Source organism: Melanotaenia boesemani, chromosome 1, assembly GCF_017639745.1.
Source record: "Melanotaenia boesemani isolate fMelBoe1 chromosome 1, fMelBoe1.pri, whole genome shotgun sequence".
NCBI lineage: Eukaryota > Metazoa > Chordata > Actinopteri > Atheriniformes > Melanotaeniidae > Melanotaenia > Melanotaenia boesemani.
The window spans coordinates 28,526,359-28,814,716 of NC_055682.1; the positions used below are offsets into that span (position 1 = coordinate 28,526,359).

General features: G+C 39.2%; 11 protein-coding genes and 1 long non-coding RNA gene across 28 annotated transcripts; 5 read left to right on the forward strand and 7 right to left on the reverse strand.

Annotated features, from left to right (window-relative positions):
- Positions 1–526: 526 nt before the first annotated feature.
- On the forward strand, positions 527–28,450 carry LOC121644128 (RNA polymerase II elongation factor ELL2-like). Its single transcript, XM_041991857.1, has 12 exons — positions 527–665; positions 1,247–1,294; positions 17,861–17,988; positions 19,002–19,165; positions 22,741–22,985; positions 24,424–24,548; positions 25,094–25,196; positions 25,465–25,945; positions 26,486–26,537; positions 26,935–27,106; positions 27,208–27,252; positions 27,628–28,450. Exons 1-12 carry the CDS (start codon positions 528–530, stop codon positions 27,736–27,738), a joined length of 1,812 nt encoding a protein of 603 aa, XP_041847791.1. The 5' UTR covers position 527; the 3' UTR covers positions 27,739–28,450.
- A 4,067-nt stretch (positions 28,451–32,517) lies between these two features.
- wdr93 (WD repeat domain 93) lies at positions 32,518–40,659 on the forward strand. Of its 6 annotated transcripts, none has more exons than XM_041993555.1 (16): positions 32,524–32,600; positions 32,713–32,798; positions 33,673–33,752; positions 33,901–34,102; positions 34,390–34,454; positions 34,562–34,640; positions 34,717–34,802; positions 35,102–35,186; positions 35,419–35,575; positions 35,800–35,870; positions 36,123–36,512; positions 37,640–37,847; positions 39,552–39,612; positions 39,710–39,866; positions 40,017–40,197; positions 40,363–40,659. In XM_041993555.1, exons 2-16 carry the CDS (start codon positions 32,729–32,731, stop codon positions 40,481–40,483), a joined length of 2,013 nt encoding a protein of 670 aa, XP_041849489.1. In that variant the 5' UTR covers positions 32,524–32,600; positions 32,713–32,728; the 3' UTR covers positions 40,484–40,659. The 6 variants fall into 6 exon arrangements, with proteins under 6 accessions (XP_041849503.1, XP_041849489.1, XP_041849518.1 ...); XM_041993584.1 differs by lacking the exon at positions 32,524–32,600 and having other exon boundaries at positions 32,611–32,798; positions 36,123–36,212; positions 36,381–36,512; XM_041993569.1 differs by lacking the exon at positions 32,713–32,798 and having other exon boundaries at positions 32,518–32,600.
- Positions 40,660–42,144: 1,485 nt separating this feature from the next.
- LOC121646034 (putative gonadotropin-releasing hormone II receptor) lies at positions 42,145–49,980 on the reverse strand. Of its 3 annotated transcripts, none has more exons than XM_041994904.1 (4): positions 49,860–49,980; positions 46,295–46,895; positions 44,789–44,993; positions 42,145–42,941 (listed from the first exon to the last, which is right to left on the reverse strand). In XM_041994904.1, exons 2-4 carry the CDS (start codon positions 46,841–46,843, stop codon positions 42,418–42,420), a joined length of 1,278 nt encoding a protein of 425 aa, XP_041850838.1. In that variant the 5' UTR covers positions 46,844–46,895; positions 49,860–49,980; the 3' UTR covers positions 42,145–42,417. The 3 variants fall into 3 exon arrangements, with proteins under 3 accessions (XP_041850838.1, XP_041850830.1, XP_041850847.1); XM_041994896.1 differs by lacking the exon at positions 49,860–49,980 and adding an exon at positions 47,547–47,682; XM_041994913.1 differs by lacking the exon at positions 49,860–49,980 and having other exon boundaries at positions 46,295–46,913.
- Positions 49,981–66,629: 16,649 nt separating this feature from the next.
- LOC121640443 (signal peptide peptidase-like 2A) lies at positions 66,630–80,955 on the forward strand. Of its 3 annotated transcripts, XM_041986202.1 has the most exons (17): positions 66,631–66,836; positions 68,063–68,173; positions 68,414–68,596; positions 68,996–69,085; positions 71,187–71,320; positions 71,619–71,773; positions 71,865–71,961; positions 72,271–72,372; positions 72,776–72,857; positions 74,534–74,608; positions 74,885–74,941; positions 76,222–76,275; positions 76,974–77,073; positions 77,454–77,534; positions 77,948–78,108; positions 79,791–79,824; positions 80,465–80,955. In XM_041986202.1, the coding sequence occupies exons 1-17, from the start codon at positions 66,783–66,785 to the stop codon at positions 80,503–80,505; spliced, it is 1,611 nt and encodes a 536-aa protein (XP_041842136.1). In that variant the 5' UTR covers positions 66,631–66,782; the 3' UTR covers positions 80,506–80,955. The 3 variants fall into 3 exon arrangements, with proteins under 3 accessions (XP_041842155.1, XP_041842136.1, XP_041842146.1); XM_041986221.1 differs by lacking the exon at positions 76,222–76,275 and having other exon boundaries at positions 66,630–66,836; XM_041986212.1 differs by lacking the exon at positions 79,791–79,824.
- A 2,555-nt stretch (positions 80,956–83,510) lies between these two features.
- On the forward strand, positions 83,511–121,144 carry trpm7 (transient receptor potential cation channel, subfamily M, member 7). Of its 3 annotated transcripts, none has more exons than XM_041981101.1 (40): positions 83,516–83,692; positions 91,179–91,258; positions 92,171–92,209; positions 92,840–93,047; positions 93,344–93,557; positions 94,432–94,556; positions 94,658–94,829; positions 95,570–95,744; positions 99,841–99,964; positions 100,700–100,772; positions 101,970–102,070; positions 102,497–102,631; positions 102,721–102,774; positions 102,866–103,006; positions 103,238–103,372; positions 103,509–103,786; positions 103,876–104,104; positions 104,865–105,020; positions 105,118–105,261; positions 107,053–107,181; positions 107,386–107,637; positions 108,903–109,077; positions 110,426–110,558; positions 110,748–110,926; positions 111,020–111,152; positions 111,256–112,034; positions 112,923–113,011; positions 113,672–113,768; positions 113,893–113,969; positions 114,107–114,144; positions 114,282–114,310; positions 114,587–114,634; positions 115,002–115,046; positions 115,196–115,261; positions 117,369–117,652; positions 117,840–117,922; positions 118,684–118,889; positions 119,083–119,134; positions 119,237–119,343; positions 120,656–121,144. In XM_041981101.1, exons 1-40 carry the CDS (start codon positions 83,690–83,692, stop codon positions 120,769–120,771), a joined length of 5,703 nt encoding a protein of 1,900 aa, XP_041837035.1. In that variant the 5' UTR covers positions 83,516–83,689; the 3' UTR covers positions 120,772–121,144. The 3 variants fall into 3 exon arrangements, with proteins under 3 accessions (XP_041837052.1, XP_041837035.1, XP_041837044.1); XM_041981110.1 differs by having other exon boundaries at positions 114,285–114,310; XM_041981118.1 differs by lacking the exons at positions 105,118–105,261; positions 107,053–107,181; positions 107,386–107,637; ... (17 more) ...; positions 119,237–119,343; positions 120,656–121,144 and having other exon boundaries at positions 83,511–83,692; positions 103,876–104,097; positions 104,865–104,996.
- A 2,253-nt stretch (positions 121,145–123,397) lies between these two features.
- Positions 123,398–124,649, forward strand: LOC121647639. The gene is made up of 4 exons (XR_006011871.1): positions 123,398–123,619; positions 123,745–123,839; positions 124,033–124,109; positions 124,363–124,649. It is a non-coding gene; the product is annotated as an uncharacterized LOC121647639 (long non-coding RNA).
- A 5,634-nt stretch (positions 124,650–130,283) lies between these two features.
- Positions 130,284–133,769, reverse strand: bcl2l10 (BCL2 like 10). 2 transcript variants are annotated; one of them, XM_041993007.1, is made up of 3 exons: positions 133,695–133,769; positions 132,200–132,667; positions 130,284–131,180 (listed from the first exon to the last, which is right to left on the reverse strand). In XM_041993007.1, the coding sequence occupies exons 2-3, from the start codon at positions 132,662–132,664 to the stop codon at positions 131,058–131,060; spliced, it is 588 nt and encodes a 195-aa protein (XP_041848941.1). In that variant the 5' UTR covers positions 132,665–132,667; positions 133,695–133,769; the 3' UTR covers positions 130,284–131,057. The 2 variants fall into 2 exon arrangements, with proteins under 2 accessions (XP_041848941.1, XP_041848948.1); XM_041993014.1 differs by having other exon boundaries at positions 133,678–133,747.
- An 861-nt stretch (positions 133,770–134,630) lies between these two features.
- On the reverse strand, positions 134,631–147,928 carry gnb5b (guanine nucleotide binding protein (G protein), beta 5b). The gene is made up of 13 exons (XM_041985371.1): positions 147,881–147,928; positions 146,896–147,045; positions 145,498–145,609; positions 144,874–145,010; positions 144,721–144,762; positions 143,894–143,970; positions 142,410–142,542; positions 138,917–139,060; positions 138,639–138,730; positions 136,925–136,973; positions 136,682–136,778; positions 136,190–136,356; positions 134,631–135,961 (listed from the first exon to the last, which is right to left on the reverse strand). Exons 2-13 carry the CDS (start codon positions 147,019–147,021, stop codon positions 135,950–135,952), a joined length of 1,188 nt encoding a protein of 395 aa, XP_041841305.1. The 5' UTR covers positions 147,022–147,045; positions 147,881–147,928; the 3' UTR covers positions 134,631–135,949.
- Positions 147,929–149,864: 1,936 nt separating this feature from the next.
- Positions 149,865–200,835, reverse strand: myo5aa (myosin VAa). Of its 4 annotated transcripts, XM_041985349.1 has the most exons (42): positions 200,616–200,835; positions 186,111–186,221; positions 184,987–185,158; positions 184,295–184,439; positions 182,589–182,745; positions 179,670–179,813; positions 177,935–178,016; positions 176,424–176,531; positions 176,135–176,241; positions 175,685–175,950; positions 174,060–174,141; positions 173,798–173,938; positions 171,809–171,934; positions 171,081–171,164; positions 168,131–168,286; positions 167,759–167,856; positions 167,467–167,553; positions 167,123–167,231; positions 166,779–166,990; positions 166,486–166,642; positions 166,104–166,343; positions 165,760–166,008; positions 164,980–165,073; positions 164,702–164,850; positions 164,508–164,621; positions 164,235–164,369; positions 163,592–163,648; positions 163,263–163,490; positions 162,764–162,772; positions 160,946–161,046; positions 158,735–158,815; positions 157,421–157,619; positions 156,564–156,623; positions 155,955–156,048; positions 155,713–155,862; positions 155,378–155,532; positions 155,194–155,283; positions 154,718–154,868; positions 154,292–154,574; positions 154,038–154,212; positions 153,810–153,890; positions 149,865–153,180 (listed from the first exon to the last, which is right to left on the reverse strand). In XM_041985349.1, exons 1-42 carry the CDS (start codon positions 200,640–200,642, stop codon positions 153,028–153,030), a joined length of 5,619 nt encoding a protein of 1,872 aa, XP_041841283.1. In that variant the 5' UTR covers positions 200,643–200,835; the 3' UTR covers positions 149,865–153,027. The 4 variants fall into 4 exon arrangements, with proteins under 4 accessions (XP_041841283.1, XP_041841264.1, XP_041841273.1 ...); XM_041985330.1 differs by lacking the exon at positions 158,735–158,815; XM_041985339.1 differs by lacking the exons at positions 158,735–158,815; positions 162,764–162,772 and adding an exon at positions 169,266–169,268.
- A 6,148-nt stretch (positions 200,836–206,983) lies between these two features.
- On the reverse strand, positions 206,984–211,547 carry LOC121643862 (cAMP-regulated phosphoprotein 19-like). Its single transcript, XM_041991447.1, has 3 exons — positions 211,358–211,547; positions 209,434–209,556; positions 206,984–208,451 (listed from the first exon to the last, which is right to left on the reverse strand). The coding sequence occupies exons 1-3, from the start codon at positions 211,412–211,414 to the stop codon at positions 208,281–208,283; spliced, it is 351 nt and encodes a 116-aa protein (XP_041847381.1). The 5' UTR covers positions 211,415–211,547; the 3' UTR covers positions 206,984–208,280.
- A 1,957-nt stretch (positions 211,548–213,504) lies between these two features.
- On the reverse strand, positions 213,505–246,717 carry fam214a (family with sequence similarity 214 member A). The gene is made up of 12 exons (XM_041985822.1): positions 245,443–246,717; positions 225,369–225,553; positions 224,785–224,981; positions 222,965–223,090; positions 220,848–222,720; positions 220,378–220,503; positions 219,510–219,598; positions 215,859–215,955; positions 215,558–215,716; positions 215,367–215,435; positions 214,848–215,047; positions 213,505–214,768 (listed from the first exon to the last, which is right to left on the reverse strand). The coding sequence occupies exons 1-12, from the start codon at positions 245,471–245,473 to the stop codon at positions 214,615–214,617; spliced, it is 3,306 nt and encodes a 1,101-aa protein (XP_041841756.1). The 5' UTR covers positions 245,474–246,717; the 3' UTR covers positions 213,505–214,614.
- Positions 246,718–250,855: 4,138 nt separating this feature from the next.
- onecut1 (one cut homeobox 1) lies at positions 250,856–260,213 on the reverse strand. Of its 2 annotated transcripts, none has more exons than XM_041990440.1 (2): positions 258,758–260,213; positions 250,856–254,797 (listed from the first exon to the last, which is right to left on the reverse strand). In XM_041990440.1, the coding sequence occupies exons 1-2, from the start codon at positions 259,812–259,814 to the stop codon at positions 254,508–254,510; spliced, it is 1,347 nt and encodes a 448-aa protein (XP_041846374.1). In that variant the 5' UTR covers positions 259,815–260,213; the 3' UTR covers positions 250,856–254,507. The 2 variants fall into 2 exon arrangements, with proteins under 2 accessions (XP_041846374.1, XP_041846366.1); XM_041990432.1 differs by having other exon boundaries at positions 258,743–260,213.
- Between the last annotated feature and the right edge of the window lie 28,145 nt (positions 260,214–288,358).

The following is a 288,358-nucleotide window of genomic DNA, read 5'->3' on the forward strand; positions in this document are numbered from 1 at the left end:
CAAGATGGTAAGGTAAAATATCTCATAAATAAAACCCCAAGCTGGAAAATGTCAGTTCTAGAACAAGTTAATGGTTTCATTGTGGCTATGTTTTTTATTATTTATGTGAAGATAGCTGCAATGAAGAAGAAGTGCAAAATTTGGCAAGGGTTTGACTTGTTTTGGTGTTACGCCCCTCTGCACCCCTTGGCCTTGGAGTGGCGGCGTCACAGTCCTCAAATGGTGCGTGGGGTGGGCTGTGATCATCAGCTGCACCTGTGAAATATAAAGATTAAAAAAGAATGGAAAAAATCATATGTACACAAAGGATCCTACCTAGACCTAGAAACAAATACGTAAATACTGCTGGCACAATTACTAAAGAATGCTCTGGATAAGAGGGTATATCTAGTACGTAGTCGTAGAGCGCTGGGAGTCTTCAGTCCACGGTGCTTCCTAAGCCCCGCCCATATCGTGACGTCGCAGTGAGCGTGCTGAGCTGAGAGAGGAAAGCTTCTTCAATCATAGGACAGCGAGAAGAGCCAGCGATGGCTTCACTCAGGCAGGAGCACCACTATGGGCTCTCCTGTGGAAAAAATAACAAAAGCAGCCCCAACACAACGCTGTACCATGTCAAGCTCACGGACACGGCTCTCAGAGCGCTGGAAGCTTACCAGAATCTCAAGGTACTTTTTTTTATTATTATTATTCTTTCTCTCATGGCGTTTAACTGTTTGGGGAAGACTTCATACCTCTCAAAGTTTGTGCTTGAGTTTATCTTCTTATTTAAAACCGTTGCACTTGGTTAAACTACCGTCCTGTTATTTTTGTAGGTTCTTCTAACAGTGTGTGGTTTATTCAGACTGACATGTTCGTTTTTACCAGCATACAGCTGGCTCAATCTCTGGTTATTTACTCCTGAATCATTTGGACTGTTGCTACGGAGCAGAGTAGGACAGAGCAGCTCCTCGTCTGTAGCTCTTAAAACCCCTTCCTGCTCCATCGTGTAGCTGAAATATACTTAGCTAAGTAGTCTGCAGTTACAGTAGCATATGCATATTAACTGACTAGTAGCCTACACTAGTTTGTCTCACAACTATCTCCAGTGGAGACCATTGAGAGAAAACAGGCATTATTGATTGTGTAACTTCAGATGACGTTTAAATAGATAAGTGATTAATTGTGTTTACTGAGTTAATTTGGGTCATACAACTGCCTTTACTACAGTACTACAAATAATGCCTTTTTCTTTCTCCTCTCAACCTAGGGGGCTTTACAAAGTAAACCATCAATCTGTTTTAAAGGAAACCAAGGGGTAAGTTTACTATTATTATTATTATTTAACAAGTCCATCTTAATGTTGCATATTGATGTCATTAAAAACAACCCAGCTGAAGTTGTTGATTGATCACCTTTTTGAAACAATTTGGCCACGTTATACAGTTGGTTATAGTCACCTGCATACCTCACAGCTTTAGCTCATTTGCTTAAATGGATGAAACTGTATTATGGGATGAGTGGTTGTGTTAAGCAGGCAGTTCTGTCATTGTGATATTTCTTTAAAACAAAAGCAAATCATTCCTTCCTTCTCCAAGTATTCATAATGGTTTGTTGTTGACTGGTATGCCCCACGGTGCTGCTACCTTCCTCGGAGCGCTGGGATAGGAGCTTATGGCCAGTCCTCTCCGGCAGATAGAAGGCGTGCAGGTTACTGGGTCAGGCTGGTGACTGTGCAGAGGCTTTGTTGGGTCAGCAAGCGACGCTGGGAAAAGGATGAAGAAGGGAGGAGGGGGAGAGGGATGAAGACGTGCAAGGAGACATGATCAGAGTCAACCTGAAGATAAGACTAATCATGAGTCACACAATTACAACTTAGCTTTGTGGATGTTCTCATTTTAGAAAATACAACTCATTACGTTTTGTATATGTGTGCGCATGTATAATAAATTAAGACAGCAGCTTCCTTTGGTTCTAGGAGTGTTGGGCCATGATTTGCTGTAAGCAGCCTGAACTATGTGTGTTTTGACTTCAGTCAGGAGCAGCTGTGTCCTTGGGGAATACTTAACTTTTCAGTCAATGCTAATTGCACAGGCTGGTTGGAGAGAGTTGCAACCCCCTTCCTGTCACGACAAGACAAGCTGAGTGATGGTGAGTTTTGAAAGGGGGCTTGTGTGGTTAACCGACTGGATTAAACCTGTATGGGGACCCATGGTGGTGAAGTGGGTGTGTTGCTTTTACTGTTGTCTGAATTTGAAGGCTTAGTTTTGCCTCAAGAGGGGCAGTGTTTGCTTTTACTTCCTGACCTTTAGACTCATTAGTACATTGAGCTGCAATGGACATTTCTGAACTGTCATTGCTCAAAGTGTCATGCAGGATTTATTGCCAGGGTGATAGTTCTGTGGACAGGGGTCAGGTGTTGAAGGTGAAGGGGCAGTCAGTCAGTCAGCTGTTTTGTTTTCCTTTGTTTTGGCCCCGTAGTTTACAATTGCAACTTCCAGTGCACTGAGCTTTGACAGTGATACACGTGGCATTTGGATTTTGAGTCCTGCAAACCCAAAGCTGTGGGACAGATATGTGCTAATAAGGACTAGTAGTTAACCGTAAAGTGAAACTCAATTATTTAATTCAGGTGTATTTTAAAAGAGAAAGTGATTTCCTTGTAAACTTAAAGTGGTGCTAATGGATGTTCCTGTTCAGCATAATTTTACTGGCTTTGTCTTGTGCTGCATGCAGAAGCAGCAGGTATTTCTCAATAAGGGTTCAAACTTGGGAAATTTAAACATTGAGACTGCTGTGCTTATTTATCAGTACACATATTTCTCAACATTCGAATGTGCTCTCGATGGCTGAGGAATTGCAGGAAATTTTTACACCCATCCCAATATACGGCACTGAGCGCTAAAGTTATTAGCCAAATGAATGTTTAGACATAATTACAGGAGCTGTAATGCTCTTGATTACAGAGTAAGGCATCATGACTTCAGTTTGCAATAGCTTTCGCTGTCTGCTGGACTCAGACATCCATAACACTGCATGTGTGTGTGTGTGTGTTTGTGGCACAGTTTTGCTGCAGTAATAGCCCGATGACAATAACTCTGGCCTGCTAATTTTTCTGTCCCAAGCCCAGGTTGTTGTCCCACATTGTGTGTGTGATATTGTAAAGAGTGAAGCACCTTGGTTGTTGACATGGTGGAATGACGCGCTGCCTGCTCATCTTTTCTTGTTGCTTGTCACATTTTTTTGTTTGCATGATCTGGGCGTGGATGGTTGTTGTTTTGTGTTTGTTTGTGTTTTGTCCTGTGTGGTCCAAAGGCATGATTTATTCATGTCCCACCTCCTTTTCCTGTTGTGCCCCCATGGGTCCATTGTGCTGCAGTCTTCTGTCCCCTGCCTCAGGACCCTCTGTAAGTTTTGTTTGCCTGCATGATTAAAAGTAGGGGATTTTCAACACTTGGTTTACTATTAGTAGCTGTGTGTTTTGAATGTGTTTTTTCTCTCTCCCTGGCCTGTGTGTGCGTTTAAGGCTGGCTATGCTTAGATCCCGGGAGTCCCTGCTGATTGTGTGCTGTCTCCTCTGATTTGAATAACAATGAGCAGGGGAATGCAGACTATGTGTTGTCACCCTGCCTGGATCACCCAAAATGAATCAAGTTTTTCAGCCCAGTGCACTGCCGTCAGCCCAGATGTGTTGTGGTCTGCCCTTAGGGTTTGTTTGTGCCTGGCATGATAGAGGCATCCCTGCTGTGGATAATGAAGTGGAAACTAAAAGTGACAACACTGCAAATATATTTTCATTGAAGTTTTTTTTATATAAGTATATATTTGTGTATTTTTAACCAAGTCAGAATTGAAACTGGCATCTTTTATTTAACCAGGAAGATTTAATCATTGAGATTAAACATCTCTTTTTTACAAGAGTTTCCTGGCCAAACAGCAGCAGCACAGAAGACATTACAACCATTCACAGCATACTAAAAAGATACACATATTATTGTAAGCAAAACACAAACATGGAATAAAACTATTAAGGCTAAAAAGTACCAAGCGATCTAAACTATGTTAAACAATGCGTCTACACGCTGATTTATTATTTAGGCAGCAGGAGTAGCATATTAAAGCCTCTTCCCTGCTCTGTTCTGACTTTAGGAACAGCTAATAGTAAGAGGGCTTGTGAGATATATTATATATATATTAGGGATGCACCGATATGAAAATTTTGGCCGATACCGATATCCGATATTAATATTGTTGTTATGGCCGATAACCGATATTTACCGATGTCGATATATATATTTTGTTATAAAAGGTTTCAGATTATCAAATTCTGTACAAAGTGAAAATAAGGCAAACATTAGGGGTGTTAGCTTCCCACCATTGTTTGTGAAGTTCTGGATGGCAGTTTTTCAGATGACATATCAAATTTGTGGTGCTGAAGGAGTTCACACGGCATCCTCCTCGCATTACTTCGACTTTGCAGATATTGCATACTGATTTTCGAGTACCTTCTTTCTACACTGTAAAAATTACCACACAGCTGAAATTGCTTCTTGCTTTAGTTACATCCCACAATGTAGTGCTGCATCGCTGTCACATGTCAAAACATGGCTGCATGACCAAACCTTCCGACACACGTACACAATCAGCAATTATACGAAAATAAATATCGGCTGTTAATATCGGCCCAGTTTTGCTTATCGGACCGATACCGATATGTTAAAAAATGACTAACATCGGCCGATACCGATATTAATGCCGATGTATCGTGCATCCCTAATATATATAATACCTGGTTGGGTTATTCCATGACAGGTATATTTGAAGATATAAAAAAAGAAAATGAGAGACTCAAGAGACACTTGTTAACAAGCCAATGCTTCTTGTTTTTTGTTTTTGTGTGTGTGTGTGTGTGTGTGTGTGCGCACGTGTGTGTGTGTAAAAACTGTCACTTCAGTTCAAGTAGATGCTTCATTAGAGGGCATTAAAAAAATCACAATCTATTTATTTGCATATATATATGTATCGCAAAAATAACTCACTTTTTGTAAATTCTCCTCAAAGCTGAATTTAAAAGTATTTATTGATACATAGAAACTCATTTCATTTTGGAAAAGTAAGCACTTGTGGATATTATTTTCATGTTGCAAAGAAAGTTTTTCTGCCTCGCAGTAATCGCTTCAGTTTGCTCTAAGTGCTCTGTATGTCACTTGTTGTCAGCTCTCCTTTCTCCCTGGTCACATTAATCATGTTGACCCACAAAGGGGAAATTGTTTTGGGATTATGATTTAAACAACATGGATTGTTGTCACTACTTCTAAAAGCCACAAATGAAAATCTTGTGCACCGACCAGATTACTTGTTCTGTTAGCGATAGTGTGAGTGCAGGCCGAAGACAAACATCCCTCTGAGATCCAGCAGCAGTCCTGGAAAAGTGGCTTCTCTGTCTGACTAAGCGGAGATATGAAGCGCATCTTGACTTGCTGAGGAACGAGTCCCATCTAATTGCCTCATGTGAAAACTCAGACCATAAGTTAATGAGGCATAAAAGGGTGTTTGTTCCCACCCCCCTCCCCCTAACACGTGTGTGCCATACATAGTATGGCTTCACATGTCTGGAAATGTAGCGTTCCACGGAGTAGAAGTAGGGGCTTTTGTCGGACACTGTGACCCACAATTTGTTAAAGTGGACAGTTTGGCCCTTGGGCACCTGCTAGAGACGTATCGTTCTTGGCAGTCAAGGGGGTTTATCTGAGGGGTTGCTTGTGGCACTGTACCCTTGCCCTTTTCTCCCCCACTGCTGGAGCTTGCAGCTCTGGCAGCAGCTTTGCCCCTCTGTGAAATTGCAAATTTAAGGGAATAGAAGGTGATTACAGGCTGGGGCTTGATTACATGCACTGTCTCCCACTCAAGGCAGCCACATTAATCACCCAGTGTCGGTATGTGGAACTCAGCAAGGGAGACGACTCTGCATCTCTCAGTCTTGGCTGATTGACTGTGGGATCATAAACACAGGGCTGCATAAAAACACACAAAAATGCTAGTTTCAGTCTTTCCCCTCCACTTCTGCTGCCCTTGTCTTTCTCTCTATTCCATGCAACCAGACACAGACACATTGTGTTTTTGTATCTTTTCTTTGTCCTCCATTGAGGAGGGGGGGACTTGTCTTTAGTGGCATGTGTCAACTTGTGGTCCTGGGAACAATTCGCCTCTTTTGTTTGCGATGAGATGATGAGAAGTAGTGTTTACTGAAGTGTGGTGAGGATGAGGGCAGTGGGTGGCTGCTTTGTGAACTTCTGTGTGTCTCAGGGTGTGTTTTCTAAGCCACTGGCAGAGATGTTTGGCTGATCACTCCACTTTGGCCTTACTCTTTCCTCACTCTTATGAGTGGCAGTAATGCTGATTACACCCTGGTGAGAGAAACTGGAGCTGAGCCTCTCTTTGCTCATGCTGAATTAACACATACTCGTACTCAAAGTTTGCCTTAGCTGCCGGCCCAGAGTAACTTGCCTCCTGCTGATAACAGTCAGCGGTGGTGGCGACAGGTTTGGCTCCCTCCTCCTCCTTCTGCTCCCGCACGTCCTCCCTCTCTTCCCATCTACCAGAAAGGGGAAGCAGTGCCATGGTATCCCACTCCGGAGCCGAGGAGGCCAGGACAAAAGACAGCCTGTTTTCAGAAGGCCATTACTCAGGCTGCAGAGGATGTGGAAACAATAGCCTGCATGAGATCTACACCCAGACCCCACATTCAACCAAAAGCTCGCAGGAAACATAAGCCTGGTGCACCGACAGCAGTCTCTCACAGTTTTTGTTCAATCAACTTTATAGCCAAGTTTGATAAGCCGGGAAAATGAGCCTTTCCCCTTCTACGCCTTCGGCATGTGGAGACATTTATGACAGTTGTGAGTGAACTGCGGCTCATTAAGATAATGTTGCCACACAGGCTAAACAGTCATGACTTTTATTGTTTTTAAACTTTAGCAGCTCATTTTTTTCTGTTGCAGAATATTTTCATCAAAAGTCATCTAAGCTTTTTGTGAAATCATAGATTATCTCAGAAAAAGTCTTCTTATAACAGTAATGATAATACTCCAGACTAATGAAATAAAAAGGATGATAAGATATTTAAGCATTTTTTAAATGCTGCAGAAATAATTTTTTCTTGCTGATAAGTTGAATGAATATCCCCAACATCTCCTAGTACCAAATCCATAAAATCCCAACTCAGTGATATTCTGGCTTTTTTATGCAGGTTTCAAGTACTGTTGTAGAGAGAAAAAGTACATTCCTTTGTGTTTTGTGGTCATGTCCCATGTTTATCACCCCCTGAAAATGTTCAGATAAAAATACATTTGGAATTTCAGCCTGTGAAATGGATTAATCATAAAACTCATTCCATTGTTTTGTCAACACACAGAGGTATTAATATCACAGAAATCTAAACGAATAAGTAACGAATAGCTAACTAAACTGATGCATGGTTGTTTTAGTTAAGATGGGAATATTACAGTTTTTTATTCCCCTTGTGTGGAACCCTACCAAGTTGGTATAAATAAACATAAAAGAAGCAATGTGGCTGAGAATTATTTGACTGTACATACTAGTATCTCTGATTTTCAGATGTTTAAGTAAGAGTCCAGAAAAGTGTGTAAGGACTTGCAGTACTTTAAACTGTGGCTGCAGTGGTTCCCACACAAGTTTAAATGAAACACTAAGGTTTCACATAAATTTGCCCTCTTTTTCAACATGATGAAAATGCTAAAACTGTTGGAGCTTTGCAATACTGGATGTGAGATGGAGGAAGAGACCTCTTCGCTTTGGTTCAGTTTGTGCTTTTCAGTCATTTTACATTAGGAATGTGATGCGTGTGCATCTCATATTAAGCTAAAAAATGTATTAAATCTTTGCCTTTAGGAGTTTTCTGCTTTATACTTGCAATTTTAATGCATTTAGAGAGGTGAATCTCATTCATTAGACAGATTGAGCCTCTTTTTAGGCTTCTTTGTTTGACCTAACAGTCAAGGTAAAATGACATTGGCATCATTACATTTTGTCTAATGCATGAAAAATAATCCTTCTGATCATTTCCTTATACTTCAGCAGCTTGTCTACAAAAAATATAAAAAGAGTCTGTGAGTCTGACAGAAACAAGAAAGCTAATAAAACCCAAAAGAATGAAGAAAACAGATGGAGAGACAGGCTTAAGCCAAGAATAATGCCTTCACGAAAGATTGATGGAGGCAGATTAACAGATGGACGTTGCCCTCTTGACAAGAATTGGGGAAAGTGTTTAACAGAGGAGGAGTTTGTGAAAAGGTATAGCAACAAGAAAGACAGATTAGAAGTTTGGTTTAAGTTTAAAAGTTAAAATATGTTCAAACTTTTGTCAATTCAGACTCTTCTTGCGTTGCTTCTTTGTTTTTTGGCCCCTGGGGGTCACTAAGCATTACTGGGGTCATAAGTCACTTTCTAAGCAATTTTTCTTACATCTGTGTTTTAAGAAAAGACCCTTGTCACAACTTGTTTTTACATTTTTATGTCTTGGTAACTCGTAGCTCATTCCAGTTTTCATTTTTACTTCATTCGGAAACAAAAGGATTAGAAGCAACCCGCAGATTCTCTGAATATTTTACTTGAAAGGAAGTCAATAAATATTTAATTATTCACGGTCAGTTGAATTCTTAAAGTTCCAAATCCTTTTGTAAGAGCTCTTTTCTGAGTTTGATTTGCAGTCTGTTCTTCTCGGGGGAGAGTGCTTGGCTTTGGTCTTGGCCCCAGAGGCTGGGAACATGAAGCGCTTGTTGTAGTTCTCACAGCAGGAGTGAGGAAATTTGCCAGTGGAGGTCATATGAGCAGTCGTCAAACAATGTCAATGAGTCCTCCTTCCTCTGCATGGCAGTACATCTGAAACAGCTGGAGTCTTGTGGCGGCACAAAACATAATCTTGTGCTGAATTATTAATTACTGCTGTGGAGGAAGTTTGGAAAAAGTGTTCTCTGATGACTTCCTCATTAACGAAGCAGCAGCTTTGTACTAGAAATGGGTGTTGTGTAAAAAGGGTAACGCATGAGTTGAAACACCTAATCTAGCATAAAAAGTAAGGAAATTTTGTGTTTGGTGGATTATTTCTTTGTTGTAGCAATGCTTCTTGGCAATGGAATCTAAAACTGCTGGAAAGCATGTTTATTTCCCCTTTTAAATGGTGCCACACTTGTAATGAAAATGCATTTGTGGGATGAGGAGCAAAGATAAGCATGTAGATTGTGCCCATTAAAAACTTGCTGAATCATCTCTGCCAATGCCAAAGAACTTATTCTGCTATTTATTCTTGTTTTGAGTTTAGTGGTGCCTGATTAGCAGCACCTGTGAGCATGGACCCTGCTACTGCGGTAAGTTGGTGTTTGACTAATCTGGATAGGGCCTGTGTGAGGCCAACTTCAAGTTGATGTTCAGCATGTGCGGCATTATTTGGAGTCAGCCCAAAGTCCATATAACAGGAGATGTCAGAGACAGGCCGTGAAATAGACGTCCCAAGAAGATGATGCACAAGGCACAAACACAAGACACAAACACATTGACTGACTTGTGACAAATGCCGTTTGAAGCCATCTTACAGTGTGTGCAGAATTATTAGGCAAATGAGTATTTTGATCACATCATCCTCTTTATGCATGTTGTTCTACTCCAACCGGTACAGGCTTGAAAGCCTACTACCAATTAAGCATATCAGGTGATTACCAGATACACCAGACATTTGCTGCCCATCATCTCAGACGTGGTGTATAACACATAATTGAATATCTGGAGCATAATTATAAAGCAGACTATTAAAAGCTGGTCTAATGAAGCTGAAGATGCTCTGAGAGAGGGCTTTGAGGCCGCAGACTGGAATGTCCTCTGTGAACCACATGGAGATGACATCAATGTCATTTGTGACAGATTATATCAACTTCTGTGTGGAGACCATCGTCCCAAAAAGAACGGTGAGGAGCTTCTCCAATAAAAAGCTCTGGATCACTAATGACCAATGAATGAAAAAGCTGCTAAACATATCAAAGAAAGCCTTCTTGGAGGGAGACAGGGAGATATTGAAAACAACACAAAACAGCTTTTAACAAAGATTACGAAGTGCAAGGAAAAAAAGTTAAAAAAGGAGAAAAAGTTAGAAAGTCAGCTCCAGCAGAACAATGTGAGGGAATTGTGGCCAGGAATGAAAACGATCATTGGCTTCAAGTTAAAGGAGGGTCAGACTAATGGACATCTGGCCATAGCTATCAAGCCAAATGTTCTTCAACAGGTTCAGATCAGAAAAAAGTTCAGCATCACCATCCCCTGCCTCCAGTCCAACTGACCACACACCCTCCATGAGCACACATCTTTCCTGGCACACCTCCACTTTCACCCTGCAGCTCAGTTATGAACTTTAACACAGCCTCATCTCCCTCCACTTCAGAGCATACTGAGGCCTCCTCTGCCTCCACCTCTAGCCTGTCTGTGTCCTGCAGTCAGATGAAGATACAACTGGAGAAACTGAACTGGAACAAGGCTGCAGGTCCAGATGGTGTCAACTCCAGGGTTCTGAAAACCTGCTCAGAACAACTACAGTGTGTGCAGAATTATTAGGCAAATGAGTATTTTGATCACATCATCCTCTTTATGCATGTTGTTCTATTCCAACCTTTACAGGCTTGAAAGCCTACTACCAATTAAGCATATCAGGTGATGTGCATCTCTGTAATGAGAAGGGGTGTGGTCTAATGACATCAACACCCTATATCAGGTGTGCATAATTATTAGGCAACTTCCATTCCTTTGGCAAAATGGGTCAGAAGAGAGGTTTGATGGACTCTGAAAAGTCAAAAATAGTGAGATGTCTTGCAGAGGGATGCAGCACTCGTAAAATAGCCAAGCTTTTGAGGCGTGATCATCGAACAATCAAGCGTTTCATTAAAAATAGTCAACAGGGTCGCAAGAAGCGTGTTGAAAAAACAAGGCGCAAAATAACTGCCCATGAACTGAGGAAAATCAAGCGTGAAGCTGCCAAGATGCCATTGGCCACCAGTTTTGCCATATTTCAGAGCTGCAACATCACTGGAGTGCCAAGAAGCACAAGGTGTGCAATACTCAGGGACATGGCCATGGTAAGGAAGGCTGAAAAACGACCACCACCGAACAAGACACACAAGATAAAACGTCAAGACTGGGCCAAGAAGTATCATAAGACTGATTTTTCTAAGGTTTTATGGACTGATGAAATGAGAGTGAGTCTTGATGGGCCAGATGGATGGGCCCATGGCTGGATCAGTACAAGGCAGAGAGCTCCACTCCAACTCAGACGCCAGCAAGGTGGAGGTGGGATACTGGTATGGGCTGGGATCATCAAAGATGAGCTTGTGGGACCTTTTCGGGTTGAGGATGGAGTCAAGCTCAACTCCCAGTCCTACTGCCAGTTTCTGGAAGACACCTTCTTCAAGCAGTGGTACAGGAAGAAGTCAGCATCGTTCAAGAAAAACAGGATTTTCATGAAGGGACAATGCTCCATCACACGCATCCAAGTACTCCACTGCGTGGCTGGCCAGAAAAGGTCTAAAGAAGAAAAAATAATGACATGGCCTCCTTGTTCACCTGATCTTAACCCCATAGAGAACCTGTGGTCCCTCATCAAATGTGAGATCTACAGGGAGGGAAAACAGTACACCTCTCTGAACAGTGTCTGGGAGGCTGTGGTTGCTGCTGCATGCAATGTTGATCGTGAACAGATCAAGACACTGACAGAATCTATGGATGGCAGGCTTTTGAGTGTCCTCGCAAAGAAAGGTGGTTATATTGGTCACTGATTTGTTTTTGTTTTGTTTTTGAATGCCAGAAATGTATATTTGTAAATTTTGAGTTGTTATATTGGTTTCCCTGGTGAAAATAAATAAGTGAAATGGGTATATATTTGAGTTTTGTTAAGTTGCCTAATAATTATGCACAGTATTAGTCACCTGCACACACAGATATCCTCTTAAGATACTAAAACTAAAAAAAGCCCCACTCCAACTCCCAAAAATATTCAGCTTTGATATTTGAGTTTTTTGTGTTCATTGCGAACATAGTTGTTGTTCTATAATAAAATTAATCCTCAAAAATACAACTTGCCTAATAATTCTGCACACCCTGTATACTAGTGTGTGACCAAACTGGTGACCAGCATAAGAAGGAGGTGCCAAGCTGTTATTGCTGTGTATGGTTCTTCCACATGCTACTGAGGCCTGTGGTTGTTACATAAAAAAAAGAAATTTAAGTTAAATATGTCGATATGTTGATTTTAATTATCCAATTTAACAAAAAAAAAAAAAGAAAAAAAAAGCCAAACACGAGTCCATAGCAGAATAAGCTGGTTGACATTGGCAGAGAAGATTTGGCAAATAAAATTTTCATTGTTGTAACTCACATACTAGTTCTGCTGCTCATCCCACAAATGGATTTTCCTTACAAATATGGCTCCATTTTAAAAGGTAAATAAACACACCTTCCAACAGTGTAAGATTTATTGATTTTAATTATTCTGTTTTGATTCTACACAGAACTAATGTAGTTACCTGTTTAAGTGCCACTTCAACAGCATCACACACCTGTTTTTCTGTTGTCCTTGTAACTGACTGAGTAATGAGTGTTGCCTCTCTCTGCCTCACTCAAAAACACTATTGTTTATTGTTGAAAAATATTGTTTTAACTATTCAAAAGATTTTCAAAAGATAAAGATTTTCTTGATTAAGAGGATGGTGCAGCACTGGCTTATGTGCCGGGGCTCAGCCCAGGACAGCCCTGGCCCAGTTTAACCCCTTTTTGACATAATATTTTTGCACATGCATTAAAAGGGAAAATGGCAACCTAATGACAAGAAGAAAAGATCCTGTTCTTGTTGCACGAAAGTCTTCAAAGAAAGCTCGCACTGCAACCAAAACTGCACGATGTCATTTGAGACACTTCCAAGAAACTACATTAAAATAGCTTATATATATATATATATATATATATATATATATAGACCATTTGTCAGCCTGCAGTTTGCAACTGAAACATGAACTCTTGTTTAGAGCAGGTGTTTCTGTGGTTTAAAAGCTAATTGTTTTAGCCATCTGCAGGAGGTTGTTTTTGGGGGAAAAAACATTTGTAGGTGTAAGATGTGTACGAGTTAGTGAAGCAGGGACATTTGTTTGCATCACCATTTCATTTGAATCACTTCAATTGTTGTTTTAAATAGACTGTAGACATTATTGCTGTTTAGTTTATGAGCATGACTAAGTGCTGGTGAAAAAGACATAAAACACATTCCATTACAAAATGTTAACAATACTGTCTCATAGTGTGTGATAATCCTTATGGTCATCTCTCTGATATGATCAACATACTTTTTTAATATTTCTGCCTCTCTCGAACACTGAAACTCTAGTGTTAGCTTTAAGTTGAGGCTACTCACAAGCAAACATTGCACAATCCAGCACAAGACACATTAATACAAATATATACCTGATCAGCTGCATACAAGCTGCTCTGCACTGTCAGAGTTCAGCTGTATATAGTTTGTATAGATTCCTGCAGCAAAAGATTGCTTGAAAAGACATGTGCAGCAGCCTGATAAGAAAATATGAACCAACGTCTGTGTTGCTTTGTTGCACACACTTGCCAAAATGCTTGAGGTGTTTTTTCATAGACAGCAACACAGAAATAAAGACCTCCTCTGCTGTATGCAAGCTAAGCATCACTCATAATAATATCAGTTCAGGTCAACTTCGAAACCTATTTAACTTTTAGTGGTCTTCAGTGAGTATATTGAATTTGTAAAAAGGCTCAGCTTAAAATCCTTCTGCAAGATGATAAGTCAAACACTGAGTGAATGCAGTTCGGATCATACAGTGAAACTGTCACCAGGGATATACACAGATGACACATGAGCACACATGAGTAGTTGTTAAAATGCATTTCTCATAATGGCTTGCCATTGTGATTTCCGTCAGCCAGCAACAATGGCATCATAAAAGCTTATGCTTAGCATTAAGAGATATTAGAATTTGCATTGTGGGAAACTGAGTAGAAACAGACAGACCTGCTGCATTACCACTGAGGCACGTCCAAAGAAATGTATGCATAGTTTAGCTTTAATACTCATGCACCGAGTGCATGCTGAGAAATAATTTATTTAAAGGATGATTTAACATTAAAGTCTCAGTAAAGCAGAGTTAAATCTATGTTCTGAGTCTGCCACTTACAATGTTAGTAAACATCAAATAAGTGGTTAAAAGAATAAAGAAAAGTACATAAAATCAAGTCTTGACCTTACTGGTAAATAAATGGTGCTTTCTGCTGCGAGACACTGGGGGCATGACTGTAGATCACCCTGACTGACAAGTCTCTCTGTGACTGCATTCCTCCACAAAATGAATCCACAGAGCATCCACCTACTGGAGTTACTCCTGAAGCTTCAGTTCTCTCAGTAGCTGTGCCACCTTCAAACCCGTGATGTGCTGCTTGCTCTGGTGTGTTGACAGGTCTGCAGTTGTCTCGTTTTAGCTGTAGCCTTCACAAAATAATCCAGTTTTTCTTGTCATTGTTCCAATGTTCTTCCAAGCCAAAGTTCTGTAAACATTGGGATCTGTTTCTATGCAGCTAATGCCACATAGTGGACCTATTTATGTGTCGCTTTATTTTTAGACCAGGCCCCAAAACACCTGAGCAAAAACACAAAACTTTGGCCTTTGATGTAACTCTCTAAGGCCAGGAATATTCTTGGTTTTTTACACACTGGCATAGGCAGCCGACTCCATCATGAGCGTAATTGTTCACATTATTGTTTGTGTGCTCAGACTGCATAAAGTTACCAGATTTGTAGGGAGTAAACCAAAAGATAAACATGGCAACAACAGAGGAGGTTAGCATTTTGGTTCATTTTGAGATCATGGTAGAAAAAAATGGCAGCTGGGATGTGTAAACCCAACATGTTGTTTCTTTATTTATTTGATTTTATTTTATTTTATTTCTTCATTTTTACTGCTTTTGACCATGTGACCTTAAAGCTAGTCAGATTTGTCCCTACGCTGACCTCGCTGGTTACTCAGATATTGGAGCTTACGAACGCTTGGTGTTTATTTTTGAGGGTGTGCGCAAACAACACTTCAAAGACAAAAGCCATGATAGACACTCTCATTATATTAAAAGCAAGTATATTGTGGCTGATCAGAAAAAAACTCTGGTCTGTTTGTAGAAATGAGTCACACTTAAAACACAATAATTTAATCTGTAACCAGGAACTTTTTAAAACCTTAATGATCAGTAATGACTGTGCAACATAAATAAATAAAATGAAAAATACTATATTTTAACATATAGTACATGAATTAACATTAACATATTAACATACAATACCAGTCAAAAGTTTAGACACTTTTCCGTTAAATCTAATGGGGAAAGTGTGTCCAAATGTATGTTTGGTAGTGGAAAATGGAACAATAGACGAGAGAGAACATCCCCCATATAAACTGTGCATCAGGATGCCTCCAACCTCAAAATGACAGGACAGCTTATCCATAGCATGAAGAATGAAATGAAAAAAAAAAACGCTTATCCCTCAGCTCTTTTTGGCGGATACTGGAGAATACGTGTGATGGCACAGTGGCTCTCTTCTGCTTATGAGTCTTCGTTTTGAGACTTAACTAACTCTGTTTATTGTGGCTCATAAGCAGCTTGTGAGTGAGTTGGTGATTACTCATTTATGTGTCCCCTTGACCTCCTGTAATGTTTCTGTGATGCAGTGCTGTAATTTTCCCATGTAGCTGGATGTGCCAGTGAATATTTCAGAATTCTGCTCTTACAGACCTGTAATTACATCTTATTCACTGGTCAAAGCAGCACAGATCCTAACCTTTTCTCTCATGCTGTTATTATGTGCATGCGTGTGTCTCTATGTGCATTGGTTTGCCCTGGAGGTTGCAGCCTTGGCTCTGCTGCGCTCCACTGAGTCTGCCAAGAGATCTCAAGGACGCCTCAGTGGGGCAAACTCTTAAAAACACTGCTTACCCAAGGAGATTTATTTAGTTACAGAGCGTTACCAAATCTGAGTCTAAATCCTCTGTGTGTGCGTGTGTGTGCGTTATGCACTGTATCTATACACAAAATGTTAAATGAAGATACTATGAAATAAAAAAACGGAGCAAATGGTGGGTAAGGTGAAGCTTTTTATGAAATTCGAAGGTGTGATTTAGGGATTTATCCTTTTCCTGTCTGTGCTTTTTTTATTCCACCATGCTTACAGCTAAACTGAAGCATGCACATCTTGTAAGGAATAATAGCCATTTATTGATGTTAATAATGGGAAATAAATAGAAATGATGTCTTATTTATTTTTCAGGCTTTGGTCACAAAAAGAATATTTTTGAATTTCTTCCTTTTACTCTGATTAAAGGTTTATATAATCATAAAAGGCTGATATTAAACAATCTTTGTAAAATAGTTTGTGTGGATGTAAAAATAAATACATGGAAGAAGAACTGGTTGTATAAGTCTGGAAGCAGTTAAAAAGATGTTTTGATTTTATTGAGCCAGAATTGTGTGAAATACGTCAGGGTAGTCTGTGTCTTAACTGCAGAAGAAAGCAGCTGGAAAGCAGTTTAGAGATTCAGAACCGGACAAGCAAGATGAAGCTAAAAGCTTCTCAGAACGTATGAGGGGAAAATCTGCCATTTTAATATATGTCAACCTCAAATTTCACAGCAGTGTTTTGTGAAAATTTTGCACTGTGCCACTTCTGTATCAGAAAGGTGTTTATTCTTCTTCATCTTCCGAATCTCGATGTAGCAACACTGTCTGCCGTCTGTCCCAAAATGGCCCCGGTTGCATCACTCTGTTGCAGCATGGACCCTGTTACATGAAACCATTATGTGTGTATCATGTATAACATTATTATTAGTAGCAGTAGTAGTATTTTTAGTATTATTGTTATTATTATTATTGTTATTATAGCAGCTGACTGATGTCTGCATGTAACAAAAACATGTTGGAATCTGCTGGTCCAATTAGCGTTATATTTACAAACCACATTCCTGTTATCCAAGTGATGGATTCCCTTTATTTTTATTCTTTTTTTTTTTTTATTTTGGGTTTTTCTCATCACAAATTTACCTTCATCACTGAAGATTTCTTGTAATATGCTTTGATATTTTATATTATGTTAAGACATGGTATTTAAATGGCTCTGTGACACTTTCTTTTTCCTTCCTTTTTTAAAAAGTTTTATGAATATTGTTAACTCAGAAAAGGAATGCATGCCCTGTTTGCTTTAGTCCTTTAACACATACCTGTTGTTGGGTGTAATGTTGCTTCAATGAGATAGTGATGAACAATGTTTAGAGGAACTATATATATATTTGATTAAAATTTTAAAGGCTGCTGTTTGCTGTAGGCTGCCTGGTTGTGAAACTAAATACTGATTCATGCTGATTGCAAAAACCTTGACTTGAACAGCCTTGCGTTTCTTGGCTACAATACATTTGGCAGCTGAAATTTTGCTGAATAGATAATTGCTGTTCCCAGCAATAAACTGACAGTTGGAGAGATAATAGCGATGAATTCTTAGGTGAAAGTAGATAAGTTATAGTAATTGCCGGATGCTAAGCCAGAAAAAGATGTCTTTTTATTTTAATAATGTAGTAAAAATACACAATTCTTTATGTAACCTGCTTAAGAAAGATTCATAAAATATGCATTGAAACAAAGAGTATGAGTTGCATATTTATGTATTTGTTTGCTTTTGTATGCTTATACAACTTTGCTTGTCATTTGGCTTTGTGTTTGTTGGTTTGTACATGTTTTTAATCAAATCCCTTGTTTTCTGCTGTTGTCTTCATAGTACATTAAGATCCCAGCTCCCACCTCAGAGTCGGCTTCTGCTCTTCGTGTTTTCTCCTTCTACCTATCCAGTGACAGCAAAGACCAACCACAAGCCAGTTTTGACTGTATCCATCAGTATGTTGCAAGGTAAGAAGTTAATCAGTTAAAAACTTTTTATTTTTACAAAACAAAGACAAAGTCAAGTGTTGCTGCTGTTATTTTGCCCTAAAACATCAGCTTTTCTTCCTTTTCTACCTGCTTTCTCTTTTTTGCAACACTTTTCCAATGTTTAAATTGGCTCAAACTTTTTGGGATTTTCAGGGATCTTATGATTGTGGCACATGTGATCCAAGACAGAAACTTTAATTTATATTTTTGAAAAACTGGTTCCTTCTCTCTCTCTATTCTAATGTACCAGGAGACGCAGCAGCATGGAGCAGTTGTAATTTCCTTCATATTTCTGGGCCGAGCCTCTTATTACAGAGATCTGTGATGCTTTATTTATGGAGGAGATATGCTTGAAAAATAAAATTTCTGCTCAGTTTTTTCCTCTGTATACCAGACAGAGCTAATTGTGGACAAAATTTACCAATTTCAGTTCTAGTCTTTGCTGCAGCCAAGAAAAATAGAGCAACAGCAACGAGGGCGAGATCCTGCTGTCTGTGCCCCTGCATGTATTTTCATATTTAGAGGATAAAAAGCAGAGATGGTCAGTGATCACGGATATAATTGTGTTCTGAAAATTTAACATTGGATGAGGATGAAAGTTTTTGTAATATGGCAGGAAAAATTAATTTGGTAGCACAGTAAATCTCCTTTACAGGACTCATGCACTCCAGGTTTAGGTATCAAACTATTTACTTTTGTTGAAGATGATCCTTGTTTTGCAAGCATGCCGACAGGAGCCAGCGTAATCCGGGAGGTTTTCCACAAGCTCTGTCCTGCTTTGAACCAAGCTACAAAGCTATATCGAGCCTGTGACATAAGATACAGTAACCATAGAGCTGTCTTAGCCAGCTTTTACCACAAAGCCATGTTAGGCTGCATTGACACTATACTGCTCTAGGGCAATATACAGTACTATGTCTTTACAGAATGAACCATAGAGCTAGCTGTAATCGCCTCAAAACTTCAGCCACTGCATGTCTTTTGTTTCACAGTGACGGCTGTGAGCAGCTTGAAGGTCAAGGCAACATCCAGGACAAGATCACTGTGTGCGCCACTGACGACTCCTACCAAATGACCCGCGAGAGGATGTCTCAGGTGGAGAAGGATAGCTGGAGCCGCTCCGCCATTGAGATCAAACCTGGAGACACACATCCAAGTAAGATCGGCGTTCAGGCCCTATGGTGGAAAAGCATTTAGCATCAGTGGATGATGTATCTACAAATTATTTTTTTTGTGGGAGGGCCAAGTGGTTTTTATACTTTAAAGTGGGGGAAAAGCAAATTGAATGTGGATACAATGTCGTATAAAACAAAAATAGAAATGTAATGGCACCAATAAAAGTAACAGGAATAGTTGGCTTACTTTAAAAATATTGCTCAATTTCATTGCTCAAAGTTGAAAAGCAGATATTTTCCTGTTGTGATAAGTAATAAAACCAGATGTGCAGGCTGTGCTTTTGGTTATACAAGTGAGTCTAAAATAAGTTCAGTATGCTTATTTATTTATTTATTTATTTATTTATTTATTTGTTTGTTTTTTATTTATTTATTGGAGATGAAGCTTTTGATTTTTCTCTCTTATTCTCAAAAATGGCCTTGAAGGTTTGGTCAAATTATGTTTGGTGTTGTTCAAAGTCACCAACTATGTTTTAAAGCACAGTAGCACAGTATAAGAATTAAAGCCAGACTCAGTATAAAACTGGAAGACAGTTCTAATGAAAACATAATGTTTATAATGCTATTTTGGCTTTTTAGTTATTGTAAACAATACAATAACTTGTATGGTTGTTAAAATGCTGCAGTGTGTTGCTACATGCTTGTCTGGAAATGACTTACTTGTGTCACAAACCTTTGATCCTCAGAAAAATAACTGATAAATAAATTGAAAAAAGAAAAGAAGTGGGCTGTTGCCATGCAACTGAAAAACAGAGGCTAACAGATTACATATTTGTGTCTCTGTCAATTTTAAGCTCAGATGCTTAAAGTACATTAATCATAATCCATTATGACCCGGAAAGCCATCCCCCCTCCTTCCTGCCAACCTTTTTCATGGAAATGCAACATTTTTATTTTTTGTCTGCTCAGATTTAGACCCCCAGTGTCAAGGCTGGAGCTCCAAGAAAGCCGGACTTCTGGGTAATCTGGACCAAATTTACACTGAGTAGATTACATCAGGCCTTATATCAGATCATTATGTTTGGATGGCATCGTAACATATAGTGCCTAAGTGAAACATCTAATAACTCCCACTTTCACTCTCAGGATGTAACTCAAAGTGAAATAATTAAGCTTTGAAAAACTGTTGCTGAGAGGAAAGAAATTGTTCTGTTTTCTTTTAGGTTGCTGGTCCACAATGACTAAAACTTGTATAAAACCACTGTAAACCAAGCTGTAAATAAGGTATTATATATCTGAATTGCTTCTTTGTTCTGCGACTGACTGCAGTCTCACTATTTAAACACCACCTCTCACTCCTCTCTGGCTGACTTGTCAAGGAGGAACTAAGTTATAAAAGCAGTGCTTGCAAACAGTACAAAAAAATAGTAACGTAGTCGGCTTTATATGTTGAGATTGTGAGGCTTTGCAATGCATAAATATTCAAAGACGGACCTGTTGTTAAGCACAGATATAACACTACTTTTTACATAAAATAAGTTATATAAGAAGCACATTAGCAGCCTGACAGGTTAAAAATATGCCAGTGCAACTAACTGCAATATTGGCAGGAAACTTAAGAAAGGAGGGATCTTAAGCTGTAATCTGAATTTATAATTACTTGGATATCAGGATTGGTTGTGTACAGTGGAGATCCTTCATTGGTTTCACCAAACAGCTTACTAGTGGGTGCTAACTGATCATTAACAACAGCAACATAGATGTCTTTATGTTCTAGTATTAAACATTCATCCTACGTTACATCAAGGTAAATTGAGACTAGTTATTAAATAAATTCACTGCCTTTCATGTTGTTTCTGTGTTGGAATTAATTTGGAATTTAAAAATAAATTCATCTCTCATATTACAGAGGTGCAGAGAGATGTTTAAAAAGAGTCATCGCCTTCCCTGCCTGTTATTTGAACATGCCAGTGTGTTATAAGATGATGATAATTAAAAAAGTCAGGAAGATTCTTCTCAGACCTGACCATTTATATAATGTATAATTTCACCTGTTTCAGTGGGTATGTATAAATTTGATGGATATCTCTATTCATTTGAGCAGGCAGGTATATACAGATGAGCTTGGAGGGAGATTAGCAACAAGCAGCAAATACAATTACCTCCTTTCTGTCTGCACAAGTCCTCTGCTTTTGCAACAGCATTTTTTGGTGTCAGATTTCTTTTCCTCTTTAACTACCAGTAGTCGCCTTAGGAAAGCTGTTGCACAACTTACCAGTCTCCTAAAGGTAAAAAGTTCAAGCAACCTATAATGAACCTCTATTTGGTTCTTAGAAAGTTTTTGCTTTGTATATGAAGTTATTCAAGCTTCTAGGTTGAATAACAACCTCTTCCAGGGTAACTCCCTCTGCTCTCACTTGCATTTCCTGTACCAACTCATCTTCCAACAGTTTCAGTACAGCAGTGTTTCTCAATCCTGGTCCTCAGGGGCCACTGCCCTGTATGTTTTAGTTCTTTCATACCCCAGTACACCTGATTCAGATTAATTGAACTCCTTGTCAAGTTCTTTGCAAGCCTGCTAACGAGCCATTCATTTGAGTCAGGTGTGTTAAAGCTGGACACCTCTAAAACATGCAGGGCAGTGGTCCCTGAGGACCAGGATTGAGAAACACTGCAGTACAGCACTTTTCCTGCAACAAGATTCCAGTAGAGATCAGTCTCAGCCTGCTAAAAGTAACAGTTTCACTTCTCTGGACATGATTGCTTCCTGTTATTAGACTGTAGGGGCATTTAGTGAATGCCAGTCATGACTTTTTCTCTCATCATGATTTCTATGACAGTATATTTGTATTTGCCTGTTAGTAATAGTTTATTCTGCATACACAGAAAAATTAACATCTTTCCAAATGTGTATCCCATATAAGTATGAAATATTTAAGTGTATTTTCATCCTAACTGATGACTGTCAAGAGACCAGTGACGATGCATGTTATATCTTAGTTGAACAGTTTAGAGGTTGAATAGAAAGCTCTTTTTTTCTGTACCTCTCCCCCGTGCTGACCTTCAAAGCACAGATTAACCTGTAATGGGATTAGCGCAGAGAGAGAGATGGCTTTCACTGCTCCATAATGCCCCTTCTGTTTGCAGTAGGAATGTAAGCAATAATCGATCATGTTTACATCTGAGGACAAATAGCTGCAGGCTTTAAAGCACATGTGATGTATTGATAGTAGTTTGGAGATATTTGGATTTAAAAGAACGAATGTTCACATTAGTCATCCAGCTGTAAAGATGTTGCAGATTTTACAAGTGTGTCCTTAAGCTGACCAGGTAGTTTGAACGGTTTGGAGTTGTGAAATCAGTCTTTTCTCCTTCACATCTTGTTGCCTGTGTTTGTTTGACCTCCTACATAAATATGTATAAATATGAAGTGATTCCCGTCCGGACATTACATGTTTGCAAATGTAAGTGGCCTGACTACTGAAATGTCTGTGGGAGAGTGATGTGTTGTGGAATGTAAATATTTACATCATTCATACTTCCACATAGACCTCCTTTCTGACCTGATACAACCTGGTGTTTTTGATAACATTGAGCTTCTCTCTCTGTGTTTTAGGCAAATGCATTAAGTACCAGAAGAGACCAGCTCCTTTGCCTGTCCCAGACACCAGCTTATACAAGCAATCCTCGAGCAACTGGAGGAACGGCAGTATGCCCACCATAACCCAGAAGCCCCTGAAGGACCGTGTCATTCACCTGCTGGCCCTTAAACCATACAAAAAACCAGAGCTGCTGCTGTGGCTGGAACGAGAAAGAGTTGGACCAAAGGAGAAGGCCGAGCTGGGTGCCATACTTGAAGAGGTACTTAAAACACATCCTTAATATACACACATACACTCAACATGTTTTTTGATTTGATTTGAAAACCAATAGAAGCCAATATTTGGTCTAGTGAACATTAAATGTGTGGTGAAAGAAATGAGGACCGGCTGTGCTTTAACTGAAGCTGTTATTTAATTCCGAGTTTACTCTCTGGGACTTTCCTGTATACATTTTTGAGTAATTCCTAAATGATGTATGTGTGTTTCTGCTTGCAGCATCAGTGTTTGTGTCTTTTCCAGACCCTCTGCATGTTGACGTGTGTGCATGCATGTGGTTTTTGTGTCAGTGCGTGTGAGTAATTAGGTTGTGGCTGTAATTGTCTCTTCAGAGATTGTGTTTGCTGCTGGGCGGGCCTCTCTGTCAGGAGGCACCAGAAAGATAGATGTCCTCAGAGAAGGGCAATCAGACGGTAGACTAATACGCTGTGAGAAAGAGAGCCTGAGACTTGGTTGGCACCAGAAGCAGGAGAGAGTTTTGCTTTTTAGGAATGCTGAGTGCCACGCTTAAATTCCAGTTAGTGAGAAGCTTTATTTCTTTTACCCACAGACACAACTAGAAATGACAAAATATTGTAATTGCATAATTTATCCATCATGATAACACATGGATTCAAATGACCAAACAGAATAAAACCTGGAATATAACACACACAGGTTTAGGATTAACAGGAAAACTAAACCTAGATGTGGAGAAATGTAATAGTGATCTTTTTATCTTTAAGTGCAACCAAAATAAATCTAAATGCCCAAGTCCTCATCTGTTTACATTGTACATGAGAGTTTGTCAGTTAATAATTATTGATCTTAAAAGATCAACTATATATATGCTAAATATTTAGATCCTAAGTTGTTCATTTTTGATTTGATTAAATTTCAATTCACACCTGTCTGTTTCATTCAGTATGCATTCACTTTGGGATGTTTCCATTACAATCCCATACGTGGTTGGATATTAAAGAGTAAATACAGATTCATGTTGCCTTGCAAACTGGATGGAAATGAATATTCATATATGCACAGGAAAATACTAAAGAATGGTCAAAATACTGATTTTATTAACTGTGAACATTTTCATTTATCCAGTGACATTGTTGTAAAAGGACCTTCCTGCTGTCAGGTTCAAATCGATTATTTTGGCTCAGTTTCACCTATTGTAAACCACAGCAGGTAGCTGCTCTCAGAGGAACCTGTGCCCTTGTTTGTCCACTCAGCAGGACTGATTAACAACAAGCTGAACATGGTAGAGCCTCTAGTGGCTGAGGAACCAATTGTTTTTCTGAGGAACTACACACATCACAGTAAACTTCAACCATGTGTGCGCATCTTGGGGTGGGACTTCATTTGGTTGTAGTCTTTGCCACTAAATGTGAAAATATCCTACTTGTTTATTTAAAAGGATGTGTTTTCTGATGTTTAAGGTGGCCAGACTGAATCCCAAAGACAGCAGCTACTTGCTGAGGGATGATTTCTTTAAGCATGTGCAGAGAGACTGGCCATGCTACAGCGAGGAGGAAAAGCAGCTGGCCAGCAGGCTGCTAGCCAGGTAGGTTAGAGGAGAGGTGCTCTTAACAACAAACTACACTTACTGCTCTTTAAACAGCTGGTCTCCCTGTGACTTTTTTTTTTTATTGTTTTTTTTTTTTTTTTTTTTCTTCAAACAACATTTTAAAGACAAAAAAATCTCCCTCGGGGTGGGAAGAAGTATGCACTTTCTTTTTACTTGGGGTGCAGTTTATTGTGCTTTTCTTTTGTTGGTGGTTGACCATTGGCCACACAGACTGTCAGGTACTTGAATGACACATTTTCTATTAGGCTCAGACACTTTCTTTTTCCCTTTATTCTTTTCTTTTAGCTGTAGATTGGAACAAGCCCTGTTAGTAGCATTCTTGCTTTCATCCACGTCATCATTGTTTGGCCTCACATATCTCTGTAAAAATGCTAATCAACACTTATGAGCAGTGCTTGTCTCTACTTGCATGTCAAAGAATCTGTGTTCCACTTTATGCTAAGCTTTAGAAGGTCTCTTGTAAATCTGCATGCCACCTGTTTAGATTTATATGGTATCTATTCTTTCTCTGTCTTGAACAGAAAATTGCAACCACCTATCAGCAACCAATCAAGAAATCTTCAAGCAAACTTACTGATACAGAAGACCTCAGAGGATCACAGCATAGCAAAAAATCCAGCTGTGGTAAAATGGCTTTTTTTATTTTGTGATTAATCTTTTAGTTTAAGAAGAAGTCACTAATCCTAGATGTAGGCCGCTGCTTTATTACAACAATATTTTCAGCACATGTAAATTAGAGGGCTTAGTTTTACCACCTGTCTTGGGTAAAGTCAGTTAAGTTGGGTTGTGTTTAACATGAAGCTAGGTTGACGTTGATTGTATGATTTGTATGAAAAGTGAGCAAAAGTATTTTTAAGATAAATTTGTGTTATTTTAATGCTTTAATTTCTAGAAACGCCCCATGCCTTCTGACTCACAAGAAAGTCTGGCAGTTAAGAGACAAAAACCCACAGATCAGAGGTTACAACAGCAATCTTCTGTAAATGGACTCTTCATCAACAAAGAAGCACACGATAATGCAACTCTGACCCTTAACCCCAGTTTTCACTCAAAGACTGAGTCTCAAAGGACAAGTAGTCATACTGAAAACCAAAACGGCCTACACGGAGGCCACCACAGCTTCTCTCTGATGCACAAACTGTACAGCCACCTTGAGGGACCTGTTTCAGAGACCAGGGAGCGAGAACCCAAAATAACTGGCCTCCAGCCACCCCAGCACGACTCCCCTCAGCAGCAGCTCACCAACAGCCAGCACAGAAAGAAGAAGTCTAAAAAGCACAAAGACAAAGATCGGGAGAGGTTAAAAGATGACAAGGGCGCTGAGTGGTTAAAGTTTAGCCCTGATCTCAAGCAGAATCCAGACAAACTTGACAGTAAGCCCCCTTATTTTACTTTTCTCGTTTTTACTGATATATTCCTTCTTTGGATCTTTGGTTTTCCGTGTGGCAGTCTTTATTTTTATTTTGTCTGATCACTACATGTCAAATTTCACATTCACACCCCTATGTCATCTGTCCAAACTGTTGTTTCTCCCCTGAAGCGGCTTGTAACCACTCATATTAGATGACAAGCAAGTGTGTGAAGTAACTGACTGTTTACCTGACATATCACTGCTGGCTGTGTTTGCTCTCTTAAGCTCACCCCCTTGAGTCCTCTCTGTCTTATATGGCTGAGTGGCTCAACAACAGCTTGTGCGATGCTCTGGGTCTCTAAACTGAGAATTCCCATGACGCCCTCAAACCTTTGGCCAGTCAGCACAGAGGCAGGCAGGAACACACACTGTGTGGATTTTAAACAAACAAAACACTTTACTAAACAGTCAGACAATGGCAGAGGGTCATGTCAGTAACTATATTAAGTCAAACTAATGCAATTTTATCTATTTTTTTCTTCTTTCTTTCTTTTTGCTTCAGATCCTGACATCACAAATGCTGTGGTCTCTGAGGAGAAGCCAGATTATGTGCTGTGAGTGTAAACAGGATTAATAGTGATTGATCCATGTGGTGTTGCTTTTAGCATTTATTGTTGATTTTCTTATTACTTAATTTAAATAAGAAAAGAAATTACAATATCCTCCAGTTGTCTTACTCATGGTTGTATGGCCTTGTGCTGCCATCTTGTGTCCAACACTGGTACTACAGAAAAAAAGAAAAGAATTGGAGACCAAACTAATAATCTTACTTAAAAATCTTAGTATTAAAAAAGATGTTTGCTACCTGAGCTCTCAGTAGGGCAAAATTCAGACAAGGTTATTCTCATGCCAATATCTGTGACATCTGATTATTTATATAGTATATAAGGCCCTGTAACATCACAGCTGCATCATCCTTGATTGTGTGTTTTGGTATATGTCGTCTTGCAGTACATACAGTCCCGTAATGAGCTTGGAGCAATGTCAGAGGTACCAAGAGGATTTCTGTGCAGAGTATGATGAGTATAAAGACCTCCACTCTCGGATCGCTACCATAACTCACATGTTTGTTCAACTCGGCTCTAAGATCAAGAGCCTGTCTCCTGGCACACAAGAATATAAGGTAAACATCCAGAGCTGATCTGATGTAGTGCTGAGCTAAGATTTTTTTTTCTTTAACTAAATTGACACCAACAGTTTGATTTGTGTTTTGTTCCCTTTTAGATAATGGAAGACCAAATACTAGAAAAGTACAACAAGTATCGAAAGGTAATGGCATAGAAAAAAAAAACTGAAGGGTCCATTAGTGCCACAAAGTAGATGAATTACAATATGAAATTTGGTGAACGAGAAATTAACAGAAGTGTGAGATGATGTTAGAGGCCATGGCTTCAGTTGATAAAGTTTCATGTAGCAAAGGATAAACAATAAGCTTTAACTGTCAAAATATATTTAAGAAAATTGCAAATTTACCAATACTTTAAGTGATCAGTTGTCTTTAATTTATTTTGTTTTTTTACATGTTACATGTACCCTACATGTTACTCAGCTGGATGTCCATGCTTTTTGTATACCTGTATGTAACTAGATCCATAATAATTGAGGACACTCATTTCATTGTCGTGCTGTCTCCTCTACCTACAGAAGTTTCCAGGCTACAGGGAAGAGAAGAAACGCTGCGAGTATCTTCATGAGAAACTGTCCTACATCAAACAGCTCATCATAGACTATGATCTCTCTAAAGCTTCCTCATAGCGTTGTCAGGCCACAGATGATGCTGTGATCTTTAATGATATGAGACAAAAAGTAAAAAAGTTGGAGGAAACCATTTTTAAGAAAATTTGTCAAAAGTGGCAATGACTTTAATTTATTCTCTTTGTTTTTGACACTTTTTAAAAATCCAAAATTCCCTCAGGCTCTTCCTCATTTTCTACTTTTTATGAATTCAATAAGAAGTGTAAAAGTGTTTTATATGAAAGTAGAATCCTTTCTAACAAATTATTTAACCTCTACCCTCTGCAAAAAACTAAAATACTCTTAGTGACCTATCTTATTATGCCAAGAGAGTGAGATAAATCCATTAAAGTGTGCAGTGTCCTTTTTTTTTTTATATGAAAATGGACTCTTTTTATTCACCTGGTTTTATGTTGTTAGTTTGCTACATAAGCAGAGCACAGTATCCTTGCATATCACACTAATTTCAGAACCATTTTAATAGCAGTGTAATTTAATGAGAAAAGTTGGAAATTAATTGGATAATGATGTTAAGAGCTGCATGTTCACATAGAACCTGCTGAAATTAGTTGACATATATGCCACCTCCCAAATGCACTTCCGTTGTTAGAATAGATAATAAGTATTTATTAACCACGCTCCTTGGCTTTTGAACAGCTGGCAATAAACCAAAACAATTAGACATTATCGCTGACATGCCTGATTTTGAAGTATTTTAACCCAGTGGGATATATATATATATATATATATATATATATATATATATATATATATATATATATATATATATGTTTTTTTCTCTTAGAACTACTGATGTATTTATTTTTAAGCCTTTAACTTTTTTTTTGCCCTATGACATTGTTCTCTTTAGCTTATGGCATCTGATCTTGTGGAATTAAGTGTTTCCAGGCAGCTGTGGAAGCGATGTGGGGGGTGGTTGTGACTAGACGGAAGGTATCATGTTATGTGTTTTGTCTCTGTCTTGTGAGCTTGAGTGAAAGTTGCCTCTACAGGCCACTCTGTTTATGAATGAATTAATATTGCAGCAAAAGGGTTGAAGTGGAGATTTGCTGCCACTGTACCCAAAACTTCAGCTAAGTTTGAAAAAGTTTCTCTTAAAGAGGTATGAAAACAGTATAAAACACAACTCTAGTATTTGTAAGGGAAAACGCATGGTGATACTGCATTTGTTCATGTTGTACTGCATGTTGGATTTACTTTAATCCTCATTTGATAGTTGGGGAGGTAGCACTTAACTGAGGACTTTATCGTGTACAGTAAATAATCTCAGAATCAGCCCTATTAGCTGATTTATAGCCTTCACTGTCATAATAATATTCAGTGCCCATTCCAGTTATAACTGTTCATTGTGCTTGCATTTTTTTTTTATGTCATCACGCAGTCACAAAATATAAGCCTTAAGATTACACATTTTATAGGTTATGGTCTTAAACTGACAATATCAAAAAGGGTCATTATCCACATTTATCTGTTATCTGCCTTATCTTACTGGTTTTTTTCAAAACTCTTTCATTTATTGCCACCAGTGGCTTTCTGTGTTTATAATGTACTTAAAAAATGTTTAGTGCACAGTTCATTGGCCATGATGAGGTGACCTCATCTTCAGTTGCATTTGTAACCCCTCTGGTACTATTCAAACATCATAAAAGTAAACGTTCAGGTGTCTTTTATTAGGAATACCACTGAACTCTATGCTGATGTTGATGCATCCATTAATGTTCAATTTGACTCTGAGAACATGGATTAGTTTGTGTCTTAGTCTAACACAAAGTCAAATTTTAAAACACTTTCTGGTTTTTAGTGGAAATTGTTAAAGGGTTTCATAAAAAGTTTTGGGAAGTGGTTGATTTGGGAATTATCAGTGGATTATTGAACTTTATGGAAACCAAAGTTATATTCTATGGCGGTATCTTTGGTCATGAAGATAAAATATTTCTTGCAAAATTGTTGAATGGGTTTATCTGATCAAGTCTTAATTAAATGCCCCTAAAACTTTTTTTTGTTTGTTTGTTTTTGTGTGTGTGTGTCTTTCAAAGCATTTATAAGGCACCAGTTTGTACTGCAATTCTGATGAAAGGAAGCGAGAGTATGGATTATCAACAGCAATTTTCAAAACTGTACTTACTCTTGTTGTGCAAGGTTCGAAATAAAGAAATTTAAATGATCTCTGCTCAGAGGTTCCTTAATTTATTCATATAATTTATTTTACTTGCAGGTAATGTGCATTTCTGTTTCTGCATGACCTTTACTGCATAACTGAATACGTAAATTTGTGACAATAGTTTCTTTGTGTCTCCTTGTTTTTCTCATTTTATTCAGCATACATGGTTTACCAGATTGTCCATACAAGGTGTTACCAAATTTAGCAGGCAGCTTTCTTGGAAACCACTGTGTCTGGACACATTTGCCAACATTTATCATTAAATGTTAAGGACCAGGAACATTATGATTTTATAGCATTTATGTGCACATTTTGTATTTTGAATTTAAACCAAAACTTGTAACAGATGGGTTTGTAATGAGACAGTATGACTGAATAACCATTGCCATAATTTATTTATTTTTTTTCTGTTTGAAATAAAGACATGAGGGTTGGTATAGGATTTATGTAAAGGGAAAAAAGTTTATTTTGTGGATGCTGTAAAAATATTTTAAGTTGAACCAACTTGTTAAAAATGTCCTGAAATTTCATCTGAGATGTCATGACAAATACCTTTCCAGTCTTTATTTTTACTGAACCTCGTTAACAATCAATGGGTGCAAGCAATAGACATACAGAAAATTCGAATATGAAATTGTACAACAGTTTTAAGCGGTACAAGCCAGAGGACGTCAGTTTCTAAACATGCTGATGGTCCCCCCGTTTTTAATTTGTCTTTCAGACTTAAATGAAGTGCAGTTCTTTTAAAACATTTTGTTGCTTTTTGTTCATATTTTCGAATGAGATGCTATTAAAAAAAAAGAAAAAAAACATGAAAATTACCTTTATACGCAGACCATTTAGATTTTTTTTACGTGAAACTGGCCAAAATTATTAAAAAATTCACCAGTTAATGTAAGATGGCTTATTTGATAATCCAGTGAGTACAAGATATAACATCAGACGGAGTTCCGAACAAGTAAAGCTTTCTGTCTGACCAGAATTGTTTGTGCACACAATGAAAAAACAAATGGGACGTTGTTAGATTGGAAAAATAAATTAAAGCCGCAAGCGGCATCCGTTGAGTCCGAGCCTCGGGGCCCCCGCCACCCGTCTCATACAACTTTTGCTAGCATTTTAGCTTTCGTGGTAACATGCTATGTAACATGGCAAAATGTCTAGCCGAGTATCTCAAATGTTGATATACCTAGTTAGCGTTTTGGCTAGCATGTTAGCTAACATGCTATGTTGCCATGGCAACAGGTGTTGTAATGCGTTAAGGACACAACAAGTATGAATACTGTCAACTTTTGTGCAAATCCCATGTTTTTCTATGGAGATATGAGCAAACCGTGTTACATGGCGACATGGTCATTTTACATCGGTTGCCACGGTTACACGCTTTCTCCTATTAGAAAGATTTGAGGAGCGTTTGGTCCCCAACTTGTCAGGAAGCTTCCCACCAAGTTTGGAGTCAGTCGCACGAATCCCCTCAGACTAGTTCGTTCAAATGGCAATGAAATCCAAGATGGCGGGCACCCTGTTGCCATGGCAACAGGTGTTCGATTGACTTCTTTGCTGGACTTGGGGTGTCACAGGTATGAATCCTGTCAACTTTGGTGCAGATCCCATGTATTCCTATGGAGATATGAGCAAACCGTGTTTCTTGGCGAGGTCATTTTCCGTCGGTTGCCACGGTAACACGCTTTCTGCTATTAGAAAGATTTGAATAGCGTTTGGACCCCAACTTGTCAGGAAGCTTCCCACCAAGTTTGGAGTCAGTCGCATGAATCCCCTCAGACTAGTTCGTTCAAATGTCAATGAAATCCAAGATGGCGGGCACCCCGTTGCCATGGCAACAGGTGTTCGAACGACTTCTTTGCTGGACTTGGGGTGTTACACGTATGAATACTGTGAACTTTGGTGCAGATCCCATGTATTTCTATGGAGATATGAGCAAACCGTGTTTCATGGCGAGAAGGCGTTTTTCCGTCGGTTGCTACGGTAACACGCTTTCTGCTATTAGAAAGATTTGAGGAGCGTTTGGTCCCCAACTTGTCAGGAAGCTTCCCACCAAGTTTGGAGTCAATCGCACGAATCCCCTCGGACTAGTTCGTTCAAATACGATGTGTGTAAAGTGCAAAAAATGGGGTAAAAAATGGCCGAAAACGCCAAGATGGCGGGCACCCTGTTGCCATGGCGACAGGTGTTCAGTTGACTTTTTTGCTCAGCTTGGGGTGTTACACGTGTGTGCCGAGTTTCGTCTTCCTACGTCGAAGTAGAGTTTTGGGACCCCATTCATTTGGGGAATTTTGGCGTGTCTAGGTGGCGCTGTTGAGCCAATTTTGCATTGAAGTGTATGCGGACCTTATAATATCCGAGTTACGCGGGACTTGACGTGTGTGCCAAGTTTCACAACTTTTCATGGGTGTTTAGGGGGTCAAATTTGGGGTCGAAGCGCTTAGAAGGAGGAGGACACTAAACATTTGGAAAACAATAGGGTCCTTCCATACATCGTATGGCTCGGACCCTAATAAAAACATTTCAACAACAATAGGGTCCTTCCATACTTCGTATGGCTCGGACCCTAATCAAACGCATGCGCATTCGCCACTTGATCGCGTGCGGTGCAGTGTATCGAGAAAGGAAGCGTCGACCCGCTGTTGTCATGACGACCGTGAAATTGGCAGCGGAGCCCGCAGTGAATTTAAGACAAAATAAGGTATGATCGTTTTGAAAGCGCTGCCTCAAACTGAGAGTTTTTATTTATGTACTCTGCCAAGATCTGACCCAAAGAGCGTCTCAATGAGTCTAACTTGTGTAGTTAACTGTAGATATACTGCGGCTTAGATGGAAGAAGCCTTCCTTTTCAGAGCTAGCTTATTGCGATGTTTATCAAAGGTATGCTGTCGAGCCTTCGGTGAGTGAACTGCTCTTTCCTCAGCTTAACTTTATGACCGCTTTATTAATTTTTAAAATAGTGTGTAGGAAACTGTTTTCATGTCCAACTAAACGCGTCAAATAGCAGCGTCAATTCTTTATTCTTGAGTCATTACTGTTTGGGCATATTCTTCTTTCCAGGTCTCATCATGAAATATCAATATACACAGCAGAGAAAGTGATGAAATATGATCCAAGCTTTTAAAGCTGTTAAATGAAAAACTCACTGCAGATTATCTTCCAAACCTTAATGAGAAAAATGTGCTAAATGATGGTTGAGAGTAAAATTAATTAGACGCTTTGACTAAAATGAATTACTTATGGTGGGTTACAGATCAGCCTTAACCAAATTTCCTAATTTCTCATTTGGCATTTTTAACTTTACAGTTCCTCCTTCTCAGAAGCCCTGATATAATTTTTCCTTCCATTACTCTCTCCTACTGATTTACACCACCGCTCAGCTTAGCCCAAGTAAGTACCAGAGCCTTAGCTTTCCAACATATCTCTTCTCAAATGGCTTTTTGTTTAGTTTTGTTTCTGAACCCATCCTTACTCTCCATCCAAAACTCCCAGGTTTCCTTCTTTACATTTCTTTTTCTTCTCTACTCCAACTGCTCATATGTCCACAATTAGGTTAACAGCCTTTATCCATAAAACCCTCTTGCCTCTGGAACTCTCTTCCATCTCTTCTATACATCTGTGACATCCAAGTCTTTTCATACTTTTAAATAATCCTCTTAAAATTAGTCTCTTTAGACTTGCCTTTGTCATTAATGTTTCATCAAATTCAAACTATTGTTTAAAGTTAACATTTTTTTGTTTTCTTTTGTTTTTTCCAAAATGCACCACAAAAGGTAAACCAGAAATGCAAACAGCTTACAAAGTAGTGAAATCCAGCATAACACCTACTTTGGAACTAGCTGGTGGAACACAGGTGCTGTACAGACTTTATGACAGTAATTCCAACGCGATCAACTACCTTGTTAAAGCTGCTCTTTACCGACTAGTATATTTTAAACCAGATTATTTCAAGATTTCTTTCTGGATTTGTCTTCACAACTAATTTAGTGTCTTTTGGTCAGCTTCCAGAAAACACCAACTGCCTGGCATGTTCAGAGGACGGCAGGTACCTTGGTTTGGGTCACTCCAAGGGCTTGTCTGTGTGGTGTGCTTCTACTTTCATCTGTGTTGCAGAGTGGCTGCAAAACAACTTGGAGATTACTTTGATTCGGATGACCAGAATGGCTGAAATTACATATCTACTTGGCACTATTGATGATATGGGTGGGTGATATGTCTCATAATTAGTTACTAAACTAATTACTAGTTACTAAACTAGTTTTCAATTCCTCCTTCTTATCAAACTTGTGTTAACAATAAGATTTTTATCATTCAGTATACACAGATTGACATTTATTTGTAAATTTTAAATACACAGGGTCCTGAAGTCATTAAATATTACAACACTGAGACAATATAATAATACCTGAAAATCCAAGTAATGAAAAGTTGAGTATTAGTTAAAATGTAGTGTAAATGTAGTGTCATACTTCTCTGATCTCACTCCACAGGTGTTGCCAGAGTATTTGCGCATCACTCTGATCGCATTCATCTTCTCAGTGTTATCAACATCATGGTGTGTTTAGTCACATTTTGTTCTCAGAATATAATTTTTTCTGAATGTGTATGTTTTCCTGTTTATGAACAGAACCAAAGCAAAATAACAAATAATTTCACTTGCAGGATGATATCAACAAAAGAAGCATTTGTTTGACCTTTGATTTACATGAAGGGGGTCATTTTGGAGCTGCATCAATCAGCTGTAAGTAAGGACTTTTTGTTCTGTGAATTAAACTCTGACTTCAAGGCTGAATTACTTGAATCTCATGTTCTGTTAGGTAGTGGAGATGTTTGCCTTGACGTCTATCAGTTTCCTTTAGCAGAATGGCTGAAAGAGTTGGAAATATTGACATCACAAAAGCAGGTAATGAACTGTAATGACCTTGGTTGTGCATTATGTCTCTTGTTGCCAGAGGAAGTGCACTAATGATGACTTAATTTGCAATCCAGTGTAGTATGGTTTTTTTGTTATCTTCAGGCTGTTAAGCACTCATTCTGTGCTTATATGTAGCGTGTACATTTTCCCAGCAATTCCACTTTCTTTCGCTGCTTTCTTATGGAACTATTGCCTATTGCTCTCATTTCTAACTGTATTACATGTTCAGAAAGCTATTTCAAGAAAAAACTTTTAAGCATCTTCCTTTTCTTATTTTTTATCCTCAGGACTCAAACTTAACTGGAGATCTGGGTGTGCAGTGGTCTCCAGTTACAGTGATGATTAAAATCACACCACCCAAAATCCCTGCAGGTATTAGAAATGTGTTACAGCTGATCTTTCTAAACTAAACGAATACACTGTATGTTTGTGAGTGGATGTAATGGCATGGCAGAGGTGTGCACGTGGGTGTGTGAAATCGTGTATTATAATATAAAGTAATCTCTTGTATCAATGGATTATTATCTCTGTCTTTGTATTAATGAATTAGGATTGAAAATTATTAAGAATACAGTCAAGTGTTGAATGTTTCTGCTGTTTTCAGGCAAAGCTCTGGATGGTCCACTTGGGGTCTTGCAGACAAGAGACTTTTTGACACACTGGTTGGCTTTGGATGCATTTCGAAGCAGGATTCATCAGAGGGAGAAATCCTCTTTCTGTACAAATCCAGGAAATACACTTCAGGCACTTGAAACTCTAAGGTCTGATAAGGTTTAAGGAAATACTATTTGTTTATGAAAGCTAGGCTGCTTTTGGATCTCTTCTTGATTAGTTTGGATCTCTTGTTGATTCAATGCATGTAAGTTAAATTGTGTCACATTATGTTGAAGGCTTTTATTTTATTTTAACAGAGTCTTGGACGGTAGTCCTTAACTGTGAATGGCTCATATTCTCCTGCTTCTTAGTTAAATGAAATCTCTTCCAGACGTTGCACGCATCACTTTCTTCTGCCCTGTGGTCAGCTTCCTGATGAGAGTAAAGCAAATTTTCAGCCAGGTTTGTAATAGATAGATGTCCTTCTGGATTCTCCAGTTCCTGAAAATTGTGTGTTATACATGTGAACTTACTCAGATAAAGTGTACTAGTGTCAGGGGGAAAATCCACATTTATCTCCAGTAAAAGCTTAGCTATTGTCCATACACTGATACACACTGACAGCTGACTGACATTTACAGTGGTGTTGTTCTGCAAACTCTTTTAGAAGCGTCTGTGCTCCTATCAATGTAATATTTAAAGATTTTTTCTCAGCAGGAATGCCTGTTGCAATCACTGTGTGGTGGGCTGGCAGCCAGAATCTCCTTCAGTATTTTCTGCAAAATGCTCCAAAGAACAAACAAGGGAGGACACACATTTCTTCATTTTTAAATGATCTGCATCACCATAACTGTGCCCTTAAAATTTGTTGTCTTTTTCTGTTCCATGACACTGTACCCCTTCATTATATGAGGAAAGTGCAATACAGCAATATTTCCATTGAGTTTTTTACTTTTCTTTTTTTTGAAGCAGATGTGGTACCTATGCCAGATGTGGTGTTGCCAAATGCAAAGGAAATCGTCTGCTCAGCTGTTAGTAGATGCACCCGTTACATAGCTCTTGGGCTTGATGATGCACTGGTGTGTGTCTGGGACAGACGGTCTGGTGAGAATATCTCATGAGTATCTCTGTGATTTTATGTTTAGACATAGTATGTGTAGTAAGTATTAAAAATGTTTTTTTGCATAGTTCTCAATATGGCTAAAACACACTGAAAAGAAAATTGTTTAAATGTTCTTATGAGCTGCATCTTACCTACAAAAAGCTAAACGGCAAAAAACAAAATGCTTAAAAGCAAACCAAAGGAAAAAAATCATGCAATATATGTTGTGTGTTATAGTGTGTTATATAGTCTGTGTTGTCTCAAAAGTCTGTGCATGTGAACTACAGTACATAGAAGCATATTGCAGACAACATCTGTAGGCAGGGTAGACCCTAGACAGGTCACCAGTCCATCACAGTAACACAGAGACAAACAAGACAAGTGCCATGTATGTTCATGCTCATCCCTCTTGCAGCAGCCGCTACCGTAAGGGCAGTTTTCCATCATTTTGTTGGTGATATGTACATCTGCCTGTTAACAGATTTACTAAAAATTTATTTATTGTGTCACATAAGGTCTACATAAAGGTTAATTTGAAGAGAGGTGTGATTTGTCTCAAAAGTACAGAGCACTCTTGCACTAATGTAATGATTACTACCAAGTATTTATTGACTGAAACATCATCATGCTCACAGGGGTGCATGGTGGCAACTATGCTGAAAAAATAGAAATGAGTGGGTATGTGTCTAAAATTTTGACTGTTACTGTACTGTGTGGATGGCAGAGTTGAGTCAAAATATACAGAGTTACTTGTTTTATTGTGTGTATTTGTGGACCTACTTTATTAGATTGTGGAATCTGAAAGCTGGGACCCAACTGTACCTATGGGGTCTAATCGTTTTGTGGGAACCAAAATGCCATAGCCCAGTTTTGGCTTTTTTATATTAAAAGCTTAGTTTTAATAGCATAATAAACAAGTATAACTTTTACAATAAATTTTGATTGTGACACAGCACCAAACAGTTATTTTCTATATAAATATGTAGCATTATTCAATAATAATACTTCTAACACACAGCTGTGTGTGTTGGAACTGTAACTTCTCTGTTATGTGTTGTAGCAGTCGGTCCAGCTGTGAGTATGTGTTAAAGCGTTAGAATCACTGCTGTTTTTATTTGTATTCCCTCAGAGTCTCCACTGTCTGTTACCCTAATGCCAGCAGAAAACAGCCCCCTTTTCAGGATGCAGTTTGTGGATTACTGGCCTTTGCCTGCTGCTGATTCTCAGATTCTCACAACAGAAATGGTCTATCTATTCGTGCTTTGTAAAAGTGGAGCAAGTTATACAGTCACCACAGGACATGGGACACTGCCCTGCGTCATGCAGGTCATTGAAAGGTTACCTGTTTGACACCTTTTTTATATTTAATTAATGTTATTGAAATGTTCATTCATAAATAGAATTGTGTTGTCGATCTATTATATTGTATTTAGCTTAATTCAAAAAGAAAGGCATACATCCATCGTCGATCCATTTCCTGCTAGTAATCTGGGGTTAGGATTGCAGGGGCAGCTGCCTAAGCAGGAAAATCCAGACTTTACTCTCCCTCACCACTTTTTCCAGCTCATCCAGGGGATCCTGAGGTGTTCCCAGACCAACCAGGAGACACAGTTCCACCAGTGTGTCCTGGATCTTCCACGGAGCCTCCTCACAGTTGGACTTGTCTGGAACACCTCACCAGGGTGGCGTCTAAGGGGCATCCTGACCAGTTGCCTGAGCAACCTCATCTGTCCTCTCTCGTTGTGAAGCAGCAGTGGCTCTACTTTGAGCCCCTTACAGATCACCAAGCTTCTCACCCTATCTCTAAGGAAGAGCCCAGCCACCCGGCAGCACCCGGCAGAGGAAATTCATGTTGGCCGCTTGTATTCACAATCTCATTCTTTCAGTGACTACCCACAGCTCGTGACCATAGGTGAGGGTAGGAACGTAGATCGACCAGTAAATCCTTTTTCACTGCAACAGACTGATTCAGAGTCCGCATCACTGCACACGCATCACCGATTAGGCTGTCAATCTCCCACTGCATTCTTCCCCCACTCATGAACAAGACCCTGTGAATTTGAACTCCACTTGGGGCAGGATCTTACTCCCAACCCAGAGAGTACACTCCACCTTTTTCTGGATGGGGACCATGGTCTCAGATTCAGAGGCGCATCCCAAGTGTGCACTGTCCCCAATGTCCACGCAGTGTTGCAGAGGCGTGACATCCACAACATCCAGAGCCTTGAGTAACTGCGGGCAGATCGCATCCACCCCCAGGACCCTGCCACTGAGGAGCTTTTTAACTACCTTGGCAACCTTTGCCCCAGAGACAGGAGTCCACCCCTGGGTTCCCAGACTGCTTCCTTATCAGAAGATGTGTTGGTGGAAGTGAGGAGGTCTTTGAAGTATTTCCTCTATAGCACCACATCCCCACTGATGGTGCACTGCTTCACCCTCCTGAGCCACCGGACGGTGGGCTAGAATCTCCTCAAAGCCATCTGGGAGTTATTTTCCATGGCCTCAACAAATCCTCCCATGCCTGCATTTTGCCTCACCTGAAGCCACACTCTGCTTTTCTGCCTATACCCATCAGCTGCTTCCAGAGTCCCACAGGACAAAAGGCCCAATGGGATTCCTTTTGCAGGTGGCAGCATCCCTCTCTGCTGGTGTCCAACAACGGGTTCAAGTGTTGCCACCCCAACAGGCACCGACCACTTCATGGCCAAAGCTCCATTTGGCCGCCTCAACAATGGAGGTGTGGAACACAGCCCATTCAGACGCAATATCCTCTGCCTCACCTGAGACATGGTTGAAGCTTTGCCAGAGGTGGGAGTTGAAGCTCTTTGTGACAACCAACGCCAGACGTTTCTAGTAGACCTTCACTATATTTGGGCCTGCCAGTCCTGACCAGTTTACTCCCCCACCTCCTGAGCCAAGTCAGAAGGTGGGGGAGGATGCAAGTCCGATGACTTTACTACGAAGAAGATAATCGAATTGTGACCTAGAGTGTCCTGTTGCCAGGCGACAAATTTACACATTATTTTCCTATGTCTTCATAGGCCAAAAGACCACAGAGATCTCCCAGCTTTCACTATTTCTGTGCCGTTCCTGCAGGGTATGGTAAGAGCATTTAATCTTTGTTTTTAAAAATATATACATATTTATTAGGAATGTTACACTTGGTTTCCTACTGTGTTATTGTTCTTGTCTAAGCCAGTCACTTGTGGTGCAAACAAATGGAAAAATGTTCCTACAAGATATCATCAACAAAGTCACCGTGTGCTTTTTGACTCCTCCCACATCCCATCAAATCACCTCTCCCTACAATCCAGTTTATGTGATGAACACCAAACAGCAAGTCCTGTTTATACGAGGTAGGGCCAAACACCACTGCATTGTTTTTTTCCAGCTTGAAGAGCAAAAATTGATACCAGGGGCATTCATTGTGGGGTTGAAAGGGATGTTGTTCAGTAAATGTAAAAGTTCTATCGTAAAGGAACTAACAGTTTTCACCTTTTACCCAGGTGACCAGGAACCCAGCAGCAATGCTTTCTCTAAAGAAAGCAGTCAGCTTTTTGTCTTCCCTTTCAGGCACTCTGACATTCTTAAGCAGTATGTTGTTTCACATCCAGACCTTCCACAACAACAAAAAAACCAGGGCAACATTAACTTGGACGAAACCTTTAACTTCTACTTTCAGCAAAGGTTTGAATGATTTGAATTCTGTAGTCTAAATATGTAGTCTAAGTATTTTACTCCCAAGATGAGACAGATGATATGACATTATGTTTGTCTATAAGGATACAAAGCAAAGTGTCCATATTTGAATGTTGAAGTACCATTGTATGTTTTGTGTGTCTTCCTGTGAAGAGTGCTGTCTGTAAAAGAAAGAGAAAAAAGCATGGCACAGTCGTGGGAGAAGCTACAGGAAATTGCAACGGTGGTAAAACAAAGACAGCAGGTTCGCAGCCAGGAGAGATGCACCAAATGAGTCTTGTCACAGAAGTTTGAAGAAATGGACTGTTTTTGTCTTTCTCAGACCAGTTTTACTATGGTGTTCTCCATACAACACGTTGATTTACTCTCAGATGTCATGCATGTTATGTGACAATATTGCAGTCAGTGAAGTATTATAAAGAATATTTGTTAAAAAATAAATGTTTTTAAAATAAAGATGAACATTGTAATTATTGTTTTCCTGTAGTGACGTGTGTAAAATTTAATTCATGGGAAGATATCTTTGTAAAGTTCACAGAAAATAGCTGTCAAACTTGTGTTGAAATCAGTTCAATATATGTTTTCTTTATCAAATTAATATTTACCTTGCAACTATAGATTTTTATTTATTTATTTTAAGTAGATTTAGATAGTAGGGAAACAAATTCTTAACTTCATAAGAAACTGTCTTAATTTTTTGGTTTGTTTTTTGCTCTTTCTCTCTCTCTGTACAATTTATAAATATATATACAAATATATATATAAATTGCAGATAATCTGGTACTTTATCAACAACAACATACAACATATGACTTGCAGACAGGAAGTGACATCAGGATTATATGATCTTATGTCAAAAACCTATTCAGATAAACTGATAAATGTTTTAATAATAGACGAGGGGCATATGGATCACAGCACACTGGGCAGCTTTGACATGCAAATAATATTGTGGATTCAAATGTATCCAATTGTTATTTAGTTTAAATTTAATAAAATTTCGGAAACCGATTCCAACTAAAAGAAATGTCTGAGTTGGCACGGTACTAGAGGGGTGGCCAGGGTGGTACTGGTCAACTCTGAAATCTGATTGGACACCCCAGGTGCCACTTCAGGTGATCACTGGAGGAAGTGGATGACAGAAATTTCTTTCCAGACATATCACCAGTGTTACTTCTCCAGCTTGAAGTAAATTTTAAAGTAATTACTAATTAGTCATCCTGTAAAAATACTGACATGGCAGTAAGTTTCTAAATGAGCCCCCCTCCCTCCCAGTGCTAGTAGAACTACTAGTGTTATGTAAGATACCTCTGTATCTAAGTCACTTTGCACTGACTAAACTAGAGCTATATGATCCAGTTTAAAACAGGAGGCTAGCAAGACTGCAAGATTTTATATTTCTCATGTCTCTGTATTGTGAGGAGTTATCACAGCAGTGTATGCATTAAAGAAAGGAACACAATTATTTCCTTTCTTTATGGCCCCCCTGATAGTCTCGGCCTCCACATGAATAAAAGTCAAGCTTTGCTACTGCTGTGTTCATGCTGAATGGCAACAGCGATATGAGCATATATATACATCTAAATATAGAAATAGAAACTTGTTCATGTTTTATTTAGCCTATTACAGCTTTGATGTTGGCTTCTAAAATTGCACCTGTAAACATCTGCTTTTGATGTTCTCTCAAATTATTTGCTTGTATCTTCATTCTTCATGCCTCATTTTTCTTTGCACTGAACAAAGGGTCTTCTTCATGAAGCGCTGTAAATCAGTCTTTTGCTTATATGATGTCAAAACAACTTTTCCATTTGGACACCAGGATGCATCAGTGATTATGCGGAGCAATCTCCCTTTGACGTCTTACTGCAACATTTTTTTCTCTTTATTTTTAACCTTTTTACAAGTAAAAGATAAACCAATCTTTAAGGTACAGTTAATACATTTAATTCAAGATGGCCACAAAACAACTTTACAGAACACATCTGACACCTGTCCAACATGATCGCTCTATTGAGTTTATGACATTTCTTCTCTTCTAGAAAATGCAAAGTCCAATTTTATCAGGTTATATTTGGTTTGCCAAAAGGACATATTGCACTCAGTTAAATCCAACACTTCACACAGACATTGATTAGATAACAGATTTATACAATAATAGTTAAAACCTGTTAGGGGGCTCTTTCCCTTTATCCTTCTCCTTCATCCTTCTTATAAGATGCTCTCAGGGCTGAACATGTTTGGTCTATCTGCGCCATCGTCAGCTATCAGAAAGCTCCTGCTTGGAGATGATGGCTCTGCCTTGCTGTGGTTGTCACTGCACAGCATAAGCCTCTCCTGGCTGGAACATCTCAACTCTCTTTTCAGTGACAAAGAATTGGCAGCACAAATAAAAGATCCAGTTATCACTGTGTTATTATCCAAGTCCGTTGCTGTGGTAGCATTGCCGTAATACCTCCGGAGCCCTTTTCGGAAGTGAATGGTGAATAAGCCATAGATTACCGGGTCCAGGCAGGCGTTGACAAGTCCAAAGATGAACAGGATGTGGGTCAGGGACTGGGACACCTTTACCTCAAGGTCATCAGGAAAGAACCAGTACCACAGGCCCAGCAGATAGTATGGCGTCCAGCAGATAATGAAAGACAAGACAATCACAATACTCATTTTTAGAGTTCTCATCCGGGCTTTGGGGATGTTATTCTTGGAGCACCGCAAATGCACTTCACTGGAGGGTGCTAAGAACAGATCACAGAAATACAATAGAGTGGATGTTAAAAGACTTTTTTCAAAGCAATTCAAAGCAAAATATAAGTAAAAAAAAGAAAAATTACAAGTGATCATATTTCAGGCTTAAGAAAAAGATTCACCTTTGAGTCTTATAATTCTGATATTTTTGGAAAATACATATAAACAATAGTTACATTTGATGATTGACAACCATTCACATCTGCACAGTAAATGTAAAGCAGTTAGCTTAAAAACTATTAGGAGTAAAATAATAATAATAATAATAATAATAATAATAACATATACTGCCCTCACAGAACACAGGATTCACATGTGTTTCAGGCTTCAGCTGTGTTATTCTCATTCACTTTGAATGGCCAGAAATTGTGTGTTGCCCTTGCTTTGTTTTCTACTTTTGCTTGTGTAAGATTGATTGCTTAAATACAATTTATATAACACATGCAGTGGTCTATCACAGATTATTTCTTTTGAGACATTTAAAAAGCTTTTTCAACAGGTTCTGTCTCTGAACCTCTGAGCAAAATATTTCTGCATATTACACAGAAAGAGATCTATTTTGACTGACGTCCTTGACAAAATGTCCAAATTGAACCCTTTACTTATTGGCTTAGTAAACATAAATTAAATTCATGGCTTTAATCAAGAGAGATAAAACTTAGCGTTAACGCTCATAGGTCATCCCCTGCTAACAAGGTGTTTAAATGCTAGCAATAACTAGAAGTCAACAATTAGCAGACTGTTTACAGCATTACTTAAACTGTCATTGAGAATCACTGTTTCAGAGCAGGAAGGATTCACTGATTGCTTTATTTCTCCCCATTTTCTAACACATTCTTGATCTTTGCTGTGGTATAACTATTATTCAGTACCTTTCCCTGAACAAAACTGCTAATGCTCAAGAAAACTCCTGCCAAAGAAAGAAAATCACCAAATAATATATTAGCTTATCAAGTAAAACAGCTAACATTTTAAAGATATACATTAAAAAAGTGTTGGATTTATCAATATTCATATTTGATGAAGGCTTAAATGGGAATTAGGCTGCAAAACAAAAGGGCACATTCAAATTGATCTGGATTATCTTGTTCATTTTAGATTTCCAAGGGACTTTATTAGCAGAGTCAGACTAAAATGCCACAAGATGCAAGTAAATAGACCAACAACCAATAAGGTGCCCCTGTTTAAAGGCCAGACTGAAAACCTATTTTTCCCGATCAGCTTTTGACACATGATATTGGTGTCACTTGAAAAACATGTAATATTTATCATTTATGTGTACTATGTTTATTTTTGTTTTTATCTCTGTCTAGCACTTTGATCAACCAGGGTTGTTGTAAAGGGCTTTATAAATAAAATCTGATTGATTGATCTGAAGGTCACAACACGTGATTTAGCACTGAGAGATGATCTTCAATGAAATCCAGGTTTTAGACTAGAATCAAACCAATAGCTTTTTTTTTACACAAATATTGTGATTCATCCATCCTTTGCAAGAGAAGATAAAACAAAAAAATCATTCTGTCTAAGTAAGTTAAACATAAGCTCTCAAATCAATCAGGTTGCTATTGCTGTGACATTTGTATCAGATGTTATGCCTAGTCATTCAACAGTTGTTTAAAAAGTGAAAAAGTGAAGTGGATAGAAGCTCTGTTGCACTTAAAAATCTACAGGATTTAAGGTACATGGTTTACAGACTGTCTCCTACAGCACATTTATTTACATTAAAGTCGTGAAGTGGACTGGGAACATGTGTATATTATATATTTAAAAGCTAAATTTAGTTTGTAATTGCTAGCTTTCTGTTGGCACCACAATACCAACTGGACAAACTTACAGTTGTCTTTTTTCAGTCGTTTGGAGATCTCACAGTAGATCCTTGTGTAACAGGTGATCATGATGACCAGCGGCAGCAAAAACAAACAAGAAAAAGTGAACATGTTGTAAGCCGTTTCGTGCCAGTGAGTGACGAAACTTCCGCGTGTTGTGCACTGAGTGAAGTCCTTGGGATAGATGATGGTCACATTGTGAAAAAGGAAAATCTGAGGAGGAAAAGAAACAATAGTTAAATAAATAAATAAGGAACCCCAAAACTTCGTTATTCATTGGTGTCTTTACAGGCTCTGGTCGACCAACCATGAAGACGGGCAGCTTAAAGTGTCACATTACCTAATAGGTACCAAAATCAGATTATCTTACTTCTTTTTGTTTTTAATGATGTGGATAGTCTTTTTTTCTCATTTTTTAAAGTGGAAAATCATTCCATTAACTAAAAAATTACAAACATGAATTTTCTTAGATGATTTGTCTATCTTATTTATGTTTTCATGTAGAATTATCCCCTTTTAACTTGTTTCACACATGACCAGCAGGTCTTTCTTAACTTTGTGTAGCTCATGACCCACACAGACATATCTCTCTTCTCACATGGGTGTACATGGGGAAAGTTGTTGGGGATTAGATTACCGGTCAGTGGTTTCAACCTTTCACTGGCTGAGCAAATTTGCGTGGGAAAAGTGAAAAGGCAGTGATTGTTTCCCCTTCAATGCACTGCTGAGGAGCAACAAGTGGATGTGGTTGCTCTGGGCAGCTTTTAAGTGGGAAAGTAACTAAAATGTGCAGATGAGCAGGCCTGTTTGTGGAAAAGATGTAAATACTTGTCTTTCATAGGAAGAAAAAAAACTAGATTAACGAAAGGTGAAACTATGAAGAATTTAATAAACCACAGATGTTTTTATTTGATTTGTTTTGCATGCTGTCTTAGGATGGTGAGCCCCCTTAAACCCTCACTTTTGGTGATCCCAAATTTAAAATTACAAGCAGCTTTTGTCTCAGGTCAAAGTTAAAGTAAACCAATGGCGGTATACGCCTGCTCTCTTGTTTTATTAAGTGCTTTCTTTATAATGTGGCTGCTGTCCTTATGCTGACCCTCAACTTTTTTTGTTGTTGTTGTTACACCTGTGGAAACTTTCTGTGACCTCAATGAAAAAAGTAAATAAATGGACTTATTGGAAAAAATATATATTAATAAAAAATATTTTCAGTCTGTAAAACCACAGCTTTCTTTCACAAACTTCAATACAATACAAATTACCAAAAGAAAACATAAAAAACAGACTGTTATCATAGACAATTAGTGGTCACTTTGATCTGTACCTGAATATGTTCTCTCCCATGATGAATAAAGTTTGGTGTTGTACATGAGTATCAAAATGATGGAGAGAAAAACTGACACATTTTTTGTCTATTATTGTTTTTAAATAACTGCAGTTTGAAAGTTTAATGCCTTTATGATGAGTCCTGACCCTTTGGCCATGGTGTCAGCAGGGATGACTGTACTTACCTGAGGGACTGAGAGTACAATGCTCGTACCCCAAGCTGCAGTGAGCATGACTCTGTTCCTTATTCTGGCTTTATTGATAGCCAGAGGGTTGAGGATGGCGGACTGCCTGTCCAGACTGATCACCACAGTGACAAAGGCGCAGGAGTACATCGCCTGCAGCTTGAGAAACATCAGCAGTCTGCAGGCAAAGTCTCCAGCAAGCCACTGGACTGTTATGTTCCACACAGCATCGACAGGCATCACGATGAAGGTTACCAGCAGATCTGCCGCCGTCAGGTTGATAATTAGCACCTTAACATGGGATTTTCGTTTCCCATCACTGTGTGCTGCCCACAGCACAGCCAGGTTGCAAAAGGCTGAGATGCCACAGAGAATGAAGGTGATGATCACTCTAACTTTGGCTGCTGTGGTGAACGTGGGCAGCTGCAGGGCATCACCCCCAGTCGTCCAATTGGAAGCCAACGAGGAGAAGTTACAGCTGGAATTTGTTTGGTGGTCTAGCACCAGGTGATACATACTCACTGCAGAGTCACACAAAGAGGTGTTCATTTTCTGAAGCTGTGAGGGGGAGCATTCTGCTCATCCACTGCAAATATCAGCACTGGGGGGGACAAGAGAAGAGTAGACATGGACAAGTTAAGAGCCATGAGGTAAGTGCACATTGCCTGCTCACAGCTGTGTTAATAAATATATACAAACAATCCATAAATAAATAACAAGAGTAGCACATCAAGGGGAATAATATGTATGCAGAGGGCATCCATTTGCAATGGTCTGGAAAAATGAAACTATCACACTGTGAAGAACATCAGAGGCCATTTCGCTAATATTAGAAACACTTAGTGTAAAGTTCATAAAAGCATGTTTCTGTTTATTTATATTTGTTTTAGAGTCTATGGAAGGATAGCATTGTTTAACAAAACTACAAACTTTTCATTGCAGCCTTATAATGGAAAAGATCAAAATAATATGTAACCAAAACATAAAGACTAGATTGTATGATTTTGATGTAATAAGTTACTGTAAATGTAACCGAATATTTACAATGACATATCTAACTCAATAGATAATATAGTTATAAATAATAATAATAGTTGAACTATTTACAAGTAGTTTTTCTTGTCATAAAATTGAAAAGATTTTTGGGATTTTATCCCCTTTTGTCATAGAAGCACCATGCCAAATGCAGGCATATGAGGTAGGAGGCAGACCGGTGCAGTTAAAGGATTTTAATAAACAAAACTAAATTTACAAAAAACAAAAGACTATGGTGGTAAAAACATTGGGGTGATGGCATGGAAAAAATAGACTGACAGCACTAACAGAAAGCAGAAGACAAACAATGAACTGGCAAGGAAGGAACTGAAACCAGGGACTTAAATACTGAGGAACTAACGAGACCCAGGTGAGGTGAATGAACTAATCAGACCCAGTGAACTAATGAGCTGAAACCAAAAAACACAGAACATGAGCCTAAATACAAGAAACCAAGATCATACCAAACACATGACAAAAACACAAGAAGCCAGAAAAGAAACCAAGAATCATGACACCCACAGACACTGAAGAAAGATTCAGAGAATCTGGTGAAATCTCTGCACTCCAAAGCTAAAGCAGGCAGTGATCTTTAGGAGATCAGACAGCACAGCATAAAAAACAGACACAGGTTTCTACTGGAAATCATTGCAGGTGAGGACTGTTTGTGAATCATTTGTCACTACATCAATGCATTTCAAAGAAAAAAAAACTACTGTTTTATTCATGGGACACATTATAACATGCCTATTATTTATTTAACCAAAATAGAACATATAATGACTCAGTAGTTTGCAAGAACACGTTTGGCAGCAGTAACTTGAAGCAAGAGATTTCTGTTTGACATTATCATGCTTTTTTTTGTTTTTTTGCAATGCTGGTTCAATGACTTTACATTTGTTGGCAGCATTTTAATAAGGTTTAGCTCTGAACATGGACCTTGGTTCTTTGCTTTTTGGGGGCATGTTGCAGATTTACTGCTGTGATTTGTAATTTTTTCCAGTTACATGATCCAATAACTTTCAAACTGTAGTTGGTAGATACAGTCTCACATTTGGCTCTAGAATTTTTGGTATACAGAGGAGTTTGGTGCCAAATTCAAGGGTGTGGCTGTAAAATAATTAGAAATTATCACCCCTCCACCACCATGCCTGGCAGTTGGTTTTATGTGTTTGTGCTGATATGCTGTGTTTGGTTCACAACAAAAATAGATCTGTTATGATTCAACATCTCCACTTTATTCTTGATTGTCCATTGCTCCAGAAGGTTTTTATCTGCCAAGCCTTCTAAATAAGCCACTCTAGTTTGATTTTTTTTTCCTCTCTGATTTTACGGTCATGAACTTTAACACATTAAATGTGGCTCGTAGAATCTGAGATGTATCTCTGCAGGGGGTTTTTTCTGCTTCTCCAAACATTGCAGGATGGCTGAAGTGTGAACTTGCTGACATCTCCACTCCTGTGAAGATTGAAAACTGTCTGAAATGTTCTCCATTTCATTTGAATAAACCTTTTCACTGCAGAATCATGGACTCATACATGTTTGTAAAATGTTTTATATCCCTTCCCAGATTGGCATATTGCAACAGTTGCTTCTTTAAGAAAATTGCTGATGTCTTTCCTGTTTGGCATTGTGTTAAAACACACCTAAACGCTTCAAACCACCAAACTGACTAAACTTTTATAGAGGTGATTAGTCAGTTAAATGTATTTGATTATCATGGTCGCACAGTGTACTGAGAGTGCACCTGCTTTCTTTCTTTTACAAACCTATGCATAATTGTACATATGTAATGCGTTTTTCATTTGAAATTATATATACATATTTTATGGATACACAAAACCAAATAATATTATATAAGCATGCAAAAAAAAAGACCATTTTAGAAAAAGAAAGCATGATGGTGAATTAAGTAATGGCTATTCAAGTCCAAGCAGGAATAATTTAGAGTAACTGTCTTATTTCTCCATAAATCAAAGACCAAAACCACTGCAGTGATTTTTTTTTTCCACCAGCATCACGTTCGACTTGAAGGTTTACAGCAATATGATCAATAAATCTGTCTCTCTCTATATATTTTTCTCTCTTTCTGTTTCTCTCTATATCTCACGCACACACACACTCGTTGTCAAATTAATTCTTTGTTTTCTGGTATCTAGTTGTCACTTCTGCTGTCGGTAAAAAAAACAAAAATAAACACTGCAGCCAGACGCTCATTAAATTGTGTGTGTGTGTGTTACAAAATATGTACATTTGTATGTCTCGCAAAGATGTGCTTATTCTATTCTCAAATTTTTAAGCTATTCCACAAAAGGCACATTAGGTTACCGCTCATTCAGCAAGAAAAGTAGAAGCTCAATAGATGCCATCTTAATAAACAATCATTTAACCTAGATATGAGCATTTTAACTTTTTCTTCTACCCAAACGAACAGTAACCTACCATAAAGTTTCGGACATTTTGCACAGTTTTTCATTTATTCCCAAATGACAAACAGCCATGCTTAAATTGGAAAGAAAGAAAAACTTACATTCACATGGCGGGGACGAAGGCTGTGGAGTCATAAACACTCAGAAGTCACTGCAGGACAGATTACTGGGCGTCTTCTCACCTTGGACGCAGCAGGTTGCTGCCCGCTCCTTCGCCTTCAGCCGCTCTTTATTCGCGCATCCTTAAAGCTGCGTTATACGGACCTCCGGGGTGTGGTCTGATGAAGACAGGACAGACCTTCATGGGGGAGGAGGGGGCATTGTGTTTTATCTGAAATTATATTCTTAAAGAGAGGGGGAAAAAAATGTTCAAACGTAAAAATACGTTTTCACTTTTGTTTAAACTCTTTCTTTTTCATCCCAGCAGCATTTCTGACATTAACCTGACTGGAAACCGGTTCATGTCCGGATCAGTTGCAAGTGGTACCACTAACAAGTATTTCTCCTTTAGATTTTCGGTTTTGTATTTAGCTTTCCATTTAAAAAAAAAGGTTGGTTGGCTGATTTTGGAATACTTTCACAACTTAATTCTGTTGTTATTTATTAAACTCTTTTAACTATTTTATGCTCACCAAAAAATGCATGTTTAGATTTCCCCTAAAATAATCATTTAATTTCTAAAATGGCTTAGATGTTACAGTCTTCCACTTTCCTCCTTTTGCATGTACATATCTATAAATTTAACTTGCTAATTTCACTTGAATGCAGCTCCTTTCCCCTTTTTTTCCCCATATTCCCAGTGCTTTTAGCCAGGATGAACTGACATCACCTCCACAGGTTACCCCTTAAGTTTTATTTTTCAAAATGCAGACTTAATTGAATGACTTGAATAAAAGTCTTTAAATAGTCATCATTACTTGTCAGAATAAGTTTGAAAGATTTGTCCAGCTCTTTGGCACAACTCAACACTGAAAAAGCTGCGTGCACTTACGCCCAAGATGATATTGTGGGATGAAATCGTGATCTCGTAATTAACACAACTCAGGGAAGGATGGGTGGGAATGCACTGCCTCTAGCACTACAAAACAGCACCTGTGTCTATTTGGACTCACAACAGTCTAACAACTTAATTATAATGTCCCCTCCTGTTTGATTTCTTGCTTGTGTTATTCCTACTCTCAGATGTAAGTTGCTTTAAAGAAAAGCTTCTGCTAAATGACTGTACAGAATAGAATAAATCTCTGAAAAGCTCATTACTATGGTAACCCAGAAAATGGAGGAGCTTGTTACAAAAGCATTGTTGAACTGTTGATAATGTCAAATAAATCTTTTTCACTTGAAATCATCGTTTATTTTCCAACAATTAAACTTTAAAGATAGATGATTACAGTGTAAAATGTAGGTGTAAATGCATTTCATACCAGTTCTTAAAATCAAACATGTTGCTTTTCAACCTCCCAACATAGATTTTCCTTCAGTTCTAAACAACCTTTAAGATGCAATCATCCTTTAGGACCAAAAACATGCCAATACATGGGTCTCCTGTATTTTAAAATGCAGCTTCCTGATTCCTGAACCAGCAACATTTTCTGACCAAGCATTTAAAATATGTTTACTCGTTGCTGCTGATTCAGCTCAAACACCCAAGACACATCAGCTTTACGAGGTTGTTAATGTTAGATAAATCTTGTAAGCCTACAAGATGGGAGGAGGTGTTCTTTAGATTGTTGTTGGTACACTGTGAGAAAAAATGCTAAACTATGGAATTACTCATCATTGAGCTCTTCCATCCTCTTGCAGACAAACTAAAAGCAAGAACACCGCATGGATATGTTTATAAGATCAAGAATCTTAATTTCCTTGGGAGATTGTCGAATAATTCCCCTTCAAACTGTCAATTTTTATGTAAAACCCTTTCTCCATTACACTTAGTCTTCAAACTCTTGCATCAGACCAGCCAAAAACAGTTGCAAGAAAACAAAAACAAGCTAATTAAAAAAATAATCAAGTTAAAACATAAAATGATAGACGTGTTATGTTATCCAGTGGTTGGAGGGAAAATAAGATGTTACAATGTAAATGTGGGAAACACAAGATGCTTTACTGTTGCTAATCTTCACACTTGGTTGGTACTACAGTATAGTTGCAGAAGTCAGTCAGAACTGACAGTAAACACTAAAGTAACCAGATGTAAATAGCTGCATTTGAATTTTTTTTAAACGATCACCTGATGTTTTAAACTGACATAACAGTATTTTAAGTGCATTTATTTTCCTCTCCCTCACAACTTTCACTTGAACATGTATTTTCAAATCTTTACCTCAGAACCAGATTGTAACATACATATTTGGACTGATAATCTAACTGAGACAGTTTTGTACTGATTTAAGCTGCAGAAGTACACCTAAAGTCAATCAGCTCATCTTTTCTCTCAGAAAAAGATTTGTTGTGAAATATTTTAAAAAGTAGTTTAATATTCAGCTGGTTTCTTGCTTTAGATTAAGATAAAAGCCCATTCCATCAGGCCAGCGATAGGGTACATCCTGGACTGGTTCCAAGTACCTCACATCACAGAGCCATCATGGATAAACAACCATTTACTTTAACTCCAAGGGAGAATTTAGAAACACCATTTAACCTGATCATGCATGTTTTTGGACTGTGGGGGGAAGCTGGAGTACCCAGAGAGAACCCACACATGGATGGAGAGATCATGCAAACTCCTCACAAAAAGGCTCCAGCTGAGGTTTAAACCAAGAACCATGTTGCTATGAGGCAATGGTGCTAACCAGCACCCCACCAAACATATCTGCCAGTATGTAACTGTAGAATATATTTCTTACATGTCTTACTTAAGTGTAGTTGTGACTTGTTGTAGGTGGTGATGCTGATGAATAAAACCATTTACAGAATCAGGAGTCACAATGACGACCAAGTTTTAATACAACTTTAGATAAATAATTGCAGGTTTCTGTTCAGACCACTTAGACTGGGAATAGAAACAGCAATTGTGTTGATAAAACTGTCTATCTGTCTATCTGTCTATCTATCTAGCTATCTAGCTGCTCTGTTTCAATGGCAATGTCTTATCTAGGGCAGGAAGAAGAAGTGATGGATGTTATGTAAAGTTGTCTTTTATTATAACCCATTCGCTCTTTTTATGCACCCCTGTCCTAGAATTACAAAAGGACATTGATGACCTGATCAAAACGACCATCTCATCACAGATGTGTCCTCAAAATTAGTGGCCAATGATAAGTGGAAGGTTTTTAGGTAAAATCCATCAATTCATGTGAACAAAATCACAAAATAAGTTTTAATGGGTGCTGTGGAACATTTAGAAGCAGTGCATTTTTTGTATCTTATCAGGAACATATTATCTTTATTTTTCTTTACTGATATGTTGATTACTTTAAGAAATTTGTGTTTGGGAAATTTACATTCTTCTAATGGATAATAATAATAATGGATTAGATTTATATAGCGCTTTTCAAGGCACCCAAAGCGCTTTACATTGTGTGAATCCATTATTCATCCACTCCTCACTCATACCTGGTGATGGTAAGCTACGTGCGTTGCCACAGCTGCCCTGGGGCAAGCTGACGGAAACGTGGCTGCCAGTCTGCGCCTACGGCCTCTCCGACCATCACCGAACATTCATCCACACATTCATACACCAGCGATGCCAACACTGGAGGCAAGGAGGGTTAAGTGTCTTGCCCAAGGACACAACGACAGATGACTGCGGGAGCGGGAATCGAACCGCCGACCTTCCGATCATTGGATGACCTGCTCTACCGCCTGAGCCACTGCCACCCCAGGATAACCCTGAGGACCTGGATATTTAGCCACACACGAGCAAATGTTTAAACAGAAGTTGGTTTGTTGTGAGGAATGAGAGAAGATTGTGGTTGATAAAATAATTCTGGGAAGACCATTTGGTCAAGTGGGGCAGAAGCGCGTTCAAAGACAGCTTGGTTCTGGGATCTGAAAACACTCCCAACAGTTAGCGCATAAGCCCAATATCCAGATGTTTGGTCAAGAGAACAGGCAATGGTCATACATGGAGAAGCAGAAGTCAAGATAATTATCTATGGGGGTAGGCAAGAATCAGTGGTCATAGATCAGAACAAGGATCAGTATCCAAATAATCGCAAGGTTGGGAAGACCCGTTGTGAGCCATGAGTAGAATAAAAACACTCTTGGAGGAAGAATGAATTGTAAACAACTTCTGCAGACTTTTGTACTGTTAAACTTAAGTAAAATAAATTACATAAAAGACAACTGGAGTTTTATGGGTTTATTTCTCAGAAATGTTTTAATGAGGAATTTGCACAAATTTGTATTGGATCATTTTGTCTATGCAAAGTTTATTCTGCCAAAGTCAAAGTTGAGCAAACATTTCTCTATCCAGCAAGTCCATTATTCTTTTTTAATTCATCAAATAAATTGATTAGTTGATTAGATATCATTAGTCTTTATGACAATGCACAGACAACCACTGCTCACGGATGTGAAATATTCTTCCAGCTAGAATCAGATTGAATTTTTATTTTTCCTGACATTTAGACTGTTGATAAAAAAAAGAGAAAAATATTCAAGTGGTTGATAACCACAGAAAAATGTATAATCTTCATAGTATTTCACTAATCTGTTGCAAGTACAGGGAAAGCTGTGTACGATCTCATTCCTTTTGCATGTCCTTGTAGGTAGGATCAGTTGTAATGCGCTGAGATGGATTAATTTTGATTAAGTGTCAGTCAACTCACAGCCAGGACGGAAGGGATGAGAACAAACTGACCCAAACACAATGTTATTTTGTCATCCTATTTTTCCGGATTTATTCATTGAAAGTCCTTGAGGGAAACTTAATACTCAATTTCACTCATGTTTGTGATCTTTAAAACTGTTTGCTCATCATTCTTAGATTCTTAGTGAGTTTTTTAAGTTTAATCATTCTCATTAATAAATAAATACTAAAATTATTTTCATGGTGAAATACAGTGGTTCCCAACCTGGGGTCCGGGACCCCCCCAAGCACGTCCCCGGAGAGAACAGGAAGTCCCCAAGACTTTGAACATTAGAGCCATTATGATTAACGTCCACAAATTTTCCCTATTTTAAGGGGAAAAAAAAGTACGGCTATGTGTTGTTCATTTAACTTTGGCTTTATCAAAGGCCAGGACACAACCAGAATACATTATTTATGGTGAGAATCTCACTTTTAAAAGCCTAAAACCAAGGATGGTTTCAGCACAGGGTGGGGCAAGGGATCCATGGCATTTTAGTATACGCAGGAATGGGGTCCTCAAGGACAATCGACACTCACTGCCAAACAACTAGTAGCTCAACATTCCAACATCCACAGACGGCAACTGCTATCACAGCTTGAGATTGACACAAATGCTACGTCGGGGGGAGTTAACAACAACTCCCCATCCAGAGATTGGGTACGAAGCCCCAATAAGCACAATCATGCTGAGTGAGGCAGCGACTGACCTAAGAGATAAGATCATGGCAAAAATGAACAGCAGGCAACCCCGACACCAATTACAGAGGCTGAGTGGAGCACCATCAGAAAGTCTCCTGGAAGATGTGAACGCAACCTTGAGAACGATTCCTACAATGACCATCACTGAAACTAATGAGCTGATCTACACCTCAGCAGCAGTGATCCTTGAGGTGCTTGGCTATCAACCAAAGAGCAACCATAAAGATACATGTCCACCATGGAAGAGGAGGTTGGAGGCTAAAATCAAGGCAGTTCAGAGAGAAGTGAGCCAACTATCAGAGCTCCAGAAAGGTGCAATGAAAAAAAAGGTACCCAGGAGGTACAGCCAGATGCCCATACCTGAAGCACTAGAAACTGCCAAACAACGACTCCAAGCCTTGGCCACCCGCCTAAAGAGGTACACGAGAGAAATTGAAGCAAGGCGAATAAACCGGCTGTTCTCAACTCAACCAGCTAAAGTGTACTTTCAGTGGCAGGGTAATAACAACAGGGCGGACCCGCCAAGGCTGGAGACTGAACAATACTGGAAAAACATATGGGAGAAGGAGGAATCGCACAACATCAGTGCACAGTGGCTGATGGATCTAAGAGCAGACCACAGCAACCTCCCTGAACAAGAACCAGTAACCATCACAGTGGCAGACATCCAACAAAGAGTCTCAGGTATGAAAAACTGGACAGCACCAGGGCCTGACATGGTTCACACCTACTGGCTGAAGAAGCTAACTGCACTCCATGAGCGCCTGGCAGCACAAATGACCCAGCTGCTAAAGGATGGGACCCACCCTGAATGGCTAACTGAAGGCCGGACAATCCTGATCCAGAAGGATCCCCTTAAGGAAACAGTTTCATCCAACTATCGGCCAATAACCTGTCTTCCCACCACATGGAAGCTCATGTCAGGCATCATAGCTGCTAAGATAAGTGGGCACATTGATCAATTGATCAGTGTTGGCATCGCTGGTGTATGAATGTGTGGATGAATGTTCGGTGATGGTCGGAGAGGCCGTAGGCGCAGACTGGCAGCCACGTTTCCGTCAGCTTGCCCCAGGGCAGCTGTGGCTACACACGTAGCTTACCATCACCAGGTATGAGTGAGGCGTGGATGAATAATGGATTCACACAATGTAAAGCGCTTTGGGTGCCTTGAAAAGCGCTATATAAATCTAATCCATTATTATTATATTATTATAATACATGAGCACAGCACAGAAGGGCATTGGTAAAAATACCAGAGGAGCTAAACACCAGCTGCTGGTAGATAGAACAGTCGCTCGGGACTGCAGAACCAGGAATGCCAATCTGTCCACTGCTTGGATTGATTACAAGGCATATGACTCAATGCCACACACATGGATCATGGAATGCTTGGAGATGTATAACATCAACAGGACTCTAAGAGCCTTCATTGCAAACTCAATGCAGCAGTGGAAGACCACCCTTCAGGCCAACTGCAAGCCAATTGCACAAGTGTCCATCAAATGTGGCATATACCAAGGAGATGCCCTGTCTCCTGTGCTGTTCTGCATAGGTCTGAACCCACTCAGCCAAATAATCACCAAGACTGGCTATGGATACCGACTCAGGAATGGGTCCACCATCAGTCACCTCCTCTACATGGATGACATCAAGCTGTACGCCAAGAGTGAGCGAGACATTGACTCACTGAGTCCCTGAGAAGTGTGGGCGGATGGTGACAAAGAGAGGGAAAGCAGTCCATACAGAAGGGGTCTCACTCCCAGACAGCAGAATAACAGACATTGAGGACAGCTACAAGTACCTTAGAATCCCACAAGCAAATGGCAACCTCGAACAGGCCACAAGAAAAGCAGCCACAGCCAAGTACCTCAAACAAGTAAGGCAAGTCCTAAGGAGTTAGCTCAATGGCAAGAGCAAGGTCCGGGCAATTAACAGCTATGCCCTGCTGGTCATCAGATACCCTGCAGGAATAATAAGCTGGCCAAAGGAAGAGATTCAGACCACAGATGTGAAAACACGAAAGCTCCTGGCCATGCACACAGGGTTCCACCCCAAATCCAGCACCCTGAGAATGTACACTAAGCGCAAGGAAAGAGGCAGAGGACTAGTGAGTGTCAGAACCACTATCCAGGATGAAACATCCAACATCCTTGAATACATCAGGAAAATGGCCTCAACGGAATGTCTCAGGCAGTGCAAAACAGATCAAATGGTGATGGAGGAACCATCATGGGAGGAAAAGCCCCTCCATGGGATGTACCACCGACAGATAACTGAAGTGGCTGATATCGAGAAATCCTACCAATGGCTAGAAAGGGCTGGACTGAAAGACAGCACAGAGGCACTGATCATAGCTGCACAGGAGCAGGCCTTGAACACCAGAGCAATAGAGGCCCAGATCTACCATACAAGACAAGATCCAGGGTGCAGACTGTGCAAAGAGGCCCCTGAGGCAATCCAGCACACAACTGCAGGGTGTAAGATGCTGGCAGGGAAATCTTACAAGGAGTGTCATAACCAAGTGGCTGGTACAGGAACATCTGTGCGGAGTACAGACTGGAAGCCCCGAGGTCAAGGTGGGAAACACCTACGAAGGTGGTGGAGAATAACCGAGCTGAGATCCTGTGGGACTTCCAGATCCGGACTGACAAAATGGTAATGGCAAACCAGCCGGACATTGTGGTGATGGACAAACAGCAGAGGAAAGCCGTTGTGGTTGACATCGCAATACCAAGCAATTGTAACATCAGGAAAAAGGAACATGAGAAACTGGAGAAATACCAAGGCCTGAAAGAAGAACTTGAGAAGGCCTGGAAAGTGAAAGCAACAGTGGTGTCCGTGGTCATCGGAGCACTCAGGGCAGTAACCCCAAACTGGAAGAGTGGCTACAGCAGATCCCAGGACAAACCTCAGACATCTCGGTCCAGAAGAGTGCAGTCCTATGAACAGCAAAGATACTGCGCAGAACCCTCAAGCTCCCAGGCCTCTAGTAGAGGACCCGAGCTTGGATGAATGAGAGACTGCCCACGGAGGGTGAGGGGACAATTTTTTTTTAAATATAACCAAGGAGTAATTAGCAGACTTGACATCAAGAGCTGCATAAGTCTGAATCTGACTCAAGCATGTTGTCGCAGAGAAACTTCGAAAACCTGCAGGACCTCAGTCCTCAAGGACCTGGATTGAGGATTCCTGCTCTAAAGTTGTGGGTGGCCAAGATAAAGTTGTTGTCGCTTGGGAAATCCTCAAATACCCCACCCTCAAGACAGAATCAAACCTGGCAGAAAATCTGTTGAGAGATTTGGATTTAATTTGCCTGTAAGGCAGCACTTACAAAACCTCTTCTTAAAATACAAATTTCTCAGAAATTTTTTTTGTTTGTTTTATGGCCTTCAAGAATCAACTGCATCACTTCAGCCAACTCTGTTTAAACAGAACAGAGACAACAGTACAAAAGCCTCACCACCAACCTTGGGACACTATTAACATGAGTGGTAGGGCTGCACGAAATAATCGTTAAAAAATCTCCATCTCGATCCACACATACACGTGATCTCATTTCTAACAACGACGATTCTGAAGCATTTTTAATCACTGCTGCGTCACAAATAAACGTTTCGATTTTTTCCCCGAATTTTTTAAAGCGCCCTCAAACGCAGCACTACCGCTGCCTCCCCACCCCTAACCAATGGTAAAGCGTTATTACTTCAGTGGAGCAAGCCCACCTGCAGTTAGCTGGTTTTTCAAAAAAGCGAGCGAGACGAGAGTAAAGCAAAGCGGAGTTCAGTCTGCAGCTGGGGGTTGAATGGATGACGAAGAGATACCAGGAGGTAGCGGCGACATTCACCCGCCCGCCCGAACCGAGCTAGTACCCAGAAAAGGCTCGCATTCGGCTGTGTGGAAATATTTTGGTTTCAAACCAGGTGACGACAAACAGCGCCAGTTACTTTGTAAAGTGTGCCTTGCCCAGGTTGCACACATCGATAGTGAAGATGACCCTTTGACGTGGTGGAGCAAAATAAGAGTCAATATCCACGGCTGTCTGTGCTAGCAAGGAAATACCTGTGTATTCCTGCTACAAGCTCACCTTCTGAACGGCTGTTCAGTACAGGGGGAAACATTGTGACATGTCACCGCTCATCACTGAAGCCCCAACATGTTGACAGACTTGTATTTTTGGCCAAGAATCTTTAAGCCAATTCTGAAGTTATATTTTCATGGCCATGCATACGCTTTACGTTCTTAGAAATCTAACTGTTTAATTTATATATGATAAGGGGAATATGTTATCAGCCTCTCTCTTTTTTTTTTACCTTTTGTGGAAATAGTCTTTCTTCCAAATGATAGAACTACAACTATGCATCTGCCAAAGAAATGCTCCAACAAAGCTGTCATGCAAACACAAGCTTTTTTTGAACATTTTTTTCAATAGATTGTTTTGTTTAAGTTTATTTGTGCAATAAATATTATGTGGATAAAAAAATCGTGACAGAATCGTGATCTCAATTTTAAGCAAAAAAATCGTGATTCACATTTTTCCCAGAATCGTGCAGCCCTAATGAGTGGTCATAATAATCTATAAGTTCATAATGTGGAAATAAAGTTTAGAAACGGTGGTAACAGCTTACATTTTTTAAAGCCTGAGTTTCAAAACTTAGTTGGAAGCAGTAAGTCAACAAGACCATGCATGTTCTGTTTCCAAATGCTGTTTATGCTAATATCATTTAGGAGAGACAACCCTTTCATCATTTGTTCAACATTACAACTCAGTGTTGCTTAGCAGCCAGATCTTGGAAGCTGCTATGCTTTTTCTTGATGTGTTATGACACAATGTTTTCTGACAGGTCCGCAGAGTATTCTCCTGGCATCAAGTCCTGGTTTTAACTCTGACATAAATCAACTGTGAGAAGGAATATACAGAGACGAAGAGCTTCAGGATTATATTCAGGGGCAGTTCAGATAGCTGAACTGTAGATCGATTAGACAATAAATAAAGAAAACTTGAATGGATTTATAACTGTTCTGTCAGCAATAAAGCAGATAGAAGAAGCCCTTTCTTGTGCATCCAATGAGATTGTTTGAAATATTTTACAGTTAGTAAAGAAAAATCAGGAGAGTGTATAAAAATGCAGCAGGAATGATGAAAACTCTGTCCTGCACCTTTCTCTATAACAGAGACTGGTTCAACCATTTTGCCAAAGGGCCATTTATTTCATTTTCTCACAGCAGAAAGTTTAAGGCCTTGGCAGTCATTGTTCAAGGCCAGCAGGAGTGCATTGTTCCCACATGTGTTTTTAAAAAGAAAAACCCAGGGACTTCATCACTCAACAGCCTGTGTGCATATATTTTCCATACAGCATACTTTTTTTTTATCTGTTACTGCAAGCTGCCCCTCTCTGCAGCAAACAATAGAAAAGCAAATGTTTGCAAAGACAATACAGTTTATTACTTTATTTTACCTGATAAAATATTTCAAAATCATTTCTCATTTGCAAACTGGCCGAGAAGCCCCAGGAAAGAGGGGGAAAAAAAACAAAACAAAATAACTTCAAGTTTATGGTAATTTTTGTGAATATTTTATCTTAAAGACAACCTCCAGATTCTAAGTTTCTTGCTATTTTAGATGTACTTAGACTTACCAAGAGGGAATTAGTATAAACCAGTTCAGTATATATGTTTCTGAGTCAGGAGCTACACAGTTACATCATACAGACTAGTGGTTGTAGTGCTGATGGCAGAGTTTGCAGTAAATCCACAATAAATCAGTGCAATTCAATATCATTTCTTGTTATGTTTTGGAATCAAAGTTTTTGTGAATGTTTGCACATTTGTGGGCAGATGGCGATGCATGAATCTGTGATTCAGTGGCTGTGAACCTGGTTTGGACTTGTTATCCTTAAAGTAAATCTATTTATCTTTTGAAAATTGGCTATGTAATTTATGGAGCATACATTTACATTAATAAATAGACAACATAAATGCATGGCAGTTTATGGAATAGATTCTTATTAAATATCCCAGCATCCATCAATATTCACTTGATGATTACACCAGTCTTAAGTGGAACACTCTGGATCGGCTGTAGTGGTGCAGTCGACACGTTCTTTAGTGAAGGACCAGATTTACAAATTACACATCTTACGTTACAGCTGCAAGCTTTTCAGGTCAGGGTCAGATGGAGGGGGACAGCTGCTGTGTTTATCATGAGTTTTGATGCTGTGGAAATGGGCCAGGAAATCTCAGTTTCATCATAACCATATGGTTAGTTTTAACTACCTCATTTTTTTTCTCTATGCTGTGATGGGTAAAAACATCACACAAATGCCTTAGATGATGTGTTCTTTGCTCATTTACATTAAGATACATATAATGTTTAAAGCAATCTCCATATTTAAGAGGAAATGTCAACAATGTCAGAAATCAGCATCAATTATGTCTCATTTTACACAATACATTCATTTTTTTTCCTAAATTTTGTTAATATTACAGCATACTCTGTATATCTAGACCCAAGTGATTTCACAAAAACTCACAGCACTGTTTATAGTTGTCTAAATACTTTGATCACAGTTTTTATTTTATTTATTTATTTTTTGTTTTGTTTTGTTTTGTTTTGTTTTGTTTTGTTTTGTTTTGTTTTTTGTTTTTTGTTCTTTAGTAAAAAATAAAACCCAATTCTGTTTTTATTTCCTGTTCTCTTATGATAAGGGATGGATCTGATGCATCAGATTCAACAATACTTTGATGGCATCTTAGACAAGTGAGCTGGGTTCGTGTGAGTTAAATGATGCAGAGAAGTATACTGAAGTGATTTGTGATTGTCCTAAAATAACTAAAGTACTTCAGTATTAAAGTAAAAGGTTATCAGGAAGAAGTCTGAAATTATGACAGAAAACTAGGTAAAAAAAATGCTGACAGTGCAGATACACAGAGTCATATACTTCACCACAGAACAAATCTTAGAAAGTAGACCTGTTTTTATTGCATTAAATACCGGTGAAAGATTAAAGAAAGATTATATTACATAATGGGATTTTCCACAAACAAAACAACTAGTGATATAGATGCCGTAAACTGTTGTGGTCTACTAAGTTTTCTATTTTTACTTGTTGCTTGCTTTGTAGTTTCTTTGTGTATGGTTGGTTTTTACCCTTAATTCCTGTTTTAATTCCTGATTGTTTTAATTTGTGCTTACTGAGCTTGATTCAGACCAGGTTTACAGATTACCGTACACCTGCCTTTTGCTGATTATTACTGTTTACTGTATAGATACTACATCTGTGTCCCTGATTGTTCCCTGTGGAGTGGACTGCATGGGGCATTCAGTGATGTTAAAATTACAAACTGCAGGAAGAAAGTGTTTCTGCTCCATGTAGGGAAAAATCCACAAACTGTAAATGAGAAAAAACTGAATAATGGCTTAACTCTTCACAGTAGATTGGATGCAATATTACCTTTCAGTTGTTGTTGTGGAGAAATAAGCTAATGCTAATATTAACATTTGTCTTTTAGCAAACTAAACTAATATTTGTTCAGTGTTGTTGCTAAATGACTACAGACTGATCACTAGAGCAATGTATGGAGGAAGTGAGGAAGTGCTGTTTATGTTGGTGACATAAACAGAGCTATCAGAGCTGGGAATATTGTTTTTTACAAGGCTGCACTCTGGCATTGAATGCAGCAAGTCATCCATTTCACCACACTTCACCAATTTCTTCCTGCTCTGTTCTGTTTCTGTGTCTTTTAGATTGTTACTCCAATGCAGTTTATTTTTTTTGTTGTACCTGCCCTGCAGCACTTTAAGTTCATTAAAGTTTCTCTTCATGTTCCTGCATTTAGGTAATCTTCTCCAACCACCTCCTTTCGCAGATGTTAACTGTTCATTGGCACTTCTGTGTGTTTGTGTCTCCTTAAAACATAAATAAACATAAATACACTGTGATGCATTTTTATCAGCTTGTATTGCAACTGCAACTGAATCATCTGAAGTGAAACATCAGTCCCATATTTTAATGTTTCAACTGCAGAGAAAAATATAATACAGCAAAGTCTTCAATACAAAACATACACATATTTCCACATTCTTGATTCTGCTTTTCTGAGATGTATTTCTTTTGTTTAGTTGTTTTGAAAACTTTCTTTTCTCTTTGCATTAGACAACCAAGGACAACAATCCCACTGTCAGGAAGTCTTACATAGATGATGCTTAGATGCTGTGTGTCCTAAAGTAAATGCTTTAGCTATAATTAAATCTAGTTGATAAATCAAAAGAAGTGAGACATTACCATGATGGGAATAACAGTGTGCCATCCATACCAGGTTTCTGTTAGGGCTGACGTTCGGTTGTATTTTCATCCATTCTAAAATGTCAGAAAGACCCAAATTGATGCCACTATGTTGATGTCTATTGTCAGATGGGGCTGGTAAACTAAATAAATAAATAAATAAAAAGTAAAATAAAATCTTAATCTTACTCTTATAGTTAAAGAGGAAGACTGAAGATGTGTTGAGGTGTGAAACAACCACAGAGTATTTCTAGTGTTTTCTTTCTAAAGCAATGTGCTGCGACCGGAGGTGCTCAGGCAGCTGAGGTGAATGGATATAAATATTTTATTCTGTTTGAATATTAAATCATCCAAGGCTGTAAAAGTAAAACGACTGCAAAGCTCAACATTTAAATTGTGTCAATAAAGAGAACTGGACATGAACTATTCTGTAAATTAATATATATCTGAACTTAATCCCAGTGTGTTTGAAAGATACTGCAGGCCAAAACATAAGATGAACGTAAGAGTAACAGAGAGGTTAATTATGTGTCTCAGCACATCATATTAACTTGGACAATTGATCAAAATATTTTAACCAAGAATCCGAATTCACTCTATTGCATTAGTTCCCAATTGATCCCCCAAAAGGGGTCCCCAAAGAGCACAGGTTGTCCGCAAAGATTTGACTGAGTAGAGCCTGAGTAATTGTTCAAATTTAGGTCATACTCACACAGAGATGAGTCAAAGTGTATTCACTTATGTTTTTTTTTTTTTTAAACATTTGGACATTATGTTTACATGGAACCAACATTTTGAGAGCCTGAAGACAGTTTTTGTTTAAAAAAAAAAAAAAAAGATCTCAAAGTGAATAAATGGTGGTCATCAAAATCTGCTATAACAATACCACTGCTATATTGGCTTGAGATCTGCTGACTCTGGAAGTCATTGGAGTTTAGTGAACTCATTGTCATGTTCCAGAAAACAGCTTGAGATGATCTGAGCTTTGTGATCTGGTGTTGAACGTAGCCATTAGAAGATGAGTATACTATAGTCATGAAGGGATGGAAATGGTCAGCAACAATAATCAGGTAGATTGTGGCATTTATACAATTCTCACTTGGTAATAAGTGACCCAGAGCGTTGGCAAGAAAATATCCCCCACACCATTACACCACCAGCAGCCTGAACTGTTGCAAAGACAAGACAGATCCGTGTTTTTTATGTTGTTTACGCTAAATTTTGACACTACCACTTGAATGTTGAAGTTGACATCGAGACTCGTCGGACCAGGCAGCATTTTTTTCCAACCTTCTGTTGTCCAGTTTTGGTGTGAACTGTAGCCTCAGTTTCCCATTCTAAGCCGACAGGAGTGGCACCTGGTGTGGTCCGTTACTGCTGTAGCCCATCTGCTTTAAGCTTGGACGTGTTGTGCATTCAGAGATGACATGCATACCTTGGTGGAAACCAGTGGCCGTTTGATTACTGTTGCACATCACATAACATTTTGTCCAGACAACTGACACTCACTGAAATTTTTCTCTAATTCGGACCATTCTCTGTACACCCTAGAGATGGTTCTGTGTGAAAATCCCAGTATCAGCAGTTTTTGAAATACTAGGACCAACTTATCTGGTACCAACAACCATGCCATGTTCAAAGTCCCTTAAATCCCCATCCCTACCCATTCTGATGCTTAGTTTGAACTTCAGCAAGTCCTCTTAACCATATCTACATGTCTACATGTGTTGAGTTGTTTCCATGTGGTTGATTAGCTATTTGTGCTAACAACAGTTGTACCTAATAAATTGGCTGGTCAGTTTATATCATAACACAGAAATCTACTGCTAATAAATGTTACCATATTTGGGGAAGTAACAAATTCATCACACTCCAGAAGCCCAATCAGAAGACAAATACTGACCTCCCTGCAAACTTCATGCATCTACAAAAATCTCATTCCCAGAGTGATTCAGAGTACAGGTGTATAGGTCAGGACTGTGGCTTTCAGTGGTCCCGGAGGTACAGCAAGTTAGCATGTTATGTGGCGCATAATAAAAGGAGAGGGAGAGCAGTATAGTTTCATACAGTGTCCTTGCAACTTCAGTAAACTGCATGCCCCTCATGGTGCATTGCTTGTTATGCTCTAATGCTCGCATTTGAAGCTCTTCATGAGGAACATTCTCTTGAGGTCTTACATGGTCATGTAGTCAGTTTAGAATTTCAAAAGATTTTATAACTAATTAAACTGGGCAAACTAAAGGTCAGATCTTGCAGCTTTAAAGTCAGAGAGCTTACAGCTCTGTCATTTTTTTACCCAACCAAAAGTAAAAGACTAAAGGTCACTGTACAACCTGTTCAAAACTTCAGACTTTGAATGTATTATCATTTGAAACAGCTATTTTCAGTAATTAGACATAAAAATAACAATTTAAAAGGCTGGGAACCTGATATTTAATGTGCACAGAAATACACTTTAAGTAAACTGGATAAAACATGTCTGATTACAACTATGTGATGTATAAATAAAATGTTTCTAATTTTATACAGTCACAATAATCAGATTAATAAGTTTTCTGGGTTTTTTTTGCATAAAATTGGGAACGACAAGAAGTGGAGTCATTATTAATGTTATCATTAAGTCATTCCATCTCAATGACTTCATTAAAATCTGGTGATTTTAACATATCTCTCATCCTTTTCCAAGCAAAATGGGAAACTTTCAGGAAGTCAAAGCTATTTTAAATGAAGCAATAAAATCGCTTCCTCGTTTGTTTAAAAACAAACAAACAAAAAAAAATCTCTCCAGTCTTAATTTGTATATCTAAAATAATCCTATAGAAAAAAAAACTCAAAGAAAGAAACAAATTAGACTGAATTTAAAATCAATCGTATTTCACTTAACAATTAATTTAAAATTCTACGGAAAACTTGCGCCCATTGTGAAATAATATGCTTGTTTGTTATTTACACGTATTTGTGCTTAAATAAATGAGAAGAAGAAGAAAAAGGTGTTCTTGAGTAACTTTTAAACTACGCAGTTTTGGGAAACGTCTGGCTGACTGTGTTCAGAGCTGGAGACGTCGAGAGGAGGAACAGAAACCGGTGGGTCAGCAAGTCACATGTCACAAACAAATACAGGAAGTAACTGGCAGCTGCTAGCAAGCTAAACAACAGCCATGACGATATATGAAAGCTAGCGAGTAAAAGGAATGTCTCCGTCAACTATTTTTTAATCTCCAAAACCGTGCGGAAAATCGAGTTTTATCAAAATGGAAGAAGTAGTCAGAGTTGTTCTTTTGTTGGCCATTTTCTCAACATCGCAGGTAAGTTGATGGGTTAGCAACTTGCGGGCCTTAGCGTGAAAAACACGGTCAGTCTGCTGTGAACCGTTTATACGGTTAATATTGTTAAATTGTATATTAGAAAAAACGTGTTGTCTATGAGGTTACTGGATGTTGTAAAGACACCAGAAATGCTACTTAATGCATTTTAGCCGTTTGTCTCCTTGAAGTTCAGTACTGATAAATTTCTTTGCTCATTCACTTGCATAGGTAAAACGAAATGAGGGATAAACCTTGTTTTAAAGTTCCCAAAACTGATAATATATCCCCTCTACTTACAAATTCTTCACTACTTTAGCAAGATTGGAGTTAACTTGAGGAATGGTAGGTGATTTCCACTATGACGTCACCAGCCAGGGGTAACAGCTTAATGACAGAGCAGTGGTGTATTTATTACTGCTTTAAGGTTTATTTACACAAGCTGTCTCTTCAAGAAGCTTAATCTTCTTAAAGTACTGACTGCTTTGTGGCCATTTGTATTGAAAAATGGTTAATTTTTCAGTATCGCCCTCTGCAGATTAGCTTTAAGTTTTGAGAAAGGTATGCTTTTGTGCATTTTATTTTAGTCAAATAATCGTGTTTTTAATGCCATACCAAAGTCAGGAAGTTTGGCAAAATGGAGTCTGTTATGAACCTGTCTCAGGGGAACACAGCTGCCTGACAAAGGCTTCCACTTTCATTATCTAGATAGTTTCATTTAAGCTCTGTTGTGTTTATGAGTCGATAAGAGCTCAACAGGGGAGTTCGCTCTTCTCACATTTGCTTAAGTAGTGCAGTTGTGTCTGAGTATCCATAGCAACAGTGGAGGTGTGAGATGACCATGACAGGTTCTCCATGAAACTGACTGTTGGGAACCTCAAACTGTGTACCAGCTCCACCTTAGATCTACTAATGAAGTCAAGGGTGTGCATTTTCGCTTCTTTTATGTTGTTGACCAGGAAGTTGTTCCACATTGGACGATAGTTGATTTCCTCTTTACGTGGACAGTTCAGGGTTTGTTTTCAGACACATGATGGTAATGTCATCTATAAACTTACAAAAAGCACTTGCTATACCAGAGGACATCGTGCAGTGAACAAAAGGAGGGGGAGCACGGCACCTTACAGATTTCTTAGTTTTATTAATCAGTTTTATCGAAAAAACTGGGATTGGGTTGAAATATTCACCTCTATGTGGAGCACCAAAGAATGATGTTTTTGTCTCTACAGGTAAATTGCCAAGAAGCTATCTTGCGCATCTCAAAAGGAAGTGAATATAAGGAGTTCTGTATTGTTCACAATCACTCCTGGACTCCTCTTTCTCCTACACTTGATGCTGCAGTAAGTTTTGACCCAAGGCATTTCTTTTCAGACTGAACACTGCTTTTATTGTCTTCTTAAACAAGTTTTTAAAAAGATATATTAAGATACTTTGTGTGCCACAAGATTGTGCCAGACCTTCAAACTTGAAATTAAACTCCTGAACTGTAACATCTGTAATCATGTGACATGTGTAATCTTTCTGAAGTTTCCAGGAAATATCCTCATATCCAAATGATTTATTCTATGTCATCCTTCTAGGTACAGTACCCATTGGTGAATTTGACGTCATCTTTGCTGTGCAACGCCTCAGGGGTCAGTCCAGATGTAGTTAAGGGCAAGGCGGTGGTGGTGATGAGGGGGGACTGCACTTTCAGCGAGAAAGCTCTTGTTGCCCAGAACCTTGGAGCTACAACTTTGCTCATTGCCAGCAACAAATCACTGGTACGACATTTACATTGATCTGTGTTTCTGGTAAATGGATTGGTAGCAGAAGAACATTTTCCTTTACTGTTTTTTGTGTTAAGTGGTTAGTTGTAATTTCCTCTTTATTAACTGTAACGGGACTAAGTTAGGTAACAGGGCCGCATGGGAAGATGGACTAACAGATGTGATTTAGAAATAAGGAAATGACACATGGTTGGTTGTGGGAGTTTGCATTTAATACACACAGTTAAATGGAATTCCTTCTTTTTATTGTCACTGTAATAACTTCTGTTTGTCCATTTTTTTTCTAATATATCTTTAATTTCACCAAAGAACAGTTATTTTTCTGTCTAACCAGGTTTATTTGTAAAAATCTCCTTTGTTGTTTTTGTTTTTTGTTTGTTCGCTCTTCTTCAGATCACACCTTCAGCCAATGACTCAGAGTATCCGAAGGTCCAAATTCCTCTGGCTCTCATGAGGTATAGAGACTTTGTGGAGGCACAGCAGGTCAGAAAGTTTTACTTTTGTTTTTCTTCTAATATAATTTAATGTCTGCACACCTTTTGATGAAGTAATATTGTATACCAGGGTGTGTATAGACTGGGTGTGTATGCAGTGAACAACACGTCACTGTCAGCCGAAGGCAAGTCATAAATATAGCTGCGAAATGCAAAAGTTACAATTCTACTGGTAAATTTATTAAACTGTTACTCTCTAAGAGCAGTAGTGTTTGTGTAAACAACATCAAGTCAAACATGGTTTCTCTGTTCTCTAATGGAAAAACAGATAGTTGCTTGTATAATTGTTCATTGTTTTGTTTTATCATAGATATTTGCATACTTCAGTTTAAATTCAGTCTCCACATCTCAGCTGGTAACACTGATGGATCTGTACAGCAGGAATTTTTCACAAACTTTGGTCATTGGTTCCTTTTATAGTGAGGTTGGGCAATAAAACAATTTCATTGATTTGTTTTAATGAAAATCTGGATTTTTTTCTCCTTCCCAAATCCTGCAGGAACACAAAACACACAAAATAAAACAAAACACCTGGCAAGGATGAGTTCATTTACTAAAAGTGAGCATTTATCTGAAACTGAATCAGCTTTGCTAACTCAGACACTGAACAAGTAACAATACGTTGTTAAATGAGTTTAAAGACTGTTTCTACCAAAAGTGGCAATACACAGGATTTACTTCCAACACCTCAAACTGAGGGAGGCCACTAAGTGGGAGAAATGCTGCTCTTTATGAAATTCAGGAGACAAACTCTCGATAAGAGACGGCCACATCAAGGGAGTTGTTTTCCCAGTCTGGCCTGTGTGGTGAGAAAGCTGCCTGGTGGAAAGTGATCATGGATGCGGTCATGTTACATAACGCTGAAGATGCTGTGCTTATTTAAACAGTAGAAAAGCCTGACTTTGTTTACATTATTCACAAGTTTCAGTTTTTGACAAGATTGACATTTACATTAATATATATATATTTTTTTAAAGAATAGTTAAACTTTTGATTGCATTATACCAATTCCACTGGTGAAAGTTATTTTTGTAATGGCCTGCAGTTAAAGTTATTTAAGGTTTAGGGTTAGAAAGGCACTTTTGATCATTTATGTTTTTTAAGTTAATTTGTAATTACACAGTGTGAACTGATGCTTCTTGTAAAACAGCCTTTCACAAACTGGGGTCCCGGCCCTCACTGGTGGCCCAAGAAAATTTGGAAGATCATTGTTTTAAAAAAAAAAAAAAACGCCAATATTTTTTAAATGAATTTGGGATTTTTTTTAAGGGCTGTCAAAATGAACACATGAATGTAAAGTGATTCATCTGTAAAATGAGTACATTCATTTATTAACGGATAAATGCATAAAGAAAGTTATTATTAATGCCATATGAAAAATCTGAATTTGGCATGATCTCGGTGGGAGAAGCTGGTTTTGCGCATTTCGGTGCTTTGTTACAGTGGTGTACCGAATCTACCAGAAACCACTTTAACCTCCTTTCATTTAGAATTTTGGTCATTTGTTGTCCATAAAAAAAAAAGTTATAACAGATGCTGTTTTAAATATCTGAATTTGGCCCTTTCTCGACAAGACAAGATTTCAACATGTTGGTGCTTTGTCCTCCTTATTTATGAAGATTCTTGACCGTTTTCAAGCATTGCATTTCGAGGATGGCAGCAGGATGACCCTTTTGATAAATCACACAATTAAACACTCAGTTGTTGCGAACAGCTGCGTATGTTATCTAGGGGTTCGTAGCAGAAAAAGTTTGGGAAATACTGTTCTAAGCTGTATTCTCAATACTGAGAAATGAACTCCCTGCTAGTTGGGACATGTTTCTAGCTGGTGTTTATACACATTCTGTGCCCAATTTATACTGGTGTTGTTTACAATAACAGGACCTGGAATCTTTTTTACAAGCACATATAAAAGCTTGTGTTTATTTTCACTTTAAATTTAGGTAAATTCCCAGAAGTGATATCACGCTGTCCTGCTTTACAGATATATGCCCATTTGAAATGCCTGCAAGGTATCAAAACACACAAGCTGTTCAGTCCTAAAATTTAAAATATGTCACATTAACTTGTTATCTCTTGATTCTCTTCAGGTGTTTGGTGAAGGGATGCAAGTGAAGCTGTATGCGCCGCCTTATGCAAAGATTGATCCAAGCATTGCAGTCATCCTACTGATTTCTGTTTTAACAGTCAGCTTAGGGGGCTTCTGGAGTGGTGCAAGTGAGAGGTGAGATTTTGCAGCTGCACAGGTAGAGCTGTTAGAATAAACTATATTTTTCATATGCACTGACTGTGCCATTATATGAGCAGGTTGCATCAATGTAAAAACATTATCGATAAGCTTAATATAGATGGCATTAATGTTAATGTCTTTATTTAATTTGGCTCTGTCCACAATGTATGTCAGTAATGTGGGTTATGCCCTGTGGTGGTGTTTATTAACCATCCTTGTTTTTTTTGTTTTTTTTAAGCAGCAGGCATGAAATTCACACACACAGTTTAAAATATTTTTCTCTTTATGGCAGGGACCGGTTGAATAGTGTTGCATTAGGGGGAGGAGGGGGTGACAACAAAGGAGATAGTGGAGAGCTTTCCCTGTACTCCCCTCTCAAAGTGGTCATCTTTGTTGCCATGATGTGTGGGATGCTGGTCCTAATGTACTTCTTCTACAACATTCTTGGTGAGTGGATTAAAAGAGAGGGTTCCTTCTGATTTACTGGAATGATGTCACCTGATTTGTTGATGTGATTTGTTTTTGTTTTTTTTTCCAGTTTACATCATTATTGCCATATTCTGCTTTGCATCCGCCTCTGCGCTGTTCAGCTGTATAGATGCAGTGATGGAAAAATGTGGTTGCAGCACTTTAAGGTATGAGCATCACACTTTCAAATATGATTGCACACACAACAACAAAAATAGGAAGATATAATCCAACACTGTTGTCAGTGGCAGCATTAGGTAGTGTTATTTTACTTTGAATCTGAACAGGTTGGCACCAAATGATGAATAACTAAGAGTAAGTAAATGTGCATAAATGCTTTACTTATTTTCTGGTTTGTTTACTTATGTAGTAACCCAACTATTTAACCAAATAAGTGAGTGTCTCAATCAGATTTAAGCAGACAAACCTAATCTGTTTTATAGCTTGTGTTTGTTAAAGTTTGTGCCTTTTTATAGTGTCTCTGTCCAAGGTAAGAACGTCTCAGTGAGGTCTCTTCTGCTGGCTGCTGTGTGCATTAGCATCGCCGTGGTCTGGGGAGTGTACAGAAATGAAGATAGGTAAAGCGCACTCACTGTTCGCTCCATTTGTTTAAGCCTCATATTCAGATATGGCTGTGCCACTTCTGCAGGGACCCGACTTGTTGGTGGAGCAGAAAGTGCTTTTGGGTTGAATGGGCATTGTTTTAGTAATGGTACTGATATTGCAACACGATTTCTGTATTAATCACTGTCAAATGTAACTGAATAAACACGATTGGTGTGTGAATAAAGGTAGTAATGAAAAAATTCTATTCTTTTTCATCTTCTAACATAACATTTATGATGCTGCATATAGTACATACATGGGTGCTATGTGAGATGTAAAAAAATTAAATAAAAATAATGCATTCTTAGGCTATATTGATGTTTATTATTGAGCTTAGATAAAACACTAGGTCTAACAGCTGTTGTATTGTTGTAGATGGATCTGGATCTTACAGGACCTGCTCGGCATTGCTTTCTGCCTGAACTTCATGAAGACCATTTCACTGTCCAATTTCAAGGTATGGCTAAGTCCCCTCTGAGAGTCAGACTCCTTGAAATGCACTATGTACTTACACTGTATAACTTCAATGCCAACAAGACTTGTAAATAATTGTTGCTAGTTCTGTCACTTTGTGCCAGAGAAGAACTGAATGTTTAGCCACTGACTAGAGTCAAGTGCTTTTTGTCTTAACTGATTGTGACCTGTGACCAGCCAAACTGTTTCACAAGCTCATTTCAGGAGTGGGAAATGTATCATCAATGACTCCAACCCTTGAAGTATCATGACATATTTTTTCTTAATTACGTTAGCAGTCAAAGTGGGAGAAGAGAAGCTGCAGCGTTGGAACAAACACATTAAAACATCGTTTTAATATATTGTGGGATTCCTTTAAAAATTGACCAAATTCCAAATTAATGCTAATGCACGTCCATCCATTGATGCAGTTCAGACTTTTGCCTTGTTTAAAGTGAGACCAAAGTGTTTCACCTTGTCATTATAAACTACCTGCTCATGTGATTTTTATTTATGTTCACTTTATGCATTTATGTTTGTGAATGTGAGTTTCTTATGAGCAACGTTTTAGGTTTTCCCCACTAAACAGTCCATTTTGTTAAAAAGACTCCCACAAAGAGAGAGATATAACCAGACCGACTAAGGCTGGGCTTACACCAGAAGACTTTTAAAAGATTTGCACAAGACTCTGAAAGACTACCAGCACACATCTAAAGACCAATATTTAGAGTCTTAAGTCTCAGCCTATCTCAGACTGAGATTTGACAAAGACTGTGAATCTATAGGGTCACAAATTACAAGACTGCAACTAGATTCTTTTAGCATTTTTTGTGACATGTTGGACAGTTGATATGGAACAGGGCTGATCTGCCCACAGTAAAGCAAGCAAGGGGAGAGTTTCCCTCCAGGATGGAATTACACATCATCATTAATAAGTGTGGCTTTACATCTCCACCAGGTGTTACACCGACTCATCAGAATCTGGAGGGATGAATGAGTTTTTATTCTCTTATTTGTTAGATCATTATACTGTAACACATAAATGATCCACAGCAGACATTTACTTCTAATAACCACCTCTTTCTGGACGGTCCACCGACGACGTTTCATCACCGCTTCTTGTTCATCTTTTTTTTTTTTTCTTCCCCCCCCCCCCCATCCTATTTTGCCTGTGGTCTGAATGTCGGGATTCCTGTTTCTGCCTTCGTCAGAGCTCATCTATTGGTTGTTGATCGTGTGTCATCACTGCGACTTGCGATAATATCTAACATGTTAGAAATTGTCGCAGATCCAAGACTGGAGAAAGATTGACGTTAAACAGCGCAGATTACCAGCTCACACCTAACGACCGAGATGACGGGAGCGCGCTGTGACTCCAGCAAAACTCCTAAGATTTCCTAAAGACTTCCGTTTTCAGTCTGCGACCGTAAAAATAATTTGGTGTGAGCCCAGCATAACAAACTAGCTAAAGGGATTTTTCATTTTGGTTTATTTTCTGCTGTTGTTGTGTGTGGTTTTTATAAGGTCACATATTTGACCTTTAAAGTTCAAAAATCATAATTGCTCACAAAATGTACATCATTTAACCTCTAATTAATGCTAATCAAACAGTTCAAATGTTTTTTCTGCAGTAAACTTAAATTGTAGATGAATGTTATTTTTATCTTTTTGTTGTCACAGATCTGTGTGATTCTGCTGAGCCTCCTGCTCCTCTACGATGTCTTTTTTGTTTTCATCACTCCTTTCTTCACCAAGGTTTGTATACATCTGTTTTTGTTATTGTTAAGAATAGAGATTTTTAACAGTCTTTTTCCACATACTCAACTCATACTGTTTTTTTTGTTTTCTTAAGTGTTTTGACAATGAGTAAACAAATATTTAGACCCTTTTTTGTGAGAATTTGATTATTTAAGACTGTTTATAAAACAAGCTGTTCTTGAATATTAGATTTTTTGCAGCTTTGCTGTTGCTGTTTGATGTACTGTCATTTTAAAAGCAGTAAATAATATAATTACTATTTATTTTTAACAGAATGGAGTTAGCATTATGGTGCAGGTGGCCCTCGGCCCAGATGCATCCGGAGAAAAGGTAAACTATCTGCATTGTTTTCCACTGAACCTTTAGGGGGAACTTCACCCTGATTTTGGGGTTCTTACCTAATCATTGTAGAAATTATTGAATTTTTTTATTCTGTCCGTCTTCTGCCCATAACCGAGGCAGAAAACTGACAAAACTGTCCGTCCATCTTTGTATCCGTCTTCAGCATTGAGCATGAATGTACTTTTAAATGGTGATTTCTACTGAGGCTTGGGAAAACACTAGTGGATGGGAGAAGTTTTCCTTTAGGACCTTTTGCAGGAAATCTTTCTGGCACATAGATGTTCTTTTAGTACTTAAATCTAACTAAACTCTGCCTTAAAACTGGAATGAAAACATTATGAGATAATAGTTTAATAAATTTATGTTGCAACACTCACTTTGGGGCTTTGGATGGCAGTCTCTTAAAAGAAAGTCCAGTGAAAAATTTCTCCCCCTTGACCTGCTCCCTGTGTGGATTTTGTCGCTCCTGATATTATTTTACCATCCTTTCTGGAAAAAAATCCTTAAGGGAAACTTCTCTAGCTCACAAAATGCATTGGTAGATGACTGGTGCTGCTGCAGAGGAGGGCTATCACTGGCTGCAGACTGACTGGTTTTCTTCCAAGTTTAAACTGCACTCTTATAAGCTCAGAGAATGAGGATGCAAGGCTCCTGTCAAACATGTTGCCAGTATGTAAACTTTTTTTTTTCTTGTTGTGAGTCACTTTGGATGCACAGAATAACCAGCAACAGATGGATCCATTGAATATTGTCACTCATAAGAATGAAAAATGTTACACTCAGTCTTCACAACATAATAGTGCAAGAACTGATTCAAAATGGGAAGCCATGTGTCAAAACCTGGGATAACAGCTATGCTAACCAAGCACAAAAAAGAGATTCAGATAACTGTAATATATTCAGTTATTAAGCACAGACTTTGTGAGTATTGCTGATGTTTGTATAACACACTGACACCATCAGTCTGTGCAGTATGTAGCAACAGATGCCAGTTTATCAATCCTTACGTGTAACAGTCTGCTTAAACAGACATGCTGCTCCTGCTGCAAATAAAGGAAAACATAAAAAACAAATGAATAAAAACAATGTGAAGATGTTTTTCAGCTTGGGAGTGCAGTGGTTTTATTACCTATAATAATCTAAAAGCCAAGCTTGGTGGAGTTCCCAGTCAAGTTTGTACCAGCTTTATTAACATCCAGGCTGTTTTTGAAGGGAATGATAGACTGATGGACTAACTGTGCGTTGGGGTTGGGTGGGCTCTGTCGTAGACACAAGGTAACATGGTGGAGATCCCAGCTGAACCCCAGGCTCCCTCAGAGAAAGTAAGACTTGTTACCCATCCACTACTTTTGTCTTTTTCCTATTTCTTTTTATGTTGCATCCCACTTGTAGTGGGAAGAGATGGGTTTGTCATATACTTTTTTTTCTGACAAAGAACAAGATTTCATGCTTCAATGCATATTTGGTTTTATATAATATGTCATAAAGGCTGACATGAACCTTTTAGAATATAATTATTTTTATTAACTGGACACTAAAAGTAATAAGAATTTCTAATAATAATGTGATTAGGGCAGCTTATGGGAAGAGCAGTTTTTTGTTTCAGATGTCACTCAAGTGAAATTATAGTTCAGCTTTAATTTCAACACGTTTTACAAAGAACGGACACCTCGTGCTAAGACACAAAAATCTGAAATGCAATTAGTAGACATTTTCAAGTCTTATTTACAGACACTGACGCTGAGATGTATAGCTTCCCTTCAGTTGGATTCGTGCTTTGATTGTCCTTATAATTCTCACGGTTCACACAGATACGGTCATAATAGGAAAGTCAGGATGCAGCTAAGTAGGCAGGTACCATTCAGACAGTACTGAAGCATCCTACAGTAATTTACGTCTTTGTGTTTCCTACAGTTTAGAGTGATGTGTAGGAAGTCAAGGGTTTGTAACACTGATCAGAGCCACTGTACTTGGCAACATTTAGCATACCCTGCCATTAAAGGATGTTTATTTTTCTCAGCTGCCAGTGGTGATGCGTGTTCCTCGGTTCTCAGCTTGGGCTCAGAATCTCTGTGGGATGCAGTTCTCCATTCTGGGCTATGGGGATATCATTGTTCCAGGTAAGATTGAAGTGTCACATTTGAGTGGTTTCAACATAGATAATTTTTGCCAGACACTGTGAACTGCAGAAAATCAAGACATGAAACCTCTCTGGTGGCTGTACCTACAGTCTTATTGATTCCTTTTGGAAGTGCTGGATACTAACACATCTACATCACTGTAAAGTTAAACAGTTATTATCAAATACATTGTTTTTCTTCCATAAAGAGAAGAATTAAGGCTGGTTGTTTTAAAGTTGGAAATATTGTTTGCTACTTTCTCTTAACTTTTAAAGCCCCCAAACAAAGAAAAAAGAAAGGAAAATCCAGAAATAAATCAGGCAGTCCAAATGATGCCTTAAGGTGATGTATGCTTTATAATCTGCACTCTGCACCAACAGGTCTCCTGGTGGCCTACTGCAGCAGGTTTGACGTTTGGATCAACAGCAGTAAGAAGATCTACTTTGTCAGCTGCTGCATAGGTAATCCACCATGATCAGACTATATATTTTCCTCTTGTAGATGTAAAAAGGAAATCTGAAAGGTTAAACATTCGACATTAGGATAAGTTGGATAACAATCCCCATAGACAAAAGTTAGAGGGCAGCACTGGCAATAATTTAGGTAAATGTTGTTTGCAGTGCCATTGTTTTTTCCATAAATTAGAGTGCTGCTGATCTCGTACATGTGAGCTCATTTTATTGACACAGCTGCTATTTGCTTCAGCTCCAGGCTTTTGACTCTGTCTGCATTTATAGAATAACATCTTTTCTTAGTAACATGCTGCCATTCTTTATCATTACCAGTAGATGTCTCTGTTCACTGGATTGGATCTATTTAAGTTGCATTCTTAAAGTTTTCTCTCCATTTCTCGTTCTCTGTAATTCGCAAATAGCCTACCTGCTGGGAATGATACTGACATTTGCTGTCATGCTGCTGTCGGGGATGGGCCAACCAGCTCTCCTCTACTTGGTGCCTTTTACCCTGATAACCTCTGCCGTGGTGGCAGGGTGCAGGGGGGAGATGAAGCAGTTCTGGGCAGGAACCACCTACGAGGTGAGAAGAGAAGTACCTCTGTATGGATTGTGTTTTCAAATGTATTTCCCTGTATTTTGTTCCACTTGGATATTTTAATGTCAAAAGCAATTCCTGAAATCATGAAACAGCAGTTTAAAACATTTTGTTTTTAAAACCAAATGACAGCAAGAGTTACTCCCAAGACTAACAACTAATAAAAAAGGATGAAGTGCTTTAATTGCAAGCTGCTTGTGCATAACAATATAAGATAACCATCTTACCATGTCCCGTTCAGCCCTGCTTTACTATTTGTGTATGCATATGTTTTGTAGTCCTTGAGAACATGCCTTACTTTTCCACTTGAAAAGAGCATTTTTTTAACTTGTAATTGTTTTAGACAAACAAAGACGTCCAATCCCTCAGTCGGAGCGACATAGATATTAGTAGTTTTTAAAAAAAAAAAAAAAAGTATTTTCTTCATTAAATGTGAGCTGCACAAGATGATATTCCTGATAGTTTTCCCTGCTCCAGTCCCTCCTAAACTCCACAACTGCTGACATATTAACTGATGCTAATAATGAGTAAATGCTACAGAAGAAAAACAGCAGTGTGCAGCAGTCATGTGATCTCTGTGCTTTGTTTAACATTCAACTTTTGTGGCATTGTGTGTCACATACAGTACATGTTAGACTATTGGTATTTGTGAAATAAGTACAAAAGAAGGCTCTTTGTTCTCTCTACTGTATGAACTATTTTTGTACATGAGGTCATGTCATATTTTGGGACATGCCAACATTAAGTTAAATTTACAGTAGTTTTTTTGTAATATTTATTTTTCCAGATGCTCTTGCATTGTCATAAAGTTGATGATGTACAATAAAAACCAAGCAGGGATTAATAATTTCAAACCACAGGGAAAAGGAGCATATAAGCATAAATATATGCAAAGCACAGAGTCAAACATGGAATGAAACACAACCCCAAAGATAATGCCAATTTTTAAATGCATGAAAAAAATAAATATGAGTCTGTTTTTTATGCATGTGTACTAAAACTAGTCAGGGCCATAAATTCACCTAATTAGTTTATTTTTGCTGCACGGTGGCTCACATCAAGAAGGTCGCTGGTTTGAGCCTTGGCTGGGGGAGGTTCAAACAGTGGCCTTTCTGCATAGTGTTTGCATGTTCTCCCTATGTATATACATGAGTTCTCTCTGGGTACTCCAGCTTCCTGCCTCCATCCAAAGACATGCATGTTAGATTAATTAGTCACTCTAAATTTTGGCAGTAATGAAATACAGTAGTAAAGTTAAGGATCACAGCAGCTATTATGTTTAAGCTTGATAACTAAAGACTTATTACCTTGCCAAACCCATTCTTCAGTTTTTAGAATGCTTTATTCTGCCCAAGTCATTATAGATGAAAGTTATTGCTTGTATTGTGTGAAAATGAACTTTGTATGAAATTTCCTTCTCGGATGAGTTTCAGGATAAACCCAGTTGCCATGGACTGACTAAAGAATCATTTTGGAAAGCAGTTTATATAAAAACCCATGCAAATATTTCCCTGTGTTCCCAAAATTCCTCATGCTGGGGTTCCAAATAACTCAAAACATTTAAGTCATTAGACTTTTTTAAACATGTCTGCATGCATTTAAACGGAGTGAGGGTGAGAGGGACAGAAAGACCTGGGAAGAGACTGACTTTGCTTAATTTTCACCAGGTTTTGGATTCAACCAGGGAACCTTTGCTGTCAGGTGTGCTTCCCTTCGACCCAGACCTCTCCTTTGCATATTTCCTGTCATTGGTGTTGCTTACTGCAGTGCCTTTTTGTCTCTTACCAGCTTCTTTTATCCCTTTGCCTTTTTATGTTTTGACTCATTTCCAGGGTCAGTGTGATATTTAAAGACAACATAATTTCATTTTAAAATATTTTGGGACTGTAGTGTTTTTCATTTATTGACCACTAGATGTCTCTAGTCAATTGAAAATAATCTTCCAATGTGTATGAACAGCTTTACAGCCACAGTCTTCAGCTTGTCTTATACCCGTGCCTCTGGAATACTGTCAGCTTCGTCTCTCAGTTTACTTTTTCGTATTCTTTCTTTTTTGTGTTAATATTTCTGCTCCCATCAGTCATTTCTAATTTACAGGAATTAAAACTCAACATGTTCATGTTGTCCTCTGCATGATGCTGCTTGCATTTAACATGGGATAGCTGTGGCATGGATTTTAGATGCATTTTCTCTGTTTAATATTTCCAAAACGCTGCACGCACTGTGCAGTGGTGAATTAAAATCCCATCTAAGTGACTTGACTTTGTTTTTCTTCATCTCTTTGGTTTCAGAGAACCAAAATTTTAGTTAAATTATTAACTTATTCTTTTTCTTTCTATAGAAGGAAGAACTGGCCGCTCCGTAGAAGCTGAACGTTGCTGACTTACAGCTGAACATGGAGCCCACTGTTGGATGCTTTTTAAAAAAAGAAAAAAAGAAAAAAAAGCATTTTAATTTTACATTTGCAAAGCAAGGGAACACATATAACTGGTCAATACACTCTGACAATGTGGAAATCGCTTAAACTGACATGAATGAGGAATTAGAAAGTGCTGTGTAAGTAAAATAAAACAAATATAGTGCCTGAAGGGTCTGTACGTCTGTACTTTACAAAAACTGTAAGAGCTTTGCCTTGGTGAAGATTGTGGACAACTAAATGACAACGCACTTTATAATATTTAGCTTGAGACTTATTTCATTGTGGGCAAGATGGGGGCTGGGGTTAAATTCTTTATTGATACATTATGACACATTTTGATAACTGGGATTTCTGTGTAACCTGTTTGTAAGTTGTGACTTCTTTCATTGCCTTATATTAAACAAAGAACTTCATGTTCAGTGTGTGGATTTTGTTCCATTTAAATGTTGTCTTAGTGTCTTAGTTATCTAACATCTTTCTGTACAGTACTGGTAGATAGCAACCTGCTCTGGAAAATAAAATCACAAAAGTATTTAAGTGCTGATCTCTCTGAAAGAGAAGCTTTTGAAGGGGCTTCTTTTGTTGTTTATTGTGCCAGGCATCAATAGGTAAGTTCCTTAAATGAACACTGCTATAAAGAACATGCTAGCACACAGAGAATTAGAACAAAGCTGACACATTTCTATCCCTGAAAGCTGCCTATTTGAGTCAGATCCCTTAAAACCTGTGTTTATTGAGGTGCATAAAGTGAATGAATATAGCATATGTTTTCCAGTTTAGGTTTCAATTACATAGTGGAATGTGAAGTCATGGTACATTTTATGTCATTTTTACTATGATTTGTTTGTATTTTATAGTAGAATAAGTATACAAAAAGGGCAAAATGACTGAGTATCCCTGGCTACATTCTGATTAATTACCAATTAAGTTTACATTATTCCTGTATAAAGGTAGCAATAGTTACTAGAGACTTCGTGAAAAATCTTGGTAAACCATTGGTTGAGTATTGCTGATTAAAGAATATATTCACCGTACATGAACATTAACAGAAAGCAGCCTCAACCATGGACGGATCTCTTCTTAAATTATATATACAGTTAAACATTTACAAACTGTTGTAAAAACCCAATTGTGTTATTTTATTGAGATTCCACCATATCTTTGTGTTCTGTCAGCCAGTTAAACAGTATATAAAGGTGAAATTGGTCGAAAAAACACATCTTTGTACTGGCTGCTTCTATTTACGAAGAACTAAAACAAAGCGCACATGTGGCAGGTGTGATGCCGAGAATGTATGCCCAGAATTGCATACCCATCGCGTGAACGCGCATGGCCAAGCCAGCGGGATCCACTCGTGTCATTGCAATAATTTCTGAGGCAAATCACATCTAGAACCGATGTACCTTTTTCATTTTATTATTATTATTTTATTTATTTTCCGTGATCTGTACTTTAGGAGTATTAATAGCTACTCCACAGAGTAAAAAGTTCTGTATTCTCTTCATTAGCTCTAAGAAGTGTAGCTAACATTTTTCTGTCCAAGCGTTTTTTGTTTTTTTTGGTGGGGGGGTCAGCCACTATGTAAAATTGGCCTGTGACAGGTTTGAAAATGTGATGTAACTTCACCCCTTAGTCTAGTCAAATTATGTAGTAATGATTTTTTCCATTATAATATGTTTTAGGTGGTCAAATATGACTTGAAAATGAAAATGGTAGTGCTGATTTTAAGGTTGACGAGATTTGCATCCCCATTTTTTAATGGCTATGATTAATTGATTGAAAAAAGTTTATTTGAACATAATGACAAAAGTATAAAAAAATAGAAATGAAAAGAAAATCAAAAAAGCAAACACAAACATTCAAAAGGAGTGGGTGGAAGCATACGCTTATCTAATCCCACCCCGGTAACTTACAACAATTTTTAGTCATTTTACCATAACCAATTAATATATAATCATATCAACATATATACAAGTTGCATGTACAAAACTCACCTAAGAGTCAAAATAGACTTATTATAATGTAGGAAACATCATTTCAACCCCACCTGTTAGTATGTAAGAACATGGAGGGGTATGTACTGTTGGTGCAGATTTTGGGCTTGCTAAGATTTGCATCCCCTGATTTATTTTGCCAGTAAGTTACATGTATGGAACTGCATTGATGAGCCAAAATACACATAATGTAGGACACACCATTTCAAATGGTGTTTCCTAAATCATGAGTCTATTTTGACTAATCAGTTTGAGTTTCTACATGAAACGTATACATTTCAGCAAAACAGGAGGATGCAAATATCGTCAACCTTATTATAAGGAATTATTTTCTTTTAAGTAATATTTGACCACCCAAAACATGTGATAATAACAAAATAATGTCTACATCCTTTGACTGGCAGACTTGGCAATGATATTAGAGGGCAGGCTCAGCTAGCCACGGGGGCGGGTCAATGACATTATCCACTACCGGGGCAATGGTTATTTCCCTTTGTGAGGTCACAAGGGAAAGATCTCAGACTCATCTGTTTGAGCACACATTCACTAAAAAGTGGAGCAAGCAAGTGAGAAAGGTGACAGAATTTTCTCTTTTTTGGGCCTCATACACAGGCTATGAGGACACGTATGACTGCTAGAAAACACTTAGAAAGTGTATTTGCATAATATGGGACCTTTAAGTACGTGACTGAAACGCTGCTTAAAAATAAATAAATAAATAAATAAATAAATCACACTCAGTGGAATAGCTCTAAATATTCCTAAAGTATAGATCTCAAATTATGTATTACCATAAAAAAAAAAAATAATAAAAAAAATAAAAGTTGATACGTGACACGAGAACATTCCGCTTGCTTAGCTATGCGCGTTCACACGATGGGCATGCAACTCTCGGAAGACATGCTGTTCTCGGCATCACACCTGTGGCTCCGCCCCAGCCACGTGACAGAGAGCTGGCTGAGTCAGCCGGCTGGTTGCGCAGCGTCAGTCTGGAGTCGCACAATTATGAAAAAGCAACCTTCCGTTGGAGCTGCAGCCGAAGCGGATCTCTCCAACATCCAACGGGCTTTCCTTCCAAGGCTAATCGGGAGCACCGCCGATAGATGGATAAAAGCCACGACAAAGCTCTTCCTGAATCTCAACGGTGAAGAGAATGGTACGTCAGCCTTACTGGGTATCCAACTTTCCTCTAGGTTTAATAGTCTTGTTAAATAGGCGCGGAAGATCGTCGTGACTGATCGGGGGCTTTGAGTGGCAGATCCCCCCCTCCTCCCATGCACGCTGCCTTCTGTCTGTCAGGTAGCCAGCCCGGAGATCTCAGTGCTGTTTGTCGTCTTTACCGAGGGTCTGGTTGTTGTGAACAAACACTGCTAGGTCAACATTCCTAATAAATGGTACACGGTGACACAGTGTCTAGCAAGAAAACCCCCAAATCGCACACGGGCGTAATGTTAGCAGGCTAAATAGCTAGCCTGCTAGCGCCGAAGCTAGGTACTTAACCTAAGCTAACTAGCCACAACTGCCTAGGTAGCTGTGTGACGTTAGCAGTACTTTCTTAAACCATTAGACAACAGAAATTGCTTTCATTACCCAAATAATAAGGCAGACACTAAACGGATAAAACAGTGCAGTTCAGAGCAGCTGGCACTAGTTAAAGACACTTTTCTTCCAGCTGTCTCCGATGTCAGACAAGACACGCTATCATTGCCAGTAAAAAAAAAAGTCAATGCCAGCTTGAGTGGCTGCCAGAGTGCTTTTTATTCAGGCGACGTGGGGAAAAGTTAATTGGTGTTTTAATTGTTTTAATTAAACCAGTAATGTCACGTTATGTGGTGAAGGTTAAATGGTGAAGGGGCCTGCAGCAGACCTGTGACGGACATGTGTGTTACTCAGTGTAGTCTTTGAACATGTGTACAGCAGAAACCTGCTGAAAACGAGTTTTAGCTGAGTCAGACCCGATTGCTTTAAATCCTTTCCTGTATAAAATAAATAAATAAACTTGAAATTCTGAGTCTTTCGTAACATACACGGCCTCATCTCACCAAGAATTTCCTGTCGAGCCCTTTCGCTTCCCACAGAATGTGGAGCTTGGCGATAATGGAAAGAGAAGATGTCGTGTATCCTCAGCTGTGAGTCCAGTTTGAGCGGACAGATGTTGGTACACAGCTGGTTTATACTGACCACATCAGATGTTATTTTTGATGTGATTTGATTAATATGGTCATGGTGTATAGCAGCAACATTTGTTGAATACTTAAAGCAGCCTATTAGAATTAACACCTCATACTAAGCACAGTGGTGGAGGGGTAATGAATTGGGCGTGTTTGCAGCCACAGGACCTGGGTGCTTTGCAGTGTTTGTATCATTCACAAACCTTCCTGTACCCTAAAGCCTTTTTGAGTAAAAACGTTGACATATGGGTGACAGGTAAAGCTTGCCCAAAATTTAGTCATGCAACAGCACAATGATCCCCGCAGTTCAGCCTTCAACCTGATTAAAATGCTGTGGTGAAACCTTATGAGAGCTGTCAATCTATGAATGTCTGCAAATCAGAAAAAAGTTAAATTATATTGCAAGAAAGAGGCCAAATACCTAATTTTAAGCACATGTAAGGACCAGATGATTTTGTCATACCCTGATATGCAAAACCTTAGACAAACACCAACCCCCACCCTCTTCTGTTCCTATTAAATACTATAATATTGAGATATTTAATGAAATTTACAGCACCACTGTCTTTCGATTTTTATTTTCCACAGTGCTGCCCTGAGCAGGTCACATGCTCCAGCTTACCTCCGAATGAGGGGCACTCCTGTGTTGCTGCTCTGAGCAGTCTGACAGTAACTCTGATTAAAGTTGTTGCTGGGTCATCGGAATAGTCATCATGATTTGTATCCATCACCATCTTTGTGTTCAAGTTAATCTGAAATAATAATGGGTGATTTTTAAGTTGTCATCAGCTGGGGCTTTAGCACCATGTGAAATAGGTCTGTCAAAACTGGACTCTTGCAAAACTTTGTCATGCTCAAAAATAGACTAGCAATGCTTATGTGTGTTTGTGTTTGCACGCCCGAGCCTGCAGAGTTACAGTGGCATGCATTTCCGAGCTCTTTTATCTCACGACCCAGTCCATTTACACCAAACATCAGAGCCCATTTGAAGGAGGCTTTTTTTTTTATTTTGTAGTGGCCCTGGATTGGGGTTTAAAAAAGGTTCACAGTGACAACTTAATGACTTTAAGATGTCACGAAGTTCATGAAGATGTCGCTGTGACATCTTCAGGATTTTTAGATGTCATTATGTGATATCTTAATGCTTTTATTCCTCGTTATCATTTGGCTGCTTTCCCTTTGTTGTAACTCCTGCTCAGGCACATAGCTGACTTTCCTGAGCTCTAGACAACCTAACGACCTTCTTAGGGAATGCACACAATACTCACATATTTATAAAATGTTTAAATTAACATTTGCAGCCTGTGCTTCATCCTGAGCTTTAAATAGTTTCACGTGAACACGAGTACAAGATGTGTCTAGAAAAGCTGTCACATGCTCTGCAACATTAAGTTATACAGGTGCTCGGAAGTAGACCTCAGGGCAGTATCTTTGGCTCATGTTGTGCTTTGTTTCAGAGCTTTGCCCAGGGGGCATGAGTGTGAGAGTTGGAGAGCTGTCACACTTTGGTCTCATGACTGTATGGAGTTGTGTGTGCAGCCTTCCTGGAATCTTATCTGAAAGCTGAAATGAACTCGTCACCCCTATTTAACATTCTTTTATATGGCAAGATCTTGGGAAACTTAGGAGGTGGTAAAGATTGCAAATTGATAAGAGCTGCATTAGTTAAAATGTCATTTAACATGTGATATATTTTATTCACAGTTGCACCTATTTTAAAAAAGGTAGCAACACTTTAACATGGCGTTTTGGGTTAAATATTAAACAGAGACTTTTCATGAGGTCGACTTTCCAGAGCTGGAAAGCTTAGACTTGGTTATGAGAGACATTTCATCAATGTCAGATCAACACCCGACTCACCGGAGCGTTTGCCACAAAGAACCATCTAGGAAGTTGTTGCTGGGAAAAGTGAGGAGAGGTAACATGTAAGTGATTGAGTGAACCATTAGTCTGTCTCTAATGAAATGTAACCGTTTGTGATTAACTCTTAATAATATAATTGCAGTTATTGGAGATAATGATCAATATGTCTGGATGATCCACATAAATCATCCTCACTCGCATGTGTGAAAGCAGTCTGGAGAAACCAGCAGAAATGTAATATTTGCTGCGTCTTCTGCTGTCAACATGGCAAATCTGCTATAAATCAGATTAATCTTGTACTTGTGATTTATTTAAGATGGTCACGGTATCATGAATAATCCTCACTATTTACCTGTTTGTAAAAAGCTGCATGAAACTGAAGTATTACCACATTGTTGTTCAACATCTAATTGAGTTGACTTGGTTTTTATTGCACCCCTGTCCTTCGCTGTGGACTTGTCAGTGTTTATTGTAAAAGACTAAAAGGGAAAGTGGAAATATTTAGATTTATTTTTATTTTTAAATGTGTGGTTTTGTATATTTCTGATGCCAGGTGCTCATTATAAAGATTTTTGAAGTTACTTATTGATTTTTACTATACCGGTAGCATTAATATCATCAAAAGATTATTAAATTGTTAGTCACAGTTAACTGTATGATGATTAATCATTTATTATGGCAGCAGCCCTACCAGTCAAATCAGGGAAGCACTGCTGCTGGAGCAGACTCTTTTTGAAGCCAGTCAGGAAAAAAATAAATGCATTAATCATTAACCAGTGAAGTGTCTTTACAGTCATTGTCATTTAGAAAAATGCTGTCCAGATATCCAGTAACAATTCCTGTAATGATATCTACTCCCCTTCTGAGCTGCTGTTGATGTTCGTATATAAAATCTTCCCTTTGCCGTCAGTCCAGGATGCTCTTTGGTCTGAACAGCTGTGCCTTGGCGTTGTGCTTAAACCCTGAAAAGATGGATTGTTTTGTGATGATCTTGCAGATCATCCTTTTGTGCTGCCTCACAAAGGAATGTAAATTTGTTTTTACCTCAGTATTTGTGACTTAAGTATCAGGTATGCAGGTATCCTTAAAATTTAATCAATGTTCATCAGCATTAAACTTGATAGGATGTGTCCTCAGCCAACAGCTGAAGGGAAACTGCTGCCTGAATGTGAATTCGTGGTAACAGTATTGCTGTTTGCTTCTATGAACTTGATGTGAGACCTGCTGTCAGATTTTTGTGAAGCGATGTGCTTCACTTTTAAAGTGAACTGCAGCAATGACAATGTTATAGCATGAGAAGAACTGATGGCAAAAGCTTCAGCTCACTGTGCCGTGGAGGATGCCCCACTTCTGAGTCCATGCTCCTGGCCATGCACAACGTTGCGGTGGTAATTCTTGGTGTAAAGTATACTGTTTTGTAATTTAAATGTCTAAAATGTGAGGTCTCATTTATCCAGTCCAGAATCTTATTTCAGTTTTTCCTCACAAAGAGTCAGGAAATGCTTCAAGGCATAAAACAGTCACTGCACTTTGATAGTTTTCTTTGAGTAAATAAGGATTAAAAAAAATGTCAGATTAATTTTATTTGTCTCTTTTAGTTCTCTGGGAACCCGTCTTTGATTGGCTACTACTCAAACAAAAGTGCTGACCCCAGTGCTTGGTCTTTCTTGTGGCTAATAGAATTGTGAGGCCAGATGTTATCTTCCCCTGTATTACGTCAGGAAGGGCTGCAGGAACGACGGGTTGACCAGCCAGCCTTGTTACATGGTGGGAAATGGAGGAAGGGGGTTAAAGGGGCTTGGTTGCTGATCTTTCTGACTTTGGAGAGTGTGTTTTTGTGAGTTGCCAGGGAATGACAGTTTGAAGACGAAGAGTCAGGTCTTGATCAAATTTCTGCCTCTCAGTGTAAACACACTTCATTCCCAGAGTTTTACATGGTTGCTAATAAACAAAACTGACAGGATCCTACACTGACAGGGACAGAAATGTGCCGGGTTATACTTCACTACACCAACCAAGTAATCAGAAAACAGGGAGTCCAGAGAGAGAAGCCAGAGAGGAAGAGGGAGGGAAGTGGGGAAGTGAGGGTGTTGTGTTTTTTTGGCAGAGTCTCTAAAGCTCAAGTCTTTTCTTGCCTGACATTCTCAGGTACCATAGTTACAGGTTAGCAGAGCACAGTCCTGTTTTCTTAACACTTTGTTAGATCTTACTGGATCAAAAAAGGGAGGGGTTGTTTTTGTTGAAAGTATTCTTCCACAGCATAACCAAGAACCTTATCTGTGATCATGAGAGGCTCCTCATATCTGCATATATTCTGATCTACTTCAAGCTTTGCAGATTTATACTGTCGGCACAAAAACAAAAAAAAAAAAACATGCATTGCTATGTGTGGCAGGTTTGCTGTTATGCTCTCGTAGCTAGTTGTTGTTTCGGGAACATGTTTTAGCGGACTTGCCCCACCTTAGCTCTCAGACTTGCTTAATCAGTATTCTCCCTCACGGTCTCTGAGGTCAGCTGATCAGCGGCTTTTGGTTGTTCCAGAGACGAGATTGAAGCTCGGTTTACCTCTACATGTTAGGCAGGCTTCATCGCTGTCTTCTTTTAAATCTTGTTTAAAGACCAATCTTTTCTCCTTGGCCTTATGCGTATGCGTATTTTATGTCTGTCTTTTATTCCTCTTGTATGGCAACTTGGTCAAGCATTGTTGACCAAACATGCTTTATAAATAAATTTGGACTTGGATTTAGAACATCGGGTATATGCGAATACGCCTTCCCCCTGTCACTGGTAACATTGCAGTGAAATAAGGGCACATTAATGAATGGCCACAAGGTGCTACTGCAGGTGCAGGGGGGGAAGGGATCTACTGTGTTTTCATCTCTTATTCCCTTTTTTTTTTTTTTTAATTTATAACTATTTTGGTCATCCCTTCACACCTGTGTCTATATCATTTTTGGGATTGTTGTCAGTCATTCAGCTGCACTCACTTTTTATTTCACTCCTAAATATGTGGCTCTGGTAATTGGTGGTTTATCTGCACTGTATTGTTAACTCTGCGTTAATGGCAAGGTTGAACCAAAACATATCCAAATAGAAACCGGTGAAATAATAACGTAGACCAAGACAAAACTTTGCGGTTGGGTTGCATACCCCTTGAGTGGAAATCATTCATATTAAACAAGTTTTTATCAATGACTAATTTTTCACACGGTCATATTCTTACACACTAACAGTGTATGAATGTAAAACTGTAACAGAGCGTGTTAATCCATGTTGTCGGCTCCATATGCTGTGCTTTGGCTAGTTGATTGAAAACATCTGGAGTGTTTTATTTTTATTCTTTATGGCCTTTTTCTGTTTGAGTTAAAGAGGGTTTGAGTTGTTGGTAGAGGCAGCGTGAATCACAGTTGGTGGTGTATCATCAGTAGACAACTAGGTATATATCATTGAGGCCTCTGCCCATCCACTAATCCTCTCCCACACCCCCCTCCTCCCTCAACTCTTTCTCCCCAGCCTTTGTATAATATCTAGTTTGTCTCAGACACATTTATCTTCCCCCTGAGTGGTTTCTTACAGATTAACAGTGGATGGAGTTTAGAGGCAGCAACCTCTCACTGATCACTCAGCTTTTAACTCTGGCCGGATCTGTATGGTAACTGTAGCCCTGTAGACTTTGAAACCTAAATGGAAATTTCGAGACCTTCTAAAACCAAGAGCAGAGTTGGGTGTTGCTGAGGATCCAGTGCTTGGGGGGGGGGGGGGGAGGCTGTGGTGACAGTGGTTTGTCCAGGAGATGCATGAAGGATCCTTGGTATGTTCCTGTACAAAGCCCTTAAACACAGAGATGAAGAGGAGGACATCCAGGTACTCACTCAGTGGCTCGTGTCATTGGTCAAACATCGGGATGACCTGTTCATTCAGTCAAACCGTTGTTTGTATTAAATAGAAGACAGGGGTAGGGTGTCTTTAATTATTGGACTTTGCTAATTTGCTTTTTTTTTCTGTATTTTTTTATATTATTAAGGCAAGGGGACACTTGTTAACGGCAACAGAAAACACAACTGTGATGTTGTTATAGTTTCAGGAATTGTTGAAGTGCTTTGGTGTAAAGCAGCTGATGGTGTTTGCAAACTTACCCTCTTTGTGCTGGGATGGATTAATGGGGCTGATCACCCCTGGGTTTCTCTGAGCTCTACTGGAGCTCGAAGCATTAATTGAAAAATTCCTTTCGCTTCAAACCTCATGAGAAAGCGGTATTACAGAATAGCAGTGTTACTGCAGCTTATAGTAATAATATATGGAGATATTTTAACTAGAGTTATTCATTTTAATTTTCATGTATTTTTTATGTATTAATCCTTTTTATCGTTTTTAATTTCACAGTCTTAAATCCTCGATTAAGGTTGTACAAACAACCTTATGTTTCTTTGAAACTACATTTAATAAATGTCAGTGATTGTTCAAACACTAAAACAGAGCATTCTTTCAAAGACCCTTTGGAGACATTTTACTTGAATTGCTTGTTGAATGCCAATATTGAGGCCAATAATGAAAAGCAGAGACACATTTACTTCTGTGGTGCTCATAACTGTTTCTCTTTGTTCTCAGTCCCAGAAACCCTGGATAGAAAGCACTTTCACCAAGAGGGAATGTGTGTACATACTTCCAGTGTCAAAGGACCCCCACAGGTATGTGCCCCGGCATGCTCTGGTGTGTCCTCTCTCCATAGCCATGGAAACGGTGTAATTGCATGGTGTGAGTCAAAGTCTGCTCAAACCCTAACCACTGCTCTCCAGAGGGTGAATGAGTCTATTTTAATGTTTATGTCTGTCACTGTAATTAAATCTTAGAGAGGGAAGGCCAGTTATGAACCTGTGTCATATTCATATTCTCTTCTCCCCCACATTTTTTTAAAATCTATTTTAAAATATATTTTCTGTGTGTTTCTTTGGAGCTCATTGATGTTTTTTTTCTCCAGCGTATCAGGATTTTTCAGCAAACATCCTGGAATTTTACAAAGCTGTGTCAGAATTGTACGTAGGCCTCAACTTGCTACGAAGAGAACTCCACTGTATGAGGAACATTTAGGAAAAAAGACCTATTAAAGGCACTTCAGCTGGTTGCAGAGAACTGTACCAGGAAAATGAGTCACATTTGCATAATTTGGTAATTTAATAAATTAAGTTTCCCTCAACTACCTATATTTACTGTTTAACAGCTTCCTTTGACCGTAAGCCGTGTCTGTCACTTTTCCAAGAAGTTAAATGCTTTCCTTCTTCTTAACACACAATCATGCTTTGTTTTCTTTCACATCAATTATTTCCTACAGGCTTTCTCCCAATAAACTGCTGTATGTGCTGCTCTTTGGTCTTTTGGAGACGTTGGTGAACATAAGCTTGTATGACATTAGGTCGGAGAACTGCAGATGTTAGAATTACTATAGCAGGTTTTTTAAAGTCTTGACTGAAGGCCGATCTGACAAGATAGCTCATTGCAACGTGCTCAAGCAGGCTTGTTTACCCTGAATGTATTTTTATTCATGTTCTACTTATTTCTTATAGTCAGATTCTTTATTAGTGATATTGTGGAATTTCTTTCAGATGCCTTCCAGGATGCCAGATTTGCCAACAGCTAGTGCGGTAAGTATTTGATACTCCTTTCACTAGTTCTTTTACCCGACAGGATTAGCCTGCAGGCTAGCTTTAAAAAGGATGCATGCTAACCAGTTTGTTCACACCAGAATAAGTCTGTCTTTCCACTATAATTCCAAAGAGCACTAAACCTCCTCAGGAAACAATTAACTTCCTGTTTTCGTGCGTCATCGCACACATTTTTCCCTAAAGCAACTGAAATAAGCAAAACAAAAACGCTTTGTCATTATTGGAGGTTATATTATCGAATGCTACATTTTATAAAACGGCATGTCTCCATTGCTTTTTGTTGGCTTGGTATTATTAATTGTAAATTACTGTGTTTGACACATTTAGTTTTATTTGCTGTTTTATAGAATTACACATACACTCATGTAAATAAACACAATGCATTACACTTTCTCTTTTTATTCTGTTATATAAAATATTAATTTAAATAATAACACACCAATATCAGGCTTCAAATAATTGTGAAAGTCAGTATTTTAAGTTATTGATCATCCTTATTGGTTTACTTTTTAAAGGCCCCAAGTGTTCAGTTTTTATTGAACTGCAGAGTTGTGCTTACTAAAGGATGGTAGATGCTAATAATCAGAATGATTCTGTTATAACCTGAAGGTGCTGCTGTGGGCGTCTGGTGCGGCAGCATGCTGGCTTCACGGCCAGCTTGGCCACAAAGTATTCAGACGTGAAGTTGGGTGAAAATCCCAACGTGCCCATGCCCGAGCTGGAGGAGTGGTCAGTGGAAAAACACACAGAGGCGAGCCCCACTGATGCCTATGGTGTCATCAACTTCCAGGGAGGGTCTCACTCATACAGAGCCAAGGTGAGGAGAGCGTTTTGTTATATAAAAAAGATTGTGCCTCACTCTGTAAGACAGGTAGTTTTGTTTATTGCATATTTGCTTGGTCTTTCTTTCTCTGTCACATATAGACAGTTACTTGGAGCAGGATAAAAAAATAAATACATTTTTACTTATTATTAATAGAAGATATAGAAATATAGTTAACTCATGAAAGTAACTGATGAATCAGTACTTTTTGTTGGCTTCATTTTGAGCAGCCTGAAGTTTGTGTATTCATACATGTTTTTCTTTTCTTTTCTTGTTCCAACTGCTGACAGTATGTGCGTTTATCCCATGACACTCAGCCAGAGTGCATCCTGCGGCTGATGCTAAAGGAGTGGCACATGGAGCTTCCCAAGATCCTCATCTCTGTCCACGGAGGAGTTCAGAACTTTGAGCTTCACTCCCGCATCAAGCAGGTGGTGGGCAAGGGCCTCATCAAAGCTGCAGTCACCACCGGGGCCTGGATTTTCACTGGAGGGGTCAACACAGGCATGTAGTCTGAAAAGGAGAATATTATTTTACACACCCTGCTGAAAGGGCAGTTTCCCTACTGAATTATGCTGTTTCTACATGACTTTGAAAACAGAGTTGGTTTAGATAAGGAAAGTCTTGGAATATGTTCAGATTTTATTGGTTTTTTTTTTATTTGTCTTTTCTTTTAAAGAAGTCTACCAATGATTTAGTGTTTGTGGGTATACTGACGTTGGTAGTGTCGTTTCCTGTAGGTGGCACAGATTGTTTAATTAATTCAAATATAACTGAACTGAATGATGACTGCCCTGTTAGAAATACTAGTGTATGTACACCGTGTAAGATGCTCACAGTAACATTGTTGTTTACACACTTCCACAAACACAGCCGCTGTGGAAGTGCTGATGTAGCAGAAGTTGTAATACGGGCCTTTAAGCATGTCATTTGGCTGTGAGTTGTGGCTGAGGTGTGTCTGCAGCCACAGTACGGCGTTAAGATGCTGTGGGCTGATCGTAGTGTTTAAGTCATTACTCAGAGGGTCAATTACTCAGAGCAATGATTACTTTTAATTCCTCATTGGTACTCTGGCCAGCTGGGATGGTCTCTTGGCTCACAGATTACTGCTGAATCCATGAAATCCATTAGCTGAAGACTGTGGTTCATAAACAAGTCGGGGAGCCACTGCTTGTCTCAGGCTTGCCTCATTACAGGGATTTTGGTCATAAATGTTCTGTGTTCTGGTAGCCACAGTTTGCAGAAGAAATATTTAAGTTCAGGGTACTTTTCCTTTATTTCACTTGTGACTTATCTCATCATTTTTTGATAAGAATGACAAATAAATCAGTTCAGTGATGAATGAAAGCTTGTTTTGTTTAATGCCTCCAACCAAAAGGTGTGGCCAAGCATGTGGGGGACGCTCTGAAAGAACACTGTTCAAGATCGTCAAAGAAAATTTGCACTGTCGGGATCGCACCATGGGGAGTCATTGAAAACAGAAACGATCTTATTGGGAAAGATGTAAGACAAAACTCATAAGATCTTTCATCTCTCATTAATCGTGCACGACTGTCTCTTTCTATCTTTGACCGTTTTAATGCATCTTCATTTCCTCTATGCAGATTATTGCTCCGTACCAGACATTGCTGAATCCTCTGAGCAAACTAAATGTTCTCAACAATCTGCACTCCCATTTTCTGCTGGTGGACGATGGAACGATGGGAAAGTACGGAGCTGAAGTGAAACTGCGGCGCGACCTGGAGAAGCACATCAACCTACAGAAAATACATGCCAGTAAGGAAAACAAGCAGGACCTGGGTGTTTTTAGCTGAAGAAGTCTCTCTCATAAAGATCTTTTCATTGCTTTTAAGTACAACAGCACACCATACAAACCAGTGAAACTACTGAAATAATCTTAATAAATCTGGTAACCCTTTCCTACATTGTTATTTATGCTCATTTTTGTCTTAAGCAATATTATTTAACCAGTTAAACAAGCTGGACACCAGCTATGTTAGAGCTTTGTGAACATGATTTAGATTTTGTCCCGGTATCTCTGTTACTCTGCAGCAGTTGTAGGACCAGTACTTTACCAGTTGTGCCTGCAGTACTCCCAAACTGTCCTCATCTGACATGGGGAAAAATAAAAAGTTGTGTTTTTTTGTTCTCCTTATTTTACCTTCTGATGTGTATTAAATGACCTTTTAAAACATCACTTTTAGTTTAGATGTCAATGATTGACAATTACCTGTGAACATGAAGGTTGTATCACCTGCAAGGACAATTAATTATCATTAGTTTTACTGGCAGTTAATAGTTTGTGATAACTGTAAGATGGAAAATATCACCTCAGCCTCACACACTTTCACTAACATGCAGGTGTTTTATTAGTATGAGATTGTAGCTAAAGGGGATTGTGTCACAGAAACTTACATTTAAAGCAGGATCAGAATATGTGAATGTGCTCTGTGTGGTCATCAGACTTAAAGAAATCCGTTTTATAAATGTATTCCAGTTAACATTTCCTCTTCTAGGAATTGGTCAGGGTGTTCCTGTTGTGGCGCTGATCTTTGAAGGTGGTCCCAATGTGATCCTGACTGTTCTGGAGTACCTTCAGGAGAGTCCTCCTGTCCCAGTGGTGGTGTGTGAAGGGACTGGCCGTGCTGCTGACATACTGGCCTACGTCCACAAGCAGACAGAGGAGGGGGGGTAGGTTCAGTACGTTCAGGTTGAAGGGTTTATAAGCAATGATTGTTAATGTTTTCTTTCTTTTTCAGTTCCTTGTTGACAGTGTTGTTGCTGACTGTGTTTTTTCCGACTCTGAGAGATTTCTAACAGCAGCACAGTTAAAATTGAGCAAATATAAAGTCACCTGCTGTCAGTGACATTTTCATTGTTTTTTTTATTTTTTTTATTTTATTTTATATTGCCTTTGAGTGTGTTCACAGAAAAACTTGGATTAGATCAGATTAATTTTCACTGAATCCGTTGAGGCCAAATGCTGGGGAAAATATTTAAACAATATTTTTTAAAATCAGAATCCTGACTGGAGAAATTTCGTTGTAGTTACTTTTAGCTCTCTATCAGCAGCTCTGATCTATTTGGTTGTAAGGATGTCCGATAACATTTTTTTTTTTCTGTCCAATTCACATACCTGGGGTTTAGGTATCTACCGATCCGATACCTGTGTTAGTTTAATAAGGTCTATTAAATTTATAATTTAAATAAATTATATTTCTTATAGACTTTAATGTATGATATTGTTGCTGTCATTCACTGCCTAGCATAAGTTAAACTATTAAACATGAAATGTTTATATCAGATTAATCATAGCCTACAAATGAATCATGATTAATCACCATACACGACGATCCCTGAAATATGCCTGTTTTTACTGTTTTGTATCAGCAGAAAGAGCCAAATGTTTACAGGTATTAAATGTTAACAGTGTTGGGAGTAACGCATTACTTTGTAAAAGTAACAATATTACTTTTTTGGGTAAAGAAGTAAAGTTGTGCGTTACACTTAAAACATTTGTAATGAAATTACTGGACTACAGTAACGCGTTTTTTTGTGTTACTCGAGCCGTGTTTGCCTATGTGTAAAGTTCTGATCTGTTTTAAGTAGTACACGCATGCTGCTGCTGTGTGTGTGCTTGCCACAGAGATCGATTTTGCGTGACGTAGCTGATTGTGCGCCAACTTAAGAGGAAGAAAAAATGAAGCCGGAGAGACGGAGATACGGGCTTTTCAAATGCAGTAACAAGTAAAGTAATTACCATTTACAGAAGTAATAAGTAACTAGTAACTAATTACTTTTTTTGAGTAACTACCCCAACACTGAATGTTAAATAACCTTTACTTGGGTTTTCTTAACTTTTCTACGTTAGATGATCACTTTAGTTGTAATAAGTTCAATATTATATCAAGACCTTAAAAAAAGGTCTAATTTGTGCCCCCCTTTTCCTGGTCAGTGCCCCTGCCTGGCCCCCCTCTCCCATCAAAACTGTATAGCTGAAATATAAATCCGTTCTACCACCAGTCAGCTACTTTGTTAGAGAAGCTTCCTGCTCTGGTTTATGTCTCAGAAACTGTTCATAATGTCTCTCATCACATTCATGGCCCTTAAATGATCCAACCTGCATCTCCAACATCCGTACAGCAACAATGATTTAGAGAAGACGTCTCTTTGCCTTTTGCTGTTTCACTCTTGCTAGATATCTGAACCTGGTCTATCTTCATAGATGTGTGCATGGCTGTCTGATGACTAGCAGATTTCACAGGTGTGTCACTAGCAAACCTCATTAATACTTAAATGTAATATGAAACAAAGGAAAACACTAATTGAAATACGCTGTTTTCATCAACATATTTCTTTCTTCAGCTTCACGTGATAGCGATATGGATCTAATTGACATGAGACTGATCAATTTTTGCTATTGCCAATGCGTCCAATAACATTACTTTGGGGTAAATATGAGAAGAAACTACGGACTGCTAGTTTCCTCCTTCTCAGATGAACAATTAACAAGAGCGACATTACTAGCGACAAAAAAAGCTGATCACCAACAGCCATCATGATTCACAACAGGAGAGGGAGGAGGAGGAGGAGGAGGAGGAGGAAGAGGCATATTAGTACCGAGCTGTGGGAAAGTTTTTTTTTTTTCCTTTAATGCAGGGGTGTGTGTTGAACCCTCTCACTGGGAAAAGTGTGGGGGATGAGAGAGCGTTAGTCCCGTTAAAAAGTTTAATGCAGTTAATTACATAAATTAGTTACCATCGTTAACATGTTGTTTTACATATTAATATTAATATTTGTGTTTAATATTTATATAATTCATGTTAACACATGAAAACCATGATTGCCACAGAACTTTTAATTATTACGTTAAGAAACTCGAATCAGAGAATTTATAAAAAATATTTTGAAATTGGACTTACAGTGAATGTTTTCCACAAAGGACAGGAGCGGCTAATCCAACAAATTCTAAAACGTTGCGATGGCTTCTGGCTTTCTTCTGCGAATTCCTCACAAGCATTTTCCAGCGTTTGTTATTGCAACGTTTCATTGTGCTTTTCCTTTAAAGTGTTTCACAAAAATCTGTGACTTTACTGTACCTGCGCTATAATGAACTCAGACTAAAATACAAGTTATTTTCCAGGACTTCGCTCGTCTTCTAAGAGGCACATGCAGAGAAATGTACACTGTCGTCCCTGTGGTCACAGATTCTGATGGGTCACACACTTTGGTGTAACAAATGCAGCACACTTCTCCTGCTCTTTCGCGTGATGACAACCCAAATGCTTTATAAAGTCGCTGGTGTTAAATTTGGCAACATTCGTGCCTCCTTTTGAAACTTCAGCCCTGCATGTGAGGCATGTCGTTATTTTTGTTAGTGGGATTTTCTGATGAGTAATAACGCCAAATTGCTAACACACCGCTAATGCTAAATGTTAGCACAACAGTGACTCACATGCAGCTGCGTCTCCACCTACCAACTCAAAACAACGGTCACCCACTGCGTAGCTTTCTGTGTGTGGTTGTGTTGGGCAGGAAACAAAGAATTATGATTCCATTTTCGTGGTATCAGATGGTTTTTAGACAAATACTCACCAAAACCGATCCCCTTACTTTTGGCAGGATCAGTGTGTTTTTCCGATGCTGGAATCGGTATCAGCCCAACTCTAATTGGTTGGTTACTACGAAAAGTCTGAAGTTTACTCCAGTTATGCCAAGTACATTATAAGCTGCTGTTGTGAACCTGTAACATGAGATCCAAGGATCTCTCGGTGGGATACCTGAACTGCAAAAACAAAACAAGTCCATCAGAGAAGTGCCTGAAAGGTCAGGAGTAGGGGGAAAAGAAAACAGCTAAGGGTGATGGAATCAATTCTTCAGTGTGTGTATTCAGATTTACTCAAAAGCAGCAAAGTGACCTGGACAGTACAGGAGAAAAACACTTGAAAACCAGTACAGGACTTTTATTTTAGGGGTCAAGTGAGTCACCTGATTGAGCTGCATTTTTTTTTCTTGCTGAAGTCAAATCCTAAAGCTGAAAGATCCAGAAAAAAAGAAAAGAAATGAATAAGACATCAGTAAAGGTCTGGAAAAGCACCATGAAGGATGAAGCCCCTTCTTTAGGGATGTCCACATGTTTCTATTGTCAATTGGTATATATTTAAAATTAGATTTTTTTCACTCAAGTTTACTTTAATTTTATTTATTTTGTTTGAACCCCAGAAATGAGATGCCCGTTGAGTGATTACAGAATAACTGCAGATCTTGAGCATTCATATATATATTTTGCTTTTGTAAAACTCCTTGAGTTGAAGCTCTGAACAAGTTTGCTCTTCTGAGTTGGTAAATTTCAGATCTGTGGGGTTTCACAAAGCCAGTTAAGAAATATTAAAGTTTAAAAGTTTTCAGAACATTGTTGGTAAACATATTGCCCCAGACCTGTGGGGGAGATTTACTTAGACATGAATGTTTAAATAAACTGAAAAATAAAGTATAAACCTGCATTTAGTCTTGAGTGCTATTTGTTCATTTTAATATCTTTAAAAAAATAAATAAATAAATAAAGATTTTTTTCTGACTCAGATCAGTAGGCTGTTTTTTTGGCGATTGAAAAATAGAAAAACATAGAATTGAGTTAACTGGCTAACTAGACTTTTCATATACATACAAAGTCAAAAAGTAGTAACGGAGTAAGTAAGGAGGACAAAACTGCAAAACAAACCAAAGACTGATGAAATATTTTACTGCAGCCCAATGTGACTCTAACCACGCTGTTCTGTCATTCTAGTGGTCTTCCTGATGGAGTAGAAACGGACATCATTGCAACCATCAAGAAAACTTTCAACTTCAACCAGAATGATGCCATCCATCTCTTTCAGACTCTGATGGAGTGCATGAAGAGCAAAGAACTGGTGAAGATTTGTGCTTTATTCATCAGATTAAAGTTACTTACATTCTCATATTTGCTAATTTCCCTTCACAGTTTCAGGGAGAACAGCAGTGAAATCAAATATAAAGGTTATGTAATTCTGTGGATGTAAATCATCCACAGAACTGAGTGAAATTGGTGCAGGGTTCAAACTCTGAAGCAGTGTTGGCAGCCGTACCCACAGGGGGGCTTTCGGGGATGTAAACAAAGTTTAATGTTGCCACAGAGTCTGTTTTTTGGTGTGTTTCTTTGAAGTTTGGCAAATTTGCCTCCTAGAAACTTGGCTGAATGTTCGATTTTAAAGTTTTGAACATGTTGCATGATTAACAATTGCAATATTATTATTTTTCATTTATTTTCCATTCCATTTTTTATATATACTAAAGCAAACCTAAAAACACCATGAATCGGAACCAAGACCAACAAAATGTATCTTGTATACATTCAAAGTAAAAAATCCTGATAAAGATGCATTTCTTCCTCCTCTCTCTTCTTGAACTGTCACGCTTCCATCACAGCTTAAAAAACCTTTGAATGAGATAATTAAATTTACCCTCTACCATAGAGATAACTAAATAACACAATTTTCTAATCAGATTGCTGAATTATTGCACCACTCACAAAGCGTAAACTGGTACCATATTAAAACAACTTTAAACATCTGGATAATGTCTGTGGGAACCTGATAATCGCTACTATCTTCTTTCTTGGAAAACAGATCACCGTGTTTGACATCAGCTCAGAGGAACACCAGGATATTGATGTAGCCATTCTGAGGGCCTTACTCCAAGGTTAGTAAATGACTACGTTTTAAAACTTTGTCCTCAGACCTCTTTATTGAAGGAACTTGGTGAAAGTCACGTAATTTTGATTAAGTCTATTCATATACTGCAGTTAAGAGGTTAAGATTTCAAGTCTTTGTAATGTTTTCTTTCTGATATAGATATGCTTTGAGAGCACAGTTCCCCCCTGTTTGCCCTTTTCTTTCTGCTCCTGAGATCATGTTACTCACATTCACATGGCTTTTTATTCCAACACTGTCAGTCACTGAGCCTCCTCCTTTCTGCACTGTTAAAATGTGTTCAGATCAGTCCTCCATTAGGCTTTAATGGCTGTCATTTTTATCATTTAATAAATTAAGTTTAAAATGAAAGGGGAAAAACACACCCTCATTCCTCGGCACAACAAGCCTCCTTTAGGCTTGTTGTGCTGAATGTAGGTAGGTGCAGCACATTTTTTTTTCTTGCTTATTCAACCTTCATTCCAGTTCATTTAGACAAAGTCAGGTAGCTGAGAGTGATTGATAGTTCGGGGAAACAAGTTCAGAAACTCTAAAGGCAACCCCCCAGGCCTATTCTGAAAGTGCACAATGAGGCATGTATCTTGTCAGCCTAAGGTGCAGTCATCTTGGTGCAACAGAACATTTAGCCAAAATGTTGTACAGAAGCTCTCAAGCCCTATAAAGGTAATAAATGTTGCTCAGAGGACTTTTCCAATTTCCATTGAAATTATTTATCAGACAGCACAGTGAATGGGGCATCATCTCTGGGTACTGTAACACCATTTGACTAGGGGGGTGTATCTCGCTGCAAATAAAATTAACATGATCATCTTGGGGGGTGGGGCTTGCTGTTGGGGTCATGAGGCGCCCCCTAATATAAAGGGAAGGGAAACAGTACTTTTTTAATGTCCAGGCAATGAATTCTGTTTACAGTGATTATGATTATTTGAACAGATTGCGCCCATATGACAACCAAGCTGATTACAGTGGAAGAGCCCAGTAGACTGAACTGAGATTTACTTTCTAGTCTGATCTGCTCAGTTGTTGTATTAGTGTGTAATTGAGTGTACTGTTACTCTGTGCTACTGCCCCCCCTAATCCTTCTAGCTGGATAAAGGGAATGCACAGTTAATATAACGTACCTGCGTGTGAAATAATATACATTTATGTGAGTGTGTGTTTACACATGGCTACCCGTGTATTTCAGGCACAAATGCGTCTGCCTTCGATCAGCTGGTCCTGACTTTGGCCTGGGACCGTGTAGACATTGCCAAGAACCATGTGTTTGTGTATGGACAGCAGCTACTGGTATGTTCATGTATTTGTTTGTGTGTGTGTGAGTGAAATGATGTTTGCTTAGCTTAGCCGCAGCTAAAAATCTTTGGACTTATTCAGATTGACCCCAAAGTCTCTGTTGGCTACGGTTTGTGCTCTGAAGAGCCAGGGGACTGGGCTCGGGCAGGCTGCCATGAACCGCTTTTCTTGATTGTAACATGAACCCTATTACAGTTGTCTTCATAAACAGCCCTTTGTGCTGATGTTTATTTTAGGACTGAAGGACTCTTGGCTCTTCCATGACTGATAGGATGGATGTGTATTTGTACGCTGTGTATGTTTGTTGTTTAACTTGGTTATATTTTTGGTCTTCTCCCTCTTTGTGTTTGTTTGATAAATAATGATTTGCTGCAAAAATATGCTTCATTGCTGCATTTTTAATTTTGTTTATGTGTTTAGGTGAGTTATTTGGAGCAAGCAATGCTGGATGCACTTGTGATGGACAGGGTGGACTTTGTCAAACTACTCATAGAAAATGGCGTCAGCATGCACCGTTTTCTGACAATCAATCGACTGGAGGAGCTGTACAACACGGTACCACCATGCCGCACAATAACCACTGCATGAAGGAGTTGGTTGAAGAAGTGTTTTTATTTACTTATTTGTATTTTCTTTCGTTCCAGAAACAGCCTCCTAACAACCCAACTCTCCTTCACCTGGTCAGAGATGTTAAACAGGTAGTCGAGCTAATTCATGTCAGGTTAAAAGATGATTTTGGCTGATGAGGAGTAGAATCTTTTTAATCTCTGGGTTTTGTTTTATTTACAGAGTAATCTGCCTCCAAACTATAAAATCACTTTGATTGATGTAGGTCTGGTTATTGAGTATCTGATGGGCGGGACTTACAGGTGCAACTACACCAGGAAACGCTTTAGAACCATTTACAACAATCTTCATGGCAACAGCAGGGTGAGTGGGGGAAAAAATGTCCATTTATTTGATGGTTTTAATGTTTTTCCCACATTGTGATTTCCTTGATGTCCAATTTGAATGATGTGTTGAATTAAGATTGTTAAGTATTGTTTATTTGTTAGAGAAAGTAGTAATGACTCTTTTTTTTCTGTTAAAGCTTTTGTAATTCGTTTTTAAAGTTACTGGAAATCAAGCCAACTAAACTAAATGTTTTCATGGTCTGCACAGAGGTCTGGGCGCCACACAGTAGGACCTGGTTCTCAGTTAAGAAAAAGTCATGAGACTTTTAGCATGCAGGCTGATAAGAAGGAGAAGACAAGACACAACCATTTCATCAAGACTGCACAGCCGTACAAACCCAAGGTAAATTTCAGCTGATGAGTAGAAAGAATAAAGTTTCTTGCATACTCATGCCTAACAGTGAACCCTGTTGAGATTTAGAGTATTTTCTCTACATCTAAGAACTTCCTTCTCTCACCGTTATTCCTTCTCGTCTCAGTTGGAGTCAACTGCTGAGCAGAACAAGAAGAGAAGCAGAGAGGAAATAGTGGACATAGATGACCCAGAGACGAGGCGGTTTCCCTACCCTTTCAATGAACTCTTGGTGTGGGCAGTGCTGATGAAGAGGCAAAAAATGTCTCTCTTCTTCTGGCAGCATGGAGAGGAAAACATGGCAAAGGCGCTGGTGGCATGCAAACTTTGCCGCTCTATGGGCTATGAGGCCAAGAAAAGCGACGTGGTGGATGACACCTCAGAGGAGCTCAAGGACTACTCAAAGTAAGATTTTCTATGCAAGTGTCAGTTCTGAAATTGTATTTGGTTTTAATAAAAGTAAGGCTTGAACTAACATTGGTGATATGTATTAGTGAGTTTGGAACACTGGCAGTGGACCTGCTGGAGCAGTCGTTCAGGCAAGATGAGACCATGGCCATGAAGCTTCTGACCTATGAGCTAAAGAACTGGAGCAACTCCACTTGTTTGAAGTTGGCTGTCTCCTCCCACCTGCGGCCCTTTGTTGCTCATACCTGCACCCAGATGCTGCTATCAGACATGTGGATGGGACGGCTGAACATGCGCAAGAACTCCTGGTACAAGGTTCATAATCCATCTAGATTTTATTTTTGGTTGTGAATTGAATGCTGGGATCATTTCAATGCTGGAATCAACACTTTCCTTCCAAGTTTTAGATGCAAAATGTTAGTTGTTAGAAATAAAAAAAAATATTTATGAAGTTCTCTTTGATACCCAAGTGTGCAGTGAGCCACTGAGAGAAACCAAGACATTCTTTCTTCATCAGTTTATATATTTATATGTATTATTCTTCAGCCTCGTAGTATAATGTTTTACATCTAATCACAGTAAAATCAAAAGCAGTTTCTTCAGCCAGAATTTAACCAGCTCTTACCATGACAGGCACCTGGATATTTCTGGGACATTTAACTCGCTTAGGAACCTTTTGTAAGCCAAGAAAAACACAGCCCAAATTTTCTGGAGTCCTACGTTGTACACGTACTTTATAAAATGCTACTTAAGTTCCCGGTTTATTCTGTGTTATTACAGAAATGACAGACTGTCTTGTCTTTAATTGTCTGTCATTCAGATTTTTATGACCACTTTGCAGCTGACTCGACATGAGTTCCAACATGATCATTGCTGGCTGTACCAAATCAGAAAATATCATCCAATTTGCTGAAAAAATTCTAAATCTTTACAGAGCATCATGTCAGTGCTGCAACCATGGCATAGGTTTCTGGTTGGATTTGGATTTGGGGAGCAAAGCACATTTGTTAAGGCCGTCTTAAGGAATATAACAGCAGCCACCCACATGAGTGTACATGTCTGTGTATGCCAATAGGTGATTCTGAGCATCTTGGTTCCTCCTGCCATCCTGCTTTTGGAGTACAAATCTAAGGCTGAGATGGCTCACATCCCTCAGAGTCAAGACGACCATCAGATGACCATGGAGGACAGCGAGCACAACTTCCAGAACGTAGCTGAAGACATCCAGATGGTAAGATTTACTTCATCTCTGTGCTGTTTTTTTTTCCTCACATTTTCTTTTCTCTCATTGCTCCTTCAATTTGGGCCTCATTAAAACCTCTGTGCAGGATGTTTTTAAGGAGGCCCGATCCCAAGACCACGTGGAGGCGAAAAATGACATGGAGACACAAGTTCGCTCTCGAAAACTGCCCTTAACCAGGAAAATCTATGCTTTCTACCATGCTCCCATTGTCAAGTTCTGGTCTAATACGGTATGTAGATGCAGCTGAAAGCCCACAAAGACACCATCCAACAGACTATTTTCTTTTTTTGGTGGTTTATCCAAGTAGGAGTCTGAGAAAATGCACCTGCAATGAGAAGATGTTTGCACTCAGAAGAATTAGCTCAACATTATCGAAGAAAATGAAAAGCAGATACTGGAAAGTTTCCACTAATGATGAGCCAGAAACTGTATTGTTCACTCAGCAGAAACCTCTCAAGGCACCTAAAAATTTTCATGCATATTTCCTTCAAACGTTTTTAACATGTTCATTAATCTTGTCTTTTCTCAACTCTGAGTCTTCTTTACATGTACAAGCCTGATAGCCTGAGGCTGGTTCCCAGGAGCCTTAGAGTCATCAGTTTTGGTTTTATTTGCAGAGATAGGGATGTTTTCCTGGTTGTTTAAGACTGAGACGTGCTGATAACATCACTAAACTAGCTAGGCTACATAATATAACCTCTCCCCCATGCTTATCTACATCTGCTGTACCTGATTCCACAACACATCAATGCAACCCTGCACCATCGGCTCATGCGTCACCCATGGAAAAATGGAAGGTTTTTTTCCCATCAGTTCACAGCTCACATGTCAAAGTTCAGCTTCTGTGAAAACTGCATACCTGTTCAAGGTTGCACCGTGAGACTGGGAGTGTTTCTATACATCTCTAGATATTTTTCCCACAGTTTGCTTTGATTCATTTTCTTTTTTTTTTTTTTTTTTAAATAGGCTCTATTCCAATTTTAATAAACCACCAGTAAAGCAGTAGTTTAATATTTATTTGCAGGACAAATATCTACAGCAAACATACTGATATTAAGCAGGTAAAATGATCATCATCTTACCTCATTACATTGATAGAGAAAAAGTCAGAGGCTCACCAAATTCTCAAAGAACTTTGAAATCATGAAATGTTTCCACTGAGTAGATACTGATATATACTGTCAGAAGAAAATTGACCTAATAGTTGCAGTTCTGTTATCTGTAGGAACTTGGAGCATGGTCAGAACAACCAATCACAGGACAAAGCAGAAAACCATAAGCTAAAAAAAAAAGGTAGCATGTTGTGTCCTAGTTCAAGTAAAGTTTAAAAAAAGAGACTATTTCTATTTCTCAGCTCAGAGATTTTAGTAGAAGACAGATTTTACAACAAGTGTACTTTAAACCTGAACAAGAAAAAATGGCCAAAAGGAGTAACCAGTGTCATCATAAAGAAAAACTTTTTTTTTTCTTTAGAAATAAAATGTGGATTAATCTACGTTTTGAATCCCATAGTTATTTTAGTACCCTTGCCTCCATTTGTAATATCATAATCTGAGGTTCTCCTTCTCTCTGTGAGCCGGTTTTGTTAAGAACTGTCAATTTCCTCTGAGAGACCCAAGAAGATAAAATTTTTCTTACACTCACCACCTTATCAGGACGGCCACCACTGGCTGAGCTCTGTAGCCAGAGGTTTCAGTTAGAATGGCCGTTAGAAGTGCTGTGTTGAGGCTCAACACATTTATTCCAGCTCAACTCGCTGCATTAAGTTTAGAAAAATAATGCAATTTATAACAGGAAGCCTCTTTCTGAAACTGTCTAAAATTAGGTCCAGCTTAGGTCTGTTATTTCTACACTGTAAATGCATAATTTTGCTAGATACACATAGTTGTCAGAACTACAGAATCCTTAATCACGTGAGAACTTATCCTTTTTAATATCATTTGTGTTTTGTTTTTTTGTTTTTTTCCCCCATAGATTTTTGATGAGTTTTTCCACGATTTCCTCTGTTTTCTGTGTTTAGCTTTTCTACCTGGGCTACTTGATGTTATACTCGTACGTGGTGCTGGTGAAAATGCCAGACTGGCCTTCCCCTCAAGAGTGGGTAGTCATCCTTTACATCTTCACCTCTGCCGTAGAGAAAATCCGAGAGGTATGTAAAACAACAAATAGCTCTTTAGAGAGGCTCCACGGGTAAAATTAATTGTTGTAAAGCATTCGTGTCTCAGCAAAACAGTTTTAAGAAGCTTGTTTTTGCTTAGTGCTCTGGTCCATTAAATTAACAACCCCAAACTAGTGTTGGCTTTTCTCTTCTTCATTTCAAGTTCTCTCCACTGTTTCTCTTCCTTTTCTCCAGATGTTTATGTCTGAAGCAGGCAAAATAGGCCAAAAAATAAAAGTGTGGTTCAGCGACTTTTTAAACGTGTCCGACTTTTTGGCCATTGTGACCTTTTTCATCGGCTTTGGATTGAGGCTTGGTGGAGGCGATACCTTCATCCCAGGAAGAATAGTTTACTGTCTCAACATCATCTTTTGGTATGTGCGGCTCCTGGATATCCTGGCTGTTAACCAGCAAGCGGGGCCATATGTCATGATGATTTCTAAAATGGTGAGTCCTTTGATACTGTAGTAATAATTAGAATTAAAATTGCTTACTGATTGTGGAATTACTGACACTAAATTACACGTTCGTGATTTTCTGTATATAAACATGACTATTTCATCAAGTAATGCAGAAAGTTGTGATTTATGCATTCTGTCTAAAACCACTTTACTAGCAACAACGATCGTTTTAAGAAAGTGTAAAAGAGCTTTTGATGTGTGGCTTGATTTGTTTAGCTTTCTCTACTATTTTCAGTATTTATAAAGGTTTTACATCAATGTTCATGTTTTCACTGTGAACATTCACATTTAAACAGCATTAATCATCACCATGCTGTTAACAGGTATCGTACCACACTATATTATCCTGAAAAGCCCCATCAGTTTCACCGTCTACTGTGCTGTGCGCTTTTTACTACTTGTATAATATCACAAGTGATAGAACACATTTTAACAGAATATTGATTTAAAAACTGTTCCTTCTTTTTCTCCCTCACATTTCATTTGACATTTTGTGAAAGAATACTTGTTGGTTTTCTTGCCGAGATTCACACCAAATGTTAGCGGGTAACTAGCTTAGTTACCTAAACTAGCTAACACTATTTTGATTAAAGGTTTCTATCCTATGGTATTTCTAAATTTGAAACATACCTTATTAAAATAAAATTTTGTATTATTAAAACATATTTAGTTTAATTCACTAGAACATAAAAGTGCTGACATGTATAGTTTCCCGTTTTTCAGTCTCTGCTAAGCTAAGTGTGGGCTAGCTACAGCTCTGAATTAGCATACACGCTGTTCTAAATACACACAAATATAAAAATACTGTGTAACTGAAATTGCAGTGAAATTAATCTCTACAAGAAAACAAACATTTCCCAACTTACCAAACTTCCCATTTCAGTGAAACTAGATTTAATTCAAATGTAGTCAACATGATGCTCCATTGTGTGTACATCGATGGTTTTCATCATCAGCATTACCCTTTTTGCCCTGAGGATTTCAATTTAGGCTTTATAGAGATTTGTACCCATTTGTTGTTTAGGAATAAACACCAGGGGAATAAAACAAACATCAGCTTAATTCTGTTTTGTTTTTGTTTTGTTTTTTCTCCTCTCCATTTCTTAACAAAAAAGTGAAGGGATTCTACACAAAAAAGTTTTGCTGATTTGGGATCCTCAGAGTTTCTACATTTACACTAAAAACTCGTATGTTTATTGCTGCAGGTAGAAATGTCATATGTAATGTTTACTTTTGTGACATCTCTTTCAGGTGGCAAACATGTTTTACATTGTGGTCATAATGTCTGTTGTCCTGCTGAGCTTTGGTGTACCAAGAAAAGCCATCCTGTACCCAGATGAGGAGCCCAGCTGGACACTAGCCAGAGATGTGGTCTTTCAGCCATATTGGATGATGTACGGAGAAGTGTATGCCTATGAAATTGATGGTAAGGATGATTAGGAAGGGAGGGGAAAATACGAGGGAATGCCCAGTTATTGCCTAAGCCTCTTACCACAGTAGAGCCTCACTTAAATGAACACTGAAAATTAAACTTAGCCGCCAGATCATCTCTCCCACTCTGTTTTTTTTTTCTTCCCCCCCTTTCTTCTTCTTTTTATGCAACATGATTCTCAAACTTCCAGTGCAGGTCTCTCTGGGGAAGGCAGGGCTTAACTCTGCTATAAATGGTTTGGATGCATGGTTTAAAGACAGCAATTAAGTGGACATCATATAAGTCAAGTATGTTTGAAATAAAGGTGGAGAAAAACACTTTACTGTGCTACATAACCCTCAGCGTCGGCATCCTTTTTTTTTTTTTTTTTTTATTTTATGTTTTTTTGTATATGTAGTTGATTACTGTTACTTTGACATTGTTATAGTGTGTATATCAATACATGCACATGGACAATACTACCAAAAGCTGCAGCCAACAGTATACAAGTTCATACATCGTAGTAAATAAATACAATTTAGATCATATATAAGCTGTCATGTTCTTTGTAGAGAGAAAAGGCTGCTGACCCTTCCACACAACCAATACTTTTCAAAAAGTCCCTTTCTAGCTCTTCTGTCACAAACCGGAATATTTAATGTGCCACCTGAAGTGTTTGAGGAATACCGTGTCTCTTAGGTTTTTTGGAGTTTCTCCCAGCTTTGCACAGTCTGACCTTGGGCTGAACTTGCTGCGATGTCCACTTCTGGGGAAGTTGGCAGCTATGCTGAATGTTTTCCGCTTAAAAACGACTTTTCCACCTGTAGGCTGATGGGCTCCCAATTGTTTGCAAATGGCCTTTATAACCCCTCCTAAATCCATGGGCAGCAACAGTTGCTGTTGCCTTTCCTTGTGTTATTCTGTTAACACACACCTGAATACCCAGATTTCTGCTTTTATATAGGTGCTCACACTTGCTGATGATCAGTTAATCGAGTGCACTTGATTGGCACCACCTGACTGCTGCCTACTCTCTCATTTCCTAGATTTTACTCAGTTTTTCACACGCTGCTTCTGAATTTTGGCTTGTGAAATCAAGTATGCTGTTAAAGTCAGATTGAATATATCTAATTTCAGCAACCACCAAGGAGCAGATTATTATTTACAATTTTATACCAATGCCTTTGACAAAACATTAGAAATGAATGTAGTGTCTTTTCCTTGCAACCGTTGAAAAGATGGCTGTAACACAAGCTACAAGTGATTGTGTCAAGATTGTGAAATGGTCATATTTATAGATGACTGGTGGACAAGCCCATTGTTTCACTGTGTGTTCATCCTAACAGGTTTCTTTCCTCCACAGTGTGTGCCAATAACAGTGAAGAGGCAGCAAAAGCCCTGTGTGGGCCAGGAGTATGGCTGACTCCTTTCCTGCAAGCAGTCTACCTCTTTGTACAGTACATACTGATGGTTAACCTTCTAATAGCCTTCTTCAAGTAAGTGCACAATGTTTCAGTCTTAAGTAACCCAGATAGAAGTAATTTATACCAATTTAAGACCTTGTTTCACTGAATTTACCTCTTTGGTTTTTTTTTGTGTTTATTCTTGAGAACAACGCCAGTCTTGACTCGTTAACTATAGAAGGTATTCTTCTTAAAGTCATGGTCTGATGGTCTGTTTTCTAGCAATGTGTACATACAAGTGAAATCCATTTCTAATCTGGTGTGGAAGTACCAGCGCTACCACTTCATTATGGCCTACCATGAGAAGCCTGTCCTCCCACCTCCCTTCATCCTTCTGTGCCATATATACTCCCTCTTCTGTATGTGTAGAAAGAGAAAGAAGGAGAGTACCTACGGACCAAGTAATTACCCTCTGCTGTTTACCATTTAATAAAAAATGACAGTTTTAAGTATCAGCTATTTAAGTGTTGCTGCTGCTTTGTTTTTCTTTTCAGAGCTGTTTCTAACCGAGGAAGACCAAAAAAAGCTTCATGATTTTGAGGAGCAATGTGTGGAGACGTACTTCCATGAAAAAGATGATCAATTTCACTCTGGGAGTGAGGAGCGCATACGTCTTACCTCAGAAAGGTGTGATAGTTCTTAGCCCTCACAAAGGCTTTTGTAAAGATCATTGAAACATCCAGTAACACAAAACGGCTTGATAGTAACTGGACGTCTTGTCTGTTTCCAGGGTTGAGACGATGTGTTTGCAGCTGAGGGAAGTTGGCAACAAGGTTAACTTTATAAAGCGTTCCTTGCATACGTTGGACTCTCAGATTGGACATCTGCAGGACCTCTCAGCTCTCACTGTGGACACTCTGAAGACACTGACCGCTCAGAGGGCATCTGAGGCCAGCAAGGTCCACACTCAGATCACCCGGGAGCTTAGTTTGTCTAAGAATGTGGTCCCAAGCATTGCCCCTGTGCCAGCTGACTCTAAATCATCCATGATATGCAAGCGCAGCGTTGGGGCCTACTTTGGGTCCTCTTTTCCCCAGGCAGGAGCCAACATAGCAGACTCTCTTTTTGGGGCTGGCGCAGAAGGAGGGGCTGGGATGGAAAGTCGCCGGAGATTTGGGCCCAGCCCTGGGACAGAAATGGGGCTGGACCCCAGCATGAACCTATCGTTGAGTCCCGAGAGGAGGGCCTTTTTAGGGCTTGGACACCTTGCTGCAGAGGCTGGCTCCTCAGGCAGTGCCGGATCCAGTGCCTTTGTCCAAAGTGCTATGGCCATTTCCCCTCCAGAGCCACGCCTCCGAGGCCACTCCCTCACCCGGAGTAAGCTGACCCGTCCACAAGAGCTGCAGCTTTCGGACTCGCCATCCAGCCTGCCCAGTGTGCCCTCCGCTGGTGCTCATTTCCACATCAGCAGCACCCCCTCCCAGCCCAGTGGCTCCAGCCACCTTGAACTTATTGGGCTTAACCAGCAGCCCCAGGACAGCATCTCTGTAGAGTTTGGGGCGTTTGTTGGTAAGTATGAGAATGAGGCAAAGTTTAATGCTGAAGGGATAAAAGAGGAGGAAGAGAAGTGTATCTATCCTACTGTTATTGTTGTGTCTAAGAATTCAAGCTCTGTTCAGCCTGCATGCTTGCCTGCTTGTGCTGTTAAGCCTAAAACTACAGAGGGGCTAAGAAGAGGGGAGGGAAAGAGGGATATCAGTTGGGGGTACGTGAACGAGGCTTTTAGCGATGAGGAGGGCCAATCTAGCTCTCTGAGTAGAAAGACTACACACATGCAAGTCCCACCAGCTCCAGAAGCAGCATCACCAGTGGAACACAGCAGCAGAAATGGTTGCCCACCAGGATGCACTTCAGCCCCTGCTGTGATATCCAAAAGTCCTCACAGACGAAGGAGAAAGGAGCGGGCTATGACAGGATCAACAGCCTCCCACTGTGAGGGTCAAACTGGGTCAGAGGACCAGTGTGTCAAGAGGAACGTGGCAAGAAAACCAAACATGAGAGGTTTGAGTTCCAGCCTGAGCTTAAGTTGTGGGCTGCATCTGCCGGGTGATGGGGCCTGTCCATCTGCCGATCAGGATTCCTATAGATGTTTATCTGGTGCCTTCTTCTATCCTTTCTCTGCTCTGACTAACTTTATTATTCTCTTTTCCTGTGCGTTTTACATCAGTCTGACCAAAGCATGAATTATTGGTTGTTTTGTTGAAGTTCTCAGCTGGTTGATTAAGATATTTGTGTCATTTTGTGGGTTCAGGTAAAAAGGGGGGGGGGTTAGGGGGTGTATTTATTTTACCATTATGGTGTTGGTATTTTAAACTGTACTGTTTATTTTAATCTGAATGCTGCAAGGTAATTGCCTTGAATTTTTCTGTGTAAATATAAGCCTATATTTTGTCTCAGGACATAAAGATAATTTGGACCTTCAGGACCCCATGCCCAGAGAGACCCCCAGCAGACGGCAAAGCCCAACCACACAGACCAGATCACAGGTGAGGGTTTGTATAAAATGCCTGAGGTCAATCATACTGATGTCCTAGTTCCTTTAAGATAAAAATCACATTTCTTCATTATGAGGATACTAAAGATGAGTTTGCATGTTCCATGGATGCATTTACTTTCATCTTGCAGTGATGAAACTGCTTTCACTTTTTCTATGTATAAAATAAAGTGGACAGTAATTTTACATGTTTCAGAAGAGTATTGACATCTCCACTAACAAGAACTGCTGTAAACATTTTTTTGTTAGTTTTGTTAGCTAAATTGTCAACAAAACAAAGTATTTTCTCAGTTGCAGCCGTCATAATTTATTCTGATTTTGACTGATAAGTTATTTCTACAAATGTAGATTAAGACTCTTAAAACAGCTCAGCTCTCCTTCCATTTTTATTCCAAGCAATATTAAAACTCTTTAGATTGAACTGTAGGTTAATGTAGACAAATGTGTTATAAGGATCTCTACTTGCATCTCTTGTTTCCAGCGTCTCCCCGTCGACTCTGCTCAGACTTAATCTACAGTGTTATCAAACAGCTAATGGTGTGCTAATGTTACACAAGTTGTCTTCAGTCATCAGGTGTGAGAAGTCCCACCCTGCAGGTTGACTTAATTATTCTTTTGTGTGTCTTTGTTTCCATCTGTGTTTGTGGTCCAGGCTCAGCTTGAAGTTCATGGTCATATCAGAGCAGTGAACTCGTACGCTGGCTTCACCGAGTTTGACAGAACTCCAGCTTTTCTTCATCCTGAGTCAAGTAAGCTCACAAAAGACAGCTGATTTTAATGATTAAATGTCTTCAAATATCACATCTGAACACAATTAAAAACATTTATCTGCTGAAATCCAATGTTTGCTGACTGCTTTCAATGTTTCTGTAGCTCTAACAAAGAAAGACAGGAGCAGAGTTTCTGCTGAAGACATCCACATCCATGAAGACCCCAGAGCTGCAGTACTTGTAAGTAATCTGTGTATATGTGTGTGAGAGGTGATACTACTATATACTTTTGTGAGTAGAAAGAGAAAGCTCTTGTTGGTTTACTTATTTATTTGTATTAGTCTCCGTTGCTGTAACATCATCTTTTTTTGTCACAGGAACGAGTTCAGGTGAAATCAGCCCAAGCCACCAGCCTGTAAGTGTTGCTCCACTGTTCCACATGTCCACACATATATCAATGCAAATTCTATACAAAGCAAGTGTTTTATTTATAGCAGGTTAACACTGGGTTCTGGTGTCTCTCTCCACTAATTTGCCTTTTCTTTTTGTCAGAAGAACCTCTGGCGAAGAAACACTAAATGGTAAGACATTTTCTACCTGAATGGTTTGGTTTGTTCAGACTTCTGTGGATCAGCCAGTTCAGCATCATAGTATGAATGATGACCTTTGATTTTTCTACCTTTCTTTATGTGAATGAATCCAAACTGCAGCGGGCTTCTCCAGAAAAACACTTTTTTTTTTATCATGAATGCCTGAACAGATTTTCCAACAGGAGGAAAACAAAATCTGAATTATATTTTTTAGTGTTTGTATCTGGTTTAAAGCTTTACTGTGCTAATCTTGTTCTGTGGTTACAGCTTCCCTTTACATGCCACCTCACACCCACCTCGGAGCCAGAAAGGACTGTGAGTCTCACTAACAAACTGCACCGCACAATCTTTCATGATCGTCTGCACGCACCCAAAGAAAGCTGAGAGGGCTTGAAATACAATAGGGGAAAGAAATAATGTATTAAATGCAGCTGTTCTGGCATCTTTTAGCATTTGTTCCATTCCTTTTAAACTTGCAGTAGAGGGCGCTACAGTGTGCTGCAGCAAGGTTGGGTTGTTTCTGCACTTGCATTTAAAGAAGCACAGGGCCCTCTACTGGCAGATGCTGGAACAGCATCCTTGTCCAAGTAGCAGATTATTGTCCCAATTTCATGCTGATTTCAGGACACAAGTCAACTTAAATTTCTTGTGAAAGATTGACAGTCACTTTTGGTTTCTGCAGCTATCGGTTCCCCATTCAAACCCATGGAAAGCTATCAATACTCAGGTAAGACGGTCATTCCAGAGCAGATTATGAGCATAATTTCACACTTTTCAGCCCACATTTATTTCTACTGTTAAGTGGTTGAGTTAATATAGTTACTGTTGTGGTTGTCATGTGTATATTTTTGTTCATATTCTCTTTTTGTCTTGTAGCTGTGGAGCGTAACAACTTGATGAGGCTGTCTCAGAGTATCCCCTTCACTCCTGTGCCCCCCAGAGGTAAATGTGCTTATCTTGCAATGTCAGGTTAGGCAGGAACACTGCAGGCTGGGCTGAAAAATGACTGAGGGCAGTTGGAGAATGAGGAAGTATCTGACTTCTGTATTTCTTTCTCTCCCCCCCCTCATACACCTGCTGCTGTTTGTTCAACATTCAAGCAACCGGAGCACCAAGTAGAAATGTTGCTTTTTCCAGGTTTGCATTGTGTATTTGTTTAAGATCATTTTGGTTTCACAGCTGAAATGTTTCTCTTGTTATTTGTTGGAAAAAAACTCACATTTTATTGATCAGGGTGTTCTAGTTTAGAGCTTTGTAGGTGGTTTGTTTTCTGCTGATCAGTCTTCTGTGCTGCTTAACAAAAGCAGAAACTAAGGCCCTATTTACACATACACTGCTGTTACATTCATGTGATTGCAACAGAATGGTTTCATGTGTGTGAATTACAACCCTGGTGCTTCCGTGCAACATTTTGTAATCAGAATCTGATATAAATGTGGCTTATGTGTGAATTGCTGCAGTCACACTAACAGGCGGGAGCGCTAAGTAGCAGTAGACTGATGTGGCTTCTCATCAGCAGTGCATGATCTGATCATGTGTTTAAAAGCAGGGTGCAAAGTCTTTAAAAATAAATTATCAAAGTTTTAATCAACTAAAAACTGTTTGCACAAACTTGTCTGTATACAACCAGAAGATCTACATTTAATCAGAACAGAAATGACTTGCTACTGAAAAGCTAATAAAATATATAGATGTGAGGAATTTCCATAAGACAAGAACAATAAATGACTAATCCAGTGAGCTGATTCATTTTGTTCAACATTAAATACTTTCCGCAATCTTAAAGCTGCAGGTTCAGCTATTATAAGAATCTTTATGGTTCCAGTTGTCCAGATGAAGGAGGCTCTGAACTGAAATCTCTCATCAAACAAGGAGAAAGTTTGTTTTCAAAACTGGAATAATTGGTCCCTTTAGTTCCCAAACATTGTGTATTAAAAGAAGAGGTGGTAAACACATGAAATCTGTTGTAGGTGTTGAAATGAGCTGAGATTTTTTGGTGGAAAGGTTCTTGGCTTCAGTATTAGTTTTATCAAAATGAGAATTTGGAAACGGCTGCACATCATTTGGTTTTATCTCTAAATACAGTTTGTGTTCTTTATAATTAAGATTTAATATGAAATGTTGGAACATCAGATTAGGTTTCCTGTCTCAACAGAAATTAAACTTGTTTGGCCAGAATTCCCATCAAGAAGTCTTTTCCAACTGAAGCGCTGTAATTTGTTTTGTTTTTTTTTACAGTTTCTGCTAGTTTTATTTAGTCAATTTTAATCATCTGTATCTCGTGTCAGTTTGAATTATTAAAGGCATGGACTTAATAATGAAAAACAATATTCTTCATCAGTGAGATTCCAACTTTCTCACATACGGATCAGTTCTGCAGCGTTGAGCCTGATGATGGGAATTTCTTTTTTCCATCATGGAAGTTTAGACTCTTGATGATATTGCAGAAGGGAAGTTTAAATGCTCTTTACTTCATGTCAATATGCATTAACATCCTGAAAAATCCCTCCGGCCTTACCAAACTTCCTTTTGATTAAAGAAATGAGAAAGTGTCACTTTCTGGGAAGAAATGTGAAACCCTTTCCATGGTTTCTGCTGTCGTGTTGGGGCCATGTTTCCTGCTTGTTAAGGCCTCCAACTGCTCTCTTAACTGCAGAGTAACCTGATTGTTTAGACTTGTGCAGGTTTCTAATGAGAATTTCTCGTTCTTATTGTGGAGTGATTCCCTGTTGCTTTTTATCTATTTTGGGGGGGGGGGGGGGGGGGAACCAGAATATAATTTCTGAATGAATAATTCTTTTGTTTTTGCCAGGGTTTGTTCAACAGTGAAACGAATGATCTGATGCTTTTGCTGTTGAGCGCAGAGACAGTTTTCCTGTGAATCACTGAAAATTGACGGAAAGCCTTAGGAGTACTGCACTGATGTCATTTGAAGTCCAGCTTAAATGCTTTACATTTTTTTACTTTGTAAAAATATATTTAGTAGAAAAGCGACTAAAACAAGTCAAATACAGACTAGAAACTCTCTTGCTGCTTTGTGTCCGTACAGGCGAGCCAGTGACAGTGTACCGTCTGGAGGAGAGCTCCCCCAGCACCATCAACAACAGCATGTCCTCCTGGACTCAGCGGGGCCTCTCTGCTAAAATAGAGTTTCTCAGCAAGGAAGAGATGGGTGGAGGACTCAGGCGCGCCCTCAAGGTGCTCTGTACTTGGTCAGAGTATGGCATCCTAAAAGAAGGACACCTGTACATCGTCAAGTCCTTCCTTCCTGAGGTGGTCCAAACATGGCAGAGCATCTACAAGGAGGACACTGTGCTGCACCTTTGTCTCAGGGTTAGAAGCGTATTTATATTTTTTTTCTTTCACTGCTGCAGCAGACTTAACACATAAAAATAGCTGATCACACAAAAATGTCAAATCAATATTTTGTATTATTATTTCAATATTCAGTGTGTTTCCTGCTCCACTGCATGCAATATTACAATATCAAAGTTGGTATTTGGCTTTTTTTCCACACCAGGAAATTCAGCAACAGAGAGCTGCTCAGAAGCTGACATTTGCCTTCAACCAAATCAGGCCGAAGACAATCCCCTATTCACCGAGGTGAGCAGGCACTGAAACAGAAATTCCATTGTCAGGTGGATAAAACATCCCATACTTTAGCGATCCATTAGAATAATTCAGTTGTGCTGATGTGCATTTTAATATCTGGGTTCAGGTTGTGCTCTGGATATGGTGTTAAGATGGAACATAAGAAAACAGGTTGTTTGTATCCCGGTATCAGTGTAGTACCCAATTTTACTAAACATGTCTATTGGGTATAATTTACTCATCAACAAAGAATTTGACCAGAAAAGGCTGTCCAGAAACCTGCATAATGCACTGACAAGTTTATTAAAACCAGGTATTTGACTTTGGGATAAGATTTTTATGAATGCAGCAAAGAAACGGGACAAGCCAGAAAGCATGTTGGTCACCTTCAAAGTTCATCCTGTGAGTTGGTTGAAGCGGCAGCATGAATTTTCTTCTGTAGCAGAGTGTAATTACTGCATCGAGTCAACATGAGCCCAGTATTGTAACCTGTTTGCACGTAGCAGCTTTAAATAGGATTTATTAGGCAAATGTAATATTTGTTTAGTATTGAACAAAATCTGTTCCACAGAATTAATCATCCTCTCTGCAATTATACTCTCTGTGGGATTAGAGCACTTGTTGTTTTGCAGCTCTTGTAAAGTTTCTTTCTTTATCTGAAATTTATTTAGTTTTTAAGTACTTTATTCGTTTTCTTGGCAGGGAGTCTGGTTCGATATCCGGACAGCCCCGCATCACACTCCTCTATAATTAATCTGTAATTGTGTGTCCAGGTTTCTGGAGGTGTTTCTGCTGTACTGTCACTCTGCTGGACAGTGGTTTGCCATAGAGGAGTGCATCACTGGCGAGTTCAGGAAGTTCAACAACAACAATGGAGAAGAGATCGTCCCCACCAACCTCCTGGAGGAGACCATGCTGGCCTTCAGCCACTGGACCTACGAGTTCACCCGCGGGGAACTGCTGGTACTCGACCTGCAGGGTAAAAACTCTCATCTCTACTCAAACGGCTGTCAAGTTCAGTGTGTTCAGTATATGAACAAGGCACATCAAGCAAAGAGCTGGACAGGGGTTAACTGTTTAAAGATGTGTTGTTTCTGTGTGACAGTTACACAGCTGCAGTGATGTTTTCTCTTTATAAAGTCTTTGATAATGAAGCTTGTTTGCGTCTGTAGGTGTCGGGGAGATTCTGACAGACCCGTCAGTTATAAAGAGCGGGGAGAAGGGGTGGGTGCTCTCAGTCTCTCATACAAATCAGTGTTATGATTCCATATTGAGCACAAATTTGACTTGACCATTTTTTTAATGACATCTCTGCGACTCCTGCAGATCGTGCGATATGATATTTGGACCTGCCAACCTGGGGGACGACGCTATCAGGAACTTTCGTGCAAAACACCACTGTAACTCCTGTTGTCGGAAACTCAAACTTCCCGGTAAGAAAGATGATGTTGTTGTTTTTGTTTTGGGAAAGGTAAAAAAAAAATTCTCAACAATTGAAGAGATCATCTCCCCAGTGATGCGTTGAATAGTTTTCCCATAAAAAAAATTAATTTGTGTGTGTGGTATTTTGTTGACAGATCGTTTTGTAATCTTTTGTTAGAAAGTATTTCTTCCAGCTTTCATAAGCTCTTTTAAAGCTGGTCTTTGTCCACTGACTACTTTTTCTCTCATTTTCAGTCTAGTCCTCGTACCTGACAGATAGGGCCGGGTGATAAATGGAGTATAACTAATATTGCAATATGTTTCTTGGCTTTATCTCAATACACAATTTATATCCTGATGTTTTGAAATCTATAAAACACTGTAAGTGTTGAATTAAAAAATCCATAAGTAATTTAATGTCATATTCCCTCATAACATGTTTATATTTTTTCCTTTTCTTGTAAAAACTAAACAGACTGATGTTATTTTGAATGAATGAATATTTATTATGAGCATATTAGCATATTGCATAAAATTGTACAAATCTAAATTAAATTATACAAAATTAGAATTACGAGAAAAACAAAAAAAATAAAATAGGCTTTGCTTACCAACACATTTGAAAAGGTGTAGGAAGAATGATCTTATTTTATTCTGTTTTGCAGCTAAATTATTTACTATTATATCTGGTCACTTCCTGTTTATTTTATTTATCCAATGACATCATTGCGTTGCATCATGTCTCTACAAGCCATGCCACGCACACACAGGTGAGTAACACTGAAACCAGCGGATCAGAAATGATGTGGCATCAACCACCTGAAAAACAAAAATACCTGCATTTTTAAAGCTAGTGTTAGGACAGGCGGAGTTTTCCTGCTCCTGTGTACCAAGTAACGCATGTCCAGCACAGCTGAACAATCAGATTCTCCTCGTCATTGCCGTCATGTCTGAGTAGTATTACAGCTTAAAACGACCGTCTCACATTGAACTTCCATCTCGTTTGCTATAGTGCTCTGTACTCCATTTTTACACACTTCTATCCTGTCAGAGTGCCCAAGAAAACCACTGAAACACAAAGCTACAAACATAAATATGTGCCAACGCTGTGGTTTAAATTTTAACCCTTTGACTGGCCCACAGCTGCAGGGAGCCTGCAATTACCTGTGTTCAGCTAACCTACCATTTCTCTCAAACAGTGTTCATGAACAGCGTGTGAAAGCTGACATGTTCCTGTACGTGATTTTCAGATCACAACCCAACACGAACCACACGGTGCAAGTACAAGGCTGAACCTCATGCTGTTTTATCTTCTGGTTTCAGATCTGAAGAGGAACGACTACACACCAGATAAGGTCACGTTTCCACAAGAAGACCCTCCCAACCCGGGAGGTGGAGGCAGAGAGTCACGCCAATCAAATGAGACTGTGATGCTGTGATCAGAGATACAGTGTATGTGTGAGTGTGTGCGCATGTCTGTGTGTGAAGGTGACAGGGTTCTGATCAATTTAAGTCGAAGCCAAGGAGCAGGAACGTGCGCCTAAACAACTGGAAGAATCACCTTCATGTTTCTATGGAAACCTGAGCATGTAAACTTTTTTTTCTTCTTTTTTTTTTTGGCCCTCCTGCCAAAATGCTGTCAAACAACCTGTTTTTACTACATATATGGGGGGAGGTTTTAAATTTTTTTTATATACATTTATGAATTAGTCTATAAATATATGAAAATAAAGTGATATATCAGCAGGTTCAGTGTCAGTGCAGAGGGTTTATTTTAAAGTTTTAAAGGTTGCCTTGTTTAACAACAAAGAACAAAACTAAGTGCATTGTACATCTTTTACAGCAGCTTCAGAGAAAAACCTGCTGAGACTGAGTCACTGCAGCGCTGTAGATTGCCACCACATTTTTATAAATGTACAGACTTTTTGTCTCTTAGCTAATAAAAAGATATACATGAATTTGAGAATCTTGTAAAATATGGGCAGATTGCAATGCAACTTTTACAGAAAAAAATGTATGTAATTTTATTGTATTGAACATGTGTCCTCCAGATTATTGCTGACAGTTTTTATTGTTACAAAGGTACTATTGCTTTATCTTTGTCATCGGCTATTGTATGACCAAACTACAATCTAGTGTATCTTATAGATACAGTTATGTGGCATGAGATGATAAGAGTTGAAATATTTTATTCAGGGGAACTGAAAACAAAAGGGTATTACTGCATACATTTTTTACTGGATATCATTTTAAACAAATAAAATGTAAATAAAAATACTTCAGCAGTGTGGCTTGAGTCTAAAAGAATGGCTGGTAAAAACATTTTTACTGTAAAAAATGTGGTAAAAGAGAAGCATTTGGCCAGTGTATATTATATTGTTATCAGTTATCAGAGATGTGTACATTTTGTCAGATTAAAGAATATTACCTAGAAACTACCCAAGCTAAAAGCCATTGGGTCTCATTCACCATTGACTACTTAAGAATCTAAACTTTTTTTCTTAAGTTGTACTTTGAGTTTTTCTTTCTTTCTTTATTTATTTTCTTTTTTGCGATAACCTCCGTCAAATTCATGAACATGTTCGTGGAGCGTAGACGTTGTTCGTATTTTTCCTCTTGGATTGGTATTCACCAGTCTCTCCTAAGTTGATAGGACGGTCCAGTTCCCAAAGAATGTCATGACTTGGAGGCAGTGCGCAGACAAGAGAAACCGATGAGGAAAAAGTAAACAATGACCGAATGAAAACAAGCAAAAAAAACAAGGATGTGCAATGAAGCCTGTACGGATTTTCCTCATTTTTGAAGTGTTTACTTGATCATAAATAATATGGCGAGTTTCAAATAATATAAAAATGGTAGATCGTTAAATACTCCTGAACGTGAGCGCGTCAACATGCACATCCTCGCCGTGACGTGGCTGAAGGGGAAAGTGGTAGAATAAAATGTCATTACATAGCTAATGCACCTTCTACGATTATTAATAAAAGCAGTTATTGTAATATAACGATGCGGTTGTAATAATTAAAGACCACATTCAGCAGGTGGACATTTATGGACTGATATTCTTGTGGTTGAGGGAATCTGGCGCGTGCGCAGTCTTTGGTTTTCGATCCGTCATGACTGCAACTTGTTCTTGAATTTTCCCTGTAACGGTTGAATCTGCATATTGGTATTACTGCTTTGTACTTCAAAAGTTATTTAAAAATCTGACCAAAACATTACTGTGGTTTTATTATTGTATTTTAACACAAATGCTGATTTTGTTCGTTTCAGGTGTGTGAGAGAAGCTACTCCTGAGTTCGTAGGATACGAAGACACGAAGATTTTGGTGAATGCCACAATTTTCGTAAAAATGCTCGTAAATAGGATTTAAGAACACATTTGTTTGTAAGGACGGTGGGTGAAGGAGGCCCCTTGTCACTATTGTAACCCTTCCAACACATAAAACTTGGTGAGTCCACAGTGAGGTCCGTTTTCAAGGGTGTTTCATACCATTTCAAATCAAATACATTTTTAATGCATACGAAAATAAAGCAAACCTTCACACAACAAAGTACATAAAACACTTTTAAAAATGTCTCCTTTTTTCCACACAACTCAAGTACACCCGCCCTCCCCAATTTTCCCCCATTTCTCATTCCCTCCCCCAAACAAAATTTATAACCCCCATTTTCTGTCTTTTAGCTGAATGTAGGCATAAAAATACTAATGAAAATAAACATAAACATCTTTTACAAATTAACTTTAAATCTTGCCAAAATATGTCAGTCATGAGCAACATCCTGCAGATGAAAGGTTAAAAAAATTCTTTGAATATCAGCCTGCAAGAGGAGACTGGAGCGTCTGTGTTCAGCAGCGTCACATCTCAGCGATAACCTGCTGGTATTTGAATACACTAAAACTTTTGTTCAAGTAACACAACGACACCTGTGTGATAGTGTGCTGCTGAAAGGAATGGATGCCACAGGTGCCTCCAGGTAAGCTCAGCAGCAGAAGGGTGGTGCAAGATTTGCATCTGGACAGTCAATGGATATTTTTTCACCAGAGAGCCACAGAAAATTTCATTATCTCCCCAAATACACTGCAAAAGCATTGTTGAGGGGGTTTGTGAGAAATGTGTGAACTCTACATCAGTTTTCCCAGCCTCCTGGGCGTGGCCTACTGTGAGTTGAGCGAACCTTTGACTGAGCATCAGTTTCACTCTTGGTTTGGAGCTGAGTTTACACCCACCCTGCTGGCTCATAAGACAACTGAAAACACCATGGCCACAGTCACAGTTGAATACTGGTAGGTTTTTAATTTCTTCCTCTGCTAACATGCACACATCCTCTTCAAGATTTAACAATACAGTGTTAAGATAGAGAGCAAAGGTCAAAAAGTCTTAAAATATGGATTTTTTTTTTTTTTTTTAGCAAAGGATGAAGTTATGCATATCGCTACCAGGAACTAGCCGGCGTCCTCAGGCAGGTTCCTGGTGTGAAAGTGAATGGAGTTACAGGAAGGCCAGGTGAGGAATTTTCTGCATGTACCCGGCATCAGATAAGTCATCTTCTGTAGCCACAGATTAATATCTGTTTTTATCTGAAGCAATGCAGTTTTCTGAAAAGTATGTGTTGGGCTTTGGTGCAGGAAAACCATGAATCATTCTATGAATCTGTTTGACTTGAACGTATTTTCATTTTAAAGTTTTGCTCCCACAGACAGCTTTGAGGTGATGCTAAATGACCAGCTGCTCCATTCAAAGCTGGACAAGGGGGAGTTTCCTGATGCTGAACAGGTTTGTGTTTGAGTTTTTTGAAAATTAATTGATTGTAAAACGTTTTTCCAATTAATCATCTAAATCATTTCAGGTTCTGGGTCCACAATCACAGACTCACAGTCTGAATATGTAGTTTGCTTTGTTACCGCATCTGTTGCATGAGAAAGGTGATTTTTCATTGAGGCAGATGCAGACTTGTGAAGTCAAAACACACATTTGCAACAAACATAAACAACACAACAGCAGATGTCTTTGTGTTTTTTGTGATCAGATGGCAGAGAAGGTGAGGGAGATGGTTCCTGAAGGAAAGAGGAAGAAAAATTCAAAGTCGCACATAAAGAGTTGCTGTCTCCAGTAGAAGATGGAGAATCAAACAACTTCTGTGTCCTCTCTGGCAGAAGTTGTTTGCTTAGTTTTTTCATTTCCTGTTAAAGATTATTACCTCTAAAAAAAATTGATTACTGGCTACAAATGATAAATCCACCTGTGTGATATAGTATGATGTCTGTTGGTGAAAGCAGTTTCTAGGAACCAGGCACTGATCAGTATTTCTGTTTATGAATGTGCACACCTAAAAGTTCGTGTGGTGTGTGCATGATGCCAGTATAGAAACTTTTCAGCTGACTGGGGCCTGAGGATCTGCTGGCCCATCTGACTCTTGAAATGTCCTAGTTATAGAAAAGCAGAAGTTCTTCATTAACCTCTGTTTATATTTTGAGTTCTTCCTGTTTATATAACTATGAACTGAAACTGTCTATGAAACGTATGAATGTTCCCAGGGTCGTATGTTCCTCAACTCAATAATGTATTTCACTTTACAAGCTATAAAACATGAGCTTAAAAAAAGCAGCTGTTATGACTTTATTTGGCTCAGGGTCAAGGTGCAGCTTTAAACCTCTTTATCTGTTTGTGTTCCCATCGTATCCAAAGCAACAGAGACTGAGTTCTAGACCATGTTTCTATAATTATTTTTCATGAGCAGGGGGATATGGAGGCCTGGGAATGCACACTCTGAGAATGCCCATTGAAGTTGTACCATTTATTCTTATTATGGTCTTTCATTGTAAACACTGTGGAGGGTGTTGCCATGGCAGCATGGTAAATTTGATGTAAATGGTCTGTATTTATGTAGCGCTTTTACCCAAAGCGCTTTACATCATACATCACATTCACACACTGATGGCGGAAACTACCATGCAAGGCGCTCAACCACATCCCATCAGGATTTGGGGTTCGGTGTCTTGGTCAGGGACAGCTCGACAGGCCGAGGATCAAACCGACAACCCTTGGGCTACAACACGACCACTCTACCCACCGAGCCACGCCGCCCCATCATTACCCCCCCATGATATCACATCATAACACTGTAACTTGTCTACATATGGTATCTATTGCTGTCAATCTTACACTGCTTAACATCACATATATGACTCTGCAGCATAGTGAATAAAACCAGTTCCCCAAATGAAAAAGCTTTTAGTTTGTATTTTTAAGGGGAAAAAAAATAATACCTTAAAACTTTTACTTAAACACGTAACATTTTTTAATATACATTTTTAAATGGCTTGTTATTGTGTTAAATGTTTGTGTTGTTTTAATGGCTTCTACATTTAAAATGTCAAATACTTTTCTTTTGTTTTATGGTTTTTAACAATTTTGTAACCAATTTTTTGAAGTTAAGTTAGACATAAAGCTGTCTAGGAAATGACAAAGGCAGGTCAAATGTGTTTCTGTCAATTGATCTGCAGAACGAGTATCATCTATCTGAACTAGATTCATACCAAAAACTATTCTTTTGTTTCTTTGTCTTCTGGTCCCACCGGATAGCATCCCACCAAAAATACAGATGACAGGATGGAAATGTAGAAACTAATACATATTTATCAGCTGTGTTTGAGCCGATTTCATCACAGTTTGTGAAACTAATTTGTAATGAAAACAATTTGTTTACTCCTTTGATCACGTTTTCATTTTGGATTTAGTTTGTTTTAGGCAAAAATGTTCAACATTTTAAGGTGCAACAATAGGATTGTTTTAGCTAAGTTGTAGCAGGGCGGTCCACTTGTGCTCTTGTTGCTGTGCGGACTGGGTAAAGCCACAGGAAGTGTACAGGCGTGAGTGTGAGCACATCTTGTCTAGATCAATTGCCTTAAAGTTAAATAAATTGTACCACCCTGTTGGGTAGGAACAAGTCATTCTGTGAGCGTGTGAGAAAGACAGGGAGGCCAGAAGGGGACTGAAATTAGTCAACAACTCAAATCATCGGAAGGCTCAGATCAGATGCTTTGAAAGTCTCGCTGGACAAATACACATTTCATTTTAACTTCCATGACTATAATCATTTTTCTTTGTGATGACTCCATGATTTAGCTTTAGACTGGCTTTTGTATAAAGTTATCAAGTACTTGAAAGTACCAACAAGTAAAGTATAAATCATTCTTAAGACTCAGTACCTGTAACTGTCAATACAGTTAAATGTAAAGTGCCATTTTAAATCCTAAATGTAAGCATTCTCGTATAATTTCTCCTACTCTTTACAGCTTAAAAATAGGATATTATATTTACTGTATAATTTTATTGTTTCAATCCATTTTTCCTAATACCTTCCACCCCCTCATTAGGACTAATTGTTGATGAGCATCAGCTGACTGCTCACAGGTCACTGTTTCATTATAAAACAAAGCATATGAATATGTCTGTCTGACTCCATATTTTCTATTTTCACCAAGTCAGTTGGTAACTTAAATATTTCATAGTAATTTTATTTTCTTTTTTATTAAATACTGTTTGCAAGCTCGTCCATTTATCAGTAGAAGGTAAAGAAAATAAATAGATTCAAAAGGATAAACATTAATCAGCTTACACTAAGAAAAGCAGATGCATCCCGTCTCTTGACTTCAAGCCTTTTGAAATGCTGTCATGTAGGCTGCTGTCAGTGTCACCTCTCAACCATAAAATCCATCAAACAAACACATGATGGTAAAAACAAGATATTTGTCAGCTGTTCGCAGTGTTCTGCTGGGGATTCACTGGCAGACTGAAACACTTTCAACAGGAAACAGAAACCACATCAGAAGCAGCGAAAGTTCTCCGTTTTACTAACGAGACTCCACTGCGTGTCATTGATGTAATGGAAAAATATGTAGGGCTGTGTGGTGGGCGTAATGGCTGAAAGTAGCTAGTGCAAGGAAATGATCTGTTTCAGTGCTCCAAATCGTCACACAGCACTACGATGGTCTCATAACACAAACGCACCCATCTCGCTTAGAACACATGGTTAAACTCCTGACTGTTTCTCTGCTTTTATTTAATAAGTTACACCTTGTTAAACACAAGAATAAAATACTCCCAATCAATTCCAGATTAAAAAGAAAACTAGATTTAATGAATTGTATGAAGCTCATCTGCTGTTTATCAGATGTTAAAATGAAATTAATTCAATGTTGGGTGAACGACACATGACGCTTTGCGCTGTTTATATGAACATAAGTCAAGCTAAAAAGCAGCAGCAGTGTGAAAACTAAGCACCGCTTGTAATAGCTTGAAATAATTTTATCAATCATTTAAATCCTCTCATGATGACACGGTGTTCATACCGAAGTTGACACATGAAATGATGTTCCCTGAGACATTCAAAGGAAAAAATGAAAAAAATTTTTTAATCACATTAAGGAAATTACATTAAATCAAAATTAAGATGCAGTGTGGTTAGCAGCATAATCATGAATCCAAAATGTGCTGTTTTAAATATGATAAATCTGGCTAAGGGTGAGTGTGAGGTATGAAGTGCAACACTGGTGTGTGCAAAAGCAATTACTCCAGTTACATGATGTTTTTAAGGATCCCAATGTCTTGTAGGAGGAAGCTGTTTATCAGTTGACCTTTTCCCTGTACTTTTAATCGTCCTTACCCTGGATGAGACCCACCATTTGATCAGGTTCTCCTTGTTGTTGGGTGAACAGCAGTGGACTGAGTGCACACCCTTGAGGCGGACCTTACCCTGTGCTCAGTGTGACAGTGTTGGAGATGTTCTTCCTGATGTGGACTGACTGTAATCTCTTTCTGTACGAGGGCTTTACAACATTGTTTTACAAGCTTTTTGTGCACAGCTCTCTTAAGGTCCTGCTACAACATTTTAATCAGATGTCAGGACTTTGGGTCACTGCAACACCTTTATTTTCATGTCAGAATATATGTTGTAGATTTGGCCTCACATTTGGCTGTCTCACCGTTGACTTGAAATTGTTGGTAGAGTTCTGAGAATAGAGTTGAATAAAATAGAAAGAGTTGAGAGACTGAAATGATTTATTAAAGCTTTGTGATAGCTAAACAAGCCCAAATCGTCATCCATCTACCACTGTGCCACACCTGTTGGTATGAGCAACACGGTGTTGTGTGTTGTGGCCAAACATTATGTTTTAGTGAGATTACCTGTATAAAAAAGGGTTAAATAAAAATAGAATAAAATAAAACCTAGTTTTATCTGTTCAAAAGACACTGCTCCAGATGCCTTCTTGTTTGTTTGGATGTAACGCTGCAAGGCCAAGCTGGGAACAAAAGTCTTAAATCCGGAGTTGAACAGTGGTGTATTCAGTGAAGAGTTTGATCCCTGGAAAATATTGATTTTAAAATATTGTGTCAGTTGGAATAAGCAGATACAGACAAGGACGGCACAGGTTGCATCAACTCCACAAGTTCATATAAACCTTGGAAATCCAGGTCGCAAAGCCATGTCATACCATCAGTCTCACTTTGTCCCAGTGAGACTCTTGCCAGGAATGCAGCTGTTCATAGTGGTTTAATCAGTAGTTTTCCATCATCCAATAAGAAATGCCCACAAGAGCTTTGAATAATTCCCCCTGATAAGCGGTTGTGTCTACTGTACCAATATCTCCAACAGTATGCTTGTTGATTAAAGTCATGTGATCTCCTTTAAATGATCAAGCTTTGTGATATAGCTGATTTGCTGTCTCTCAGCTTGATGAAATCTTCTGATAAGGTCCTGACTATGCTTCAGATACAACCACTCTAATTTTCATTATCATGTTAGAAGGCTCCTCTGTTTATCTCAAGCTCAGGTCCTCTACCAGAGTCCTGGGAGCTTGAGGGCCACTTCTCCACTGTCCACTGGTATTACTGTTGCCTTCACTTTCCAGGTTGTCTCCAGCTCTTTCTTGAGTCCTTGGTATTTCTCCAGCTTCTGGTGTTCCTTTGTCCTGATATTTCCATCGTTGGGGATGGCTACATTGATCACCACGGCTTTCCTTTGCTGCTTATCTATGATCACAATGTCCAGTTGGTTGGCTACCACCATTTTGTCAGTCTTTATCTGGAAGTCCCACAGGATCTTAGCCCTCTCATTCTCCACTACCTTGGGAAGTGTTTCCCATTGTGACCTAGGGGTTTCCAGTCTATGTTCTGCACAGATGTTTCTGTACACAATATCATAAATTGTTTTTGTTGTGATTATCTCCATACTGTTTAAGGTTGTTGTCATTTTATCCACAATCTTACATTTTAACATTGCATTTATATACAAAACAACTCCTCTCTTTTTAATTTTCCTATAGTACATCTCATATCCTCAATCTGTACATCATCAAGTAACCAAATCACCCAGCACCCATTGCTGATGGCAACCCAAATCCTCTTTTACAGATATCCCTCTGTAAATATCCATCAGTCACAGCAACGCCTGAAGATTTAATTAATTCTACTTCTAAATTCAACATATACTGATAGCTAGAAAATAGTAATTTAAAAAGTCATTGGGTGGGATATGTTTTGTTTTTAAACATTTTAAGGAAAACTCAAGACATCAGCTAGTGATTAGAACTGACTTAACCCATTAAAATAATCAGACACGTAAAACTTCATCTGTGGGAGTGACTTCTATATCATCTATTACTCCCTTCAGACTACCGACATTAAAATGCTCTGTGAATAACAAAAAAATTAAAAAAGGGTTGCTCAGCCAGTTTAGAGCTACCTCATCTAGATGTTTTGTGAAAACACCTCCTTTATTGTAATTGGAGCAGCATGATGGCTGAAGAGCATGAGAGACGGCAGAACATATCTTATTCATGACAATGTGTCTGCACGTGAAAGGAGGGAAAATTGTTTACTATTTGTTTGACACGCCAGACATTTTGGGAAAAAACAATAATAAAAAGGACAAGAGCACAAGATTCCAGCGGTATCTTTTATTACAAAAACATTAACAAATAAATTAAACTAAATGTAAAAATATATTTTTTTAGGGGAAAAAAAGAACAATAGTAAAAACAATTGGTAATAATCCTATGTTTTAGATTGGTCCCTGGTTTGATAAGTTGATGAAACATTTAGAATATTTTATAGCACCATTGTGGGGTCATCATCTGTCCAGTTCTGCTGACATTGTACAAGTTACAAAAATCTAAATTAAAACAATCAGATCAGTTAGAAAAAGGGCAACTTAAAAGGTGCCATTTTATATAAATATTATATATTACTTTATACATTGTACACTAAATGTATTCATCACATACAACTCAGATAAACACAGAAAAAAAAACAGAAAATTGTCAATTTTAAAAACTAAACCCATCTGTGGGGAAAACTTAAATGCTGCCTTGTACCTGCACAGCTGAAAAAATTACCTTGTAATGTGAATAAATAATAACCGAATATGATGCTTCAGTCATTCAGATCAAAAAGATATGAAAACCAAAGTCAAGTCACTTCAAAAATTCAAGGCATTCAAATTGATTTTACAATCTTAAGGAGCACGTGACTCAGTGGTCAGTATCTACGTCTGTGGGGGGTCTAAAGTATGTGCAAACATTTAGCTGACATTAGACTACAACCATTAATTCACCACAGATTGTGCTCATTTGTTGCAGCACTGATGATAGAATTAAATTATTTACTTAATTCTGCTTAATAGAGAACTTGATTGAGACTATTAGGGATGTAGAAAGCTAGCTAGCGCACCAGGAGGAAGGTGAGTCCAGCAATGCCAACGCCAGCAGCAGCAAACAGCGCGGTCTTCATGGACGAATCCTGACTCACATCTCTGGCACTGCGGGAGAACTTACAGAACCCTTCCTGCAGGAAACAATAGAAATAAGTAAAAATTATTTACAGGCAAGCAGAAAACTGTTTTTAAATAAAAATATAAACATTAAATGTCAAGAACTGACAGTGGGTGTCAATTATAGAATATATTTTGGAAATGTGCCACATTCACCTACAGCTGCATGTTGCTCTACAGAGAAATGGGAAGATTTTTGTATTCAGAGGTTGCTGCTGACATCTGACTTAAAATATCTTGACAGCCGAGCAGCTCCTCAGAGTTAAAAAGCATAGTCTCAACCTGGACCTGCAGGGGCGGGGTTGTAATAAAAGAAGCATTATGTTGATTATAAACTCATTCAGTGTCTTTTGCTCTGTGAGCCAGGCTATTAAAAACAAGGCAAGTCCGAGGCTGTTCCAACACTCCTACAGCTGCGTTTCTCTGACCTTTTTCAAACTGAAACTCTTTTTTTGCATTGTGTGCACCTGCTCTTAGCTCCAGGTGTTTGCACTGTTTTACAGCTGCCTGTTTGTCTGGTCATACAACACTAACCTTCAATGTGGATAATGCCAAATTCAATACAGCTTTGACTATTACTACAAAAATTCCCCATCTGTTGAAACCAGCTGCCGGCTGAAGAAAGGAGGTCTCTGCATCTGTGTTTACGTGGGTGTTAGGAGAACCCATTCATGAAAGGAGACGTTTTTTTGTTTCCTTTTTTCTAAAGCAGCACAAGATTGTCTTTGTTCAATTCCAGTAGACAATCCTATACTTAAATAATTTCAACATGGATATTAATTTAAATAACAATCAATTCTCAGAATTGATTATTTAAATTAATATCCATCCTTGTTTGCCCATGACATGAATAATCAACAATTAAAAATAAATGGCCACCTCCACGCTTCAATCATAAACCCCAACATGAACCTCAGCAGGAAATGTGCGCAACTGAGACAAACTAGGTGATTTCCAGTGGCAGCAGCTTAAAAAGACTACTTTCCTTTTTAGATTTTTTTTTTTTTTTGAGTAGACATGTCTTACAACATACCCATCCATCATTCTCCAACATCCAGTCCTTCTTGTGCTCGCCCAGGTAATCAGCTATGGTTTCAGCCATTGCATGGCTATTTACGGGCCCGTGTCCCAGTTCCTGCTGCTGCTGCCCAGGGTCCAGCCCCGGCTTCATGCCCTTCTGCTCCTGCAGCTGTCTGGCCAAAACACCGGTGAAGGCAAAAATCGAAACAACCCTTCCCCAGTTCAAATGTCCATCTCCCACCATCTCCTCCATCACCATCCTGAGGCTGGAGCAGAGGTCTGGCCCACATTTGTTCAGAAAGCTTTGAGCAAGGGAGTGGAAACGAGGCTGATGCTGCGTCTCCATTTCCTGGGCCATAATCCTCATGGCAGCAGCTGACTCACTGGGAGGCGGAAGGGCTGGAAGTGGGCTTGTGCAGCACAGGAACAGGTAATCCTCTGCTACAACCAGGGTTTCTTTCCATAGCCCACAGGACATTTTCTAAAAGAAAAATATATATATATTATTTATTATTATTATTAATACAATGTTATTAGTAATTTAACTGCAAATCAGAACAACAGATATGGTATGGTGAGGCGACAATGAGACAAAAACCTCAAAATTCTGTCATTGCCAAAGATGGCTTCCTAAAATTGTGTGTCAAGTCAACAGCTTTAAATAGGTGTTAAAAAATAATAAAATCAGTCACATGTTTGCCTTTCAATGGTCCATCATATGCTCCCTGCGAACAAACAAAGCAATAACCTTTCAGGCTTTGGATCAAAAGCGAAAGAAGAAATTAAGATTTTCCACAAAAATTATATAACTCATCTTACATTTTCCCATTTCTGCCACTTGTTCATGATTGGGACACAAAGTCATATTTGGACTTTTTTAAATTGTTTTCCAAACATTTGGACACACAACTTTGTCTGAACAGCTCTCTTTGTTTCTTTTAATGACATCTATACGCCACTGCACACCATCCCATAATAACGAGATACAATATAAATTCGTTTACTACTCTCCCATTTTCCAAGCTTTAGAAACTCTATGAGACGAAAATTTAACGTACGTCAGTTTAGCGACGTGTCGTTATGGTCACGCACCAGCAGCAACGTAGCAATGGCTTCGTAAAGGCAAAGGGCTAATATTAGCTTTCAGTTAACAAAAGCCGGTTGGTATTGTGGAGTCACACAGCTTCACAGAGTTACATTACAAGTAACTACATATAGCACGGTCTTTTCAGGGAGCTAATAAAGGTTTGTTCGAGGTTTATACCAGTGGACTTTAAATACTTCGCTTGCTTTTTTCCCCCTTCCTCTTACTGTCACCAGAGCAATGGAGGACACAAAGGACCGTTCAAATGGACTATAAGGATCTAACTCAACCACAGGCGCCACGTCTTCGCAGTAAACCACCACCGCACAAACATTTACGTGTACATAGGCTCTCTATTTAAAAAAAACATGCGTATACAAATAAGTAAAAGACATTTTTGTGCGTACATGAAACAAAAGCTTACCCTCCCAGCGATATCAGTCTGCTCTCTGCACACCCAGACGGCGGAAGGAGAACCTTGTTACGTTCACTGCACTCCTTCAACAGTTTATCACGTGATGCTCAGGCTCCTCCCTCCGATGGAAGATTTCTACGACGTCATCAGAAAAACTAAAAAAAATTGCGAGAAACAGAAGCCTAATGGAAATACCATTTGTCATTAAAAAACAAAAGTCCCAATGATTCCCACTACAGAAGGAAACATAAAAGTTAATAGGCAAAAAAGCTCATGCAATTATAAATCCACAATCTCTACAATAGAAAACATAAGCGTTAATTCTAATAATAGAATAGAACTTCATTGTCATTGCAACAAGTGCAACGAAATTACAATTAATAATAATAATAATAATAATAATAATAATAATAATAAGCAAAAAGAAGTGAAACAAAGAGTAAACAAATCTGGTAATATTTCTGAATACTTTCACTACATACATGATAAATCCCCCCCCCTGTAAAATCATCCTTTCCTTCCTTATTTTTATTTCTCTCTTGGTTTACCTTGGCATTTCCCCCGTGGGTGTTTCTGGTTCTGAATTTTAGATTAGACAGCTGTTAAACAGTAAATGAAAAACAGAAGCTCAGCCATGCAGGTGTATTTGAAATAGAAAATGTCTGTTTCAGGTATTCTATGTATCTCAAAATGATGATTTGTAGCTACTGTTACCACAATTGAAGAAACATGTGCGCGGCATTTCTAAGAGCAGATATACATTACCAACTACACAACAATGACAAGTGAAAAGTGTAGTCAATGCAATAAGCTGTGGATTGCCTCATGGGAAGATGTGTGATATATTAAGTGATGATGTGGAGAAAGACATCTAACCTTTGGATGCTTAAAACATGTCCTTCTGATCAATAACACTTTGAAAACACAAAAACAACAGATAGTGAGAAAACTGTTTATTCTTTAGGGAAACAAATTGTGGCTAGACATCCGTTACATCACAAGTTGGTGAAACTGGTGGTTTCTCTGAAGTATTTTCAGTTCTATGTTTTTGGGTAAAACCTACAGGACCTCAGTGATTTAGCTCATTGATCACAAACTATAGACATGTTGACATGTCTACAATATTAGATTCTTTAAACTTGCTAAATTCAACTAATAATTCTCTAAAAAAACAACATTCAGCTTTGCTTTTTTACATGGTGAAGTGTGCAGTGATACTGCCTTACTGATAGCAACACAAGAAAGAAACAGATCAATAGTGTTTGTTCAGAGGGTCTGTTAAATGATTTTCAGATCAACCACAATGAATACAAAGTCCTGGGATTTTTGGGCACAGGGGAATCCAGATATATACAATCAGGGATGCAGTACTTTAAATGTGGAGAATTCAAACAGCAATATCCACAAAGTGATATTAAATATGTATTAGTTTAATCTCTAATAAAGGGCAGAAATCTGCTCTTCTTTCAGGCATTTTCTACTGATACAGGCCAGTGGTCCCTGACTGGGTGATGTACGACTCCCTTGTGACAGTGTCACCACAGATGAGTCATTCTGTGCTGGTGGCATCTATTGGGAGTAAATTTAGGTCTTTCTCAGTGCTGGCAGGCTGAAATTAAAGTAGACTGTGAGGCACAAGTAGTTAAAATTAAAAAGATTTGCAAGTACTCCAGACATTTTATTGGATTGTGTTTTGTTCCACCTCTCCCTGTACATGAGTGATCATACATAAAAAAGTCTTTATTTCTCCTCACACAATACTGACCCAGACCGTTCAAGTGTATGTATTTTAAAAATAGAAAGAGAAACCTAAACAAAACAGCAGTTATATTTAAAGGTGTCTTTCTTTGTTATATAAACTATAATAGAGTAGCATCAAGAAAGTTCAACTGATGTACATAATTTACATGATAGTCAGTGTTATTGTCTGTAAGCCTACATGGCAGTTTAACAATAATTTTGATTTCTACAGGTTACTTTGGCCTTTATGTAAATAATAATTTCCCCACTACACAAGTAATAACACGATTACATAATATGAACCATGAAGCCAACAATGAAGTATGAGAATCCAAACTTCTTAGGCTTACTGTTAAAATAAATATCCATTAAATATTCTCATTCAGAGATGTTATAGAGGTCTGTCAAACTGAAGGTCTGTATCAACACTTTCTAGAAGTAGTGTTGATCTCATGCAAAGACTTGAGGTGATGATCATCTTTTAATGCTGTGGTCCTAACTGGAACAAATCCACAAGAACAACTCTAGGCCCAAATCTGCAAGAGAAGCAGCACAGAGTGTAAAATCATTTTACACTAGTAAGTAAGAACAAAAGATATGCATTAATATCTTATGTTATGTTAGAAATTTCACAAAGACAACATATCTAAGATTTTCAGTCAGATTGAGGTCTGGCCTTTGATTAGGCTACATCAAAACATTTAAATGTTTCCCCTTTTAAACAACTAACAAAGCTCATTGGGAAGTACCGTGAAGAAACTCACCCGTAAGGTGTTATCCCAGGAGGATGAGCACAGTGCAGTGCCATCAGGTGACACTCTGACTCTGCTGACACGGTTCTCATGGCCAAACAAAACAGACACACGATTTCCCTTCAAAACGTCCCACACATTTATGGTGTAGTCATTATAACCAGCGAAAAGCAGGCGACCTGGTGGGGAGGCAGGGAGAGGCGTGGGTGAAGATGGAAATAGAAGAGGAAGTAGGGAAATTTGAAATAAAGGAAGTGAAGGTAGAGAGGGGATTAGACTTAACTGTGAGTGAGTAATCAATTTAGTATTGGACCTAATATTTCTTTTATTTAAATTAAAAAATGTTATTTTAAGTAGTTCACAGTCATAACTTTTGAGTTTATATTTGGCAGTACAGCTCTCAGAGCTGCAGTGCATTTAAGAAGAAATGTCCTTTTCCAAATCATGTTAGAGTCAATACAAAAATGAGGAGATTATAATAGTAGTTCTCTACAATCTCCTCACCACTCAGAGAGAAGTCCACACTGGAGGCACCGAATATAATGCTGTCCTTCTGATAGACAGCAACCTCACGGTCAGCTCGTAAATCATAGAAACGGCACTGAGAGGCACAAACAAAGAAATACATACAACAAAATATCAAATTAGCAATAGTAACTGTGAATGTACAGTTCTTACAACTACAGTACACGCTGCATACAGATACATGATAACATGAAGATAAGAAAAAGGTCAGATGTGACTCACAGTGGCGTCATCTGAAGCAGATGCAAATGCATCTCCGCTGGGGTAGTACCTGGATACATGAGGTCAAGGGCAGCATTAGATATGCTAATATGTACTAATATGCTTTTTATATAAAATAAATCTGAGTGATTCATTTTTAATTATAGGTAAGTGAGTAGGTTTGTGATTTGCAAGTCTTGTAAACCAATGTTTTATTTGCATTAGAGCTAAGAAAATGTATCAAATGCAGAAAGTGAGACATTTTAGTGTTTAATGAAAATCTTTATCTCATCTTCAGTTTGATGGGTTACACATTTACAAACTGAATACTGTACCCTTGTTTTAACAAGTCCATAAACATCTGAGCACAGCAGGCACCAGTTGTTGGACCTTCGGGAGACGAATGTTGTCCTGTTGTAGAAAAGTCTAAAGCTTGTATATTTAGCACTGATGTTGCCTCTTCAGATTAAGCATTAATGTACACCCGTACCATCAGTAATGCAGGCTTTTAAAGTGACTTCCAGCAGTGGTTCTCTTCTTTAAATTTGAGGCTGTGGCAAAAATCTGATTCAAATGATAATTCTTGGGATCACAGAACAGTTTTCCACATTGCTTCGCTTAATTGTAAAAGAACTTTGGGCCAGAGAAGATGCTGTCGTGTCTGGATCATGTTCACATGTGGCTTCATTGCATGGCAATGCATGATTTAACCTGGAAACTTTAAACCTTTCTAGAAAAATGCCTGTTTAATGAATTTCTTCCTGAAGGCCAGAAAGCGTCCAATCTTGATTTTTGGCCATGTTCTTTGTGCACACAGATATGTTCAGATTCTAAATCTTTTGATGCTTTTATATACTTTTATGTACTGTAGATGATTAAATATTCAGAGTCTTTGCCATTTAAAATCAATGAACATCATTTGCTCCTCAATTTATAGAACCTTTTTTGCAGTCTGCTGAACGTCTGTTGATCTTTACTTCTGAGAGACTCTGCCTCTCTACAGTGCTCTTTTTATACCCTGTCATGTCCCTGACCTGTTTTCGGTGAACTGTATTAGTTGCAGCATGTTCTGCCTGCTGTTTCTTGCAGTACCATTTACTTTCCCAGCCTTTTGTTTCCCCCTTCACAAATCTTTTGACACGTTTCTGCCATCACGTTAAAAATTAGTTCAAATTTTTCACTAAATGTTAAAATGTCTCACTTTTGATATGTTTTCTATGGTCTAATGTGAATAAAATATTAGTTTATGAGATTTGCCTATCATTGTTTTTTTTATTTTTATTTAATTTTACACGAGTCACAACTTTTTTGCAATTTTAGTTGTTTGGATATTTGAGATTTTGAACAGTCACCACTTAAAACGCAAATTCACCAAAGCTGAAAAAATTGATTACTTCTCAACAATCTGATGAGAAATAAAGAACAATAATTTTCTGACGGATGATGTATTACCTTATTTATTTATTTGCAGGGGTGCATGTATGTATGTGTGTGTGTGTGTGTGTGTGTAAATAAATGTAGATATGTATATAAACATGTATATTTTTGTGTATGGGTGTATGTGTATATTATGGAAAGAAACACAATAAAGAGGAGGTTAAAAATAAATAAATAAACAAACAATACATAGGACACCGGGTATTTAATGCCTCTTTTGGGTCCGTTTGTAATGTTTCAAGGAAATTATCTCATTTTTACCCCTCTATTTTTACATTTACTAAAGAACTGGACTCACTTTACACAGTTGATGTCAGATTCGTGGCTCTCAAAAGACTGGATGTTCTGTCCAGAGCGCATGTCCCACACATTGGCCTTCATATCGCAGCCCTGATAGCACACATGCAAGCACACACAGGCACATGCACATTAGAAAAAGAAAACACTATTAATGTCCTTTAAAAATGCAAGTTGTCTAATATATCTGTTTCATTTTAAATAAATCCAAAGGGGAGCTAGGATTGTTAAGTTTCTCCATGACCACATGCACTTCATTTGCAGGCCAGTCTTTCTTACCCCAGAGACAAAAGTGTTTCCGGTCTCAGATGGGGCAAGGTCCAGGGACAAGACATCCGCTGTGTGACCATGGAAACTCTGCAGCAGCTGCCCGCTCTCCACATCCCACAGGGCACATGAACCATCACCACTGGACGTCAAGAGCTGTTAGGCATAGTGCACACACCGTCAAATGTACACTCACACATGCATGTAAGAGCAACAGCACACCTCACATGTTCAGTGCAAAAATACAAAATAAACAGGCAAGCAAAAGCTTATTTTATTATGAGTAGTCTGAAGGGAGGGCTTGAGTTTTAGCATTTTAATCATCAAAATGAGCTACATTTTACCAATAAACATGTTTTATATATAAATAATAAAGTTCAATATTGAGAGATGTATGTATACCAACCCACAGCTTTTAATTATGTGAAGTAGTCATCTAAAAGTCAAGCACAATGTCTGAATTAGAAAATAGGAAGTCTATGAAATCCCCCAGAGATTCGTCGTTAAACGGCTGTTTAATGTCGCTGACTCAAAACAGCATTCTTGGGAAACAAATGTGAAAATAGCTGACAGTTAAAACTGGTCTAAAATGATATTTAATAGAAAGATTATTTGTTCTGCCTTTCAGAGAGAGGGTGAGGAGCTCAGTTAATCAGGATGGGCTCAAAGTAAAGCTGCTGCTCCTCTCCTCCCCAAGAGAAGCTCACTGATGTGATACAGGCATCTATCACAGGTCCCTTCCTAGCACCACCCAAAAACTTATATATGCACATAAAAGAAGGCCTTTAACTGTCTACTGTAGTTTCCTGAAAGGGCAGAAGAAATTAAGGATTTTTAGCCACAAACACTGCAAAAGGTTCTTTGTTATTTCTGGAGTTATGTGCTCCCTTTTCTTACATATGGCTCTAATCAATGTTTTTTCCCTGCCATTCTCAAATTCACAGCAAAACTCCAAAAAGAGAAATGAAATGTCCAAAAATAAACTAGACATATACCAAGTTTCAAATTAGTAAATGTAAATAAGTAAACCAGCCTTTAGTTTATAATTTCTCAGTGCTTATGTTCATCTTTTTCTTTATCTTGCCTTTTCAAGCCGCTTTCAATTGTCCATCGTGTAAGAAAGGGGAATTAAGAGGTTTTTCCACGTGATGAAGCAGTTTTATGTAATGATTCCTTCAGAATGAAGAATAACCATTCTGAAGATGAGCTAGAATAGGGAAGTGAAACAGTAGACGTACAAATGTGAACACACACACATTCAATGCATACATCAGATCAGTGCCTCCTCATCAACACAGAAACAGACTCACTGAGCTTCACTTAACTATATACAAACAAGCACACAAAATGCTCAAATGTCAGCAAATCCTCAGATGTAAACAGATCATGGGTACTCATAGAGGCATGTCGATATCAGAGATCCCTGGCGGCTGGTTGATTAGAGAGTTCCTGCTGGTTGACCTCAGGAACAAAACACACCATATCCTGCCTGAGCTGAGAGCTAGCTCCACTTTCATGACAGCAATTATGAGTAAACAATTACCGACACACACACACACAAACAGTCGGATGTTTCTGCCTGCATGTTACTACATAGAAAATTCCTCCACAAGGTTGATGGGATTTACATGCATAAACTCATAATCACTGAAGCAACAAGTCAGCTAAAATATGTAATTTTTGCTCTTAGATGGACAGATACTAAGTATGCTATTCAAAAATGAAGGAAGTCCAGTCACAGAATGGTGATGTGTATTATTATCTGTGTTCTTTCCTTTGACTAGTGACATAAAGACATGTGTGCATGATGGTTTGGCCATGAATCTTTGTGTGTGACATGGAAAAAAAGGGGGGGGATATATGAGAGACAGAAAAAAAGCAGTGTGTATTTGTGTGTTAAATGTTCTGCCCCCGAGGTCAGTGTGCTCCACTCTCTTCAGATAAAAGCCACTCAGTGTCTATTAATACTCTCGGGACAGAAGCTCATACTTCTACTTGTCTCTTCTCTATCCTCTCCTCAACCCTTCCATCCATCTTTTCTCTCATCTTCTCTTCTCCTACCTCCTACTCCTCTCCTATGTCGAGGGCCAGAGGGGAGTAAATTATTATAAGGAAATATCTCAGGCCGTTTCCTCCATGTTTGCCTTTCGTTCTGTCCCATTACCTTTCATTCCAGCTGGGTCGTGTAAGGCGACAGACTCAAGAAAATTACAACCCTGATATACAAAATTTCATGTTAAATCATGTCTTTAGCAGCTGAAGCCCATTATACTGTACTCTGTGTCAGCAGAGCTCTTTATAATGTAAAGAGCTTGACTGAGAAACATGGCAAAAATGTGAATATTAGATAGACTTAAAATACTTTGCCAGAAACAAACAGTCCATGGAAACGTTTACTTAAGAATGCAAGAATGAAGGTTGTATAAAATCAAATTTTGGAGAATAGTAAATACAACTATTGTGATTTTACTTAGGAGTGTGATGTCTGACTTGAGAAAAAACACTGAATGTCTCACTAGAGCAACAAACTCAAACTCTGAAATCATAAATTTTAGTACAAGCTGATTTGCAAGGTTGTGACACCATTGCTGTGGCAGATCAATGGTAAACCCTGAGTACTACACTCAGACCAGGTAAGACGAGCAAGCCCAGTTAAATTAACAAAGATGTCGAACTTCAGTGCTGAGGTCCACTGTCCTGCAGGTTTTAGATGTTTCATTACATCTGATCCAAATTAAATGGATCCAACAGCTTGTTGTCAAGTCCGGCACAATGACCCATTAGTTTGAATTTGGTGTGTTGAAGCAGGTTAACATGTAAAACCTGCAAGACAGTGGCACTCAAGGACCAGAGTTTGACATCCCTGCTCTATTGTCCCTGCTATTACAAGGCAGGAGTTACTGCCAATGTCCCTAATACATTATATTACTGAATGGATGCCATGGTTGATTCAGCAAAGAAAAGGAAGAGGATATTATTTGAGGAAGCAAGGAAAAGAAAGAGAGAATGTGGTAGAGCAAGAGATAAGACAAGAGCCAAAATTGGACTGACTTTTACTGGCTGGAGAGCTCAGAGAAGGACGCAAGTCGGATGTTTAGCTGCCATTAAAGGGCACCATAGTGTACAAATGTTCAGTAGTTGTGCTTTAACTCAGAAAATTGTGTGAAATGTTAAAAAACAACAACAAAAAAAATCAAGTGGAGCAGCTAGAAGTTGCCATACATGGTCAACTGCAGCAACCACAGATACAGAAATATTCATATTATGCTGAGCAGTTTCACTGTGTATGGAGCACATGATTCAGCAAATATAGCAAATCAGAATCTGCAAAGGGAGTTGTAGTGGGGCTTAACTTGTATATAATACATGTGAGCGCTTCTCACAATAAACCATAAAACACATCCAAACATAACCTGATTTTAACATTTACATTAACTGGAGAGTCCAAGTCTCTCATGTAAACAAAAAAAGTAACACCCACCTGGAGTCAGTAATCTCTGCTCACCTGCATGTCGGAGTTAGTGAAGGTGCATCCTGATACGTAGTTGGTGTGCATGGCAACTAACTTCTTTTTTGCAGACAAATTCTCATTTTTGTCGAGTGACAGCGGGATCACAGAGCACTTGTTATCCAAGCCGCTACAGGAGGAAATTAACATTTTTGAGTCAAATAAGCTCACCTTTACCTCTGGTGCTAGTATTCCTCACTAACTACTGATAATTAAGCTGTAGGTAAATGTTATGTATCTCTCCATGAAGAATCAGACTAATTTTTATCAAAATTCCTGGTAAAAGTTGTCAAAACAAAAACATAAAAATTTGTATCTAATTAAGATACTGATTTCCAACATACTAACATAACTCATCATCTGACATTTAACTTTACACACCACTGAAGACAGCTCCTCCTCTTACTAGCAGCTGGACACATGTCCATGTCGCAACACAGAGCTGCTACTTCTGTCAGCATAAAAACTGACTCAACATTGATTTAGTTGCAGAAAGAGCTCCAGCTACTGCATTTTTTCCAAAAGAAAGAGATTAAAACCTTTAACACAACAGTCTAGAATTAATGATAAGAATATGATGTGGAATCGGCAGGCACAAATCTCGTCCTCTAGACATAAAATGGTCACAGTTTAAAAGGCAAAGAAGACAATGCTGAGTATTTTGTGCACTACTATCACTGTGACCCAAAAGGGGATGAATTTGATTGCTGAGTCCGACACAACTTCTACACAACACACTGGCCACGATGCATAAACAATGCAGAAACAGTTTCACAGAACTGCCATTCACTACATCTATAAATCACATCTAAATGTTTTAAGAAGAAAACTGCTTAAGTGAATCTGACTCATAAATACAGTGTATGCTCCTTTTTGACAGTATAACTAATTCTTGTTTCAGTAATGAGCAGACAGAGAAATACACAGTTATATGTTTGCTTTAAAGGAAGGGATTCAAACGAAAAGATTTGTTTATTCACCTGTGTTTAGATAAAGAAGTTTAATTTAATGATTTTATTGCTCATAAATTCTTTTCTATGTGCCATTTTACCTTTTAAATAAAACAAAACTTATATAATTTCCAAGAATTGTTTATGACCAGAAAGAATAATTGTGGAGCTGTTTATTAATAACATTTTATAATTCTAAATTTCTAATTTTTACCTCTGTAATATCAAAAAGAGTATTTTTCCTAAGCATGTTTCCTAGAAGCATCTCATCTAATGCAGACAGACTAGTCAATTTACAGGTAAGTGAAGCAGTCACCAGTCACATTACTCTAAATGTGTTTTATTATTAGAATTTTTTAAATAGCTTATATAGAAAGAGCCATTAGAGACATTTGAATAATTTATTCTGAGAAAAAATTTATAGGAAATACTAGAGAAACATCTCTGGTATGATTTCACTTCCATAATGAGTGGATGAAATACAAACAAAGTAAATATATGTAATAAAAATAAGCAAATCTTTTTACTCACCCACATGCAACAGCACAACCTGAGGGAGCATATGCACACGCCAAAACCCATGTACACGGCAGGGTCATCCCATGCTCCTGTAGGACATAGATATCATATGAATAAATATGTAAATTACTGCCCAAGAAGGAAAAAAGTGATTCTAGCTTAGTAAGAAAACACATTCTGCTTAATAAGATTTCACAGACATATACACAGCAGCTCTAAGCATGGATGTAGCGTGTGTGACTTACTGTATGTGTGCTCCATTAAGAGCATCATGCCTCTTGGTGAGTCATTTACCATTAAACCAGGCCAAACCCTGGCTATCATTAAAACGCACTCAGACAGATGCATACTTACAAACACATACATATAAAGTCGTTAAAGAGGACAGATGGATAGATAATCTTTAAACCCATATTTCTGTCTCATCGTGCCACTTCCTCTCTTAGAGGAGCAGGGGCCCACCTGCTCAGCTGTAGCTTCAGATGTGGAGACAAATCGAGCATCTGAGCATTCAAAGGAAAGAAAAACTTTGGCCTAAAGTAACAGCACCGACGTGGTTAAGGTTTTCCTTGGGAATTGTGCCTCTGGATACAAGAAAACGGTCTTTCCAAAGACCGCTTTATCTCCACATGGTTGAACATTGAATTCGATCCTATTACTGAAGTTTAAAGCAAAGATACCTGAGAGCAAAGTTGAGCAAATTTGCAGCAATAAACGTTTTGTTGTGCACACTGGAAAACTTGTGGTAAATTTAATTATACAGTACTTATTTAATTAATAACAATAGATGGGTTAAATTATGTCAATTAACTGGTTCCCACACAAGTATCAAAACTCACCTTATTAAGAGTGAAAGCATCCCAGACAATAATTTTTCCATCCTAAATTAGAGAAACAAACTGGTATTATTGGGTTAGGAGGGATCAAACAAAGCACACACTCAGCACAAAATTTCTTCTGATTTATTTGTTTGCACGCATGCACATGCATACCTGTGAGGAGCTGACCATACGACGTTTGTCTTTGCACCAGTCCAGGCAGAGCACCTTGTTCCCATGACCTTTCAGCACACGGCGGGTCTTTATGGAGAGAGCACTCACCACTTCCACCTTCTCAGCCACCTGGTGCACTGAGTTAGCACACACATATCCAGTTTAGTAAGGTTCATGGTATAGAGTATACACATTGTGATAAAAATGCTAAATGAACCAGTCTTAAGATATCATTCGATGTTTATTTATGGGCATGTGGGAGTTTGGCATCATTATATTTTAAATGTTCATAAAGTTTCTATGTAAAATATTAATTTATATAAAATAAGCTACATTTCTGGTGGCAGTGGAGTAGACAAAAACTACAAACAGGCTGATGAAGGAAATATTAAGTGTAACAGATGAATAATAAAAGTAGGTACAGACCTAAAGAGGGACAGTCTGTGTATCTGACATGATTATCATCACTAAAACGGACTAAAAACACCACCTGACACTAGTGAACCAGCTGCCACCTGCTTGTTTAAAGTAAACAACGCTGTGTGCAAGTACAACGACAGAAAGACACGGTGGGTGGGTGTTTCTTAACGGTTGTTTTTCTTTCTTTCTTTTTGTGTCACTTACGCTCCACGTCGTTCAGCTTGCCTCGCTCCTCCTCCAGCTTCTTCTTCAGACTTTCGCTTTCCTTCTTCAGAGATGCCAGGCTTTCCCCTTTCTGGAGCCCCTGGCAGGCCATCTTCGAGAGGCAAACAACAACAAAACAGAGTAAAAACAGAGAGGAGGGAAATATGCGGGAAACAGGGGAAATTTCTGGGGAAAACCCGAGGCGGCAGGTTGGCAGTTAGAGCTTTGTCAGTGATGCTGCCGCGCGTGCCACAAACTCTGCTCCCGTTCTCCGCTCCTCCTCTTCTCCTCTTCTCCTCTTCTCCCTCTATTCAGACACTGTGGGCTTTTAAACACGCCAGTGGATAGGAACAGTTATTCCTTCAGCCCAGTTATTGTAGAGGATTCCCCTTCTGTCCATACATGTACTTTTTTTTTTTTAATTACAACTACCAATCCTTTCCAGTTTTTTAATTCATTAATTTCGCACTAGAAATAAATAATATGAAAAAAAAAATTATATTGAATGGGTGGGTGTGAATAAATTATATATGTTGTATATGTTTTTCCATTCTGATGGAGGGAACAGAGTAATTTATGAGGTGAGAGGTCACATATAATGGGTTGTTCTTTTTTTGTTGTTTTTTTTTAACTGCACCATTATAAAAATCACATCATTATATTTTTAAACCATTGCACAAATTAGTAAAGCATACTATTTTTATACCAGATAAAATGAGTTAATTTTTTAGCTCAGTAATGTAATGTTGTCCTTTCATGATAAGTTTTAAAGTGTAATTAATTATTCTATGTCATTAAAACTAATAACACTTAAAAATTTATTTTGGTCCCAGGGTTCCTATTAAGTGATACCTAAGCTTTTTGATCTTATTACTTAATAGTACAGAAATGAGACTGTTCTGATAAAGGGATCCCAGCACACACTGATGTCAAGTGAGCTGACAAATCAGGAGGCGGCTCAGTGGTCCTCATCACTATCTTTCTCTCTCTGAGCACGTGTTTGATATTTTGGTAGACATGAGTCACAGGGTGCTGCTAAGTGGTGGGTCCTTAATTCAACAGATGGTGTATACAGTGTGTGAAAAGTGTGTGATCTCCATAAATTAAAAGATAAGTCATCAACCTGGGTTGCAATTGGGTTTAAAGGGTCTTCACAAATGCAATATTACATTACAAAATAAAAGGTAATTGATTGTTCTACCAACAGGGTAATGGATAAATGATTAATTATGAACCAATTTCTCATTTGGTTAATCTCAATGGAGATTAAATGAGCAGTTTAATTAATCTTGCAGTATTTGGAGCTGTGCTACTTAAATGAATTTACACAAAAAGCTCCCGGATGCTGCAAACTCTGCCATTCTTTCTGCAGTGGTGAGAACTGAAGAAGAACATTACCATTTCCACGCAGAAGGAGCAGTAGTTGGTGGCCTCGTTCTTAATGTAGATGTTCATCAGAGGACTTGCTTTGCTGCAGCTGTCACATGGGCCGAAAGTGGCCGCCATGAACGTCTGGTCACACATGGCTGCAGAGGATCACCAACACACCTGTAGAAAGCCAACACATAAATATAAAGAAATAATTATCATCCAGCCCCTTTAATCAAGGCTTTTTATTTTTGTGATGACAGTGTGGTTGTGTGTATTTGTGTTGAGGTTAGTGAGGGCTGTACAGGAGATAAGTAGTTGGTAATCTACTCCAGTCTGATCCTTCTCAGAGTGAGGAGAGCGCTATTCTGGGAAACGCACACATTCTGCACACATTCACAGGGACATAGTCTAAACACATTGTAACTTTATTTGAAACTCAAACTTGCTTTCTGATTTTAAACTTTCAAAAAATAATTATATTAATACATTTCTATGGTACATTAAGACACAACAAAATAAATAAAAGTCATTTTATTGTTAAATGTGAGCTAAATTGCACATATCAATCAGAAATTAAGAAAGTGAGGCCCATTTTCATGTTTTCTTTTTTCCATCCTGTATTTGATGGCATGGAAAATTCTCATTATCTGGAATTATTATTATGTTATCTCAAACTACAGTTCACCGAGCTGCTGCTTCATATGCATTCAGAGGATATTTCAATAGTTTTATCTTCAATTTTCTTTCTTTTTTTTGGAAAGACTACATGTATTTTCTCTTTTTGTTTAGGCAGTTATTGCTAAAATGTTTAGTTTTGTACAAGGAGCGTTAGCAACAATGAAAAAGATTTAGCACAATAACACACTTTGTCCATTTTGGAGGTTTTAAATAAAGGATAATACTATCACAGCAGGATTTATGAAAATAAACTTACTGTACAGAACATTAGCTAGCAAATAAGTTTTTCCACAAACAGATGTTTTATTCAAAATATTACAGTAAGAAATCTTACCTCACGAGAAAATGTTTCTCTGCACTGCAGGTAGCTGCTCCTGTAGATGTAAGTGGACTTGTTCCAGCGAGGAGGATTGTCGGCAAAGGGCAGAGAGGGTTCAGTAAGCTTCTTAGCAAAGTTTTTAAGCTGTTTGCTTTTACCTTAATGCTTCATACCTTCCTGCAGCATTACCTGCAAGACATAGGGTCACTTTTACTGTGTGGCCAAATGGTTTAAATATGAATGAAACCGTGTGTATTACTTTCAGCTGCATAATTATTTAACATTACATGAGTTTATGTCATAACTGAATCTTGATAATCCCATCCCACAATCCAATAAACGTACCTGTAGTGTAGTTTTAGCTGTTGAGGTGTTGCTTAAAATTGAATTAATAAAAACACCTGAAAACACCTACAACCCAAATTCCAATGATTCCAATGATCCAAGAATGTTATGATTTCTAATTATTTGCAGTTCTTAAAAACCAGAACTTTATTAACAGAAAATGTATTAAGTTTTAAAAATGAGACACTTAAGTAATTCATGAAAAAATGAGCTCTTCTTGAATTTGATGGCAGAAACAACTAAAATAAATAAATAAATAAAAAAACTAACGGGACAACAAAATGCTGCCAAAGTAAGTGGTAGAAAAAATAAACAGCTGGAGAAACAGGCTGGAACTAATGAGGTTAATTGGCAGTCGATCAGTGGCGTGATGTGTGGAAGAAAAAGGCGGAACAACCAGCAGGGATGACAGCAGCCTGGAGAGGATCATCAGGAAAAAATGTGGGCGAGCTTCACAAAGAGTGGACTGAGGCTGGAGTTAGAGCTTCGAGATCCGCCACACACAGACGGATCCTGGACATGGACTTCAAATGTTTTATTCCTCTTGTCAAGCTGCTACTGAACAAAGGTCTTATCTGGGCTGTTGAGCAGTGGTCCAAAGTTCTCTTTTCTGATGAACAAATTTAGCATCTTATGTGGAAATCAAGGTCTCAGAGTCTGGAGGAAGGATGGAGAGACAACAATCCAGGACACTTCAAGTGCAGCGTGACGTTTCCACAGCGTGTTGATGTGGGGAGCCATGTCATCTGGTGTTGATCCACTGTGCTTTATTAAGTCTAGAGTCAACACAGCATCTACCAGGAGAGTTTAGTGCACTTCATGCTTCCTTCAGCAGAAAAACTTTTTGGAGATGCTGACTTTATTTTCCAGCAGGACATGGCACCTGCCCACACTGCCATAAGAACCAAAACCTGGTTCAATGACCAAGGATTACTGTGCTTGATTGGCCAGCAAACTCTCCTGACCTGAACTTCGTAGAAAATCTATGGGGCATTGCCAAGAAAAAGATGAGACACATAAGACCGAGCAATGCAGAAGAGCTGAAAGCCGCTATTGAAGCATCCTGGTCCTCCATTTCACCCCAGCAAAGCCACAGCCTGGTAACATCCATGCCACACCGCACTGATTAAGTATTCATATGCATGACTATACTCTTCAGATGGTCACCATTTCTGTATTCACCCCCCCCCAAAAATAGATTTAATGTAATATTCTAACTTTCTGAGCTATAAGCTCTAAGCAATATTCATCAAAATTAAAATGAATAAATGCATGAAATATCCCACTTTGCATATAATGAGTCTATATATTAGTTTCCCTTTTTAAGTTGTATGAGTGAAATTAAGTTTTGAGTGAAATTCCTGTGTTTTGAGTTTCATCTGTACGAGACCGAGACCTGCGGAGAAGATAGAATCACATATCAGACAACAAGGGAAAACATTCCCATCTCAAAGATCCAGCAGCTGGTCTCCTCAGCTCCCAGATGTTTGCGAAGAGGGGATGCTATGAGATATTGAATTAAATTAAAACTAAATAGTAAAATGTGTTTAATTACATTTTCCAAGTATCCCGACCTTTTTGTAACCGGGATTGTAATGCAACATATAAACATTAAATACTGTAAAATGAACAAAAACTCCCACTGACAATTTGACAGTGCTGAATTCTTTAATTAACTTTTACAGGTTTGACAATTTATTCCAAGGTTCTTAATGGTGAACACATTCACGAAGCACAGCTACCAGAAACTACAAACAGTCCAGTTTGTCAAATGTACACGAGTTTAGAAGAAACATTTGATACTGGCTTCAGCATGTTCACACCAGTACCACAACAGCTGGGGTGATGACATATCTTCTGTTTTTAACTATTTTTTTAAAGACACATTTAATTCTAGGGTTGAGAAGAACAATGGTCATTTATAATGTCTATGTCATATCATACAACCGACACTCCTCAATGTGAAACATGGAGAATGACGCAATGGCATTTTCTCCTGTTTGAGTGCCCACAAGAAGCCCGGGGAACAAACCACCACAGCAGCTCTGCTCAACAACATAAGGATGAATATGTTTTATTTTTTATTTCTTCTTCTCTAAAACGAGGCCTTCCTTCCTACTGTCACCTGTCGACCCGGTCTGAACGCCATCTGTAACTTTAATTCATGTTAAGAGCTATTGTGCAAGAGGGCTATGGGCAAATGTTGCCTAAAAATATAAAAAAAAAAAATCAGAGAAAAGAAAAAAATTTCAGGTGAAAAGTTTTTCTTTTTAGAGTCCATACCCATCTGTTATTTATCAGCCTTCCTCTGCAGCATAAAAAAAAGTGCATTCTGGCTAAGGAATAAACAGCATAACCCATCTGTGACACCAGCTGTAGGACAGGAGGAGGCGTTATCAATACAAAATGATCTAATTTAAACAAATTATATCCATTTAAAGTGGGAAAATACTGCACTGACAACACAACATACCACAATGCTGATGATGTAAGTCATTCAGATAGCAAAAAAAAAAAAAAAAATTAGATAAGGCTTTGTCTACAGTGTGCAGCTAAAATCTTGAAACGCTTAAACATTCATGTGGTTGATTAACTCCTACAGTGATCATCCTTCTTGTTACAGCTTGCAGATATGTTCGCTTTACACAAGCCATACGTTACACTACATACAAATACAATAATTCAACAAAAGGCTGTTAAAATGTGGTCCCAGTGAGAGCAGATGGATGTCAAGGTGCCACAAATAATTTAAACAAATCCACTTGAACTCTGAGTGACATTTAACAAGAAACTTCATTGATAAATTTTCTTTCATATGTAGCTGCGTGCTCTCAGTAATTGATATTTTTATGGCTCGTGTTTTTTTCTGCAGTCATCCAGACTGATCGCAAAAATAAAGTCCAGTTCTGTTCACACAGAAAACACTCCTTCAAATTGAAATACAAAAAGGTACCTGGGGAATTATTAAGTTTACATGAAAAACCTCTTTAATACAAAGGGTACAACAGGAAGTAAAGAAAAAAGTGCTAAACAGGAGATGGTGTTATGGAGACAGAGGCGTCTTTGTGACAACATGGGCAGATTACCAGTAACTTGTCAAACTACTTCACTCAACTGAGGCTTTGTCTTTCTTTTAAAATGGCGACATGCAGGCTGATGTCTTTGGCTGGTGATGCTCGATAAGCCAGGTCCATGCAGGTTAAGTAAGTGCAGCAGCAGCAGCAATGCATGCTCTAAGGTTTAAACAACGCTGTAACTGCACCGGCTGAGCTGAAAGCAAGCACCAAATATTTTCTAGATATCCAAAAAAACAAAAGAGAAAAAAAAAACCTCAGTCATTAACAGGTAACAACTGGATTAATCATAACTTGTTGGTTTTTGATAATAAAGCCCACATTGAGCCACAAGACAGGAAGGCATGGGGTGGAGGAGATGTGTAAAACATCATCCCACAGAGCTGTGCTAGTGTTGCTGCAGGAAAAACAGCAGGCAAAATCTAAAGCCGAATAAATGTCAGGCAATCTCTTAAGTTTAGAAATATCTTTGCCATCCATTCTGCTCAAGAACACATCTTTACAATAAACATTACCTTAAAAAAAACAAAACAAAAAAAAGACAATACTGAAATAAATAAAGACACAATGATAATGGTGAAACATTTTTCTAGGCTCTGACCAGAAGCAAAGCAGAGAGAGAAATAAGCAGAGTGTTAAGTTGTGCATCCAGATTTGTGACTGCACTGTGATGTTCATGGATGAGTAAAGATCTCTGTGTTTCCTCTCGGCTCTGGTCACAGCTGTAAACGGTAAAGATTGTAGCAGGTTAACCCCCCCTCGGTGGCAGAGTTTCAACCTCGTATCTTCAAAACCTCTCCTCTCCTAAACCTGCGCTACACTTCATCTGCCAGGAATGCATGATAGAGCGATGTCTCTAAGACTTTGCCAATAATTATCTCTGCTGAAACTTGTTAAACTACACGATATAATTTACCTAATATTGACATAAATAGCCATACAGTGCAACTAAAGCTTTACAACATTGTTCATCTTGGGAAGTGTGTGGTCCCATCCTTCAATCTGCAATAAAACTCACTAATCTTAAAAAGGGAGGGCGGGAACTTAACTAAGTGCAATAAATAAAATACAGGATATATATTATTCATATTTGTATAGATTTATTTATATATAAATAATATATTACAGATGATGAGTTTTGTCTTGACTGTGCTCAGAGCTTAACAATAACATACAGGATGAAGTCTGGTCTGTTTACTTTATGTTGGGTGGGCAGAAAGCCAACATACGCTCGTTTTCACTCCGCTTTCTTTGCAGCATGACTCATCCAACACAAGACTACAGCCTGTCAAATTACTGCTCGCTGTGAGGTCTCAATGCCTCTTTAAGGCATCTTCTATCAATGCATTTTCATTGGAGGACCAGACGACAACAACAGCTACCTTAAACTTTACTGAGAACACAGAGGAAGGATCAGAGGTGACCAAGGTTGCGAGCGCTAGGACAGAGCCAGGTGCTGACAAAACACAAGCGCTGGTGGCGTTGATCTGATCCTGTGGCTTCTCTAAGGGGCAGGCGTTTGTACAAGCAGTAGATGGTGGCTGGTGTCTTAAATATAAATTTCAAGCAGCGTCAGCAGCTGTGTGTCTTTGAGAGAAAGTGCACAATTTTATTTATTTTATTTAAATTGTTCAAACTGATTTATTGTACATCTATTTTTTTGTATTTATTTCTATTTTGTGTAGTGGAAGTCATGTGGCTCGTAGTTTCAGCTGTGGCTGTTGTGGGGCTCAGAGTGGACTTTTACACGCGGGTCAGGAAGGCCAGGTTAAGGGAGCTGGGGAGCTGGATGGTTTCCAGGGCGAGGGAGGAGGGATTAAATGGGAAGGTAACTGGATAGATCATCTTTGTGTCCATCAGCAACTGGGGACTCTCACAACGGTCACGCAAGCGAGTCTGAAAGAAGACAAATTCAAATTTATATTAATATACAGAAAAAAAGGAGGCAGTTTAAATTATGGAGACAAGTTAAAGCTGTGGCAGTTTTACATTGAACTTAGATTTTCCTTCAGCCATTAACAGCTTTTAATTAGTGTCCGTGGGTGGGATCTGTGGGATATCGAGAGTTTTTTTTTTTTTTTTATCTAAAATGCCCTTAATACCAAAGCCAAACTGTGTTGGTAAAATATACTAACTGCAATAATTTGAAGGAATATAAAAAAGACATTTGTTCCAGTCAACATTCATTATATCCATGGTTTTTTTATTATTGCATGATGCAGCTGCAGTGACCTGCTGAAACATGCAGTACTGTAATTTAGCAAAATGTTGCAGCTTCTGATGGTAGAAAAGTACACTAAGAACCATAAATAAAACAAAATGGTCTTTTTTATATAAATGATGGGCAATTAAGATCCAGCAATTCTATGGTTGTAATATGAAAGCATTTGTGTATACTGAAAAGTCCCTGGTAAAACACAGGTAGCTGAAATTTCTTCTACAATTTGAGAAACATTTGTCTTTCAATTCATCATGCAGGTATAAATCATGTCAGTGTGTTGCATAGAAACGTGTGGATGAATTACCTGTATGGTTCGTATGAAAGCAACCGATACTCTCTCCTCAAACTCATTGACTGGAGTGTAAAGATTTAAAACCTTTACAATCTAAAAGAGACAGAAAACAAACAAGACAAAAGATCTTAAACCTGCAGTGGCTATTTGTCTAGCTTCTAGACAGACTGAGGCTGACAATAAATAATTTAAATAGTGCTTTTTCTGTAATTTGGCATAGTGAATGTCAGGAGAGTTTACCTGAGCTGTGGTGAGGGCCAGGCACATGGAGCAGATGGCTTCTGCATCCTCATCAGTTTTTTTCTTCACCTGCAGCAGCTGAGCGGCCTGAATCAGAGGCTCCAGTGTCTCTTTGGCTCCACAGGACATCAGGCCTTTGTCTCTGAGCCACTCCTCCAGCTGGCTCACATTGTACCTGAAGACAAACATCGTTAGTTATATAATTACAGCACAAAAAAGAAATTCATCCACATTATGAAGGCAACATCTCCTACCTGATCTGCATGCCTTTGCTCCAGGAGCACATGTCCTTGCGTAGCAGCAGGTTGTTGAGGGTGACGGCTCCGATGATGTAAAACTGCTGCTTCACCACCTGCTTGATGAGCTCGGGGTCGGTGCCGTGCTGGCACATGGTGGAGTGGAAGGCGCTGAGCTGTCGCAGGATGGAGTCCAGGGTGTAAGTGCCCTCATCAGCAATGCTGGACGTGCGCTTACGGAGACCCGTGGGCTTCACTCCGGACACGCCCTGGATGGTTTCATGCTCCAACATGCCAGATACTGCGGGGGAACACACACACACACATTTAGCAACTGGGTACACATAAAACAAAGCGTATTGCTTATCATAAACACTAGCAGTAATGCTATTGTAGCATCAACTCAAAAGGGTAACATGAACTCAGATGTGAGCATGTACACACCTATCATGGGCTGGAGGATGTTCTCCATGCATTTGATCAGCTGCTGGTAGATCTGGATGGCCAAGTCACTGATGACTTGTCTGTATTCTGTGAGGTCGAAGTTATTCAGACAGTGTTCATTCTGCCTCGATGTGTTGTGCCTCATAAAGGCCTGAAACACACACAAAGATCTGTTTTAAAACTACATGTCCAAGAATTTATAATGAACACCAACATATAACGTCACTGTCCACCCCAAAAAGTCAACTTAAGACAAATCAACATTTAATTACATGTTACACAATTGGGAATCTAAATCAAAACTATATTTAATAGTATTATATAAAACCCTAAAGCATTAAGGCGGTTTAAATTTTAGGTTGTTATGCATCAATAACAACAAAAAGTAAAAACTAATACTTATTACACTCACTAGGAAAATGAACCACATTCATAGATGTGTGTGTATGTTTTGTGTGCTGGTGTGTGGATGTCACCTCGTCTCCGCTGTATTGTTTCAAACAGTGCAAGAAGCGGCAGGTGTTGGACAGCCAGAAAGAGACGGTCTCAAAGTCGTCTCCTCGTTTCTAAAGGAGGATTCAAACCAAATGACTCAATCTGCTGATTCTTGACGTACACTTTTGTTCTTCTATGACTTCTTCCAATTCAACAGAGACATACCTTCAGGATCTTCTTAATGCTGTTGATGGTTGACGTGAGTAGAGTGCGGACCTTCTGGTCATCATTGACATAGTCTGCATGTCTCAGACACATGAACAGGATGTAGGCGGGCAGACCTGGGATCAGATTCACGGCAACACCACGAGGCTTCAGGTCTGGAAAAACAGGACAAGTAATGGGCTTATTTTTCAGATGTTCATTAACTTTCAGCCCTTCATTTTGAACTTGGCTTCATATTATAAGTTGTGTTCATTTTATATCCAATTCTTTTTATGGACATCTTCATCAAACAGGTCCTTAAAAGCCTCCTCTTGCTGTGATTTGCCACTTCTTACCTAAGATGAGATTCTTAACCAGTTTGATTTCATCCTCCTTCTTGTACTCCAGCATCCCCTGGAAGTCCTTCTCCCTGCGGGGGATGTTGACAGGGTGGATGGGTTCGTCCACCATCTGTCCTGGAGATGTTTGACCCTCAGTTTGACCCGCTGAGAAACACATAACAGTCAGCTAATATAGAGCACAAAAATGGATATCGTCAATTCGTCAAAACTCCTGAGCTACATCCAGTTGTATTCACCTCCCATCTCTCCAATCCTTTTGGAATAAACTTTCAGCTGCTTCTTGAGTTTGCGGATTGTTCTGTCCTGCTTCTCCAGCTGCTCCATTAGATCCTAAAAGCAGACAGTAGGATAGAGTAATGGTGAGGAACAGGAGGACAGAGAATAGTGAGGTTTGTTCTGACTCTAGTTGTGTTACTCGGTCGCCCTCTAGTGTTAAAAACAAGTCATTTAAACTGTTGCAGCTCAACATCTCAGATACAGGAGGGCAAGAAGATAAAGAACCTGAATATTTAGGAGAAATACAATGCTCTTATTAAAATATTACATACAGGAAAAGCTTCTGAAGAAGAGGCTGAAAAATATCCTACATTCTTTAAGCCATGTCTTTGAAAGTTAAACACAGAAAGAGGGGGCGATTTGAAACCAGCATCAGTGCTGACTGAGGAAGAAAGACTGCAGGACTCACTGGCTGTTAAGAGAAAACAGTGCAGCATTGCTTTGCTGTGTGTTAGTGCTGGTGTGGAGAGTTAAAGCAACACTCAGCGATAATTCAATCAGAACACACAAACCTCAGTTAGTTCTCACACACATGCGAGCACACGCGCAAACACGCAATCTCTACATACAACCATCCGTCGTAAAATGGTGACTCGGGCCTCTCTGGATGCTGTGGGGTCGTCAAGATCCTGTTAGGCGACACATCCACACATAGTGAGCTTTTGTGTTTATCTATGTGCAGCCAACTTGAGAATGAAACTACAGATCCAAACAGATCGAATGCCAAAACCCAGACTTTACTAGTGTACATCTAGGATGAGGGTGTCAGAGCATGTAATAATTCATTTTTATTTTACATATTTACTGTTAGTACACTGCATTTATGATTTCTAACGAAGTGTGACAGCTTACATTGAAGCTTATTACTTGAAAAAGCATTAAAGTGTGTGTGTTAATGAAGTAGAGTTAAGGTTTTAGAGATGTTTATTCCTTTTTTCTGTATTTCCTTGTATATACAATTAGAAAAAGAAGGGACAAAGGATATGAGCTCCTCTTTCATGCTCTAGATTATTTTCTTTTTTCTAGTCTATTTTGGGCCTATCATTGTGCAGACCTTGTTTCTCTGAAGTACGACAATAATCACTAAATTTGTCAAATCTGAATTTGCTCTTGATGTTTAATATTTAAACATTAATAGATGGATGTAACTGCAGGCAAGTAGCAAATGTGATTAGAGGGTGTTATGACTGAGGCTAAAATAAAAAGGCCTCAGCAGTCGAGTGCTGGCGTTTGATTCTCGGCTGACCGAACATTTGCTTCACACTCATGACCAAACTCTTTTCCCCATGTTTTCTGAATATTCACTGGAACATCTAATGTCTAAATTTCCCAAAAAACTGAAAAGAAAACTAAACAACCTGAAGATAAAGTTCCTTTCTTTTCTCAGCCTGCGTGTATCCGTGTGAATGTGTGCAATACGGCGTACCAGGTTCTCGTTGGTGAGCCGGGTGATCTCGTGCTGCAGACTGGCTTCGATGCGAGCCTCTGGAGGCAGCTGGAGGTTTTGAGCCAGGAGCTGCTGCTGCCGGTTGTTCTCCTCTTTGACATTTTGCAGTTCGCCACGCAATGACTCCACCTCACTGTCATAAGTTCTCCGCTGACTCTGCAGCTGGTGCTCCAGTAACCTGAGGCGAAGAGGGGGAAGAGAAAGGAGAGAAAATTAGCATCAGAATATGAGAGATACAGGGAGATAGTGTGGAGAGACTAGGAGAGGTTGTGCTTTCCACCAGAGCGTGGCAATGCAGGACAGCAGAAACATGCTCTGCTAAAACTACCAGTCCAGCCTCTCTGAATAAATAAAGCCGTTCTGCAGAGTCATTAACTCCACATCTGCCTGATTTTTCTTATTGAACAGGAAAAACAAGCCAAATCAGCCATCAGGTCAGACTGAGACAGAGCACGTAGATGTTCACTTCCATTCAGTAAAACATGCAGCATTCAGTCATTTTTCTAATAACTACAGCATTAGAAAGTACACTATATATCCATTAAGTAGGAGCTATTTTTGCCCAAAAAATAATTTTAAAATAAACTGTATATCCCTCTCGTTCCCTTTCCCATTAATATCTATACACTAACATGTCAAAAATAGTTAAAAACTATTTCCACTCATTGTCTTTCCAGCATTACACCTTTCTACAATTGCAAAGACCTGCATGCACAAGACACACTAAATAGCAGCCCTTTCCTAGAAAGAAAGCTCCATGATGCTGACAGAAGTCTCAAACTCCACAGGGAACCAACAATTGCTCATTTGAATTATTTTCAAGTAATTTGAAAAAGAAAAAAAAAAGGTTAAGAAAATGTTAAAAGCCAAAGCACCAAATGCAACAGATTTGAGTCTTTGATTGTCTTTGCCATTAATATCAGAAGTACAGCGTATACTAGTCGCAGCTGTATACTGCTACAAAGCCTGCAGCATTAAACAGGATTCCTTTAAACAAAGTAGTAAAAGAATGAAGACCCAATCTGCTAAATAAAAAACGCCTCAATTAAAAGACTAGATATAAAACTGGAGCTTTTTTTTATGGTTTACAACCCTATAGAGTACAGTGTGAGTGTATGGCAAAAACAAGATTTAAAATATACTCAATGTATCAAACCAAACAAACATTATTGAGAGAGAAAACTTTTAAGAGTTAGAAAAGTGAGGAAAGAAAAGCAGCAAACATCTCTCCCCCTGTGAAGAGCCAAACACATCATGCTCTAAAACCACCATGTGTTTGAAACTCAGTTACACCTGAGGGTCTCCTTTAAGCCCTGATTAACCAGCCACAGCTCCCCGTCCTCATTCAGCTTATGGAAGTCTGGAGCAACGGTTCTGACCGACAAACAACACAAAGGGACATGAACAACATGATGAAGGAAAAATGTGAGATGGATGGATGAGTGGGTGGCAGAGATGTGTGCAGGATGACACGAACAACTTTGTCTTTTCTCCACCTGAGGTGTGCAATTAATTCTTCACGACTGACTCAACATCTCCATTAATGCCGATACCAGCTGATTAAGGATTCATTTGGCTAATCCATGTGGCAGTGGTATAACAGTCTTCTGTATGTGTATCTGGCAGTACTGCACTTTATTATTATTTAATGCAATTAGTGTGGCAACAAAGAAGATGACAAGCCACATAAGAAGCAGCTTTAGAGAAACAGAGGGATTAGCAAAGTGATGCATGTAGGACTTTTAGGGAAGCTTTGCCGTTTTACTTCTCGAAATTTTAGCATGTAGTGTTTTTCCCCCCATTATCTAAAGTATAGCCTTTCTGCATCAGCCACAACATTACAACCACTTACAGGTGAATAACAATGATCCTATTATAACAATTTGGCTAACATTAATAAGGATATTTCTTACCATGCCTAACACCGGTGCACACTCTGCCGCAAAGTCTGAAGAGGTTTATTTCAAAACAAAACGCTATCTTTCTCTAAACTTGACCAAAAATTTAAAGCAGCACTTCTGAATGAAGGCATAACAAAGGCAAATTTGGCATCTGTCTTGCATCCTGTCTCGTCTGAGCTCTCTTGAAGGAGTAAAAGCCAATCTGATGTTAACTTCTCTCTTATGTCTTGCCCTGTCACCTTCTCTCCTTTTTCTTGCTTCCTCTGATAATGTCCTCCTGGGTTTCTTTGCTAAATCAGCCATATTGTGTATTAATAATGGCTAATGTGTTAATATCCAGTTCCTGGCATGTGACACTGTGAACTAAAGCAAAATGCAGCCATCACATGATGCTCTGGGCTGGAAAAAAAAAAAAGTTGTCATCTCAGCCTTGGGATGCTGTGGAACAATGACGGCTCCAAGAATGTGCATAGTGAATGCCAGTGTGTCATCAAAATGAGCCAGAAGTACAGAGTTTAAAGGTCAGAATCTTAAGCAGTGTTGCTTTAATGTTGTGGCTGTTCATGTGTTGTTGGGCACCTCACTAGTGTAAATATGCATTACACTGAGAGCCAGTGAGATGGCTGAAACATGGGGTAAATTTGATGAGAACCTTTTTCTTTTAAATGTGTATCATCATAGTCTTCCTTAAAAGTGTGCAGTGCATCTCTGCTTTAACATAAACATAATTAAAACCAGAGCGGACAATTTCATGCAGTGTTAATGCCAAAGTCATTCCATGAAGCTGAGATGGGAGATCTTTCACAACCACTCCTAAACTACAGTCAGCATGAGTCAAAACTTAGTTTGGATTCCCTGTAGCAAACATTTCCATGCTCATATACCAACAAAAAAGCTGTTCTAACTACTGGGCTGAAAATACAGAGATTATGGCCATCTCAAGTCCAGAGCTGTTGAATCCAATGAAAACATTCATTAACTTTTTTCAGAGGCAAAAGAGAAACTCTACAGTCGCCTTCAATCTGAGGCAATCTGCTTATTCTTTCCAAATAATGTAACCCAGGCAAATTGTACAAATATTTTAACGTCTCTCAAAAGCCATATAAAAATTTTTGATGTCACTGAATACTGTTAAACATACAGTCCATCCTTGCCGATTAGAACTAAACTTAAGCAAGAGCTGTTATGCTATTTGTCATGCGGTAGGGGCAAAACATGTCACCCAGCATGGCTCGGGCTTTACCCAGATCAACAGTGTGAAAACCGCTGTTTTAGCCTCAGTGTCATCGGTCACTGACAACTTTTTCACCCCTGCTCAGCGACAGCGTGGCCATGCATGCTCTGCTCCATGATGCATGGGCCACGTCTCATTGTTACCTCAGCTGACTCAGGAGATCACTGACGTCCAGCTGCTGACGCATGAACCTGGGAGATCTGACAGGACACACAGGTGTACATACAATGCTCACACATACATTGTATTTACTATGGAACTTGAGCTTAATAACATTAAAGGACATGAGCAAGCGTTAATGAGACATGGTGTGAAGGATCGTCACTGAAGACCCAGAGAAAAGAAGAAAAAATGGCTGTAAGAGTGTACCTGTTGGTGTCTTTGAGGCCAACATAGGCTTGCTTTATTTCATCAGTGTCTTTCAGTTTGTTCACATCATCAGCAAACACCGAAGGCTCTGTCATGGTCTCCTGAAAATGAGACACAGAAGAGAAGACAATGCCAGAAATTAAGACAAAGAAAGGATTAAAAACTCACATGATTAAGCTGGAACCAAACTTCTAAAACTGCATGTGCAGATGCATCATGCACCATTGTGCACCTTACAGTAACACATTTAGTAACACGACTGAATTCTATTAATATGATCACTCATGCTTTAATACAAATCTATATTGTCCACAAGCTGCAGTGTCAACTTTGTGAGTACTTTAGTTAGTGGTAAATCCATCACTGGGGTCTGAAAATGATCATGGGGTCAGAAGAAGAGAGGCTGCTGTAAGCTGACCACAGAGCAGAAGCTCCATGAAGTGAAACAAAGAGCTCACACAGCCACACAAAGGATGACACAGATGAAAAAGTAAATCTAAATCCTACTAAGAACTGAATGTAAGGCTTCTTTAAGTGTTTCCTGTTAAAGCTCTGTTTACATGTTTTAGAAATATTTTTTGTTGGGGTCCAGCACTTGATCTGTGCCTGACACTTGATGTAAGTTCAGAGGGAAGGTTCCCCCAATAAATGATTCTACGCTCTCCTTTAAAAACACTAATTTCATTGCCTTCTTTCCCTCCAACTGATTTCTTCACTTAAACTGAATTAGCAGCCTCCCTCATTTCCCAGAAAACAAAAGTTAACTTGTTTCAGCAAGTGGAGCAGGTAATGGAAAATTAGTGGTTACAGAGGAGCTGAACCACATTTTTTTCCATTAAAAGAAAAACATGAGGCCTCTTAACACCTTTTTAATGGACTCGCAGAACCAAACACCTTCTACTTTTAGTAACACGGGGAGTTAGTGTCAGTACTACAGGTAAAGCTGTTGTGGAGTTTTAATTATTTTAGAGCTATACAGTTAAATAAATAAATAGTGAAACTAAGTACCGCACCAACCTACTAAATAAATCAATGACAAATCATCAGTATGCTTTCATTCAGAGCTAACCCAGGCTAGAGGTTAAAGCTCAACTGGGCCATTTAATTAGAGTTTAGCTTGTCTGTGTGTGCTAGCAGGGGATGAATTCATTTATTGATTAAAGCATGTCAGACTCAGCTCTGACAGGCTGTGATGTGCCCCCTTTCAGCTTGTTAATAATTATTTTGTTGAGCGATTAAACAATGGACCAAAAAAAGAAAACAACTTGCTAGTAACAACTTTTTTCAATATCAAACAGTAAGATGAAAATCTTTACAGTTTTGTACATGTCATGTACATGCTGCATGCTTTATAATAATAATAATAATAATAATAATTTCTTCTTATTATTATTAATACCACCTTTTTTAACAACTGAAAAGGCCTGAAAATAACTTTTGTGGTTATTCTCTGTTGATACCAGCTTTTTATTTTATGTACTGGCTTTTCTGTTATTTCCAGGTTAAAAGTCATGATGGGGACTGTGGAGCATGTGCAGGGTTGCAACATTTCAGCTCCCATCAGCATTGTTAGTTTGATTTTAACTAATTTGATTTCAGTGGGTTTAACATGTTTACATGCATTTTAAAAGTCCTGTTTAGTCAGTTTAAGGATAAAATAATTTATCCTTTCTTCCATTATGTGAATGTACACGTATCAAAAGTTTTTTCCTGGTTTAGATGTCTTGCTTAAGGACATGTTACACACAGAACAGAGCAGGATGTAAAAAAAAACAAAAAAAACAACAACTCATGGATGAGGCAATTTTTCAACTGTACCTTCTCATCCTGTGGGAACGCATGAATGGAGGAGGGAAGGTGGAGACAGGATAGTTAGACACACTGCTGGGACAGTGAAATCATTGGCAGCAGATAGTGACAATGATCTACTGCATGATTTTAGTTCAAGTCTCAGTAAAATTATCTTTGGTCTATCCTTTGTCTTTTAATAAATGCATGGAAGTAATCAATGAGTACTATTACCCATGAAAACTTAACCATAACTGAATAAACCAGAATTTCTTGCTAAACAGAAAAAAAACTCTCAGGGATGGAAAGATTTCTGCATTTTTGGGATTGCTTGCTAAAAACCACAACATGATGCAAGTCAAACAACATACAAATGTAAGAAGGTGGAAGAAAGCAAGCGCTGCACCATCCTTCAACCTGCAGCTTTCAAGTTATGAGTCCCTTGCAAACAAGTACATGCAAACAAATAGACCACTTCCTGGATTTCTCCATTTAGAGACATAAGACAAAGGAGATGAAATGTCTCTACCTTGTGATGCATAGCCTCCTTCTGGCTGACCAGCTGGGAGCGCAGGATCAGCACCTCCTCTTTGCGTACTTCCAGTTCTTCACAGGAAGCATTGAGCTGGTCCAGAAGCACCTTGTAAGCTGGCGAGCCAGGTGCCCCGGCACCTGTAGCTGCATTTCCCAGCAGGCTTTGCCTCATTTCTGCCAGGTCATGTCTCAGCTTCTTGTTCTCTGACTCTAGCTCTTGACGCTGAGAGGTGAAAGAATTCAGTGTCAGATGGTATCAACCATAAACATCTAATGTATGGAGGATAGATTTTCATATGAGTTCCCTCTTGTTTGACTCTTTACCTTCAAAGACTCGTATTCCAGCTCTGCTCCACGAGCCTTTCTAAACTCTGCATTATCCTGAAACATGAAGGAAAACAGCATGATACATGAAGGGATGAGTTGGACTGAGATAAAGCCTAAGATACACAAAGCAGCACTGACAGGGATGGTCTCACCAGGGCAGCACAACTTTTCTATTTTCTATTATGTTTTATCTGAAATGTTCCTTTGAGGTGCTGATCATGTGTAACTGTATGCTTGCAAACCTGTTCCTGGGTGTGTGTGTGTATATATACACACACACACACACACACACACACACACACACACACACATATATATATATATATATATATATATATATATACATATACATATATACACACAGAGATATACAGAGTAGAGAATGCCAAGAGTGTGCAAAGCAGTAATCAAAGCAAAAGGTGGCTACTTTGAAGAACCTAGAATATGACATATTTTCAGTTGTTTCACACTTTTTGGTTATGTACTATACTTCCACATGTGTTAATTCATAGTTTGGATGCCTTCAATGTGAATCTACAATGTTCATAGTCATGAAAATAAAGAAAACTCTTTGAATGAGAAGGTGTGTCCAAACTTTTGGTCTGTACTGTATATATATATATAGACAACATGACCGTACCCTGGCTCTAGCCCGCTGGAACTGGTCTTCTTTGTTTTCCAGCTCGTTGCGCAGCGACTGCTTTTCTTGCTCCAGTTCTGTTACACGTTTCTGCAGCTTGAGAGTCAGTGAGGTGTCCATTCCTCGTGTGACATCCTGTGTGATGAAGAGATATTAGGACACACCCTACATACTTTGTAAAATTTTAATCAAAGACATAGTTCCCATGATAAGAATACAGTTAATAGATTTTTTTGTTAATGAATATGACTTTTCTTAAAGACAATTCCTTACTTCTCCGGCACGGGAACCGTCCTCCAATTCGGCGTACTCTGAGTTGTAGGTGTACTCTGATTCGTTGCTGCTGTGGGTGGAGTCTGTTCTCCTGTGGCCAGGCTTGGAGACGTTCTGCAAACACAAGAACATTGAGAAACAACACACTCATGTTGTCTTTCGGACTTAAAGTGCAGGTTGCGTGTGCTTCTCACCGAGGAAAGAGCCATCTCCTCCTTTAGGTCGTCGTATTTCTCTTCCAGGCGAAGATGCTCTGTCAACAGATTCTGATAGCGAGAGCGCTCCTCGTTCAGATCCGTCTCCAGCTGCTGAGTCTCCGCAGCGATCGCACGAGCCATTTTCTCTGCCAGGAGAACATAAAAGGACACGTTAATACCGCAAGTATTGTTTAGTTATTTTGCTTCATTCAGCATGTCTGGATCAAAGTAATGACGCTGCAGGATGTAATTTAGACGTGTGCAGAAACACATACCTGTCATCTGCTGACTCTGTTCCTGAATCAACCTGTTCAAATCTTCCTTCTCCGTCTTCAGTAAGCCATTCTGATCCTTCAGCTCGGACACCATCTAGACACACATATCTTCTGTAAAGCTGCTGACAGTAACGATCTTGAATAAAACTGAATAAAAAAGATTACACTTGTCTTGCATAACTAAATGTGTGTAACATTTGCTTTATACAGCTAAGGTTTCTAACATGTTACTAAAGTCTCTTTAATTACAGGGCAACTGAAAACACTCGAGAACTTCATCTATTTATAAAGTCACTTCACTCATCTCCAGACGATAATCGAAAGGGAGACATCAAAGGGGAAGAAACTAGAGTTAATCACACAGCTCTAGCACATCATCTACCTCACTAACAAAACTACTCTCCTGTCCTCACCTGCCCTGGGGCAACAATGCCCTCTGAACCCATCAAAAGCTCTTTTGCCTCTGGTTCGCTTTGGCTCCTAAATCAGGGAGAAGCTGTTTTTCTCAAATGCCAAAATAAAGACTCAATACATATGGAGGAACTGTGGAAGATTCTATGAGGTATTTATCTTTGCTTTATATCTATGGGATTATTTATAGATAGTTTGGTAAAACTGAGATGGAAAAATGTTTCTGGAAAGCCAAAACACAAATAATTTACAGAGAAATATGTCTAATAAACAGTCTGAGATGTATAATATGTATAAATGTGTCCCCTGTTCACAGGTAGATGGAGGATCAGGGAAACAGATTAATGCCTTTACTAGATCCTTACTTACTTTCTCCATTTCGTCCCTGTAGGTTTGTGCCCAGTCCTCGATGGTCTTCTTCTCCTGCTGTGTGGTGCTCAGTTCTTTCTTCAGTCTCTCCAGCTCCTCCAGCAGGGACGACACCTGGCTCGCTTTTTTCTTGGCTTCTTCCTCTGCCCCACGCAGCCGGCTCAGCTCCATTCGCATCTTCTCGCTCTCTGTTGCATATGAACTCTCCAGGCCAACGAGCTTATCGCTGACTGTACGATTTTCTTTGTGCTACAAGTATAAAAGGAACCAAAAACAAACTTTAAGAATTGACCAAGAAAAACAACACGTTATAAAAGATAGGGGCAACAGCTTTGGTAAATCACCTGCTCATCGATCTTTCTTTGTAGCTGCATGATCTTGTTCTCCATGCCTTTGTTTAGCTTCTTGAAGTGCTCGACAGAGCGAGCCTCGATCTTCAGCTTCTTCAGTTCTCGCTTGGCTCTCATCCTGCGGATGCAGCACTGCAGGTAGACGATGGCCTCGAGGCAGCGCTTGTACCAGCACCTGGCCAACCATCCACGAATGTGCTTTTGAATTATTACTGCCTTATGCTCCCGCAGTAGCTGAAGACACACAGATGGTTAGAAGTCAGAGGAATAATTAGAAATAAAAAGTGGATTTTAGAGAAAATCTAATTCAAAGCCAAAAAGGAAAACATGCAAACACAAAATAAGTGTTTTTGTGCAACAGCTTTTCATGTCTTACCGCCTGGTACTTCTGGCGGGCCATGTAGGCTCTGAGGATAGTCTGCATGGCCAGAGCAGCAGCCTGCTTCTGCCTGTAGCGTTTCCTCCCCACGTACATCCTCTGGTACTTCTGGATAATGGTGGCTGCCTGAGTACGCCGCATAAACTTAGCCAAGCTGTAGAGAAAGAAAAGTTTGTTTAAGCAAAACTTTTCCTGCAAAATCTTTCAAATGCAGCAACTGAGGCAAATGACATTAAACAATTAACATGTTGCTTGACTGTACAGGTTGAACATCATGAGAGGCCACTTACCAGCGAGCCTGGTATCCCCTGGTGAACCTCTGGATGGTGATGGCAGCGCTGCGCTTGCGCAGGTACTTCTTTCGTGCCAGCCAGCAGCGGATGGTTTTCTGGATGCGGATGCATGCAGCACGCAGCTTGTCTGCCCTCAGTTTCTCCAGGTAAGCCACCTGGCCGGCCCGAAAGAAGATTTTAGTCTTACCAAACTGATATTTGTCCTGGTCCTGGAGGGGCAAAACAGAGACCAAAAATGGGTCAGTAAAATCAGAAATCTTTGACTTCTTTTAGGATTTATTTCCATGCGTCAAATGTAGATTTTTTTTTCTTAAAAAGAGAAAAAAAAAATGTTCTCCGACCTGAACTAATTTCTCCAGAACGTTCCTGCAGGTAAGCTTCTTGTCAGCGAGCACGTCTTTCTGCTTCATCAGCACTCTGTAGCGGCTGAAGAACTCCTGGTATGTCCACCTGACATGCACAAGTGTATAAAAAAAAAATGAAAGCTTTTTATTGACTTTCCCACTTTTTCTTCAGGTAATAAGAAGAGGCAAACACCTAGATTTACTGTTTTTCTGTCTGAATTAAATATGACACAGTCGCGTGATGCATGCTGTTGTTGAGAAGTCGTTAAATCCACTCTAAAACATTCCAGGGAGAAACGAGATGATGAACGTTTGACACAGCTGCTGGGATTCATCAGTACCTGGACGGGAAGCCGGCAGCAGAGATGCGGATGGTTTCTAGGACACCACAGGCTCTAAGCTGCTGAACTGCACGTTTGGGATCAAACCTGCAATCAACACATTGCTACAGTCAATATGGCTGCCGTGAATCGCACTTGAACAATGGTGACTAAGGTCCAGCACACTCCATTACACATCAAGGACAATATCTTAAACATGACTTAAAAATTTATTTATTACAGATTCTAATGTAATGTCCAAAATCTATAATCACGAATAACTGGAGAAAAATGGAGAAAAATAGAGACTCACGAAAAGGCCAGTTTGAAGTCATTGGGTTTGATGCAGCGGACGTAGTGAGGAGTGGTTGCATTCAAAGTCTCCATCAGCATTTGTAGAGAGTTACGAAACTATAAAATATCATCATCATTATTATTATAATTTTATCATACATTTAAAATGGAGCATAAGAACTGGTTTTCCATAGTTAACCTTACTGTCATAATTTTGTTCACTATATTTTAACCAGAATTAATATTATTTAGCTGAGATGCTAATCGTTATAGTTGATCGCTATTTAAACTGCAGGCTTGTCTTCATGTGATATTTGGTCTTTAATACAAGGCCTAGATGTCCAGACGTGTGACTGTATAAGGACACCCTCACTCAGGGTGACATTTCTACCTGACACCCCACGGTCTTTTTGTGTTCCTTGCTGCTTGTATCCCGGCCCTTGTCGGGTTTGATGCTGAGGCGAGTTCGGCCTCCGGTGCCAGGGGCCTGACCAGAGGGGCTAGTCGCCTTCTCCTCATCCTGGAACAGCTCCACCAGAAGGTCAAACTGGGAATAGCAGCCCACTTACAGTCAAACAGAAAATCTGATGACATGAAAGTTTTTTTTCTTTTAAATTACTGAGAGAAAAGTTAATCATTTTCACCACCGTGTTGAAATAAGCCTTTGTGAAGCTACCTTATACCATACTCGACTGAAAATCTACTTTTTCTAACAGTCTCATCTTTTTAGCCATGCTTTATGATTTCTTGGGAATGGTGCATACAGGCTTAGAAAGCAAGCAGATATATAATTGTCACTTTGAACACTATATTTATGACCTACTTAAAATAATATTCAACAAACTAGTGTAATACTCTTGAATTAAAAACACAGCCAGAGTTAATCTCAACGTTTCCACGCAAACAGCTAAAAAGCTGCTTTAATGGGTGAGTAAATGTCACTTGATTTGTTGATTAGTTTTAAAAATTCACTCAGTTGTTACAATGAGAAACAAACATAATGAAAAGGTTATTGTTTTGTCATATATGAGAAGATAAAGAGGTCATATATGACAGTAATGGCAACATGTTGCCATGGTGTTATGACAAAAATAGTACCATGAACAATACACACATTCATGTTCCATATAACGCTGAGGTTATATGAGGAGGATGCTGGGTTATATCTGCAGCTTCAGGTCCTCCTGCTGTGCTTAGAGCGATGCCATGCTGCTTCTCTAACCAGCATCATGAAGCAGGACGGCCACAGAGGCTTTACATGCGGCCTGCTCTCAGCCTCACTCTAATAGATAAAAATACTCTCATTCCTTCATCTCTTATTGTCCCTTCTTCTCCCACAATGCCTTTGGTGCTCCCCATGCAGCAAACAAAGGCGCACGCACGCACGCACACACACACACTCAACTTCATACCCCTCAGTGCTGTTAAGAGTGTAATAACTCAGAGCCACACATAGAGAGAGAGACGAATAAGGAGGAAAGAAAAGAGCTAAATGAAAAGCTACAGGCAACCCAGCTTCTGTTTACCTTCTGCAGGCGGGGAAGGTTGTCATGATGAGGACACAACCAAACATACATGGACAACATATGGAGACACAGTGACAAAGAAATACAATGGCATTAAAAGGAAACCCAAATGTCAAAACCCCAAAAGTTCAAAATCATGATCATCTCCATCCAAAACTATAAAACTCATCTCAGGAAAAAAGAAAACCAGGAAAACTAAAGAAGCCGAATGGATGAAAGAAAACATGATTCACCCCCCAAAAAAACATTTAAGATGGATTTCCACTGACTTCCAAACATGCATATTTGTGGTAGGAAGATGCCCACATGGTGGAATTTATGTTGTTACTGATTAAATTCCTGTATCACAGGCATCATGGGAAATCATCAAGCAAACATCAGCATGAATGCAAACTCCTGCATGTCCTGCAGGTCCAAATGCAGACACAAGGAGAGGAATAAAATGTTCTTCCAGTGTTGAATTCATTGTAAAACTGAAATATTAATAGTATTACATCTAACTTCAACAGGAGAGTAAGATCTTATTAAAACAGGCAGAAATCATAACACTATATTGGATGATACCATACGTTGAGAGCAGCAGCTCCAAAAGATGCTGAGATGGTGCTGAATGATGCTATACAGTGTGTCAAGGTTTAGGAGAAGGGACCCACAACCCTGAGATCCCCATCTTTTTTATTTTTAACATCTTCGATCAGTTCGCAGTTAAATGTTCATAAAATGCTTTTATAGAAATTCTCTGACATTGAAGGCTGGTTTAAGACGTGGTCATCTGGTGATAAATAAAGACAGACCCAAATATGTTTAAAAGAAATTCCTAATCTAATCCCTATGTGACTAAATGTGCTTGTCAAAGTGCAGTAAAGTACAAAACATCCGCTCTGTAAAAACCAAACAGGGACTGACACAATGGGATAAGCTTGAAAGGGAACTACAAAGAAACTTAATTAGACTAAATCTCATTAAGAATTGATTATCCCTTAATACCAATTGTTTAAGAGCCATGAGTGTGTGTTTGTGTACATTTAGAAAGTCTTGTTAGAGGTTCAAGCAGCCGGTGTCTAAATTTTAACTCTTACCCAACTGTGTTCTTGCTTGGTGCTATAAAAGAACAGCCAAAGGTTACTGTGAGTACTGAAGACAAACACACTTTGTCATCATCTGTGTGTATCTGTGTGTGTGTGGAGCCAAAATAGCAATGAGATTTCAAAGGCTTGTGTTTGTTATGACACAGGAGCACCACATAGTGATCCTGAACAAAGACCAGAACACACAATCACACACATGTGATGCCAATTCAGATATGATCAAACTAAATTAGACTTAAAAGACATGTGTGTTTATAGCAAGGCTGGATCTCAGACCAGTTTCTCATTAAGCCAGCGAGTTTGAGTTGGGTCACACATACACTGATACATATACATTATAAGAACTGATAGCAAATATTACAGTATTTTTACAGCTAACTGAAGTCCTTTTTAAAAAAGTTAAAGCTTTTTAATAAACTTAAGATAAAAATAAAATCCACACATCTGTGAAAAAGCAGACTGAGCCTCTCTCATCACTGCTTACGTCACCATCCTCGCATGGCCAGTGGAGGGAGCCGCTTCCCTGAGCCTTCAGGTTTATGTGTGGCTGCACAGTTTATTTTTCAGCAGAGTGCTGGTGTTTTTACTTTGCGGGAACTATGAGTTTTCTTTCTTTTTCTTTAATCTTGATTAATTTGCTTATAATCTGATGTTTTCAAAAGGCTTAAAAGAAACGTCTTTATGATCTGCCTTTGGCTGCATAAATGGCAGTAAAGTTGTGTCTCACCTTGCTGGCCTTCAGCACATTGATCTGTTCTTCATTTACCGTGTCCTTGTTTTTCTCCAGGAAACCATCACACTGGTACTCTACCTGCTCAAGACGAGACAGAACGGCTTGTGTTACAACCGAGAAGATTATTTTTTTCCCTCAGCTGTACCCAGATGAACCATGCCCATAAATCTAAACAGAATAATATTTTTATCTTGTGTTTAAGTCCAAATAAAGTCCACAGACAAAGCGAGGTCTGCAGTACGGCAAGTCCACAACACAAAATCTTAATGAGTATTTCTAAAAATACAGCTAGATCAATGATTGCAAATGCCTGATCATATATGTTTCCAAGGTAACCATCTACAACATCAGAGGACTTCTTGGGGAGGATGTGATTTAGTCCTTGACCTGTTTATCTGTAACCTTAAACTGTGGTTCTAAAACAGATGAGAAAAAAAGATGACTGCATCAAATAGTGCCTCAGTGGAAGACCCTAAACTCTGAAGTCAATTACATGGCACGAACACACACTTTATTGCAAAAAATAACTATGAAAGACCAAAAACAAACAGAAAAACACATCCTGTCTTTAACTATCTCCAAAATATGTCACACAGACACTTCAGCCTTAAGTCAGTATATAGTATGTATCACATAACTTGAATTTTAAAGACATCACTAGTAAGAATTTAATGAAGTTTACTCAGAAGAAAAAAAAAAACAACTACTTTTGACAGGCCCACCTTGTCTGCAAAATGCTGAATGATGAAGGCGCGATTGGACATACGGGGCTTCTCAAACAGAGAACAAGTCTTCAGGTGGGTGTTGTACAGTTTCTGAGCCCATGAGTCATCTGAGCCTCTAGGCATCTGAAAGGAACAGAGGAAACAATCATAAAACATGCTGAATAAAACCCATCTCCTTGTAAATAGATCTATCGTGCTTGCTCCACATTTAACAGATTGAACTGTTTCTATCATTGTTGTCACAAAGTGTAAAAATATGAGCAAGTTTTCCTAGAACAGTATCAGCACTTGGGCCTACCTCAAATGTCAACAGTGTAAAAATGACCTTGACAAAGAGAGATAAGCTGGGATTGTTAGACCTGGCTCAGCTTTAAAAGTATGTACATTGTGCAGATTAATACTGTTTGCTCTTTACACCTGAAGTGACAGCAGTATTAACCAAAACTACTCCCAATATCATAATTTAGAATATCACCTCCACTGTAAATTATCATTTTATAAAGTTATTTAAAATATTAGTCAAAGACAACACAAGTAAACACAAACACAGTTTTTAAATTAAGGTTTTAATTATTAAGGGAGAAAAAATAAATACAAACCTACATAGACCTTGTGTGAAGTGATTGTCCCCCTGTTGAAATTGTTTATCACACCTGAGTTCAGTTTCTCTAGCCATACCTGATTACCAGCCTGATTACTCCCACATCTGTTCTCAATCCAGAAACCACCTAAATAGGACCTGCCTGACGAAGTGAAATTAATAGAAAGACTCTCAAAAGCTGGACATCATGTCGAGATCCAAAGAAATTCAAATGAGAAAGAAAGTAATTGAGATCTATCAGTCAGGAAATTTCTAAATTTTTGGGACTGCAGGAAACCACAGAGCGAGCCATTATCCACAAATGGTAAAATAAACATGGAACAGTGGCGAACCTTCCCAGGAGTGGCCGGCCGACCAAAATTACCCCAAGAGCGCAGAAACGACTAATCCAAGAGGTCACAAAAGACACAACAACATCCAAAGAACCGCAGGCCTCACTTGCCTCAGTTAAGGTCAGAGTTCATGACTCCACATAAGACAGAGACCGGGCAAAAATGGCCTGCATGGCAGAGTTCCAAGATGAAAACCACTGCTGAGCAGGAAGAACAATAAGACTCGTCTCAATTTTGCCAGAAAACATCTTGATGATCCCAAAGACTTTTGGAAAAATACTCTGTGGACTGACAAGACAAAAGTTTAACTTTTACACCTGGCAAGAAGTAACACTGCATTTCAGAAAAGAAATCATCATACAAAGTAAAATATGGTGGTGGCAGTGTGATGTTCTGGGGCCGTTTTGCTGTGATAAATAGAACCATGAATTCTGTCTACTACAAAATCCTAAAGTATAATGTCCGGTCGTCTGTTCTTGACCTCAAGCTGAAACTAATTTGGTTCTGCAGCAGGACAATGATCCAAAACCCACCAGCAAGTCCACCTCTGCATGGCGGTTCATGCTCAAACCCTCCAATGTGACTGAAATACAACAATTCTGCAAAGATGAGGGGGCCAAAATTCCTCCACAATGCTGTAAAAGACTCATTACATGTTATCGCAAACGTTTGAAAACAGTTGTTAGGTGGGCAACCAGTAATAATAATTAAAAACCTTCATTTAAAAAATGCATTTTGTGTTTATTGTGCTATCTTTGACTAATATTTAAATGTGTTTGACTCTAAACATTTAAGTTTGACAAACACGCAAAGAGCTCAGGAAGGGGTTAAACACTTTCAGCTGTATCTTGCAGTTTGCAGCTGATGCTACGATGCAGTCTTGTAGAAGGGCAGGTACATTTCATTCTGGGTTTTTTCTGCCAAATGTTTCTTAGGAATATATTTGGAAAAATTGTTCTTGGGAGTAAGTTATAAAAAGTGTGAATGCAAACTTATGATACTGCTTTCTGCATTGATTTTATTATGTTAGATCCCTTTGATGATTATGCTCACCTTGCACTCCTCATCCAGCAGGTCCAGGATGCCCATCTTGGCTTCTATAAGGTTGATGCAGGGCTGATTGTCATAGAAGTCAATCAGAGTCCAGGGGATCTGCTCCTTCATGTACTCTTCCTGCTCTAGCTTGAACACATGCTGTGCACACAAACACACAGATTGGGGAACTTAGTTTTGAACTTGCAGCAACAACAAAATATATTCTCTCATGTAGTTCTGTGTAACGGGCAGTTAAGCAGGTGAAACACAGGCTGCTCACCATGTTGAATTGTTGTTGGAGCTTCTCGTTAGCATAGTTGATACAGAACTGCTCAAAGCTGTTGATTTCAAATGTCTCAAACCTTTTGAGAGAGAATGAAGTAAACCAGGTGAACATCTTTTCATTGACTAATGAACATTAACATTCATGGACTCACCAACTTTAATGCATTTGAACTGTCTCTTATTAAATCACCAAGTGAGTGAGGACTCCAGCAGACTGAGACAGCATTTCTCTCTTCATAAATAATAATATAATAAAGGGAGTGACCCACATTTTTTATACTTAGGACTGTGGTTACCACAAGAAAGGCAAAAAAAACAGAAAATAACCCTAATGCAACATTACAAGACTAGTTTAGACCCAAGTATGAACATGGAAGCCACTGGTGAACCACTGACAAAGTATGGAATATGTTTGGGATAAGTCAGCTAGTGCAGTCACATCTCTGAGCCAGTCAGGTCAGGTTTGGGACTAGTCCCTTAGTAAGAGTTCAAACTCTGTGTTTATGAAGGTTCCTAAATGAGTAAAAATGACCCTTAAAGCTATGAAAAGAGCTGTCTGAACCCTATAAATCCTACAAAAAAAAAAAAAAAAAAAAGCATCAGAGTTTTATGTACTCTGTTTTCTGGATGATGTATTTCACCAGAAGACCCAAATCATTGACAACTGCTCATACAGTAAAATCTAAGTAAAATTCTCTTTCCACTGTGTTTTGATTCTCCTTCACGAGTGGCACGTCATGTCTGTATAACAGCTTCACCTGTGAATGCTTAACACCTTGCTGACACAATGTCAGATGCTTTTCTTTTTTTTTAATTGTTTAAAAAGTGTTGAAGTTTGTTTCTGGGGGGAACATGGTTTTGCACAGGGGAATATTCATTTGTTTGACACTGATCAGTTTGAGGGAGAAAGCAAATATTCCCATTTAGAGGAATTTCACATCCTTGAGGCTAGAAATGTAGAGCTGCTCCAGATATGATTCCTTTAACAAGTGTGTGTCTAAATTAGTAAAACAAGAAAAGCGAGATCATATGTGTCTGTAAATGGGTCTTTGCTATGCATGATGTTCCACTTCCAGGTCTCATTGTAAAATGTAAATGAGTCAACTGAAAATGCAGCGGTCAGCTGTTAGTACAGAATTTTTTATATACTCTTTCAAGAAATATTTTACTGAATGCAATTCCATAAAACAGACATCTGGTGTATCTCTGTGTTGAATCTGTGTTTGCTGCACTTACAGTATGTCTAATAATACATTAAATGTTTATTTTGCCAAACTAAAGTAAATAAAATCCAGAGGTTGCACACATCAGGCTCAGGTAAGGCAAGCAGCATCACTTGGATCTTAGACAAGAGCCTCATTAGCTGCGCCTCATTGTGATCAAGCTTTTTACATTTAATTTACCACTAACTCCTGCATCTCCATCCTCATCCACCGTTAAATTACCTTTATAATATTTTAACCAACAACCTCTTTAGAGCCTTTTTGTTTCACTCCTTTAAAAGCATCCCACAACACAATTGTAAATGACTTTACTGAGAGAATGACATTAAAAAGTTCAGATTAATTAGTTGCTCTCTGAAACCGATCCCACTACACACAAACTGCCACGCAGACGTACCCGTAGATGTCGAGGACCCCAATGAAGGAGTGCTGTTTAATGTTGGTGACCAGAGCCTTGTTGACATGCTCTACAATCCAGTTGAAGAGTTTGGCATAGATATGTTTAGAGAGGGCATCGCGAGCGTTGGTGGCCTGGAGGCGAGGGAGGGGCTTGATATAAGTTTCTGTGGCCGTCTTCAGCTTCCTGTGGCACAGCCACTGGGACATATCCTGGTAGGTCACGCCCACGAGTTCACAGAACGCAGTCAGATGTGAATTATTGGGCTAAAAGAGATAAAAGTAAACCTCAATCATCTCAAATCCGTTAAAACCCCCAATATAAAAAAAAGGATTTGAACAACTAAGCTGCAGAATTCCCTCCAAATAATCTAGAAAACAAAAATAAAAAATGTGTAATTCTTTGTGTTACATGCACCCAACCCCCTCGAAGCAAAAACTGTATCCTCACTGCAATAAGGCTGCTGTCTGAATCTCTGTCCTTTATCTCAACGTTTCCTAGATGAAGAATAGCAGCCAAAACCTGGAACAAGCCCATCTGATAGGACTCATTAATACCTGAATGAACAGAGACACACACGAACACACACACACACACACACACACACACACACACACACACTGCATTATATGTGCTGCCTTGTGAAACCTAGCAAATACAAAGTGCCATTTCATAAATGTAGAATATTTATCATCCTCAGTTTCAGTTTCAGAGTCTTATTTTAGAGTGCACATCTTACCCAGGAGTGTGAAAGCATGGCGAGTAGTGCAAAGCTCCTTTGTGTCATCCACACCATCGATAACAGGACTGCGACCCTGCCTGGTGTACAGGAATTCATTGGCTTTACCTGAGAGGAGAAAGACAGCATCAAGTTTTGCACTTTATAAGCCAAGTTTTAGAACACGCGGTGTGGTAAAACACAGCATAAAGGCTGGACTGTTCTCAATCAACACACTCTGTAACCTTGCGAGGAGCCATGACTAAAATCCTGATTAGATAAGCCAAGACTTTCAAATAAATCAAGGACATGCACCAGTTTTTAAAAGAAGCTCAAAGTTAGATGTCAGATTTTTTTAAGTGGTGCTTAATGAAAGGGAATACTGCCAAGGTTTTCTAGTAAATATTTCACACTCTACTTTCTTATTATGGTAGTCTGATCATTCGCCATCCTTTGCTTATATTTAAACAGTAATGTTCTATTATGTAAAAAATAATTCCCAGACACTGAATGATTTTAAGTGATGTTATTCACCCACAGATCAGAGACCGCGTGAGAGTCTGAGGTTTTTAGAAATTAATTAAATGAAAAGCACTTTTGTTTAAAAGTGGTGTTAACCAAACGTTTTCCACACTCGATGTCTTTAGAGACATTTAACACTGAATTAGGGTATGGCCAGTTGCCTGGCAACAAGAGGCACTGACAAGACTGTGACAACCACTTTATTAACGAAGCCAGGAAGTCAGCAGGAGAGGAAAAGACAGCAGCTGTGAGTGTGTGTGTGTGTGTGTGTGCAAGAGAAGAAGAGAGCCAACAGAGTGGCTGTAAGTGACTGTGCCAGCATTGTATATGTGTGTGTTCATGACCAGGGTGAGCAGGTGCAGGTCCGCAGTGGGAGCTCTCTATATGGGAGCCTGTTGAACCACAGAGTCAATGAGTCAGTGCTGGGTTTCTACAACAGGAACATGGTCTGATACATCTGAACTGATATAAAAACATTATGCATAGCTGCTCAGAGGGGTGTGTGTGTGTGTATATGTGTGTGTGCATATGTGTGAAGTTCAGCATCATTTCCAGTTTCTAATGTAGCTTCAAGTCTTGAACACAGCGGTGGGGGCACATGTGTTAAAAGATGAAGCAATTAAACATCTCTTATCCCCTTTAGTGAATCAGTGGCTCTGATATGACGGATTTTCATCATTCTGCCACTTTTCCTGCTAGGGAGAGCAGCTGCAGACAAAACACAGTGGGTAAGAACTTCATGAATGGCTTTGATAGAATAAAGTTTTATTTATTCTGCATATTTGTGAAAAATCTGGTCAGACAATTCACTTAAAAATGCTGTTGGTGGGTAGGGTGACGACAGACACATCAGTCCAGATGTGTCTGGGTGCTGGTTTGTCACCTCTAAAAAACACTGAAACGTTACTCCTTAGTACATTAAAATGAAGATTTTGTGTTTTAGCCAGTTTTTTTTTTCTTCTGGTGTCAATGCACAGTAACACACGGTGCAGCTGTGTGTTGTCACTTACTCAGCCTTAGATTCTTGAACTCTGGCAGATGAGCTGAGGCGCAAAGTTGATAGAAGATATGATAATTCCTCTCCTCGTCCGCCTGGAACAATGTTGGGAGACCATGTGTAAGGAGGCAGATAACAACACATAAGCTACCCGCAAAATAGCATGCACCTGTAACATACTCATGTGATGAAATCAGACCATATATAGAAAATATCAAATTTCCCTTATAGATTAGATCCTGCTTTACAATCTCCCTGTTTAATAACTTAAATAACTAATCTGCAGCTAGCATTATGACCCTCCCATGTTCCCCCATGACAGGTTTTCTGACTCATCATAGCATAAAAGAGTAAAACCAAACATGTAAAACTGCCTTGTAATTACTAGTGACAACAGAACAGATATAAGCTATGTGCTGTTGCTGTGCTGGTTACAAAATGAAGCCTGTCACCTGTGTCCCATATTAGAAAGACAACACCCAAGCATAGAATGTAAACACACACTCACACACTTATAAAGAGGGATACTGAAACCAGCCATGGGAGAAATGCAAGACAGAGAGTGATTGCTTTTCTCTGACAACATCCTCATTCCTCAACAGTCAACTGTCTATGACAGCAAAGTGAGTGTGCATGTGCATGAATGAATCTGAAGATACACAGACATAAATTATCCTTATTTTCCATCTACACCCAGTCTTTACCAGTAAGCACTGGTGAGCATATATACACAAGTATGAGAGGAAGTTACAGAAAAGCAAAAGGAACAAAATTTTAATCAGCAAATTACTTTTAAAGACAGAAGTTGGAAAATGAACAATTAAAGGGACAAAATATAAATGGGAGTGATGAGCATGACATTTAAGGCAAAGAGACTAATGTTTTACAAAAGTGCAAGAATTTGAGCAAGCACATGTAAAAGATTAGAGGTGGAGGAAGAAGAAGTATTAAAGAATTAAAAAGATGGGCTTTTTGTTTTTCCTACTAATTGTTGTAAAAGAGGAAATTACTGCCACATACATCCTACGTCACCAAAGGAAACCAGCTCAAGTCTGCCAGCTATGGTGTGCTGCTTTAAGATTTTATGAGTTCTTCTGACAGCATTGGCAAACAAAAAGCTTTTGTTTGTGTTTTTGGGTTTACGGTTACTGGTGCTTCTTCCAACATGAAGATGTTTTGGCCACAATCAGTGTGATTCTAGAGATCAAATCCCAACATGTGCTTCATTAAATCTTAATTACATTAACAGTGAAAGATCCCGAGGACTCATATAGCAAAAACACCTCTGTTATCATCAGAACAAGCTAAAGTAGGTGGGATCACAAATGCATTTTCAAGACCATTAAGAAAAAATTATTCTCTGCATGGCGCCCTGCATCAGTCCAATGTGTGTGTGTGCGTGTGTGTGTGTGTGTGTGTGTGTGTGTGTGTGTGTGTGTGTGTGTGTGTGGGTATTCATGAAGATGTTCAGGTTGGGATGCTATAGCAGATAATTTTACTATCATGGATACAAGAAGCATGAATTAAAAAATGCTACATCAGGTTATTTTAAAAGAAAAGTCAAAAACTCCACAACCTTTAAACCAGTCACTTCATGATAAAACTGAGTGCAGGGGTAGGCGGCAATCACGAGTTCTTCCTTAAGCTCAGAATGAAAACATTACAGAGGTTAACTTTGTCCAACAGACTAACCAAAAACTAGGTGTATGAGCATTCATGCAAAGGTGATGGTGCATTTGTTCGCTCACCTGAAACACCACTCGTGATTTCTCCAGCAGATAAGTTCTCATGTTGGCACCAATAATACGGAAGCGGGTGTCAAAGCCGATTTCAATGTATTTTCCAAAACGGCTGCTGTTGTCATTTCGGGTAGTTTTTGCGTTCCCGATGGCCTAAAGAACAAAAGGAGCAAGTCACACATCTTAAAAAATCACATATTATTGTGATGATGATTCAGGAAGAGATATTTTCTTAAAACCTGGCTTCAAATTGACACACAGTTCCAGTTGTCCTAAGATACCACGGTAGCATGAGCACTGCCGTTTGTTCATTTGGTCCAAGATAACTCAAAATCTAGTGAGGTGAATTTAACAAAACTCGGTGAGGTAGTGTTGATGGGGGCACTTTAACTAAAACTACAAGATACAGTATTAAACTATGTGGGGGAGGATGAGGTCTGTTTTTTTAAAACTGCTGCATCAATTCACGAAACATACTTAGTGTCTTTCTTTAAAAGAGAGAGATGGGATAGCTGATACCACTCAACTCAGCATTTTAACAGTTGCTAAAGTTTGAGAGTATATTCATCACATATTTGCATTTTGCCTTGTGTCAGTCAGCATCAGTCCTTTATATCCACTTGCTTCTCTTAAAACTCTCCATGATCACACATACTGCTGAATCCTGTAACAAAAAAGCCACTTTCATTAACAAACCACATATATCTTCTATATTATACTTTTCCTCTTGATAGGCAGCAGATTTATAAAACGGAAACCAAAACTTGACTCATTAAGCTCACACGTTAACCCACAATTACTCTGAATCCATTTTAAAGCTGCTGCTCAAATCCTGACATAAATGCTGACAAAATAATCATAGACCAGAGTCACATAAAACAGCTGTGCAGTAGTTTTTTTATTGACTATATTTACATTTAAAATAATCTCACATAAAGAAATGCCCAACCATCCAAAAGATGTTAGCTCATGTGTTGTTCATGCAATTCTGTCAGCTGCCTTTCAGTCAGTGAATGTGCTGCTTTTCTATTACGCTTCCAACAGAGCAGAGAAAGAAGTGTGCTTGTACAGTAAATAAAGATTTTCTGCAAGAAAAAAAAATTCTTAGAAGGATCTAAAAAGTTGGAGAAAGAGGAGCAACTTCATGCAGACTTGTTGTTACAAGCAAGATGCAGCTTACAACCAATAAATATGAGCAGATTTTCGTTTTTAAACTACAATATCTTGATTAGTAAGTTCCAGAGTAGCTGTACGGGAGGTTTTACGTTATGGTAGAGGAAGAATATTCAGTTTCTCTTTATCCATTATTTAACCTGAGCTAATTGCCTCAAAGTTTTATATTTTCAGTGTGTAAGTGTCATAGTTTTTAAATCCAAATGGAAAAAGAAAGTAAATTCACTAGGCTCATTTCTCAGAAGTTGTCAAAAAGTCTATAAATAAAAACAAAACCAAACACCAAAGTAGCATACCGACTACCGTACTGCATCTCATTATAATATGAATGTATCTATAATAAGGATATCTGTCCCTCCACACGTTTATTGGTGCACCACTTCCTTCTAAACTAAACATACAGGCAAGTAAATCAACTGCAGTCAGCAGCTAAACTTCAATACTCTAAGCTGCATTGATCAATGAACCCTCTAGATATTGTCAGCAGATGGGTGGGGCTGCATAAAAACACACACATATACACGCACACACATCAAAGCTGCACAGCCAGCCAGGCTGAACAGAATTAGATTATGTGTGCGAGCACAGAGGGTTCTTGCTGAGTTAAGGCCAAACACACAGTCTTTTACTGCAGACAAGGAGGCATTTAGCAGGGCAGGTATTCCAATCTCTGCCTGCATCAGCCAAACATGTACAAACCATGAAAAAACACACACTCTCCCTGTCACACGCGCATTCACACAGACAGGTTTTGTAAAATTGAAAAAGGCTGATGCAACCAGCTACTCTGCATCCAGGTTTAGTGGATGAAGTGACATCACTGCAATGCAGAAAGAAAGCTCTCTATTCATTCTGTCAGCCCGTCTCTGATTGGCTGAGGGGAAAAAGTGGTGGCTAGGAAAAAGACTGTGATGCTCGCAGAGTGGTTGGAAAGGCCTGACATGGTGGGGGATGGCATGACGTGGGCGAAGTGGCATATGGACACAAGAGAAAGCTCTCCAACCCCTCACAATAAATACACCAAACACACACACACACACACACACACACAAGGATAAGATTTGTGCTATGACACTGGAGAGTAGCCTCAAGCCAGAGAGACACACAGTGTGGTAAAGACACAGATGGGAGGAGCCAGTAAATGCCACAGTTGAAAAGAGGAGATGTGAGCATGTTATTAAGCTTATATTAATCACAAATAATCCAAGATGGTGAATATTAATCAACAGTGCCAAGGAAGTAAGCATCCATGAATAAACTGCCAGGATAAGTGATACAAGAGCTATTTACAGCATGATGCTGGAGAGCAAGGTGTGATTTAGATGTGGAATTTTAAATATTCAGTTTGCTTTAATTCACATGAGGTAATTACACAAGTTTAGTCAGTGGGAAAATAAATCAATTTGAACAGTAATTTTCCTGTAAACTGAAAAAAATTGGGTCATAACATCTTCCGTTTCTGCAGAAGCAAACTTCTTCCCCATTTATTCCCTTGAACTTATCTCTGCATTTTTCATGCTACCCCATAGTATAGAGCATCTGTTTCCTTTGGGGAAGGAGTAGTAGTGCTCGTCCAACCATCAAAATGGCCTCTTCGAAGAGCTAGATAATCTCTAACCTTTAATCCCCAAAGCAAAAAAGACACTCCACCTATGCAGCAGAGCACAAAACACAAAGGTGGGAAAAAGGAGGAATTCTAAATGGGCCCTTAAACATCAGAAGGGACTGGGCCAAAGATTAAACTGGTGGCCTTACCTCCATGATGGGGTTGGAAGCCAAGACTTTCTCTTCTACATTGGCCTCGCTGGCAGAGCCACTGACTGTAGCAAAGTATCTCATAGCATATTTAGCTGATACAGTCTTCCCTGCTCCGGATTCCCCGCTCACAATAATCGACTGGTTCCTCTCATCCCTGCAAGGTTAGACAACATTAACGTTACGGCTATGTCATGGATAACTGCAGTCCATAAAAGGCACATTTGACCTGATGTTTGTTTTAGGTTAGAGCTGATTAAAGGAAACTAATAACAGCAACAACTACTAATTTAATAAAATTCAATAATTACAGGTAGACAAAAGATGTCACAAGCAATCATCATCATTTCACTGCCTGCAGGCAGAAGAGGTGGTAACACACCCAACCCCCTCAATCCACTGCACTCTTTACTCTCTCTGCATCCCGTCATGTTTCCTTTCAACTCTTAGTGTCTGAAAACCCTGTTGTGGTCTTTAACATGAGGTCATGGGAATACATTTAGATGACATGTGACATAATATTTAGCCGATATAATTTATGTGGATTTTGAGGTTCTGTAAACACATGTTCAATTAGAGATGTTGTCTTAGAAGATGATGGTTTCACTGATAGCGCTGAAATCAGAGACAAGTAAACTAACTTATAACAAACACACTGAGATGTCATTTAAAGGGTTCTGGTATTAAAATGCATGTCAACAGCACTGACTGGATCTTTTCAGGCAGTAGGAGTCATTTGTCAATTTACTTATAATACAGAAAAAAAACAAAAACCCATAAAAATTTACGTAAATATTTAGACCCGTCATTTAGTTCGTGATTAAAGCCCATTTGCTCTCGGCAGCTTCAAGTCTTTGTGGGAATGATCCTAAAACCTGGCAAGCTCAACTGGGCTGGATGGAGATCATCAGTGTTCAGTAATGTCATGTCTCTGGAGTTTTCTAAAGCCACTTGTGTTTCGTAGCTGGTAAGTTTTTGTATTAACAAAGCGATGGTTAGTGCACACACACCTGCAGTCTGTTAGTTTGAAACCTCTTCCTTTGTAAATCTATAGAAGCTAAAGTCTTTGAGCACTTTAAATGCTGCAGTAATGTTCTTATATTGTTCTCCAGATCTTTAGATGTGCCTATATATATATATTCTTGTTTTACAAGTAATCTGGATAATTTCCTAAACCTTACATTTGTTTTTACGCTCTGACAAAAACCAGCTGAAAGACCTTGTTTGGACAGGTGTGTGTCTTTCCTCATTGTGTGTAATAAATTCAATTAGGCTCTGGTTAGGCATTTCACTCAAGCTGTCAGAGCAACTTAATGAACGCTTCTTCACTGTGAAGTTTTGCTTGTAGGCTGATGAAAAACATTTATGTATTATAACATGAATGGGACAGAAAAGTGTGGAGAACTTAAGGGGGTCTGAAAACTCTCTGATGGTGGTTTATCATGCAGAAAGCTGCTTGCCAATCTGCCCTCTCTCGTTGCCCTGCAGTGGAGGTTGACAAGATGTACTGGTTGGCTAGTGTCTCTGTCTTTGTGTGGGTGAGTTGAAAGAAAAAAAAAACAAGAAGAGAGAAACAGAGACAGTGAGACCACCATGAGGCTATTTCTGGCTCATCTTTGACCTACAAACCCTGAAGAGAGAGGGGAGGGCTGAGCAACAGGGAGACTTGAACCAAGGCTGCTCAGGTAATACACACACACACAAACCTGGCCATCTGTTTATAAGCTTCCTCTGCCACAGCAAAGATATGTGGGTCCATGTCTCCCATGTTCTGCCCGCTGTAGGCATTGATTATGTCTGTCCCGTAGATGGGCAGTGTCTCATACGGGTTGATGGCTACGAGAACAATTCCTAAGAGACAGAAAAAAATGGAAAAAATTAACTCCCAATCTGAAGCTATACACAGCACAAACTTCCTATTGGTTATGATATTGTTTTAAACTACATCAAAGACAACTACAGCCGGGTGAAGACATGAGTTCACGACTAAAACGTGACACATTTCTATCAGTGAAAGAAAACTCAGCTGATAAGCATAACATACTGTATTTAATATTATGAACCGAAACAATAAACAAGCAACAGAGCTTGATTTGTAGCATAAATATAACTAAGACTATGGAAGGTCACACACCCTAGATTGTGTTTAACTAATAAAGTATGAAATTACCCATTTTCCAACATCATACAGTTGTTAAACATTGATGAATGGGGTTTCTATTCTATTCTACTGTTTAAGCTATAGATATAATGGAAGCTAACAACAACTCCTGCTTATTCATCAATGCTTTGCAAGATCTTCACAGTCTCCCTTTCATCAGCCATAGCAGGTGATGATTCAAAGGGACTTTGATAAAATAAAGTCAGGCATTATTAGAAAGTCAAAGATCCCTCCTACCACAGTAAGTGTAGATTAATTTTGAGTCGATGAAGCGGACTTTGAGGTTGTGCAGCACGGCTGGCTCGTGGAGGTAGCTGAGCGCTGTGAGGTCGTTTTCACCCACCAGGATGTCGGGGTTACGCAGGTAAGGCAGGTTCTTTGTCTTAGGATCAAGTTTGTGCTCAATGTTCTGTGAAAAAGCACGAAAAAGACAAAACAGATGCTATAACCTATAAGATATTATTCTATGCAGAGCAATAATACAACGCTTGGAAACCTTACTTTAAGGAAAAAGGAGGAAGAGCACTGACATGATCTATGGCCACATCTATTTAACAAGGTTCAAAACATATTGAAATGATACCGTGACCCAACAGAACTTGCAAAACCAGCACAGTTTCTGGGCTCAGATTTATTGCTGCTGAATAAGATTTAGGCAGGAGAAATATCTATACCAGGACTAAAACCTCCAGATAGCTTATTCCTAAAGAAATCCTCGCATCAGCCACTCTTTGATTGTGCTGGCCAAGCCCAAAATGGACACTCTTAGCCTGAACATGGTACTTAAATTTGTAGGACTGGTGGAGCTTCTACAAAAAGGCTGCAAAACTATTAAAGACTGTCACGAAAAGATTGAGATTTCCAAGATTTAAATGCAGTTAGGGGCTGCTTCAACGCAGTGATTTCCACTGGCGATTTTTAGCATATTTCACTGAAAGCTGAAAAAGTTTGGAGATATTAAAAAAAACAACCAGGCAAACAGAAGAAAACCTCTGAAAACGTGTCAGTGTATGTGCTTTTAGTTAACTATGATCATATGAATTTTAATTTACTAGAGGTTATGTGGCAAATGGTTTAGTCACCAGCAACTAAGTGCTTCTTTGTGATTGCTAAAAGCAAGAGCTGTATACTGATCGCTGTTTGTATTCTGAACGAACAAATTAAATGTACCATGACACATTTAAAATGCTCCTTGGAGGCATCTTTGCTTGAAAGTCCCATTTGTGTCCTAATGGTAAAACCAATAGCTACTAATGTGGAAGAAGCAAAACAGCGAAAGCAACAAAAACAGGAGAAAACTTGAGACAGAGAGACTGATTTCTTTCTCATCATCACAGGTTGAGAGTCTATTAATCACTCACCGTTCCATCCTCCAGCATGAGCTGGAGAGAGCCGTCGCCATTTTTGTAGTCCTTAATGAGCTCAGCTGACTTCCACACCTCCTCTGCATCAGGGATCCACACCCGAGCAGACTGAGAACAGACAAAACAGAAGAAAGAAGATCGGATCAGATAAAGGTGATGATGAATCTGCTATCTATAAAACCAAAATGTTACTTTCTTAATGTTTTAGATAAATTTTAGTTCTATGTGATAACGCCTTTATCTGGTTCTCTATTAGGACAGTTCAGTTACAGCTGAAGGAGGATGACTGAACAGTTGTCTTGCTTCCTCTCTGCTAACAGTTGAACAGCATGACCTCGGATGAACACTGGGATCTATGTTTTCACAGTCATGAGCACATGGCACGTAATGGTCAGCAAAGTGGTGGGAACCAACTATGAAGTAGCTCATGATGGCTGATAAATGAAGTTGTGAATATTGCATAGTCATAACAGAAATCATTATACACACACAAACTTCACTATCAAACTGCTTCAGACGTGTGACTGGGGTCAATCAGATGATCACAAACGTGGAAAAGCAATGATGAATGCTGCTGCTCACGTGTCTGAGAAATACAGCTGCGCACCGTCTGCAAGATTACTGGAGGTCGTGGGTCGACTGGGCATAATTGAAGCAGTAAAAAAAACACAGTGTGACCTTAAAAATTCAGATGACTGACTGCTGTAAAGTTAGTAGAAACTGCCAGGGCAAAAAGGTTTTTCTTACAGTCATTTGACATTTAACACTGCACGATGGTCTAACATGTCGTTTGTCAAGTAAGCTGATAACTTTTTAAAAACCATCTTTGGAAACAACATAATTGGTATCATGTCTTTAGGCAAAAAGTGATAGCTTCTGTTATTTCTGTCTGCCATTTGGAGCCTTTCTTATATGGTGTAACACTTGCAAAGGCATCCGAACTTCTTTCTTTTTGTTTGTTTTGTACGATACTCAAATCTGGCTTTGCAGTAATTGTACAGGGTTAATTAGGTTAGGGTAATAGTACAGGGTTGTGTGGTCCCGAAGTAAATGGTCAAACAAATTAGTTGTGTAATCTCTCGTTGTGGCAACAGGTGCAAACACTGTCAACAGAGAACACATGTTGGTCAACCGTTCTTGGAGCCGAAATAATTCCAAATAACTGGTGTTGCTTTTCTTTTTGGCACCAAGTCTTTGTGTTCGGTGATTTTCTCTTGTTCGTTGCTCATTTTTCAAGGTTACCAGCGAGTCCATGACTCCATTTACTTCATGTACAAGGGCGTGGTCTGCTTCAGCAAACTAAATAGGAACAAATAAATTGGTGAATCATTGAATGCGGTGTGTGTTAGGTACCCTTACAATTAGATGAGAACACTGTTAAGTTAGTTTGCCTCCTACACTGCAGGACCTTCAATCGGACTATTTACATTTGCTCAAACGAAATATTGTGCAGCTCTAGGATCAACCAACTTAGGATGCAGCAAAACTTAAAAAAAAAAAAAAAATTATTTCAATCCACCAAAGATTTGAACACCCTAACAAACTCTATGGGATTTTTGACTCTTACGCGTTCATCTCCAATACACATGAAGTGAGCTACTACAACAGAAATATCCAGATGACACTTTCTTTATGAGGACTTGTGCAACCGTACCACATGACGATGAGTCTTTCTGCGAGTTCGACAACGATTTCACAGCATCTTTTGCCCTCGTAACATAAACTGCTGATGACAATTTCAGAGGCCAAAGAGAAAGGCATCATTGTAGATGAGCACAAAACTGGTTTATTACATCTGCTGCTCCACTACCGATCATCTGAACCATGACATCATGGTCACACAAACCCTCATCCTTCCTCCCTCATCCTGTTTGGCTCTTACTTATCTAATAAGAGCAGCGGCATGAAATGGGAGCCATAGAAGTGAAATTTATTTTTATTTTCCTGATAATTCCGCTTTGTTTCGTTGAACTGACAACTGCCAACACTATAAACAGGTTATCTACAGGAGTTTAAAGTAGGTATTCTTCCTGAAAAGTCCACCCTACCGACTTCCCAGGCAGTTCTACTACTTTTCCAACTTCAAATAATTTTTTATTCTTCGCGCCTGCAGGGACAATGAAACCAGTAGTGTTTTTTTGTGGTTTAATGTGACAGTTAAGAAGTAATGATCATCTGTATAAGACATTACAAAACTAACAAAAATATATCCCAGGACCTGTTCGGAGAATAGATAAGGGATATAAGACATCACATCTAAAGAGTAGAAATAAACAAGTGTGTGTGAGACAGGTGAAAAGAGTGACTGCTTGATTTTTGTACATTCAACTTTTAATGCAAAACCTATGTATGAATGTAACTGCAATAAAAGGTCAGTAATACCGAAATATATGATGAGGATCAATTATTTGAGTGGTGCCAAAAGAATACTTATATGTACACGTCTGAAGTAACACAGAGGGGAAAATGCATCTGTGTGTCTGTGATGAGATAAAAATCAAACAGCAGCTGGAAATCTGACGCCAGAACCGTGAATCTGACTGACGTCAACAATCACAACTAACATCTGTGAGACCTGGTGTCCCAAAATGACTTTTCTTCATTTCAGATGGATTACACAGAAAATCGTTCATTTTCCAGACAGTATTAAGTAACAGCAACAGGAAGAGTGAATGTGAGTGACACTGATGAGTGAAAGGTACAATTAACCTGTTGCCAGTTGCCAGTACACAAGTTAAAATTTGTATTTCCATTAATAGGTCAAGTGCATGTATGTTTTTTCAAGTAATGAAGGCATTACATCAGATTCGATTAGATCAGATTAAATTAAATACTGTCTAACAGTTTCCTTTAGGAGAAATTAGCTCTGGGCATTCAATTTAACTACAGTTAGCAAAAAATATCTCAATGTCAATTAAAAACAGAAACATACAAATCACAAACATTACACATATACATATTGTATGAGTGCCTGACATTAAGATTTAACAAATAAATAATATGCATAGCCATAACTTGCTCAATGGATTATTTGTGGAGCCCTTTCAAAATCAAACAGATTATTTCATGTCGGTCCAATGAGTCATGGCTATAAAAGGTTTATCCTGTCCATCAAAATGTTTTTCAAACCTTAAAAACATTGTCATGAGAACTCGACACAGAACTTATGTGTAAACGGTTTGAAGAAACATGATTTAAACTATCTTTAAAGTATGTCACAAGAAGCTGAAAGACTAATCTGAATGTAAAATGTAGGATTCAGTTTTAGGTAAACATGGCCTTTGGGTCTGCTTATTCTGTTTCTCCTCTCATTCCACCATTTTGTTAATCATTGCACCTTTTTGGACACTACAGGAGACCGTCCTAGCAGCCAGCCTCCTAGCAACGGAGAAAGAAAAAGAGGAGAGGAGGATGGAGGCTAAAAATAGCAACAGTGCGTTTTGAGCAGCATCACACCGCACAGAGGCACACTTCCTGATCCTGAGAATCATCCTTATATATACACACCACACACACGCAGATGTGCACAAACTGATTTCACACATCAGAAGGTGAAGGGCTGATTATCTTTGGTTAACACTGAATATGTTGCCAGGCAGCTCATCTCTCTGCTGTGCAGAGACATGCGGATCAAATGCAGACAAAAAGACGGCACTCAGCCCAGCTGCAAGGACAATAAATATTTATATCCCAACATATTCCCCTGGGTTCAGAAAAAGGAGAGATGAAGGTTAAAACTTGGCCTCACACACACACAGACATTTACATGTTTGAAGGACATGACCATTCACAACACAAGATGAAGAAGAGGAGCATCTAAAAGCTGGAGAGAAAAATGTGATGATTCAGGTTGCAGTGACTGTCCACCTGAAAGGCAGATGGATGGATGACGGAGTGTTATGGGTGGCAGATGATAATGAAGCAAAGACATCAGGGCATCTGTGACATCAGAAATCACATGACTGAAGAGTCCGTTTTAGGTGCTCTCCACACACACTGAATGGGGCATTCGAAGACGACGTGAGATGACTTTGAATGTGTGCAGATGTCCAGTGGGATAAAAATAGTCTATCATTATTACAATATAGGTAGTGCACAATACATACAAACAATAAAACACTGACTTCCATCATTATTATTATTTAACATAAATTAAGGCACATTTAGTAAAATTTGATGTGGTAAATCTAAGAGTTGCAGATGCAATCACTTTCAATTGTCTCTCCAATCAAAGAACAAACAGTTTCCAACAAATTTCAGCTTAGAAACCGTCACAGAGAATTGGCTGGGGAGTGAACACCCATGCATAAAAGCAACAGGCCATATCTGTACTTTCCTTTCATTCTAAGAAAGGAAGCTGGGAGCCAGTCAAGTGACTTCTCATTTGGTTTAAACTGTAGCAACTATTTGCTACTGAACCTCCAGATAATTGAGCTATTCACATCACACAGACTCAAAAAGAACAAAGATGAGCTATCCTGTCTTTTAAACTCCTTATTCGTCTTCTGGTAACTTGTTAAAAAAAAAGGTTGAGTTTCAGCGTATTGTTTTACCGTTACATCTCATCCATATGTAAAAAAAAACAACAAAAAAAAACAAAAAAAAAACAAAATAAAACAAAAGAACATTTAATTTTAAAAACATAGCCTGGAGAGGTTAATAAGAAAAATTCAGAAATGTTACCTTCACACAGTTTGTGTCATTCATTTCTTTAAGCACACAAACTGAAGTAGACGTCAAAGCTGTTAAAGCTGGCAAGAAATGATGACTGCAAAATACCACTGACACAGTAGCATGACCGATGAATGATATTTTATAAATAAGGTCTTATTTATAATGAAAGTTAAAATAATAATAATAAAAAAAAAAAAAAACAAAACATGACATGACCATTTCATATTATATTTCCCACCTCAGCACATGTAAAAGGAGGTGAAGCCTCGAGAAAGGTGATGTTTCTGGATCTATTTCTGTAATAAAGTTTCTCAGCATGCATTTGTAGATAAAAAAGACAAACTGTGTTCACTAACGATGATCTGCAGACGTCTTTCTGATCAAATGTTCATTGATTTAAATATTCAAATGTGCAGTGTTGCCTCAAGGTTTGATAAAAAGTTAAATATTGGCTTTGCATTGTCCTCGGCGTAAAATATTTCCACCATAATCTTTCAATGTTATTAAGTACTGCAGCTGATGAAGTCACTAAATTGTTCTTCACTTCTTATGCCAAGTCATGCTATGACATGTTGACAGTTAACCTAATTATTTCTAAGATACCATGCATTTTTTTTTGTTGTTTTTTGGCATAGACTTAACCCACAACTTTTTAAAAACAAATGTTAATAAAAAATAATCAAACAATATACTAGAATTTCTTCGTTTCAAAATTTGATGTTTAATCTTCATGTTATTTTAAATAAAAAATACTTTAATCTACTTCATGCAAATGATGACTGTTGTTAATCTAAATATGAAGAAAGACCAGATCCTACCATTTTCTTTTAGCTCTAACTTATCTACACATTTCAGTGAGATATTTTATAACTAAAGAAAAAGTTTGTAAATAAGTTGCCTTGTTGGTTCAGTGTAAGATGAGGGAGCAAACGGCTCATGAGTAGGAAGGTGATTATAAATGATTTATTCCGAACCAGCTTTGTGATGAGCATCAAACACAGGATGGTGGGAAGCGATAAACACCGCTGTGTGAAAACATACTTCTAAACTAAGCTTTACTTCATCATGTGTGTTTAGCCTCACTTCAGTTGCACATCATTTTAATTTTCTGCATGAAGCCTTTTCGTGCATGAAACAAGGTTAGAAAACAGCAAACGGGCTGATGAAGAGACATCATTTCACTATGATGTGTGGACATTAAAACAAGCTCAGTCTGCATGTGTAAATGAATAAAGTCATGGCACTAACCCAGTGTGGGGGGTATGCTAACAGAACATTGGTGGAAGGTGGGATTTGCTTGAATGAGTAAACAATATTCACGTGACTGCTCTCAGGTGGAAATTTAACTCAACATGAATAAAATTGAGAGTGGAAGTATCCCAAGGATCTCAACATCTAGCCCACACTCACAGTACGGAGCAGTTGTCAGAGAGTCGGTTCACAGCAGGGAAATGTCACTCTTGAAGGTACATGCTAATGCTAATCCTGGTTTAATTGAGACAAAGGATCAGTGCCTGATTAAGCTAAGTCATGGTTTAACACCAACTAATCTTATCCCAGTCAACCACACCACAATTTCATTCCATCTATTGTTGCACCTGTTGGCGCAACAGATAAAATGTTCTGCTCACAACATGACAAACAAATTATCCATATATCTAAAAAAAAAAGAAAAAAAAAGAAAGAAGGAAACTATGTGGATGTCTTTTTCTTTAAAAAGATGCTAAATGAAACACTTCCATCCCAAACAGTGTTTCACAAAATCTAAAAAAAAAAAAAAAAAAAAAAAAAACCTTGAAAATTAGTAAATTATATTTGCTTATTTAAATTTTAGAATTATTTTGGCTGTAAAACCACTTCAGATCATTCCTGCTTCTGCAGTGTTAAAATTCATAGCGATCTGAACATTGGCTGTGTGGACAGTATACAAACATGTGTATGTTTGTGAGCTGGATGTGTATGGCTGTGGCAATGGGGCAAGGCATCCGTAAGAAGTGTTTACAAATCTGCTCAAAGTCAACAGCAGATTAGACGGACTTAGCTTGGAGCTTTCGCTCTTGCACCAGGTTACTGTGACTTCTTGGAACCTCCACTGGTTTGTCAATTAGTCGTGAAATATCAAGTTCACCATTTCTCAATTCTGAGGTTTTTGCTTCAGGACAACATAAATAAAACAAAATAAGATCTAGCCCGTCTCACGTCTTTAAATGAGGTAACTACAGCCTCAGATCAGGAATGACACAGAACATATTATATAAGTATTTATTCAACATAAACTAAACCAAAACTTAGATGCAACCTATAAAAAACTAAGCACGTCTTTCCTGCTACCATAAGATTTAAAAAGGTAAGCACATGTCATGATTAAATAGCTTTAGTAATTAGTAATTGTTATCTGTATGTTATCAGCCTTTCGTACTACAGAAATATTTGGGCCCAATCAACTTTACAACATTGCTTCATTTCATTGAGGCTTGCAGGAATTTCTTCATGCACAACTCCAATAAGTTCCCACCACAGCATTTCATTCAGGCTGAGGTCAAGACTTTCACTTTGTCAGTGCTACACCTTGATTTTTGTCTTTTTGAGCCATTTTGTTTGAGATTTGCAGCTGTGCTTGCGATCTGTGTATTATTATATGACCCAGTTTGTGTACTTGCACAAATGTCCACATCTGGGAAGACTGACAACTAATATTTTAACTGTAAAACTTTTTTTTTTTTTTTTATTGTAAACCAGTGGAATCTAAAGTATCCAGAAATGGCCTTATAAAGTTTTCCCAGCTGACTGACTGGGCAGCAGCAGCTGTTTCTCTAAGATCCTTACTGATGTCTTTCCTCCTTAGCACTGCGATAACACACAAATTAATTTTCCCAAACAGCAAACTCCCAAAACTAATATTTTTATATAGATGCTCACATTTGCTGCTGATGAATAATTCAGGTGACTTTGATTAGCAGCATCTGACTGTTACTTATCCTTTTAATGCCTATGGTAGCAGTAAGGTTGGACTTGGTTTGTCACACAATGCTTTAGCATTCTAGCTTTTGCTAAATAAATGCAAACGCAGAGTGATATGTCATGAGTTTTTCTTCATCTGAGGTTATATTTACCTCATTTTAAGGTGGTTCAGATCATTTTTATTGATAAATAATTTTTTTGTTATGATTCCTAAAACCTTACCCTTAACTTTTAATTAAAGCTTCTTAATTTATAAGAATACTGCAATATTTCCATGACTGAGTTGCTCTTTAACAAACAGGTTTGTGTGCAATTTCAGTTTTACAATAACAAAATAATCTTTACCGCCTACAAAAACAAGTATAAATATTCACAACTATCATTTTTAAGAACTGCCTAGAAAATAACTTAAATACAAGACTGAAAGTCAAGTAAAAAAAAGATCACAACTATGTGATCTGTGTACTGCATAACTCTCCAGGTGAAATTCCCTCTGTCTTCTGCTCTGTTGAATCAATAAGTGGCCTAATGAGTACAATAATCCGGTTCTAACTGTACAGTGTTCAAGGAAGAATGAGAGGAATTTAGATAAAAGTGATTCAAGTGGAAAACCTTAATACATTTTACAATGCAAACTGGCAGAGGCAACCATCAAGACAGCTGCACAGGTATGCGAGAACTGTTCTGCCCTCATATTCTCAGTAAAGCCGTCATTGGAGTCCCAGACTGTAGAGGCCTCGTCACATGATGCCACTCATGTGAGAATCTGCTGTTTTTCTGCTCAGCTGGTCAGACACTGCATGACGCCAAGATTCAGACTTCAGTGCTGGTGGAGAGTTTGGCCGATAGGAACCTCAGTTGTCTTATTGGTTTCCCCTAGCCAGACCGCTGACCCAACTATCGAGTCAGAGGTTCAGTCTGCCAGAGATCAGTCTATTACTAACAAGCTGTGACGCTGCAGAACTACTAATCACATTAGTTTGGCCAGTGTTGACTCTTAGAGTAGCACTGTTCACTTCTATATGTTATAAAAAAGGGGGAATGGCATATAAGCACACAGTTAGACAACAGTGTGGGCCTGTACAAACTGAGTCTATCAAATAGGATAAAAACATGGAAACACAATTCAAGCTGTTTCGATCTAACCATGACTTAGACACATTACTTATAAACTATTGTTCAATTGCAGGAACCAAAAACATGCTTCAACACACATTAAGCTTGAGGAAACTCATCTATATAGTTTGAGTACATCCAAATGATAGACACAATGTGGTGGATTATCCGAACTAAGAGAAAAAAATCAACTTTTCCATTTAGCCTACAATGTTGTTGTTTAGCCTGCAAAGCTGCATGCATGCCATTGTGTGCCCGAAAGATGGGAAAAACTACAAACTAGTTCCAGGGATTTAATTTAGCCAGTTTACAACAAAGATGTTGGTTATATTTCAGTACAAGATAAGATCTTATTTGTTGCTATCAGTGGTTATTTATGTCATGCTGATATAACTGTTTTCGAGGGTGTGTCAGGACTCGGGCTCCATATACCACATTACTGAGGTGATGTACCAAAATCCAAGTCCAAAATTAGGCCAGACTATGTACTTGACAGATGACTGCATCTTCAAATAATAAAAAATGCTACATATAACAGTTGCTCCATCAATATCAGAGTACTGTAGTCCATCTTCTTTATATATTTCCAAGAGTTTTTACTCTGCATGCAAACTTAAATGACTGAACACAGGACCACATTCAGAGATACAAGTAAAGCCGGAACTTACTTGAACAAACATGTACTCCAGCTCCCGGTTCATGTTGTCTGCAGAGCCAACCTCTAGCTCATGCTGTGTGTCTGCTGGTTTTCTGGATGCCTCCAGCCACACATGCCACAAGACCGGATGCTAACTGATCGAGCAATGGGCTCCAGAGCAGAACCATCTCATTGTGCTTGCAAACACAAGCAGCGTTCACTGACGTTCCCCACAGCTCCTGCGACACATGACTGGTCATCCTGACTGTCTGTCAACAAACATCCCGGCTTCCTTTATTGATCACATGAGTTGTGAGGCGGAAAAACTCTTGGAGCAAGAACATACTCAGGGAGCACTTATATAGTGGCAGCTGCACAGGAAAATCTGAAACCTTGAATATTAGTCCACCACATAATGGGTTAACGTGAGCTTTGAAGAAGTTTAATATCTTCTCCTATTACAAGTTTCAGATCTGTTAATTCTTTTATTTCACACCGAGTTACAAGAGAGTGGATCCATTAGTTTAAGGATGATAACAAATCTCTATTTCTCAAATTATTATTAGTAATTGGAGCCCTGAAACAATGAGAAAACCCTGCTGGATGTACACAGCAGCGTTGGTTGGTTTGTTTGTTTGTTAGCAACATAACTCAAACAAGTTATGGATGGATTTTGACTACATGTTCAAAAAATCTCTGAAATAGAATAAGGAACGAGTGATTTGATTTTGGGGGTGATCCAGATCACCACCTGGACCCAGGAATATTTTAAAGGATTCTTTACTATGGGGAGATAGGGATAATTTTGCCATTAGAGCTTCTCACTCAAAATGATGTACACTATCATTGGGGGGGGGGGGGTTACAATGGCTTGGCGAAGTCTGCACTCTCAGAGTGCTTCTAGTTCAGCTTGTATCTGCCATGTTGTGTTTTCATACTGCTATCACTACATGCCAGAGTGTATACAACATAAGTGAACAATTACTTTAACTTTAACCACGTTGTCTCTGTAATCTAATGCACATGCTGTCAATTACAAATAATAGGGAAAAAAATCCATTGACATCTGTTTAATGTAAAGTCTGCCACCTGATGCAGCCGAGATGACACCTTCACAAACTGGATGAAGTGTGGCTCCTTGGTTTCATGAATTAAACTTAGATACAAATCACAGTGAGTTTTGTCCAATGACAACTATGTCTTTAATTCTGGAAATACGATAAGTTAAGAAGTATCTGCTGTGAAACTGCAGGCTTTATCTTAGGAAAATCACAACATATTCACACATTTCCTCGGCACAAAAGTACACTCAAATTCTCCAAACTTAAGCCAATATTACTTTTTTTTCCGAGAAAGGCAAACAGCTCACATGGAATAATAAATATCAGTAAGAAACTCCAGCTTTTAATGCTTTTCTCCAGAAATTAGCCATAAGCACAACAAGCTGATAGTTAAAAGCAATAAAGAAGAACAGCATTGTTTTCCTTCCACCATCATCTAGTTTATATTATGTACATTTGTTCTTTCTTTTTAAAAAAAGAAAAAGAATATGGTATATTTGACATTTGTTTACTTCTTAGCTTCCTGAGTGACCTTTTGTGTTTGACTATCACATAGTCGGTGAGACATAATGTCAATGCAATTTCAGTAGAAACTCTCTCCTGTACTGCTGCATATGGGTTGAAAAGGTCAATCATGCTGTGCATCTGGCAGCACCCCAAAAAGTTATGTAATAGCAGGTGCTTTCCCATCAGCTGTTCCTGAGGACTCCGGTCATTGTGTGAGATCACTAACAGGTGGTTTTCTGTGCATCAAGCTTGACAGGTGTTGTCTGCCCAATATGATGGTACTATTGATGCTGGTAAACTGGTACAGATATGTTCCCATGCGACACTGAGGCAGGGGTTTATCTTAACCCTGCTACATCTATTTCAACCAAAAAGCAAAATCACTCTGGAAGTTTAACCTTTTGCAAGATTCTGTTTAACATTTTATGGATGCCACACATGCAACAACAGCGGTGTGCAATTTACAGAGGGAACTGCACGGTATGCAGTTTGCTGTATATACTTCAGCACAGAGATCTGCTGAGTGATGCAAGCCTGAATGTGCTGCAATTACAACGCGGGCCGACCTGTGTGCAAAAGGTATCGTTTTCTTTTTAGTTTAACAGAAATCTTTTACAATGCAGAGAGATACCTTCAAGTATAATTACATATTCCATTTGTGCTTGTGTTGAAACACAAACATCATAAAGAGTGGCAACCCATCACAGCAATGATATGACCTCCCACTACCACCCTACCCTCTTTTCTTTATCCTCAGTTTCTCTACATTATTTCTAGAACTAAATAAATGCAATCGAACAGCATCGTCTCAGTAACCTATTCTCATGTTAATGTTGTCTTAAACCTGCATACCATGCAACAACAGTGCTCATGAGTACAGGGAACTATTAATTAGAGTATATTAATTAGTTGCTCCAGGTTTTGGGTTTCCTCTCTGAGTCATCCTCTACAGAAATGTCTCACTTCAATTTCTGTGAGAATACCTCCCTCCCACAGACTTCTACCACTTGTTAGTGTGGTTTTACCCACTTTCATCGCCTCTTATTTTTTATTTTAATTGGTTTTAAATTCACAGCTTGAGTGGAAGAAACAGACTGTATCACGTCTAAAGACCCTTAGTTCTGACTCACCTCTCTTTGTACTGGTGGGCATGTCAGCTAAGATCCAAACGTACATTAGAGCAGAGCCTGATGTGCATTTGTGTACATGCACATGTTCAAAGAGCAGCTCAGACTCACTCAATAAGCTTCTATAAGGCTGACTTAAACACAAAGAGCAGAGTGTTTTCTAACCCTGTGCTGGAAAAGTAAATCCCATTGAGGGGTCCTGAAATCAGAGAAGTTTGCAACAAACTGTGCCATTTTACAGCAGAAACTAACTTTCCAGTAGTTGAACTGTACAAATACCCAAATATACACCTGCAATTAAAGCTAATCTACAGCTAATAGGTGTGTTTATATTCGGTTTGTGCTTTTTAAAAAAGCACAAGAGTGAATCATTAAGATAAAAAATAATGAAATCAGCAAATATCACAAAAGAATTTGCTATTGATCAACATGGATCATTTGGTTTATTAAAAAAAAAGCAGATTGCAATAGAAACAGGTGATAAGAACATTATGCAGTTGGCTTGTTATTATTACTTGTTGGCTCAGCTAGACCTATATGTGGTTCTCAGTTAGCTTTCAGCTGAAGACCCGAAAATTCAGCTGTGACCACGAGAACTCGTCCACTGACTTTCATTCATGAATCACGTCATTAAAAACGCTGGCAGGTAAGGTCAATCACACGGCTCATCTTGTTACAGAGCAATGTTCTGCTGGAGAAACCTGTATATAAATATAATTTCATCAGGGGGAAGAGATTTTAATCTGCAGAGACCCCACACCGCAACCTATAGGGACCAAAAGATCTAAGCCAATCCTGTGATTGGTCAGAGCTTTTTTGGTGACATAATGACTGACCCCATGTAAGGGAATTGGTATAGGGTCAAGGGGCTACTTCTCAATGAGCAACAGAATATATGACCCTGTCATTTTCACTCTTCATCTGCTTCCCCGAACCCTCAATCACTCAGGCTCTAATTCCCACAATCCAAGAATCTGTTTTGATGTTGAGTTGCAGTTAGCCACACAGACATCTTCAGACTGCTTGCATTGCTCAAAAACCTGAAGATCATAAGATGTAGTAAATGCAAACAGTAGAACAAGTAGAAATATGCCATGCTGAGACAGCATGTTCTCTATAAAATATTCTTGTTTTCACTAATACTTAACATTACTGTCCTTTGTCCACAGAGATCAGAACAGCACCTTGGGAGCTGATAAAGACTCGGTTATTTAATCAGTGTCCACTCACTGACAAAGAGTTCAGATGTGTGTCATCTTTGACCACTTGCCACATCTTGTCTAAATCACTTAAGACAAAAGAGACTGAGATCCAGTAAAAGTGTTTCCTGTGTTTAATAGAAACTAAATGGAGACTTAAAAAATTGTCCTTAAAAGCAATCGTCACATTTTCTTTCCACGACAACCATTATACACACTAAACACACCAGCTGTCAAAGTAGGGGGATGGGTGACTCATCTACCCCCCCTCTCACACACACACACACACCCACCACTTTCTTCATCTCTGCCTCACATTTGTGTCTCACAGCAGCAGCACATGACCTTGTAAGCTGCCTGTGTAACAGGCCTCCTCAGCACTAGTGTCAAGTTCTCAAGCATGAGCATTTGGCTCCGCACAGCCACGCAGAGGCTTCGGGGCCTCTTCTAGTCTAAACAACCCTGATGCTAAAGAGAAAGGATGCTAAACCTTCTGGATGCAGGGTGCAACGCAGCATCGGCGGTACCCAGCCTACTAGGCTCCACTCCTATCCAAAACAAAGGGCTCACACCACTGAGACAAGGGACGATAACAAAAAGCGTACCGACCCTAACGTAAACGTCCACACGCTTTAAAAAGATATATATATATGATTATTAGTTAAAATAATAAAATAGAGCCTCCATGATGGCTGGCACCGCCTTTGCATCATCCCAACTCCTTAGCTTCCAGCTGGGGGCGAGGTAAAATATGACGGCATGGGAAAAGATTAAACGTAATTTTGGAGACCAAATAAGATGTCAAACGTCAAAAGGCAAAAGACTATTAGTATCAAATGCGTTTTTCCTCGTTTATCTATATGAAGAGGACGACTGTGAGTAGAAAGACGAAGCGAGTCTCTGATGCAGCTGTATGTTTTTTTTTTTTTTTTTTGCAGCCAATCTATTTAAACTGAAACATTGCGACACCCTTCAACACTCAAATACTAGTTTCATGTGATTTTATAAATATTTTCATTCATTTTAAGCCGCTGTTAACCAACCTATCCTTACAAACACATCGGGAAAAATATCACTGTCAGTTTGTTTGCGGAGAAAATAAACTGAAAATACGAAGACATTTAGCAAAATAGCTGAAGCCCCCTTGGATAATGTTTTTTTTAGCCCACAAGCTAGCAAGCAGCTGTATGTGGCTACATATAAATTTACACTTGTTTTACCTTTGTGTACAGCTCCGAGGCTGCCATGTCGCTCACTCGCTATGTCCTTCCTCCAATCTGTGCTAAAACTCCGGCAGGTCTTCGCACTAAACGGGACTCAGCGTGTGTTTTCATGAAGCGGAGAAAAATCTTTGTTGTCCGGTGACTCAAGAAGATGTGTCTCTTATCGCCAATATAACCACAAACGCTTGAGGCTGCTGAGGTGTCGGCGTCTCACTTTGCATTCTGGGTATGGTGATATATGACATGATTCAGCCCAAACACAGAGGACTGTTGCCGCGTGGAAAACTGCGCCACCTGATGGTCAAGATTTGGAAACGCACAGTTCCAACATCAGTCTAGTAATATCTACCTTATTTTCAAGACATTCTGCTGCACTATAAATTAAATGTCGAGTTAAATATAGAATAATTCAAATGAATTTCTTAATGTTTCTTAGATGTCTACCTCCAGAACAACAGTAATAGGAATCAGACCATTTTAAAAAGTTGAGAAAATGATTAAATTGATTACATTAAAAAAAAATTTGGGGTCCTGTTTGAGTTATTGGAGACCACAGTCTTATGCATCACAAAAAAAGTCTTTGACAACTGGAAGACCAAAAATAATCTGTATATTCATCAGTTTAGGAATCTCTTATTAGACCACATCAGTACTGAGACAATGTCTGGCCCCTCAAAGAATCAGTTAGGTCTGGTCGTCCCAGCAAGTTTACTCCGAGAGCAAACCATGAGATGCTAAAAGAGGTCTCCAAAAACCCTAAAATATCATCACGAGACCTACAGCAGACTGGCTACTGTTGATGTGAAAGTGCATGCCTCTATAATCAGAAAGAGACTGCACAAGTTTAATTTGCATGGGAGGTGTTCAAGCAGGAAACCTTTGCTCTCTCAGAGAAACACCAAAGCCAGACTTAGGTTTGCCAAAGAGAATGTAAACAAAGAATAATGTTCTTTGGACAGACAAGTCCAAAAGTGAATTATTTGGACACCACAACAGAGGACATGTTTGGCGTAAACAAAATACAGCATTTCAGAAAAAGAGCTTCATACCAACGGTGAAGCATGGCGGTGGAAGTGTCATGGTTTGGGGCTGCTTTGCTGCTGTAGGACTCAGAAAGCTCACAATCATGGAATCCACCATAAATTCGTCTGTGTATAAGAGGGTACTTGAGGAATATGAGAGACCATCGATAAGAAAATTAAAGCTGAGGCGGAACTGAACCCTGCAAACTTTTTTCAGACCCATGTCAGAGACTAGTTGATGGCCACAACAAGCATTTCACTGTAGTTATTTCTAGCCACGGAGGTCACAGTAGCTATTAGAGGTAGGATGTCCTGACTTTTTTCTCAGTTAGAATATACATTTTTGTATTATAATTACATTTGACAGAAAATCTCTAAAAGTCTTTTCTTCAGTTGCAATTGTTAAGTTGTTTTATTTCATCTCTCAGTATTGTTAAAACTGAGATTAAATATCCACATGTCCAAAATTGCTGAAAAAATGCACAGGATTTCATAGGGTGTCTTAATTTTTTCTCGACTGTTTATGTCTCCACCCTTTTTGAACATGGTGATTCATTGATGACAACTGTGACCCCAAGACTGACCAGGCTGAGGCAAAAATGTAAAGACACACCACAATGCAGTTCAGCATCTATTTACATATCTGCTTATTCTTTTAATGAACTAAAATGGAACATATTGGTGACTTCTTTTAAGGACTCTGTAACACACATGCAGATCCACATGATATTCTGGAGGTAGAGGGCTGCTGCCGCATGGAAAACTGCATCACCAGATGGTCAGGGTTTGTAAGTTTAACATCAGTCTAATAATTTCTACCTTATTTTCAAGACATTCTGCTGCACTAGAAATAAAATATCTATTTAAATATAGAATAATTCAATTGAATTTCTCAATGCTTCTTAGCTGTCTACCTCCAGAATAATGATAATGGGAATCAGACAACTTTTAAAAGTTGAGAAAATGATTATATTGTGGACATTAATAAATTTGTGGTCCTGTTAGAATTAAACCGGAGAGCCCTGATTAATTGGATCCACATAAGCAGAGGAAAATTAGAGTGGAATATACTTACTATTTATTGTGTAGGTAAGAATTAATTTTCTAAATTCTTTATTTATGGGAAATTTAATTTTAAGTCAGATAATATTTTTGTCTTCATATATAGTTTTGTTTTTCTGTTGAAACCTTTACACATACACGTTGGAGAAATTCCAAATTTTTCATTGCTATAAACCTATTACAAACAGTTAGGAAATTTGTGTTTAGGGAACTTTCTATCCCTTTAAGAATACAAATTGGTGTTGTATTATACATTGTTTGAAAGCCTCGTTGGTCATATTTACAATGAGTTATAACTTGTGATTCTGTGAAACATACAACACAACTAAAAGTGTGGGGAACTCCCCCCAAAATGTGCCAAATCCACTGCAAAATTCCTCTGTTGGTATTTATTCTTTTTTTCAGATTAATGTGCTGCCAGGTGTCACAGATGTATGACTGGTGCCTGACTGACACCTAATATATAGGTAGTCATATCATGAGATTCTGGAGCCAGTGATGATCCCATCTCCAGAATCTGAGACCTAAATCCACATCCAACAGGGTGAAAATGTAGCTTCCTCCAAGAGGATTTTGATTCTTTCAGTGTCAGTTTGAGTGCCTCATGTCACTGTTGTTATCAGATTGCTTAGGGAAAATATGAAATTAAATTAAATGAAAAATATTGTGTTAGTCCCAGAGGGAAACTGCATTTTTTTTAAGAATAAAAATTAATTAGCTAGTTAAAACTTTGTTCTACAGGGTGATGGAAGGATCTCTGGTACCTTTCTGTCTTGTATTTGACTTGATGAAGCCTCACATTGAACACATTGTTGTTTGTTCGCTGTGCTGTGTGAAGGATGCTAAGAACCATCCATTATTTCCAGCAGCTTGTGCAGCATTCTTTTCTGAACGCTCCACTGGCTCCAGAGTTATCACCAGCACAGAACCAGCCTTCTCGATCAGTTTGTTATTCAAGTCTCAGGCTCTGATGCTGTTGCCCCATAAGATGCTGCAAAGCTGATTGCACTTTTCACTAACTAACAGACTTACAGAAGATATGCAACATCTTGGTGCAGACATTGAATGATCTTAGCTTCCTTAAGAAGTAGAGTCTGCTCTGTCCCTTCTTGTAGATGGCCTCTGTGTTTAATTTTCAGTCCATTGAGTTATCTAACAGATCTTGGAGGAATTTGTATTTTGTTTCCTCCTTTTCCTCATGACGTCAACAGTCATCTCTTTTGTTTTGTTTGTTTTCAAGATGAGATGATTGTTACCCCACCATCTCACAAACTGACTGACCAGTTCTCTGTACTCAGCTTCTTGTCCATCACTGATACTCCCCACAACTGCAGTCAGAGTATTTCTGTAGCTGACAAGACAGGGTTGTGTTAAAAGTCTGGGGTGTACAGTGTGAGGAGAAATGGTGAGAGTACAGTCCCTTGTGTTGCTTCAGTGCTGCTGACCACCATCCCAAACACACAACCTTTCAGTCTCACAAACTGTGGTCTGTTTCTTAAGTAGTCATAAATCCAGGTGGTGTTGGAAGGATCCACCTTGAGTTTATAGAGCTTCTCACATAACAGAGCAGCCAAACTGCATTACAAGCACTTAAGTAATAATAACACTGATAATAATAATAATAATAATAAAACAAAACAAAACAAAAAGACATGATTCTCAAAGTGCTGTCCGATCAGTCCAGATGTGAGTGGGCACAATAAAGCAGGTAGATGATGGATTCTTTAACCCAAAGTCCATTATGATATGCAAACTGTCCTGAAAGGTGTCTCAGCAGGAATTTCCACATATGAGATGATAGTGTAACTGGTCTGTAATCATTTGGTTCAGGTGGTTGGGATTTTTTAGGTACTGGAACAAGGCAGGATGTTTGAAACAGCACATGAACTAATTTCAGACTCAGACTGGTGTTGAAAAGGTGCTGAAGAATCCAATATAGTTGTTCTGAGCAGGTTTTCAGAACCCTAGAGCTGACACCATCTGGACCTGCAGCCTTGTTCCAGTTCAGTTTCTCCAGTTGTATCTTCATCTGACTGCAGGACACAGACAGGCTAGAGGTGGAGGCAGAGGAGGCCTCAGTATGCTCCGAAGTGGAGGGAGATGAGACTGTGTTAAGGTTCATAACTGAGCTGCAGGGTGAAGGTGGAGGTGTGAAAGGAAAGATGTGGGCTCATGGAGGGTGTGTGGTCTGTTGGACTGGAAGCAGGAGAGGGTGATGCTGAACTTTGTTCTGATCTGAACCTGTTGAAGAACATGTTCAGCTCATTAGTTCTGGCTAGACCTCCATCAGTCTGACCCTCCTTTAACTTGAAGCCAGTGATCATTTTCATTCCTGGCCACACATCCCTCAGTTGACTTTCTAACTTTTCCCTGTAGTCCTCCCTGAACTTCTTAATCTTTGTTTTAAGTTGTTTTGTGTTGTTTTAAAAAACTCCCTGTCTCCCTCCCTGAAGGCTTTCTATTTGATGTTTAGCAGCTTTTTTTAGGTCACTGGAGATCCAGGGCTTGTTTTGGGGAAGCACCTCACTGTTCTTGTTGGCAGGATGTTGTCCACACAGAACAAATTGTATTTAATCTGTCACACATTCAGTCATGGCATTATGTCATCTCCATGTGGTTCATAGAGGAGGTTCCAGTCTGTGGCTTCAAGGCCCTCTCTCAGAGCATCCTCAGCTTCATTAGACCAGGTTTTAACAGTTTGTGTGGTGACCAGTTGCTGCTAGAAGATTGGTTTGTAGGTGGAGGTGAGACCAGGTTATGGTCTGATCTTCCTAAAGGAGGCAAGGCAGAGGAGCTGTATGAATGTTAAACATTTGCATAAAATAAGTCTTATTAACATTATATTTTCTCAGGTGGAGCAGCTGACAAGCTGTTGTAATGTTGGTAATGTTGCAGAGAAGAAGACATTGAACTCTCCAGAGATTGTAATGAACGCATTAGGATGCTGTGTTTGTAGTCTAGCAATGATGGAGCTGGGATAATATAGAAGGGATATATAAAGGGGTAATATAGACCGCTACCAGAATAACTCAGATCAACTCCATATCTTCATATCTGTTTATTCCTTTATTTTTCTTTGTTCAAGTAAAACTTTCAACCAATCAATCCATCAAAATATCAAATAAATAATGTGGATGGAAACTCAGATCTTTAGGGTGTCACGTCCAGGATGGTACCAGCGGTGGTGGAAAGAATCCAAAGTACATGGAGAAATCACTTGGGCAGCACAGCCTCTGAACTAGTGTGAAAAAATCTTCTTAAAAATAACTTAATGGTGATTGTCCTGAAAAAAAAATTAGATTTTACCTAAAATTTTAACACAGTATGGTCAGACTCACCATGGTATGCTGCCATGTGGCACATTCTAGAGTGTAACGTCTGTATTGTAAATATATAATAATATGTTGCATTAAGACCACATCTGTTAAATCTAATAGTTATTACAAAATTTGATTTCAAATCAACAGGATTTTCAATTAATAGGTGAGTATGGCATAATGAATATGGCACAAAGAACATATGGTAAATTTTATTTATACACTCTTTAATTTTTGCCGGCATTTCTAATGCAAAAGTAACTCTTTTTATGTCGTTATTTGACTTTTTAATCTTAATTTCTAGTTTGATTTTGTGGTGCTACTACTGACATTGATCTGTATCTGGTAAGTTTTCTTCAACAACATTAAGGTGAATATTAAAATGTATGCATCATTATGGACAGGGAAAGTATTCCTCTAGATTTTGCAGTAATTCTAAATGTGTTAATGTAAAATAGTTTTTGTAAAAACAAGTCTCTTCACAAGTTTTAGAATTCAACTTTTAGTTTTACTAACAGCGTTTCATGCATAGGCCCACAGTGAGGCTGATGTCTGCTCTGGGTTAATCAATCCTGAACGAAACTGGATCATAGTTTGTCATTCAGAAAGCTGCAGTATTTATAACTTTAATAGCCTGTGATTAGTAGTGTGTGGCCTCCTAATTAAAAATCACCTGTAGGTAAACCCATGTGGACCACCCAGCTCCATGCTCTCCTAAATGGTTATGGAAAGTATTTTGGATGTACTCAATGAAAAAGCCAAGAATTTTTGGGTTGTAGTTCGCATACAGAAGATTCCTTTTGGTGACTTCATTTGCTATATCTTAATGTGTGATATGTACTATGATTTAAATTAACTTTTATTTTAAGGGAGGAACTTAAGTGATCAATGCTTTATGCATTAGTTAGATACACGAGAGCACCTTACACATGCAAAGTATAAACATAACACATAACACAGCAACATTTGTGCAAAACTAGTTTATTTACAAAACAAAAATGGCACATTGTGACAGCAGGGCAGCCGTATACATGCACAGCTCAGACAGATGTAGTGCTAGCTTAGATTTATATCATCCATACAGTCAGTAAAGACCTTTAAAAAGCACAACACAGAGCTGAGGACAATTTAAAGATAAAACTACTTCAATTCATAATTATAATTACAAAAGATTCTTACTCAAGTTATCACGTTACTTGCTCCTAGTGCTGTTTTTTTTTTTTTTTTTAAAGTCATGGATTATACTCAGCATACAGGACGCAATGACTGGTCCCACATTTTCAGGTCTCCTATATATCTCCACCCTCTTTGAGCATGGTGATTCATTCATGACAACTGTGACCGCAAGACAGCACCATGTCACCAGGCCGAGGTTAGAAATGTAATGACACACCACAATGCAGTGCAACCTTTCAGTCAATCTGAGGCAACTCCGTCTCCTCTTCTTTCACTTTAGAAAAGAACACATCTCCAAGGTCCAGTATGTCTTGAATGAACCATCTACCTGGTAACCACTATTTCTGTAATGCGTGCCAGCAGTTTACGCACCTGCTTATTCTTTTAATGAACTAAAATGAAACATACTGGCGACTGCTTTAGGGAACCCTGTACCACACATGCAGATCCATGATGCTCTCTCTGTCTTGAAAATGTTAACAAAACTGGACTTGGCTTTTGGATAAGTGCTTTGCATCCCACAAGCATTCTGACAGCATAATTTATAAGGACTTGCAGTGAATAATCTGATGTAAAACATTCTAAAAGGCTAATGCCCGCTACTGTGCCAAACATTGAGAAATTTCAACATACACACTTCCAAGCAGAGGGATCCTGAACATGAAAATAAAGCCGTCTGAGTTGCGGCTTCTGCTGCTCACCCCTCTCTTAAGCCAGTGAAGTGTCTTACATACTGTACAAAGGCATCACATACAATCGATGACACTCACGCTGTCTTACAGTGTATCTTACATGGAAGTAAAGAGAAAATATGAAAGAAGAAGGAAAGCAGAAGTCATTTAGGGTGGCTGGGACAGAAAGGAGAGACTGAACCAGATGAGGCTGGAGAAAAAATAACAGGATTTTTAAGTTATCAGCTAGCCTGGGTGCCAGGTGTGGGTTCTGGTTGGGTGAGGTCCAGGGTGGTGTGGAGGAGAGAATGCAAGTGTTTGGGGTGGGAGAGGTAATGTTACAGCTCTGAGATTTCAGTGGAGTGGGTTATGGGGCTGGGAGATGCTGCAGGGGCTGCTGAAGCTGTGTGTGGATCAGCCTGCCAGTTTACTGGCCACCAGAGAGGGTTTCCTTTGGGGCAGATCCTGGGGGGTGGGGATGTGGTCCCCTGTGATCTCGGTCTTCTCTGGTGCAGCTGTTGGCAACTGTTTGTTCTTTATCTTTGCTTTAGCCATGTTGTAGTCACCAGAGTCGAAGTATTTTTGCTGTGAAGAGACATTAGATTAAAATTTCAAAGTAACAAAATGAGCCACAGATAACAAAAACCATTTACAAAGAAAACACCATAAAAGTAAGTTTTGTTTAAAAATAAGCCTACACCATTGAGTTTGTTTTGCTTCCAGTGAGTGGTGGTTGGACTGGTCATGTAACCTGTTTGTTTACAAGTCTGTTTCACTGGAAGGGAAGTAGGAAAGTTTACAACCAACAATAAATTTCCTCTCCAGGTAATCTACCCCAAAAACAGACTCGCTTCTCAGTCCAAAGAAAAGTATTCCAGATGTCTGGTAAACATCCCTATAGGAGTCCAATGTTTACGTTAAATACCAGCCACTAGCTACTTTAGTCGGAAAACTTCACACTGCTTGTTTTTCAGTGATTCATTTTTTCTTTTTTAACTTGGCATACTGGAAATCAAGTTACTTTATTACCAGCAAAAAAAACAAAACAAAAAAAACTTTTCCAGAGTTTGTTTTTTCCTTTCATTGTCCTTAAGAGCAGCTTTGAGTTTGGACTGAAGGATGAAATCAAGCATGAAAGTGTCAATTTGTATCCCGTAAAACTACAGAGGAGAAGTTCTAGAAAAAATTTATGTGTACATAAAGTATTATAATTATTATTATTAGCAATAGTATTATCATTACAATTATTACTGTTATTACTATTGCAAATATGTTATTATTATACCATTATATACTGCTATTATTACACTGTTACTTTTACTATTATTATATTATTATATTATCTGACAAGTGTCCTTAGGTGTATCTATTCTGTTTTTTCCCACTTTCAATATTTCATCTAATTGTGTTTTTTTTGTGTATTTTGTGCACTATCCATCCATCCATCCATCCATCCATTTCCTGATTCTTCAAAGAACAAATCACCATGAAAATAACTTGCACATCAGAACATTGCAAAATCTCTTTAAATGAATCTTGTGTGTTTTGAGGTCCATTAATAACTCACCCCCTTCTGCAGGCGCTTACGAAGTAGATCAGAGCCTCCTGGTTTATTTCCTAAATTTGGGTATCTGGCCTTCAGTTTAGCCTCCTCCGCCTTCTCTGGGCTGATCATTGGATCTTGGACCCCCTGATGACAGCAAACATATAAGATTTCAACACATACTCAGAAAAAAATGCAAACTGAACAAAAGTATTGGGTTTATTCTGGTCAACACAGCTCCAAACCATTGTCTGAAAAATATCAGTGAGAGCTTTGTTGACTAGTATAAACCTAATACTTTATATAACATGTATAACATTACGAAAGGGCTTATAGTTTGGTTGCAGCATGAAATTTATAGAAATCATTACAGACCCCTTATATACAGTATATCAAAATGTCAGGCTGTGATTATTCCAAAAGCTGAATGATTGCATTAATGTCAGATATCACCTAACACTTGCAAAGAACAATAAACATTATTGGAAATTAATACAGGAACACAAATTTTACAAAAGGTTGACATGTAATTAGAAGGGTATTAAATCTATCACTCAGTCAACTGTACGAAACTTGTAGAAATAACATAGAAATGTAACAGTTTTAGCCATCTATTTTTAAACAGGTGAATGTAAATGGTTATTTAACCACTATCACAATTATCTCAATATCAGTCTCAAGATAAATCCCTACCCCTGCTTATAACATTAATTGATCTTTTCAACATTTATCCATAGAACATCTCCAAATATAATGTTCTTGTCTGCAGCACATGATCCATATTTAGATCAAATTTCACCTCACTGTGCAATATGTCTGTGGAGATACCTTTACATTAATCTTTCAAATTGCAACTGAACAAATGAGCTAACTGACTGAAATCTTTGTGTTTTATTGGCACAATTATTTGTAAACGTATTTGATCTGGTTAAAAAATATCTCAGACATGCAGGAAGTTTGGCAATTTGTGGCTGACTGTTGAGTTTTTTCACTGGCCTCTGTAAAAGTTAATTACTTGGAGACCAGAATAGGCAGTGATAAAAATAATAATAATAAAATGTCCCCCCCTTTCTGTTTATCTGATAATATTAAAAGTTGGTTAAAAAAAATACAGTTTTCCCAGTATACTATGTTCTGTTCTGCACTTATCTGAAATGGAAAATGAAACATTGAAAAGTTAACTGATGACTTGAAACGTCTCTTCTCCGGCAACATTTACAACAGCGTAGCTACGTTAATGTCGTGTTTAACAGGCTGAAATAGACGTGAATGGACCACTTCGATTATCAAGCGTCTCATACTATTAAACTATTCTCCGCTAGCAGAAATTAACATCGTTCAAAAGTTCCTTTTGGAAGTCTCTCGAAGAGTCCGACATAACGACAAGCCATAAAAAAGCTATGTTTTTTTTTTGTGCTTCCTCACAAGTATGCTGTAAAACTAATCTACAGGTGTGGGTTGGACAACCTTTAAATGTACAAAATAAACTATTTGTTGTGAATGCTGTGGTTGTCAGCTCGGTAACAATATCGGTAGAGTGTTTAATTTATGTGGAAGCGACCGTTAATGGCTACAACATTATGCTAGGTTGGGCTAAGCTGTCGTTAGCAGCTGAGCTAACAGTAACCAACGGCTTGTCAGGGAGAGAATGGCAGTTAGCAGCTAACGTTAGCTAACAGGGTGACATTCATATCAACGATCCGCCAGATTCATTCAGCAACCTAATTAAAACGTGCTATCAATCTGCGAGGCAACGTTGCTGCAAAAGGCGATGTGCAACATTAAGTCTTCTAATCGGGGTTTGGTTGCTAGCTTTGCCTCATATGTCAACAATGACGAGCGCGGTTTGGAGAAGCTCGACGTTACAAGACTGCGTTGGCTGTAAAAAATAATAATAATAATAATAATAATAAAGTCTACGGTGCTACTGCTAAACTGCTAGGATTACCGTTTCATCCACCGATGTCTGATCTGCAGTCTGTGTTTCTTCGTTGTCCCCCGACATTGCTAAATAGCTGTATGATCTCGATCAAGTGACTGCTCACTAGTTGGACCAGTGATCCTCAAATCCGCTACTCTCTGACTTCCCGTACCCACACGAGATCTGCTAAAGGATTGCTCCCGCACAAAAAATACGACGTCACATGCGGAGACACCATGCGCGTTCCCGCTCAGGCACTCTTGCCACGCATCCGCACTTCATCATGAGTTCGAATTTACTTTGCGTAACATGAAACCGATCAGCTGTTTGACCCATGTGCCACGCGCTGACACAAAATCCTTACTTCAGTCTCTAATCCTCGGACATGGAGGATGCTGCACTGATTTACATAGTGCTGTTGAGCTTCTGTACTGCTTTCTCATTAATAAGATTGCGCCATGCAATGTGATTTAGCAGTTTCATTAGTGCAGTTTTTCATCGGTATATGTCATTTTGTTGTTGTCATGTGAAAAATAAATAAAAAGCAGAAACAGCATGTGAAAAACTAAATGTACATCATGAATCGGTTGTTCATTGAACCACCATTAGCAGCAATAACCTGAGGTAACCATTTTCCATATAACACCGAGTCTCACTTCAGCGTAGAGGAATTTGGGCCATTATTCTTTGCAACGTTGCTTCAGCTTGTCGAGGCTTATGGACATGTGTCTATACACAGGTATCAAGCTGGTGTAAAATAAAAAATCCAGTCCTTAGAGGACACCTCTGAATAGAACTGCAACATTTAATTTAAATTGAGGTCTAGACTTCTGATCATTTCAACTCTTTCATTCTTTTCTTTTGCAGCCATTCTGTTGTAGATTTGATGTTGTGCTTGGGCTCATTGTTCCTTTTCATGACCCACTTTCATCAAAGCTTTAGCTGTCAGACAGATTGCCTCACATTTGACTCCAGAGTACTTTGGTACACAGTAGAGTTCACAAGGTACTCCAAGGTGCCCAAGTAATTTGTCTACAAAACGAGCCCAAATCATCACCTTTCTTAACAGCTCATGTAGTGTTTCTGCTAATATGCTGTGCTTGGTTTTCATCAAACATGTTGCTAGGCACGACAGCCAAACATTATGGTCTCATGTGTCCAGATGGCATTGTTCCAAAAGTCTTACAGTTTTTTTATAGGCAACTGTTCAAACCTAAGCTGTGTTGTTTTTTTTTCAAGAATTGGGGCCTTCTCCTGGTTACATTTTATTCATGAACATTAACATTGAATATGGTAATTTTTTTACTTGTGAAAAATCTTTCTGACTGCAAAGTGATGGACCAAATTGTTTAGAAATGACTGTATAACCATTCCCAGATTTATCTATTTCTTCCTTGGCATTGTTTTAACACCTGAATTTTCCAGACTGGCAAACTGACTAAATAGGTTTTTTTCTGTGTGCTGACACATGAAACCTTTAGTATTGAAAGAGCATATTTCATTTTAGACATTAGCGCACAAGTCAATATGAGGGGAGACTCATGCATGAAATGAGTACTTAAAAAAGTCATAAATATATTTATTAAACTTTTAGGTCTAAGATTGTACTCGGTAGTGAATTTTCAAATTAATTTACTTGAAAGTTTAGAAAGGTCTTTCTACTCTTTGTCAAAGTACAGCAAACAGTATATCAGGAAATCCAAGTCATTGTATGCTAGCAGTTTACTTGTGTTGGTGATTCAAATTATTCACCTGTATGACCTTTAATATTGGTGTATAAATGATTTACTTACATATCAATATACTTGGAATGCTTTGTGATTTATACCACAGAGCACAATGTTCTTCATATATATGAAAAATAACTTCTCAGTATTGGATGTCAAGTATTTATAGCGTTGTTTTGTACTACAGTGAGTCTCTTGGCCAAAGACTGAATCAAGGCCATCTGCTGAAAATCAGATGTCACACCCCCACACATCATCCCTGATACATGTGAAGAGTGTGAAAATTATGCTGCCATTCTCAATTACTCATTTGCACCTTTGCAGGCTGAAGTTGGTGTAAGTACAGCTATTTGCAAAGGGCCTTTTAGGTCAAACATATATACATTTACACCATGAAATGTAGAGAAATCGGGAAACTCAGAAAATATAAATCACAGGGAGACAGAGCAGATTTTCAAGATTGCTTTAGAAGATATATAGATATATTTTTTTCAGATTTGAATATTAATGTCAAAAATACATACTATGATATACAGTTTGCACTACATTATCTTAGCATGACAGACGCCACAAGTAGTAAATGAAATATTTTAAATATTAAATAAACGGATGGTAAGTTAACTGAAAATGAATGTGTAAACACTAAACTAATGGTACTCTTTCTATTGCAACACTTTCAATAAATTGTTTTTTAAACAGTACAAAAGTATTAGAATATGACTATTTTCAGTTTTATTTCCAGTTATAATGAGAACAGAAAAAAAACACAGTGCACTTCTGATGTTCTGCTGTGATGCTTCAGGTGAATCTACTGTGATTGCCTTTTTTTTTTTTTTTTTTTTAACTTCTTCAGTGGTCCATGGTAATGTGTTGCACCACAGCTGGCCACCCAGTTCCTCTTCAACGTGCACTCCCTCAGCTCTGAGCTCAGGAATCACAGGGTCAAGCACTTTTAGCCGCCAATCTAATATTGAAGGACATTTGGAATCCTACCATTTAAAAAGGGTATTGTATTAAACCAGAAAGGAATTAGGGATTTAATCATTTGGAGGTTCAATTAACATATGATTTGGGCCGACAGAGTAAAATAGCTTGAAGAAAATTTAAGTGTAACTGCTTCTCTGGACACTGATCACTGGTCTCTACTCTCCTGCCAGACGCTGGAGGTGATAGACAGCAACAGCAAGAAAAACAGATGACCTATCAAATTTGGTAAGAATATCTTCACTAGGACTCCAAACACTTCCTTCAACTGTAACCTTTGACCCAACCCTTCGGTTCTGAGGTTGTGCAACTGAACAGAGAACCAGGTTTATTTCTGAAGAGTCTCTTAGGCTCTTAGCCAACCCCTTTTTCGGTTTTGGATGACAGAAAGGATGAAACTTAAGTTTCTGGACACAGGCCAGGAGGGGCATGTTGACTGCAGTCCTTAAACCTCATCTCTTTTCAGATACAAGCCTTGGGCTCATGGGCTGAACAAGAGTCTGTTGCTGGTAAAGTGATGTGAGTGAAGATTCAGATGTAGCCTGCCAGATGGAGGAGGGAGGGCATCAGGCTTCAGCAGCGGGGAGAGAACGGCGGGTCAATGGGGGACTCTGTGAAAGACTGGAGCTCATAGGCAGCACCGCTGTCCACCTCCATCGATTTCCTGGAGAACAGCAGACGGATGTCCCTATGGAGGTAGATCTTCCCAGACTTAGAGCTCTGGAACCTGCAACGGAGAGGAGAAATTAAAAGAGGAGAAATGCCGCCTGTGCTGGGTACGTCCCAGAAAGTAACAGCCATCTTGCCTCAGATGAACGAGGTAGCGTAGGGTGCGGCCTTGGCCCAGGGCGAGGGGCTTCCTGCTGGTATGATTGTTTGTGTCGCGGCGAACAGGAATAGAGAAAGTTCTCTGGCGTAGGAAGGTCTGGTGTCCAGCTGGCATGGCTCGTAGGTCGTACATCACAACAAACATCTTTACCACTGTCTTGTTAGGGTTGAATAAGGTCTAAGGAGTTGAACCAGAAACAATTTCACAGTTTACACTCTTGAGACTAGATTTCAAATAAGCAACACATTGTACCTTTTATCCCAACAGTGTGGGGAAGAATTTGCTTTTCATGTTTATGAAACTGCTCTTAAATCTTTGTTCAGCTGCATCATAAACTTTCCACAACAACCACTAGGAGTCTCCATTTCCTTTTACTACTTGATGCAATCTGTGCTTATGTTCTCTGCCATCTGTATACTAGGCCTGAGAAACTTTATGGACAAACATATTTAGACATTTATACAATTAAAGTAAATAAATAAATAAAAATGCTAACCACTTGAATGGTTCCTGATGGAGGTACACGATAGCCCCTTTTTCCCAGAGACTCCAGGTTTATCACACCCTGTGAAAAAACACGATAATCAGTGTCACAAACGGAACTGGAACACACTGTTTAAGGACAATCTTATCTCTATGTTCAACCATGCAAGATATAAAAGAAAAATGGCCATTTGGTCATCTCACCATATATGGTGAGGGAGCATTGTCATCTGAGACACTGTAGAATGACACATCCACAGGTAGGGTCAGGTGACTCGGGCAGAAGGATCCGCTGGCTCCCACCTCTGCTGTGAAACCTTCCACTGTCCCTAAAGGCTCTAGGCGATAGTTCAGCACACACTCCTAAAGAAACAGAGCTCAATATGACACATTTGGCACATTTGTTGTAGATTATAAACCTCATACAAGTGAACCAAAAACCAAGTGAGTAAATGTAAACTACTGTCAAAAAAGTTTTGACAGGAGAGAAGAGATGATATTATACCTCAAAGTTTCCCAGCAGGCTGAGACTGGCAGGTGGAGCGCTGGCGCTGAACAGCTGCTGTGACTCATCTGTATACCCTTCTCTCTTTAGACACACCCTAAAGGGTTAAAGCACACATGCTTGATCAACTAGTTTTTCCATTACTAAGATGCCTACATGACAAATATTCCTGGCATGTCTGAACAAACCTGTATCCCTGATTACATAATAATACCTCAAGCTGATGTATTTGTTTGTAAACAAAAGCAGTTTTAGTCAAGACAACAAGCAGAGTGGGTCACATATTCAGATCTTAAATAACATTAACATTTCTAATCGATCAAGGCGAAGTCAGATGGTCAAAAAGAACGTTCAATGCAGAATGCTAAACTTCTCAAACATCTGCTTTATAATGATCAGCAGTGAGCTTCCACCCACATTCGTTGCATGTAGGCAGAGGCGTGAATCTGTGTGAATATAAAGCCAACTCAGTTCTCACTACCACATACAGCTGAATGTGTGTGATTGTAGATGCAGTCTGAGAGGATAACACGCCTTTCCCTTCAGAGGACTTTTTACATGCTAATGATCTATAAAGGCAATTGTACATGTAGAAACACCCAGAGGCTGTCAGGCAAACAAGAATAAAAATAAAGCCGCAAGCGGCATCCATCGGGTCCGAGCTGCCTGGACCCCGCCACCCGATGTCGCCATGACAACAGGTGCTGTAATGTTTTTTTGTATTAGAAAGATTTGAGGAGCGTTTGGTCCCCAACTTGTCAGGAAGCTTCACACCAACTTTGGAGTCAGTGGCACGAATCCCCTCAGACTAGTTTGTTCAAATGGCAGTGAAATCCAAGATGGCGGGCACCCTGTTGCTATGGCAACAGGTGTTCGATTGACATCAATGTTGGACTTGGGTTGTCAGAAGTATGAATCCTGTCAAGTTTGGTGCAGATCCCACGTATTCCTATGGAGATATAAGCAAACCGTGTTTCATGGCGAGGGCATTTTTCGTCAGTTGCCACGGTTACACGCTTTTTCCTATTAGAAAGATTTGAGGAGCGTTTGGTCCCCAACTTGTCAGGAAGGTTCCCACCAAGTTTGGACTCAGTCGCACGAATCCCCTCACACTAGTTCGTTCAAATGGGAGGGAAATCCAAGATGGCGGGCACCCCGTTGCTATGGCAACAGGTGTTCGATTGACATCAATGCTGGACTTGGGTTGTCACAAGTATGAATCCTGTGAAGTTTGGTGCAGATCCCACGTATTCCTATGGACATATAAGCAAACCGTGTTTCATGGCGAGGGCATTTTTCCGTCGGTTGCCACGGTTACACGCTTTTTCCTATTAGAAAGATTTGAGGAGCGTTTGGTCCCCAACTTGTCAGGAAGGTTCCCACCAAGTTTGGAGTCAGTCGCACGAATCCCCTCAGACTAGTTCGTTAAAATGGGAGTGAAATCCAAGATGGCGGGCAGTGCGTTGCCATGGCAACAGGTGTTCTATTGACATCAATGCCGGAGTTGGGGTGTCACAAGTATGAATCCTGTCAAGTTTGGTGCAGATCCCACGTATTCCTATGGAGATATAAGCAAACCGTGTTTCATGGCGAGGGCATTTTTCCGTCGGTTGCCACGGTTACACGCTTCTTCCTATTAGAAAGATTTGAGGAGCGTTTGGTCCCCAACTTGTCAGGAAGGTTCCCACCAAGTTTGGAGTCAGTCGCACGAATCCCCTCAGACTAGTTCGTTAAAATGGGAGTGAAATCCAAGATGGCGGGCAGTGCGTTGCCATGGCAACAGGTGTTCTATTGACATCAATGCCGGAGTTGGGGTGTCACAAGTATGAATCCTGTCAAGTTTGGTGCAGATCCCACGTATTCCTATGGAGATATAAGCAAACCGTGTTTCATGGCGAGGGCATTTTTCCGTCGGTTGCCACGGTTACACGCTTCTTCCTATTAGAAAGATTTGAGGAGCGTTTGGTCCCCAACTTGTCAGGAAGGTTCCCACCAAGTTTGGAGTCAGTCGCACGAATCCCCTCAGACTAGTTCGTTAAAATGGGAGTGAAATCCAAGATGGCGGGCAGTGCGTTGCCATGGCAACAGGTGTTCTATTGACATCAATGCCGGAGTTGGGGTGTCACAAGTATGAATCCTGTCAAGTTTGGTGCAGATCCCACGTATTCCTATGGAGATATAAGCAAACCGTGTTTCATGGCGAGGGCATTTTTCCGTCGGTTGCCACGGTTACACGCTTCTTCCTATTAGAAAGATTTGAGGAGCGTTTGATCCCCAACTTGTCAGGAAGCTTCCCACCAAGTTTGAAGTCAGTCGCACGAATCCCCTCAGACTAGTTCGTTAAAATGGCAGTTAAATCCAAGATGGCGGGCACCCCGTTGCCATGGCAACAGGTGTTCTATTGACTTCTTTGCTGGACTTGGGGTGTCACAGGTATGAATCCTGTCAAGTTTGGTGCAGTTCCCATCTATTTCTATGGAGATATGAGCAAACCGTGTTTCATGGCGAGAAGGCGGTTTTCCATCGGTTGCCACGGTAACACGTTTCCTGCTATTAGAAAGATTTGAACAATTTTTGGTCCCCAACTTGTCAGGAAGCTTCCCACCAAGTTTGGAGTCAATCGCACGAATCCCCTCAGACTAGTTCGTTCAAATACGATGTGTGTAAAGTGCAAGAAATGGCAAAAAAATGGCCGAACACGCCAAGATGGCGGGCGCCCTGTTGCCATGGCGACAGGTGTTACATTGAGTTTTCTGGTCAACACGGGGTGGTACAGATGTGTGCCGAGTTTCGTCTTCCTACGTTGAAGTAGACTTCCTGGGCCCCATTCATGTGGTGATTTTTGGTGACTCTAGGTGGCGCTGTTGAGCCAATTTTGCATTGAATAGTATGCGGACCTTATAATATCCGATTTTCGCCGGGCTTGACGTGTGTGCCAAGTTTCACAACTTTTCATGGGTGTTTAGGGGGTCAAATTTGGCGTCGAAATGCTTAGGAGGAGGAGAAACATTTCAACCACAATAGGGCCTTGCCATACTTTGTATGGCTCGGACCCTAAAAACAGGCCTGGCTGAGATATTTCACTGTACTGATCACTTTTTTTGTTAAAGCCTTGACTACAACCAGCAGGGTAAACTGCTGCAATATCTTATCCTTTGTTCTATGTTTCATTGTTAAATAAATATCACAATGAAAAAAGTATCTATTGAAAGCTTTTGTGCTAATTACACCCTCACCTTCCCATGACTCACTGTGATTTGATCCACTACCATCATGATCTCTAAATAACAGTTAGAGATCATTCACTGTTTGTTCACTCCATCACCTCACAGTTACTACACTGCAGCTGCATCTCCTGAAGTACATACATCTGAAGGAAGCAGTGGTTAATTAACATTTATGAATCAGGGTGCCTGATTTAATTTAAAAAATGTGACGATTCATAATAAAGTACTTTATCTTTTAATTAACTTACCCAATTTTTCACCCCCTACCCTCCAGTCTCCCACACTGTTGAACAGTAGACTTCGCCCCTGACTGTTACACTATTTAACTGTTATTAAATGACTGAAAGTGACCCAACCTTGGCTTGGTGGATAAACTGAGGTTTGCAACTACAATAACGGAGCTCCCAGATGAGAAAATGAGTACCTTTTCCCAGAGGCCCAAGGCAAACCCTTACAGCCAGTCAGAGAGGTGTCCAGGTCAAAGTAACCTGTTTGATTTTTCCTCTGAGGAACCTGCAGCAGACAGACAGGACAAGATTAACACAGGGCAGCTAAATTCTCACGAACAAAAAAAAACAAAAAACAAAACAAAACAAATTCAAGTCTTTCCTTGAACCCATACCTAATAAAACCACATTGTGCATTTTTATTTTAAAATAAAAACTATATTCAACTAATACAGAAAAATAAAGAAAGAACTTTAGATAAAAGTTAGCATGTGATTATATTTTTGTCACATGAGTGATACTGTGTATGTGTGAGCTTGAGTTCCCAAAAATGTGTATGTGTGTGTCACACTTGAGGTTAAATGTAAGTGAATGTGATCGGGTGGCAGGAAATTGTGATATTGGAATTCACTGCTACAATTTAATGTGACTGATGAGGCGCAGATGAGTCACATGGCTTTCACCCTGCCATGTGTATATGTGTATCTGTGTGTACATTAGCTGAGGATAACTACTCAGTAGCCCAGCAGCAATAAAAAGAGACAGCTGGCAGATATTTCAGTCTTTTAATGGCAGACATTCACAGTGCTTTCATTGTTGAATGTACTGAGAGCAATGGTTCATATGGCTTGGAATAAAAAGAGGTGAGAGTGGGGTTATCATGGATACATCTGTGTGAAAAACTACAATGATTACCAATCGTGGATAAGTCATTAGGTGTTCAGCTATGCCTGTGCAGTTGCATGTGATCAGAGTGTCAATGCAACAAATGTCAAAGTTAGAATCTGAGTCTCTGTCTCGATACTGATGGAGTATCTGAGTGTGGATGAGTTTGTGTGTTCTTACAGGGCTGGAAAGCAGAGGCAGGCCAGTGCAGGGGTGGAAGGCCTTGGTTGCTGTGGCGTCTAACGAGTGGCGATTCTGTTTCTTCCAGCTGTTGCAGGGACGTAGAGGGGAGGGGCTTTGAGGACGCTGGGGCACAAAGTTTGAAGAGATTAAGATGGGTTGCAAGTCAAGATAAAAAAAACTTCTTACAAAAAAAACAAACAAAAAAAAAAAAAACAAAAACACAAAGCTGCATAAAATATGATCTTTTATATTTGAGCTTTTAAAATGTAATTTCTTGAGGAGAATATATGTTTGATATAACTGCAAGCTTAATACTTAGCATACTGCATAAAACTACAAAATCTCTACTTATTTGTTCAATAGACACAAAAAAAGCAGGTTTAAAAATGCTGAATAACAATCTGGAGTAGCTGCAGATGACTAAAGGGGCTACAACAAAAACGAGTTCTAGGAAAAAAATCCCTTACGAGAACAGTAGGAGATGGAGTCGTGCCTGGACTGGATTTGCTGGAGCATCCAGACACCGAGGGTGCCTCGTTCTCATCCTGGAAGGCAGGAGCCTCGGCTGGCACACAGTTCTGCATCTGCATCTGTGACTGAGGCTTGCTGTGGTCGTGGCTTCTGTTATACTTCATGGCTGGGCTAGCATAATCATAATTCAAGCTAAATATCTGGGAATTCCTTGGACTGTTCTCAAGGAAAGGGGAGTTAGGGGGGGTTTCATGGCTGATTTGTGTCCTGACTCTGAACTTTTCCTGTGGGGAAACTCGTAAACGCTGGCTAGCCTGAGTTTGGGACTGGCCATTTAGTGAGGGTTCTTCAAGTGTAAACTCAGCACCATTTTGGACCCGGGGAGAATAGCATTCGGACCCCGGTCCGACTTGGGGCTTGTCTGTGCAAATGGGCATATTTGGGGCAGCGCTGTGCGTGCTACCTCTCTGAGGTTTGTGGCTGGGTATGTGGCCGTTAGTGTAGCCGTTGCTGGCAGTATGTGATGCTTGTGGGATGTGCGTTGTGTGCGAGTATGTGCGGACTGTGTGTGTGACTGTTGTTGTGTGCATGTGGTGCAGAGGGCTGCCGCTGCTGCTGTGCCTTGGGGACAAAGAGGGGACAGATAGTCTCTCCTGGATGAGCCTGGTAATGTCTTGCACAGCCTGAGCAATGAGGGAGCTGTCTCTTTCCTTTTCCCTGTCTTTCTCTTTCTCTCTGTCTCTTCCTTTCTCTCCATTCCAGTCCTCCTCTCTGTCTCTTGTCTCAGTCATTTTCAGCTTCCTGCAGGCTGCAGGTTTAGGGGACGAGCTCTCTCGTTTGACGAAAGAGGTTTCAGTCACAGGTGTATTGAATGGGGCAGGCCACACACGTCCCACAGACTCAAAAGGTGTTGCCTCGGGTTCTTTGGTCTTACTGGCAGCTATGTCGTCATGGTTACTGCCCCACATGGCTTTGGGAGGGTTGTCAGAAGCAAACAGGCCGGGAGGGAGTGGCGGTGCGGTCGGGTCACAGAAGTTGAGTCTTTGTGCAATGCGGGCAATAACTTCCTGTCTCTCCTGCAGCAAGGAGCCAATCAAAGGGTTTGTCTCAGTTGTGGGCCGCCGTGGTGATGGGCAGCGGGGGGGCTCGGCCATGGACAAATGTTTAAAAGCCCTCAGAGGCTCAGGGATGGGACCTTTTGATCTGTCATTGCTGTTGGGACTAGAACCATAGTCATCCACCTGTGGTGGGTCAGATGAACCATTGAGGGCTGAGTACAACCACTTTCCTGCTTTATTTGAGGGAAGAGGGGAGGGGGAGGGAGAATGAGCGCGGGAGGACGTGGGGGAGTGGGAGGGCCTGTGGAATAGTGGTGAGCCCTGACGCTGAGGGAGGTTGACCTGCGGAAGCTCTCCATTCTGATACGTTTGGTTTTCACCAGGCTCCTGACTCTTCTTGCTGTATGGATGTGGCACAGCAGTGTGTGGAAGGCTGTTAATGGGGATGTTGTTGATGGGTAGATTAGGGATGGGTAGGCCATTGAGGAGAAGGCCAGACATGGAGCTGGAGCTCTTGCTGTACATGTTTGAGTTGTGATGGAGGTTGTCTTTGCTGGGGTCCTGGTTCTTTTTGAGGGTGGGCAGGCCACCATGGCTGTTGAGATTTGGGTTGAGGCTGGGAGTCTTGCTGTAAAGCGGAGGCAGGCCGGTATGGATGCTGCAGGCCAGGGTGGGGTAAGTCGGTTGTCGGGGGAGCGACTGGACGCGAACCTGCAGCGCAACACTGTGGGATACATTGGGGACAGGAAAAATGTGCTCCGATGGTGTTTGAGAAAACTGCCACACCAAATCTTCATCAGCAGCACTGATTCTGTGAGAGTGTGAGATTCAATAAAGAGGAAACAGTTAACCATCTTAGATTTTCAAATATCTAAAGAATCATCAAAGCTTGTAAATGAATATTTAAAACTTAACAGTGGAAAGTATTTACCCCTGCAAATAAATTTAACTATTTGCAGGCGTAAAAACAAGTTTTCCATAGCTTTAATAATTTAGTCAGACAGCATGACTGAAATGCTTTCAGCCCACTGGTGTCAGTGAGTGTTAAATCTGACCTGTACAGGATGTTTCTGGGGACGATGCCATGGGAGGCACTGAGCCAGGCGCTGAGCTGGGAGAAGAAGACGTAGGAACGAACAGCCAATAGCAAGGTTTTCTCCTCAATGAAACGATCACCGCTTCTATTAAAAACACAGATAAAAAGAGGTGGAAGTATGCCAGTATGTCAGGTTAATGAGAAAGTTTTTCCACTCAAAGAGTGTTCCCTGTTTGTGCATGTGTTAGTAGGAAAGTGGGCCAATCTGCCATATCAATTAACCCACTAGGTGCCAAATAAAATAGATAAAAATAGAATTTTCCATATATACTTTTTTTTTTAATTGCATCGTTTTAGTTTTTCCTCATTTTAAGACTATTTGTTGCCATTAGTCCAGAAGGATGTACAGAACAATATCAATAGCAATTTGATAGTTTTGCTCAGTTTCCGGTTTTACTGTTTATATACACTAATCAGTTCAAAATAATATGAATAACACTGACCACTTTGCCTGAGGGAGCTTAGTTCCTTGCATTCGGGTGGATGTTACTTTAACAGGTACCACCCACCTTAATGTTGTTCCAGACAAAGTATTATCGCCCAATCCTGGAGACACACACATACACTTCCCCTTTCATGGCAAGGGCCATCCCTGATGGCAGCAGCCTCTCCCACAAGGATTTTACGCTCTGCCACTCCACAAAAACTACTCATGAACGCCTCAAGAAACATGAGAAAGAACCACTGCCTCCTAACTCCCCAGCTCCCAATCCAATCAAACATCAGTGGGATGTGGAGGATCAGGACCCATCCATGGAGGCCCCACCCTGCAGCCCAAAAAAACACATAAGATCTGTCTGCCATCATTCCAGTGGTAGATACTGCATGACAACTTTAGGTCCTGTATCCATTCTATTACAGTCAAAGTGAATTTGGTGGCAGTAGGGGAAGCTATATAATACACGCTGGGTGGTTTTCATTGTGTGGTTCACTGGTGTACATTTGCTCTGTATACTGTCATTTATTCTCTGTAATGTTAGTCAGGGTTTGTATATTGTACAATAACATAATGACCCTGAGCAGAGTCATTTATCAAAATACTACGCATCATTAGCTTTGTACTTCGGTTGTGTTTATTTTACTGTCTTCTTCATTAGCAAAAATGAACAAATTTCTTTGCCTTTTCCATTTGTAAATCTTCTTGCTGATCTACTAATAGATTTTGGCAGAAGTATAAAAAGAAAACATTGTTGTGGTTGTAGATTTAACACCATGATGTCATACTATTAAGAGCCATGTTCAGTCCATGTGAAATACAATGTGTACTTGAGCACAACAACATTTATATCTTCATCTGTCCTTACATAAAAAATCTTGTTTGTTTTTTTAAATTTTAGATATGGCCCAGATACTATGTGTTTCTGGTCATTTTAACTACTTGTTTTCTTACTTGCTGTACATTTCCCCCCTTGTCTCAGGGACAAATTATGTTACTTAAACTTGATCAACTTTGGGAGAATTTTTTTTCCCAGGGTCCAAATCCTCTTGCACAAGAAGTTCTCTGTTCATAAAATTATATTGCATAAATAAATTACAATGTCAAAATAAGCAGGTTATGTAAAAACTCCATCTGGGTAACTAATAAAAATAACCAAGCCATAGATGAAGGTGGAAAGTAGTAAACTTGGAATTCCAACATCCTGTGTGTGCGTGTGAGTCATTTTCATGTTACTAAACACATTGTGTACGTATGGAGCGGTTTATTTAAAAGTGTGATATCCTCGAAATGCCTGTATGAATTATTGAAAAAATCTTTATTAATGTGTGTGTGGGCCTTACTGTCTTGGAACTGGCTGCAGGGTCCACCTCTCCAGCAACAGAGCATCTTGCTTGATGACCGGGTCACTGATGGGGTCACTCGGGGGGCACTCGTCACCATAGCAACAGTCTGGAAGAAGCATGACCTCGATCATGATGGGGATGCTGTTCCTCCAAAGCAGGATCACCTCAGAGCGAGTTCGCCTTGCTTGCCGACACTGGACACACACACACCCCACAAACAAAGGAAAAGGGGTACAGTTCATTAGTAAATGTCAAGATCTTTATATTCAGGGGCAGAGCAGGTAACACTGAAAGACGCAATCACTTAGAGCAGAGGTAATGCTGAGAAAACTTGTTTGATTACATCTAAGCTCAAAGAATTCAAAAGTTGGGCAATTTTCAATCGCTATTCCAGTTGGAGAAAACTAAAGTTTGTTGAAACAATTTGAATACGTCATTGGGGGGTCCTGATTAGCATGCTTAATGCTGCTGAGAGAACTTCTCATGAAATGAGGGGAGGTCGTCCTCTGTTTAAAAAAACACAGAGAGAAGAATGCATGCTTTAGAGGTTGTATACAATGACAAATGTGCAGGTGTGGTACCTGTGGCAGTTTGTCGCTGCATTCATGCTTGTGAAAAGGAGGCATGGCTGACTGGGCTGGCGGGCAATGCAGCCCCTCAGTCCTGCCCTTCACAGAATATTCTGGTGTCCTTCCCTCTGTGATGAGTAAGGTCAGGAGAACCAGGAACTCCTCGGCATCATACTCAAAAAACTCCTCTGTTGAATCTAGACAAGGCAAAGAAGCAGATGGTCAGCAGAAATAGGGGGAAGAAAAAAAAACAGACCAAACAAAAAAAAAAAAAAAAACAAAAGTGGAAAAACAAGGAACCAGTTGGAGGATAGCATTCATGCCTGTCCTGTAACAGATCCTGGCACAATAAAAATTTCCCATTAACAGTGGAAAGTGACCAGTATGCTGATGATGCATATCTTTGTTTAGGTTTTTGCTGAAGTGGATAGAGTTATTTAACTGTGGCTGAATGGGCCTGCTTAAAGGGGTGTGGGGTAGGGCAGTGGATGACACAACTTTTCCAGTTTGGCTACTTCAAAGGAGTATATTTAGACCTTCCTTGTCAGCTGAGCTGAGGGGTGAAGCCACACATTGACTGTTGACTGTCTAACACAGTAACTGCACAAAAACATAAGCAAACCGATGATGGAATCATTCATAATAACTGCCAGAATATTTACAAACAGAACTCTACCAATTATATGAGGAATTAATGGAACACTAAAAAAAACAAAAAACAAAAAAAAACGTGTGCTGTCACTTCATGCTCCACCATGTTTGCCACTGTAGTGTGGGTGGGGCTGACAGGACAGAGAAGGGCTGAATCAACCTTTTACTGGTTCAGAAACTGGCTATTCCCCTCTGACTTTGCTAAAATTAGCAGCTATAAAAAGGCACAAATGCTGCTGACAGGAGATAATCAACTTACTGTCACAGTCAAACTCAAACTGAGCCGCTCTTTGTTCATTATCATTCACAACGCCTAAATTTATGGCAGGTAATATGAGATGTAAGATCCAGTGTATTATGCATTAGGTCACCAGTAAAATGTTACAAGTGTACTCTTTGTTCTCCATCTCCTTAAGACTTCGAGAAAGAAGTCCAAGAATCCCACAGGTCAGCTGGTACACAACAGAAAAAGTGTGTGTGTGTGTGTGTGTGTGTGTGTGTGTGTGTGTGTGTGTGTGTGTATATATATATATATATATATATATATATATGTGTGTGTGTGTGTGTGTGTGTGTGTGTGTGTGAATGAAATAAAAAGCAACAACAGAACAAACAAAACAAGGCTGTCTGTAACCTTTGAATGTTTAAATATTTGATTTAGAATCAAATTAAATTCAATTCAAATTCAGATGGAAACCTCTGAGACTTCACTCAAGTCTGCACAAGGACAAAAGTGCAGATACACATAGTACACACCCCACCAGAGCTGGGTTAGCTAGCACAGAATCCCTGCGCGCTGACTCTGCAGAAGTGTGTGTACGTATCACAGTCAGCCAGCTAGTCACGCACATTCCTCTGAGGGAACTCCTCCTACATCCCTCTTAGCTGCTGCTGCACGTGAAGAGAGAGACGCAGTCCAATACATGACGAAGAAGAGATGGGAGGAGGGGGACTCTGTTAGCCAGCTGTAGGCTAAATAAATGCAGGATGAAAGAGATGGGGAGAGAAAGAGAGAGACTATATTCTAAGACGATTTCCTTTTCTTTATAGGCTGGAGTCAGAAAGGTTTGAACAAAGGGAGCAAGACTCCAGCAGTGAGTGGAGGAAAAAAAGAAGAACAAGGAAAAAAAAAACAACAACCTCAAGACAGGAGGGAGTAATATATGACAACGGTCAACATTCAAGGTCACAGTCCATCACCTTTACATGACAGCTTGCTTGCATGCACCAGATATAGTGTCCTCTGACAGGCTTATTTTCAGCTAAGGTTTCATGCTTCCAGTCTGTCATGGAAAAAGCTCTCGTTCCAGAGGCTATACGGATTTGTGCTAAAGGTAAAGCTCTGTTGCAGAGGCCGGGGTCAAAGGGGAGAGGAAGGGAAGGCGGGTAGTACTAGAAAGCTTAAGGAGGCAGAGGCAACAGCATCTGAGAGGTGGTTTGCTAACCATACCCTCCAATGAAAAACACACACGCAGAGCCCTAATTCATGTGTGCATGGTGGGTGTCAGATAGCTCCCTTAAAGGTATGGCAAAACCTGGAGCACATGCGTACATGCTTATAGCACACATGGCAAAAACCTGAATGCCAACCAATAAATATAGACACGTGGCTAACAAGGACACAAACTGACAGAAAACATACACTGCGACATACATGTGCAGTGCAGGACAAAGACTTACTAATAATGGCTTTGGTTTAGGGGCCCAGTTTGCGTATGCTTAGATCAAAGCTGTCATTCATTAAGGCATTGTGCCTGAATAGAACATTCCTATAAAGCCTACACACACCCCAACACAAAGACACAGCCTAAACTGAGGTTTGAAAGACATCAGGATGCACAAAAACACAAAAAAGGCAAAGCTGCAGAAAAAAAGCACATTTCCAGAACTGAGACCCAGGGTCTATATTATGGGACAAGTTTAACATAACCCGGCTATCTTTTAAATGATCTAGCTTAACTAACTTTGACAATAGAGATCTCACTAAGCGGTACTATGACGCTTTTTATCAACTCAATAAGTCCACTTGATTCTGGATATGTGCATGCTCATGTGAAATGGACAGAGCTGACAGCTGATGACCGATTACAAAAGTACATTCTAGGCAAACTCTGCTGCTGCTGCAAAACAAGCAATTAAAAATAACAAAAAGACATGACTATGAAAACATTTAAACAAATATGGCAATTAATATAACTACAATGTCCTCAAAGCAGATGTAACAATGTACTACTTTGCATTTTATTAAATGAGTGCAGAAGGTGTATTCCCGAGGCACATGTTTTCTCTTATGGACACTCTTAAAAATTTGTAAAAGGATTTCAATTTTAATGTGTATATATATATATATGCATATATCACCAACCAACCACCAACGCGTCAAACTCAGCATCTCACATGACAGGAAACCAGACCACGGGAGCAGTGTAAATCATCTGGTAAATTTACCATGTTAAAAAAAAACACAAAACAAAACAAGAACAAAACAAACTGTACGCAAAATCTAACTCACACTTCAGCCTAGCATCATTATGTTTTTTTTTTTAAACCTCACCTGCGACCTCTTCCTGACAATTTCCTTCGCCTCTCTTTGCTACAAAGTTTTTTGCAATACACATGCTCTCTGTTGTGGTTTGAGAGGGGCGGGAGCTTGGTGATGGAGCGTGCCTTCGTCTGCGTTTGTGATTGGCTGGGAGGAAGTAGACTCTAATTTGAAGCTACATGATAGGCTAAAATTATATTGATCGATAACGCCACATTTCTATCGATCAATATTGTTCTCGAAGAGCACAATAGCTGACCCTGAAGTTACCTCAACAAGCCACTAACCTTTCTTTGTAGTTCAGGGCCCTGCGGAAGTTTTGTCCTCGACAATGTCAAAATTATACAAATCAAAAACTATATCACCAATGTTTTAGCATGATAGCAAAGGCCTAACACCCTACTGATGTAGTGATATTGTTTTGCTTCTCATCAAGTGGGTATATTTGGGTAATATGATAACAAATGACATTCTTTACCAAACATTAAGGCTGCAAACAAGGATCAATATTCAGTCCCCTCCCTTTCTCGCTGACATACAACCTACTCAGTACTGGCTCGACCTCTTTAAATAACAATTTAGCCATTCATTATTATATATTACGCACACATGACTTTTTATATTCTGTGCAAGAATAATGTCTGTCAGTCTTTCTTCCCCAGAATCTAGATCATTTGCATTCAGACAGAGAAGCACCATTGCAACTACTAGTACAACTTGAAAAATGCAAACAGAAAACATTTCAATGAAGAGACTATAATCAGGTTTAGGTCCAGTGCTTAGATAAGAAGCTTTGTTGATGCAACCAGCATGTAATGGACTCAAACCAAAATACATAAACTTACTGTGGAAAAGAGCCCTCCCTCCTCCTCCACTCATGTGCATGTGATCTCCCCTCCATCTCCAGTTAACGTGTGACGTCTATTATGTAACAGGTCAGATTAAGATTCAGGCATCTTATTATTAGACCTGTGACCGCCTGCCACCCAGTACAGCTGGAGTCCTGCCTACAGATCAGCCGGTTCAGCAAACACAATCGCTCACACGCACACCTCTCAGCTGTCTATGCATCCACAGGCCAGCAGATCAGCGAGGAGTCATGTGGGACGGAGAAGTGCCTCCAGGACAAGAGCAGAGAGGTCAGCCTCCCTAGCTAAACCAGCAGAGGCTTCAGAGTAAACACACTGACAATCACATTGATATGATTCACCATCACCGAAAAACTCTCAAATAGGCAAATAAAGTCAACCACGTCAGTCCCTTGGCTGCTGCTGTGTGCTGCATCTCAGGCAAAAACACCCTGACTCCTGTGTAGTTCTACTTTGATATAGAAGCGGTTGTAATTTGAATACTTGTAGCGAAGATAAATTTTTACAATCAATACTGATGAGTTTTTTTTTTTAACAGGGAGACGGATGGGAAGAGACAGATGAGAGAGTTGCACACAACGCGCACACACACAGATAACATGACTTATTAATCCTAGCACAACAGCCACACAACCAGTTTTTTTGGTAATTTTTCCAAAGTAATACGCACACACATTCTAACACACATACTCACAGCTAATTTGAATGCAGAACAAGTATCCATATGGCCACCACTCCCATCTTCCTCTGCTCAGCCGGTGCTTAGAGCTGACTGCCATTTGTACAGCATCATGTTTGAATAATGATCACTCATCATTAATTTCTAATTTCTATTAATTATTATACTGTTTTGTTAATAAAATGCCAGACAGTTATTTAAGACAGCAACCACATTTACGAGGTCAAGACGAAAGAGATAGAGAAAGTCTGCAGGGAAACAGGTGGAGACAAATTAGTTGGCTACACGCAGATAGGAAACAGGCACAGTCAGTTTAAAAGGCAAGCAGGAAGTCTTCAGCGATCTTTCCACTTAACTTTATCAAGCACATTTCAGAGGAAATGCTTGGAATCCAACAAAATGATGACATGTACATGGGTTCCTGTTAAAACCTTCGTTCTATAAATATCAAAACATATCCAAAGAAAGAAGAAATTCTGAAGAACTGATAAATTGTAATTACAGTTTTATGACATATAACACAATAATTACTATGATCGTTTACAATGACATGTGAAGGAATAGAAAAGATTTTGTTAAACAAACAACTTGGGATGTGTGATAGGTTTCCAAGTAAAAGTGGAAATGTGACCATGTCATGGAAACTCTCTAAACACATTTCACATCTTAGGAGTGAATACACAGTATGTGTTTTATAATCGTTACTCACAGTGAACCTTGAAACCTAGAAGTACACTTGCATCTGTTTTGTTCCAGTGTGCCCAGACAGACTGAAAATGAATGAATTCCTCTGTCCACATCAACTGGTGAGCTTTTAAGCAAGACTAACTGCTCTGGTGGGGCTCAACCAGCTTTCTCATGAATAATTGATACAACTAATTTGGCCCAAAAATGTAATTTCATTTTCTTAAGAAAATCAATTCAGCAAAGTCAAAAGATGATATTTACCATTTCTTTAATTTAAAATGCTAACTTTGTTCTTAAAAACCTTTTGAGGTCCTAAGCTGATCTGTATAAGACATTTGATTTCCTTGGGGGCCTGCAGCCTTTAGATAACCAACCAGCTGAAAGGCTGTGTATTAAGGCAATTTCCTGGCAGCTTCAGTGCAGCACAGGCAGCAGTCTGCTGGGCTCACTGAGGTGTGTCAGCTTAACACACAATGATATCTAGCTCTCTCTGAATAGAATCAAACAGAGGTTCAACCTTCTTGCAAATACCTTATTCTGATCAGGCACAGGACCAGGTGTCCTTCTTACTGGGAAACGACTCAAACTGGAGCCTGTTTTTCTTGCACCTCGGAGTGCCAAATTATGCTGGAAACCATAAACACCATTACTCACCTATTTGTATTAATTACATTCTCAAAAATTACGTTTTCTGAGTCTTCTCTATCATATCTGAGGAAAATTAGCATTATCACTAACATATGTTTAACTGAATCAATAGTGAATCATATTAGAATTGGTATCTATATTATTTTGTATTTGCAGGACAAAATGGCATCACTGCAAAGCTTAGTGCAGCTCAACAGTCATTTCATTTAGATTTCAAATTCATCATGAGTCAAAATTTGTTACTGAAAATAAGATTTAACCAGTCCTAGTGGGCCTTTTTCAATCATCAGTCTGACTAAGAGTAAACTAAATGGATGACATATAAATGAAAAATCCTCATCTTGGATTTTGTGCCAATTTATGTTGGCACAAATCTAATAAATTTTTTGGCCAAAACCCACCAACATTTTTCTAACGTTCAACTGCGTGTTTGCAGTTTGAGCTTCCAAAAGTTTCCAGTATTTAATAGATCTCGGCAGGAGGCTCCCTACTTCAGCCGGTGACCCTCTAACCAGGCAAAAATAAGCCAAAAGAGCCTTTCTGCACAATTAAAATGTAACTGATAGAAACAACATTCCAGCTCATTATGTAATTAAGTACAGCTGTGTCAGACCACCATGGCAGAGGGACAAGTGGAGGAATCTGTAAGACAAAACTGCATGTTCTAAGACAATGAAATTATTTATAAAAATTATTTATAAAAATGCAGTTACACTGAATTTGTGCTTAAATGTTACACACTCGGGCTGATAACATGTTAGCTGGTGTGAAGCTCAATATTTTCATAATGCTTTGAAAAAATTTTTTTTTTATCTAGAATCATGCAGCCCACCACATGGGGACATACATAACAGTTTAAATTAATATACAAGAGGCAGAATGGGAGATTACATTGACAGTTCTTCCACGCTAAATCTCCTTAGTGCAGCCCCCAGTGAGATAAATATAGATAGAACTCGGCAGCTCTCATTTTATGTTTTTCCTTTATTGTTTTTTTTCTTTATCGCAAAGTAAAGGCTGCCACTGTCAACTATTTGATGGCTTTCTGATGATCTGTCAGCAGCACAAGTAAAAAAAAGTTTCAGTTGATGGCATAAAATCTAACGTTATTGTACAGCAAGATTTATTATTAGTGACAAACTGCAGGAAAAGTTTCAAAAACCAAAAGTTACCTGTTAAAATGCTGACATGCATTAGCTGCTTTTTTAATCCCTATATAGTACAGCTTTTATACAGAGCTAACTTTTTTATACACATACTTCAGCTCTTACTTAAGTCATTGCATGGCAAAATCATTGATCATTTGCAAAGAACCAGAAACTCCATCAAAAGTATGAGTGTTAGAAAAAGGCTTCAGGTATACTGTTCAGCTATTCCAAAACTACGAAAGCACATATTCACATTCATTTAACATAAAACAGCAGCAAAGCAGGTAGCAGCTTTGAAGTGTCAGCATCTCTTGCCACTGCATTTATGCCACTTTTGCAATTGTTTGCAGGGAAGTTTTTTTCTGCTCCATAGCCAGATCAGCTTTTACAGAAGACTATATTTGGAGGCCAGATGGTATGCAGGACCAAGCAAACAGTATCTGATTCTCCTATACATCCGATGGTTTAAAATGGGGAAGTCTTAAAACATTCATTAAGACATATAAATGTCTGCAGAGCATCTACATAGAGGTACATCTATAAAAAAAAATTGGAAATCATGAAAAAAGTCACTCATTTCAGAAAGTGAAACTTATATTTTAAATAAATTCATGACACACAGAGTGAAATATTTCAAGTCTCAGAAAATTACAATATTGTGAAAAAGCTCAAAATTAGCAAGTCACGGTCATACCCTAATCAGCTAATTACCTCAAAACATCTGCAGAGGTTTCTTGAGCCTTTAAAAAGTCTCAGTCTGGGTCAGTAAGCTACACAATCATGGGAAAGACTCCTGACTTGACAGATGTCCAGACGACAGTCACTGACACACTTCACAAGGAGGGTAAGTTACAAAAGTTTATTGCTGGTTGTTCACAGAGTGCTGTATCCAAGCATATTCATAGAAAGTTGAGTGGAAGGAAGAAGTGTGGTAGGAAAAGTTGCTCCAGCAAAAGGAATGACTGCAACCTTGAGAGGATTGTCAGGCCAAATCCATTCAAGGATTTGGGGGAACTTCACAAGGAGTGAACTGAATCAGCACATCAAGAGCCATTACGCACAGACGAATCCTAGACATGGGCTTCAAATGTCGCAATCCTCGTCTCAAGCCACTCCTGAACCAGAGAAAACGTCAGCAGCGTCTTACCTGGGCTGTGTAGAAAAAGAACTGGACTGTTGCTCAATGGTCCAAAAACTTTTTTTCAGATTAAAGTAAATTTTGCATTTCATTTGGAAATCAAGGTCCCCGAGTCTGGCGGAAGAGTGTAGACACAGAATCTATGTTGCTTGAAGTTTCCAGTGAGTAGCCGCGTTTCCATTATAGTTTTTCACAAAATAAAAGTGATATTTCTAAAATTTCAACAAAGTGCAATTGTGATTTGCAGGCGTTTCCATTGAATGGTGTTTAGCGCATTAGCCGTTATTCTCATAAAATGTCACATGAGACTCTACTTTGAGGATGGACATTTCTAATTCTTTGTAAAACTCTACATTTTGCTGTTGTTCACTATCAAGGATGGCAGGTATCTGTTTTTTTTTTTTTTTCTTTAATTATTTGCAAAAAGATTTCAGTCGCCTCCTGTGTTTACTCATACCGCGCCATTTTACTTGAAATGAACTGGTCACATGACGCCATACGTCATGTCCGATGGACTTGTAAATGCGAAAAAAGTGTTTCCATCACACTTTTTAATGGACATTGTTATTTACGCACATAAGGGATAACCAATAACCAATCAAGTTATTAAATACTTTGAGCCCTGAATATCTAGCTAGCTTTGACTTCCAGCTGTCGACTTATGTTTCAACAGTGAAACCATCCGTCACAAAAGACGTATTTAGTTTTTTTTCTCATCTGTATAACGTTCATTATACAGATGCGTGACATTACGCTGTATAACCAACCCCAGTAGTACATGATCACAAAATAGCAATTGATAGGATAACTTTTAATTGCAATGTTACGTTAGACAAACATTAGCGTCATTTCAGCAAAGTATTGAACATTTACTTTTAGCATAAGCTGTTGCTTATCCTGCAGGTGGTGAAACATATTCCATGCATTTCCTCCTTTCTCTGAAGAAAGAAAGAAAGAAAAAAAAACAAGACAAGGATGACTTAATCTGTTATTTAGGAGGCAATAACTCTTCTGTACTGTCGTACTGTTCCACTCTAAAGACCCATTTATGCTCGACACAGAAGACAGATACTCAGATGGACGGACAGTTTCGTCCGTCTTCTGTGTCGGTTACGAGTGCAACTTGGTCCATTTTCAAGGAGCTTTACCGACGCTTGATGCAGAAGACAGTGAAATACCTCAGGAAATCACAGGGGCAGTGCTGAGCAGAGTAGTAGGCATGCGACCAGTGAAAGAAACAAACCAGAGAAGACGAGGATCAAGAAGGGAACAAAAAAGCAGAAGAATGAAGACGATAACAACTGTAGAAATTAAGCAAGCTTTTGAATAAAAACTGTATGAGAGTGTTTAGGTCGTGTAGGGTGGTTGGAAAAAACTTTATAGTGATGCATTACTGGTGCAAAACCGTGTCTGAAGCTCACATCGGCTTGCAGGATTGAACTCTGAACTTAGCACTGCCCACTAGTTGAAGAATAGACTTAACAACCATGGCAACAAGGCAAAAAAAAACAAGCATGGAAGCATGAGGATGATGACGTATGACAACATTTTAAACATAAATCGCTATTTATGCATGTAAGGGAGAATAAATGGGCCTTAACACGTCTCTTCTTCATCTCATTCGGAACCAAAACAAAGCAATACAAGTAGAAACATGTGGAACTGGTATAACTTTGTTTTCGTTCCATGCGGAAGTTGCGCTGATCTGCCGTTATGGTTCAGATATAATCTTTTATAAAAAGGGAGAGATCTTTACGATTAATTAATGGTAGCTTTTAATAACATAATTAATTGCAGAATTAAATAATCCTGACATCCCTAGATACAACATCCCATTGCATTTTATTAATATAATGTCAAGATAACAACAGATTTTATTACAAACTGGTAGACAGCACTGGCTCTGTTTCATTATTTTTTTTTATTAGTTTTTCATTAGTTGGCACTCATTTTGTAAGGACACTTGCTACATAAAGAATACTGCAGAGCACGAACAACCCTGAGCCTCCAGCTAGTGCAATGACAGCAATGGGCCCCAGAATGGTAAAGCACACACACACACACACACACACACACACACACACACACACACACACACACACACACACACACACACACACACACACACACACAAAGTTGTCAAGTCTTTTCATGCTCCTCATAATAATGAAAAGCTGGCAAAACTAATCCATTATCATTTTTGACAAGACCAAGAAGAAGTCTTGTCTATTTCTTTAGTGAGCGATGATGTAGTCATGACAACAAGTGTATTGTGTTGTGTCCCCAGCTCCACATGTTGAAAACATTTACAGCAGACAAGTGATGCCCATTGGTTTGGATAAGTTAATGTTAATTAGGCACTGACACAAACATACTTTCTGAATCAGACAAATGATCACCAGTGAAAAATAAGAACCTTTATTTATAAATATGATCTTTATATCTATTGTTTTCGTTAGCTACAGATGATCTGAAACTCACTGAATGGTGTCGCAGTGATAAATAACTGCAGCTTTTCTAATACAAATTCCAATATATGAAGAGGCGTTGCAATAAAGGGATACATGACCTCAGTTTTATTCACTCTGGCTTACCGACCTGGGATGGGAGGAGAGCAGTGATCAGTGATCACAACCAGGAAAGAACAAGTGTTACTAAGGCAACAGAGACACTGTGTTAAACATTCTCACCACGATGACTGAAGAGTGTCTCTGTAGGAATGAGTTGTCCCAACGTGCATTCATGGAAGTAACAGTGAGTTTCAACTTGATGTGACAATTAAAGCTCCTGCTGTGTTTAGGAGTGGGCAGCGATGTGTACTGGGTATATACTCTTCATGACTGTGTACTTTAGTTGTACTTTAACTCTATACCATATTCTTGCATTGTACAATGTAACTTGTTTGTCTTGAGTTGTTTATGTGATTGTGGATTCTTTGTGTGTGTCGAGCTCTGTATGTGTCCGAGTGTTTATGTCACTCTTGTATTAACAGTGGCCTGAGAGAGCTTTTGTTTTCCATCTCTGTCAAAACAGCAGAGGGTTCCTGGTTACTTCAATTGTAATAACAGGATCAGCTGTGTTTCCATAGTGTTTTTATAACACCAGTAACACGCCACTGCCAGATCACCTTTCCTGTTTTTGTCTACCTTGTTATACAATGTTTGGAAGTGATGCTAAAAGAAAGTGGTTTAGCCAAAACACCATAAGAAAGAAAATTTGTTTTAAATTACAACTAACAGAACAATTGAACAATTCACTATTACTCTAGCTGTCAGCACATCTCCCCAGTAAACTTTGGACTTGCTCTATTAACTGTCCTTTAACTTCAGAAAGTTTGTTTAGCATCTTAACACAGTTTGCTCTGGTAAAACTTTCCCAGTTCCCACCCACATGATTAGCTAAATGTTTTTTTCAAAACTATGGACTCTGTGTTTGTCCGTCCCGCTCCCACTCTGCAACACAAAGGGGCAGATTCACAGCAGACATAGCAACAGGTCCTGATTGGCTGAGGAGCCCCAGTACAGTTCCAGCTGAGAAGAATCCCTCTTCTGTTTTTTGAACTCAGCTGCCATTCTTCTCCCACTGCCGGCCAACAAACACACACTCGACCCAGACTGACACACCACCTTGACCTTTCTCTCACACCCATTATCTTCAGCCATAAACTAAGCTGTTGTTTAGCAGCTGAACAAATCATATACTGCTGAGGTCACATGGTAAACAAATTCTGGAAAAATAAAAAGAAAGAAAGGGGAAAAAACACCTCAGGATGAGGCAGAAGTGGGCTCATAAGATACAGCAAACTGTTTAAACAAAAAACTCCAAGTTTGCAAAGGACTTTTGCTCACTTGGGACATTATTCACAAAGCATGAGTGCAACAAGTTTATCAGCCTGGGCTTTTCATACATGTTTATGGAGATCTCATCTCCATGTCTCCATCTCAATGTATGCTAATCTGTGGACATGCACAGACAACTGAAAGGAATCGATTATATCACCCACATGAAGTATGGTTGGAGACCAAGATTCAGTGCATGATACACAGATCACATCTACAGATGGGTATAACACACTCAAAACAATCAGGTCGGCAGATGTCCATGTAGATCCTGAAAACACTGAATCTAAGCTTTTGTATACATTAGGGGTGCCCAAAGTTGGTCCTTGGGGGCCGTTGTCCTGCAGATTTTCTCTAACACACTTGACTCAAACTAAACGGCTCCAATAGCCTATTAAGTTCTGCACAATGACTCATTAATTTGAGTCAGGTGTGTTGGAGCAGGGCAACATTGAAAACCTGCAGGATTGTGGCCCTCGAGAACCAGAACTGTACACCAGGTGTATTACCCAGGTGAAGAGATTTTGTGGAACTTTTTTTAACTAAATCAAAATGAATATTTTTTTGTTTTAAGCAATACTGTACTGTACTTCTGTGTATATACTGTAGTTTCTTTGTATATATTGAACTGAAATGCAGCTGTAACACTTTCTTTCTTTCACTTTCTTATAATATGAGGCAAGAACTGTATGATTAAAGCTGCATTAACAGTGGCAGTTTATCAGGGTTAGGTAAGAATGGTTCATGGAGTAAGATTTCATTGCAACAAAACTCTACTCAAGCTGATCAGTCATTAGCAGGACTGAGACTGTACAGACTGGTAAAGCCAGCTACTAAAGCTTTACCGATCAGATGGGAAGTGGCATACTCTTCTCCAGATTCTAACTGCAAAGGTATAAATTGATGCCCCGATCCTGCTGTAAAATTCTGGGTTAGGAATGAGATGCAACATCCTCTCTTCATCTTCAACACCCATAGCAACTGAAGTCCTCGAGTAAGGTACTTAAACCCCTTATCATTCAAATGAGTTGATCTGAGGCTAAATGTAAACGAGTGGTTACAGACAGATTTGTGGTATACTGAAAGCAGGAGGCTGTGCAAAATATTGAACAGAAATGGCTAAAAACTCACTAACAAAAATGAGCTGGGGACTGAGGGGGGAACAAAATATATACCATGTACTTAGCATTTACTTGTTCATAACAATTCATGACACCTCCCTTTCCTAATCCTCACTCATCTATCCTGAAATACCTGTAACATTATCTTCAAAGGCTTGGTGTGCCCTCCACGGGGGCTCCTTTTGTCCTTATTTGCACATATTACAGCTGGGCCCCCAAAATCCCCAGTAATTCAAGCAAGAGTGGTCCTTTGCAAAGTCATTGTCTGTCTAATGTCAGTTATATAACGTAGACTGAAGTGGATTGAGTACAGAAATACTAGACTAGGTGGGAAAAGTGGGAATTACATATCCCCAGTGGAGCCAAGTGTTATGCAGACCTGATAAACGAGTATAAAATGTATACTTTAAAATCTACTTCAAATTTTAGATTCCATTTTCATGATTTCACCTTTTTATAAATACAGATGAAGAAAAAAAATGTTTGTCTCTGTACTGGAAAAGGGCAAAAAACAATGTGGATTCAACTTTTCTTTCTAAAGAAATTTCAGCAACCAGAATGTTGGTAACTAGAAAACACTAGCGCAGCAGGACAGCCCAGCACCTCTCTGTAATCATTGCCACCCTGTCCAACAAGAATGCACAAACCTTTGACCTATCTGGTGCTACAAATGCCAGTTTCTAGAAAGGGAAGTCCAAACTGAGCAACTTGAGCTGCATAAATGATGAATGAAATGTGTCAGCTGGGATAGAGGTACACTGAATTGGTTGGCGAATGCAGTAAGCCACAAAGAAGAACAAGACAAAAGTTTTGATTTGGCAACAGAAAGCCTCCACTTTGTTCTTGGCAGAAAAGTACAGAGTGATTAATCTGCTATAGATGGCTTGTGTTACAGCTCTGATAACATGTTCAACATTTACTAACTGCATATTACCATATCAGAAATTTAAATCTAGTCACAAGAAATCAGCTGAGAAAAGGGGTAAAACAAAACAAAACATAAACTCAATTGAACAGGACAAACTGTCAGCTGGTGTGCAAAGAGGATGAAGCAGCGCTTCTCATCCAAGGGATGTTGGCCTAAAAGAGCTCAGATGAGACAATGGAGAAAAGGAAATCGGATAGTCGGACGATTCAGAAATTAACTTAACTCCACACGGCTGTTAATAAGCAATGCGCTTAACGCCTCCTCAAAGGGCCCCCGAGGTGCTCTCCGTTATCAGACTGCGAGTGTGCATCAGTGAGATTGTAGCAACTATTGCACTTTGAAAGAACACATCACATATGGGGGAGACTATTCATAGTCATGAATTGCTTACAAATTTCATTAATACTAACGACACCTTGCATTGAGGAAAAAGCAGAATTAAGCTTTTCTCACCCTCATTTTGTTTTTTAACGTTATGTGTTCATACCGTTGTCTGACATTTAAAGTCAGCATCATCTCTTGTCATCTTTTAGTAAAACAGCACTCTGTCAACATGAGAACACAGACACAGAATGGGAGATGTGTGGACCTGATTAAATTGCTGTTAGCAGGGTACTGTTGGTAACAGAAGATGTGTAGTGTCTGGTAGCAGAGCTGAAAACCCTTTTCAGTCAAGCTAGAGGGTTGAGCCCATAATATTAACAACTTGTAATAAAATCACTCACATATGGCACATTCTTTGCATAATCAAAACCTATATCAGGAGTTTAAAAAGCCTTTTATACAATGTCTCATATGCACAGATTGCATATTTTTATCTACAGACTGTGATATCGACTCATCAGCCACACTTAACATTTAGTCAAATGCACATGATGCAGATTCAGACGTGACTAGGACTGACACATCTAAACAAAATGGCAGAGCATCGGTATTGGGAAACAGATGACTAATTACACTATTGAACTGCTTTTAAACTGTATCAGCAATATCTCTTTCAATATCTCTTTTAATGCAAATATACAAAGAAATTAATCCGACCCTTCTCTCACTTAGTCCATTCTTTTGGTTTAGATGGAAAGGCAATACGTTTTTCTCTAGATATCATCATTTGTAGGGGGTGTTAAGTGCTGAGGTGTAACAGTAGCTGTTGTCCTTTTGATGTGACACAGTGCGGAGACAAAAAAGAGAAAGGGAGAACTAGAATAAGAAAAGGAGATCAGGGAAGGGGGTAAAGACATAAAAGAGGAAATTGTCAAGGTTTTCTCTCTTTATAGATCTCTCTTACTGGCAATTATATATCCTTTACTTAACATATTCATAACTACATAGTATTAAAAATAACACAAAGATGTCATTTTATTTGCCATGCCAAACACGGCAAAAGCATGACAGAACTGCTATAAACATTTATGACAAACATAAGAGTCTATGTTCCTTTTTCATTGTGTGCTTTCTGTACAAACTGTGCTTGTCCCACAGAATTCACAGCTTAACACCAATCTTGTTATGTCACATCAGAGATTTAATCTATGAGTACAAGGAAGGGTGGACAACAGAAGGCACCTGGAATTGTTCATGGAGATGTAGTTCCTAACACATGGAAAACATCGTTTGCATGTTGCACTTACCGAACCAAGTCTGTTTTGCATCAACCTAAAGTCATCTGTGAAAGGGGATGGCTGTCATTTTGCTTAAGTCATTCAGAATGACCGACAGTAATAAGGGCACACAAACTCAGTGCGTTGAGACAAAGAGACAGACATCATCTCCACCTCACCACCCCCACCAAGAAAAATCACCAGGCCCAGATGGCTCTTCCTGTTCCTGTGGTGCTTACTGCTGGTTGGCTGGGAGGAGCCACAGGGCGGGAGGATGTGAAAAGCAATGACATCACTGGCTGGCTTGGTGAAACTCTGGCAGCAGAAATATGACCCATGTTGCTATTTGGAACTTGAGCCAGTCCAGCACCAAGTGTGGACCATGTTATTTTTGTGTGCCCATCTAGTCAGTTAACAGTGAGGTTTAATAAATAGGGGCTGTGCTACATAAGTCCACCAGCTTTTATGTTTGCATGTGAGCAAGTAAGTGCCCTAGAGTATGAATTTTGTGACCTTAAATAAAAAGCTTCAGTATTATATAAGAGCATTACTGGACTGGGAGAACTGGGCTCCTAATCCCATGCAGCAGCGAGACTAGGCTACTTACAGTTTAGTCTGTCACAACAGCATTGATTTAGGCTGATTACTTGCAGGGCCAGGATAGTAACTCATAGTTAAATGCCTACACAGTATTGGTATTCACTGCGAAAGGCAGATCTGAATCTGGCTGTACAACAGGGAGTCCAATATCCACATTCAGTAGAGCTGGGTCAGCAACTGTTGTACTGAGGGGGCAACACGGAGATGCATTTATATTGAATTAAACTAGTTGATAAGATTAATACCACCTGTCTGTCTGCAAAAGGAGAAATATCTTGAGGTGTGATTAAAAAAAAAAAAAAAAGTATTTTAAATATCTCACATCAATAATTAGACAAAGTATTTTTGTGTTTATGTTGTATTTAGTTACCACTTGACATGTAACAAGGTGGATCTTGGCAACCATAGAACATTAGCAATGATTACATGTGACAACATCAGAGAGAAAAGAAAGTCAATAAATAAAGGACTCAACATAAAAAAGGTGAAAAAGACAGATGGTCTCCAACTGTGTGAGAGGAGTAAAACAGAGGAAAACACCTGTTGTGGCAGCCTCTTGCTGAGTAAATCACTGCTGAGGAGGAGGAGGCAAAGACAATAGGAGGCTGGACAGGTGCTACGCAGGACAACAGTGAGTGCTGCTCTGTGTTATCTGGGTCTCTTGTCAGTGAGAGTGTATACTCTGATCCGCTGGCAAGTGTCTGGGACATCTCAGGGCAGCTGTAATCTGGCTGAACAAGCGCACAGCAGAGGGAGGGCAGCGGTATAAGTTGGGTTAGTGGGGGAGGTGGATTTGTGTTCAAACCCTCCTTCAAGGACTAATGGCTTCAAGCAGGAAGACCTGCCATACATTACAGAGAGCAGGAACACAGAAGTGAGGCTTGCCAGCTCACTCAGTCTCTCCAACGTGACTAGCTCTGAGATCATCTCAGTGTATACTGTTGAAAGTGTGTGAAAAGGGGCAGAAAAGAGAGCTGTGATTGATTTCATAAACAAAGGAGAACCCAGTCACCATACTTCAGTCATTTCTCTTGCATTTCCCTATTTGATGTCAACATATTTCATCTGGTTGTGAAAAGGTTCATAGCTGAGCACAAACAGGGCAATTTTATGATGTAAACCTTTTTCAGAGTGTTTTACACCACTGCCACTTGTGGAGTCCATACACAAAAACAAAAATGCATTTTTAGGGATACAAATGAACCCAAACTTCAGCTTAAACAGAATTAAACTAAATACGACAAGCTATGTTTTTCTGATTGGTGTAAAATAGGCCCCAAGTTTTCCTAGGCTGTTTTTTTTTTATGGGACCTGTAAAAGCTGTCAGTTGAGCCACATGGTTCAACGGTACAGTGCTTATTAGGGCCAACAGCAATCTGTTGCAAACTCACTCTCAGCCACACTTGCTTCCTTCTCGCACCCTTTTGCACTTGATTGCAAGCAAACACACGCAGACATTGTCCTGACTCATAGCTAAACTCACAGAAAAACAAGGGGGTCAGATGACACTGGTTAAGCCCCTAAGCAGAACATAAGTGCTTCTTTTCTCCCTTTACAAAAGTACGGTTCACCAGATGCTCCAAAGAGATGACGCATAAACTTGGGGGGAAAAAAAAACAAAAAAAACTGTCCCTATTAGAAGTTTTTATGCCATGTTGTCATTAGGAGCTGAATCTGTCTGAAGACTTGGCCTGATCCTGCTTCTTACTCAAAAAAAAAAAAAAAAAGACTGCCCAAATGAAACACATTTGTTCTATTATTCGAGAATCTTTATTAAACAGTGTTTTGCAGAAACTACTACGTAACAGCACTAAATATGGAGTGGGTCCATCAGCCTGATGTGAGAGCCAGATTATTTAGGTCAACATCAATACAAATGAAGATCTGCTATGTTAAATTGGACTGTGGTTATTTTCAATCATTTTCTATCATGGAAACAAAAGAAAAATCAAGCAAATAGTTTGGTTTTATACTTTTTTTTTTTTATCAGATTTTAACAGAAGTATGTTCGAACAGGAAACTGTATTTGTATAACATTGTGGTTTGTCTGTACTGTTCAATGTGAAAGGCGCCAAAGGTGGTTTTCTGCCAGTAACAGACAAAGGTTTTCTAATTCTGATACCTAATCATGGGGTCAGAGTCTGTGTGACTTGTCCAAGAGTCACATGTACACGTCTGGACTTGTTTAGCTTTCATACCCCTAAACATAACAAAACTGGGCGCTCCAGCAGCAGAGCATCTAACCTGGTCGCTCTGTAGCCAAATCAACCTCTCAAGCTAATGAATGACTGTCAACACTACAGCTTATTTCTCAGAGAGCATGAAAAGCCAAAGTAATGAGGCATCTGACCTATAAGACATCTGGTTTCTCCACCTCAGCAACAGTATTGCATGTTGAAAACAATAACAGCACCTCATGACTCAGTCTAACAAGGAGATACTGGTCAAGAGCAGCTCCCACTGGTACAGGGTTTCAAAATTTGAGGATGACAGTCAGTAAGCCAACCTGAAATGATAATAATCCATGAAGGGTAAAGAACAGATGCGTGGCAGACATGTGTCTCAAACAAAAAATCTTATTGTTTTGGGTCAGAAAAAGCAGGAAAACAGACAGACAATGTGTAAATCAATGTTATTGTGCCCTCAGCTTTGTCTGTGACATCTCACGTTCTGTTCGAGTTGGTGTCTCCATAAAATCAACAAGCAAACAAGCCAAGGAAGGACACGGGTTAAAATCCTGTTTTCATATGGGGCACATGATTACTGAGGAGTCTCATTATCAGCATACTGTGTTGAAGGAAGAGCCCACTCAGACCAGTCAGCAACCAGACTGCAGTTTCATAACATATGTAAACACACAGGCTATTGCTGACTGACTGCAGCTAATCTGATCATGACAGCACACATTGGCCTTTCACCGCTTCCAAGTATGGTGCTATTCTGGTGTTGACTGAATCAAGTAGACATCCCCTTGATCACCAACAATCATTCACACTCAATCACCTAATAAACTACTGAGGTTATACAACAATAAAGCTTATACAAAACTAGTATTTATTGACAGTGATTTAGAAACTAAGATACAGTGACAAACTCAGGATACAATTAAATTTGCATAAATACACAGAACGAAGCAAGGCTGTCTTCTCAGTTCCTGTTTTACCTTTTGCTGCAGATACACCAAGATGTAAGCAGGTTGCAGAGCATAAGGCAGGAGCCTTATTTCCACAACTGGGTGGGTGTCAAGAACATTTTGCAGCAGCCCTGAGCAAGACACTGTCAAATATAAGCTCCTGGAAAAGGGAACAGTATTTGGCAGGCAAGCAGACTGCAGATTATATTATCGATGAGGAAATAAAATGGGGAAAGGAAACAGCTGATATCCGTGTCAACACTCAAAACTAGAGCACCAAATAATGTGTGTTGTATATGCACGTCCTCATTTACTCAGGTCAGGCTTTGTTAATTCATATAACCAGTGACCAGCTGTTACATAATTCTCTGGCCTGATTCTTCTCCCGGGGGAATGGGTACAGTCACTCATCTAAAGCTGGATATGTACAGCTTGCCCACACAAATCACCACCCCTGCCCACCCAAGAGATGAGTCTTGTGCGTTTCTGGTTGCCCACATACCTCGCTCGGGCTTCATGTTGTCCAGTGTCATCTGGTTGCCTTCAGGGACTCCTGCGGGGTCTTCTCTTTCTCTGTCACACACAGTCTTCACAGCAACACAACGGTGTCTGGACCCCCCCAAACCCTCCCAGACCGAGACCTGCTGTATTAGCTAAGCAACGATATCAGCTGTAAAGCCTGTGTGTTGCCAACTGCCCCTATCCAACAACAAAGCGTTGCTTTGTTAGCATGCTCTTGTACGATTCCATCGCGTCGCACTGTATTGTCCAACTAACACAAAGACAGCTGATAGCGAATGCCAGTTGCTCCTAGCGTTAGGTAATGGAGTTGTCAATCTGTTTGCTACCGAGTAACCAATCTGTTTACTAGTAATTTAACTAGCAGGCTGGCTACTCTTGAAGCTCGTCTCAAATTCCACCACCTGAATCGTAGTTAAGCCGCGATTCATTTCTGTTCTTCCGCTTGAACAACGTTGGTTTCTCGCAACGACACTACCAGAGAGGGGGCTTGCTAACTCAGCAGTACTAGCAAACTCGACCAACTAATCTTAGCGTTACTGTATTGTAAAGCATTTACTGGTACACGACTGCCTCTGTAACATCACAATCCCCAGGGTAACCCAGCTCAGCTACGAACACCAATGACTGGCGGCCTCGGTGTACAGATTTCTGGGCTACGACGAGAACATTTTTAGCGTCTCATTCTTCTCGCGGAATGATAACCAGTGATGTCAAGCAGATTTGATGCACTTTCTATCCATCTGTAAAGGTCGAGCCGTGGCCATCTATTTAGCGTTAGAAACGCCCCTTGCGCTGACTTCCTTTGTGATCTTCATTAAAACTTTTCTAACCGACAACAAACAGCCCGACTACGATCAAACGCTTCACTAAACAACTGCAACGTCCGTTACGAGCGTTTACCGAGTAGCACCTGCTATGTTAGAGCTGACAGGCCACCACACTGCTAAAACTAGATGACTAGTTTCCTACTGATACTATTCGGCGAATTGCATGTAAATAAAAAAACAAAACAAAACAAAACTGTGAGTCCAACTAGTCGTGATGCTACAGTCTGCCTCCCCTCCTCACTTCCCTCCCTGCAGCTTGTCAAAACAGATCAGTGCAGCTCTAGTCACGTGTCCCAACAACAGCCCCACTCGTCACTTCCCTCTCGGACCAGCCTCGCCTGAACTTGCAGCCATAGCAACCGCCAACTTAGAAGTAGTTTCAAAACTTGTAAGGGTTAATCACAGTGTCTGCTGAAAGCAGATTTAAGAATGCAGCGACGTTAGTTCTTTATAGTTCTGTAAAACTGATGGCAACAGACGTTTGAACGGGGAAGGGGATAAACAAGCGAGGGGCTACTCTCTGTAAGCTGATTGGTCAGTGGAATTCTAGTCGTTGCGCGTTCACGTGCTCACGTGAAGGTTCGTCTTTTTCCGTCGTGAACATTTTGTTCTGGTTTCATTGGCTTATTAAGTGTGTAAGGACCGCATACATTTAGGGTAATGCTTCTATATACTGTAGCGATGGTATTATAGTGCTTGCTGGCTGAAAGACCTTTAAATTAACAAAAAATTTAATTTTTCTTTGTTATTGTTGTGATTCGTACAATGAAGTAAACAAAAGAAAGCCCCATAATGTCTTGTTTTTGTTGCTTTATTTATTTATTTAGAGGGAAAACGTCGTCAACTGATAAAGGCTATACTTTTTTGTGATTTGATTGTTACCACTGACTTTTTATGAATGGCACATTAGAAGACCTACTTATACAAAATTCCACAACAAACAAAGAAAGGTGTTGAAAGAGATTTTGTGCATGCTTTTCAAATTCTTATAAATGTATTAAATGGTGCATAGTTATTTTGGTATAAAGGAAAGAAGACAAAAATCTCAATTTAATCTCTCCGTTTTAAGTCTACTGAATCATAAAGGTTAAGATTTGCTTCTCTGTACCAAAAACAAGTAACTTAATGTATGTGGCTCATAAACATCACAAAAATGCAAACACTTATCACTTGATGATGGACTGACAGAAGAGCAAAGTTTACAAATGTGTAAAGGTCAAACTAAATATTGATTGTGGTGTGTCAAACATAACTTCATCTTGCATCCATGATAGCCTACACAGCAGGTCTAAAGGGGGACACTGGCATCTCAGTGGTTAAAGATATCTTTGTGTGCCTGAACAATTAGATAAGATAATATAAATAATCTGAAAACTAAAAATCTTTAACAGTACCTCTGTTTTTCTTCAAAAACACTTCACTGTGACTTATTCATATTTCATGAAAACCTGTGGAGTGTTTAACTGCAAATATATAATAAGATAAACAGCTGCGCCAGTTTTCAATGTTAAATGAAAGTCAATACACATGATTAGCTGAGGGATAGCATTAATAGTAAATGTCTCCAAATAGGTCAGGTCTGGAGTTAGTGCAAGATTATGTTATTTGAAAATTACCCAGAAGCTAACAGTACCAACTTTGATAAAGGTACCCAATACCCCAAATTGCTCTAAAGGGATTATAGGAGCATTTTCAAATTTATTTATTCCTGTAAATCTCACCTGGATTTGATACCCCTGCTAATAACCAATCTCACTAATTCCAGTGTAAACAGACCCCACTTTAATTTAAGATTTGACCCTCTATGCTCCTGAGATACTGACACATTATTACTTTTTGTTTTTTTTGTATTTATTTTAAATTGTAATTTGTCATTTTTAAATGATGAATTTATGAACGCTATCAAATAAACAAATATTTGTGTTGGGTAAAATACATCATATAGCTCCACCTAGTGGCTGGATGAGAGTCATGTAACAACAAAAAACAGTAACTATGCTAACGTTGATTAAAATCTTATCTCAGCTACAGATATGGTTAAGCACAATAACCGAAATTAGGCTGAGCTGTGGTTTTGTTCATAAAGCAAAATACTTCTTGCAGAATTCTTTTAACCAAGCTACATGGTAAAACTATTTAGCAGTTATGGGTTACTCCTATGTTTGAAGAGGATACTGTAACATTTAAATACATTGGGAACCAATGGAAGAAATAATAATTTACTTCACTTTACTTTTTACACTTTACTCTCTACATTTTACAATTTACAACATTTCTGCATGTTTCTCACATGACTAACTTGATTAAATTAATTAAAAGGAAGGATCTACTGTACAGAGGCTAAAATCCTGATTCAGATACTGCTGCTAATTCTGAAATCATAAGATGTGTTTTTATGCACTTTGGCGCTCGTACCTGAATCGCCATTTGCAGGAACATAAAATATTCTGAGGAAATGAATTAGTAGTTCCAGAGCCCTTGGTACTATCCATATTTTATATAGTGGTGTTGCTGTCATTGCACTTTGAGGTGCAAACATGATACCCTGTATCAACGACACAGCATTCAGAGATGGGAAAGTTCAGGTAGCTGGTGATCTTATAGCTTTGTAAAAATAACATGTTTGTATCTTGATGTGCTTTTGTAAAAATAAAAAAAATAAAAAAAATAAAAAAATCACCTTTTATTTGTAGCTGGGCTTCAAAAGTTGCAGTTTATCATAAATTAAATCTTCTATTGCAATTTTTAAAGATAAGAACGACTGCATTTAAGTATTTAATTAATTTAAACAGCTGAATAGCTTTAAAGATGTGTACTCTGATTCTATGGCTTTATTTGTTCTGTGGCACTTGCCAAACTGTTTTTTAAGATAAAGACCTGTTTAAGCCTTGTGATTGACTGGTGACCAGTCAGTCCCATTACGCTAGAAACGCACACACACACGCACACACACACACACCAAAAAGAAAATATGAAGAATAAAACAAGAGACGAGCCTCAGAAGCTGCAAATACCAACAGTTTATTTTCTACCTTTTGTGACTACAGAAATGTTGAAACATTTGAACACTGAAAAAAGCTTGATGACATCATCACTTGCTTCTCAATTTTCTTTCTTTTTTTAATCATTTGCTTAGCAATCACAACAGATGATATTGCACGGCACTGAGAAAGCAGTAAAGCCTGGGAAACAGCAATGACAAATCAAGTCATGAGACATGGAGTTATACATCTGAGAGTAACACCGACAGTATTGCCTCTCTGGCACACACACACACGCACACACACATGTGCATACACACATTCGCACACATTCAAAAACTGAAAACTAAAGAGCTTTTGTGTTTTGAGAATGAGGTCAAAAGAAAGAGAACAAGGTTAAAAAGAGTAATGAGATTTCATTTTGAAATGTAAGTGCAAAATGAACTTCTACTGTATTCTGTTTCTATATGTATATGACAACAAATATGCTTGTTTATCAAAAACCCTTCAAGCATCTTTGTATATGAATAGCTGGAGTACACCCCGCTGTGGGTGAGAAACTAGTTCCCCAGCTTAAAAGATCCAGATGATTGTCTTAGGCGCTGTAGTATTGTTATGAGACTTGTAGCCAAGCTACCCATCATATGGGAACTCCTTTAAAACAAAACAAGGAACAAATAACACGAAAAGAAGAAAAACATAGGTCCACATTGCATCTACCACTTCTTCCTAGTTACAGGCCTCAATAAATAAAATGTAAGCACCTGTACTTTGCTAAAGAACCTCCACATTCTCCGTCCTATGACGTAATGACTTCACATCATCCTGATTTAATCTGTCATGGACATTTTGGTGATGATGTTCAGACCTTGGAGACTCTGTGCTTTCTGAGCATGACAGAGAGGAAACGTAAGAGAAGGGTGTCTGGAACCAGAGACCCACTGCTCTGACATGCAGCGATCAGCCACACACATGCATACACACCAGCAAACAGTGTGACAATATGCAGTACAGACAGATTTGACAGTGGACAAAAACACAGCAAAGAGAGGCATGCAAATGAGCACACTCACAGCAATAGTCAAAATCAGAGTTGCACGCTCACATCCAGCGACAGAAAAAGAAAAAAGCTTTCCAAGTGTCGTCCCCATACACACGCACACACGGATTCCTTGGTAAGATTCTTTGCACTTTTATTAGACTTTGCTTATAGTCATTACACGAGTATGTACCAAAAGAACAGATACTAGATGGAGCAAGGCGGCAGTGCCATGGCAATAAAAACAGACCCAGCTCCGTGGCACAGCTCCTGGCAGACCGGCTGCCCAGCCTAAGCTCCACCTCACTCTGTGTATGAGACAGCAAAGTGAGCAGGGCTTGCAGCCCTTCAAATGCTTTGGATTGTACATTGAACAGGAGATTCCCCACATGGTAGAGTAAGCTTGCCTACACAGCCCTACGCCTTCTACATTCTATACCCGTGCGAATGGCAAATAAAAACTTAACAAGTCTACCTCACAAATGCCAGTGCTTTTTTTTTCAAACATTATACATAATTTTTTTTCCAATTTTTTGGTCTGTTTTTAAAAATCTTTGGATGTGCAGTAATACCCATAAAATAACTGTTTTCCAAACAGTCAAAAGAATAGAAAAAACACATACGTACACACTGCTTTTTGCCAGCTGCTCAACAAAGTAGCTCCTGTTTAACTTTTGTTGGCACTGGCAAATCAACTCTCTTGGGTTTCTGGCAGTGTTCAAAACACACTTTGAAATGCCGGCTAGGATTTAGCTGAAGAAGAATAAAAACTACTCCTTTATTAAATCTAAGTGTGTGAAATAAGGCTGTAACATAAACTGTCTTTTTGTGTCATTTTTTTCTCCAAAAAATCCTACTATGTACAAATCTAGAGTTTCTACAAATGCATAAATTAAAGAAGTGGTTAACCAATACAAAAATGGAGTTAAATTAAAATCACAACACAGAGGTAAAAGGGAAAATATAAACACAATATCACAGCAGTTGGTTTTACCCTGTAAAAGTAATAATCTACCATCAAAATATTGGCATAACCCAATGTCTGATAAAAAATACGCTTCTCCCTTCATCCCATAGGTTTCATACATAAACCCTGAAACTTGTCCTTCATGATGTGAAACAGAGCACTTTTGCCAAAAGAATAGAGAAAAGAACAAACAACAACTTCAAAATAACAGCTTTTTGAAGTAACAATAACAATTACCATACAAGTGGAGTTCTGCCTTACTCACAGATAAACGTCTTAATGCAGAACTCAAAGGAATTATTACTATGAGGTATTCAGAGACATTGGTAAAGACATGCACGGCCAGAGTGCTGGACCTTCCTTCACACAGCAGAGACAAGTAAGGTGAGGGGAAAGAGGGATGGAGGGATTAAAGGGGCACAGAGGAGGAGAAACAAAGACCTTTGGTTTAATTTGAAGAGGTGGAAAAAAAATCCTTTGGTATGTTTTCATTGCATGGTTGAGCCGGCGAAAGCACCACGGTGTGATTTTTCTTTAGGAAAAAAAAAGACAGAAAAGATAGACAGAAAGAAAAAAGAACGACCTTTTCCTTGTTTCTTCAGTTGTGGCCCTTCTACAGGCTGAGGTATTCACAGAGTCAAAGGTGAGAGGTCAACAGCGGTTTAACACTTTGGTTCAAGCAAGGCACTCGTCCTGGGAGTTTTAGAAAGATTGCAACACATTTGCTTCTACTTTCAGGAACATGTCTGCCTATAGTTGAGTCAACAATTCTGCCCATGGCTGTCAGGCTGTCTGCCTATTGTCATTTGAGGATGTCTGACCTGTTGGATCAACATTAGCGAACTATACAACACAGAAAGAGGCTGGGGCAAGTGGATATAAAGCTAATAAGTAAAAAAAAAAAAAAAAAAGATGTGGAAACTACATTAGATCCTTACAGATTATCTTTAAATCACTGATGAATCAATCTAAAAAATGTAATTTCACATATTAATTGGCTTGCAACAATGTCAGATTGCATTTTAACAGGCTTTTTTTTGTCTAAAAAGTGATAGACATTAATGCATTTTTGTTACTAACAGGCACAAAGACATATCACATTTCTACAACAGCATCCCGCAGGCACCTGCACAGCCAATTGTGTGTATCTACAGCTGGATCAGCACATCTGCCTATAGCTACATCAGCATGACTATCTATGGAGCTGTAATCAGAGCACAAGATGAAGCAAGAACACGCATAGCAGGGGTGCATGGGTTGATTGCAGGTGGGAGGAGGAGCAAAAGGGGAGAAGAAAAGACAGAACAGAAAAGAGATGATAGGGGGGAAAGGGGACACATACATCACACATCTTTTAACACCACTCACAGAGGCCGTGCAATGAGAAAAAATCTTTGGTTATCTTTGGTATCATCAAAGTGATAGAAATCACATATGGAACTTGAGTGAGGTAGCATCTTTGGTTCACACTATAAAACATCAGCAGGTCTTGACACTTTTTTTTGTGTCTTGTCATCTTTTTGGTTTTTCTCTCAGAGATGAAGAAGCAGCTTCCTCTGGCCTCTCCTTCAGCGCTTGCTGTGATGAATGCAGAGCTGCTAACCCTGGCCAAGAGGAGGGTGACGGCAGGGGTCCAGCTTAATATCTCTAATGCTACGCTGCCCTGGGCCAGCCCTGTGTAGTGCTTTCCTCCTTGTGCTGAAATACATAGCATACATAGAACAGGAAAGGGAGGGCGGGGGATAGGCAACAAGCTCAAGAGACTTGGACGGGTGGTGGTGGTGGGGGGGCTTTGGTATTCAGATGACAAGCTGACATTGCGCTGTGTAAATGCCTGAAAGTGATTTGATCATTGATATCATCTCCTCTGCCCTACATCTTTGATGAGGAGATAAAATCAAATACATATGAAGCGTACAGTGATGATAGAGTGAAGCTCAGTCCTTATTATCAAGGTGATGATGCAGTTTGTCCTTAAGAAAATCCCTTCACACAGTATAGAGATTAAGCCAGCATCTCATGCTTTCACTTTTACAGAGAAAACACTTTGTCTTTGTTCACTAACTGCTGACATCTGAACACAGAGTAGAGCTAAACCTGTGAAAAGATTTACTGGTAATCTGTACTGATTAAACCTCACAACAAGCATACAGTAGCATTCTGACTGATTGTAAAGTTAAAACTGGAACATTTTGTTTGATTCAAGAAGGCATCAATAAGGCAAATATTTTAAATTTTGAGCAAAAATTTTGATCATGATGCAAAAAGCTGTATCAACCATGAGTGGTAACACTGCTCTCTGAGGTGTTTCACCAACAGCCTGTCTCATTAAGTCAAGGAGGAATAAGATATAAACTAGAAAATACACTCTTTGGTCAGATTATTTCATAAGGTGTTCATAAGTAGTTTTTACAATTTAATTCTAAGCCACACGAGAAGCTTCCATGTGTAGGCTTTGTATGCCTCAGCATGTTGGAAGAAAGCACTACCATGGGGGTTGAGGAAGGATTTTTGTGGGATTGGGCTTTGGGTTAGCAGTCTACTCATGGACATTTCCCCATCTGTCTGGAATGCTTGACAGAAAGACAGACAGCTCCACAGACAGACAGGTATACACAGACACAGACAGACGGTCCACTCCACCGATCCAAACAAGGTTACACAACAATCCAGTTGCTCCAGCAGGATTTTCTTTTCTTTAAAATTGATTGGCCAATCCCGCCGGAACTCCACATTCTTCCCTGTTTTTCAAGGCTGTGGACAGCTGCAGATCAGACTGCCAATAGGTTGATTAAACCTCCATTTTTAGGGACCCATCATTAAAACCAACCAATCAGATTAAAGATAAGGATGGCAAATGACAGATTGAGACAGAGTGGGGAGGTGACAGGGTTGAAGTAAAGCTAAAGACCAGTGACTTTATGTGCGTGCGTGCGTGCGTGTGTGTGTGTGTGTGTGTGAAAGTTTGTGTCTGAGGGGGGAGTGAAACTATAGTCTTTTGCAGTATGTTACACATAAATGTGTTACTGAAACAAACATTTTAAAGCAGGTCAAACGAGAAGTCTTTGGTTTGTTTTTTATCTTTGGATACTATAAATATCAGTATAGTACAGGTTTAAGGGCAAAACGTTGCTTCAAGGTCTTTTTAAGTTTTCTTTGTTTTCTCTTTAAGTTTTAAAGCTTTTCCACCGAGATTGAGTCAGTCCATGAGTTGGTCAGATCAGTCCGACTTCAGGCTTTGGTGCAGGCATTGGGGCCAGAGTTGGCTGAGTGACCAGAGCCATCGTCCACCCACTTATCAAGGCTCCGGCGGCGTGCGTTCATAAAGAAGTTGCTGACTGTAGCCAGCTCGAGGCCCAGCTGCTGGGCGATGGTGAGCTGTAGCTCTTTGGATGGACGCTTGTTCTCCTTAAAGATGGCGTGAAGCGTCCGCCGCTGCACATCTGTGAACACCAGCCGAGGCTTTTTGGTCACACTTCCCCGCTCGCTCCTGCCGTGGTCCTGTTCCTTACGCTTACATGCTGTGGAGAGTTGAGGACAGAGACAGTGAAAGAGATGAAAACTAAAACACAAGAATCATATGCAGGTTGATATTGACTACTTAAGTCTGCTGGTTCTTCCTCAGGATTAAGCAAGCCACTCATAAAGGCTATACATGTCAAAAGCAGTATTTTATACATATAGGTCTATTATTTACTTTGTTACTTTAGTAGTGAGAATTGTATCAGTTCTACACAAAAATACTTAAATTAGTTATTAGTTATTAACATCAAATTTTATCTTTCATGATGTACTACTGTTTATAATGCTGAGAAAAGCATTGCTTTAATGTTGTGTCTCATGTTGGTTATGGCATATGAATGACCTCTAAAGGATTCTCCAACCAAGAGAAAGCTGCATTAGTTGATTTGATTAAAAGCTCTAACGTTTGTGGACTAACAGTTCAAACCAGCTGCTGCAGTGTTTGAATTATGTGAAAACAAAGTCTACCCACTGGATTAAGCTGTTGCACATTTTAAATTTTGTTGCATGTAAATAAATAATGTTGTGGTGGAAAGGGTAATGGGAGTGCTGTCAGAGTCATAATTATCATTAGATCCCCAAGTCTTCCACACACTGACATTTAATCTAGAGGAGTCATGCAACTGCCTGCCCGTTGGAAGCTGTGCAACTTTTATCACAAACGCCACCGTGACTGGCCAAGCCAGCGAAGTTAAACAGGGAATAAATTGTGTAATTAGTCTCTTTTCATTTTGTCGGTGATCTACAGGGACTCTGGTCCAGGCAGGAAGTCTGCCAGCAGGGAACAATGAGCGCTGTCCACGGTGCTGAAAGCAACGCCAGACCTCTACAAAGTAGAATGTTAGAAAACATAATCCCATCTGACAGTGGATAGAAAGACTTGGGAAGAAATTTAACAGCAAGTCAAATTTCCCTTTATTTGTTAAATAGTCAAATTTAACAGCAAGTCAAATATTCCTTTTGGCATCCCATTTTTTCCAATGTGTTTTTACCAGCAGGGGGCAGACGCGGGTTGTAGTGACTGGGGGAAATTAATGAACGGGATATGCTGACCACAAAACATTTTATTTTAAACCATCGCTGATTGTGCAAAACAGAAGAAGCCAATGAAGGCAGAATTGTCTTAATTATTTTTAAACAGCCCAAACGAAATTAGCTGAAACTGAAAAACCAGCGAGATTTGGTCGTTTTAAAACAAGATGATGATTGTTAAGTCAGTAGGAGGGAAGTAACATTTAAGTAGTGACAAATATAAAGTCAGGGAACATAAATAAACAATTCAGTAAAACGGAATTTTTGTACATGCCAATTTATACCTTCATTTCAAGCGCCTTTAGTGTGCTAAAGTACAGTGCAGTGGCCTATGCATGACCATAAACAGAAGTATAATTGCGAATATGAACAGTCCAGTGTCTCCAGCGCTGGTAAATATTAACAGAAAAACGGAGCTCTTCGTGTTAAGGGCCGCTATAAATCAGCATGAGTGAAGGCCACTCAGACAGCAGCAGGAGCCACCATGAGCTCCGGCCCCGACACACGAGGCCCGGCCAGAGAGAGAGAGAGAGAGAGAGAGAGAGAGAGAGAGAGAGGGTGGTTTTCCCAGGACCAGGGGGACATAACAACGGCCTCATTATCAGGCTAATCACACACGTACAGGCACACACACACCGCTGCTGCTCCCGGCTAATCATTACAAACACACAGATAACTCCACAGACTCAAACAAATTGCACTCACTAGGCTTATGCTGACACGATGTGACGATAGTCCTGCGTTTCATGATCAGACAGACCTCTGTGCTGACAATACTGCACATTTCCGACTGAAAAGCCAACTTTTCATTTAGTTTCTTAATCTAAATTGTCGGTCTGAATGATTAGTTTAACCAAGAACGGAAATAATAATTTATTTGACATAAAAACTCCAGAAAATTAAATACAGCATCGAACTTTGTGCAAATGCCATTAAGATAATTCAAAGTGACGCTCTTTTTCTGAATTAAATCTATCTTGTGGCAAAAAACATCAAACTATTATATTTGAGAAATTAAGATACATGGGTACGCGTGAAAAGAAAAAAAAGATTAAATAATAATTTCAGATGCCTAGAATCAATATCACATCTACTTTTGCATACAATTAGGGTATATCGTCACCTAGAAACGGGCAGATCAATAAAACGATGCTCAGTCATTTCACTCAAAATTGATATAATTTTTAACTGTATTTTCTTAATTTTTTAATCAGGTTATTACTCGGTTAATTAAATTTAAGTAAAAAATATTAATATTTTATTAAATATTTTAAACATTTTTATTTTTTAATATTTTATATTTGGGGAAAATAATCTTTTTAAAATATTCAGAATCATAATATTCTGCATGTTTTATTAGTTAAGGTGAAACAAAAGAGGTCAACCTGCTCAGTAAATGATTAACAGAAAATATCAAAGAGCACAACTGAAGCTGTTAATTTATAGTCAGTATTATGATGAACATTCAGACCATTGCTTATAATCAATAGGCAGCTGGTCTGATTTTTTGTTTTAATTACAGGCAGATCACTGAAACGTCAAAATAAAGATCTAATGGAAAACCAGCTTTCAAAGGTGAAAAAAACGCTTAAAAAATCTTTAGCAAAGTCATTTATGAATTCTCATTTTCAAACTGCGTACACGCCCACAGCAGCAGCAGTATGAGAAAACTGAAAATAATCAATTGCGATTAAACTCACATGTGCAAACGCACAGACATGCAGCAAACCCATGCACGCACTTTCCACCCTGCAGTTGCAGCTATAGTTTTTCGAAAGTCTAAAAGTCCATTTGTATGTCATTGACTAATCTTATGAGAGTATTAAAACACAATGAACGAATAAATGAATAGATAAATAAACATGGGTGCTCTGTGAACACGTGCTATTTCGGCCTCACCGCCCCTAATTGACTCGTTCGTACCTCAGGGACAAATTGGTCCATCAGTTAATTAAAGGCACCTCAGTCAAGTCAGGGTTCACCAACAAAACAACAACATGTGTTCTTTTCTGTTCTACTGTTGTGCATTTAACTGAGAAATTACATTTTTTTTTCCAGAGAGAAGTTGAAAGACTTTCGTGTTCCAAATAACGCACACAAACTTCACTTGACCTTTAAATCTACTTTTATGATCAACTCTCAATATCACGTGTAAACACACTTTCATTTTAGTCTGTTTACACCAAGGAAAACAAAAGAACTGATCAGTTGCATCTACACCAAAATAAACACAGACCTAACGATTTCTTCAAGTAGGATCGGTTTACGCACACAGCGGTCGATATTTTGAGGTAAAATGACATGAGCACTTGCTTTACACAGACCCAAAATCAACTGGAAGTAAAAATGAGGTGATTAGGTGCGGACTGATTATCAAGACACTTATTTCTTTCCCAGGGCGTTATCCTTTTGAAACCCTTTAAGCTTTTGACTATTACGTTTGATTAAAATGTTTAATTAGTCTTGCCAACGGATCTTAAGGCAAAAAAAATCTTTAAAATGACCTCTAAATAAAGCAGGAATAATTTAACCTATAATGGCCATCAAACATCTTTCAATAAATGTTTTGTTTTCTACCTATACGTGGAAAGATCAGGGCATCTCTTCAGCTTAGAGAGAACACTTGTCCTGAATGCGACCCTTGTATGAGGTAGGGTGGTTGTACTTAGACTGTTGTAAATGGTTTCGATCACTTTTCTTTATTAGTAAAAGAAAAAGAAAGAAAAAGATCAATTTCAGCTCTCAGCCGCACTTGACCTGTTAACTGTTGAGCATAAGGTAGCATTCAGGGATGTGACCTTCTGTGCTGAATTAGCGCCACTTTGATTGCGTTTTTGTTTTCTTTCTTTTTTCTTTTCCATTTATTCTGCAATACATTCAAAAGATGAAATCAAAGAAAAAGGGGGCTTTACCGAGGCTTCGCTCACCTGCGAGCCTGAGCGCACTCATGCGTTGGAACTCAGGCTCTTGCAGCCATTTCCACATGCGACGGAAGGTCTCCCTGCCGGACTTGAGCTTTGACCATGGTTTGGGGTTTCTCAGCAAGTCGGACAGGGTCCCCTGGGATCTGCACAGGACCCGCTGGGCAAAGATGGCCTGAGGGATGCTGTAGCGCTTCAGCTCCGTGGTGATCCTTTGCGCCACCTCTTTGGTATTCACCTCCTCCATCTGTCCCCCAGCAACACCACCACCTGCACCGCCGACCCCCTGCTGCCCGGGCCCAGAGGCCTGCTCCCGACTGGTCCCCAGTACCTGGCCATGTCCCTGCGCGCCAAGGTGGGCGTGCGGGTGGTGGTGGAGGCCGTTGATTTGTACCATGCCAGCGGAAGAGCTCATGTGCTGCTCCGCATGTCTGCTGAGCATGGCCGGGTGATGAGCCTCAAACCCGCTGGGTGTGAGCATCTTCTCACCAGGCATGGCGGCACCGGGATGAGCGTAGGGAGGGATGCCGGCCTGGGACGTGTGTATACTGGCCAGACCGGAACCAGACAACGGGGAGAGGCTCTGGCCCATGCAAGGATCCTTGTGATGATATGCGGGATACAGACTGTTCATAGGCGCCAGACTCCGGTCCTCCCGCATCAACGTGAAGCTGCCGCTGACATTTCCGGGGATCCTCTGGTGGGGATGAGGGTGAGGATGATGGGGATGGTGGTGGTGATGATGGGGAGAAAACTTGTCGGACACTGTGGAGATGGGGGGTAAAGGCTGCAGGGGGGTTAACGTAGTGTAAGTGGTGCTCGCACTCATGCCAGGGGGGGCTTCACACATGCTGATGGCTGGATGCAGGTGTCCGGGGTGGCTGGGGTGATAGTCTCCGCTGTCCAGCAGGGTCGCCATGCCCATAGCACGGTGGCTCAAACCCCGGGGGCTCGGACGAGAATGCGGACTGTGTCCGCTCAGCAGCTCTCCGTGACCGGACACGGACTCATGGCTCACTCCATGCAGGTCGCCTATATTCTCCATCGACAGCTGTGCGTTCATGATCCGGGTAGCGCTGTGGACAAACCATCTATCTGACCTACCGCGGTTAGCCGATGTCCAGAAGTCCTCACGTCCAGTAAAGTTGAATTTTCTTTTGTTGTATCCCACCTCCCCCCCCACCTTTTTTTATTTTTATTTTTTTTTGCAGGTGCCTCCTTTGCTTTGGCCCCCTCTGTGATCTTATTCGCTTTTATTTGATTATCCTCCTGGTTCTGCCGCTGTATTTCAGAGTGGAAAGCCCTTTGGAAAATCCTTGTTCTTTTTTTCTTGATATATTTAAATTTTTTTATTCATTTAGTCATTTTAAATCCTCTGTCTATAACTCAAGCCCCCCCGCCGCCAACCAACTGTCCTTGCGCTCTGGTCGGGTGCCGCGCCATCTCTAGTTGTGTGTGTCCAGTCCCAGTTCCACCGCAGCACAGATCACATTCTCTACACATGCGCACTGGGAGCACCCGTCCCTCCCAGGCCCTCTCTCTCTTTCCCCTTCTCTGTCTCCCTCTCTCGCACACACACACACACAAACACACGCACGCACACACATGCACACACACACACACACACTCACACTCACACACACACACACACACACACACACGCACACACACACCCCACTGCTCTGACGTCAGGTACCTTATTAAGGAAGGGAGGTATCAAACCGCTAGCTTAAAACTGTCCGCTGTTTTCAACCCGTAATATAACAGTCTTATAGTATTTAACGGAAATTTTAATAATGCAGACTGCCGATAGAATGAGCTGGAAACACTGCTATGTTTAGCTGTCATCTATGCTTTGAAATTATTCAGTTTATTAGGACAACAATGAGACTGTACCTTCAGTCCTCCTTAAATCATTAACTACAAATGAAGTAAACTTCCGGGTTCATTTGGAGTTGATTTATTAACTAGTTAGACCTGGGATTAAAAAAAAATCTCATAAACCTCAAATGAAAACATTACAAAGTCTTTCAAGAAATCAAACAACTTGATTCTCTAGAAATTACAACAAAGAATGACGAATTATTATCAGTTTAAGGACTGTCATGAAAGTTGCAGCTTGTGTGGATTCATATGGGTTACATAGATCCACTTTTTCATTACTGGAACACTTCAGGCGCAACACCACCCCCACACCAATGCCAAATATGTGGCGGTTTAACCAAACGAAGAAGACCGTGGTACCTTCTCTTTTGATAGAAAAGATGAGCAGATGTGTCCATTGTTCAACCATTAAGGCTTAACGAACCAAGCCCAGCATGTGTGTATGAGTGTGTCTAAGCGTATGTCCTATTTGGAAACAGAGCACATTTAATCCACTATTTTGAGTTATATATTGTCAGGTGTTTAGATCCACTTTGACACAGATTCTATTAAGATATTTGATTTTTTCCTTTTCTTTGATTGACATAAACTTCCGATTTGGAAGTAAACATATCTGGAATACAAACACAGTCTAAATCCCTTCACAAAAACTTATATTTATGAAGAGAATCGACTAAATGGCCGTGCCTATATGATTGTAGTGGCGAGTTATGCTGTTAAGTGTCAAAATTTCAGCCCTCACAAGAGCCACGGGCCCTGCTTTACACGTCAGGGGCCGTTTAGCCTAATAGAGCGGTAGCGCAGGGCGTCCTCAGTCGACCGAGGTGACAGCTTGCAGCGGTCAGTGTCCTTCTGGACCCCCTGCTGAATGAGGGACATGTCAAAGGTGACGCTTCAAGACTCCCAAAGCCAACATCTGCGGGGGGAACAGATTAACCTTTCAGACTTTTCCCTGTTTTGGACCTGCAAGGGGCCCCACATCTGCTAGGGCCCCCCACAATAGAGCTCGGCACTCGGTTGAACGAGTTAAATAAAAGAAAAGAAAAAAAAAGTTAAACTGTCTCTGATGTGAAGTCAATGTCAACGGCGTGTGTGTGACGTGTGTCGAGACAAAAGGGACACTAATTCTTCCGAGAGTGGCCGACCAACCGTTTAGGCCAGAGGACATAATTGAGTTGAGAGGCAGGTAATAAAGCTCTCAACAGGAAAACAAAAACACATAATGGATGCAGTCGTTTAGGTATTAACCTGTCCTCCTCCATATCGGGGTACTCGTAATTTCTTTATCTCATAAAAATAAACAAATTAATAAAACAGTTAAGTTAATTAGATTTTATTTTAAAAAAATCTCATTATATTTGTAACCCGTTTCTTTAGGATTTGTTTCTTGCTGTACACCCGCAAAGAGTCAAACGAGATATAGGAGATGAGTATGAAAGACTAGGTTTGGCCTCTTGGCAGCAAACCTCATCTACACATTCTCATACGGATCGATAGGCTCCTGCCACGTCTGAGCTGTGTGTTTATGTGTGTTGGCTTCTCTATGGCCATTGTGCCGTGATAGGCCTGGCCTTACACAACTGTGACATTTGTTTTGTACTGAATATAAGGGACACGGGACAGATTTTTTTTTTCCTTCTACCACATCTGAATGCGGACACGTCTCAAGCGTTATTCACTTCAATACGAAGCGTACAAAAGAGGGGAAAGGGAGAACAACAAGTAGCCAGTGGCTGAGGGATCTACAAAGTAAAAAAGTAGAAACCATTCTTCGTTTTTTTCATTACATAATTATGCGGGGAAAAGAGAGGAGAGTCTGTGCCAGCCTTGTACAGCATAATGCCAGTTAACAGGCAATGAGAAACATAATAATTATTTGCACGTTTTCACGCTGATTATTAATGAAAAGTTCCCGTGAAAGACCAGCAGCATATCCGAGCAGGAATAATGTCTTTCAGAAAGGAGCCTGGATCAATATTTCGGCAGCTCTGCAAAATAAAAAGCCATATAGATTTTCAAAATGACAATTATGTTCTTTTTTAAATAAGCCTCTGCTAAATGGCATCTGGTGAAACCAAACTTTTATAAATGAGCCTGTACTTGAGTTTGACTTGTGTGTACATGTGGATGGAGCCGGGTAATGCGGAAACAGAATTAGCCTTTTGAAAATATATTAAAATGCTCTTGTTTTTTCTTTTGACCCATAATTTCGTTTACTGATTATACAATAAAAATTACAGGCTCAACAAATTTGGCATTTCTCTATATTTGATTAATTTCCTCTCAAAAATAAAGAACGATTGGAGGGGAAATCTGATACACGTAAGATTCAAATATTTTAGAAGATTTTCTGCGTTTTCTATTTTTCCTTTAAAAAAAGTGAATTGCAGTGTTGGTGGATGCCCTTTACGGCATATTTGAAGTATAGGCCTTGAAAACACACTGCACCGCGCCAATCAATACTGAATAAAATTATAATTCCTGGAGGGACACCGACAAAGGCCCACAATTTGTTATAATAAACCAATCTAAAAACATCCGTTTCATATGTACTTTGTATGTGTCATTTTGGCAAAATAAAAATTATTTTAATTAGAATGAAAATGATAGATTTATTAGAAAAATACGCAGTTTCTTAAAGGAGAAGTCCCCTTTATCGGATTCATAAATCTACTTATTAAAGGTAATTTTACAAGGGACGCTGTGTAAACACATTTTAGTCTGCAGCTAAAGAGAAAAAAACCGAGCATGAACAAAAAGAGGGTTAAAAACAAACAACCTGGAAGCAAGTCAAGATGGTATTAACAGCTAAAGATGGGCCATCTTCTTTTATCCCACAGAGCTTTGATTCCTTCAATTAACACGAACCCGTCCAAAACTTTTTGAAGTAAAAATATCATTCTTTATGCGAATATTAATCCTCAGGGCTAAAACAATCTGATGGCTTCATGTTTAATCCCTGTAATTAGGGAATTTACTTTTTTTCTTTTCTTTTCCTAATTAGTAAAATGCCATCATGGCCGAGCAGCAGATGCCCGACCTGCTGCCTTGCTCAGGGGTAAATCAACTGCCTCTTCCTTGCATTATTCCGCGTCACTTGTTCTGATTCGTGCACTCATGTGAAATTAACAAGGCATCACTTTACATTAAGGTGTCCATATGCCGCCCAATTACTTTTTGTAACTTTAGTGAGACTCCAATTATAAAAACAAAACCGTGTCAACGATAGCCAGCAGTCTCGCAAAATGTGCGCATCAAATCCAAATAATTTCTCATTCAGAGAGGCTGTTTGGCTTTGAGAGATCAATAATCAGTCTTATTAATGTTTAAATAACGCTGTATTATCTTTCATAATTCCTTGACATTTTAGTTATTCACTAGCTAACCCATAAATATCTAACATTTGATTAACTTATAAATGGACTATAAAATGTTTACGATGTTTCCTTCACAATTTTTTAAATACATATCAAAAATACTATTTAAACTAATATAATTTAGGAAGCCAATTTATTGTTATTCGTCAGTAGTTTGGGCTTTGCCCCAAATTAGATTAAACTTTTTTCTCACAGCAACAAGAGGGTGGGGTTGGCTTCCAATAAAAGATCCGATAGCGCGTTTCCTGGCATAATCAGCCTTCTTGGTGTATCACTGCCTTGCTTCTGAATTATATTTTGTTTTTCAGACTCATGTGCACGGTAAGTTACAATCAGCTATGTCACTCCTCAAGTATTTGGGAGTGTGTGAAAACACTGATCGTTTTTTTGTGACTGGAAGAGTTTTTTTGTGTGCTACAGTTAAAATGAAGTTTCACAACACAGACTAACTCAGATCATATTTGTTGTGATAATTTTAAGAGTTATAACTGAACGAAGTTTCTTTTTCTTTAAATTACACCGTCTTATTTCTAAAATATGCTGACAATATGGGATCAAGTGTGGCACAGCTGCCGCGTTTGTGCGCAGAAACAGTCTGATGAAGTGCGTCATATCACTACTGTACCCATTTCCCCCTGTCGACAGGGTGCCAGAGGTTGAAATGCCTGATTTTAAACTCTTCTTCTGAGCCACACACAGGCTAAATACATACACGCACTCACATTGTACTCTCCGATTTTTACCGCAGGATCTTATTCTGTCTGCATCTTCATCATCCTCCCAGCTCACCCCCATACAGCGGCGCACAGAACAACACACCAATTTACATAAACTCTCTAATTCCACTAAAACGAGAGTAGGCGAAAAGCTAAGGATCTCGCGTCTCTGTGCGTTTGCGTTTTTCCCGTCCCACGCTCTCCCTCATCCTCCTCCTCTTCCTCCACCATCGCCACCTCCTCCTCCTGCGGCTTCCAGCCATCCTCCGGAGCTGCCAGCGTCCAAAAACTTGGCCGAGGTAAAGATCCTTACAGCCGCTGCATGCGTCTCCATTTCCGATCGCAAATGATCCGAACCGCTAAAAAAAAGCCTTTCTTTTCCAGCTCCGGTGCCGTGCTTCTTCCCGTGCTTTCCCGATTGCAGGCGCATTTGAATAGCTGACCGGTGTTATGGATCCGCGCGCACTGAAAGAGAATCAGTATGCAAATTGTTTCAGTATCAATCGAAAGGTTCGATCCGCCTGAGCGTCAGCCCCTTTGGCACGAGAAGCTCCTTTGCAGTATAAATGTTTATAATGGCTTCACATGTTAGCGCACAAAGAGAAGAGAAAGAGGACTATATATAACTTAAACATCTTTTTGTTGCGTGAGTAAAATATACATTTAGAAATGTAGGGGGATGAAGATGGAGCCTCCATTACCAGGACCCAGATTTAAAAGTGAATTTTATGAGTGAAACAAACAGAACAATCGGGGAATATCATCCAAGCCTTACTAAAGAATTAACAGCCACAATTAATATATAATCTTTTTAATTATTCCATCACAGGAGGTTAGCAGAATTAAGGATATTGGTTGTTTTAGCACTGCACCACAAATTCAATGCTTGCACCACAGTAAATGTAACTACTTAAAAAAAAGCCAGTGGTTGCAGTAAATGTAGTAAATGTGAAATCGTTGCCATGTGAGTTGTGGCATTCCCATGTCCATCACTTTGCCAGGAATGCAGATGCATGTAAACACACCTGAGCACAGATGGATTACAGAGAGGATGAGGAAGGGTGAAGGTAAAAACAGGTGAGGGGTGGAGCAGCAGAACAGGTGACAAGTGTCAGAGGAGGAAAATGGAAAGTGGAGTGTCTGGTAAAGGTATATTAGTTGATCTGTTAATTAACATAATTATGAGTGGGAGAGAGAAGATGAGGGAGTAGAGAGGAAGGGCAGCAAGAGGTGAAATGAAAGGCTATGGCAAGGGCAGGGAGAAGTGTGGTCAGGAGGAGATAAAGCAAAGAGTCCGTTATCCATCTGTCCCAGGGTTAGAGTTTGACCAGCTGAAGGGTCAGGGGTGAAGGGTCAGTGAACTCATGGCCTGGGGGTCCATGGTCAGTGCAGAGGCAGATACACACAGGATAGGGGAAAAAATGTAAACAAAACATGTAGATGTTTTTTTCCTCAGGCCATTCACCCCATTGATATCATTTGTTTTACAAATGAATGTCAGAAAATCTGATATATATATACATACATATATATATATATATATATATATGTGTGTGTGTGTGTGTTTTAAAGACAGTTTAATTTCTAAACAATGTGATCACAATAAAGAAAGTCAAATTTGTCTAATTTATTAACAAACATTTACTGTTTTCTTCTGGATCTTTCAGCCATATAATCTTCCAAAAGCAGTTGCAGCCAGTACTTCCAGTTGTTCTAGCTGTTTCCGCTTATATGTGATTTATCTGCTTGTACACTTGTGGCTTGTAACATAATATACCATAACATTTTAGCTTTCAATATCTTAAACAATGTCTTTCAACCTGTTCTTCTGTATCAACTTAAAAGTAAGATTCCTTAAAGATTCACCTTCCAGAAATGTTCAGCTGTGGACATAAATGCTTATATTTGTGTTATATAGTATTTATATTTGAGAACAGATAAAAAAAGTACAGCAGTGTCTGAAGGGACAGAAAATCTTATAAGTGGTTAAACTTTAATGATGCTCCAACAGGTTTGTCCCTCTCGATCAGTTAAGATTCTTTGAGCCACTTACTATACAGCAAGTATAATATGGAGGTTCTGCTTGTTAAGAGCAGGCATGGTGTGTGTAGATTTAACAAGGCGCTCAGGTCAAGTAAAGCTGTCCTTCACTTGTGCCTGCAAATCTATACTTCAGAACGGGGAAGGATTTGATATTTTCTATCCACAAGAGACTGTCCTCTTAGTGTGTGTGTGCAAGTGTAATAGCTGTCATGTGTGTTTGTGAATCACTGAATTCACTGATGAGCATGTGTGCTCAAAGATGTGGGGTTTCTAGTTGTAATGTCACACTTCTTTATGGCACTGTTAAAAGTAAGCCTTTTTATAGTATTATTATTTGCCAAATTTAGCTAGATCAATGTAAAAAATGAAAAATTAACCCAACATTCTGTAAAAAGTATTAATCTTAGCAGAGCTGTAATTACAGAAGAATGGTTTTTAAATAAATCTGTTTTATGATGAGATAATTATCCACTTTGCACACAAGGCTACAGTAACTTTGATCAAAATATCATGACAAAACATTTCAGCATGAAATTAAAATTCAAGACTACAATGATGCCCAAAGGACACATATCTTTGTTTTAAAATGCAGACATATTATGTGCTTCAGTTTCTATCATTCAAGAGCAGCATCAAAACGCATGGAAGTTGGGCAAACTGCTACAGCTCTACTAGCGAGTCAGTACAAGTAAATTATTGTGGACGGAAAAAAAATATTCTGTTCTATGTGTGAGGCATAATCAGTCACTGTTGTATGACATGGTGAATCACTGTGTGTTTGGGGGCTGTGCTGGGGGAGAGTGTTGGGATTAGTAGGGAAAGTGGCAGGGATATGGACAATGATAGCTGCATCTAAAAGAGGATTACACAGGTTCCCCATGTCATCATGTACCTGCCATTATGGGATTACAGGCACCACTTCCACCTTCTCCATTCAACACTGCAGCGCAGGGCAAAGCCTAAAGAATACCACTACTCTCATTCAGGCTCAAGGCTTTAACAAGGCAAGGGATGAGGGTGGTCCACAGGTCAACAAATACAGCGTGGTATTAAAGTTGCCTGTTGGAGTTTGGAGTTTATTACATGTTGGACCAACAGTTTAATCCAAAAAAAGACATAATGCACATGTGGGAGAGTTTGGATAAACATTCTCCATGGGCATGTTTGTGAACATCTTGGAGGTGTAGAGATAGATACGACACCAATCATACAAACACGTACACAAACAGAGGAAGGGGTCTCTGCATTTACAGAAGTACTAACACAAAAACATGTGGACAAGTCCAGTGAGATACATGCTATTGATGCAGACACACAAACAATGAGTGAATTTCAGATTGAATGGAGCTGTAAATGCTCTCCACACGCACACCCACACACACACCCACACACAATCACCCACCATCTGTGTAATAGTGAATACTGATTTGGCACAGTCTCTCATGGTATCTGCTGTTCATTAGTCATTGTTATCCAGCTTTGATGTAGCTGTAATGGGCTTTAGATGCGTGGACCGGCTCCTTAAAGACCCCTGTTTAGTAACGGCCACCGTTTAAATGCTCTTAATGTGCCGCTGAGGTGTGGGGAGGGGCCAGAACAGTAAATCACAGAGGGTTGAGGTGTAGAAAGGAGCGATTGGACAGAAGAGGACAGGAGAGAGGGAAGGAGGGGATGGAGGAGAGGAGGTTCAGAGATGAGGGAGTGGAATCTGTGTGTGTGCATTTTGACAAGGCAGAGAGCCTCCCTCTGAAACCGAAGATGTGTTTACACAGCACAAGTTCACACAGTCACATGCACACAAACAACACACACACACACACACACACACACACACACACACACACACACACACACACACACACACACACACACACACACACACACACACACAAAGGAGTTCAGTCTCTATCAAGTAAAGGTGCTACTGTGTCATGTGCATGCCTGCACTGAATTTAGCAATGAGCTCAGCGATGGGGGTTAAACTAATGTGCTTGTGTGTGTTTGCATCTCTGTGTGTGAAATCTGTCCTGTTCTCAGTAGAGATAGAGCAAACAGACAGAGGTAACTATCAGCCTCTCCATTGTATTCATCCGATCCCTAATCTTCAATGGTTAAATCATTATCCATCTACCACCTTAGCAAAGGGCTAGGCAAACACTACTGGGTCGTCACTAGGCAGCACCATCCTTTAATATTTTACTTAGACACACAAGCACATACAGTATAGCTGGTCAGTAAATTCTTATTTTCTGAATTATATGTAAAAAAAGTATATAAAAACAACTAAAGCAAAATACTTTATTACAATAAAATCAGAGTGTTCTGTGTCAGTCAGCAGAGATGAACACTTCAGTTATGGATTTACTGCATAAAAATGCTCTACCATTGTTCTGTTACTTTTTATTTTAAATAAGGGAGCTGCCAGAAAGCATGGAACTATTGAAAAGCATTTAAAACAGTTAAGTGAACTGAAACACAGTAAATACATGTATAGAAAATAGAAAAATAAACTGAATCTAAAAAGTAGAATAAGGTGCTTATTTAAATGGAAATATAACAACATAAAGACATTAACAATATGATTGGATACAATATGTGCACTATTTACAATATTTACAAGGGATCAAGATGATTATAGATCTATTTTCCAGTGCAGAGTTTTGGAATTTGATGCCTACAGGAAGGAATGATTTTCTGTTGCGTTCGGTCCTGCGGTGTGATGAAACTATCTGCTGCTCAGGTTGTGCATGTTATAAAGTGGGGATGAAGCGTTGTCCATTGTAGTCCTTAACTTGGACACCATCCTCCTCTCTGACACCACTGTTAGAGAGTTCAGCTCCACTCTGTGGGGTTTAGTATCATGCAAAAACAATTCAACATGTAGAATAGGAAAGCTGAGATTTGACCCATCGATCTGTAAATGTTTAGGCTATAAGATGGGTATTTCTTTCATACTCCTTGCAGTAGCTTAACCCTTTAATGCCCAACAAATAATGGACAGAAAATACATATTTTTAAAAATCTGAGGTCTTTATTTGAACCTGTGTGAAAAAAGTGAAAAAAGAAAGAAAAAAAAAAGAGAAAGAAATGCTCATATGTATTAACGTATAATGTCAAGATTTTTTGTAGTGCAAAATGTAACCACCAAGGGGAAGAAAAGTATCAGATTGTATACCAGAGGCTTTTGAACAGAGCTTTTACCATAAAGTGACTTAACAGGTCTCAGAAACAGCATGTATCAAATATGATACATTAAGCTCTAAAGAGTTCACAGGATGGCATTATAAATTGTATCTAATTTGTATCTTGTAGTATGTTTCATCTACATCTGCACAAGAGGGCATAAACCTCAAACTTGGAAGGGGGTAGTAGTGTCATTATTGTATTCAACCAGGGAGGCTGGAAGACAGAGTAGATAAGGGAACATAAACAAAGTATTTGCTTGCTATCTCTACTGTTCTTGGAGTTTTGTATGTAGTATGAATACATGGAACAACTTACACTCGTTGCAGAAGTGACACTGGCAATGGTTAACATGCTGTTTGAGGAAGAAGATAAGAAGAATCCAGCACAAAAAAAGGTAAAAATGGGTGGGTGCAATCATTGATGGGGTTCGAACAGTGGCCTTTCTGTATGGAGTTTGCATGTTCTTCCCATGTTTGTGTGGGTTTTCTCCGGGTACTCCGTCCAATGACAAAGATGTTAGGGTTAATCGGTCACTCTAAATTCTCCGTAGGAGTGGGTGTGAGTGGCTTACTGCAATGGACTGGTGACCTGTCCAGGTTGTACCCTTCCTCTCGTCTGCCAATTGCTGGGCTAGGCTCCAGTTTCCACACACGACCCTGAATTGGAATAAGTGGTAATGAAAATGAATGAACTTAATAGCCATTCAGAATAATCTCTCTCAATGGCAGATTTGATGCCAGTTTAACATGCTGAATCAGATGAATAAAAAAGATAAGTTTGACAGTGCATTAGACACCAACAAGACGATAGAGACAGATGTTCATTGCTGCTCCTGATGTTGGAAATGACCAGTTGTTAGCTTGGTAAGATAAGGACCTATAGGTAGGACAGCAACCTAGGAATTGCTGAAAAAAAATATTATTTCAACGTAGAAAACAATTAATCCTAACCTAATTCCAACTACAAACTTTTGGTAAGCGCTGAAATCTGCAGTAGGAAAAAGAATTTCTTAAAGCACAGCTTTGGTGGTGCCAGAAACTGCCAGCAGTCAGATGCAAGGAACTTCTTCATGGCCACAAGAAGCTGTCATAATTGCTAAAAGTTATACCACCAAATATTACTGCAGAATGCAAATTACTCCGCAATGGTGCATTATTCGTCTGTATTATTATGTGCATTTATTTCGAAAGATATTTTTATTTGATTTTTTTAAAATTAATGCTTGTGTTTATGTACCATGTGATAAATCATTTGACAAAACCAAAATAATAAAAGTATGTTTTACACACACTTGTTGTATAAATGTATGTTTATTCCACATGTACATATGCACTTTTATTCCAAAGACAAAGAACAGGAATTGTTGCCATCTCCAGCACTGAGGGGCCTCCATCACTCCCAGCAGGATACTCAGGCAAATCTAATTGCAGGTAAATGTACGGTGCTGCTCTCGGTGGCTCCTGTGTGGAAAAGATGGGAGGACTGGCCCAGCGACATGGTTAGTATTGGTCGGGATGACTGATTGGCCCTTCTCTAACTACATTAGACTGTGGAGATGTGGCCGCCCCCTCCCACTCTCCACTGCTTCTCCATTTCTCTCAACCCCTCTGTTCTGTTGTAGATTACAAAGGTAGTGGGGCTAGTAAACCTGGACACCGGGTATGACCCGTTCCAGCCACAGATGCCTGTGTATCTGCCTCCTATAGAGTAGTCCACGGTTGATTGGAGCATATTAGCAGGCTGCTGGACTACAGGGAGTTCAGGCCCAGTGAAGGGCTCTGCCATCTTAGATCTGATCAGGGGTTATTAGCAGTAAAGAGCCACTGTGGATGAGGGGAGGAGACACATCATTTACAGGGTCAGAGCGTGGTCGCACAGAGTGGGCTGTGCTGCTCACACACATAAAAAAACCCACACCAAACTACACACACTGGACAGTAAAGGGCGGCTCATTACTCAGTGAGAGCTCAGGTTTCTAGCATAGACCTCTCCATTAGACCCCCAGTTAGGGAGAAATGAATGGCTGTAGCTTCTCCACACTCATAAACCATCCAACCATCCACAGCAGGAGAAAATGAGATACAACTTAAAGGAGGGAGGGGATCTTAGAGATAGTGTGAGTGTGTGCATGTGTGTGAGGGGTCCTTGGGGTCTTTGAGATGGAAATGCCCAGCTGGCTGGCCGTCTGCTGCCTGACCCTTAAGCACAAGGTCAAAAGCCAGGTCCCCCAACCAACCGGCTACTGACCAGCACACACACACATACAGTGTATACACATGATATCTACACTTGTTCAGTGTGTTTGTGTGCATTTATGTGTGTTTTCAGAGAGAGAGAAGGAGCGTGCACTCTGCCGTGTGTGTGTAATTGATCATTTAATCTAGCTGACATCATAATCCCCGACGCGTGTTTAACTAACTGGCTGCCCAGTGGAGGAGCATAAGGGCTGAGTAATTATCTCATTTGGATACATTAATAACGAAGCATCGCTCACCGTTACCCCGGCTCCATCAGTCCAGAATCAATCACATTGAGCAGCTGAGTCTGTTTGCATGTGTGAGAGAGCGAAAGAGAGAAAGTCTGAATATGCCTTTGCATTTATACTGATGCGTGTTAGGATATGTTTCAGGAGGCGCATCAATAGGTTGCTCCTCGAAGCAGATTGTCGGCCATCACACAGCCCAACCTGCAGCGGGGAGCGAGCTAAAATGGAGACCGGTCCATGTGTGTGTTGTCCTCTGTGCATCCACAGATTGGATTTGTTGGAGCACCAAAACACAAAAAAATTAACCACAAATCAACAAGACTGGAGGTAAAACAATCAATAAATCCAAACAAGAGAAGTGAATATGAGAATAACATGTGGTGCGCATTGAGAAACAGCATATCGTTTTGGTTCAAACTGAAGTGCACATTCGGAGCCAGTTGTTCAAAGGACAACAAGCCACACAAATGCCAATCAAATTAAATGGCAGCTGAAACAAAAGTGGACATAGACGTGTTTTTGTGTGTTTGTGTGTGTGTGTGTGTGTGTGTGTGTGCATAAGGGTCTTAGGAAAATTATTGCTATTGATTTAAGGTGGAGAAACGTGGAAATGTTACCAGATGGGACATTTAGCTGTGAGTGGCATCAGATGAGACGAGTCATCCTCATAAGGCCAAGACTGAGAGATGCAGCGAATGCACATCAAAACACTAAATGCTTTGAAACTTCTTTCAGGATGAATCCATTAATATTGTGTAGCTTGTTTACCAAAGTTTAGAAATATACATTTACACATGATAGTGTAAATATATGTCTAATGATACATCTTTTTTATAATGAAGTATGAGAAACTTTCATTAACATTGTAGGGGAGTGTTGTAATTAAATTTCAGACTATATCACACACATATTTTCTTTCTCCTGCAAAAAAAACAAACAAAAACAAACAAAACTGTAGATTCATACTAAAGTGGTTACTAAATTCAAATTCTCATTCTCTTTTTTATTTTATTTTATTTATTTTAGAAACAAAAAGGGAACTTCTTTTTGTAGATGAGCTTTTTGCATGACTTCACCGAGCTATCAAGCTTTTCGATTAGATACACAATATTATTTTGCATCCAATTTTTTTCTGCAGTGCCTTTTGCACCAGAGTAGCATAAATTACAACAGAAGTACTGTTTATTTGGCTGGATTTGTTGCAACAGATGCAGTACATCACTATGGCCATGAAAATTGGGTCTGAGTCTGATATTACTTTTGATGCTTTGCCAGGGCAACAAATTGACATCTTTCCACGGACTAAAACAGGGAACTGTTTTATTATCACATTTACTGATTGAAGTTTTTAGAGCTAAATCAGGGAAATGTGCAAAGGGTGGCTTTCTTTTGTTTCATCTTACTAGTTTCTAATACAGTATGTGCTGCTTTTAGGGAGTAGTCTGTTCAGGGCACAGTTTCAACACTCCAGATTAGAAGAACATGTAAACAGAAGCTGGTTCTTAAATCTTCTATCTTTTCTAAACAGTGAATAAAGTATCCTTACAGAAGAAACAATATAGATCCCTAATTTGAAATTGACACTGCAATGGAAAAATTACTTAAAAATTCAACAAAAAACAACAAAAAATATTCCTGAAATGTACACTTTATACACACCGTAATAGTTTTGCTGTATCAAATTTAAACGGCGTATGTGCATTAGTTGTGATACTGGACAAGTTCACCCGACCTGCTGCTGTCGTCACTGAGTCCTAAACATTTTCCCAAGAGGCAACTTGATGGTGGAGGCATAAGCTTCCACTCCTTCCAGTATAACCGCTGCAGGGTGAGTTATGTTTTTAGAGCAGATTGTCCCTTTATCTGTCTGCTCTCAGTGACCACTGATCGCCATCCGTCTGTTCTGGTTCAGGTTAGGAGCCCCTCGGTAGAGCTGTTCAGATTACACCAACAGCTCAATAAAGACAAACTCAGCATGCTGCAGCAGGCACACACACATGCGCACACTCACAAATACACACACAGAGCAATGTATCTAGGAGGCCTACTCTGACCATAACCATAACTACTACTTGGCTGTATGCTAATTTTAACCTTACACAAAGCTCTAAATGCAAAATTGAATGATTTATTTTATGGGAACATGTTCTTTTTTTTTTTTTTTTTTAACTTAATGTAGAGCAAGACTCTGCAATGGGACACACACATACACACACACATGGGCACCGCACGATCACAGCAAAGTATATATGAAGACATACGTGCCTGCACACAGACATTAATTTCATTTAAGCGAACGTAAACACATCTGGAAAAATGTGCACACAAACAGACACACACTCGCACACAAAGAAAGCCTGGCAGTCTGGTGTTCTTCAAGTTAATTTGACGTCGAATCGATTTGATCCCTCGTCATCTCAATAATGATAGAAAAGATGCTAAATGCAATAGAAACTCTGAAATCTAATATTTTGGGGTCAAATCGTTTAATGAAGAGCAATTTGACTCTGGACTTTCATCGTTCCTATTGCATGCTATCTGTTAGGATGCTGTTTTTCCAGAGGCTTTTTTTCTGATTACAGTAATACTACTATCTGTAATCTAAGTGGAAAGATTTAAACCAGCCATCGCAATCACATTCAATGATACTATCTTTGCCAGTTAAAAAGAGGACAAGTACCAGCTAATTGATGAATCTATGCCAGATGCTCATTCATATTTATCTTGAACAAGAAAATCTACCCTACACTTACTAATTGTTAATAATTGATTAATCAAGCTTTTGAATGAATGAATGAAAAATACTTTATTAATCCCAAAGGGAAATTCTTGTTTATGTGACTGGAAGCCACAACAGATGGTTAAAACATGGAAATTTTGGGTTTAAAGTGTGAGTTTAAATACAAATTTAAACATGAAAGAAAACTAAGATTGTATCACAATTTTTACTTTCTTTTTCATGCAAATTATGACTGATACAGAAATATAGAATCAAGGCAATATCATAGCTAAGTAGACTGAGACCAATAAGCTGTGCTAAAGGATGCAAAAATACCTTACAAATGCTTTAGAACTAAACATGAAGAAAACACTAAGAGAATGTATCTGTTTTTATGAGAAATAGCCTTTTAGCTGACACCCATTCCTGAAGGGGCTGATGATAACAGTGTTTGTGTGTTTCAACTGCAGCTTAGTGAAAAGGCACCTTTGAGTTGTTTATTTTCACAATCATGTGCAACAATCATACCTTAACCTTATATCTGAGTGGTATCTTACATGCGTATGTGTGCGTGTATGTCTGTTAAAAGTGTGGGAGTGTGTGTGTGATTACCCATGCTGTTATCAGCAGCAAGCCACCATTCACTTTGGCTGAAATGAAAGGTTTTCCTCTGTCACAAAGCAGTTTCTTTGTTTCCATGGAGCTATGATTCTGTCAAAATCCCAGAGAAAACAGAGGGGGGAGAAAAAAAAATCAATGTCCCCCCATCAACAGCAGCAGTCTCAGCCAAGCAGGCCGCCGCCATACATGTGCACACGCCAACACATACATGCATGACCAGTGGGAGACACAAAAACAGAAAAATAAGTTGCTTTTGTGACTTTACTATGCTTATTTGATTTTTCTTCCCTTGATAGAGGTGGACAACAGTTCAGTATATGTTGGATATTTTGGATAATTGCAGAAGAATGCTTTAAAGGGTAGTGCTCCTGAGAGGTTAAAATGACAGCACTTTCTGTCTTACTAACCAGTGGATTTGGCACATATTGACGTTAGTCACAGTAGTTGTTTCAGGTGTGTGAGATGATTAAGAAAGTGATTTATTCTCACATCCCACAGCAGTTCCTTGTGTTAGAGCAGGAACGGGTCCGTATACACTGAAAGAAATTAAGAGCTACAGTGTAATGAATGACTGCTGCAGAGTATGCCAGTGTGTCCTTGACAATAAAATTTTCTTTGGCAAATTTAAACATTCACTGTGGTAGAAAGTAACTGCTGCTGGCTCTGATGCAGCTGACTCAGCAAATGACTGCAAACCAGATTGCATTTTCCACCACACGCTTATAGAAGATACGAAGCATATTGGTGCAAACACTGAATGGTCCTAGCTTCCTCAAGAAGTACAGTTTGCTTTGTCCCTTCTCCACCTTGTGTTGTCTTTCCAGTCTAACCTGTAGTCCAGCTGAACTTAAGAAATCTAAATTCCTCCACCACCTCCATCTCATCCCCTGTTCCTTCTGAAATCCACAAGCATCTTTTTTGTTATGTTTGTGATGAGCGTGGGCTTACTGAATCAGGTGGATGATGACATCTTCAACAATTGCAATGAGCAAACTGTAACTGGTCTTTACTGATGAGTCAATAACAGTCTTTCCAGGACTTTTATTTATGTGGGATGTTAGAGCAACTAGTCTGTGGTCATTTAGGGTAGATAAGATTTTTTTTTATTGTACACGGACAATGCAGGATGTCTTCCACAGCACATGAACTTTCGCCTGGCTCAGACTAAAAGCCCAATCATGCTCCCTTATGTACGTAAATAGTTACGTCCGTTTCAAACCCAACAGGCTCGACTCACACAGCCTTTCTTCAAAAGCTCACACCAGTTCTACAGCTGTCCTCGTCGTCCTTTACTTTTGCTGCTTCTTCTTCCCATTCCTCTTCTTCTCTGGTTTTTCCTTTCGCTGATCTGATGCCAGCTATACTGCTCAGCACTGCCCCCCTGGTTTCCAGTAGTATTGCTCTTTTTGCTGTGTGTGAAGTGACGGAGTGTGTGTGTGCAAGGCCCCTGAAAATGGACCAAATTACATGCGTAAACTAGTCTGTGTGTCCGTCTTCTATATCGAGCATAAGTGGGCCTTAATATTGAAGAGGTGCCACAGGCTACTGTGTCTCCATTCTTCCTTCTGCATGATTGGAAGGGAAGGGTTGAGATGGTAGGTAGAGCCTTGCACTGGATTTCTGGCCATTATAACCTGTTTGTTCTGTACAAACAGTCTGACTACTCACACAGTAATTCCATTAATTTTGTGCTTTCTCTCATCTTATTCCTAATGAGTTACATAGTTCTCAATAAAGAACTCTACAGAAATGAGACTTGCCTTATTTTGCTGTTGTATTGTAAAGCATTGCTCCAATCTTCTCAACTTAATATTTTTACTCTATCATTGTGTTCGAAATACATACTAGAGCAAAGTTAAAACTGTTTGTTGTACAAGGTTTGCATTAAATCTGATCCCAGTGCTGTCCCCCTAGCCATATCTACTAAGTTGGTTGCAAAATTCAATTTTATTTATTGACTACAGAAATAAACCCTTTGGATACTTAATTTTAAGGAGTGAAAGAAGAATAAATCACAATACTTTAAAAATTTTCTTTCATTCCATACTTACCTCTTACAAACTCTTTCCTGAGGTTCTTTTTAGTTTTAGGCACTTTTCCCATTTTCTTCTCCCTTTTGCCTGTTAGACCTATTGTTTCACTTCAATGACCACTTCCAGGGAACAAGATTTTGTGTGGTGGACATAGCTATTACATGTTTTGTCAAGAGACTGTGAGTTCTTGTGCAGTAGGAAGAGATGATGTGGCGATGTGGTGCAGCTTGTATTTGTCATTGCATCAGAGGTCTGGGTGGTGACAGTGCACAGCTTTTAGCTGTGAGCAGCAGCAGCTACTCTGCCTGGCTATGAATATATTGATTAGCTACGACTGCATCTGCAGCTGAATCTGTAGATATGACTGTAGTAGCTCTTCTTTGTTTAGCCTTTACTGTTAATGTTAACATCAGTCATGGAAGTGTTGCTGAGTCACGCAGGATAGTGCTTTAGGATAAATAGGTGTTCATACCACAGGCTTTTAGGTATACAGTCTCTTCATTACAGCTTTCAGTCCCAAACCACTAAAGTACAAACTGTACATTAGCTGTAAAATAGATAGTTTGGATGTATAGACCATGCCTGTGGGAATGAGCCTGTGCTTCTTTCTGTTCAGCTCAGCCTGTGACTGAACCCACAACTTAGAAATTCAGGTTTATAGTTATTTCGCTCCCCTTTCTATGTCGACTCTATATGTTCATGACCCCTAAGTGTGTGTTAGGAGGAAGTAAAAACATTTCCAACTTACACCACCCAGGGCAAATATGTCTCCACGAACCTTGTATGTAATCATGCTGCCTCTGAAATTTGTGTCATGAGGTGACTGAAAATGCAGTTTGCTGTAAATTTAAAGATACCCCACAGCTAGACCTCTCTGCTACAGAGCAGTGAATTCTGAATGGGTCATTGCTTTGCTTTCTCATGCACATGCACATGCACATGCACATGGACATATACCCACCTGCACTTGTGTTGAGGTGAAGGAATACACAGTTTTGTCAGTGGTTCAGGTGATACCCAGACCATGATCTACCCCCCCCAAAACAAACAAACAAAAATCATCATCATCATCATTTATTTACAAGACAATACCATAGAAAAAATTCTTGTTTTACATAGGAGGAATTTGTAATATTTTTATGTAAACTTTGTGTGCACCATGCAGTTTTTGGCAAAGTTTTGTGTATTTATATTTTGCAATAGTGAATTGTAACCAGGCTGTAAGTTCAACATGCAAGAAGAGGAAATGGGAGCAACAGACACAATGTAAAGAGTAAAGGATTCATTAAAAACTGCATTTAAACTCAAATGAGTTGTTCATCAGCTTTTAGAAAGCATTTAGAAAAGACCATAGCCTAAAAAAACCCATGCAGAACTGAAAGTGTCATTAAATGACTCAGCAATGAGTAGCTCCACCTTTTCTTGTTGATGATTCTAAAAGTTTGTTTAAGCATGCTTGATATTCCAGGAAGGTGGTGGGAATATTGCTCCATGTGGTGAAGATGGCATCACGAAGGGGATCCACTGTCTAGAACAGATGTGCTGTCCATTGCTGTCCATCCCCAAACATTCTCAAGGCGATTTAAATCAGAGAACATGCAGGATGGTCCAAAAGAGCGACGTTACTCTCCTGGAAGAAATGCTTAAGGTGCTCAGGGCATTCAGTCTAGAGGGATGCTGCTGCAACATCTCCACATGGCCAGTGGCAGTTTGACACCCTTGCACAATCTGAAGCTCCATTGTTCCACTGAAGGAAAAATCACCCCATACCATGATGAAGCTCCTCCACTGTGCCATGTAGACAACATCTCCAGTGAGATCTCATAGTCATATCAATAATGCTGGAAGCCATCAGGACCAGCTAGGTTAAATCTTTTCTCATCAGAGAATAAAACTTGACTCCACCTTTTAAGTGTCCCATGTTTGGTGGTCCCTTGCAAAGTCCAAACAGGCAAGTTTGTGGTGTGGGAGGCCTTTAAAGACATTTGATTTTAAAAGCCCTTCTCTCTCAGGTGTTTGGTGGTCTGTTCACCAGTCTTTAAGCAGATATGAAAACATTTCCAGCTTTGCAATTATTCACCTTTTATTGCATCATTTAGAGAGATCAGATGAATCAAGACGATGTGTTAGGAAAAAAAAGACCATTTAGATAAAGCGATTCAGTAGTTGGTTAGAAATTGGGAAAGCTTTAAGTATTAGGTTTATAATTCAACCCACATAGTGTTGATTTTCAACCACACTAAGTAATGCTACAGTCTAACGCTAACCAGCAAAAGACCAAGTTTCATCATAATGTCTGGTGTTTTCATGCAACCATGGCAACCTGGAAAATGGTGATCATGACTGTGATGGTCACATTGTAAAAGAAATGTATTTTAGCCCAAACCATGATTGTGGACAGTCTCCAAAACTGGACATTTTCATCTATCTAATAGTCAAAATGTGACTCTAGTCCTGTGACTCTGTGCTACTTTATGCATTAATTTATGTGTTTATTAGCACGAAAAAAAAAAAAAAACAACAAAAATAATATAAATCATAGACAAAATTAACATAACTGGGTTTTTGTATATAAAATATATCAATTGTCCACATATCTGACACACAAGTCCAATTTGAATTCTTTTACTGATTCTTTGTTATAAGAAGTCATTTTCAAAAATTTATGTCATGAAATCTTTTGGCAGGTGTGTAACTGCATCTATACAAGTTACAACAAAACCCTCCCTTGTAAATTCCTTTACTGATGAATAAAGAAAACTCGTTCATTCAGCTGTCTTTTTAGCTTTTGGTGGACTACTGTTGTATGAAACTGGTTACTGGTTGTCTCATTAACTTGTCACACTTTGTTCAAATGTTTTACATATTAAACAAATGTAGTGTCTATTAACCAAAACCATTTGGTTTTAAGACCTAAGAGAAAAGTTTCTTTCCAAAACTCAGCTCTGATTTTTGAAGAAACTAATAGTTGAAAACACCGAAGGTCCTTGATTTTATTTTCTTTATAATGAAGAAATACCTCCTTTTTGTTGCTCAGTATTAAAAAAAAAAGTCACAAAAATCATTGTGTTTTTAAAGAAAATTGCAACTATTCAAAGAGTTTTAACTAAACAATTTAAAGAATTTGTCATAAATCATACCTCATTACATGTCATGTGGAACGCCGGCAGATTTCTGTGCTGCCCATTTGGTTTTCAGTTTGATCTGATTTTATACATCCACTGAAAACAACTCTCAGTTCACAAACAGCTGCACAGTTGTGCCAGGGACACTTACTTTCAAACACTACTTTAAAAAAAATGTTTGGGACCCAAAAACTATTCTCTCAAAAGACTACATAGACGAAAAGACCTTGTGATGTGAAGTGTGTCTGTACCTCTGCTGCTGCTAATGCAAGGCCATTAGTGTGTGCGTAAGAGTGTGTGCTTGTTTGTGTGTCCCTCTTAGAACCTCTTCATGCTTTTAAGACACTCCTCAAGACTCTTCAAGGCTGCAGATACATACAATGGACAGTCTGCAACAAGGACAATCTATATATGTGTGTGTGTGTGTGTGTGTTTATGTGTGTGTGTTTATGTGTGTGTGTGTTTGACTGTTTACAGTATTTGTATGTGAATTCATGAAAGGCTACTTGCTGGTCTTCAATGAAGCTCTCCAAAGTTGGAGAGAAGCAGCTAAGACATCAAACCTAGTCATTAAAGAGGCTTTCATAGAAATAAAAAGGCAGGTGATGAAGATGAAGATGATGATGCTGATGATAAGTAATTAGGAGGAGATGAGAGGAGATGCTTTTATCTCTTTAGCTCTTAAAGGCTGAAGTGAAGTCAAAAGAGTTCTGAGCAAGAAAATAAAATAGGCAGGGAAACCATTAGATAGATAGATAGATAGATAGATAGATAGATAGATAGATAGATAGATAGATAGATGGGTGGGTGGGTGGATGGATGGATGGATGGATGGGCGGACGGACGGACAGACAGACAGACAGACAGACAGACAGACAGACAGACAGACAGATAGACAGATCGACAGACAGACCGACAGACAGACAGACAGACAGACAGACAGACAGACAGACAGACAGATAGATAGATAGATAGATAGATAGATAGATAGATGTGTCAAAATACAGATCAAACGTCTGTCTGAGACTGAGATGTTGCTGTTCTTTGTATATTACATCAAAGCTATAAATCTTGATTTCTCTCATTGATCACAAACAGGTCCTGCAAATACAATTTCAAATTTAAAAGCTAATGCACAAAAAAGCTTAAAAAAATCAATTTTTATTCCACTAAAGCAGGCCCATATTGCGAGAAAGTAGACAAAAATCAAAGCCGATATATACATTTTCCTGTGAAATCATTCCTTTCTGGCACAGCGTAACGAAGTTCGAGAGAACATAAAGCACATAGTTTCTCTTGTTTTGGGGGGAGAAATAGCAATGAGAGGTAGCAGAAGTTTAGACCATTAGATTTATTACCCAGGGGCCACAAAAAACGCATGATGGGAAAGTGAAGCATCCCATCTAAAAGAGATTAGAGACGTGTGAGCACTCCTCGGTGGGTGAGATCATGCCCAAAAAAACCATCACAAACACCAAACTACACATAAGAGCACCTCCCCACACCCCCAAAACCCAACCCCCACCATTACTACCTCTGACAACACACATGCATGCACACACATCCATTTATGTTTAAGTTTGACACTAATGATGACATGAGTTGGGTTTTATACAACTAGCAAGAAAATATAATAGTGCCAATTATTTTGCAGTCAAGCAAAGTGAAAACACCACCCAAAAATGTCTTCCAAGAATAACCAAAGAATTACTTCAATTAACTGAAGTTGACAAAAACGAAAGAAAGAAGCAAATTTTTTTTTTTGTTGGCAGTTTAAAAGAACTTTAAAGAGTCAGAGATAACTAAAGTTTTTAAGTTTGGGAATTCCTGATTTCTTTTCAAGTATCACAGCTTGCTAATATTTTTTGTATCCAGCTGTACTTGTTTGGGAGATTTTCACCAATTCTTCCTACATGGTTTTGAGGTCTGTGTGATTCTTGCACATTCTGCTCTTTAACCCTCAAAGGCCAGTGCTGCCATTCACAGTTAAAAAAGCTGCAGTTCTGACATTGCTCTGGTCTTCAAGGGATCGTGTCTGTCCACAGATTCTTCGTTATTTTTCATTTTGAGGCCAGACCTTCAGCTTGTACCTCCTCGGCTGTCCATTGTGGATGTGTTTAGGATTATTAAACCCAGTCTTACAGAAAATTGTAAAATAGTCACAAAAACTATTGATTTCATGAAGCCATGATATGTGCAGTTTTTCATGCTGTCAGACACAAAAATAACTCAGTGCTGATGTTTCTTTCTTAATGTGAGTATTTTCTTTCACAGACAGAGAGGAAGATGACATGCAGCCAAAGCCGAGGGGCTTCAGCCTTTGTAGGTGGGGAGCCTGCTCAACTAGCACCAGAATTACCTGGTGCCCTTCAGTAACCAACATTTCAAAGAAACCACTTTGAAACATCATTCAGGATTCAGCCACTGTTTTCCTGTGCTTTCAGTTGTTCTTTCGTTTTTGTTTTACAGATGACTGATTGGTTAAGGTTAATCATTCAGTGGTTAGTATAAAATCAAGAAAATATGATAACATAGAGCATTTTAAAGCAGTTACAAAGTCTGTTGGGGACATGAAATTCATGTTCTACTCAAACAAATTACTTGAACAAACAAATAAATGAAATGCTAGAATTCATGTTCATCAGCTTCAGACTTCAAGATGTCCTGACTATTCCACATTTTTTTTTTTTATAAAAGCAGGCTGGTTAAGTTATTTGCTTCAGCTTTTTCAGACATTGTGATACTATATTTACTTTCAGAATTTGTTGGTATTTAATTGAACATATTCTGCCCTCATTTTTTTTAAAAGTTTTCCTTTGTTGTACTTTACAATTCAAAAGTTTGATCTCTTTTAGGTAGGCTAAATATTTACCTAAGAGTGCTGTAATACACATTTTAGAGTCTTATCCTGCTTTGCAACATCTGTTACATTCATTTGTGCAGGCAATGCTGATGGTTGTTGAAGCTATGTTTAAAGAGTCAGAGCTGTTTTTTAAAGCTTTGAGGTGTGCATCACTTGGCCTTTCCTCATAATAAGTGTGAACAAGCCGCTGTGCTAACAAGCTAATTAAGATCTAAAACCTTAGTAAAAGTTATCTGAGAGCTCAAATCTCTTGGGGCATCCAAAGTTTTACATGGTGCTCATTTCCTTTTATTGTACAATACAATATTTCCAAAATTGTACAAAGAAAAGATAACACATTAATCTTGCTTATATTGTCGAAAATGTTGTTTAAACCTTTGCCTTTTGGGGATCACTTCAGCTTCAATACACTAATTTTTTTCTCATTAACAGATTTTTGCACGGAGGTGTACAAACCTCTGAATGCCATTGCATATGTTATCTTTCACATCATACTCAACAGAGATTAAACCTGCTTTCACCATTAAAAAGAAAACATTAAAAGCTGTGTGATCTGAGCCTACAGTCTCTTATATTCCTTTTTATATGTGATAAGATCCCCCTCCTCCTTTCATCCCTCAAAACTCTATTGAAGCAGATGTTTTTGATCTCAGTGGATCTACACGCTTAAATAGAGGTGGACAGACACATTATAGAAGCTTGCATCAAACACATGTGGAAATGAATGGTATGTAGCAGAATAAAAAAAGAGACTTTCAGCATCATGTGGATTGTTATTACCGAGCACCTGAGAAAAGCAGTACAGCTCAAACTGGTGGATAGTATTATGTGCACTTCAAGCCTTTCACCAGAACCATTTTTATGTTTATTTTAGGCCACCTATTTTAAAACTCTTCTGATTGAGTTTACAGTCAATAATATCACCTCTAATAAATTTGCATTTTTCAAGATTTTCTGGTACGGTGGTGGCATGAGTGTGGTGAATACACACTCACTCCCCTGCATGTGCATCTCTACACTTATAACAGTGAAAGGCTGATGAAGCAGCATAAAAAACAAGTGAACGGTTGATAAGAGGTAGAGGAGGTCAGGGAGCAGTTTTTTTTAGATGTGGGTATTAGAAAAGTGTTATTGTGAAACTGAAGGTTATTACAAGACTTTAAAACATTGTTACTTTTCTGATTTCAGAACAAGAGTTCTAAGTGGTCAGTACTAAAGGTTTCTTCTCAGTTTTATTTTGAAAGACAAGCTCTGTGAAGTGTCTGGGACCTGATCTTCCATGATTGGTTGCCATAAATTCATGGGGTTTTATTATTTCATGGGGTTGCATGCAGAGGCATTTTCAATGTCCAGTGAAGTGACCAAATAAGGTTTCTTGCCGGACTGAAGGTGAATGTAGGTGTCACTGTAAAAGGTGGAGGTTAGAGGTCAGTGGTCAGAGATTAGAAAGAAAGATAAAATCTGCAAGAGAAGAAGAAGGCAAATGACAAAGTTTGTAGGTGTATGTGTGTTTATGTGTGTGTGGGATTTAAAGGAAATAAAAACAGGAGTAAGAATGAGACTAATAAAGAGGGAAGAGAGTACAGGGGAGACTGAGATTGAGGTAAAAGACAGAAAGAGAAAGAGAAGGCAGGAGGGAAGAGAAGCAGAGAGTCAGCGTATTGATCGAGCAGACCTGTCGGCAGCCAGACAGCCAGGAAGACGTCTGTCCTTGTGCTGCCACTCTCTGGCCTGCAGACACCTAAACCCTCCCCGCTCCTGCCGGGGTGGTGGCGTCAGACCGGGGGACTGTGCATGTGTTAGTGGTGTGTATGCACTTGTGTCATGTGCGTGAGAAGCGCCTGTGTTTCAGTGTGCATGTTTTAGTGTACAGTAGTGCACGTCTGTTTGGCATTTAGTGTGAGTCCACAGTGTATACGTTACCCTGCCTGTGCAGTCGGCCTGTCTGTGCTGCGCGACTTCCAGGGCCTCAGGTGCGGAGTGTCTTCCCCTCTGTGGAATTAACTAGGTTGCAGTCAGGAAACTAATCTCACGCTCCCTGTCGCACACAGACATATCTCAGGAGTATGGATTTTATCAATACAAAGAGCGTCCTGCACCAAGGCAGTAATCAGAGCTGTAGTCTCTTCTTGAAGAGCTGCTGTCAAACACCACCAGAAACCCCCCTTTTTCAGCCCTCACGTCCCCATTTGGGATTTAGTCCTTATATAGAATTCCTTTCCTGGACAAGAAACATAATTTCCCGTGAGCAGGCAGAACTTTGGCAGCTGCAGCAGAGCTAAACTTTTACTGTATATAAAGAAAATTTCAATGTTAAGATTAAGATGAAATATAAAAAGCTAGTAATATCTGGAGGAAATATCCTCAAAGTAGAAAGCTTAAATGCATATTTTTCTTTGTTTTATTAAGTTTTTTAAGGCTTCTTTATTGAAGTGTAAGTGTCTGTTATGCTCAGTAATTTACCTGTTTGTACTGTATATAGCGGAATAGATATACAACGTTGTTTAAAAGTGAACAAACAAAATAAAGTGTAAGACTCTAAAAAGAGACATTCTTGTAATATCTAAGCATGCAGATGTTTTTATTTGTTTTAGAACAAAAGGGAATCTCCTTTTGGATTAACACTGAAAACTGTTGACCCTGATGTTTGGTTTTGTTGTTGGCATATTGGTATCGAACCGAGCAAATGGAATTCCAGTTACCTCCACTTTACTTTTCTCTCAAAAACCTCAGCAAACAAAAGCATAATTATTTGCAAGTACAAAAAAATGTTGTGGAAAATATGTTAGATTTATTTTTTTTCTTTTGTACTTTGGATGAAGTGACTCTTTAGCGTGAATAAACGCATATATATACAGCTGACCTTCTATATCTGGTTTGGTATGTCTTGTGCATGAACATGTAGCTCTATATATTTATATCATTTTCAGTGAGACCTGTCTCACAATATGAAATTCTTCCATTCTGTGGGCGACATTACAGGGTCAATTTGACATATTGAGGGTCCTCTTCTCTGTCTTCCTGTCTTTCTGTCCATCCATCCATTACAGCTGATCCCATTGTTCCACCAAACCCAGAGAGCTGTGAGTTGACCCGAGAGGTCAAATAATCAGAGGCTCTCCTCAGTGACCGGCACTAACCTGCAGTTCAGGAGGACAGTGTGCTATAAGACCATGCCTCTTCACAGCTTGGAACACAAACCAACATAATACTGGGAAGTGGTGCTGCTGCAAGGCTGATAATTGAAGGGTTGTGGGATTCAGCAAAAATGGGCTGCTGGGACTGCTCTGGAGAGGGAATATGACAATGACATATATATGGAGCAAATAATAACAATAAAAAAAAACTTAGAGGACAAAAACTTCAACAGTAATTAATAATGAGAATGAGGGTTAAAAGAAAGAAGAATACCTGCAGAAATCCACATGTTCTCTGTTAATTGAGGCTGAAGCATTAATAGAGATTTATCTAATGCTTGAACCAACTAAATTAACAGTAAATATTCCTGATTATAGTTTGTTTAGAAGAGCGTTTTCAAATGTTTGAGGCAGTGTTTTAATGCTCACACTGCAGCATGAGGACAAAATGCAAGCAACAAAATTGGCAGACCAAAGCAAAACACAGCTGAAAATGGAGGAGACAGTCAGGTAGAAATAAGTGAAAGAAAGTGAGGGAGAGAAAGAAGAAATGAGCGCAGGAGAAGATGAATCCGATTTCTCTGGGTAAATTGGACTCCCCCTGCTTTCTCTAATTCATGTTTCAGAGCTGCTGCATCGATGGGGAGATGGAGAGGGTGAAGAGGGAGAGCAGGAGAAGAAAGGAGGGGAAAGGGAAGACAAATCCATGCAGGGGAGAGCAGAGGGAGACTGCGGCCGCTCTCCCACAGGCAGACAGCAATCAATAAATCAATAGGAAACTGTGGTTGGCTGGAGAACGGCTGGGGCTGAGAGGATGGAGGATGGAAAAAAGAGAGACCTGAATCAAAGTAGCTCCAAGATGGATGGAGCGAGGAAAGGAAGGGTAAAGGAAGGAGGCAGGGAGTGAGGGTTCAGTAGAGTTGTAGAGGAAGATTCAGGGAGAAGGGAGGAGTGCAGTGAGGAAAGGTGGTTTTAGCAGGAATAGGTGGAAGTCCAGCAGGTTTTTGGGGTCCCCTCCCAGTCCTGCCCGCAGCACATCTTACATTAGTGGTGCAGTGATTGGGCTTGGCACTGTGTGATGCCCCGCTGCGGTCTGCCCAACAAGCCCAGTGAAGCGCGGCTGTTTCTGGGGCCGGGGAAAAGCCGTGGGCCCCCTCTGCTCGCTGGGTGCAGCCCGGTTGACTAGCTGCCTGCCTGCCTGCCTGCCTGCTGGCTGCCTGGCTGGCTGGACATCGATCTCAGTGGGTTGGAGAGTACAGCTGGACGCACACTGAGAGCTGGGGCTAAATCTGGCTCAGGCTCAATCAACGTTTGCACCTGTCTTTTCCAAAGGGAATTAAACGTAGTAGATAGAGAGAAAGAAAGAGTAATGGTGTGTGTGAGCATGTGTGTGTGTGTTTATGCCTTTACTCTATGTG

Excerpts from the sequence above, each read along its gene's own strand:
- LOC121646034 (XM_041994904.1), bottom strand. The coding sequence starts at position 46,843 with ATGAACACCTCTTTGTGTGACTCTGCAGTGAGTATGTATCACCTGGTG. Across the intron at positions 44,994-46,294 it reads TTGTACTCTCAGTCCCTCAG|ATTTTCCTTTTTCACAATGT; the intron begins GTAAGTACAGTC and ends TTTCCTCCTCAG. Across the intron at positions 42,942-44,788 it reads ACGACTGAAAAAAGACAACT|CACCCTCCAGTGAAGTGCAT; the intron begins GTAAGTTTGTCC and ends ATCTGTTCTTAG.
- myo5aa (XM_041985349.1), bottom strand. The coding sequence starts at position 200,642 with ATGGCAGCCTCGGAGCTGTACACAAAG. Across the intron at positions 164,622-164,701 it reads AGGAGATGGCTCTTTCCTCG|AACGTCTCCAAGCCTGGCCA; the intron begins GTGAGAAGCACA and ends TTGTGTTTGCAG. Across the intron at positions 164,370-164,507 it reads ACGGTTCCCGTGCCGGAGAA|GATGTCACACGAGGAATGGA; the intron begins GTAAGGAATTGT and ends TTCATCACACAG.
- LOC121640443 (XM_041986202.1), top strand. The coding sequence starts at position 66,783 with ATGGAAGAAGTAGTCAGAGTTGTTCTTTTGTTGGCCATTTTCTCAACA. Across the intron at positions 68,597-68,995 it reads TTGCCAGCAACAAATCACTG|ATCACACCTTCAGCCAATGA; the intron begins GTACGACATTTA and ends GCTCTTCTTCAG. Across the intron at positions 71,962-72,270 it reads TGTGGTTGCAGCACTTTAAG|TGTCTCTGTCCAAGGTAAGA; the intron begins GTATGAGCATCA and ends GCCTTTTTATAG.
- LOC121644128 (XM_041991857.1), top strand. The coding sequence starts at position 528 with ATGGCTTCACTCAGGCAGGAGCACCACTATGGGCTCTCCTGTGGAAAA. Across the intron at positions 1,295-17,860 it reads GTTTTAAAGGAAACCAAGGG|TACATTAAGATCCCAGCTCC; the intron begins GTAAGTTTACTA and ends TTGTCTTCATAG. Across the intron at positions 19,166-22,740 it reads ACCTGGAGACACACATCCAA|GCAAATGCATTAAGTACCAG; the intron begins GTAAGATCGGCG and ends TCTGTGTTTTAG.
- fam214a (XM_041985822.1), bottom strand. The coding sequence starts at position 245,473 with ATGACACTGGACAACATGAAGCCCGAGCGAG. Across the intron at positions 225,554-245,442 it reads CAACATGAAGCCCGAGCGAG|ATTCAACAGAGGAGTTTTTT; the intron begins GTATGTGGGCAA and ends TGCCTTGTCTAG. Across the intron at positions 224,982-225,368 it reads GCAGCGACAAACTGCCACAG|TGTCGGCAAGCAAGGCGAAC; the intron begins GTACCACACCTG and ends GTGTGTGTCCAG.
- bcl2l10 (XM_041993007.1), bottom strand. The coding sequence starts at position 132,664 with ATGTCCTGTGGGCTATGGAAAGAAACCCTGGTTGTAGCAGAGGATTAC. Across the intron at positions 131,181-132,199 it reads TGTTGGAGAATGATGGATGG|GAAGGGTTCTGTAAGTTCTC; the intron begins GTATGTTGTAAG and ends TGTTTCCTGCAG.
- trpm7 (XM_041981101.1), top strand. Across the intron at positions 92,210-92,839 it reads ATTTGCCAACAGCTAGTGCG|GTGCTGCTGTGGGCGTCTGG; the intron begins GTAAGTATTTGA and ends TATAACCTGAAG. Across the intron at positions 99,965-100,699 it reads GCATGAAGAGCAAAGAACTG|ATCACCGTGTTTGACATCAG; the intron begins GTGAAGATTTGT and ends CTTGGAAAACAG.
- gnb5b (XM_041985371.1), bottom strand. The coding sequence starts at position 147,021 with ATGTGTGACCAGACGTTCATGGCGGCCACTTTCGGCCCATGTGACAGC. Across the intron at positions 143,971-144,720 it reads ATGCTTTCACTCTTAATAAG|GAGCATGGGATGACCCTGCC; the intron begins GTGAGTTTTGAT and ends TATGTCCTACAG. Across the intron at positions 138,731-138,916 it reads GAAACACTTTTGTCTCTGGG|GGCTGCGATATGAAGGCCAA; the intron begins GTAAGAAAGACT and ends GTGTGCTATCAG.
- wdr93 (XM_041993555.1), top strand. The coding sequence starts at position 32,729 with ATGGAAGAAGCCTTCCTTTTCAGAGCTAGCTTATTGCGATGTTTATCA. Across the intron at positions 34,103-34,389 it reads TGGCACTATTGATGATATGG|GTGTTGCCAGAGTATTTGCG; the intron begins GTGGGTGATATG and ends CTCACTCCACAG. Across the intron at positions 34,455-34,561 it reads TCAGTGTTATCAACATCATG|GATGATATCAACAAAAGAAG; the intron begins GTGTGTTTAGTC and ends TTTCACTTGCAG.
- onecut1 (XM_041990432.1), bottom strand. The coding sequence starts at position 259,814 with ATGAACGCACAGCTGTCGATGGAGAATATAGGCGACCTGCATGGAGTG. Across the intron at positions 254,798-258,742 it reads CGCAGGTGAGCGAAGCCTCG|CATGTAAGCGTAAGGAACAG; the intron begins GTAAAGCCCCCT and ends AACTCTCCACAG.
- LOC121643862 (XM_041991447.1), bottom strand. The coding sequence starts at position 211,414 with ATGTCGGGGGACAACGAAGAAACACAGACTGCAGATCAGACATCGGTG. Across the intron at positions 209,557-211,357 it reads AGACATCGGTGGATGAAACG|GGGGTCCAAGATCCAATGAT; the intron begins GTAATCCTAGCA and ends TGCTGTCATCAG. Across the intron at positions 208,452-209,433 it reads GTAAGCGCCTGCAGAAGGGG|CAAAAATACTTCGACTCTGG; the intron begins GTGAGTTATTAA and ends GTCTCTTCACAG.